The sequence below is a fragment of the Camelus ferus genome, chromosome 2, assembly GCF_009834535.1.
Source record: "Camelus ferus isolate YT-003-E chromosome 2, BCGSAC_Cfer_1.0, whole genome shotgun sequence".
Lineage (NCBI taxonomy): Eukaryota > Metazoa > Chordata > Mammalia > Artiodactyla > Camelidae > Camelus > Camelus ferus.
Window position 1 is genome coordinate 70,469,685 of NC_045697.1, and position 288,358 is coordinate 70,758,042.

A 288,358-nucleotide genomic window follows, 5' to 3' on the forward strand; every position below is an offset into this window, starting at 1 on the left:
TGGAAGTCTTTAGGAGAGCCTTTTTTTATTATAATACATGCATAACTGTGTGGGGAGCAGGAAGGAGATCTCTCAATGACACGTAAGAAAATAATGTGGGTAAAAAGTTATCTTGATTAAATTTTTATTAATCTAGAAAATGGTTTTCTGGAAAAAAAAAAAATCCAGACATTTAGAATCATTGACTGCAGAACCACTCAATTGTGTCAAGATATATATGACCCTCTGTTAACATTTTGGATGAGATATTTCATCATTATTTTTATTTGTCTTTGAGGATTTTCCACCCAATAAAATTTCCATTTAATCATTAAATGTGCAATATGAGTTATTCTATGGAAGGCTAAAGGATTTTTCCATTAAGTAAAGTAACATGGAGACATTTTGTATAAGACAAAAAAAGGCCCAGTATAAAATAATATGTAATACCTACCGCTGCTAAAAGCTGAAAGAATTCTCCAGTAGCAGAAGGCATTGCGTCTCTAAATTCAAGCAGAGAAATGGTTACCATAGTGACTTATCTCTTAAAATAGTGGTATGATTTTTTTTCTCTTTATAAACAATGCTGTGTATTATCTCCTTTTAAACAAAAAAAGCTGATATGTTTAAATGCACAATCTCTGCTTTTCCTTAATTATGCAAAGGTTTATGATTCAGCTGGCAGCATAAGGGAATGTCAGCCAAGAACATGCAGTAGGTCCTTGACATTTTTCCAGGGATACATCTTAACACCTTGCAAGCCTCAAATTTGAGAATACTGTAATAACACACCACTTCTCTGGAATTCTCATATGCATGAAGATAAGAGGAAACTAAAGTTTTACGTTCATGTAGATGCTGGTCCTTCATTGTTCCGCTCCGTGTGCCAGCCTTGCATCTTATTCTGTGCACAGCTTTTGTCATTCATATTTGTGTCCCAGAAAAATTACATATTGCTTCATAACATAAACCTGTGAGGTTGAAAGAGAAGAGAATTAAATCCAAGAATGCCCAAATGTGGACTAGATGGAAGATTCTGCAGAGTTGTCTTTAGAATGAGTCTGATCTCCATTCTGCAGATATGAAGCATATAAAGGTTGAAAGCTTGACAGAGTCACAGAAAGATTGCATTTTTTTTTTTTTGTCTTTATGATGGAGTTGTTAAAAGTATGGACTGTGGCGCTCAACGGCCCAGGTGCATATCCCAGCGATGACACTAGCTGTATAAACTTCGATGAAATCCTTAACATTTCTGTGACTCCATTTCTGTCTTTAAAATGGGAATTGTAATAACTTTACCTACTGAAGGGCTTTTGTGGGGATTAGATGAGTTAATATATGATGTGCTCAGTAAATATCAGCCATAATTGTAATTATGAATTGTGCTCTGATTTTGAAAAATCCCAATGCCCTGGTGATATTTTTATGAAAAGGTAGCTAGGCGAGTGTTACATGTGTTCAAGGTGTATATAAAAGTGTATCTTTGGTACACATTCATTCATTAGTTGGATGACATTCAAGTCTTTGTTGAGTATTAATTGTTAGGCACCAAGAATGAAGCAGAGTCCTTGAACCCAGGGAGACTAGTTTAGAAAGAAGTATAGACAAATGAACATAAGATTACAGTCAGTGTGCTAAGTTAGGGGAGGTACAGGGTGCTACGGCAGCACAATGATATAAGCAGTAATATATTCTGAAGGAGGATTTATAACCTTGCTACTCACAGTGTTTCATGGACCTGTAGCATGAACATCACTTAGGAGTTGGTAAGAACTGCAGAACTTCAGTCCTCAATCCAAATGAAACAGAATCTGCTTTTTAAAAATATCCTTAGGTGATTCATATTGAATTAAATCCAATTTTTGGATTAACTTTGCATTTTATTTTTTAGGAATAACCATTTTGTTTTTATTTTTATTGAAATGTAGTTGACTTACAATGTTAGTTTCAGGTGTACAGCAAAGCGATTCAATTATGCATATACATGCATATATACATATTTTTTCAGTTTTTTATCCATTACAGCTCATTACAAGAAGTTGAATATAGTTCTCTGTGCTATACAGCAGGTCCTTGTTGTTTATTATTATATATATAGTAATGTGTATCTGTTAATCTCAAATTCCTAACCTATCCCTCCCATCCATTCCCCTCTGGTATCCACAGTTTGTTTTCTATGTCTTGAGTCTATTTCTGGTTTGTAAATAAAATTTGTACATTTTTTATAGATTCCCCATATAAGTAAGTTTGTATTCAACTAAAGAAAACAATAAAGCCATCTAAGCATTTTAAAACATTTTCTGGGACAATTAATAAAAAATATGCAGTGAGTTCCTAAATATGCAAGGCTTGGCCTTGATGAAAGGTGGATTTCCAGCTGGGCAAGCATTTGTAGATTCTGTATAGTTCCAGTTGGACGTGATGGCCTTTGGCTTGACTCTTAAAGCCATGAACAACTATGAGAAAACAGTCCAGGTTTCTGAGAAGACTATATTATAGAAAAATAAAATCCTGCTTAGTAAACTTGAGACATGATCAAACTATAAATTGTTTTTATTTGCTGAAATGGAAGCCAATTATATAACGTAAGCAATGGGCTTACATTGTAAATTGTATTTAAGATGATTGGTCTGTGAAATGTTGTATTTGGAAACAACAAATTTGGAAGAAAGGGAGTAATATAGAAAGATATATGTCTTATTACTTCCAAATTGACTGGAGAGGTAAATACAGTTATGCAAGTATTCATCTCTTCTGCTATAATCATATCATAAAATACACTCTAAAACATTGACTTAGCTTTTTGAAATATTGTGCTAGTGACTGAGAACTATTTTTATAGGTGATATATAGTAATGGAGGCTCTAAATCATAAACTGCTGAAGCAGCCTTTCAGGAGGTGTCAATATAGCTGTAAGCACTCGGAAGGACATTCTGTTGTGTGACATTACTGATGCAGCATATCTAAGGTGAGCAATAAATGATACTTGGCAAATTATTTACAGCAGTGCATAATTACCTTGGCAGTGGTTTAGATGTCCATGTGCTAAAGACAAAGCAGTGCTCACCTCTGTATGTGGAGGAGAGCAGCACACCTTAATGATCTGACTGAGGGCTGTGACTCAGTCAGACTAGGCTTCAAATTCTGGCTCTGCCACAAGTAGGCATTATGAAATTAACTTCAGTCGTTTGAATCTCAGCTTCATCAACTACACTCTGGAAGATTCAATGAAATGATGTCTGTTAAGGTTCTGGGAATGTGACTTGTACATATGAAGAGCTTGGTCAAAAATGGCCATTCTCAACACACGTGGTTTATATGAGTTTGTTCATGTAAATGCACATTCTGTTGTAGTAAGTAATTTGTCAAGTGCTGTGTTGGATTTTTCAGGACAGTAGTAGATTTTACTTTGCACATAATGGAGAATAAAGGGTGCAGTAGCTGGAGAATCAGGAGACCTGGTCCCACATATAGCTTTTATATTGACTTGATCTCTGATTTTGGTACAGGGTGAGTCAGCAGAATTATGTACAAGTATTGAGAAACTAAAAAGAGATTCCTTCAGGCTGGAGAAGGAGAGAGTTATCTTTGGATTTCAGAGCAGTAGAGACTGAGGCTGAGGTAACAAGATGCTAGAGAGGAAGTGGTTAGGGTTCCCATACTTGGAAAAGATTCCTGCTGTGCTCTGAGGACCACACAGAGCAGCAGGAAACAGCCGGATCTGATGGGATGCTGAGGGCACAGCTGATGGACATCTTGGCTTTAACCTGTGGATGAACAATGACTAGAGGGAAACTGTCTTTATCCCCACCCCACTCCTGGAGCCTCAGCATTGCACAGGATTTAAGAACTGCCCTTGACATGAGCGTTGGGTCTATGGAGTGGGAGGGTGAGTATAGTGAGGGAAAGAATGACTGGCATTAAATTTACCCATTTCTTGGTGGAATAAAAGATAAATATCAGATACTAAACAGCCAACAAAAGAAGCAGTCATGTTGCTTTTTGCACAACCAGTATGTGCACTAAGGTTGATATTATATCTGTTATTGACGTAGCTATACTTGTACTCATTAAAATACATTAATTTTTTAATTCAATTTACACGTCTTAAAGCAGCTTTCTTGGACTCTCTTCTTTTAGCATTTATATCCAATGTAAGCGTTCCATTTCTAGTGTACAGTGACTATGAAAACTCCATAAATCAGGAATATTTTTGTATTTTCTAAATCAGGGAGCTATTTATAAATACACATTATATAACCCTTGTAGGAAATTATGTAGGTGGAATCTAACAAGTTTAATTATAAAAATTAGTTTAAAAATAATGATCCTTACACTTTTATCTTCTTTTAAGTAGCCCAGGGGACATAAGACTAAAGCAAGTCCAGAAAACTCAAAATGAAATTAAATAATAAAGTTAGTAGAGTAGAAATGACTTTGAATTTACAAACAAATAGTCAATTTAAAAATTACAACATGAAAAGTCAAATTCCTATTGCTGATTCTCATTCATACTAATCTCTATCTCTGCCTGGAGGTAACCACTTTAATTTGTTTTTCTGTATTCTTCTAGGATTTCTTTACGGAAATATAAGCACATACTAACATCCCAATTTTCACTCCTTTTTCACTCTAATGGATAATATTATATTTATATTCTCCATTTTGCCTTTTTGCACTGACAGTATGGCTTAGAGATTTTTCCATATGAATTCATCGTTACTTTCTCTAGCCTATAATGGTAGCTTTCTGCTTTATAGATCTTCATTTCACCTATACATTACACAGGGACATTTTGATTATAAATTTTTGCAGTTACATGTAATGCTGTAATGAATAATCTTATTCATAATTCACTTTGAAGGTGGGCAAGTTTAACTATAAGATAAATTCTCAGAGGAGAGACTTCTGAAGTCAAGGACAAATGTGCAAAATATAGTATTGAATGATTTTGATCAATTATCCTTCATAGAAGTCGTACAGTATTGGGTACCCACCAATAACATAGGAGAATTCCTGTTTCCTCATAATCCCTCCAACATTTGTTCACTCATTTCATAACTATTTTAAGCATTAGGATGTCTTTTCTTATAGTTTTAGCATGCTCTGGAAACCTATTGGCTAGGAGTTCCAGGTAGGAAAGATACTGTCTTAATTTTGAAAAGGGAGAAACTACAAATGGAAAGTATTAATCATAATTCTCAAGAAAAACTAGAAGTATATCATATTTTTCCTGATTCCCAGTTTTGGGGAAAGCATTGAGGCTGTATCTACAGTGATCATTATAACTTCACTGATTGGTCAGTTCAGGCAACGAAAGTATTATTATTGTTTTTTTCTATGACTCTATTTGTACTAAGTTGTCAATCAGACTTCTTTTGAATGTTATGTTCAGCAAATAGCTCTGCTGACTTCATTTTCTTTTCTTTTTAAAAAAAATATTAAAAAAAATTTTTGGAGTTGGAGAGGTAATTGGGTCTATTTATTTATTTATTTATCTATTTATTTATTTAATGGAGGTACTGGGGATGCAACAGAGTACCTGGTGTATGTTAAGTACCCTTCCCCCCAATACACAGCTGTTTTTTTTTGTTATGTGAGGACATTGCTGTGTTTATTGAAACCAAAGTTCGTTTGATGTCTGTTAAGGAGAGAATCTGCATCAGAGCAGAGAAAAAGCTTTTTTTTTTTTTTTTAACATAAAACTTACAAATCACCTGTAACTTTATTTCAGTGTTCAAATAATTGAATAACATTTCCCTCTTTTCACCACTTCCAAGTCATGACTATATTATAGCTCACAGGAGAATATTCAGTTAAATGCAGTGCAGTACATATGTTTGTGGATGTTAATATTGAGTACAGAAGAGAGTGTGTGTTCAAGTGCAGCTTTGAGAAGCTTATACGTCTGCTCTGTCTAATTTGATCGCCACTGCACACGTTGCTATTGAGCACTTTAAAATGTGACTAGTCCAATGTGAAATGTATAAAATACACACCAGATTTCAAAGATTTCATAGAATATAAAGAATGCAAAACATCTCGTTAATAATTATTATACTGAATACATGTCAAAATGTTAAGATTTTTATATGTTGGTTTAAATAAAATACACTACTAAAATTAAGTTCACCTGCTTCTTTTTAGAATTTTTTTTAACATAGCTATTAGAAAATTTAAAAATGCTGTATGTGGTTTGCAGTCATGGCTCCCCTAAAGAAGTATAGGCCAACACTATTTTAGATATTTTCACGTCGTCTTAGAAAAAGAAGCATAGTAACTTCTTTGTATGTAAGTGAGGGTTTGAAAATTCGTAAAAGTGTACTCAGTAAATGGTAACTGTTAATTTTGGGGTCAGGTTTATTGAGGTCTACTTAAAATATATTAAAATCCACTCTCCTTAGTGTGGAGTTCTGTGAATTTTAAACAATTCTCACAGTCATGTAACGACCATTATCACCACAGTCAACATAAACATCACTTCCATCACCACAGAATATTACCTATATTACTTTGTGCATGTTTGTAATCAACCTCTTGCCTTAGCCCAGGCCTTAGGCAGACATGTTATACAAACGGGATCACAAGGTCTGTAGACTTTTGGGCCTCATTCTTCCACTTAGCATAATGCATTTGAGATTCATCCAAGTTGCTGTATCAGCAGTTCTTTCCTTTTTATTTCTGAGTACTATTCCATTGTGTAGATGTACCACACTTTGTCTATCCATTTGCCGGTTGAAGGACATTTGGGTTGTTTCCAGTTTTTGATGATTATGAATAAACCCAGTATATACATCTGCTTACGGATTTGTGTATAAACATACATTGTCATTTATCTTGGATAAATACCAAGAGAATGGAATTGCTGAGTCATATGGTGTTTGTTTAATCTTATAACAAGTTGCCAAAATGTTTCCCAAAGTGGTGGATCCAACCTGCATTCCTCCTAGCAAGGTATGAGTGTTCCAGGTGTGCCAGATCTTTGTCAGAACTTGACAGTGTCATCACCCTCCTCTTTCTTTGTTCTTGTTTTTGAATTTTAGTCCTTTAAATAGGAATGTAATAGTATCTCATTGTGGTTTTAATTTTTATTTCCTCTGTGACTCATTTTGTTCAACATCTTTTCATGCCATCTGTGTACCTTCTATGGTGAAGTATATATTGAAATCTTTTGCCCACATATTTTTATTGGATTATTTAAGGCTTCAGAGTTCTTTATTATTATTGAGAACTTGAGAGTTTTTATCATTGAGACTTGAGAGTTATTTATCAATTCCATGTTTTCTACTAGAAGTTTCATAGTTTTACATTTATGTATATATGATCTACTTTGAGCTATTTTTTGTATATAAGGCATGGGTTGAATTCTTTCCTTTTTTTTTTTTTTTTTGTAAATAGATGTCCGATTGTTGCAGCCCCATTTGTTGAAAAACTATACTTTCTCAGTTGAATTGGCTTTACATCTTTATAAAAAGTCAGTTAACCCTTTATATGCCACTTTATTTTTGGTATTTATTGTATTCTATTAATATATGTGTCATCTTTTCACCAATATCACAAGTCTTGAAATCAGGTAGGGAGTTTTCTAAATGTTCTCTTTCAAAATTATTTTGGCTTTCTAATTCCTTTATGTCTTCATATGAATTTAGAATCAGCTTATTGATTTCAAAGGAAAATGGTTGCTGGGATTTGATTGGAAATGCTTTGAATCCAGGTCAGTTTGAAGAAATTTGTATATCAATTTTATGAAGTTTTCCAACAATGAACATGACATAAACTCTGTTTATTTAGGTATTTGATTTCTTTCATTAGACATTTGTAGTTTTCAGCATACAGAAACTGCATATATTTTGTTAGACATATGCCTAAGTATTACATTTTTAAGCTTTAAAATTTCAAGTTCCGATTGTTCATTGCTAGCATATAGAACTACAGCAGAAATACAGAAATACTATAAAAAATACAGAAATACAAGAAATAAGAAAAGTGACCCATTCTTTAACTCTTGTTAAAATCATCTACTAGTTCTACTAACTTTTAAAGAAATTGTTTGGGATTTTCTCCACAGACAATAATCCTGCCTGCAAATAAAGACAGTTTTTTCCCATTCATTCCAATCTGTATGCTTTTATTTCTTTATTTTTCCTTTGCTGCACAGACAAGAACCTAAGTAAGATGTTGAATGTGAGGAGTGAGGAAGGACATCTTGCCTTGTTCCCAGTCTCGGGGGGAAGCATTCAGTCTTTCATTATTAATTACGAGGTTGGCTGTAGATATTTTAGATGTGCTATCATACTGGGGAAATTCTCTACTATTCCTTGTTTGCTAAAAGGTTTTATTATGAATGGATTTAAATTTTGTCATATATTTTTTCTACATCTTTTTGGATGGTTCTATGATTTTCTGCTTTAATCTGTTGATGTGGTGAATTATGTCTATGGATTTCAGAATGTTGAATCACACTTCCTTATGATACATTATCATATTTATGTTTTTGGATTCAGTTTGCTAGTGTTTTGCTGAGAGCTTTTGCTTCTATTCCATGAGGGATGTTTTTCGGAGCTTTCTTTCTTGTACCGTCTTTGTCCGGTTTTGGTATCAGTATAATATTGGCCCTATTAAATGACTTATGTGGTGCTTTCTCTTCTTGTGTTTTCTGGAAGAGTTTGTGTAGAATTAGTGTTAATTCTCTTTTAGTTTTATTTTAAATATCACATCCTTGGACAAGACTTTCCTAACACACGAGTCTAAAGTAGGTCCCCTCTGTTATTAACTCTGTTAGTGTCTTTTTTTTCTTTATAGATTTTATCATAATTTATAATTATACATTTATTCGAGGTTTATTTCTTTAATGCCAGCATCCTCTTCTAAGAGGCCAGGCCCATGTCTGTGAAGTTCACCATCATATGCCTACTGCTTGGCACGGTGCCTGATACCTACTAGGTATTTAATAAATATTGGCTGAATAAATGCATGAATCCCCATGATTTAATGAATGCCATTATTTATTATTCATCATACGATTGTGAGCATTATACATATAATAACTTACTATATATTTGTGCAGACTTCATAAAATGAACAGGAAAGCACTTCAGACACATCTTAATGGGTATTAAAAACCATAGTATTGTAACAGAACTAGATAATTGCAAAAAGAATGATTTACAATGTGGAGTTAGTATTTCCATAAATAACCTTAGAATGTGAATTGAGTGAACTAAAATTTTGAGAAAAGTTAGATACATTTAGCCTTAGCATGAGAAAAAGAGATTCTAGTAAAAAGTAAAATGATATTTTACTTAGCTTTTACAGATTAAATAAATTTAAATTAAAAATTCAATGTTATATATGTTATATAATCCCTTGGCTATTTCCTAATTTTCTCTGTCTCTCTCTCTCTCTTTTTCTTTTTGTAAGTAAAACCAGCTATATATACTTTGGTAAAGCAAACAGCAAGTTAGTGCAGTAAGCTACAGTGCATCTGGTCCAGATCCTGGGGTCCAGAAGCCGCCTTATCTGCTGAGGTTTACAAAGGGAAAAGCTCAAGGAAGCGTTTACAATTCTCGTGGCTTCTATTATAAATAAATTTTCCACTTCTTTCTAGTTGAACAACTGCTATAATTCTATTTCTTCCAGCAGCAATAGTTTTGGAGGGTAGAAGAGAAGTGATGCCTATGGTTAACCAATTAAACATGCAGAAGTAACCATAAAGCCAGGAATACAATTTAAATTCAAGCAGATGTGACTTTCCCTTGCCAGTCAACTTTCATTCATTCATTCTTTCATTCCTTCAAATAATGTATTTTGAGGGCCTACTATGTACCAAGTGCTTGGTGAGGGATGGGAATAAGATGAGGAGCAGAATGAATACAGAATCTGGCCTTGTGGAGCTGACAGTTTAGAGGGAGAATACAGACAGTACATAGGAAATAGCAGAAGGCTCTAGAAAGTCCTTTGATAAGGGACACAGTAAAGCAGGAGGAATATTAACCTAGACAGGAATGCAGTTATTCTGGGAAGATCTCCTGTTTAAACTGATATCTGAAAGATATCTAGGCACTAAGCATATGAAAGGAAGTGAGGCATGCAATAAGTGTTACGGGCAGAGGAATCAATACTATGAATAATAACCAATATTTAGTGGGCACCAGCTAAGTCCACATGAACAGTTTCTTTTGATCTTTACAATGACCCTATGAATGGGGTGGTGTTGTTCCTAATCTGGGAGTGAGGATGAGGAATGCGGGACATAGAGTTTAGAAACTTGTCTTAGGTTACACAGGTAGTAAGTGGCAGAGCTAGGATTAAATAGTGTTACTCTCTGAATGACAGGTTGCAGGAAAGACGTTCAGAATAACTGGAGTGCATAACACTGATGGAGGGAGGTTGTTGGTTGGGGGAAGTGGGAGGATAAGTGGTGTCAAGAGTGAGACTGGAAAGGATGGAGGTAGGGACTCGGCTCTGAGGAAGGGTCTTGTAAGCCATGTAAATAAAGGAGCAAATTGAATATCACGTAAACTTTGGCAGTTTTCTCCCACAATTTAAGCTTCTACCTTGAGCTCTTTCATCTTCCATGGTGTAGTGAAGAACATGGTCCTGATTCAGCCAACATGACGTAAACATGACAAAGACTATAGTCTAATGGAAAATTATTTTGCTTGAGAGTTTTTCCACCCCCTAAGCAAAATAATCAGGGAAAGGTGACATGTGAATTTACAGCTTCCTGACAAACTATGTTCATTGTCTATAGTTTTTTTTTTTTACTGAAATATATTTACTTTATTTTTGTCTTTGAGTCAGAATAATTCACTAAGAATTATTACTTTATATGCTGCCATGACACAATGAAGTGTCATATTCTACTGCAAGAGTATATCACAAATGATTTGTTACAAAATATAAAGTATTACATTTTGTGAATGTTTTGATTTAAACAAATAAGGTCAGATTTAAATTTTTTCTTCTGCATAACTGTTACATTACAACTCTTCTTTATGAGTGGGAGAGGAAGGAGAGATGTTTTTAGCATGCATCCATTGTGTAAGGAGGAGTTTTGTGCATGTAAATGGCATCTGTTGAGTATATTAATGTGGATAATCAGTTGGCATGAAGTGTGGTGGTCTTGGGAGGCTCCCCTTTAACTCAGGCATGAACCAGTGGCTGCAGGAAGCTATGTTCTTAACGCTAGCCAACCGTCTTACACCAAAGGAGCCAAGAAAGACAGCAGAGTTGCTCAATACCAGTATGTGACCGCTGTAGGGAAAACAGAGCAAGCACATGTCTCTTCAATGGTGGCTCAGCTGTGAACTCTCGACAGGCAGGCAAAGAATTAGAACTCCTTATTTAGGAGGAGCTTGCTCAGAAATGATTTCTGCATCCACATATTTTCAGGCTCATAGCTCAACATTTTTCTGAGTGGAACCTGGGAACATTTGTTGACCAGCAGAATGGCCTAAACTCCAAACTTCTCCTTGCTTTGCAGCAGCAGCAGATCAGAAATTGTATAGATCTGCATGAGCTGCATGATTATTAGATTTGGGTGGTGCTACTTCCTCTCAGTAACATTTTAGAATATTCATTGCTTATAAAATGTGGCTTAGGAGATGAATTTGTCTTTGTATATCTACCTTTTAAAAAATAAACATGCTTCAGTTGGAGATTTTTCATGGGATGAAAGCTTCTTTAGATTACTTCAAAGAATTATTGCAGTAGGCCCCTCTGGAAGGAAATGGAATTCTTGTCTTTGTTTTGGCTTGAGTCCCTGCTCTGGAGCCCTGACCTTTGTACTAGGAATGTAATAAATTCTAATTTCTGGTTTTGCTGACTCAGGGTTAAGAAAAAAATCTGCAGTCCCATTTTATTATCAACCCCCTTAAATCTGGAAAAAAGGAGAAATTGTACTTTATGTAATTCTATAAAGTGACTTCACTTTGGGCAAGGAGAAGAAGAAGGAACCTCCTTGTATGCATTAGACTTTCATTTAGTTCCAGGGCTTGTGAAGGGGCCACGGAAGTCAAGGCAGCACGATACTAACTGAGCTGACACATGCATTCCCTCATACACCAGAGCTGCCATTTAAAACATTAAAAGTAAAAAGCCAAAAAAAAAAAAAAATCAATGATTGACAGTCTAACAGGACTAGCCGACTCAGCGACTAAGTCACCAATTTGCCTTATTTCTGGAAGAAATCCAGCCCTTGATAATTAGAGCTTTTCTAGAAATTAAATTGGTAGGAGTAGGTCAGTCCCCTTGGACTTCAGCTCCTCTTCTGGCAGGGGAGCTTGGGTCTGACAGAGCACGAGTGGGCTCCTCACACGTTCCTGGAAGTGCATAGGAAGCAGAAGAGTTTGCCAGCACTGTTGGCTGGTGCTTGCTCATTTGAGAATAAAGAGACCTGGCCAGAGATCTCTTTGCATACAGCAACATTCTCAAACAAATACTTTGTACCTGGACAAGGACAGCCCTTGGTGAAACTGTACAGTAGGGAGTTGTATCCTTAGTGACCTTCTAGCCTTCTTATCCACACAACCTGACCACCGTCACTCATTCCCACCCAGCTCCCGTGGCACTGGTGGGCTTTCCAAGATGCTTAGCCTGGAAGCCCTGGCTTCCTCATTGTAGGTCAAGTTCGTCCTCCTCTCCAGTGCCTCATATTCCAGGCCTTCCTCATGTGCTTTAATCTCCCTTCAGAAGCTACCTGGCTCAGCTCCAATTGCTAAGTGCTCTTATTTTTAGGCAATAATGGATGCCAATACCCGTGGGATATTCTGTAATTCCTTTTAATACATTAGCTTGCTTATATTTTTCTCTTTCTTGAATAATATAATATCTCAGTCTAGTTAAAAAGGTAGAAAATTAGAACATTTCAACAGATGAGTGGGAAGGGCCTTTACAGGCCATTTATTCCACATTCTTTCCATAATTGCCTATTCCACACATACCTAGAATTCATTTTGTGGATATGTTTATGTTTCTTTTTTTCCTTCAAGACAGTCTTAAGCACTATAACTTAAGCAATTGGGATGTTTTCAAAATAAAGAATAAAAGAAAAAAATGTATTACTTTTACGTGTATTCCAAGTAAGTCTTCAGGACTAGAAGAGTCCCAGAAACTATACAGATTTTATCTGTTCATCTTAGTAGCCTTTAAGGTATAATCTAGTCTGATTGCCTAACTTAAAAAACCAGGAAACAGAGATAAAGGGAAGGGAAGTATTTATAAGGTCACAGAGATTGATTCCTGGCAGAATCAGAACCAGAACCCAAGTTTTAATATAATTGATCTGATGCATTTTATTTCAATAAAGATCAATAGCTTTAAATATTTATTAAAAACTTTATATGTCCTATTATAAAGATAATTTTTTAAAGCTTATTCCCTCCCATTCCTCCTCATAAGCTACATCTCTGGTTTCCTTTTGAATCTAACTCAAATTCACTTCCTGGAAGAAAATGCATGTGACTACCTTACTCCAAAGTTATTCTACTTTACATCTCATCAACTTTTAGGAAAATAGTTTCAGTATGTTTATGTTTAGCATGCATTCCTTTATTTTAAAAAAAGCTACTGTGTTTAGTTTTTTAATCTTATTTTCCCCATAAATAAGCATTCTCCTTTTTCACTTAACAGCACCCAGTGGATGCTCTGAAATGCTGATGCCAGTGCTTTTGATTTCTCTCCTTTTCCCATTCTATTTCCTCTGCCTTCTTTCTTTTGGGCCACTGGAGTCTGAAAACAGAAGGGGTAGTGGAGATTAAAAGCCAAACATTCTTGGGGCTAACTGCAATTGAAAACAACTTCAGCTGGTCTGTTGGAGGGTGTGGCTTAAGGGAGACTGGCATCTTCTTACTTACAGCACTTTCAAAGCCAAAAAAAAATCTGTAAGTCAATAGCCTGGAGATATGGAAAGCTAGATATAAGGGGGAAAAAAGTACAAGGTTTTTAAAGCTATAGGGGAAACAGTGTCCAATTTAGATCAACCTCCTGTCTCTGCTTTCTATATCCTTGCTGTGATTTCAGAAAAATGAGCTCCCGGTTTAATTGTGCTGTGGGTGTGCGCCTGGGTAGCTGTGTGTTTAGAGAGCTCATAAATTTTTGCACTTTAAATGATCCCTATAATGCCCTGAAAGAACCAAAGCTTCCTGGAAAATCTCAGACTTGCTCCTTGGAAGTTTATTTCTCCCTAGTGGAATCTGATTCACCATGATATTTATAGTGGATGTTTTGATTCCGTGTTGGTGCTTTGGGCTCACAGTGCATTTTTCTAGACGGTGTTGTCATGAAATGTGACTCGCAAAACTATTTAAAGGCTAAAGCAGCCTTTTTAAAAACATTCTTTTAGGCACGAATCAAGAAGGCTGAACTATTTCTTAGAACCTCTCTCTACCCTTCTTGCTTCTGCTGGACCCTGGTAAAGGTTTTGATGCTTAAGACTGAATTGAAAAAACAGAAATAACTCCCATATCACTAGCTGAGGATATAGATTTTAGTCTCTTTCTCAGAGTTATCAGAAGTGAAAGTTGGTTTGATTTAAATCTGTTATTGAAAGGATTTTATAGTGTTTGGGTGCTCATCATTGGGAGCCCCATTTTTCTCCACTTCTGAGATTAAACAGGGTGCAAGAGTGGTAGTGTAGCAAAGGAGGTTCTCTGTTCTTTTTTCCTCTTCTTTCCTTCTGTTCCCTGGGATGGAGGTCTAATGGTGCTTTTTTCTAATAGTGCCCCGAAATTATGCTGTGAAAAGTGAACAATATTAGTAAGATGGACTTATTTCCTTTCTTTACATTTGCTTTTTGTAGATGCATGGTCATGAAGAGTGACTGATCTCAACTTACTCCTGCAATGGCCAGTAAAGATCACCAGGTTTTCAGGACAAAGCCAGGAATGGTGGCCATTGTGAACTTGAGAAGTCTCCAGGATGGAGCTGGGACCTTGGGGGAACATCAGAGGGGTTGAAAATACTGATGTAGAATAAGGAGGGAGGAAAGAAGAGGAAAGGAGGTGAGAGAGGAAAGGACTATAAGACTCACCCTAGAGAGACTCTAAACCAGTGCTTTTCAACAGGGACAGTTCCGCCCCACTTTCGCTTGGCAAACATTCGGCCTTTTCTGGAATCATGTTTGACTACACCCACGTGGGGTTAGGTGATACTGGTGTCTAATGAGTAAAGCCAGCTGCTGCTAGCCACCCTATGACATATGGGACAACCCCCCGCAACAGAGACTCAGCTAACCCAAAATGTCAATAGCGCTGTGGTGGAGAAACCTGCTCTTAACCAACCAAGAAGGAACTCCAAGGGAAGAGTAATGTTTTGCAGTATCCTCTGCATACCTGTGCACGACCAGCTGCTCATAGTAGGTTGTTTTCTTTCTGGTACCTACTTACTGTACCTACCGACCCTCCCAGACATGGTGGGCATAGCTGAGGTTTTACATTAGAGTTTCCCCCCTCATTCCTTACCTAACTGAGATTCTACCTGTAAATGTAGTGCGTATACATATGTGTGTGTGTATATATTCCTTTACATGTGTGTATATATATTTATATACATTATATACATAGTCCTTTATATGTATATGTGTGTACGTATATTCCTTTATATACATTACATATTATATGTATATAATATATATAATACTCTATCAGCAAATATAGTGTGTATATATAATAGAATATACATATATATATATATATTCCATATATATATGTGTATATATATATATTCCCTTTTTCCCTTAGCATGCTAAATCTCTTCAATCTTCCTATGTTATGGCTCCAGGACTTCCACTTCTGGCCCTTTGCCTATCTCATCAGCAGAGAAATACTTGTTAGGAGGTACTCCTTTGATCACTGATTTGTTCATCTCTCCAATGAATTTATTGAGGGTCTGCTGTGTGCAAGGCATTGTTATAGATTCTTTGGATACATCAGTGAACAAAACAAAGACTTCTTGTGGAGGTTACATTCTAGCAAAGAAGGCAGACAATAAACAATAAATAAAGGATAAAAGATATATGTTAAAAAGTGCTAAGCACTTTGAAAAAAAAAAAAAAAGAAGGAGGAGGAGGTAAGGTGGTGAAGGTACAGCTGGCGGTGTGTTGTGTTGGCTGGCGGAGGGTGGGAAGACCTCACTGATTAAGTGACACTGAGTGCAGAGGTGGGGCAGGGAGGAAACGGTCATTTTGCTATTTTCCTTCCAGATGCTAACGTTCGGTAAAAGGAGCTCCAAATGCAGTGATGAGTCCAATAATCCTGAGTGCACCCAGAAAATTTTGTTCTGAAGAAGGCTGAACCCTGGAGCATGTTTTTAAAAGAGTTTTGCCAATCCCATTTATTAATTGTTTCACTGGTCTTAAGCTTAAAATGTAGGTCATCTGGAAGGCCAGGAGTTGGGTTATGGTTCAATCATTTCTTGAGGCCTCCACATTGTTACTGATAGGGAATGAAGGCAGCTTTCCAAAAAAAAAGATGGCTATTTGGCCAGCACAGAATCTGCTATCGCTCTTGCTGTGAAGTCATAAATAGCGCATTTCGTAACTTTAAGCCATGTATCCTTCATTTAGTCACTCGGTTCAGAGAGATTTCAAAATACCTGTAAAGGGCAGTGCATTGTGTACAAAGATGTGGAAGGCAGAGTCCTGAAACTTGGGTTATAGTTCTTCCTAGTGTGTAGTTTGGTGTGATCAAGACAAAAATCAAATATAAAAATACTGAGGACCAAGAAAAGGAAACCACAACCGAAGGCACTAAGGAGGCTCCCTGGAGAGGATGGCATTTGAATCAGTCTTCCTGGATGAGTATAGTTGAAACAGGCATAAAGGGGAGATTGAGGGGAGAGGGTGGGGGCATTCCCAGAACTAGAAGGAGTAAGTGCAAAGCAGTCAGGATGGGAGGCTGAGAAAAAGTGCTCTGGAAGCTATAGGGTAAGTGTGCATTCAGTGATCACAAGCCGGTCTTTGCAGGATTGCTTACAGCTGTTAAGAGCCAGATGTGTTAAGACTATAGATCACCGACAGCTAAGTTCTTTCAACCCTCTTCTCAGTTCTAAAATATGGGACAGCACATTGGCAAGGTTATGGCACTCTTTTGGAAGGGCAAGATTTTCTTCATAATACTTTTCTAATTTGTACTGAAGTTTTTCACTTGAAAATCCTTGTCCAGTTGAAAGACTTCATCAGTCTGGAACCCCCGTTCGGAGTTGCTCATGATTATCTGACCCTTACCAAAATTATGAAGTCAGTAAAGTCACGTTTCAGTGAACCCTCCCCATTTAAAAACCTTCTGCTCAAATTATCTTCTCCCGTTCCTCCTGGATGTTGTGCATTACCAGTATCATGACTATTCTGTCCTACAGCTGTGTCTATCTTATTTATCTTTGCATTGTTAAGCTTTGCCACAACTGTTTAAAGAGGAAATTATGTCTTAACTTAAAGGACCAATTACTAGGGTGCAATAAGGCAATTTTTTGAAATTTTGGTACATTTTAAAACCTAATTTTGGCAATGTAGCATTCAAGACACTGTACATGAAGCAAAATATATGCCCCAAATCCAAATGGAAATCCATCACCCTGCCTGTCCCGTAACTGTAAATATGCCTTTTGGAAGTCATGCATATCACAATAGGCACAATCTTCAGTAATTGAATTATTTAATCAGAGTGACTACTTATTGAGCATTTATTAAAGATTTCAGGCACTTTATTTGCCATTAAAAAAAAAAAAAGCATTGCTGCCATGTTTAATTCTGGCAGCAGCTAAATTATGTGAGATAGGGATTATAATTCTGACCATGTTACAGATGGAGAAACTGAGACTCAGAGAAGTTAAGTCACCTGCCTATGGTCTAGTGAAGGGACGGATGCAGGCTTCTTGAAGACCTGCTTCTTGGAAACGACGTTTGGAAGAATATGACCTTCTTGCTCACCGTGTGGGAAGCTGAGACAATGCTAGCAAAAAAATTATATTCTTGCATCCCTACTTGAGAAGTGGGATGCTCTGGCTTGCAGAGAGGTAGCTTCCTCCTTTTAAATGAAAAGACTGCTTTTCCTGTTGGTTGATGTTTTTCAGAGTACCCAGGATAACAGTTAGGTCTACCTTGAGGGGTGATGGATGAGAGAAAAATTTCAAAGGTTTTGATTTAAAGAGGAGAAAAAAAAAAAAAAAGAAGAAGCAGAATTGTGTTTCCTGACATCTAGATCTTACCAGCACTTACTCCACACTTTTTTTTTATAGCACTTGCCATATTGTATGTTTTTTTCTTTTTTCTTTTTTTTTTTTTTTAGATTCCACATATGAGTGATATCATATGGTATTTTTCTTTCTCTTTCTGGCTTACTTCACTAAGAAAGGCATATGGTATTTAAATTTTTTCAGTTTATGTGTCCTAGCTCCTTCCCCTCACCTCCAGTTAGTGAGCTTCTTAGTGAGTGAGACTCTTACTTAGTGAGTTAGTGAGACAGGGACCATGTTTTACTCAATTTTGTGTCACCAGACTCCACATGGTCCAAACAATGTCTGAGAAGTAGTAAGTGTTCAATAAATGCCCCAAGCATTGGTGGTTGACTTGGCTAGTTGTGTATATTGTCTTTCAAAAAAAAAAAACAAAAAAAAAAAACAGATTTCCCAGGCTTCCCAAATTCACAAAATTTTTGGCAGTTGAATTATTAGTGAACTTTACATTTTTCAGTACTATCCTTACCTAAAGTCACAAAGATTCCTTCTCATTCTGTTGTTCCATACTGACCTATGTAATTTTAGGCCACTATGTACGATGAATGGTAAGAGCACCTTAAAAATAAGTTATTATTTTTTTCTAAAGGCAGGTGGAGATGTGGGATTATTTTAATTGGCATCTTTACTGTAAAATATTTATTTTCCTAATCTATACTTAGGTTGGCTGTATAGTAATTTTATATTTGACTAAGCAGTTTTATAGAAGATAAGATGGACATTTTTCCCTCAGAGTGCAAATTTGCTGAAGTATGATAAGCTGCTACTTCATCTTTTCCCTTGAAATCTTTTTTTTTCCTATTTCTAGTCAAGCATTTATTAAATCATTAGGAAGAATATTTAGGTCATCTTTTTAATGTGCATTGACCTAGTTACTTTTTCTTTCTAAGCAGCTGTTTAAACTAGATTTATTGAGGAAAATGGTTGGTTCAGTCTTGCATTAAGTCACATAGCACAGAACAAAGAGGAACATTTGCAAAGTTCTGCTATGTAGCCCTGCTGCCTGTTTCCTCCCTTTGGGTGTCTTTGATTCTGCCCTTTCTCTTTGGAAAGCAAGGTCTTGTTGAACCAGGGCTGTACAGGATTACCTTTTTTCATATAGATGGTCCCATTAAGGAGTGTCTGCCATTGAAAACCTCTTCACTGATATTACATGGTGACGATTCTAGAATCGCCATGTGGCTTGAACCCTTCCCCAAACTGAAGGGCATATTAACAAAGAACTCGTTAGTGAGTGATGAACATAAACAACAGCCCCACACGTTACTCACTGGGCAGTTTGAAACTGCATGTCTGATGCCCTCAGTAGTCTCTTTGGAGTTCCATTTTCAGAGACATAAAACAGGACAGTTGTGTAAGTGCAGTCTTGATAAATGGAAACTCTGTATCATTACCTTTGTTTATGGCAGAAAATCTTCTTTTGCTTTCACATTAATCACAAACTTTCTTCTAGATGATTATACAAGCAATTCTCCAAATTTCTTAGAATAATCCTATTAGAAGTCTTATTGGTCAGAGAGTATCTCTGTTCTAGATGATGAAATAGTTTTGATGGAATATAAACAAATAGTCCCTTATTCTACTGCCAGGCTTGCTGCAAAATTATGGCTGAAATATACAGAGATCTTACAAAAATTTGACTTTGTTGACAGTCTTCCACTGTTTTTGTTTTTATCCAGCCAATTTGAATTTCAGGGAAAACTCAGCTGAATAAAACATTTCATGTAAATTTTGTTTGCTCTGGTTTACATTTTTACTTCTAATGAGGCACCGATTCTTAAATCAGCCAACTTGAACTAATAATACAGCTGAAAGGGGATGTACCCTAAGACAGCCAGCTCTTCCTGTTCTATGGGATTATGCTCTCAAATAGCCTACTTTATTGTTTGTTGAACAAACCTATCTTCCTTAGTCATGCAGTCTTTGAAAATGGTTCTGGTTTCCTGACAGCACCTTGGGAGTCTAGAGTGAGCTGGGCTTAGACAGAAGACTAAGAATCTAATAACTTTCTTCCTCTTATGGAGCATTTTCTCTTCTTTCTCTGTGGCTGCACTTCCCACTGCTGTCCTGTCCCTATTTCTGCTATTTTGGTCACCTGTATGCTGTGAATAGACTTACTGGTTTTCTCTCCCTCCATTTGAATCTCGCTCTCCATCTGTAAAAGCCACAGTCCTCATGTCTACCTTGGGAAATCATACCCATCCTTCAGGGCTCAACTCACAAGCCATCTTCACTTGAACCCTTTCCCAAACACCCAAGTCTCTTTCTCCCTCTGCACATCTCTAGCATTATTGTTGGTACTGTTTCTACTGCAGCCATTCCCTCATCATTCTTACCAGGATAATTTGTGCACATCTTCTCTCTCCTCCTAGACTCTGTGCTCCTGGAAAGTGGAAACTGTGTCCTTGTTTATTCTAGAGAGCACAGTTCGGTCTCTTGTATAAAATAGGAGCTTGACATTTCTGGAGTGCATGAGTGCAGATAGTGTCTTTAGGGAATCTGCATGCATATTGGCAAATTGCATTCCCTCTGTCTGCATGGCTTTCTTTCACTGCAGATTCAAGAAGTAGCAGACATGACACAGGGGTGCAAGTCCTGGGCTCTGTCTCTTTTGTGTCTCAGTTAAGCCGGCCAGAAGCTGGCCAACAAGGGCCCTGATAAAAGGAATCCACTTTCAGGACAAGAGACTAGAAAACACAGACAGTTCGTTTTGATCTCTGTAATGTGTTTATTGGTTTCAGTGCCCATCTCATGGAAAGGAAATATTTATTTTGCTATTCTCCATTTAATACTTGGTATTTTAAAAATGTGTTTATATAAGAACAGAGCAGAAAAGAAGCTGCTCTTTCTATTTTTTTTTATTAAGATTTGACTGCACTGGAGAGATATTATCATTTGATTTCACAGAGGAATACAAATTTTAATTATTAGACTATGAAATGTCCTGAAGCAAAATTTTCTTACAATCTCATTAAATATAACTTCTTTAAGTTCTAAAGTCTAATTTAACTAACCAAAGGCAATGTGATTATGTAACTGCAAAATTTAAGCGATTCAGAAGTGTAGTAAAAAAAAAACAAAAAAAAACAAAACCTAAAAATCCAAACAGTTCATCCAAAGCAGCAAGTGATAAATGCAAAAACTACTGCAGTCAAAAATGTAATTATAAGCACATCCATAGGAAAATGTGCAGGAAAGTTGCAATGTCTAAGATGCTTTTTCAGGGTGAAGTGTATACACTGCTGGGTATGGAGGTTTAATGCTACAAAGGAATTCTCACAGCATCCTTGATCTGGATGCTGGGGAAGTTACTTTATCAGTAACTCTTGAAGATGTTCTTCATGCCCAGTTCATCCATGCAGAGGGGAGGTAGAACAGAGAGCATTATTACTAGAAAGAGAACTTCAGGTCTTGGCACGTGACACAAGGCAAACCCAGGATTATAAAGCAGGAAGACAGGGTGTGGTGGTGCAAATTTGAGGCAGTCAACCTCTACAGAGATTCCTTAAATAGAATGTAACTACGGGGACTTAGGAGCAAGTATGTTAGCAGAGACAACGACAAAGGACCCTGATCAAAGAAAACACTTAGGACATGAGACAAGAAAATCTGGAACATACAGAGGAGAACCTCAGACAAAATATAAACAGGAAGCTAGACAAGAGAACAGAGACAAGCCCAAGAGCTGCAACTCAGGGTTTTCCCTTCTTTTGGAGGAGAAAATGAAGTGTGAGAACCTGAATCTGCATCCAGTGTAGATGTTTACATACATTTATACCTAAGGTGATTCCATGATTACTTTTGCTTTTTTTCAGCACTCTCTAAGTTGTATCTGGAAAGTCTCCATATGGAAAACCATTGTAGGGATGGAACTTGCTGACAATTTGAATTAAGATACAGAAACAGACTCACAGACATAGAAAACAAACTTTATAATAGAAACTTGTTGCTTACCTATTTTATATATAGTAGTGTGCATCTGCAAATCTTGACCTCCCGATTTATCCCTTCCCACCCCTCCCACCACTGGTAACCATAAGTTTGTTTTCTACGTCTGTGAGTCAGTTTCTGATTCGTAAATAAATTCATTTGTGTCTCTCCTTTTTTTTTTTAGCTTCTACATATGAGTGATATCATATGGTATTTTTCTTTCTCTTTTCTGGCTTACTTCACTTAGAGTGACAATATCCAGGTCCATCCACATTGCTGCAAATGGCATTATTTTATTCTTTTTATGGCTGAGTAAAATTCCATTGTATTTATATTTAGTTTTTTAATTATTTATTTTAGAAATCATTTTTAGTTTTTTTTTTACTTGATTGATGAAAAAAGAATGTGGATACCATATTACATTTATAGCTTCAAAAATTGTATAAGAAATAATCAACTTAAAAGCAATTTCAGGAAGCTACAGATATGACATATTAACTTATATCGTTTAAGCATTATAAGTTCTTTCCTCATAACATTGGTTAAATAATCTTTACACTTATCTTGGTATCTTTCACAAATTTAATGTTTATATCACTTAATTCCAAGGAAATACTAGGGGAGTGATCATAGCACACTGACTTATATGGAAACTCATTGTTAATTTTTTTGAGTGAAGAAGAAGTTTGACTTACCCTTCTGAATGCAACTCAGAACAGGGTCTGAATTTCTTACTTTTAAGCAAATATTCTGAAAAATGAAATCAATGATATGTCTGTAAACAGTCTGTGAGTTTAGAAATTTGGGCAACAAGAATGACTGCTGTTGAAATATTTTACATGCTATGCTCCTTGATAATGACCTTCCAAATTTAAGGTTTTGTTTTGTTTTTTTTTCAGCTGTAGGTAGCAATGTAATTCTTTGCATCTCCATATCATATGATAGGCACACATCTCCATGTTCCTAATATAATGTTTTTAATCTTTTGATATCAGATATACTATTCTGTGAAAAGTGGCCTCTTAGGAAACTTATAAGAAGTTTTTTGGATCTGAAATCATACGTCTGGTGGTATTTACCCCAAACTCCAGCAATCTGCTGAAAAGTGAAACATCTCTAAAACCCTTCTGTTTGAGTTGGAAGGGACTTGAGTGATCATCTATACTTTCTAATGTAAAGACCATTCTCCTCTCCTTGGGGAAAAATAGTGTGAAAGAAAGGCTTCTATCTTCATTCAAACATCTGCTAACATAACACCATCTTCTACAATCGAGGATATTTTATTTTCTTGATTCTACCTGCTTTAAATCTAATCTAAAATTTCCCTTTTGCTTTATTTGGTTATTTTGACTTTAGAATGTTAGCTATTGTGACATTATTTTCATTCTGTTTTTTTTTTTTAATTTTATTTTTCATTGTGTACATATCTGTCTTTTCATCATTTAAAACAACTTGAGTTTACCAGAGGGCTTCCTTTGCAACAAACTGGTTTCACTGGGCACATCTTTTTTTTCTTTCTCCAGAACAAAGGGCAAGCTAAAATGGGCTTCCCTGATTTCTGCAAAGCTATACTTACTATAGTTGTATCTGGAAACACCTGGACAAAATTTCTTTCTTTTCTTTTCTTTCTTTTTTTTTTTTTCTGGATCATCAGCATGATGCAATTATTAGGAGAAATCAAGTAAAAAGGTACAGGAATCCATGTTTAGTGCTCCAGCTGCTAGATTCTAGAGATGCCTTTTCTGCTATTTCTGTACTTTCTCAGTGATGGTCAGAAAGAGATTAGCCTTATAAGATTCAAGTTTTCAAAATACTCCTTTTGAAAATAGTGTAAAAAATGCTTCAAATACACAGAGTTTTTAAACAGTGATTATCTCTGGTGGCAGCATTATGGGAGATTTTTTCATGTGCTTTTTGCCTCTCTGTGTTTTCTAATTTTTCTTAAAAAAAAAATTGAGGAGTCTCAGTTCTACAAAAAACCAGTGCATACATTTCACACGTTTATATATCACTGATATTTGTCCTAGTCAAACAGTCATTCTGTTAGCCTTGCTGTCTTTTCCTGTGATTCCTTATTCCCAAAACTCAAAGACATCACGAATTTCTCTTCTCTGAGAGCTCTACCCATGGAATACAAAAAGAACCCATGGATACATTCATTCATTTGGCAGTTTGGTCACTTGTTGTTAATCAAAACTTTTTTTAAATTGAACTGAATTCAATTCAAACTGGTTATTTTTCCAAAGGAATTCTTTAAACAGATTTCCTCTGATGCGCAAATAAATGTAGCATCCTGTTGTCAGTAGCATTGCTGTCTCATCTGTAATTGCTCAATCTTGAATATCCAAAGTCTTATTTTCAGGGTTGTTTTGGCATCGGATGCATCCTAAATAGCTAGAACTGGCCCAGAAAACAGAGTCTGACAGTTTTTATTATTTCTTTTTCCCTTCTACCCTCATGCACTGTCATTCCCCTCTGTGGGCTGTAAGGAGAGACTCTTTGGAATTAAAAGCATACTCCAGCATTTGCTTTGCTCATATTCTTGTTCAATGCCAGACCTGGACAGTTGCAGAGGATGATGTGACTGTGTGGTCTTTGTTGAAATCAATACCTTTTTAAAGATGGAGGAGTGAGTAAATAAGCGACAGAAACCTGCCAATTATGAAATCTGTGCCCAGGGGTCCAAGATTATGACACTGCTCAATGCGGACTAGGTCCTGCTCCGAATAGTCTGTTGAGAATTGGGTGTGCCCCTTTACAGAGAAAAGACAAATCATAACACATTCATGCTGAACCAACACAGCAGCAATGTAGCATTTTCTTGAAATTACTACGTTTCAGGCACCTCAGACTTTATGTACATTATATCATTAAGTGGTAAGTATTGTTATTGCCATTTTTATGGATTAGGAGACTAAAGCTTAGATACTTTTCTTGGTCAAAGTTACACACAGAGAGGGTAGATGTAGGATTAAAACCCTAGCTTTTCTGAGTTTGATGCCCCAGCTCCAAGCCCCACATGACACTGCTCTACACAATACCCTGACCAATGAAAGAAATTAGGGCTGTAGTATATAGAAAAGGCTGTAGAAACTTTGGGGGAAGATGTGGCGGAAAGAGTAGAGGGAAGAAGAAAACTTGTGGTGGGAGGAATGGAAGCAGCCATCCAGTATAGTAAGAGTTATAACGTGGAAGAGAGATTCAATTTGTTTTTTGCTTTTATGACTCCAAAGGAGTAAAGGCATTATGAGGTGTAAATCACTGAGCCATAGATCAAAGGAAGATCTTCCTGGCTCTCAGTGGTATACAGAATAGAGTTGGTTTTGGAAGAAGCGAGATCCCTGTCTCTACAGGTGTTCTATAACTGGCAGAGAGAGAGTCGGAAATATGCATTAGATGTGTGCTGGGCTATTTTTAAAAGTTCCTTTCAACAGTGAAATATGTGTATAAACACACTTTCTAGACTAGAGAAAGTTGATCTGGAAACTCATGCATTTTAATAAGATTTACACTTAGAGCTTTTTTTGTTGTTGTTGTTGTTGTTGTAACAATGAGAGAAAGAGTAAACCACATGCATTGTCTTCTCAATTTCCTGACTGTCCAGAGGTATTAACTTTTGAGATGTTTGCTATGGTGACTGGGAGTCTGGAGTTGGAGAAACCTAAGTGATTCCTCCTAAAATAAAGTCTGTTACTCTGATTGCATTTGTTACATGCCCAAGTCCATTATCTATTGGAGCTGCTGGATGGACAGAAAGTGGACAAAAGCTATGTTCATACCAAGAGACCCATTCTGAATGCTTGCTCTTTATTATCCTTTCTGAGGTGGAAATAATCCATCACACTGGCAGAGGTGGAAAGAGAAAGTGTTGGCCCATCTGTGATGCATTCAAACCTTGAGTAAGCAGTAGTGACTAAGGACATTTCCTTTTAGCAGCCAACTGCCAACTCCCCACATCTTCTTTTTATCTTGAGTCAGGACTTCCTGATTAGTGTGCCATTTTGCTTTTCGTTTAGAGTGCGTAAATTCAGAAGTTGTGTGAATTGCTCACCAGACAACATAGCAGTGTAAAGAGTGATGGCTTTTGAAAGCATCTACCATGTTGAACTTGCGAAGACAAAGGCAGGGCTTCCCACAACTGATCTTGACTCAACAACATTGCAGTAACATTGCAGTGACTCATTTACTCAAAATGATCACTTGAAACACAATGTATTTCCCCCAGAAGCTTCCATGTTACTTCATAATCATAACTAAAGACAAATAATAAGATCCTGAAGCAGTTTTATTTTCAATACTGCCTGGAATGTATCATAGGGTTGAGAAAAAGGCTATGCAAAGATGATCTCGGGTAAGGGTGGAGCCTCCTCAGAATCTGCAAGGAAAAGCAGGGGCAGCATTTAACCCCTCCCAGAGTGAGGCAGATTGACTGCTAACTATTATATAGTCTCCTTCGTCATCTTGTTAATGTTTAATTTTAATTTTTTCAAAGTATTTATTATACACAATTTTTAAAGTCAACTAATATTACAACTTCTCACCATCTCCTTTTCCACTCCCCAGGTATAATCATTTTCAACTTTTTTAGCTACTGCATCCAATAATTACCCACATATTTTTAATGGGATGATTAATTACTACTTCATCATGTTTTATGTTTTTTAGATGTTATCTATTGACTGTAAAGGATGAAATATCTTGCTTTCTAATACTCCTCTTCACAAAGATATATTTATTCTTCCTGAAAATTTGCAAACTGTCTTTATGGTTAAGCCCATATTCAGGATTTTCCTTGTTTTGCACTTGTCAATGTTCACTGCTAAGTGTATTTCTTCTGAAAACTTTTATTTTTCCTGTGAGTTCATTGCTTCTTCTTATTCTGCTTGGCTTTCTTCAAGTTTCTGGTTAGGATTTCCTACATCCTTTAACAGCTCTGTAAAATAACTTTCAATTCTCTTCCGACATGCTTTCTTTCCCACTTAGCTGCAGTCCTGGGACATATCCTTGCTGTCATTCAAGGAGATCTCTTGTATTACAGCATCTACTCCTTGGATATCATGTCTTGATCTTCTTGGTTTAATTCTTTTTTTTTTTTTTTTTTTTGATGGGACATAACCTCCAGCAATCTCCTATAAAAGGGGGAAAAAAAGGTGCATATAGGCAACATCTTTGCAGAACGTGAATGTCTGAAAATGTGTTTATTCCATGCTAATGTTTGATTAATATCGATTTGGATTTGAAAAACACTTATGCTCTCTATAGGGGAGGACTCATAGTAAGACTCCATGGTCCCTGACAAAGCTGGCCAGTCTAGTGCACATTTAGGAAGAAAGTGGCCTGAGAACAAATTCAGGGTCTGCTGGCACCAGCTTCTCTGGATGCCACCAGGACAAATGAATCCATTTTCATTCCTTAGAATCATGGGCATTATTTGAAAATATGCTACAGTGCTGCTGTCTCACCAGGTGATAGTGTTGTATAGTGTTGTATATCCATTGGTAGGTAACTATCCATCTATTATTAGAAGGAAATGGGCCACATCAGGCCACGGTTTTGTGTGACTCAAGTAGAATATGTGCCTTATGCTTAAGAAAAGAATGCACAAGTAGAAAGATTATGTGCTCTAATTCTGAGACTCTTAACCCGAAGTCTTCCGTAGATCATCTGTGGGGGTCCTTGACTTGGGTGAAAATTTTATTTTGTGTTATTTAGATACCCTAAGCTTCAGTGCCCTAATAATAAAGTGAAACTAATATTAATACCTCCTCATATGGTGGTTGTGATTGTTAATATTTAGAGAGACCCACAGCACGCAAAGTTAAGAACAATTGAGCTCTAATCCCCCTCTTTCTTCCGTTTAATTGAAGGAAAAACAGATTCCATAGAGGCTATCTGTCATGTTGATGTGACATGTGCTTTTAGCACAGCTGAGCTCAGCATGCTAGATTTTTGACTCTCTGACTGAAGTCTTCCCACATTAGCTTCAGCCAAGGTTATATCTGAGCCTTATCTATCATCATTGCTCACTTATTTTCCAAGGGAAGTTGAGGTGAAAGTTTTTGTCCTGAGATTCATTGCCTACAATTAAATGTGGCTGAAAGAGGCCTCTGAAATCAGAAAGTGTCAAGGAAGCAGCATTTATTTCTGCCATTACTCATTCTTACCTGACCATGGGAAACATGTGAATATAGATAAATCAATGTAGAGGCAAAATCTTGACAGCATTGCACAACTTAAGTATACACTGGAGTCTTAAAGCAATGACAACCATGTTGGAAGAATAAACATCCCGCCAAAGCACTTTTGACCAAGGAGATCATGGGCTTCATTTAATTGATCTCTTTTACAAAGTCAGTTAATGTAACTATGTGGGACTAGGGCAATAAGTTAACATCCTGTGATCAGAAAATATTAAATTTTGGGGAGAAGCAAGATGGCGGAGTAGAAGGATGCTTGTAGCTCACCCTCTCCCACAAATACACCGAAACTCACATCTACAGACCTACTCAGCCAACCAGAGCACCTGCCGAACTCCGACAGAACATTGTCCTCTTCAAAAGACAAAGATGCCAAAAATCTGGTAGGAGAAAAGGAAAAAAGAAAGAAGAAAAAGCAAAACAGTATGGGGCCAATCCTGCGGGGAGAGAGCAGCAAAGGAGGACTGGTGCTCGTTCGCTGGTCTCCCCTCTCCAACAGAGAGGCCAGTGGGACGGAAGGGGAGCCTCAGAGGCTCAGATCTGCCCTGAGCACCCCTTGACCAACAGAACTGAGTTAAACAGGCACAGAGGGTCCCTGTGACAGCCAGCCTGAGATGCGAGCCGGCAGTTAGGGGCCGGGACAGGCCGCCCGAGCCAGGCGGAGCACTGGAGCGGCTGCACTGAGGCAGCCCTGGGGGACTGTATGGGGCTGCCCGCCATGGCTGGGGGGGGCTATGGAGCAGAACAACCTCGGTCCCCGATAAATTGCAAGAAAAGCAAAGCAACATGGCTGGTGTGCCCTGGGGGAAGGGACGCCATAGCCTTTGTCTCCTCAGACCTGCACCACCATTACTGGCACATCTCGTGAGAAGAGAGGTGGGGCACAGCCACAGCCCCCATCTCCTCCTGTGTGCAGCACCAGGACAGGGGCAGGGGCGAGTCCTGAATCCACACCCAGGGGCTCTGCAACCTCCTAGACAGGACTGAGACTTGTTTACAGCCTGAGGCAGATAGGATCTTTCTACCCTAGCACCTCAGAGAACTTGCGCCACCAAGACAAACAAGGAGCTGAGATTTGGCACAGAGCAGGGGCGGGGCCGTTCTGCGGTCTTCCGAGCCTGCCTTTGGAAAGCGGACCCAAGGTGGAGCGGGCAGCTGCACAGAGCAGTGGGCCGACTGGCGCCAGGAGAGGGCGGGCAGCCACCCGCCATCCTGGCAGGAACGCAGCACCTGACCACAGTGCTGGGTGGTGGTGCGATCTGCCCACCTGCCTCCCCCCAGTGCAGCATCTGACTGTGGCATCGGGAGAGGGAGTGACCTACCCACCCACTGGGTAAGAGCTCAGCTCCTGACCCAGTGTTGGGAGGGGGCACAATCTGCTAGCCAACAGCCACTGGGAGCAGCACAGATGACGGCACCAACAGAGGGCCTCTGGAAACAGCAAGCTGAGTTCGCAAAACGGCAAAGACACAAAACCTCTCGATAAAATCATTAAGAGCACACTGTCTCCAGGAGAACTAGATAACTGATTCTCCTTAAGCCACAGTGCCAGAGAGATATAAGCAATATGAAGAAGCAGAGGAACCACTCCCAATTAAAAGATCAAGAGAAATCCTCTGAAAGCACAATCAAGGAAATAGACATTGATGGCCTACTAGATCAAGATTTCAAAAACAGAGTGATCAAAGTAGTGAAGGAACTAAAAGAAATAGTGTTTAGAGATATAAAATGTGTCAAAAATGAAATAGAAGCTATAAAGAAGAACCAAGTAGAGTTAGTAAGCTCATTTGCTGAGATGAGAGCTGACCTAAAGGCTGTACAAAGCAGGCTAGATAATGCAGAGGAATGAATAAGTGACCTAGAAAACAGGACAACAGAAAACACCCAATCAGAACAGCTGAGAGAAAAACAAATAAAAAACAATGAAAACAATATAAGGGACCTATGGGATAATATAAAGCGTGCCAATCTACACATAATAGGGGTTCCAGAAGGGGAAGAAAGAACAAAGGGGATTGAAAAGGTATTTGAAGAAATCATGACTGGAAACTTCCCAAACCTAAAGGAGTCAGATATCCAAGTACAGGAGGCTCAGAGGGTCCCAAACAGGAAGAACCCAAACAGACCCACACCAAGACATATCATAATCAAGATGGCCAGAGTCAAGGATAAAGAAATGATCCTAAAGGCAGCAAGAGAAAAACAAAGAGTGAGTTACAAGGGAACCCCCAAAAGGCTCTCAGCTGATTTCTCTACACAAACCCTACAGGCCAGAAGGTAGTGGCAAGATATATTCAAAGTCCTGCATGAAAAAAAGATGTAGCCTAGGATACTTTATTCCAGCAAGGCTATCTTTTGAATAGAAGGAGAGATAAAGAACTTCACAGACAAGCAAAAACTAAAAGAGTTTAGCAACACTAAACCCATGCTAAAAGAAGTATTGACAGGTCTACTCTAAATAGGAAAGAAGCAGGATGCTACAAAAATGAGAAACTCATAACTGGAAAGGAGATAACTGCCATGAATTACAAAAAGAATAAACACATAATTGTAAAAGAAGACATCTAACTCATTAAGAGTGGGAGAGGGAAGCAAGGAAAACCACTGTGGAAAGCAGTATGGAGATTCCTCAGAAGACTAGGAATAGACTTACCCTATGACCCAGGAATCCTGCTCCTGGGCATATATCAGAAGGAACCCTACTTCAAAATGACACCCACACCCCAATGTTCATAGCAGCACTATTTACAATAGCCAAGACATGGAAGCAGCCTAAATGTCCATCAACAGATGACTGAATAAAGAAGTGGTATATTTATACGATGGAATACTATTCAGCCACAAAACCCGACAACATAACGCCATTTGCAGCAACATGGATGTTCCTGGAGAATGTCATTCTAAGTGAAGTAAGCCAGAAAGAGAAAAAATATATAAATACAAAACAGAAACAGACTCATAGACATAGAATACAAACTTGTGGTTGCCAAGGGGGTGGGAGGTGGGAAGGGACATACTGGGATTTTAAAATGCAGAATAGATAAACAAGATTATACTGTATAGCACAGGGGAAAATATACAAGATCTTGTGGTAGCTCACAGTGAAGAAAATAAATGTGACAATGAATATATATGTTCATGTATGACTGAAAAATTGTGCTCTACACTAGAATTTGACACAATATTGCAAAATAACTATTACTCAATAAAAAAAGTTAAAAAAAGAAAATATTAAATTTTGATTACTAATAACATGTACTTTTTTATGGGTATATTACTTACAAAATGCTTTCATGTATTACTTGATTTAAAAATAAAAACAACCTTGTATAGTAAAGTAAAAAAATAACATGTACTTTTTTATGGGTATATTACTTACAAAATGCTTTCATGTATTACTTGATTTAAAAATAAAAACAACCTTGTATAGTAAAATAAAAACAACCTTGTATATAATTTACTATACATATTGCCCATATTTACAATTTGCCCATATTTACAAAAGAGTAACTGAGGACAGAGATTTGAAGAGGTTTGCCCTAAGTCATATAGCTAAGAAGGGCTAGAACTGAAACAAGAGCACTCGCCTTCTGATTCCAAATTCAGTTCTTTTTCCATCTTACCATGTGGCCTCCTGCTCACCATTAGTCATGCTGCTCTCATACTCCAGTGATGGATGAATTTCAGAGGTAAGGGTGAAACAGGAGTGGGCCATGCTGTAGCTATGCCCTATGCAAAGGAAATATGCTTTGTTAGCCTGCCAGGTATGATCAGGCTGAGGGCATGTGGCCTCAGGGACTGGCCAGATACAGGATCCTAGGGAATTTGGGCCAATGCTGTCATTCACCAAGAGATCAACTTCACTCCTTCTATTTCAGGCAGGTGTTAATAGTAGATGAGTGCACAAAATATTTTACAAAGAACACGAGGCAAGGCTGCCAACAAAGATTTACGAAGTTACTATACTCCTCGAAGGACTCAGCATAATATAATTCATGTTCAATTTTTTGTCAACTATATGGATCAATAATAATTTTATTTTAAAATGATGTTGAGTCAAGGTTTTCATCCCTTCGTTTAACCTAAGAGGTAAATTACATAAAAATATTGCTTATATAAACAACTGCTTTTCATTAATCTTATCTTTTTTACTTTATTTTTTTTATATAAAAAAGAAAACAAATCCTCATCTTTTTACTGTGTGAATAAATCTGCCACATGCAGGACATGAAGTGATATTACTAATGAAGCATTTCTGGCTTGCTCGAGATGGAGAAAAAGTGTTAAATTTTCCCCTGCTCTTGATTTAAACACAAGTGAGACCTCAAAAGGTCTTGAACATGATTAGTGTCTTTTTTTTTTTAAGTGTGAATTGATGCAGCTTCAGAGGGAAGCCTGAAGCAAATCCTAATGGACAGAGGGTTTGAATCTCACTCCCATTTGGTAATGGTCATGGCCAGGACTGTTCTGGATACATTGGAGATTAACTCAGCTTCACCAAAGTCTCATGTTCTCATAAATAGAGAAATCCTCTAGCAAAGAGCTTATAATTTTTTATGTGAAATAATATTATCCTTTTGGGACAATATTCCTGCTGGAGTCCCTGGATAATTTTTCTCCTTTTTTTTTTTTACATGACTATAATTGTTTTGAACACTGTATACATCTAGATTGAGGAAACTGTTTCAAGAAGATGTCTTAGGAAACACTGAAGAATAATATGTCCAATATTCTTCACTTTAAACACTTGAAAGCCTAGTTTTACCAAACCCCAAATTTCCCTCACTCCACTTGAACAGTTTTCTTCAATAACAGACTCTCAGACTTTTCTACTTTATATCCACACTTAAGCACAGTTTTATCCACATGGCTCACATTTCCCTATGTGGCTTTAATAATTTGAAGAAGGCCTCTTGGGGAGCACCTCAAATTCATCTGGTCCTTAGTTTTAGGCTGCCTCTGCTCACCAACTAGTCTTTCTGGTCTCTTGGAAAGAGCCCAGATGTAATGTGGGGGTCACTGAAGAGCCTATGTATAAATAAAAAAAAAAATTGCTAGCCCCAGTTAATTGAACAATTGAACTTTCATTCAACCAGCACTTCATCTATGTTGGTGTCTCCCAATTGTCTGTATCCATAAAGCCCAGGTCCACTTGCTGGAGAGACGACCGGAGGGCAGGCAGTTTTGTAAACAGCTAAACGACTGCTGGACAGTCTTGATGGATATGCTGTCAGTCTGCTTCGCTATTTTCCCCTAGTTCTGATTGTGGTTCTGAATTCTTTGAAGACTTAAAGGAAATTTCTGTATTTAACAATTGAACCAACAGCTTGACTAGGGGGAAAGTACTGCTGAAATCTGTCAATGAATGTTGCGAACATATGTTGCATTTATAGACAGGGAGAAAACTAAACCTAGCGAGTCCTTGGAAAGATGTGCAAGCTGGCTGACAGGTGTGACATCTCAGAACAACAAGTTAAAGCAACACTGAGCAGTGAGTTTTGTCCAGTGAGATTTGATTGGCCACAGATGAAAATTCCAGCTCCCTGAGCTGTTTCTCCAGTGTCTATGATTAATATCAAATGTCAAGTGAGGCTCACTTCCAACAATAAGGTTTAGACATACTCAGTTAAAGCAACATAGGATTTTAGTTTCCCATAACCCAATGAAGCTATCCAGGCACTTCCTGGAGGATTATCCCCAGGATGGACTACATAAAAAGAGAGCTACAAGGGCTTTCTTCCTTAAGCAAAACTTCAAGCAGTGCATAACAGAAGCTGACACTTATCACTTGCATGAGGAATGGTAGGACAAGTCTTTTTTTTTTTTTTTTTTTTTTTTTTTACCCAAAGTGTTAGGTAGGCTAAGAAAAAAGATTCTGAGATAGACTCAAATGAAACCTGGATAATACACAACCATGGATCAAATGATTTCAGTCACTACCAAAGTTTGGTTACATATTGTCAGAATGAATGAAAAAGAGGGGATTCTTTGGCTTTTTACTTATTGATGTATATATTCTGCAGTATAATTGACTATAAATATGTGTGTGTATACACATGTATCCATTTTCTTGTTTTTGATGCCTATAATAGCCAAGGGTCTTAGCATCAGAAACAAGAAAATGTATATATTTACTTTGCAAAAAAATTTTATAAGCAATATTTAAAATCAGAAGTATTAATTTAACATGGTTTGTACATGAGGCATAGATAGTTTTCCATCTTTTGTCTCCAGAAAAGGGTTATTTGTAAGCCCTAAATTGTAAGTGTGTTCCTGCTTCAGATGATCACACTTTTGGGGAGAGGTCATAAGTTGGTAACAAAATAGTCTTTATCATTTAATACTTAATTCCTTAAGGTTAGTGTTTCAGAAGAAATCAAGAAAGTTTGACTTCAACATTCATTTTCTTTGTTGTCCTCCACATCCAACTTATCACTTCTATCTCTACGCCTCTCTCATTATATATTTATTCATCCGTAATTCCACAAGGATTTGAAGTTGCATAAAAACAAAAGTGTGAATAATGAAATAATAATATAGAAATACAAAATCAAGATTGAATAAATCCCTATTATACATTAAGGGAAAATGGGTCTTAGGGAATGGTTTAATATGCGTATATGACTAAGAATCTGAATTTGAGACCGCCTGGTAGAAGGATCTGTACTGCCATTGCTTTAGTCAGACCAAATCTTTATGTACTGTCAAAGAAATGCCAGTTACATGGGATCCTTTGTGGTTGGAGGACAAGTCAATAAATGATAAATGCTATATGCCTATAAGTGAGTGTGAGGGCTAGGCTGGTTTGAAATTAAGTTTACATGACACCAACATAAGCAATTAAAAAGTGAAAGGAAAAGAAAAGTTTCAAGATGATGGTATAGGAAGATCCTGAACTCACCTCTTCCAATAGACACAATAAATCTACAATTATATATGGGATAATTCCCTTGGAAAGGGACCTGAAAACTGGAGGAACAGCCTCCACAACAAATGGTAGAAGTACAGCATTGAGATGAGTAGGGGAAGGACTGTAAATTAGTATAGCCACTATGGAAAATAGTATGGAGATTCCTCAAAAAATTAAGAATAGAACTACCGTGTGATCCAACGATCCTACTTCTAGGTATTTATCCAAAGGAAATAAAATCAATAGCTTGAAAGATACCTGAACTCCCATATTCATTTCAGCATTATTCACAATAGCCAAGGTATGGAAACAACTTAAGTGTTGGTTGAGGGATGAATGAATAAAGAAAATGGGATACACACACACATAATGAAATATTATTCAGCCTTAAAAGAGAAGAAAATCCTGTCTCCTGTCATTTGCAACAACATGGATGTAACTGGAGGGTATCATGCTAAGTGAAATAAGCCAGACAGAAAAATACTGCATGGTGTCACTTGTATGTGGACCCTTGGGTAAAAAAAAGTTGAACTTCTAAAAACAGAGAATAGAATGGTGGTTGCCAGGAACTGGAGGGTAGGGGGAATGGGGAGAGGTTGGTAAAAGGGCACCAAAAGTTAGTTGTAAGATTAATAAGGTCTGAGGATCTAATGTATAACTTGACTATGATTGTAGTGAATAATACTGTATTGCATAGTTAAAATGTTCTAAGAGAGTACAAATTATTTAAAAAGTAAATATAAGAGGTGATGGATTGTTAGTTAATCAATGGAGGGGATCCTTTCACAGTGTATATGTATATGTGTGTGTATATATGTTTATATAAGTCATGTAGTACGTTACCTTAAACATATTACATTTTTGTCAGTTATACCTCAGTAAAATCCTGGGAGGATTAAATATTAAGTATCCAAAAAGTGCTTTGAACTACAAGTACTGAGTACCTAGAAATCAACAAATATTAGCAAAATTACTATAATAGAAAAAAAGAAAGGATTGTAACCTTTAAGTGTCTTTCGTTACTGTAGGGAAGGGCCTTTTTATTATTCATATTTTTCATAATATTCAAGTCTTTTCTATCATAATTACTTTTCAAGTAAGGGGCATTATTTAGAACATCTGTTTAGGTCATTTTTTATATTTGTTAAAGCTTTATAGTTTTCTTCTCATAAATTTGCACACGTCCTCTTATTTTTATGTAGCTATTTTATACATTTTGTTGCTATTATTACTGAGATTCGTTTTTTCTAATTGGGTGTTCTTGCTACAAAGGAAAGCTTTGTCTTTTTGAAATATTCATTTAGCTTGTTAATAAACCCTATTAGTTCTGATTACTTCTAGCTGATCCATATCCTTTTGAAGATTTCTTCTAGCACGTGACAGTGCATGGCTGTCTCAAGTTCTGATTCAGGCCACAAGATAAGGCTCAAGGGTTTGCTCCCCCACGATCTCCTTCCCTTGTTCAAAGGGCACCTGTGGCAGAATGGAAGGAGCCCCGAAGGCAAACCAAGAACAATGGGCTGAACGCTGCGCTGTGTCCTAGATTAGCTAGGACTGGGTTCAGCTCCACATATCGAAAAAACACAAAAATAAGACTGGTTTAAACACACGAGACTTTATTCTTGCTATGAAAGAAATCTGAAGGTGGAAGTCAAGGGCCGGTAGGGTGATGGTTTATGAAATTGTGACATCTCTCTGACAAGACTCTTGTCCTTATGTGCCAAGAAAATGTTGAGCACCAGAAGTTATGTCTGAGTCCAGGCCAGCAGCGGGAAGGCGAAGAAGCCTATGGTGTTCTCTCCTTTCAGGCCACTTCTTTAGAATCATCGGAATCCATAGGGTCAACCTACCCATATAGCCATGGCTAGTTGGAAGAGAATCTGGGGAAAGTGGTCGTTGCTAAAGTAGCTGTTAATGAGCACTGAAGTCGAGGTGTCTGTTACTTAAGAAAAGCGGGTAGAGAGGGATTTAGCTCTCTGTTGAGTCACTAAATTCAAGTGTGAATTTATGCCAATTCAATTTTTTCCCATAAAGAAAAAAACATTTTTCCCCCCGGTGACACAATAATGTACTTCCACTGGAAAAAATTCACATAAACTAGGTATGTGACCATCTCCCTTCCTTCTTCCGTGTGGCTAACTTTCTACCTCTCAGAGTGACTAGTTGCCTCACCTCCTTCAGGGTTTTTTTGCTCAAATGTCTTTTCCCAGGGACGCCTCCTGCTCTCCACTCCATTTATAATTGCACTTATCACCCTCCTTTTTTAATATTTTATTTTAATTTTCTCCATAGAACTCATCACCTTTTAAAATGTTACATAAATTTAGTGATTCTTCTATTTTCCTCTTTCTTCCCAACACAATGAAAATTTCATGAAAGTAGGGATTTTTGTCTTGTCCGATGTTTATCCAGTGCATAGAGTAGTGCTCAGCCCATAGGAAGTACTCAATAAATCCTCGTTGAATGAATAAATTCACAGCACTTTCTAACAGCCGAACACATCATTAGGTGTGAGGACTGAATGAGATAACATGGATGACAGCACTTAGCACAGGGACAGATGGCTGAGGCTCAAAAGAGGATGTGGAAGCTGCTGTCATGTCTAAATAAACTTTCCATGCTTCTACCAGAGCACTTACCTCCATATCTTTAAAATTGTATTCGTGTGTTTCTTTCATCCGTGAGCCCCACGGACTCTCTGAAGGTTTAAACTACTGTTACTTGTTTCTGCATCGCTGACATTGGCAGTAGCCTGGTATACAGTAGGCTCCCTCTGTGTCTGAGTTGACATGAATCGTTTGCGGCCATTCCTGAATCTGTAGACATCGCCATACTTTCTAATTTCAAATGCTTTCCCCTGCTCTCTGTACTGAAATATTTATGAAGCTATTTGGTACTCAGAGGAAATCAAGTTTTAACACAGCTGAGGCTATCTTCTCTCTCTAGTCAATGGTTTTGTTGAAAGCTCATTTTAATAAATGCACTAGAGAGGCATTTTTGAATAGGAAAGAGTCATTCAGCTTTGGGAAACGTCCAGGTGGAATACGTATTAGATGCTTTTGTTATTTCTGCCACTTTGGTTAATGAAGCTGTCCCCTTTATAATATAATTAGAGCAAGAACAATTCTCTCACCAAATATCAAGTGACACACATAGGATCTTGTTATTAGATCGTTCCCTCTGAAGAGTCACAGGAAACCATTCAAACACAGGACTTGACATACCAGGGTAAATACAGCCAATTAAGAAAATGGTAAGTAATTTCACGAGAGAAATTCTAATTCTTACTAAAGACTTTCAGTGTCCCTTTTCTATCAAATCACCTTTTATTTTTTAAGAACCAGAGGAAGCTATTCCATAAACATGTTTTTGTTTACCTGGGCGGGGCAATTTTACTAGTCTTTCTAAATACAAAGTCAGAATTCAAGGAGAGAAAAAGTCTGCTCATAGTGATCTCCTGGAGGCTGAAGACAAAATTAGTTTTTTAAATTCAGTAGTCTAATCACTGAGAGTGCAAGATAAGTTAACAAAAAAGCATGGAGTTCCCCCAGAGAAACAATTCAGCTCCTCTTCATGGTCTGTTAGGCTGGATACTTTTCTATCAGACAGGACTTTTTTCTGTCTACCTCGCAGAAACTGTGTTATACATAAAGTGGCAACTCCACAGCGCTTCCTTTATACTTTGATTGCCTGACTCTTCCTTCCATCCATCCAACCCATCCCCCCATATGCTCCTGTACACATTTTCTAGGACAAGTATTGCTTTTCTCCAGGGTTTAATAAACATATACATCTTTCTTAGCCAAAAATGTTGACATACAGTCAAGAAAATGGACTCTACAGAGTTGAAACATCTTGGGCTTTAACTGAGACACATTAATTTCATCCACCAACCTGAGTGGCTTGAGCTCTGTATCGATCATTTATAGCTACTGTAGTTGAAGCATGATAGTTTTTTTTTTTTTTAAGCGATGCAACACATATTTTGGGGTTTGGCAGAAATGCACGCTAAATCTTTACACATCAAATTATTCAAGCAGTATGAATACATAGTTTAAGTCATATTTGCATTTGTGAAATTTTAGGGTTTCAAGACTTTGATAGAGGATTTCACGCTGTTTATAAGGAAGAGACAGACATTGTAATGCCCTCCTCTTCTTATGTTAGAAGAGGCCGGGGAGTAGTGAGCTTAGCTGGAAAAGCCTGAGCTTTAGCGCCTGAGAGAACCAGGTTCACATCTCCGTCCTGTCTGTTACTAGCTCTGTGGCTTTTGGCAAGCTCATTATTCCTGAATCTTATAAAATGCAGCCACTAACACCCATTCTGTAGGGTGAAAGTAAGAGAAAAAAGTGGCATTTACATTGCTTGGTTCTTATACGTAGCAGGAGCTAAATAAATGGTAGCTGTTTATTGACCACATTGTTTCATCAAATTTTAATATTTTATTTGGGGAATTCTCTATAATGGATGCTGTTTTAGTTGACTAAAACAACAAGTATATTGTAATTTATAGCAGGCTTTTTAGAGAAAAAATTTTAGAGCCATTTCAGTTGTTTTAAAATCATTGTTATTAGTAATATTTATCCTAGTCACCAAATAAATGCTATTTAACTTACATGTTATGATTTTGTGTTCTGTATCTGTAGATCAACATGGCAGTTCTTTCCAGGGCCATTCAGAGTGACTGTCACACATGGTAAAGCCATTTGTGCATATTTTGTAGTGACCTTGAATTATTAGTTTGGGGAAGGATTGAGATGAGAGAGAGGATGTGCTTGGGAATCACTGAGACACTGAGTGTGGATAACTTAGGATGCCTGAAGGACAGAATGACTTAATTGTTTTAAAGTTTGACATGTAGGATATAGAGGGACACTCATCAAAACAAGAACCAATGTGAGGTTCACTGCACAAAGGAGGAAAATGGCAGGGGTGGGAGTGGTACAAACATGCTGGTTTTTCTTAGACTTCATTTGGTCGGGCTGGAGGAGGGCAAACAGATTGAAAACCCAGTCTGCTTACTGACAGACTAGCTGAGAGAAATTCCATGAAAATGAGAAAAGACACTTGGGGTTATAACAATTCTGCTATATTTGAAGGGAAAACTTGAGAGCACAAGGCTGACAAAGAATGACCTTTAATTAAGCCTGGATTGTTTGTGAATATGTGTATGTTATTCTTCCCCTGAGGCATTCCTCTTTAAAGGCATGACAGTCCATCTGAGTTATTTTTATTATTGGATTTTGTGTAATTTCCCCCACTCACTTCAGCAATGGTGTTATTGATGCATGGCACTGGTTTCTAAAAGTCCTTTCTGGCTTATATCATGACCTTGCTGGCATTTAATTTAAACACAAGAAGTCAGAAGAGAACTCCTGTATTATAGGCAAACTGTCTGCAAAGTCTAGGGTGCTCAGTATTGGGCACAATGGCTAAATACTTTGAATTTTCTGGTATGAAACTATCAAGTGTGTCCAATATTTTTGTTGAAACTGTGTGGCAAAACTCAAGCCTCACATTTGGCTTTGTTTAGTTACAAGTGTTTTAACAGAAGCCAAGAGGAGTAAGACAAGCTGGGGGCCACAGCAGAAGGTTCCTGTGTTGGACAGGCTCCCTCTTGTGAACCAGAGCCCTGCTGGGGCCTTATGGGTGTGCAGGGGTGGCTCTGACCCACTAACGCAGTGTGTGTGAGGGGTCAGAGGCAGAAAAAGTGAACAGTCACATCCTGGAAGACATGCAAAGGCCCCTTTGAGAGCATTCTTAGGAAATGGGGGACGGAGGGGATAGGGAAAGGTCAGCGAGGCTGAGGCAGTCGACCAGCTGAACTGATCCAGAAGGATTCTGGAGACAAAGTGCTAATCCCTTAGGTGGCCCTTATGCTTTCAGCACACTGGCAAGGAAAAATTATCCTTTTTGAAAGAGCTGGGAGGGGTGATCAGAATTACTTAGTGAACCCCAGCTCTGACTCTGGATATGTCACCCCAAACTCACTATATGCCCTGGGACTTGTAATTTATCTCCAAAAGGAGAGAGTCCAGTTGAGTGGTTATGGAAGACCTCAGGCATTTTGGTTGTTGTTAATATTAATTCTAATTAATGGATGACACAGAACTAGTATGACTTGAAAGAAAAATTAGGAACTTGGGTGGAAAATTGTCAATGGAAAAATTTGCACATGTGATCCTCAGATGTTCAGATTTAGAATGTGAAGGAAATCACCAGATAGAGGCATTCCTCTTTACTCTGAAGTCCTGCTTGTTTAGAAGCTCCTTTGACTGAATGTACACACCTTGACTTTCTATCTTCCCAATTTCACCATTCACTTGTGAAAATTCAGTTTAGGGGAGGTCAGAAGTTGTACTTATAAAGCAAGGGAGATAAGAAGTAGGTGAATATTTCTTCTTAGAAGTTTGGATCATGCTGAGGATGGAATTCTTTGCTTTTGAAAGCTGCAAGCCTGTTATCTTGGCAGTAGAGCTTCTCAAGTCTAGTCCAGGAAATATGTGAGGTCCTCCAGATAGGAAGTTGCACTGAGCCAGTGAACTCTGGATTCTTTGTAATTAGTTTGCTATTTGTAGAAAGATAAATACTAGCATAAAAAAAAAAAACCCAACCCTGGACATTTGGTATTTACTGAGCGGACTTTTCTGTTGGGGGAAATATGGCTGTAGGAGCATTTATTGCTGTAGGTAATATACCTTGTTTTCCAGCTTTGATTTATAGAGAAAATGCTGTGTAATTTCCCGCTAAGCAAGGAGTTTTCTTCTTGCCTATTCAATTCTTCATCTTTATTTTCACAAGTAATTTTAATATTTAGAACATTTTTCCTTAGGTCTTTTTTCATCTGTATGAAATTATTAAATTCTAATTAAAAATAAATCAAGGAGTTAAATCCAGATTCTAAGCATGGTTTATTACTGTTTTCACCTCTGAAGAGCCATCTTGCCTTAGGTAATTACTCCATTGATTGTGGCCTCAAGATGGTTTTCTGTTTTTTTTTCAATTCCGGATTCACTGTTTGCTAATGAAAAATGCGATCAAACAGCTAGTTGGTTGTTCTGCAAAATTGCAAAACTAGTAGAACACTTACTCCTAATTCACTGAATATAGACGAGACCATGTGGTCGTTTCTTCATTGTGTCCATTATTAAGATTCAGACTATTAAAAGGCAAACGACACCTATTGACTACACTGTGTATATGTGTGGTAGGCAAAAGCGGAGAATAGGAATAGAATTAAATGATTTGAACCTTTAAAAGCAGTTTTGCCCTTTATTGAACAAAATATTTTTTCCTGTTTTAAGATCTGCCTTTAGAATCTTGGGGGGAACAAAAGAGGCTCCTCTCATTCTTGATATTCATCATTGCTTCAAAAAACTCAGTCATTCTCCTTTGCAGGAATTACAGGGATTCTTTTTCTAGGTAAATTATAATAAAAAAGACAATCTGGATTTTAAGTACTTAATCCAGTAAGGTAAATTATTTGTTAAAATTTAGTTTTCATTGATTCTTCATTCATTCAACAAGTTATGAACTCTGAGCTTACCTAGTCCTTAAAGCACCAAGTAATTCCATATAATTCTTACAACTGGGTTCATTGATTATTCCTCTGGATGGCTCACCGTAAGTGCTTTACAGGATTGCAAAAAGGCTTCAGGTTTTTGTTTACTTTGATTCAAGTTGGAAGGTTAGAGTAATATGATGCATATTAACCTTCAACCCACCCTAGGTCTTCATTGCTTTGGAAATGCATGAGCCAGGGCTTAAATGTATTTAAGCCCAGAAAAATTTTACAAGTTTGAAAATGATTCAGAGGTTAAGACATAGAGACACTGACACCTAATCATATTTTTATTTTAAACAGGATCGGAAGAATCAGGTGATATGAAATCATTCATAATTATCTGAAAGAAGCCTGGTTTCACTCAGTGGCTGAGTGAACACCAGATATGCTGATATGTTGTGCATGAGGGGTTTGGCTAACTAGAACATGCTGAGGCCAAAGCTAAGGTAGCCAAGGGGGATTCCAAATCACAGCATTGGGTAACAGACAGCTGTATGTGCAAATGGGAAAAGGAATAATAACCTTAGGAGTTGGAGTATTTGAATGCACAGTTCAAGGTAGTTAAGGGCAAATGACTCGGAACTAAAATTCAAAGATGAAAGCCTGGCAGTTCAAGAACATGTTATAGGACAAAGCGAAAGTCACTTGCAAACCCTATATATCAATTTCCCATGGTCGCCATAACAAATTACTATAAACCTGAAGGCTTAAAACAACAGCAGTTTATGCTCTCGCAGTTCTGAATTCTGGAAGTGCACAGTCAGTTTCACTGGGCTAAACCCAGGGTGTCAGCAGGGCTGTGCTCCCTTTGGAGGCTCAGAGTGGCTGCTGGTGTTCCTTGGCTTATGGCTACCTCGCTGTAGTCTCTGCCTCTATGGGCACATTTCCGCCTCCTCCATGTGTATAAAATCTCTCTCTGACTCCCTCTTATAAGGGTACATGTGTTTATATTTAAGGTCCACTCAAATAGTCCAGAAAAATCTTCTTATCTCAAGTTCCCTAACTTAATCACATCTACAAGGACACCTCCCCCTCTTCCTTTTAAAACTACATGAGGTAATATGCACAGGGTCCAGAGATTCAAAGATTAGGACATGGATTTCTTTGAAGAGAGGGAGGGCATGTGTTTAGCTTACCACATCCTACAATCCTCAAGTGATGAGAAAAGCCAGATTTGATTGTCTCAGTGCTAGGAGAGAATGCCATAAAACTTGACCCATGGAAGGTGCTCCAGTTTAATCCCATTCTATCTCCTCTCTGTCCTCCTGGGATGGAACATGGAAGCCGGACAAGCGATTACAGCTGTCTGCTGCAACAGCTTGGTTGTCCTTGTGGGAAATGTGTTGAATAAAATCTGAGAGCCATGCTGAAGAATCTAAGTTGGAAAGGGTCCTACGGAGGTGAAAAGAGGTTAGAGAGGAGAAAAGGGGAGACGAATAGAGAAAAGAAGGAAAAAAGGCAGGAAGGATTAAGACCTATTAGAGGGAAGAGAAAATGTAGAAGACACATCAGATTTCAGTCCTTAAACCAGGGTGTTAACCATTTTGATTGAAATCACCTTATTTTTATGATTAAACATTAATTAAATATTATAATACTTTATATAAACATTAAATAAATATTACTCATATGGAATTATGTGTGTAGACGCAACTTGAGTAGAAGAAACCAATCCACCTCTTCTGAGACATTTTTTCTTAGTTACCATGTAGAATTACTCACTCTCTGTTGTTTGCTCCCAGAGCACATCACACATTCCCTTCGCGCGCTGCATCATGAATGTGCATTTCATACTTTTCTCTCCAGTAGAATATGACCTTTAGGAAAAGAAGCACTCTGTCCATAGAACTAATATTTATTGCTCACTTGTTGTATAGTAGGCATTTTGCAAAGCACTTTACATACATTTAATCCTCTAAATAGTCCCATAAGATAAATATTTTTATTCCCATTTTAAAGATGATAAAGCCAAAGCAAGGAAAATTGAGTGTTGTCAGGGTCACACAGCAAGAAAGAGGGAGAACTGGGGTTTGAAAGTAGCGGTCTGATTCCTAAACCTTCACTCTTAAGTAAACTAGCGCTACCCTGTGCTACCCTGAACCCAACATATAATAAGATATTCAGTTGAATTGTTTCATGGTCAAATTCTTTCAAATTCTAATAAATAAACAGTTTCTCTAAAGTTTAACCTGGCTTTACTGGAGGGCTTTTTAAAAAATTTATTTTAAAGGAAGGTTGTTGCCTTACTCTTTAGGTTACATTTTTTGCCAACTCAAGGAAAGTGTGAAATGCCTCTAATTAGATGCATCAAAGAATGTAAACTGTAAGATGTTGTGATAACCTCAAACTTCAAACGGGTTCCATTGATGTTAGAGTAAGAGAGGAGAAGGTAAAATAAAGATACTATTTTAAGTTTATTTTCCTAATAGATGTAATTTATTTTGCAGAACTCAAAAAGGGTCTCATAAGGCCAAGATATAAATGCAATCTACAAAGTAAATAAAAAGAAGTGGACAAAGTAGAGTTTGTGGAAGGACTGAGCCACCATACTTCATTCATTCAATGAATATTTATTGGGTGCCAATCTGTCTAGAGTTCTCCAAGGAGAAACTCCAAGTGTAAGTTGCTAAATAGTACGTCTAATTACCTTGGCACCATCAGGAAATCTGGGAATGTCACCCCGTAGCTTGAATTTTGGTAATTTTTGGATAACTTATCTTTTTTTCTTTTTCCTTAGAGAAGCTAATAGTAACTTGAGGCTCATACTATTCCTGCTTTCTGGTGATGCCTACAAGGGGTAGTCTCATAATGGTTGGTCAATAAATATTTGCTGAATAGGTGAATGAGTGGACCAATCAGTCAGTTGAGAGAATTTGACGATTCCCAGTAAAAAATAGCAAAAGATCTTAAATCTTATTGGGTTAGAACATTAGTTTCATTCAAAGATTTCAGATACTGTCAAGGAAGTCATCATTTTTCTCTCTCCTATTTCACATGGGCCTCTCACATAGGTTTGGGATTTATCCAGCATAAAGGTAATGTTCAAAAGTGTACAAACAGATGTGACCGCAATGCCTTAACCATAGCACTACAGGTTACTCTGAACACTAACTCTACTAATTAATACCACCGTCAACACAGCCATTACTGGTCCTTGCTATGCCCCAGGCATTGTTCCTCCTGATATGCAGTTATTTAGTTCTCACAGTAATGTTGGTACTAGTATCTGATTTTGCAGAATGTCTGTGATTATTGGTAGTATTCATCAAATTGTTACTTGTCTAATTTCCTTTTTTTTCTGATTGTGGGATTTAGGACAGATTATTTTACTATATATGTAGCAATTTTCTGTTTCTGTGGTCTTATCTTTATGTTTTTCATCATTACCCTTACCAAAAGTCATATGCTTTTTTACTTTGTCACTTAATTTTATGCATAAAATTTATACATATATGTACATATACATTTATCTTGTTTAAACCTCATAGCAACTGTATGAGCTAGCTTCTATTATTATTTCCATTTTACATGTGAATAAACTGAGGCTTAATGATGATTATTAACTTGGCCAAAACAGCAGAGCTAGTCAGGTGAAGTTAGAAATAGTGTGTTTCTGATCACAGCAAATAGCAACATTATCTTATCCAGACCAGAAACCTGGAGTCACTCTAGATCCTTTCCTCTGACAATCTCTACATTTCACTACCTAAATAATTACATCACTTCTTGAGACGATTTGATGGAATCCTATGACAGTAGGGTGAAAATTTAAATCTTTCCATGGCCTTCCAGTCCCTGCTTTGCCCCCTGATTGTTTCTCAGCCTCATTTGAACCCCTTGCTCTCTTGTCCTCATTCCAGCCAGACAGCCCTTTTTCCAGTTTGTGGGAGCTACTCTGTTGCTTTCTGCCTCAGGGCCCTTGACATGCTACTCCCTCATTTGGAATCTTGCACGCTCTCCTCCTTACCTAATACACCTGTGCAGCCAAATGAAAGCCGTATTCAAGTAAAATCAGTTTTATTATTGTTATCATTCTAGGATCTCACCGAACAGTGTCCCTTTCCTTCAGAGTACTTAGTTCAGTTTATAATTATATATCATAAATATGGTAATTTAATTAATGGCTGTCTTCTTTATTTCTCTGTTGGGTAAAGGCCATGACAGTTTAGATTATCACAGCAACCCCACACCAGGACTGTGCATATGTTAAGCACTTAATAAATGATCATTGAATGAATGCTCTCTCCAGTATTTCTGATGTTTTGGATGACTTTCTTCTTTCTCTCCTCAGAGAATCATCTTCAACAGATCATCATTTATCTAGAATAAATGGCAAATGGGATTTTCTGATTGTAAAGAAACCTCAATCTCTCTTAAAAAATACAACACACACACACACACATTCTACAAGAAGGAAAGTGCATGTGGGGAAGGCAGACGATTTCATAGTTCAAGTTTTAATTAAATTTGGGATTTTCTCACAGAAGAACTCCTGTTTGCTTGACTATACTTGGTTCTGAGGTATTAACTACCACTATCCCTCTTTATATTCTGTGCCAAGAGGGAAAAATTCTCTTCCTTCATAAATGCTTAGCCCTGTTGATATTTTCAGCCTAAAAAGCATTTTCTAAATAATAAGGAAGAACTGAGATAAATACTGAAGTTCCTGAGGGATAGACAGGTTACAGGGCCCAGGTTCACTCCAGCATGAGGGTGGCAGATTTTTTTCCCCTCTCATCACATCTTCAATCCATTGGTAGTGGCTGCCTGGAGACGTGCGTGAAAGGGATTCTGAGGGATGGCCAGCCTCAGTGGGAAAGTGCGCCATAACTAAGTCATTCAACCCATATTTACTAAGTGTGTGCTCTGTGATTAGCAGGGCTGCTGAGGGGCGTGGGGGGACAGAGTCAGCAGTCTCGCTAGCCCTTCTCTACTCACCGAGGGCTGATACAATTTAGTAAGCATCTTGATTTATTCACCCTCAGCTCAAAGCTTATCCCTCTGTTCCATGGCTTTCCATCACCATTTTGACTTCTGACCCTAGAAGCTGATCTAACAGTGAATTTTGCTTTGCTGTTGGACAGGAATCAAAAGCCCTTTCTTCACTAAAACCCTCACATTTTCATGGCTGGAGCCTCCCGTACACTATCATTTCTCCCCCCCCCCCCCCTTTTTTTTTTCTGCTTTTTCTTTTGAGAGACAGACTTTTCTCCTACCTAATCTGTACAGACAGAATCATGGCCCCCTATTGAGGGCCAGAGAATAACCTGGCCCTTAATTCCTGAGCTGCGGTAGAGTCTGCTAGCTATTTGTCCCACATCCGTTTCCCTTTCTTTTTCATTAGAGATGGCCAGTAACTGGTCATTGGGTGGGGATTTTCACACATTTTCCCCTTTGCCCTGAATTTCAATCCTTCTCGCTAGAAGGTGGATGTGATGGCTGGAATTTCAGGAATCATCTAGTGACTTTGAGGCTAGAAGTCATGATGGCAAAGCAGAAAGATAGATGGGGCCTGGGTCCCTGCTGACCCTAGTGGGGCTGTCCTTCAAGCTCTGGTCTGCCCACTTTCAGACATCATTTTATGTGAAAGAATTAAACCCTAATATGTCTAAGCTGTGTAGCTTGATTTCTACTATTTGCAGCTGAATGCAATTCCTAACAATATATGGGTTATTCAGCTCTGATTTCTCCCAGATTCTGTTATTATATGCTTATTCAGGTGAGACCTCACTGTTCACCCAGGAAGGAATCTTACATTCTGTAAGTTCCATGAAGACAGGGAATGTGACTGTTTTGCTCACCAGTGTTTTCTCAGTGTCTAGCACATTGCCTGATACTTAGCTGTTGGCTGAAAAAAACTTGATGTGTCAGAAAAAAAGAAAATTACAGGCCAATATCACTTATGAACATAGATGCAAAAATCCTCAACAAAATACTAGCAAACTGACTCCAACAATATGTTAAAAGGATCACAAATCATGATCAAGTGAGATTTATCCCACGGATGTGAGGATTTTTCTTTTTTTAAAGTAAAAATGGATGATTTTATCAAATAAAATTATGTTGGCAGAATACAGAAAAATTACTTCTTTTTTATCTTTCCGTATTTATTAAGTACCAAGCAAACTACGACAGTTGAAAGAACTCATTACAAACTACCAAAAGGTATTCATTTGGTGAAATTATCAAGTTACAAAATGCTAAGTAAAGAAATGCACTTCAAAATCCATGAAGCATAACACAAGTATATGAAAGTAGTGGTCTTAATGGCTTCTTTAACAAAAAATAACCAACAAACAAGAAGCACAAGAGAAATATTGTCAAGTTAGAAAAGAATAAATCAATTCTATTGTTCATTGGGATAATTAAACTAAAGTCACTTTAAAAATAACTAAACAAGAAATTAGGATTTAAAAAAATAAGAATATTCCAATACTATATATTTTTTTCTACCAATAAAAGAAGGAAGGATTTGCAGGCCAAGAAATTGCTATGGATCCAGGTGCCTATCAGATCATTTGCACTGAGGTCTTGGTATCAACATAAAAATGAACTTTATTGTTACTCAAAGGTCAGAGCACCTATGTATAACTGAAAAATTGTGCTCTACACTGGAATTAGACACAACATTGTAAAATGATTATAAATCAATAAAAAAATGTTAAAAAAAAAAAGGTAAGAACACCTATGCATTATGAAGGAAAAGAAAATAATTTTACCTGTGATAGTGCAAAATAATTTCACATTAAAATGACCAAATGCATCTTTAGCATACTTCCAAATAATTCTTCTACACTTCAGTAAATCAGGGCAAAGATTTTGCCCTAATAGAAAGGCAAAAGGGAGGTCTCTGACCAGGTGGCATCTTCATAGCTAAAAAAGAGATACCTACCAGAAAATTTGCATTCATAGCTATAATTTCCATTGTAAAAAAACTAATTATTAGGTTTGCAATTAAACTATTTAAAAAATATAAAGTGATAAATGAATAATATGTCATATGAATAATATGCCAAACTATCACATGCTCTACACATAAATGCTATGAATAAATACAGTCAATTCATGCTACAGGAGAAAGAATTGAGAGATTTATTTTCACATTTCAAAATTCCTGAGTCTTATCAGAGAAAAACAAGTACCAAGAAAACAGACAAAATAAACCTACTCTATATTAGAGCAGACAATACAAATTTGGGCATTAAGTTAACATTATATTTATAGTTTTAAAGCTGAAGACTATGGGGACAAACATATATGTACTTCCATGGAATTATAAACATGATTTTAAAGCTTGTTTTTTTAAAAAGTGTTTTGATCAAATAAAGCCACTTCAGTGGTGGCAAGCCCACCACTTTAAAGGAATAGCACCTTTATTTCAAAGCCTAATTGTGAATATAAAAAGGAAAAGAAGTTTATTTTAATAAATAAATTAAATGCTTTAATTGGACTGCAATAAGATAGCCCTTTGAGCCATTGCCGGTTAAATAATTTCCCTTTTGCTTTGCATATTACACAGTGAAAGTTAAAAAAGGTATTTTAAGAGCACTTCTGTCTCATAATGTAAGATTTAAGCTTGTGTGTATAGGTGTAAATGGCCCTGCAACAACAAAATCCTTGCAAAAATACATTCAAACAAAAGTTCTTGTCTATTTTCTAGCTAGTAAGGAAAAGGGAAGCAAAGCAGTCCCACCTAAAACAATAAACACACACACATACAAACTGTTTATCCTTTCTGGAAAGACTACCAAAGCAAAGAATACTCAATAATATTGTATGTTTAAAATCGCATACTTTTACTCATCTTTATAAGAAGGAAAGATGCATGGATTTTTCAGTATCTGCAAATCAATCAATATGATACACCACATTGACAAATTGAAGAATAACCACCATATGATCACCTCAATAGATGCAGAAGAAGCTTCTGATAAAAATTCAACATCCATTTATGAGAAAAAGCTGTCCAGAAAGTGGGCATAGAGAGAATATACCTCAACATAATAAAGGCCATGTATGACATACCCACAGCTAACATCACACTCAGTGGTGGAAAGCTGAAAGCATTCCCTCCAAGATCAGGAACAAGACAAGGATGACCACTCTTGCCACTTTCATTCAACATAGTTTTTGAAGTATTAGCTGTAGCAATCAGAGAAGAAAAGGAAATAAAAAGAATCCAAATTGGAAAAGAAGAAGTAAAAATGTCACTGTAGATGACATGATACTATACATAGAAAATCTTAAAGAAACTACCAGAAAACTACTATAGCTTGTCAATGAATTTGGTAAAGTTGCAGGATACAAAGTTAATATACAGAAATCTGTTGCATTTCTATACACTAACAATGAAATATCAGAAAGAGAAATTAAGGAAACAATGCCATTTAGATTTCATCAAAAAGAATAAAAAGGTATACCTAGGGATAAACCTACCTAAGGAGGCAAAAGACCTATGCTCCCAAAACTGCAAGACACTGATAAAAGAAACTGAAGATGACACAAATAGCTGGAAAGATATTTTGTGTTCTTGAATTCAAAGAATAAATATTGTTAAAATGGCCCTACTACTCAAGGCAATATACAGATTCAATGCAGTCCCTATCAAATTACTAATGGCATTTTTCACAGACCTGGAACAAAAAATGTTAAAACTTGTTTGGAAACACAAAAGATCCCAAATAGCCAAAACAATTTTGAGAAAGAACAGAACTGAAGGAATTATACTCCCTGACTTCAGACTATACTACAAAGTTATAAAAAGTTAATAAAGACAGCATGGTACTGGTACAAAAACAGACACATGCCTCAGTGGAACAGGATAGAAAGCCCTGAAATAAACCCACACAATTATGGTCAATTAATCTATGACAAAGAAGGTAAGACTATTCATTAGAGAAAAGATAATCTCTTCAATAATCGGTGCTGGGAAAACTGGACAGCTACATGTAAAAGAATGAAATTAGAGCAATCTCTACAAAAATAAACTCAAAATGGATTAAAGACCCAAATGTAAGACCAGATACTCTAAAACTTCTAGAGGAAAACGTAGGCAGAACACTCTGATATAAATTGCAGCAATAATTTTTTTTGATCTGTCTCCTAAAGTAATGGAAATAAAGTCAAAAATAAGCAAATAGGACCTGATTAAACTTAAAAGCTTTTGCACAGCAAAGGAAACCATAAACAAAATGAAAAGACAATTTACAGAATGGGAGAAAATATTTGCAAACCATGAGACCGACAAGGGATTAGTATCTCAAATATTCAAACAGCTCATACAACTTAATATCAAAAAGTAAACAACCCAATTTAAAAAAATGGGTAGAACACCTAAATAGACATTTCTCCACAGATGGCCAACAGGATGAAATGATGCTCAAGATTGCTAATTATTAGAGAAGTGCAAATCAAAACTACAATGAAGTATCACCTCACATCAGTCAGAATGGCCATATCATTCAAAAATCTACAAATAATAAACTCTGGAGAGGGTGTGGAGAAAAAGGGACCCTCAGACTCTTGGTGGGAATGTAAATTGGTGCAGCCACTATGGAAAACAGTATTGAGTTTCCTTAAAAAACTAAAAATAGACTTACCATATGATCCAGCAATCTCATCCTGGGTGCATATCTAGAGGAAACTCTAATTCAAAAAGATACATGCACCCCAATGTTCATAGCAGCACTATTTACAATATCCAAGACATGGAAGCAACCTAAATATCCATCAACAGATGAATGGGTAAAGATGTGATATTTATACACAATGAAATATTACTCAGCCATAAAAAGAATGAGATAATGCCATTTGCAGCAACATGGATGGACCTAGAGATTATCATATTAAATGAAGTAAGTGAGACAGAGAAAGACAAATATCAAATAGTATCACTTATATGTGGAATATAAAAAAATTGATACAGATGAATTTATTTTCAAACCAGAAGTAGACTCACAGACATAGAAAACAAACTATGATTACCAAAGAGGAAAGAGGTTGTGGGGAGGGATAAATTAGGAGTTGGGATTAACATATACACACTACAGTCTATAAAGTAGATAAACACCAAGGACCTACCATATAGCACAAGGAACTATATTCAGTATCTTGTAATAACCTATCTGAAAAGGAATCTGAAAAAGAATATATATATATATATATATATATATATGTATGTATGTATGTGTGTATATATATACACACACACGTATATATGTGTGTGTGTATATATATGTATATATATATCTGAATCACTTTGCTGCATGCCTGAAACTAACACAACTTTGTAAATCAACTATACTTCGATTAAAAATAACCTGCTGTGTGAATGAATGAATAATAACACAAATTTTCTTCAAATACAAGTCATGAAATACTAAAAAGAATTGGCAATCATACAATTTTCAGAGGGCCAATCTCTCAGTGATTAATTGAATATTATTCTTACCTGAGGGCCAATAGAAATATATGTGGTTATAGTTTTATGGAATAAGAAAAAATAATGTTTGACACTAAAACACAATATAGTCGGACATAACATTGATAATTTGTAAGAAAACTGATGTTGCTATTTATAAACTTTAGTTATAATAATACTGTTTCTTTAATGTGTTTTAGTTGAAGAATATTTCACACTCTCAGGGGCTTAGAGAATAGAAAGTATATTTAAAGTTTTCAACAATGTACACTTGCACTTTATAACTTTAATATTTGTTCAGTGCTTCCTATACATTCAGCTGAGTTATCACTGTTTTATACGCACTAGCTAATTTAATCTAACCAATAGGTGAGAACTATGCTATTCCTGTTTTATAGTCGAAGAAACTGAGTTACAGAAAGCTTAAGTAACTTGCTAGTCTTAAAGCTAAACAAGCTATATGATATTTTATTTGACATTTTTTGGTGATTTGTACCTTTACGAATTTGTTTATCCACTCACCAAACAAAAATTATTGTTTGTTGATTGCTTGCTTAATTGAATACTCAGTGTTAGGCACTGGGCTAATCTCTGAGGAAACAGAAATAGTTCCCCACATTAAGGTGCATAGCAGTTCAATGTGGCATGGTAAGTGTTTTGTAGAGAGACGCACCTGGCTCTTGGTCCTGGTAAGGCTGGACAGAGGAAAGGGGAGAATCCAGAGGCTTCCAGGAGAAAATGGCACCTTACAAGACAATCAAAGTTGGCTAGATAAAGAATGGGAAGAATCGTGTTCGTATCAAGAGAGGAACTTGTGCAGAAGGACAATGGTGAGGAAGCATGGCTTATTCAGAAAATGGGAAGTCCTTAATGTGGCAGGGGCACAGCCTGGAACGGGCAGAACAGAGAGACGTGACTCTCGACTGTGATCAACAGCAGCCAGGTTGTCAAGGGCCTCTGCTTTCGCCCTAGCAAGAGTCTGTAACTAGCAAGAACACCAGAAGAGAGCACTCTTCTGTAGTTACCTTTAGATTTCAATAGAACAGTTCTGACCGCAGCGTGGAGGACAGCACAGTGCAGAGTGGCACCTGAAGACTGGGGTAAAGGTGAGTGCATTAGATTCCTGCCACATTGTTTGTGTTCAGATTTAATTGGAATGAGATGCTCTGCAAATTTTGAACACTTACCATCCTTTAATGCCGAAGAGCTGTGAAGTATCTGCATGTGGTAAAATATTTCAGAGATGGTCAGATCTCTCTTTTCCATCCTAGTGAGGAGGACTGGAGAAATGCGCAATACAGAGTGGTAGATAATGTCAACGAGTTAATTCTAAACTTATACATATTGATTAGATGTGTTTTTACTATTTCTGAATTTAGGAACATCTAATGTCTTGAAAATTGATTCCCAATCAATCAGCAAAGTGGTGCCATGGAGAAACCCTGGGACAGGGTCAGGAATGTTCTACTATTCCATGCTAACGTGGCCTTTCTGTCCATCATAGCCTCCCTCCATCATATTCAATTCTGGGAATTGCTGGCTAACTTCTCAAAAGAATGCACCAAATTAGCTTTTTCTCAAACCTGTGATGAAAGTATTAAAACTTGTGATTGCCCCCAAAACAAGAGATATCAATCAGATCAGTCAGTGGTATCCATCCATGCCTTCCTCTCCATACCAGAGTGGGACTTGGATTTATAATTCTCTATCTGTAGCCCCAAAAACTCTGAAAAACTGAAGTGTTTTCATGGCTGGTTTGGCAGCAATACCTAACTAAACCTGAACGCCTGTGGTCATAAACCTGACCCAAGCTGACAGAAGGCTATTTATAATCTGCATTTCACTTGGTGTGAATAGTCACACGCTTTGCTGCAAAAATATTAAAGTGTTTGACATTGTTTGGAGTGTTACATAATATTCCGAATATGCACTTTATTGCCTTTTTTAATGTTTCCTTTAATTTATTTTTTATTTTTTTATTTTGAGACCTGTAGATTCAGGTGCAGTTGTAAGAAGTAATAGATGCAATATACCCTTTACTTAGTTTTCCCCAGCTGTAACGTTTTGCATAAATACAGTACAACATCACAACTAGGAGACTGACACTGATAAAATCCACTGACTTTATTTGAATTTCACCAGTTTTACATACTCACTTTCGTTCCTTGAAATTTCGTGACATACGGATTCGTGTGACCACCACCAGGGTCAGAGGCAAAACAGTTCACAAGAATCTCTTGTGCTACCCTGTTAGAGCTGCAGCCACCTCCCTCGCTATCCCTCTCCCTAACCCCTGGCAACCATGTGCATGTTCTCCATCTCTATAATTTCACCATTTCAACAATACTAGAATAATAGAATTATACATCATGCAATCTTTGGTGACTGGTGCTACTCGCTCGGTGTAATTCTTTTGGAGACCCATACAAGTTGTTGCGTGCTTTGTCATATCTGAAAATTCTGAACTCCAAAACACATTTAGCCCAAAGGTTTCAGATAAGAGGCTGTGGAGCTGCCCTGAGAGTCTGCTGCTGCAGTTAGAGCCCTACCTGCTCTTTGAAAACCACCGAGGAGCTGGGCTGGCAGGACCTGAAGGGCTGCGTTCTCATCAGTGAGACATCAAAAGTCTGAAAATCATCTGAAACAGACGTTTCTGCTGTTCAGTTTGAATGCAGCTCCTGCCACCCATGCCCACGTGACATTTGCCTCACGTTGCAGCCCAGTTATTCAGTGTTCACAGTCATCGGCCTCACTTGCCTTTGCCTGGGTTTCTCATTCTCATTGCATTCCCATTCTGGGCCTAAATTCTAATCCTAATTGGCAATCTGCTTTCCTTAGTCTTGTTTCTGTCAGCCCCTTTCCCTGGAACTGCACCTGGCTTCCTGTATCACTTACTTTACGCTCAACATGCAGCTCTGTGACTCAGGGCTCAGATTTCAGCCCTTGCCGGTCGCAGGCCTGTGTTGTGTTGTCTCTGCCACTCACATTCCGAGAGTTGGATACAGGTCTTCCTTGGAGAGCTTCCCAGTGTGGATTTTCATCATTAGAGTGAGTTTTGATGTCAATGAAATTAAGCCTTGAGTATAGTTACTGTTTATATTCCAAAGGAAAATTTGCCCCATTTAGGCTGTTATACAATTCAAAAGATAGTTTGGTAAATACTATAATGGAAATTGTCACTAAATGTAATAAGATAATACTCTATTCTTGACAATTGATTTAAGCACATCTTTGAGAAGTAAGTGTGTGTGTGTGTGTGTGTGTGTGAGAGAGAGACTCTAAAATGGCTAATGATGTTTAGGGCAGAGGAGACATAGCAAAATGGCCCAAGGAGGGGACTTGATCACATTTGTCCTTGCATCCCAGTTCTCTTTCCAGCTTGCTGCAATGGAAAACATCAAAATAGTCATTGTTAAAATGTCATTGTCCCGGCCAACCTTGATTAATTTATGTCTTCCTTTTGGAGAGAGCTGAACTGAAGAAGTCATTGTGGAATCATTAAGATTTTTATTCCTAGCCCTACAACTATTATAACAACACATATTTAGGTTAAAAGCAAAAACTTCATTTCTAATAATTCGTAGAATTTGTTCGGGTGAAACAATTATTTGGGAAATTTCCAGATGTTTCAATGTGTCACGTTTCCATCTGCTACCTGCTTTTGTGCAGAACAGCCTAGCATTGCTCTATGATACTTTTGGTTAGCACTGACTCGCCAAAATTTTGTTTTGGGAATATCAGTAGGGTCTGTTGATTCCCCGGAGAAAACAATTAGGAACGAAGGAAAATGAGGAAGAAAAGGTAATATCTAATCCTGACTTACTTTTCATCTAAAATATTGTCAGTCCTCTTCCCAAAGAGAGTAAGTGACATGAATTTGGAAACTAAAAAGGAAAATAAGGGAAAAATAAAAACATATAGGGTCATGTGAGCAATCTTTTAAATATTTGTACCAAAGAAGTAGGAAACCAAGTAAGGAAGTTATGTATTTTTTAGGGTGCATGGAAGAAAGGAGGAAAAAGAATAGACCAGTTTTCCCTCTTTAAAATGTTTTCTTTAAGTCTTTTTGTCTCAGGTATCCCCCACCCACCCCCCTTTTTTTTTTTGACAACTGAAATTTGTCCCATTCTCCTTTTAGTCTTCTAGGGTAGCACTGCAATGAGTTTCTAGCAACAATTTTTACTTACAGTTAAAACCATTTCTCTTTATGCAAGTGCATTAGCACTGAAGAAACAGCCGTATTGATAGGACTTTGCTTTTGCTTTGTATGTCAAAACTACCTCCTGAAAAATAATTCTCATTCTACTCTGCAAATCTGCCCACAATGCAAAAAGTCATAAAATATATAAAACAAAAAGTACACAAGGAAGTGCATATATCTGACTGGTTACCCATGATGGAATAGAGAAGTCAGCGTAAATAACATGATAAATAAAGGTTGACGGGTTTCTATTTTTTGGCCTAACTTGTAGACGTGTGCTTATTGTGGTTATTATTAGTTTATCTCAAATATTTAAATCACCACTTCAAGGAGATCTTAGAACCTTATCATTACTGGATGCTCAGAGCAGTGGCTGGCGCTGAATGGGTGCTGAATAAGTATTTACTGACCCAATGCATGCATGAAAAAGATCTCGGTATTTATTTTCTCTCAGTCTTTAAAAATATATTGTCTGACAGTCCCAGAACCTTGACCAAAGCAAGTATTAATTTCTGAGTTTGGAACTAAACGTTTATTTATTTTGAAAAGTGTTTAGGAATGCTTTGCTTGTGGAATTTTAGTTGCACATAATATAACATCCACGGCCTACGTTTATAGCTCCAAAAATAAAGATTTTTGCTATCTGGTTTAATTATCTAATTAGAATTCGGTAAGCTATGTAGAGGCTGCCCTTTGGGGCTCATTAAACCAGCAGGATTAGAAGCGTGGCAAGTGAAGAAAGCACATTTTCCAGTGGAGCCCGTTGTTGCTGAAAGTGGTTTGGTTACTACAATACTGCTTGCAGGAGAGAGCGGCCTTGAGCCAGATGGCAGGCAGGTACACTGGGCGAGCGGAGGCGGCGGTGCGGTGCCCCGCGCGGCGGCCGGGCGGGCGGCAGATCCGCTTACAGCTCGCGGGGACGCAGCGCCCCTCGGCAGCCGCAGCGCCGTTCCGAGGGTCGATGTGCAGGGTCAGACAAGCTTAATCTTTGGGCTGGCTGACCCCACCTTCACTGAAGAAACAGGCTGACTCACAACAGCCTTTGGAGTGAAATCTTAGCTCCCATGGAACGCGAGCTTTTACTGTTGCTGCTGCTGCAGTGTCTGCTCCGAATGCTGGGAATTCAAGCGTTTAAATCTACAGGGCCTTCGGTTTAAATCGTTCTACCAGCTTGAAAATCTCACAGTTGTTAAAAGAAAAAGGGAGTAGGGTGAGTCAATCATATAGAGCCACAAGCCCTTCACACGGAGTTTTGCTGTTCAGGGAATCATACTAATTTGCAAACAACGCACAGCCTGGGTTTACTAAACTGAGACTTTTGTGATTTTGTTCTGTTTTAAACTTGCCCTGATAGCCGTGCCATGAATTTCTTAACCAGAAAACAAAAGAGGTATTTTGCACCTTGATGTAAAATGCCCACGTCTTGATATCTTCACAATGTGCAAATCTCTTAACAAAAGGCTAGCTCCAGGATGCTGTTAATGCTTACTATCTGCGAAACCACTGAGTTGTCAACATAGCTTGTTCCAAGTGGTTGGATTATAAAAATCCAGGAGAGATTTGTCATTTTGATGCTCCTGACTATGTGGTATGTAGTTCTAGGAAGGTTCTTTTCATCATTTGAAATGGTTTTGTTTAGTCAGACCCTTCCAAAAATGAAATGCATTTCCATGTGAATTTATTGGGGTTTGCAGCCCTACTCTACTCCTGCCCGCCTCCTTGATTTTGGCTCTACTCATAGTTCATTTTATTGGTTTTTGGCAAGTTGCTGAGGGCATATGTTTTGGACTGTTCTTGCCTGATTTGTGAGATTCTGCTGACATTCAGGAAAGTGCCGCAAAAACCTGTTGCTCATATCCAAGCCGAAGTGTTTCATGGCAAATGCACTAGCACGGAGCTCAAGTTTCTTGACAACAAGTCTTATTTATGGAGAAACAAACGTAGGCAATATTTTGTGGGACCACACTGTTCTCTTTCTGGGAAGTAACATTTGGCATTTCTACGCAGGAGGGCAAATACTTTTTTAAACATTCTCATATTTAAGGGTGTGACGGAGGAAGTAATTCTGCTGCTGATGGTGATGGTAGCTACCATTTATTGAGCAGACACCATACACCAAGCAATTTGTATTGACTCATCACCACAAAATTGCCAGGGCAGTGCTGCTGTACCCATTGTGAAGATGAAGAAACTGACGTTAAGCAGCATTTCCAGAATCTTATGGAGTGGTGAAGCTAGTATTTAAACTTCATCTTTCTGTCTCTAAAGTTTCTGTTTTTTTTCCCCAAAAGACACCTGAGAGACAAATATTGCCCTTGATTTTGTTTAATAAAGGAAATTTTGTTCTGAAATTTCCATTCTATTTTATAACAATGATTCACTGTATACCATTTGTAGGAGTTGGTGCCATGAAGATGAAGTAATGACTAAGACACATTTCCTGTTCTTTAAGGACTCATAGACTAGAGCAGTGGTTGCTAACTGGCAGTGATTTTGCCCTCCCAGGGAACATTTCCCAGGATCTGGAGCCATTTTTGATTGGCACAGTGGGTGAGCATGTGTGGAGCTATTGATATCCAAAAGGTTGAGGCCAGGCATTCTGCTAAATATCTTACAAAGAACAGACAAACCCCATAACTAAGTATTATCCAGCCCAAATTTGTTAATAGTGGTGTGATTGAGATATCATGGTCTAGAAGAAGAAGACAAACACTGAAAACATAGTAGAATTTATGCTGTTCCTTTAATGATGGTGTGGTAGATTGTATTATTTGTCCAAAATATTTGCTGTCATTCTCTACTGGGACCTCTGTGTGGGAGAATTATACCTCTTGCCCCATTTATACCAGACATGGCCCTTTAACTTGCTTTGACCAATAAAATATGGGTGGAAACTTAAAGAGCCATTGTGTCACAAGACCTTTAAGTTTCAGGCAGGGGCTCCTTCATCTGGGACCTCAAATGAAGACAACATGCAGTAAGATGCAGTTACTCCAAAGACTGGAATTATAAGCAAGACATAACCTTTGTTGAATGCTAATGAGATTTTGAGATTGTTTGTTACTGTAGCGTAACTTAGTCCATACTGGCTAATATGGGTGTGGTTAATATTTCAACAGGTAAGGATGAGGTGGGATTGTAGTTGGAGAATAACCCAAAAGAAAAGACTGGAGCCAAGATATGCCAGCTGACAAAAGGTAAATTTTAATTTTATGTGTGGAAAGTTTAGTAGGAGTGAGAAGGAAGATTAATTCTGAGAGCAGAGGGAAAGATTATTCAGAAAGGGACAGATACAGGGGCCCAGAAGTCAGTTAGGCTAAAACGGTAGTAGTCCAACAAGACAAGCAGGAGCCTGAACATGGGCAGGGTCCTTGTAAATAAAAAGTTGGAAGCTTATGAAAGAATGGGGAAAAAATGATTGAGGCTGAAAATTTATTTAGTATGTATGATGAGAAGATGATTCCAAGAAGATATCAAGATTTTGAGTGATTGTCTTGGAAAATGGTGTCACACAAGCACACATTTTTGGAATGAATATAATAAATCACTTCCAGAGTGATGGGCTTGTCCAGTCGAAGTTGCTCAGAGGCAGTTGGCTGTGAGAGTCGTGACAGTGGGAATTCTGATGTGATTTACATAGTTGGGCATCATCCTTGTATAAGGATGCAACTTGGACAACATTACCTAGGGGTATTGACTGAACCAAAGGAGAAGCTTAAGGGGAAAGGAGTTGGGGTTTGGGACAAAATGAGCCTGATGGGAGGAATGTCAGACATTCAAGTGGAAATGTTGCCAGGCTGCAGCTGAGGGAGCTGTGTTTGGATCTCACAGAGGTAATTAAGAGTGTAAGAAGGCAAATTAATGCCTATTCCTTGGTTAACTGTGAATAGATACTTAAATGCCTTTGCTATTATTCTGAAGCAGTTAAGCTTTGGTTTAAAAAAAAAAGTAGTACACAGATATAAGGTCAGGAATTTACAAATGCTCACAATGAAAGTGTAAGTTTGAAGTTTTCCTCAGTGTAAAACTGAAAACCAGGATACCAGTAGCACTTACTTGAAAAAAACTTGCACTTGGAAGCTTATAAGTTTAAAGTTCATTATGTTTTTGCTATACCTACCAGTTAGAAATGTAGTTACTTCATTCTTTTTTATTAGTTATATCTTTAAGTAAAAATTTTTCTTCATCTGATTATGATCTATTAATCTTCCTTCTCAGTTTCCACATTGCAGGGCATCCCAACTAGCAGAAGATCACAACCGTACCTGAAGGTCTGAACTTCTTGTCCCTACCCTTCTCCACCCCTGCCAGGGTTCCAAGACAATACACCCTTTAGTTTTGAAGTTTTGCCAAGGCAGGTCGATGGATGAAATAGGTTGGCAATATGCTGCGTTTCCTAAGAACAAGTCAGATCACCACCGACCTCTCTTCCTCCTCTGACTTTACATTTCAGTATGTTAGGATCCTGGGACATCATGGTAGAGAAATATCTACCCAATGGTCCACCATCAACCTGCTGGTGGCTGCAGGAGTTAGACAGAGTGCTTGGGAGAAGTCACAGGATGCATGAGATAGGAGAGAAAGCATTAAGCAGGCTGGTGTTAAATATTACTCATCTCTGTGAGGATAGAACCTGCAGTCTTCTGAAAGCAGCACTAACCTGAGTGATTTCATCTGGAATAATAATGTCCTTTCATTTCTCACCTAATCTGTTTGTTATTTTGTATTGACTTTAAGTAAAGAGTTTAGGGCCTTTCTCAGCTTTGGAGAGTTTAGGACATAGTCCTCTTTCAAGCATTTATCAAATTTTATAAAATTAGGCTAGTCCTTTGGAGATCTTGCAGTTTACACCAGAGAATGTTGGTTTATCCTTTATTTTCTGTGCCTAAGCATTCTCATTATCATCAGTGAAACATCCCCTCTGATTGCACAGTAAATTGAAATTGTGGAGTTAAGTGATGAAGCCTCGTGTTTCCAGGTGCTCAAGGTTCAGCCTTTATCAGGAGCCCAGCATCCGCATGTCCCCACTGAAGTGACCCACATTTTGCTTCATGTTCCTGACCTTTCCTTTCTATCTCTTTGGACGTTTTGTACACATTGTCACATATATGGCGGCTCCTTGGCATTAGTGGCAGACTGCTAATCTGATTAGTTCATCACTGGAATAGATTACTGGGAGGTGCCATCTGAATGGGCTTTTCTCCAGGGTTGTGTATTTCCCTGTTATTGCAGGCCTTCTGGAGACACAAAGACTTAACCCAAATAACTTTCATCAGCAGAATAATGTTCAGGAAAATGGAGAAGATATTTTTTGAGAAGCCTTTAGACCTCCTTTTAATTATACCACGTTAGTGATCAGCGACTTTGCCTCTCCACTCTGTATGCGTGAAAAATAATCACTGAATGCCATTTGGACGTGCGCTGAGCAGAGATGAAGCCAGGGCCCATAATTCATACTGTGGCATCTTAATTCATGATTAGAGATAATCAAATGATTTAGCTTTAAGCAATTTTCTAGATTCAAATTCTTCCATCATAATTCACATTATAAAAACCTTCTGAAGAAACTGAATAATTCACAAGATTCAGTTAAGATAGATGGGGAGAAGCATTGGGGTAGGTCCTGGTGAGGAGTGTGGAGTCTCTAACCTTGTGATTTGCTTAGCACTCATCACTGCTTCTGCTTCTCTGCCCTGGCAGCACAGAAGAGATGATATGGCAAGTCTGTCTGTAAAAGGCATGGGAGTGAGGTACTGATGTACCGCTGTTGTGCTTAGAATGAAACTAGGGATAATGTGGGTGGGGAGATGAGGAAGAGAAAGATAAAAGGGCTGAGGTTCAGACATCAAAGGGATATGCCCCTTCCATTCAAGAATTAGTCTTGGGCTGAAAAATGCCTGGAGCCAAAGACTGAGGATAGGGCTATGGTGAAAACATCCAACAAATGCCAGGAGCGGGGATGGGATGGAGGAACCCTGGGTAACTCCCTGTATGTGGTGGTGTCACTATGGGAGGAGATCCACTCTTTACCTGCGCTTTGGGGCTTCATGAGGTTCCCCCATGAGCAGGCATCCTTGCAATACGTAGACACTACATATCCTTGGACATCTAACAGCCAGAAGAGGGGCTCCAGGCTCCATATTTTGGAAGCCAGAAGGGATAGAAGGAAGTATATACTTCTGCTGTCTACAGATGAGGAAATGGGATTGGATACATTAACTTACCCAAGTTCCCACCGAAAGAGAGTTAGTAATTTGCGCAATGTGGTTTTCAACTTCACAGCTGGGGCTTTCTGCATTTATTCTGTTTTGTTAAAATTTCAGACAATACCAGCACTGCAAATACCAAAGTACAGCCAGAGGTCCTCTTTTTGTATCTTCTCTGTTCTCAGCTGCACATATGTTCTGGGTCCCTCTTGTGGTGGCTGGGATGCACTAGGCAAAGATGTTGTACTGAAGGGTCCACAGGGAGGTCTTAAGTCCTCAGATTAGCTGGATGAGTGAGGTGTTTTCTTACCATGCTAACAACTCCCAAGTTGAGAGAATTTATACCGTGGTCTGGGAGTAAAGCAGAGCTGTCTGAGGAAAATTGAGATCATCAGAAGAGAACTTTCTCAGATTCCCACTCCCCATCTGTACCATATAATCTTCCTTCCCACCTCTTTCACTGATGAACTACTGTGCCTCAATTACAACCAGTCTCTCCACTTTTCACTGGATCCCACCAGCTCTCTACCAAAGTACTTCATTCCAGCAATTCTTTCTTCTGTCTCTGATCAAGTTTTCACTCTCTCCTGACTCCTAGCAGCAATCGCACTGCTATTGCCCCCATCTTTAAAAATAATCTTCCCTTGTCTCCACTTCCTCTTTTAGCTCCTGTCCCTTTGTAGCAAACATTTTAAGTTCCTCCTTTCCTATTCTTTTATTAACCCACACTAATTTGACTTTGTCCCGGACCATACCACTGAAACCGCTCTTGCCAAGTCCTTACTGCCTCCAGTGGTAAAGCCCATGACGGAGTCTCAGTTCTCATCTTAGCCTATCAGCAGCAGTTGATACAGCTGATCATGCCCATCTCTCTGAAACACTTTCTTCCTTTGGCTTCGGAGGCACCACACCCTCCTGGTGGTTTTTCTAACAGGCTAGACTCTCCTTTTCTGCTTTGTTGCTTCTTTCTCTTGTCCTCGACCTTCCACAGTCAGAGAGCCCCAGAGTTCAATCTTGACCCTCTTCTGTGCCTCCACTCACTTCCTGGGTGTAATTCAGTCTCATGGCTTCTACCTTCCAAAGACTTCCACATTTCTATGTGGAGTCCAGCTCTCCTTTATTTAACTCTCAACTTGAAATCTCCATTTGAAGGTCACTGACATCTCCACCTTTACACAGCCAAAGACTGAACTCTTTTGATCTTCCTCCTAAAAGCTATATTGTTCCCCAACTAATTCAGTCAGTGGTAGCTTCATCCTTCATGCTGCTCAGGCTGAAAACCCTAAGTAGTCTCACCTCCTCTTTTTTGTTCGTATCTCACATCTAACATTCACGACGTCTTATTTGCTCTACCTTCTCACAACCTACATGGCCACTATGCTGGTGTGACCGAATCAGTCCAGCTCATGTGGATTACTGCAGTACCCTTCTCGTAGGCATCTCAACTCCCATCTTTTCCCTCTGGAATCTACCCTTCATGCAGCAGCTATAGAAATCCTTTAGAAATGTAAATCAGATCAGGTTTCTCCTCTGCTCAAAACCCTCCGACGGATTCCCATCTTAATTAGAATAAAAACTGAAGTCCTTACCCGGCACCATTACTCTCTGAGCTTATTTCCTGCTACACTTCCTTGTCTTACTCCCTTATAGACATAGAGTCCTTAGGGTTTTTGTACTGAAACACTGTTCTCCCATATAGCCGTGTGGCTAACTCCTTCACTCCTTCAAGATCTATTCAAATGTCACCTTCCCAATGAGGCCTGCCCTGACAACACCACTTAAAATTGCAGCCACTTCCCTCTTATTCTCAGCTCATTGAATCCCTTTACACTGTTCTGTTCATTCTTTTTTTTCCATAGTATTTATCAGCTTTCAAAGTACCATTTCATTTACTCATTTATGATATCTATTGGTTATTGTCTGTCACTTTCTAGAATTTTAGCCCCACACAGGACATAGATTTTTATCTGTTTTGTTCACTGATGTTTAAAATGCTTAGAAAAGTTGCTGGGTATATAGTAGATGATCGATAAATGTTAAATAAATGAATGCATAAATAATTTCTTTTATCATGCCAAAGAACTACCATGAGGCCAGAAACTGGGAGAATTAAGAAGGGGAGGAAGAAAGTAGAAAAACAGGATGAGGACCGTGGGCAAACCTAGGATGTCAGGCTTGGTCTTGTGCTGAGGAAGTGGGTTTGACAGATGTAAATTACCATGCAGTGCTGAAAACTTAGTTTCTTCACAATTCTGCACAGGATGGGCTTCCAGAATCTCTCCTACTTTGACTTTCCCTTTTGCATATATTTTATTTTGTTTGTTGGAATCCCTTTTTAAAATGTGGTGTCCACAATGAAACACAATATTCCAGATGCACTCAGAACAGCATCCCTTTGTCTGAATCTACATGTTCAGCAATGTAGACAAAGCAATCATTGACCTCTCAGGGTTAAATGGCGCATGACTCAGAATAAGCCTGCTGTCAGCCCAAACCACAAGTTATTTCTGCTTATTTTTCTCATATAGATCACACTTAAACAAAATCTTTTCAACTCTATTCTTTTAACCTATGTGTGTGACTTTTATATTTTTTCTGTTAAATTTCTCTTTTCATTATTCTGACTGGTCAGGATCACAATTCAGCATTTTAGTAAATGCTCACAATTTTTCATTTTTCAGAAATCTGACAATTATAAGATTGTTAAGGTATTGATAAAATGTCCTGGACAGGGTCCTTGACAAACCCTATTCCAAACTATTACAAATCTTTATTTCCACAATAACAGGATCTATTTAATACTCAGGATATATAGGTTTAAGCCAGCTATTTCTTAGTCTTATCTGCAAAATTGTTACTGAAAAAAATTTCAAATGCTTTGCTGAAATTCAAATGTACTATGCCTATAGGATTCTGCTGATTTTCCAGTCTAGCATTTTGATCAAAGGAGAAAATGAGGCCAGTTTGGCATAGTTTCATTAGATAAATCCTTCTTGGCTCCTGGGGAGCCTTTTTATGTGAACTTACAAACCATCTTTTATTAATTTTGTGTTGAAGTCAGGCTTACTATCTCCAATGTGAAGATTTGATCTCCATCAGAGTGACATCTTACCTCTGTTTATTTTGTGACTTCTATTTGGAAGGAACCATTCATATACTCCTTCTGGATGAGTGGTCCTTGTCATTTAAATTTTAATATATTATTTTCTATAAACACATGTATGAAATCTTATCATACAGATTTTAGTGTCATCTTTCTTTTCCCATTTCGCTCGGCTGTCTTCTCTCCTTACCCCTTTTCTTCCACTCACACTGTCCATTCACTCCTGCTCCAGATACTCTGTATTAATACCTAATGTACCTATCACATATTTCCGTATATTTTGCACACTCATATAATCACAGATGACTTCTTTTTGAACTGTTAGGTAGCCTGTTTCAAAGAGAATCAGTTTACTTATCCTTCCCTGAGAGATAATATTACCCAGAAAACTGTCCTTGAAGCATCTCTTTTATACTTTGAGACCCCAGCCTAAAAGTAATAGCATCATTCATTTGTCCTTTCCCTCAGTAGGAGTCACTGAGCTCCTCCCGTGTTTCAGGCACTGTGCTAGGTTGTACAGTGATTTGAAGCCTTGCCAAGGTATTGTGTTTAATCTACCTCTCTATCTTTTCTTTTGCCTCTGAGGACAAAAAAACAAAAACAAAACCAACAACTCTCCTGCTTAGAAGGCTTCTGCTATGAACCAAATGTTTGTGTCCTCCCAAAATTCACATGTTGAAACCCTAACCCCCCAATATGCCTATCTATGGAGAAAGGGCCTCTAAAGAAGTAATTAAAGTTAAATGAGGTCATAAGGGTGGGACCCTAATCTGATAGGATTAGTGTCCTTATAAGAAGAGATACCAGAGAGCTTTCCCCAGAGGGAGGTAGTCTTCGGGCCGAGAGTCATAGATTTATACCGCAGATTTGTGGGTATAGTGGGGAGGGGTGAACAGGAGTATACTCTGTGGTATACAGGGAAAATATCTTGATTTAATATCATCAATAAAATTATAATTGTTCATTATATGAATATTGTTACCTGTGTGTCCCACTTTCTTTCAAGGCTCGAACATGCAGATTTCTGCTGTAATATTCAGCAGGATTAAATATTAGCATATTACAAGCAAAACTGTGTTCTCCCTTCCCCGTTGGCCCCCATCACCTTGGAATGTGTCTGTAGTTGGAGACAGGGCCTTTAAAGATGTAATTAAGTTAAAGTTGGGTCATTGGAGTGAGCCCTAATCCAATCTGACCAGTGTCCTTACAGGAAGAGGAGATACAAGAAGAGACACCAGGGATATGCAGACAGAGCGAGTGAGGAGGACACCAGGAGAAGGCTGTCCTCCTCAAGCCAGGGAGAGAAGCCTCAGGGAAACCAAGCCTGCAGATGCCTTGATCTTGGACTGCTAGTCTCCACCATTGTGAGAAAATAAATTTCAGTTGTTTAAGCCATTTACGCTGTGGTCCTGTGTTGCGCCAGCCCGAGCAGACTAACACAGGCATGATAAAACAACTGTGCTTGCTTTCTTTTTCTAACCCTCCCCTCTCCTAATGTTTGCAGGTACTGCAGCTACCTTGTGCTTTGTAGGGAATTTGTCCTGGTCTGCTCTCACGTACTCCGAGCACAGTCTCATTTCTGTGAACATTAAGTCCTGGCAAATTTATGTGACGAACACCATATTCTCCTCTGCTAACCAAAAATAGGTTGTCATGGGGTTAACCAGTAATTTTTAAAAACATCTAGAGTACAACATTCTGTCTATTAAAAATCTGTTCTAAAATAGTGCATAACATTGCATAGGACACACTCTGAAAACACTTTTCATTTATTATCATTTATTGTTCTATTTACTTGAATTTTCCTTCCAAGTTCTGCCTGTAACATTCCCCATCTCCTTTTTATAGAGACAGAATTGTAGTGTGCCCATCCAGATGGTGGGAGGGTGGTAGAAACAGACCCTAGAATGAACTCTTGACTCTTAAACCCACACTCAGTCTTCAAGGCCAAGGCGACTCAGAATAGCAAGCAGAAAGATGAAGCCAGGGTCCAGGATCAGGCCATGTGTCTTTTAAAACAAACAAATAAATAAATAAAAAGATAGAGATGGGAAATAGCTGGAGTGACTCAGAACCTACTCTCTGGAGCCCAAATCTCCTTGGGGTTCCATAGCTAAATTCCCACACTTAGTGTGTTGTTTTGATCCAACTTCTAATCAGTTCCCTGCCTTACCATGGAGCCTTTGCCCCACAGCTGGGGCTCATTTGGTTGAAATTGTCATCTATAAATTGCTGTCAGCAAGGATCTTTAGGAGCTAATTGGTAAAAGTAACCTAAAAAGGGAACCCCAGAAGGGAACCAGAAAGACTCTGAATTTTCATCGTTTCTCTTCCCCTAAGAATTTGTGCTACCCTTTGCCAAGCTTTGAAGCTTGAGTAATCACTTTTATTTAAAAGCTGAAAACCACCTTAGATGAAATGCCATCAAACTAAAGTTCTGTTTCTCAGTGTTGTAGTGGAGGAGGACGGAGCGGATAGTGTTCGTGATTCAAAGTCCCACTTGGACACACTTCAAAGAGGGGCTCCAGGCAGAGCTGCTAAAAGCTCTGCCAGCATCAGGACATACAGATTTCCAGTCACTGGGGCCTGAGCTCAGTTCCTGCATCTGAGGGGGGTCATAATTGCTGTCCTTTTAATCTTCTTTGCAGCTTGTCAAATGGAGGCCACTTCACAGCAGGACACAGGTTCAAAATAATAAGAGCAAAATTTGTAGTGACTAGATTTTCCTTAAAAAAAGAAAAAAAACAAAGCTTTGCAGTGGTACTGAGACTTAACAAAAGTGCAGGAATTTAAATTGGAATAAAGTTGTCCAAGAACAACTCAGATGATGGAAAAGCAATTCTGGCCTTTAAGAATTGATGGCGAAACAGGTATAATGGATGTGAATGTCAGTTCACAAGCTAAGGTGTACAAAAGTATAACTTTCAATTTTTATATAGCAACTAATTATTTTTTAAAAACTTTTGTTGAAGTGTAGTTGATTTGCAATGCTGGTTTCAGGTTACAGCAAAGTGATTCAGTTATATATATACATACATACATATTTTTTTCTTTTCAGATTCTTTTCCATGATATATTATTATAAGAAATTGAATACAGTTCCCTGTGCTATATAGTACTTGTTGTTTATCTGTTATATACATAGTAATGTGTATCTGTTAATCCCAAATTCCTAATTATATAGCAACTAATTTTTATCTCTAGATTCCACTCCATGAAGGTCATGTAACTTGATCTCAGTTTATTCAAGGTCTTCAATGTCCTGATGGCTGCTCACAGTGACCTGTATACATGACTCAAATAGAAATTTTGAGGTATCCATTATCCTGTTGGGATGAGGTCATTTGCTTGTATGACTTGCTGTCTTAATGCCTTTGGTGCCAAAGCCATTGGCTCCAGCAGTTCTGTTTACTCTTTCCACGTAGAGTCTGAAACACAAGAATCATCAGGTCACTTGATGTGACATACAAGGCCCTCCATGTGTCTAGATCAGCCATTTGGCCAGTATATCCCCAGGATCTTGCCACCTCCTTGGGGCTTTACAAGGAGAGTGTTGGTTCTTCTGCCTTTGAAGTTTCCATATTGCCCCTGGGTTTGGCCATCTTTCAGGGATGGAGCAGGTACTTCCTCTAGACTCACCAATGTTTGTTCCTTCATCATTTTGTCACCAACTCTCTTTCTCTTCCCCTGGCTGGCAGGTATTTCCTACTTTTGAGGTAGAGGCAGGTAAGGGCACTGTAAGAAACTCTGCCTTCCTCAACCCCATGCATAGGGAAGCCCAACATTCCTCATGTCTCTTGCTCTCAAACATTTGTCTATGTCAACTGTCCTCTCTGCACCTGGAAACTTTGTCTTCAGAAACAGTATCTAGGAAGATATTTATTGTCCTTTGCTTGTTTTGTTATGATATATCCTCCCTCTAAGGCAAGGAGTGCAGGCTTTGTGGAGATTGGGATGAGGGTCAGGGGGGTAAGAAGCAGAGGAGAGATAATGAGGACATTTTTAGGGGAAAATAGTATTAGTTGATATTTCAAAAATGTGATTGTACCTTAGTAGCTTCCTGTTGTAATCTCAGAGTTAATAGGAGGCAGCCTTGGGATAATTCCCTGCAGCTACATCTCTTCTTCTACTTGTAATTTGAGACTTTCCTTATCTGTTCTCTGCCCCAGCCTCTGAACTTATCCACCCCATTCTTACATGCTAGTCATCTTAAACAGTTCTTTGGCTGGACAACTCTTACCCAAAAGCCTCAGGCTCTAAGATTTCTTCTTCCCACACACGGGCATTCCCTCCCATTCCTGAAGTCCTTCCTAATCAGTCCCCAGAGGAGGAGGCTCTCCCTGATACTCATTCTTTTGTGCCCTAGAGTTCTTCTTTCACAGCCATGTCACAACAGTGATTATTTAATCGTTTTTTCATCCACTAAATATTCACCTTCCCCACTGTGAAGATAGGACCCATTTTTCTCTCATTCACTGCTGTGCCTATAGCATTTGGCATATAGCAAGTATGTCACAAATATTTATTAGGTAATGAATTAATGACTGATAAACCAGCTAGACATTGAGGGGAAAGGAAAAGAAGCCCAAACTGGAGTTCCTGCTACTCCAGGCACTTTCACCGAAACCTTATCTGTATCCTCAAGTGAGTCCTTTGGAAGAAAGCTTCATTATCCCTGTTTTGTCATCAGGATTCTGAGAGTCCAAGAGCTGAGTTGAGGGAGTTGAGGGAGATTGTTTCCAAGGTTATTCAGTTAATAAAAGGCAAATGTGTTTCAATTCCCTACTTAATGTGTGTTCTCCTTAGCATTTGGCTTGTCTTTGAAAGTAACTTCATAACTTTTATGATTAATTGATATCTTGTCAAGTAATATTTTCTTTTCTGAATACAATGAATCTCTAGTCAGGTGAATACTTGCTAAAAAGAACTTTTGGCAAATTATGGTGCCAGAGTCAACTGGAAATCCTTCCCTAGGTAGTTAATCATACTCTAGAGATGTACCTGTGTTCTGCCCACTTTCTTCCTTTCTCCTAAATACTAGACCTGTTCCATTTAAAATACTGTATTCATTCCATTTTGGGGGTCTTGTTATCAAAACGTGAGTGTGGGATGAGTATGAACAGAACATATACTCTATGCAAAACAAAAACAAAGCAGAATAAAAACTTCTTTAAAAAGAACGTATTTCTATTATAGTCACTTATATAGTCAAATGTAAGAAACATGTGACAATGTAAGTAATTACTATAAGAGAAATGTGATGGATTTTGTGACAAAAAAAATGCATTGGGGGCAGGGTGTGATTGGCTAAGGGGACTGGAAGGATTCTTAGGGGAGAGAGGAGATTTGGACAGGGCCTTGAATGAAGTATAACATTTCTGCAGGCAGATAAAAGGTGATTGCGGGGATAATGGGCACTCCAAGAAAACCTAGTGGTTTATTCTGGCTCCAGATCTCCAATTTAGATGACTTCTGAGAAGCACGGGCAGACTTAGGGTCAACTTACAAGTTGGAATATAACGCATGGGGTTTGAGTTACTTTGAGGTTTGAGTGTGTCATGGCCAGCTTAGGTGTACCTCAAACAGAGCCAGAACTCTAGATTAGTTTCAGAGCTCTCTTGATCTCCTGGAAGTGCTCCTGACCACAAGACTAGTCTCTGGGTCAGAGAAGATGAGGAGATCAGGGAGCCCTCCCCAACAAACCTCCCACCCACTCCAGATGGAGGTAATAATTGCCCCCATCCCAGCAACCTCTGCAACTCTTGCTTGCCTCTGTCCTTGGAGTCATCCCTTTGCTCACTTTGTTTACAGGGTCATATTTCCTTCATGCTCTGGCTTCCTTGAAAGCAAGGCTCTGTTTTATTCTCAGTTACCCACTGGTGTCTTCAGCATCTCGTATTTTCCTAGAACCTAGTCTAGGAGGGACTCAGTTAATTGAGTGGAAATGAAGAGACACCACTGCCAACCCAACTCCCTCCTGATCTGTTTTTATAGCAGTTATTAGCTTGTTCTCTGTATCTGTGAGTCTGCTTCTTTTATGTTATATTCTCCAGTTTATTGTATTTTTTAGATCCAACATATAAGTGGTATCATACAGTATTTATCTTTCTCTGTCTGACTTATTTCACTTAGCATAATGCCCTCCAAGTCTATCATGTTGCTGCAAATGGCAACGTTTTATTCATTTTTATGGCTGAGTAATATTTCATTGTGTGTGTTTGTGTGTGTGTGTGTGTGTGTGTATCTCACATCTTCTTTATCCAGTCATCAGTTGATGGACACTTAGGTTGTTTCCGTACGTTGGCAATTGTAAATAATGCTGCTATGAACATTGGGGTGCATGTATCTTTTTGAATTAGTGTTCTTGTTATTTTCAAATATATACCCATGAGTGGAATTATTGGGGCATATGGTGGGTCTATTTTTAGTTTTTGGAGAAACCTCCATAGTTTTTTCCACAGTGGCTGAACCAAATTACATTCCTACCAACAGTGTACAAGAGTTTCATTTTCTCCACATCCATGCCAACATTTGTTATTTGTAGACTTTTTGATGATAGCAATTCTGACAGGTGTGAGGTGGTATCTCATTGTGGTTTTGATTCGCATTTCTCTAAGTTAGATTTTCTTATATTACTATTAGACATATGAAAGAATGGAGACTGTGTGATTAACTGATCAAGACTGCAGAGTTAATAAGTACATATTTCTGAACTTTGTATTCCATTTTTTTTTTTTTTTGGAGCAAATATTATGCTCTGCCTTGTAGAGTTAGTTTCACACCTATGCTTAGAAGGAGGATCTGAAGTTCTGAAGAAGACTTTGATGGTACCCACAAAATTCCCAAATTACATTTATCTCACCCACCACTTGCCATGAATTCAGAAATGTCCTTCTTTAAAATTTCATTGTTTGTTAGGACACAATTTTCAGAAGATTACTTTTAAATTTCATGTTTTCTGACAGTGATTACTTGATAATAGAGCTTACATGATGTGGGTCAGTTATTTTTTGAGCAATAATAATAATAATAAACACTTGATTAGTGCTTTATAAGTGCTTTATCTATTTTATTTTAATTGATCCTCACAACAACCTAATGAGACAGATACTTTTGTACTCATTTTATAGATGAGGAAACTGAGGCAGCTGCAGATTAAGTAACTTCATAAAAATGACAAGAGTTAGTAACTGGCAGAGCCAGTATCCCAATCCAGTAGCCACCCAAAGTCATCAAACATTTATTAAGGGTCTGTGCCCCCTACTGCCATGTGCTGGGAGATACAGCAATGCATGAATCAGAAGAGTCTCTGTCTTCACGGAGATTTTATTCTAGAAGAGGTTGGCAGGACATATACCAATAAATACGTATTATAAGTTGGACAATGAGAAAAGCAATAAAGCAAACAACTAGGGTAATGTAATGAAGTCTGACTAGGTCGAGGGAGGTGTGTGGCTACTTTAGATAATATAACAGGGAAGTCAGTGACAGTTGAAGTAAGACATATGAGAAGGCACTGCCCATCAAAAGTTCTATGGGGACTCCTGGACATGACATGATGCTCTGTCCCCTTTCCCCATGCTTTGACCTATGAGTCTCTTCCATCTTGCTCTTCCTGAGTTAGAACCTTTTATAACAAACTGGTAAGTTTACAAAAAAATTATGGGCAGGGAATGGGGAAGAGCTTGTTCCTTGTGATTGGAGCTTGGGGAAGAGTTCAAAGGGAGAGAGAAGAAGCGAGGCCAAGCTTTATATGTGAGTGTTTGAATTTATTCTAAGTGCAGTGGGGAAAATCTTCCATGGAGGAGTCAGGGAGTTATGTTTTATAAACATCACTCTATTTTAATAAGGATGATCTGTAGTTGCTGTAGAAGTAGGGAAAACAGTCTGGAGGCCATAGGCAGAGCTGGCTCAGGGGTGGCGGTTGCTGGAACTAAGATGGTGACTGGGCACGTGGGGAGAAGGGAGTGGGGGGGAAGTATTTTGGATGTTGAGCCTACAGCTTTTATTGGTGGCTTGGATGTGGAAAGTTGGAAAGAAAGGAAACCAGGGTGACTCCTGCATTTTTACTCACTATTTGAATGCTTGTGTCATTTTACTGAGATGGGGAAGGACTGGGGCAGGAACCAGTCTTGAGAAATGAGATGAAATTCAAGAAGTTTTGTTTAAACTGTGATTTTGAATTCCTTCTAAATATCCAGCTGGAGTCTTACGGAGGCAATTGTATTTGGAGTCAGGCGCTCGGGGTCGTCCATGTTAAACAGAAGTCTCTAGACCATGAGATTTGATAACATCACAATAGAACTTTCAGGGTTTCAACATTTCTGCTCCAGAGGAGAATCCACTTCTTCAAAAATATCCCTTGACATTCAAAGTTTCTATTTTTATCAAAACGAATGGACCATAATTCCCACCACCACCTCAGGGTGGCAGTCGTGTTAATCAGGAAGAACACAGGAAGCAAGCTGTGCGCAGTTGGGAGTTTAAAATGTGCAGATGTGTGCGCATGCGCTATAGTCAGACTTATATCATTCCTGGGAAAAAGAGGCATCAGCATTCTTGTATATTGGAAGCCAACAAAACCTATTAATAATAAGAATACTTAAGGTATTGTTTTTAAAATCTGAACTTTGAGCAAATATAGCGACTATGTCTAGTAATACGGATACACAAATGCACCTCCTTCCGTAGCAGAGTGGTGTAGGACCGGAACAGACGGCCTTGGTGGGAGCATTAACAGGATGTGACAATACAAGTGAGGACAAATTTAGAGCAAATTAGAACAGAAACCATTCTCTTTGCTATATCTAGCAAAGAATTTTCACCAAATTGCGGTGAGGAGGAATTAGAAATTTACATTGGAACCCTACCCCCACCCCATTATAGCCTTTGTAATTTTTTAATGCATTTATGCCAAAGTTAACTGCATAATAAAACATGCATCTAGTTCTGCTTCTGGTTCAATCTTTTTAGACTAAGCCATTTTGATTTTCTTACTCACTAGGTCCGGGATAAAGAAACTCTCCAGATTTTATTAGTGCCCTGCTGGCTATTATAGTTAAGATTCTGATGTCTCCAGGGTGGGCAGAACTAGTTGGTGGGACCTCTCAGGTGATGCTGTCTTAGCCTAATTCCTTCCTGGATATGCTACAAGTTTTAATGAACACTTTAAAACATGAACTCAGATAAACTGGTTGTATTTCCGTGTTAGCAGAGAACAGTCCTAATAAGCACATGGGACCTAACCTAGGCGGATTTTGCACTGGGAAGAGAGGATGTGCAAAGATACGGAGCAATCAGCACTTCTAAAGAAAAATGGGCTCACGTGGGCTGTCTCAGCTACTGGGAGAGGAGATTTGCACCTCTGCCTCTTGACTGGAATCCATCTATCCTTTGTAATCAGAGAACCCAACTATGCTCCCTTTAGACCTTGCCCAAGTCACTAAAATGCTCAGGAAGTCAAGCAGAAATATTCATCCTTGTCAGTTAATGTTTACGGCTCACTCACTGTATGCTGGCCATTTTACTGACGAGGCAACTTGCTATGAACCATGCTCCCAGGATGTTGAGGATTATCAGAGCAAAACAGAGGATTTGGCAAATTTGGCCCCCAGTGGCCTGGATATTCTTCTACATTTTCCAGTATGTGGAGAACTGCTGGGACAATGACTAAGCCAGAAGCTCATTTTCCATAGAGTTCTACTTGGTTTCTGTTAGTTTATAGCACAAATCATGCTCTGTAGTTACTGGCTTATTTATATGCCTATAAACAATCATGAGAAAATGTATCATAAAGCTCATTCGACAAAGGAACAAAGCTGGAACCCATGTCAGGCCTTATAAAATGCATTCATGAAAGCACGTGGAGATATATATATACAGAGCATGTTTGAATATTAACGAGAAATAGACTCAAATTATACAAAGAGATAGCAAGGATTAATAGCACATAAAAGCTAAAGGAACCTTACAGATGAGATAGTCAGATGTTTCTCAAATGGTTTTTAAACTGTAGGACATTTTCTTCAATGGAAAGTTTATGCAGAATATACAGAGTAAAGCTTTCCTGCCTAAGAGTGTGGGTGAGGGCTCTGCCTTCTTAACCTCCCCAGAGGCACTTCCGGGGAACTGGGGAGGCTCAGCTGGATCATTCTGCAAATCTAGCTGCCAGGCGTTAGGAAACCATGGCCCAGAGGAGCCCCAGTGTGATTAGCCCAAGGTCACGTTGGAAATACCGTAAGTAATGACAGCTAGAATTGGTTCTACTGACTCCAGCTCCAATGAATCACATACTAGGAATCAGGTTTTCCCACTCAAAAATTATGTGGAATCAGTGAAGAAAGGACCATATGCTTATTGCTATTACTTTTCTTTAGATCTTTCTCATTTTCCAAAAGGAATTGAATGGCTAGAAGGAAACACAGGCTTTTATAACTTGGCTTTTTCTATCTGGTAGTCCGGGAAAGTCCAGCTTATTTAGCTAAGAACTCGAGTTCTTCCAGTCTGTTCCTAGGTTGTCTCTTCAGCCCTATTAACACCCCCGCAATCCGCCCACATGACGCAGCAGCTTGTCAGCGTCCTGTGCGGGCCTCTTCCCTCTCCCGGGACCCACGTCTTGGCTGGTGCTGACTTGTTTATTCCAGGTGCCCTCCTCCTGTGTCTCTCTCTTTTTTTTAAGTAAAATTATCGTTTTTTGCCCCTTAAATTGAAGTATAGTTGCTGTACAATACTATATTAAGTTGCAGGAGTACGATATAGCAATTCACAATTATTAAAGGTTATACTCCATTTATAGTTATTATAAAATATTCGCTGTATTCCCCATGTTGTACAATATATCCTTAAGCTCCCATGTCCCTTCAGCTCTTCCCCAAAGCTTTTCAGATGCCTTTCTCAGCTCTCACATCCCTTTTGCTATTTCTCTAGACCAGCACTTATCAGAGATTGCCTCTTACTAGTGTTAGTTAGTGTGTGTCTGTCTCCTGCCTTCCCAGTTGTGAACTGCTAAGAGAGCCCTGGAAACATGTCATAGCATCAGGCAAAATGCCTGCCTATATGAGAGGCCCCCAAACTTTTAGTCAGACAGAATTGCACAAAATATATAGAAATGGTCTTATTGTCTTGTTTTGATTACAAGTGACAATGCAGTGACAAGATGCATGGTAGAGATAACCCCAATTATGGGTGTAATATAAAAAATAAGGTTTTGGAATTTTATATTTACAAGTAAATACAGGGATATTCAATACTGAGGGAACTGAACCTATAAAAAAAGATTATCTGAAGCTTTGAGTATGTAGAACTTGAGTTGTTCAGACTACTTCTATGTTCCCTACTAGGTTTGTCCCAGTTTTCAAAATTCTTTTTGGAGGATTGCATCTCAGTCAATAGATAATTTCATGATTAGAAGAAAAAATTCTTTTTCATTTTTAAAGTTTTCACAAAATGTACTGTTTTTCTTAGTTTTCCTAGAAATTATGAATGTATTGATAATTAATTTATTTTATGTATCTAAATATATACGTCATACACTCTGCATCTATGTATCTATCTATCCATCATCTGTATCTCCATCTCTCTAAGATAGCCAGGAGCAGGTTGAAAAAGCCATTGTTTTGGTTCTTTGCTTGATTATAGACTTTAGTAGAAGGATAGTCACCCACCTTGTTGGGCCTTCTGGAATAATCTTTCAAAACATTTTTATTTGTAACAAAAGACCATATGATATTATAATTAAGAGCATGAACTTTGGAGTTAGGTTTCCTGGGTTTGAATCCTAGTTTTACTTCTCAACTGTGTGAACAAGGGCAAGTTATTTTAACTCTCTCTTTCTGTTTCCTTGATTGTAAAATGGAGATAATCATAGTACTAACCTCCTTGAGGTGCTGTAAAGACCAAATGCGGTACCATTTTAAGTGCTTAGAATAGTACCTGGTACTAGTTGTATTACACAAGTGCTAGTTGTTATTTTTCTGGAACCCTCTTTTTTGTCCTCCCCCCGCTCCCCTCCCGCTCCCACGCTCTTTGGTACGTTCTTGGGCATTAGTTGTATGGTTGAGATGAGCACAAGTAAATACAGGCATATACACCTCAAAGGACCCTGGTATACACTTCTCTAGGGTAGGTGTTAATGCCGATGAGAAAGTTCTTGTATCAAGAGTTTTGTAAAATAGTTAATGGCCCTGCTCATAACTGGGAGTAAAATATATGGAGGAGTGATTAGAAATGCAGTCAGCACATTAAAGAAATGTTCAGATAATATAGTATGGGTTTGACCATAGGCAACTGTAGTGTATTACTGACGTAGGAGCGGAGCTACAGATCTCAAAAAGCCATTCAGACCGAGAGGTTTGCAGACGTTAAGGAATTGCAAATATATGCAATTAATGGGTGAACAATGGGGAGAAGTGTTTGCTGACTCAGCCCAATACAAAGTTGCATCTGATTGATATTATTTACAGCTCTTTGGGAAACAACAAGCCTCCTGCACGCACGGAGATGGCGCTAATGAGCCCATTGCTTGCCATTAGTCTGCATAATAAGACTAACCTTCATGGGCATTTTTTCTGAGTTTTGAAACTCTGCAGGTTTTTTTCCCTTACCCTTTTTACATTTCTGAAGTGTATGTGTTTAGTAGAGAAAGGCTCCAAAATTGTGCTCACCATGCTTGATTGGACATGTAGTTTTTCCACTTTGGGTTTTAAATAGATTTGCAGATTTAGGAATCTGCAGACATAAAGCTTCTCTTGGCCTTCCTGAATGGACTGTCTACCGCCTCCTTTGACCAGATAATTCAGCACTCACCAAAACCTTCCAGTTATGTTTTCCATGCTTATTCATAGATACAAATCCCAATCCCTGTGTTTACTTTTATTTTTAATATTCATACAGAAACAAAATTATGGGTCTTTTGTTCATAGGAACTGTCAAGACAAGAAAAGAGCAAGAGGAAATGGGATTTATATATATAATTTTTTTGAACCATAAAATCATGGCATGACTAAGGAGCCTGGCAAGTAGTCATAAGAAAAAGTATAGGCTAATGCCAAATACTTAAATAAAAACCAAAGACCTCACATAAATATTCAGACATCCTGTCTACATAATATCAGATAGCCAGATGCATGAAAGTATCTGCATAATGGACTGAGGTTTCTAGACTTAACTGAAACGTGTGATGCCATTTAGAGGTAAACCTTAAATGATTACGTTCGTTCTCAGAAGTCTCTAGTGCTGTCTTCCATGTGTGAGAGCCATGAAGCTGTTGCAAGGTTAGTGGCTGGCCTAATAGCATCTCGCACTAGGTTGTCCCTACTTATCTGCTTGTCTCGTCATGATACTACCTTGACGAATGGATCTTAGTGACCTACTCAGTTAATTCATCTCAAAAGATAAACAATCGCTTCCAGAGAATAATTTGCTAACAATGCCTCTGGAAATTATATAACAACATTTGGAGGAATTGGTTTTGTTTCTAGAGGAAATCAAGAGAAATCTGTGTTGTGTTACCTGGAGTTACTATTAAACGTGACCATGAATGTTTCTTAACCAATCTGAGCCTTGGTTCCTTCCTAAGTAATGTGGGCATTGCTAGAGCAGTTCTGGGGTTGTTATGAGACTAAGTAAGAAAATCTGTGCTAAAATGCCCAGTGCAGGACCTGACACCTGATAAGTGTGCAATAAGTGATAGTTGTGGGGTGGTATCACATATTTAGGCTATTGATAGTGTTGTGTTACTGCACTCAATCACACGATAGCCGTGGCATGAGTGTTTGAGGCTTTCTCTCCCATTACTGAGTAAAGTTTTATTTTTAATAACTGGGACTTGAGGATGCTCCATTCTGCAGAAGCTTCAGTTGAGAATGCTTGACTAAAGGGCTCTCTCCTTGAGGGAGCTCAAGTTAATAGTTGATAGCCCTTCTGTTAGTCTCCACTGCCCAGAGGAATTTCTCTCTCTGCTCCTAGAAAGGGTAAGAGAGGTGGACACAATGTTTTATCAGATTGGGAAATGATTATTGAAGGTAATGCTTACTACTGCATGATTTGATTTTCAACTTGACAAGGACTTTGAGAAATTTAAACTTCTAAGTAGTTTCCATGTATTAGATTTTTTTTCTACTTAAATTAATGTATGGGGGAGTAAATATCATATAATAGATAGATAGGTTGCTTGTGCCTGTGTGTACTCCTGTGTTTTGGGGACTCTGAATGTTCAGAACATTGGTGGCTACATGGCTAGGAAACAGACATGAGTGAAATGTATCAGGATGGTTTGAACTATGGACTTCTGCACTTTGATCCCGAGAACTCCAAGATGAGGGTTAGAACTTGAATTCTAAGCAGTGCAGAAAAAGAGATCTTCCTGTTGCTCTGGAGACAGACTCTCATCATTCCTTCAGCTTGAAGAATAGGATCTTGGCTAGGATCCAGTTTTGAGACAAAAACTACACTTCTTATTTTAACAGAGAAAATTTAATGTGAAGACTTGCTAATTTGGTATTAATGAACTAAAAATGGCCCAAATGAACATTTACAGAGGTAGTCCCTGTCCATAGGGCTGGCTGTGTGTGTGTGTGTGTGCGTGTGTGTGTGTGTGTGTGTGTGAGACTCCTGAATTTCCACAGGGTCTTGCATTTAGAAGGGTCCCATGCTTGGTTTAACACTCCACTGCTGCCATCTTGAAATTCTTAATAAGTTTTGAACAAAGGTTTCACATTTTCATTTTTCAGTGGCTCTGGCAAATTATGTAGTTCAGTCCACCTGCAGGAAGGAGTTACCAACTTTAGGCCTGGGGGAACAAAGGGAAGAAGTTGAGATTATTAAACAGAAGATCTTTGAGATGTGGATGCCAACCTGCTGCTGGTGTTTCTGAGTTCAGAGAAGGGACCCTGAAAGGCTAGGGCATAGACCTCTGAATGGATGCTGAGTGTCTGGTGCTGGAGTCTTGGAAGGGGCATGCCAAGACTGGTTCTAGGATCTCTGAGATGGCACTGTGAGCCTGCTTCTAGAAATGTCAGAACTTCAGACTTCTACCACTGGAGGGGATTGCTATTCATGGTTTGAAGAAGTATTGCTTAGTGATGTGAATAAAGCCAAAATCCAAACGGATCAGGAAACAGAAGAGATTCAGGAAGCAGACGAAAAGGAGCCAATCCCCTCTCCCTTTCCCAGCCTCCCCATTCTCCTCTTGTCCCTGACTTCGTGTTTTTAGGCAACCAGCTGGCAAAGCACCGCCGTGTGCTGTAGAGTTCTAGTTCCAGAGTCACAGCTGAAGCACAGAAAGGTGTGTGTGGAGGGAGAGCTTAGCAGCCTTCGCGAGCAGTAAGAGCCCAGTAAGAAACGTCTCAAGTCTCTGTCCTCCCAGCAGCAGCCCTGCCAGGACCTGGTTGGACAGATCTTCTGATGGTCATATGAACCCTCAGAAGACTCAACTGACATGACCTTTCCAAATAGACCTTGTATTTGTAGCTCCATTTTGCCCCGAGACCTTTATGATAATTTATGTGCTATGTAATTCTGGTTCAGATACACACGTCAGAAAAGGGGAGGGAATTCTTCACTGTGAAGAATATTGACTTTCCCTCTGAGTGCTTCTTGGAAGGAAACATGCTATTTTAAGTAAGTATCAGACTGCAGGCTTCTCCCTTTGTCTTCTCTCAAATGTAGAGTTGTGTTTGTGCCAGTACTTGGGTAAAATTGGATAAACATGAAAAAACGTTTAACATAAAAGTTTATATCTAGTACAATTTTTTAAAAAATTCTTTACTCAGTTAAAGTAAGGATTATTATTTCATTTTAAATGAAACATTTTCCATTTAAGAATTCAAAGTTCCCACAAAGAAGGCCGCTTGGGACAAGAGGGTGTGTGTTTTTCTTGCCCCATCCAGCTGAGCTCTTGCAAGCCCCCTACATTGCTCTGGCAGCCAAAGCTGTGGCAGTAAGGGGTTCAGCTGTATAGTTTGGTGGCCTAAAGAATGTTAGGATCTGTGATAGCACTTTATCAGTGGCGTCCTCACCACATATCCCTTCCCCTATAGCTTTTATTTTTAATTTTGCTTTTCCTTTAAGTGTAATTCATTTACAATATTGGTTTCAGGTGTACAGCAAAATGTTTCAGTTATACATATACAAAACAGCTGTATATTTTTTTCCAGACTCTTTTCCAACGTTATTAAAATAAATTGAATATAGTTCCTCTGTGCTGTACAGTATGTCCTTGTTGTTTATCTATTTTATGTAATGTCTCCTGTTCCTTTTTTAAAAAACAACATATGGATTATTAAGGATAAAGTGTTTCATCAGAATGATGATGTCAAGCAAGGTAACTACATGAACTTACGCTTACTTTCATGAGACTGGTTTCTCTACCTCTAGGGCTATCTTCCTAACAACACCTTTGAAAATCAGATAGGTCTTTGGTCTCTAAAAGGCCAGAGGTATGGAAAGTATCTAAGGGAGGGAGAGAAAGCCTGGGACAGAATTATTTTGTTACGGCTGTTTGCAGATGGAGAACAAGTATAGTAATAGTTTATATACTTGTTGTCCATCATCCACCCCCATCTTCCTCAAAATGAAGTGTAAGGCTCCTCAGGACAGATTGTCAAACGTTTGCCTGGAGCCACTGAGCCGGGCACCGCTGACGTGCTCGGCTCAGAGCTGTCATTAAGGGGGCAGGCGGGCAGGCCGACAGGTTAACTTGATATGCTTGATTTCAGCATCATTGTTGGACCGAGGGCAGTCACAGCAAGGGTGCTGAATTCAGAGAAGTTCTTGCTTGCAAAATGCCAAAGGTGGGTTTTAAACAAAAATATCTACGGGAAATGCATCGGTGAAGTGCATTTTCTTCATCAAGTGCATGATTTACCACAAAGCACGCAGGAATAAAGCTACCCTCCTGCTGCTCCGCTTGGCCCTCTTTTTCATTTACCAGCAAGGGTCCCCAAATTGTATACACACGTAGAGGCTTTGTTGCTCCTCCGGAGAAGGGAAGAGAGAGACCCAGCTGAAGCAGCTTCCTGAACTCTTGCATTATTTTGCCCTGGTGGTTTTAATTAGAGAAAAAATAACTGCATTGAGACCATCTGCATATTCATAATGTGGAACATATGGCTGATTTTCAGGATTTTGAAAAAGAAAATGCATTAATAACCATGCTTCTTTCCATTCTTTTTTTTTTTTTTTTTTTTTTTTTTTTTTGCATTTCAGGCTATTTCTTTGAAAAATAATATATTTGAAAAAAACCTGTTTACTCTTTACACAAGCCAGATGTGCTCACTCCTTTAGGCTCTGTGTGTTGTGTCTGCTACTATTGGACATTTCAGCAAAAAATGCTAAAACAGAATATGGTTGTTTATGATGGAGAATGCCCTGTAAGTGAGTCCGTAACACTTTGTAGATGTGTATTTACATCAACACGTTGTCTTTTGTTAGGCATATGTTACTGGAGTTGTATTTATGAGACAGTCTTATTAGAATTTCCTGAGAGCATGATGAAGACCCAAGTCTAGATGGTGTACACAGGGGTGTGTGTGTGTGTGTGTGCGTGTGCGCTTGTGTGGATGAGGATGTGTGTATCTTAGATAGGACACAGCAATGTGCATCTAGTTTTGACCAAGTGAAATAATCATCAATTGTGAAAACTAAAATGATTAAATTTATAGAAAGGATTTCAGACTTAATGTTATGCTGGTAAGATAATAAATAAGATGGAGTGACTTTTGAATTTTAAATTCTTACTGAAAGATAAAGCAAACTCTAGTTATAGTAGAAGGAAACAGAAAACCAATAAAACTTTTGGTTTCTTTGTCTGGCTTTTGGATAGTCAGTGAATCAATAAATCTAATTCCCAGTGTAAGGTAACAAATGAGAAAACGACCGAAGTGCTAGAATTGGCATAACTATCTTAATAACAATGCAGAAAAAGGTGTAAACAGAGTGGGGGGAAGATTAGGAAAGAAATGAAATTTTGTTCCTCTGAGACCAAGCTGCCATGTTTGTAAAGTAAAGGTAAGAAGACACAAGGGAAAGGAAAATTAGATGGCAGAGAGTTGTTCTGTTGTGAAGAATTGGAGGAAATCCACCTGCTCCCCGGGAGTCTGCTTCTGAGGCATGCGTGTCCTGTGGACATGGTGCATCTTAGTTATTCTCTTAAAGCTTCTAGGTTCTTTAAGGCCCCCAGGGCTCAAAGACGCAGTTTCTTTCTTCTGTGTTGCCACACTCTTTTGAATTTAGCAAGAGATCTTAGGAACTGTCTAGCTCCATGTTTGTAACTTGTGCAGTTTACAGATAAAAAAAAAATGGAGCTATTTGGAGCAAGTATTGCTTATTAAAAAGAAAACACTCCAAGGCAGTGATCGACATTAAAATAAACAACATGCTTATATCAGAATTATGCCAGAGTCTCTGTTTTGCAAAAGGAAATGATGTGACATTTCCACTTAGCAGTGAGGGCATTGGAAATTTCCAGTATTTCAGAATCTGTCTGTGATGACTGTCAGATTGGGAATGATCTTGCTTTTATGGATTTGGTAAGTAAGTGACTTCTTTTCAAGGAACTGACTTAATCTGAATGAATTTTGTCCCTTTTCCCCGCTTCTAGTTAGAACATCACACCTATGATTTCACCAATATCCTGTCTTGAAATAGACTATTTTAACTCAGTTCAATGCCATAGCTCTTTGAATAGTAGAAAAGGATGTCTTCTGCGTTTTTTTTCTGTCCTCTAATTTCCAGTCATGATGATACAAAGCTAATCATTTTCATATGGTTTTGAAATATGGTCCCTTCATATGTACTGTCTTTATATCTACTTATAAATTCCCTTGGCTTTCTTCTTTACTGTGAATATCAAACTTTTTCACAGTGGATTCAATCTGCTGTTTCTTGTGCATATATTTATCTTGGTTATAGGCAGTGTAATGTATGTATTCATTTTGCTCTGGGTCTCATATTGTCTTATTCATCTTATTCATGACTTTTTTTCTCTATGAATTTTATACTGTTTTGAACTCAATTAGAGTTCATAAAATTGTCCCCATTCTTTTTCAGGGGACAGAGTGTACTTAGATGTAGCAATACCATGTTTTAGTAAAATATGGGCAATTCAATCAGTGTGACTTCTCCTTCTTACTTTTTTTAAATTTGATTTGGCTTCATGTCAATCCAGAAGTGAAAATGGAAGATCTTCATAATAACTGTTTTCCTTTTCTTACTGACTTGTAATAGAATGTGATGTATATCTTTTGGTTCTGTGAATTTAATTCCTCAAAAACCTCAGTCAATTCAATTATTCAATATGAAGTGGCCCAAACATTTGAAATAAGTTTTCCTTTTTCTTTTATTGTGGTAAAATATATATAACACAAACTTTACCCATTTTAATCATTTGAAGTGAACAATTCGGTGATATTAGTACCTTCACATTATCATGCAATCATTACCACCATCCGTCTCCAGAACTTTCCCATCATTCCAAACTGAAGCTCTGTACCCCATAAGCAATAACTCCCCATCTGCCCTGCCCAGCCCCTGGTAACCACTATTTTACTTTCTGTCTCTATGAATTTGACTATTCTGGGTACTTCATATAAATGGAATTATATGATATTTGTTCTCTGAGGCAAATGTTCCCTTTTTAAATGGATATTATAGCATTAAGGAGATGACTTGGCCCCCTCAAATTGCTCCTTCCCTTCCCTTTAGTTTCCAGCTGTGCCACCAGTCGGTGGAGTGCGGTGGGTTAGGGCTTCCTCGTGAGCCACAGTGAGGACATGCATCAGTTCACGTTGTCGAAGACGGATTCATTTCACATCTTGTCACACTGATACGATCACACTCATATAAGCATATTTTTAAGTTACATAAGTTGAGGAAATCAAAATATTTTTAAATGAATTAACTGAAATTATTCCCTGTGCATCTTGTGTGTGTGAATCTGTGTGTGTGTATGCTCATAAAGGAAATGGTTTTATTTGGTAATTTTAATAACTCATTTCCATTAAGTCATAGTATAGTTTACAAAGTACTTTTCACAGACACTTTCCTATCAAGCATTATTAATGTTTACTAATTAACAAATTAATGTTTAGTCCCACATTTAGATTCTATAATTCAGGCTCAGTGAGATCAACTCCCTCACATCCACAAGACAAATGAGTGGTGGTGTGGGGTGGGCACAGTCCCATTGTGTTGGTACCACCTCCCTCCCTCTCACTAATCACCCCCCAGCCGTGCAGGAAGCCGTGGCAGGGAGCCCCAGTTTGGTGTACTAATCAGCAGATGCAACGCTCTCCTTCATTTAATTTGACTTTCCAAAAGACCCTTCCGTGTGTCCAACACTCTGCTACTCACTCTAAGGACCAGACACTTGACCTACACATTGTGAGTCTCCGCCAGGGTCAGAAACTTCCCATGTCTGGCAAAGAGCTTCCCCCAAGCAGCAGTAATTAAGAATCAGGAACTCTCTTCTCTCACCAAAACTGGGTCACATTATAGATAGTGGGGAGAGATAGCGTGGGACTAGTTTGGAGTGGCAGCTGACCAAGTTCTATGGCTGGCAACAAACGTGGAAAATGGCCTTATGTTAAAGTCCAACATGAAATTGCAAACAAAATAATAATACTAAATGCTGCCAATGGTATTTAAAAAAACTTTCAAAATGTAAGGAACATCGTGTAAAGCATCTCGGTTTACTCTGTGGTCTCTAGGCTGTATCTCTGTGTCTGGTCTGCACAGGAAACACAGCGAAGGAAGGAGGCATGAGGCAGAAAGCTCAGCTCGTCTCTGTGCTTTCTTGACTCTTGAAACCTCGCATTCCCTAGAGTATCATCAGAGAGGTTTTAAAATTTCTTTTAAAATTGTAGCTTGGCAGAGTTGTAGAAGTGTTTCATTTCTTGAGCCCTTGCTGGACGTGTGCTTTGACAGAACCGTGCTCTGCGGGTCCTGCAGAGCTGCAGGCGGGGAACGCGTTCTGCTGCCTGGGTTCATCCCTCGGTTCCTCCTCATTCTCTCCTATTTTACTCGGCACTTTGATCCTTTCTCTTTTCCACTCCAAATTGGTCCCTGTGTATCCTGTGTCAATTGGCACACTTCTATTAAAGAATTATTTTGCTAATAATATCCTAGCTGTTCTGAATTCTACAGTCTCTTTCATCCTATTTGCGTTTAATGTTGATTGCACTAAATCCCACTGTTGATTCTTGCTAATCCCAGCTTGACTGCTTAGCTTTCTGTTCAGTTTATCTATAGATTCACCAAACATCCTTACTTCAAAGAGGTCACATGTTTGCAAAAAGTTGTTTTTTATTAAATAACATTTTACTTTAACAATTTGATACAAAGAAGATAATTATTTAAAAATTCACAGTGGTTTGCTGATTTGTTAATGTTGCCCAGTGTGCTTAGGTGAGGTGAAACAGCTTTTAGTTTGAAAAAATAAATCTTACCTTAATGGAATGGTTCAAAAGACTCTCTTTCTAACTAGCTGTGCTACACTGGATGAGTTGTTAGACCTTTCCAGACATTTATTCTGCATCAAAAATGAGGAGTGGAAACTTCCACTTGCCTCTGGGCATCAAAATGCAACAATTTTTATGAATTTACAAAGAGCGAACTTGGCGTGTTGCCTGAGGACTCCTAGCAGATACATTTCAGATGCTCTTGGCTGTGTGTTTCTAGAAATCAATTTCCTCATTAGTCCTCTTTCAACTTATTTTGAAATTCAGCCTCTGGATTTCTTCCGTCTCCTTCCCACTGCAGCCCAGCTCAACTTGTTTATTTCTAGAAGCTAGCAGCTTCTGTATGTGCATTGAAACAAAGCTCTACCAGCTTTTGAGAGCTACACATGGAATTTCGGTAAGGGGATTTCATAGAAGAGTAACTTTTATGGCAGTGAGCTGCTGTCCTTTGTTTTCTTTTTCAGACCATTGAATCATTGTCAGACATAAATATGATTTCTGTGTTTTGTTTGGCTTGCATGACTCGGTTTACATGAATATTTTATCTTTATACATTAACTTTATCTGGAACATGATTTTTTAAAGAGTTTGTTTGAGTAAGACTGTTTCTACTATGCACTAGGCCTCATTTTCCTATGGAAGTGTGCTTTCAGTGTTACACTAGAAGTCTATTGGAAAACAGGATTAAAATGAAAGCATTTCATTTTGAAAGCAACTTTTTAGTAATACTATGTATGAAGGCCTTGATTAGGTTTTTAGGCTTTTCCTCTCTCATCAGGTGGTTTACAAGTTAGAGAGGAAACTATATTCCATAGAGGCAGGGTACTTCTATATTTCGTAGAGGAAGATGTCTAGACTTTAAATTCAGTAGCTTTGAACTTCAGTCTCAGGCCACTCTAAGCTGAATGACCTTAGAGAAGTCATTTTACCTCTTGGAGCCTCAGTTCTTCACCTGTAAATTGAGGGCAATAATAATTACTTCCCAAGATTAGAGCTAAATACCATCTAACCCACAGGAGGCACTAAACAAACAGTATTAGGATGGATGAGTTTCTACTAAGAGATGAGAAAGATTTTAGTTCTCTTCGCCTCAGAGTACTATTTGGTTTTTTCTTTTGGACTCAAAGTAAGAATTCACTGGGTACAATTGTGCAACTTAACTATCATTTTAATAAATTTGTCTTTAAATGATATCTACTAATGATTTCCTTCATATCCCAAACCAGCTTTTTATCACATTCTCAGCCTTCTTAAAAATTAACTGTCAGCAAAGTAAGTGAGTGATGTTATCAGATACTTTTTTGTTTTAAGCCAAACAATCCCACCACTATGTAGTTTGAGTTTCCATTATATGCTTCATTTGCTTCTCTGCTGGTTTTCTGACCTGAATCAAAAAATTTTCTCCTTTTCTCTCCCTCTCTCCTCCATGCCTTTTTTTCTTCCTCTCATTTAACATGTATGTAATGAGTGTACTTACTGGCCTAGCACTGTTCTAGGCCCTGGGGTGAGCAGTAAACAAACTAGGAGGCCTTCTTTAAATGAGATGGTCAGAGAAGGCTTCTCTGAGAAGGTAACATTTAGGTGGAGCAGTCTTTATAGTGTGATATTTAATATGACATAAATTTCTACTGAAGGTAATCATTTTTCTGAAACATAAAGTCTGCAATATAAAGCAAAGAATACACATATATACCTGTGTAATCTCTTTTTCTGTCTATCTGTCTGTCTCTCTGACTAGATACCTAAACAAATTCTGATTACAAGGGGCATTTCAGGAGACCATAGAGAGAGGAGGTTATATTCTAGGCTGGTGAGGAAAAATTAAGACCAGAAGGTCTAAATACATGCCTATGTTTATGGTGCCAGGGTTGACATTTAAACCAGGCCTTGTGATTCTTATTTTGGTGTTATTTCTAACAAACTACACCACCTCTGAATCTTTCAGAGTCCCCCAAGTTTGACTGAGTTGACAGGAGAGGTAGAAAGCATTTACCATCTTCTGGGAGCCATGGCAGGTGTCACAAGCAAAAGATGATCCCCGATCTTGGGGAGTTTACAGTCAAGTGGAGAAGACAAACCATTTCATTAGTCCTGGTGCCTGTTCTGTTTCAGGTATTACCTGGGTACAGAATGGGATCTAGTGCTTAACGTGATTTAATTCTTAAGTTTACAAAAGTCAATGATTTTTTTTCACTTATTCGTTCTTGAACAAAGATGTGATAATATTGCAGGACACTATTATATCGTTGAACCAATGTTCGTTGACAGTCTGCTATATACCAGGCATTATACTAGAAAGTATATGGACACTTGTGACTTTTCTCACCTTTTATAGAGTGTGAATAAAAGCATTTTAAGAAAATTTGGCTACATTTAATTTGCGTGATGTATGCATTATTCATTATATACATTGCATGTATTATGCATACATTACATATATTATGCAATCATTCTTCATTAGACACAAATGCAATGTGATTGCTGTGCAAACCCAGCTTCAGAACTAATTTCCTACCCACCCACTGTACTGCCTGCTTCTACCTTAACCATTCTGCTGGATCCCCCTGTGTGGTGCTGGGTCTGCCGTAGTTCATCACACCCAACTCGTAGATGTGAGTCTGTAGATGCATTTCCTGGCCTCTTTAGTGTTGGTTCATCCCTGGACAGGGTCAAGATGAGAGGTGATTGAGAAGTGTCTTGATTCAGTTTTAACATCGAAGTAAGAACAGCAGCAAGACTCAAATTCACTCCTAGCGCTCTAATATATTAGATACAAAACTGATCAATGCAATTAGAATAATACTCGCCTGTATCACGAGGCTGCTGCGGGGAATGAGAGACTAGCACGGGGAACAGTGCACAAAGTGCTGTTTAATATTATCTATCACCACTTTTTCCTATGATTTGTTTTGTGCTTACACTTTTTCACTCAATACCGTATTGCGTCTTTGCAAACACCTGTAAGGGGGACAGAGCAGGCGCTAGAACCCCGCTGTACTAATGAGGAAACTGAGTTTTGCCTGAGGTGACACACACGGAGGGAAGCAGCCCCAGAAGCCCTCCCATCGCCTAGCTCAGTGCTGCCTGGACCCTTGTGAGCTGCAGCCAGTGAGACCAGCTAGAGGAAAGCGGTTATTTCTACATTATTTCTAAGTGGTTACCAAATAATATACAGTATGTCTCCTGACAACCCTCCAGTAAGCGATTTCACAGCTGTATATTGCTTGATATAATTTAAAAGTTTTTACTTTCAGCCAGAGTTTATTTCTGTGCTCTTTCTCCATCATCTGTTAAAATTGGGAAAGTAAAGTGAAAATTTTAAGGCTAAAGGGTCGCTGGGAACAAGGGTTCAAAATAAAACTGGCTTCAAAACTGCTCCCAGTTTTATTAACGTGCGTAAAACTGACACATGGTGGTGACTCTGTGTGGTTTTAAAGCTGTCCTCTATGGAGGTGCAAAGACAAGGAGGCAAATCCAGGAGTGGAAAGAGGACAACCAATTTCTGACTTGCTCTGTGACTTTTGACAAATTATTCACTATCCAGACTTTGTTCTCTTTAAAATGCAAACTAGGGCAAACACCGGGACAGGAATGGCGTGGGGTACTGCGACTTCCAGCAATCAAAACATATGCTGAAGCAATCTGTGCAGAAGCAATTTTCCCACATACACCCAGGATGCTGGAGGGATTCAAGGGCTCCCAGCTCAGATGCCCGAGGACGGATACCACCGCAGGCACTGAGGGCGGGTGCTGTACACCGATTTCTATTCACTGGCTGCTTTGGGACATTGGTGATTTTACGAAGGGACCTACTCTGGGTATAGCTATTGCCCTTGGTAGATGCATATTACGCCTCCCCCCATGGCCTCCAAAAGATTGCTGAGGAAGAGCTTGAGAAATTATTTTGGATTCAACTCATACATGAAGTTTTCCTATGAAAGGTCCACAGCCAAGCTCTGGCTGAGCCTTGTTCACTTTCTGGGAGCTCTGAGGAGGCCTTTATTAAGGCATTTCTGGCATATTTTAAGTATGTGAAATATGAGGAATAAAGAAATGTATGAAGAGACTGTACTTCTTTCATATACATGTTCCTCTTCATCAACGTGGCCGTGATGCTTAACGCCCTTAAGTAAGAATTTTACATAATTCCACGGAGAAACAGAATCATCTCTCAACCTTCCACAATTTTAAATCTCCTCAGAACAATCATTTTAGAATAAAATTTGCTCAGGGACTGATTCATACTTCAAATTTATGGTGCCCTTCTTTATTGATATTCAGTCCCCAGGTGATCTCATCTAGTATCACGGCTTTAAATATCTCCCCTGTGCTGGCACTCCCTTATTTATTTCTCTGCCTAGACCTTTTATCTGAGCTCCAGATTGTATTTCCAATCACCTACTTCACACCTCCACTTGGTGTCTAAAAGCATCTCAAGCCTAACATGTCCAGACAGAATTCCTGTTTTTTCCCTACTAAACCTGTTTCAAAGTCATCTCCAACTCTGTGAATGGTAACTTCACTCTTAAGTCTGTCCAAAAATTTGAGGTTATTCTTTATTCCTTCTTATTTCACAACCTGTATTCAACTCCTCAGCAATTCCTATCAGATTTACTTTAAAAAATATTTCCAGAATCTGACCACTTTGTGCTACCGCCACTGCTGAGCTAGTCCAAGCCAACATTGCCTTTCAGCTGAATTACTGTACTAATATTCTGACCGGTCTCCATGTCTCTTGTCACCATGGAGTTTCCTGTGTGATCCTTTTAAAATGTAAATCAGAATCAAACCTTCCAGAATCTCCCCAACATATGGACATTAAAACAAAACCTTTAAAATGATCTACAAAATCCTACAATATGTACAACCTTCCTACCTCTCTGTCCTCATTTTCTAGTCTTTTTCTTACTCTGTTCCAGGTACTGCTACTTGCTCTTCCTCCACAATGCCAGGCACACTGTAGTCTAAGGGTCTCTGTATTTTTTGTCCCCTTTTTCTATAATGCTCAAGGTGACCTTCTACACATGTCTTTCAACCTCTGGATTCTGCTAACTGCTTCCTCCCCTCATTGCCGCCTTTGGACTAGGGGTGGTAACAAAGAGTCTGGAATAATACGTTATCACTTGTGGTTCTTCCTAAATCTCATCTTAGTAAATTGTCCTTTTGTAACAAGCCTCCTTTGAATTATTCTACTATGCATATGCTATCTCTCTCCTGTTGTGAACCTGAGTGATGCAATAATTAGTATTATATTTAGTATTTATTAGTATTGGAAGTGGCTGTAGGAAATAGTCCTTCCAAATGGGATTCTGATATTGAGTTTCTCATAAGCACAAGGATAATCATCTTGCCAGGGGAAGGTGGGACATCTGTACAGTGGTATTTCTATTACCCAAATTATCACTAATGGTGGTAGAATGATGTGCAGATAGAAGGCACAGCAGTAGGAGATCACTATGCTAACAACAGAGATTAGAAAGCATGTGGAATAAGCTGGCTGCTTCTTCCCCTCAAGGGCTTACTTAGGGAAAAAAGAAATTAAGAGATACAAACTTATATAACACATGTGGAGAACGAGAAAGCCTCTATGGAAGCTATTGTAAGGCCTATTTGGCTAAGGCCCAAGCCCAGGATGTGATTGTAAGAGGTGGAAGATTGCAGGACCAGACAAATTCTCAAGTCTGTCAGGTCTCTCATCTAAGGAACCTAGTAGAAAAGTAGTTGTACCCTGAGGCAGGGGATTGGGACATTTGAGCAGACATTGGGCTGAGAACTTTAATCCTCCAAATTCTCTTGAAATTCTCTTGCTGGGGAGGTAGTCTCTGCTCCATACCTTCCCTCTCATTAGTCTTCTTCTGCATAAAAGCTTCTAAATGATTGAACCTAAGGTAGTTGCCTCATTAACCTGGTGCTGATTTTCCTCAGGACACAACTTCACCAACTCTTACTCCTTCTAGACCTATACTGAAAGTTATTTTCCAACACAGTCCAGTTTGAGAAATTCAAGACCTGACTCCATGAGGAAAGAGCATAAAGAAGAGGAAAGAAGACTTGATCAATCTTGTATCGGATGATGCCTTTTTAGTCATACCCTTTGGGAGGACCCAGGGGACTCCCCATTCACCAAAGAATTAAGAAATGCATTGGTGTGAGGCACAGCAGTATGCTTGAAAAATTTTGTGATGGCTCCTTTAAGGAAAGAGATAATGGAGGAGATGATGCAATGTAATGGGTTCACTGATCTCAACGTGAATAGTGGAAATCTTAGATTTGTGGAGGACATTTAGTGGCAATTAACTGTCAGAGAAGAGGTGGCTGCTATTACTAAAATAGCCATAGGATTAGAATGATCATCATAGAATTTGGATGTAAGGGGTCTGTGACAATGCTTAATTAATGAGGGAGTCCCTAGTAATAAAATAGATGGTAGCCTCCTAATGGACTGTTTGACATATATAAGTGGAAATATTTTTTGGTCCACAATACAGAAACCTAACTTGAATCTCTGAAGTGAACTTCATGCCTCCTATCCATTCTGTAAATCTAAATTGATTCAGATTCTCAAAGTCTCTTAACTGAGGGGTAGTGTATGTCCCTTTGAGGGAAGACATTATAATATGGACTATCAATCCTGTAAATCTTTTCCCAAGACTTCCCTGGGAGCTCTGGAACCATTTATTACGGTGACTGTTCACTGAGCAAATGATAAATGCCCAGACTTTCTGGGAGTTGCTAGACATTGTCTACGAACTGAAGCAAATCCCCTAAGACTCAAAATAGCTGTGTCCTAATGAGCAGGGGCTCACAGAAACCAGGTAATAGATAAAATCTGGGCTCAAATTTAATAGCAGTTCTAGGAAGACTGGGGATAAATACTACAATTAATTCCTTATCCAGAAAGTTTAGAGGAATTAAAGTCTTTAGGAAGAGACAAAGTTTCCATATTGGCACCTTGATCTATGAAGTGGTGGATGTTATGGCAGAAAAGACCAAGTAGAGATCCCTGAAATGGCTTCAACCTCCTACTCCCAACAGTAAGATGATGAACAAAAGCAATGTCTCATTTCTGGGCATATTATATAGATTAGTGTCTGTCTCAATATTTTTAGAAACAATGTGGTGATTACACTTACCACGTACTATTTAACATGCTTATTTGGCTGATACAAAAGCCAGATGTATCATGGAGAATAATAATAAACTATAGCAAACTTAATCATGTGGTGATTATACTTGCAGTTGTATTATTCCATTTCAATCAGTGTGGAAAGTCATGAGCAATTTGCATTTACATGGCAGGGACTACAGTATACAGTTACTATTTAGCCCAAGGGCTATGTCAACTCCCCTACTCTATGTTATAATATAGTCTAGATGAACCTTGATCTTCTTGTTATTTCACTGAACATCTCTCTCGTTTACTACATAAAGATGATATTGTTAACTGGGTCTGGTAAGTCGAAAGTAGCAAGCACTCTAGATATCTTAATAAGACATATGCATTCTAGAGGAAAGGAATAAAACTATAAAATTTCAGGGTCTGAAATCTAAGTGGTCCAGGAGGTATAACATGACCTCTTTCTGAAGTAAAGTTGCTAAATCTTACATAAAACTCACCACTTAGAAAAAGGTATATACCTAGGACCAGTTAGGATTTGCATGCATATATTAGCATTTCCATGATAGGCAATGCATGTATTTGAGTATGATCCTATCACCCATTTATTGGTAATTTAGAAGGTTACAAGTTTTGAGTGGGACCTATAGGAAGAATGGGCTCTGGGGCAAGTCTAGATTGCAATGCAGGCTGCTCTGCTATCTGAGCCTCATGATATAGGACCCTATATATAAAGGACATGTTTATGGCAGATAGAGATGATTTTTGAGTTGCTGGCAAATTCAGTAGGAAAATCAACAGCACAGATACCCAGGGATCTGGAATAAGGCCATGTCCTTCTTTACTGACAACTATTTTCCATTTGAAAAGTAGCTCCTGGCTTGCTACCAGACACTGCACACTTGACCATGGGAAATAAAATGACTATGCAATCTGAACTTCCCATTATATATGAAGTATTATTTCTTCCACAGAAATTAACATTGGCCACAAACAATAATAACATACTGTAAACTTGAAGTAATATATATAAGCCCAGTCCTGAGCATATTCAGTCAACTGTAGAAGCCAATGGCTCAGACTCAATATTGTACCTGCTTCTACTGCTTTGCCATCTTTCCCTCATTCACACCTATGACTTCATGGAGAGTTCAGAATGACTAGTTAATTGTGGAAGCAGAAGCATGGGCCTGATTTATGAATAGGTCTCCATGTTAGCTGGCACAAGCTGAAGAAGGACAGACTCTGCACAACAATCACACTCAGTGGTGACCTTGAAAGACAGGTGACAGTATGATGGAATTATTATCACTCCTGATAACAGCTGATGGGACTTCATGTACCTCCTGAGATGAGAACATGTATTTTTCAACTAGATGAAGGACAAGAGTGAATTCTGAGGGGCAAAGCAGGTAGACTGTGCTGAGTATCTTTCATTTGAAATTGTAAATCAGCCTTCTCCCTTCTGAGTTTCCCTCTGCCCTAGGAGACTGATTTGTGTGGCTACAATAGGCTTCTTTCTCTGAATAGGGCCAGTAAGGCTCCCAGGAAGATCAGAACTAGAGGGAGGTCAGTGTGCTGATTCCCACAGCTCTTTTTTTGTGAGTTCACTTTAAACTAGCTATGTCTCTTGACTCAACATCAAGGTAACTTTTTCTACATGCCTCCCCTTTCATGGTGTGGTAATTAACCCCTCCCTTGTCCTTTTAGGCCTACAGGTGATTATATCACTGTTCTACCCCACTCCAAGTTAACACACAACCCTGTGGTTCCAATCTACCCTACTTATACTTTTGTAAACAGAACATTAATTTTTAAAAATCCTATAAAATTTTTCCAATTTGAGAGTGCCATCTGTTTCCTATTGGGAAATACACCTCATGCAGTCATCTTTCCTCTCAGCTACACACTGTTTATTATTTAGAGCTCATGCATTTGCAAATGACAAAAATATTCCAGCCAATCTTCCCTAAGCTAAAAAGCATAGGAATTTATTAGCTTGCATCACTAGAAGGTCCAAGGGATAATAATTCTGTCTTCAGGTATGCTTGAATCCAAGAACTCACATGATATTGGCAGGACTCTCTCCTCTTGGCCCTTCTTCGTATTGCCTTCCTTTTGAGGGAAGTCCTCTCCACAAAGTGACAAATATGGACATGGGCAGTTCTGGCTTTATAGTGGCTTCACAGATTGCAATCCCAGAAAAAAAGACCACAAGAGACACGGGAAGTGTCCTAACACATATCGTGATGTGATTCCAATGGTGAACTGCTGGGTGTAGCTGAGATTGCTTGCCTGGCTGTCACATTGGCAGTCATGTAGAATAAATTAACTAACCCAGTGCAGTTTGACTGAAGAGTGGCTGTATATAGAAAAAAGCCATTGCCTGGCTCAGAGGAGCACCATCTCCCAACCCTCAACTGGAACGCATTCTCTTTGAAGTACAGATTTGAAAACAACGAAGAATGCTGATAATAGAGTGAGTAGGGCAAAGCAAAGGCCAGCATCTGTTTTACCTGGAACGCTCCTCTTGCTGGAATGCAGCGTCACTTGTCTGCCTCAGAATAAGAGCTGATTTAGCAAATCCATTTGGAATGGCCTCTCAGCTTCTATCTGATTGCCAACTTCAATAATATTGTAAAGAGGGATTCCCTCGAGTAAACAGTGAGGTAGATCTGTCTTAAGGACTTCATAAAAGGCAAGAAAGCCCTTTGGCAACCTTGCATTTCTTTGGCAACCCACGCTGCAAATATGACTGGGAGCGGTTTGCACGAGCCTTCAGGATGAAGAGGACATTAAGGGAGCAAACTTGTCTAGGATAGGGGCTGAGTTCCACCTTCCATAATACAGAATACATAGCACAGCTGGATTATAAGAGCAGAGGAAACAGACAGGTAGGATGGAGTGAGCTCCTGAGGCGATCAGCCCCATTTACGTAATTAGTAGAGCTATGGGAAGCCTTCAGGGTTTCTTATTAAAGTACACCGTGAGGGTAGCATGCCTGGAAAAGAGCTTTGGCCATGGTGTTAGTAGACTGGCGGGAAGGAGGTTATTGCTGTCTAGGAAAGGTGTGCCGGGGGTCTAGACAAGGGAGTTAACAGTTTACTAAAGAGAAAGTAAGACAAAGAGGTAAAGAGATTATTCTATGCCAAAAACAGAATAAAACGTGCTAAGAAATAGCAGACAGAATTCGTTTGCCTCTTAAATTCTTGTTTGCACACATCAAGCCAAGAATCAAAGGCCTACAGAAATCCACATTGCATCTTTCACAGAACGTATAACATTTTGTGACTGGAGCTTTTGGCATCTTTTACTCAACAGATGTTTGTTCAAATCTTTATTACTACGTATTTAGTACCCACTAGGAACGGTAGTGCAATAGTATAATGGACAAATATAGGTTTTGGTGTCTGGTAAAGTGGGCTTTACAAACCTATTCTATCACTTACTAGCTTTGTGCTTTTGGTCAAATATCTGAACTTCATGTGTAAAATGCAGAACACAATTCCTACCTCATAGGATTGCTGTCGATATTAAATTAGATAGTGTGTATACAGTGGCTGCTGCAATAACCTCTCAGCAAATGGCTGTTGATGTTGTTACTGATTCCTTAATTAGAAGCCCTGTTAAAACTAGGGTGGAATTACCACAGCATTTAGAACAATGTCTGGAACATGCTAGGTGCTCAGGAAATGATAGAAGCTCTTATTATTTGAGTATGCATGAAATGTGATACTTTATTGAGTAAATCAAAGGTGAGTGACTATGGCATGTGCAGATTCTTTTACAACCTGAAATAAGGAATTTCTAGTAGAAGGTAATAATATCCTAAATGTGAAAGAGCAAAAGCTCTTTGCTTTTGGAACATAATGGGTTGGTTTCTTTAGGTAGAGATGTCCACATATAAACCCATGTATTGTATCCTGTTAAGTTTAGCAGTGTCTTTCGCTTGTAATTATCTTCAGTTTTGCCATTCACTTGAAGAAAGTGTATTTCTACGTTGGCCATTTTACTTTCTCAGCCTGAGACATTAGATTTTTTGCTAACTTTCCTCTCTCAGTTATTCTGGGTTTGTATTTGCTGTAGATTGAGTGAGCTTCTGACACATGGCTGAGCATATCTAATTTTCCAAACGAGACTAGGCTAGACATAGAGGCATCATATTTGCATAATGGCCACAGTACAGCTAAACTTAAAGCATTTTCCTTTGTATAACAATGACATTCAAATCATTATGCTGCTCAGAATATAGCAATAAACTAACCCAGTCAGGTGTCCTAGATTAATATACACACTGTGGTTCTCTTCTCCCTGAAAATCCTGTTTTTCCAATTTTTTCATGTCACAATCCACATACAACATCTCAGATGATTATGTGTGTGTTTGTTTGCATATATGAGATTCTTGCTTAAAACAAAATAATCTATTTTCCTGATTTGTTTTTACTTCTATTGCAATTATTTTCTCAATCTGTATCCTTACTGATGCAATTTAAATGACTTTTAAAGCCTAGTGAATATGAATATATGACCAGTAACAGCAGTGATTTGTATCAGTGAATCCTAGGGGTTTTGTATGTGTCATGTGGTTTCAAAATTTTCTTTTTAATTAGATAAGTTGAGAACACATATACTGTCCTGGCTGCCCCAATGTCATGGTGCATGGTATATGGAAAAAACCTATAGCAATTCATCTTTGTTATGTTCTTTTCTTGCCTTGAATGATAATTATGAGCATGAAATTTGGCATCATATAGACCCAGGCCACTGCTTTGCCATTTACTAGGTGTCTGAATTTGGGAAATTGAATCTCTCTAACCCTCAGTTTTCTTATCTACAAAGTGGGGTAGTAATACCTATCTCTTAGAATGGTTACAAGGACTAAATGTAAAATCATAGAATATGACTTCCTACTCAGGATGGCTGAAATTAAATTCTGGCTCTTGTACTGGGTGTGTAGTGATATCAGGCTGTGGTTCTCATTCACATTTCCCTAATAACTAGTGATGCTAAGCATCTTATAAGGTATTTATTTGGTGAAATTTCCTTTTAAATCTTCTTCTCTTTTAAAAATTGGCTTGTATGCCTTTCAATTATTGACTTTTAAGTATTATTTATATATTCAGAATATAAGTTCTTTATCAAATATAGGTTTTGCAAATACTTTCTCCAAGTCTGTGGTTCATCTTTTCATCTTCTTAACAATGTTTCTTGAAGAGTAAAAATATTTAATTTAATGATATTAGTTATTTAAAAAATAATTCATTCTATCAAATAAATCTTTTCCTACTTCAAAGTCACAAAGATTTGTTTTCTGTATTTTATTTTTAAAGTTTAAAAATTTGATCCATTATGTTTACATCTATGATCCATTTTGAGTTACACACATATGGTGTAAGATGAAGATACAGGTTCATTTTTTTTTGTATAGAAACCTAGTGTTCTAATACCATCTAATACCATCAATCTTTTGATTACTACTAACATGTACACCTTACTACATTTCTTTCTTATTTGTAAGTGGATTTCTTGTAGGAAGCATATAGTTGTATGCATAGTATGTACAATTTGACAATCTCTATCTTTTAACTGCTGTGTTTGTATCATTTATATTTATATTTGGTCTAATTTTTCTGCCCTTCTTGGTGGCATATCGCCAATCATATTTTGAAGGCAACAACTATTAAAACTTGACATTATAATCATTTCTCCTTACTCTGATTCTAGGCTAAAGAAGCAAATGTTTCGTTATAATTTTTCATTTTATTGGTTTTCTGCAGGACTATAATATATTGGCAACCAATAGGAGACCCTATAGTCTACCTAAAAGTTATTTTTCTCATTGTAAATCTGTTCAATGATAGTCTTGGTACACAGCTACCTTTGGAACCATGGTTGGCCCCAGGAAGCTATTCCCTCTGAGAGTGCTGATATCCTTCAAAGCTGACATTCATGCCTTTACACATGATTATCTCATTGAGGTACTATTACCCTTTGAGGTCCTGAATGAGTGTTCTGCCCTTCCGAATCACTCTCTACGCTTTTGCTCTACCTGAAACGAAGCCTGGTTCTAAACGAGTGTTTCTTAAAGAGTAGTCTATGGAGCATTTATATAAGAACCGTCTGGGGTATATCTTGTACTATAGATCCCTGGACCCAAACTCAGGATAATTGAATTTATCTGTATTTTAATTTTCATGCACACTCAAGTTTGAAAACCATTATTCTATATCATGAATTCTGATAATTAAAGCTATCTAGTATGCATCCTCTATTTTTAATGATATTTATAAATTTTCCATGTGTTACTATATTAAAACTCTTATGGAGATAACAAATATAGGCAAACATAGATGTTAAAGCATTGAAATTTGAAATAAATGAAAATGGAGGTTCTAATATTTTGTGCCTATATTCCAATGGTCATATTGTATCAATTTACTTTGCAGACCCCTGTTCTAAACCTTGGGGGAGGTGGGTAAGCTGAGGTCTATTTTCAATAATTATATAAAAAGGAACCAACACAAATGCTCCAAATGAATTGTTGGAGTATTGATTCCCAACTGTGGTAATATCCAGGCTACATTAAATATGAATCTGGGATGAGACTCAGGCATAAGTAGTTTTAAAGGCTCCTCATGTGATCCCAATGTGCAAAAAAGGTTGAGAATAACGTTATTAGAACAATGCTTCTTTAGCTTTAGCATGCATGGGATTCACCTGGAGAGCTTGTTAAAATATAAATTCTCAGGCTGTACTTGCAGATAGGTCTAGGTGGGGCTGATTTGTGTGGTTTTAATAAGCTCCCAGGTGAAGCTGATTCTGTTGGTCCATGGGCTACACTCAGTAGCACTGTATTACAGTGATGGTACAGCCTCCCTAAACTTTTAGACGGGTCTTCACCTCTGATATTATTGTCCAACTTTTAGTAACTAAAAACTTAGATCCAGCCTATTCCTACATTAATGAATTATTCCTTTGAGGAGAAAACAATTACCTAAAAATAGTTTAGGCATAGGCTCTATCTTACATATTTGAGAAAGACCACTTGTCACTCACTGTACATTAGGTCATCCATCCTGACCCTAAATTCTGTGATGTAAATTAACATCATGGCCATACGATCTTGGCCATGTGTTGACCAAGACACATTAACAAGCTTATTAACCTACCTTTTCCCCTTCACTGAAATTTTTGTTTAATATCATATATTCTTGGTATCAGTGGGGCCTGATTCCCATGATTAAATGCCATTCCTTTTTCTGGATTCAATCTTTCTGGACTTTATTGGTACCATTTCTCAAATTTTAAAAGTAGACTCAGAGGTCATAGGAGTGAGGAGACTCAGTTCTAGTCTAACTTTGCCATTAATTCTCTGTTAGTCTGAAAAAGCTATCTTAAACTTACTGGGCCTCATTTTCTTCATCTATAAAATAAGGAGTTGGACAAAATGAACATTTTTAAGTTCTTTTCCAGTTCTAAAATTGTCTCCTCTGTAATTTCACAAAATATCAGACCCAGAGCAAAAAGTTATTTATTATGTGAGTATGTGTTGGTTCAGTGATTCAGTATATTAAAAAAAAAAAAAGTAGTTAAAATGCCTAGCTTTCTGGAGCTTTAGCTTCTCAAGTTTTAGGGCAGAGCAAATATAATTAAAATGGGTACAGTTCCATGGTGGCTTTGCATGATCCAGCTGTGGGTAGGAAATCTCTCCACAGAATCAACTTGAGACAATAAAAATCATCAGTTACAGTCTTCCTTGGCAAAACAAAAGGACTCTGTTATGCTGGCAGAAATTGTATTCTTCTGTATAAAAGTCTATGTGCCAAAACAAGTGACTTGATAACATTATTGCCAGATTCAAAAAAGTAAAATTAGTGATTTTAATAAGGGTACGAATTGGAGCTTCTAACCTGTTAGCTCCAGGTAGAGCTGTTGGGTAATTGACAGTCATCTACTGCAAAGGAGAGCTAAAAAGGTGGGATTTAGTTTATTACTGGTTTTAAAGACTAACAACGTAGTAACACACAATGCTTGGAAAAAAATTAGAAACTCTTTAGTTTGTTTTTTTTTAAGTAGATTATAAAACTTACTCTTAATTACTCAATAATTTTACATCTGTATATATTTCCTAAGGAAATAATTAGAAATATGATAAAAGCCCCATTTATAAAGATGCTGAAGGTAGGTTTATATACACATACAATAGGAAAATATTGGATGCAACCCAATGTTCAATAATAGAGCAAATTATTTCATCCATAGGATTGAATAATATGAAGACATAAAGTGAATTATAATGATTATACAAAAACATTGAAAAACAGTTATAATATGTTGACTGATGAAACCCAGGTACATAATATGCACTGTAATAATCAAGATACAAAATCATGAATATAGAAAAGATGGAAAGTGACATTTTCCTTTACTTTTCTAACTTTTCACAATGTTTATGTGTTATCTTTATATCATGCTGGTTAAGAACACACACTGTGCAGCCATATGCCTGTGTTCGTATCTAGCTCCAAATTCTAGGTGAATTTGGAAAAGGTATTAACCTCTCCTCTCAGTTTGCTCATTTATGAAATGGGCATGATTTTAGCAGTTTTCTCATAGGTTGTGAAGATTTAATAAATTATGTATAAAAATCACTTAGAGGAAATGGCATATGGCAAGCACTGTATAAGTGTGCTATTTATTATTGTTTAAAATGTGTCTTGCTTCATCTATAATGTCTTTTATATTGATAGAAATATTACACTTTTTTTAAAATAAAGAGAATATAAAAAGTTTCTTTCTCAGGTCCCTCTGACACATATACACCAATTCCCCACAATTGAGGAAAACTTGCTGGTAAGGTTATACATAATCTCTGCTCTGCTCACATTCTGCATTTATATCCTATTTCTTGGGAAGTTTCTTACAGTACACTTAAATAAGCCAATTGATTTACAGTTACTCACTTACATGTGAGGCTTCAGTGATTATCATTGGGCTCACTTAAAATGAGACACTAACTTTTGTTTTTGCTTGAGTCTCCAAAATCATCAGAGAATCTCTGAGTGTCTTTGACATGCTGTGATCCTGGTCAGCAAATGAGGAAAACTTATTTTTATAACAACAATCCATTATAGGCAATTTCATTTCCAAAAATGCTGAATGCCAGAATCTAACTTTACTTCTTCTAAAACTCCCTGGCACAGAATTTGTTTCCATAGTTATGAGGCAATACAGAAGTACTAAAACACAAACTCATTAAAAAGAAAACAAAAAACTTTTAAGGAAACTTTTAAAATGAGAAAGTAGTTGGAATATTTGGAAGGAGATGAGACCTAAGTATGGATAAATATTAGTAGTGACATGTAGATATTTCTAAACATTTAGTAACACATTTTAAATTAGAAGGAAAGCTGGAAAGAAATTCCTTGATCCACTGTGCTTTAGTTCTAGAACAACTGTCCAGAGGCAGCGACTCTTTTTTTGCTTTTATTTTCAGTTCTTATTTTTATTCTATATACTTAATATGTTCTGGTACTACTATGTCTTGATTGGCCAGTTTTTTTCTAATCTGGGAAACTGTTTTATCTGGCAAGTTAGTGCTTTTGTATATGTAATGGTTACTGATATATTTAAATGATTTCCACAATCTTATTTTTTGATTTCTTTTATTCCAATGCTTTTCCCTTTCCTCTATCCTTTTCTGATCTTTTGAATTTATCAAGATTTTATAAATTTTCTTATTTGCTTCAACTAGTTAGTATATTTGCTGGTTACTTGTCTTAACAAACTTACATTGACTGCTCTTCCAACACTGAACCAAATTTATAATTAACATAAACCCACTTTTCTCACAATTCTTTTCATATATTGCTGTTTCTGAGTTGCGAATACTTTAGGTTTTTGTTTTGGTTTTGGTTTGTTTGTTTTTTTAACCAACATTTTTGGGATTTGCTATCTAGGTGATTGCTAATTCTTAAAATTGGTTGAATCAATTGAGAATTGAAACACTTCTTCAATTCTTTAGAAGAGTTTGTGTACATTAAAATTACTTCTCCCTTAATGTTTAATAGAACTCAGTAGAAAAATCTTGCCTGGAGTTTTTGTGGTAGAAAGTTTTAAATTACTGACTTGAGTAATTTAATATTAAAATGTTTTAAGAACTTATTACAAATTAAAGTGTTTTTGTCTGTCAAATCTGTAATGATAGCTTCTTCCATGAATGACTAAACTTGTTGTTTCTCCCTCTCTCTCCATCAACCTATTACTTTTAAGTCTTTTCAATTACTTTTGACTTTGTTGACCCTCTCTACTGTGTATTTGTTCTCTGTTTTGTTAATATCTTCTCTTCTCTTTCTTTGATATTATTGATCTTCCAACTTCTTGTGAAGGATTCTTGGCTCATTTACTTAAAACTATACAGTTTTCTCTACATGGTGGTTTAGTTGCATCCTGTGAATTTAGGTATGAAGTATTTGAATCTTATTCAACGAAGTGGATCTGAGTGGAGCCAGAGGAGGTCTGTGGTGAATGCTGTGATGTGCCCCCTGATCCCCCTTCAGAAAGGAATAAGCTCACCAGTTGCTGAGAGCCCTCCAGGCAGAAATCCTTCCCCTCCAGGCCCCCTGCATCTACCGCCTTGATTGATGAGAGCTGCCTGTGCAAGGTGATGCTTCCTTCCCTGGGCACCTGCAGCCAGTGCCTGACTGACCTGGGCTGTAACTTCCTGACCCTCCCTTCCCAACATGGGACAGCACTCAAGGGTCAGCTTCAAAACTCCCCTTAGAGTCAGCTCAGGTTTCTGCTGCTATTTCATCACAGCTGTATCTCTCCTGTCCAGTATTGTTTTCTTCCCTTTCTTCCCTCAGATACTGTTCTGGAGTACTCTCTAAAAATTTTCCGGCAGAGTAATCTCTGTGTCATTCTTCTTCTAGAGAATGACCTACAAGAAAAGGCTTTCTGGAGGAAAGGATATTCAACCTGAGAACTAAAGAAAGTGTGTATAAGAATATGTACAATAAGTACCAACAGCTCACGTGGTTGGAGAGTAGGTGTGTGCATACGTGTGTGTGCTAACGTGGACGGATGGTGGGGAAGGATGTGTTATAAGAGATAGAACGAGAAAAGCAAGCTTTACCTAAATGACAAAGGCTCTTATAATCTACCTTGAGAAGTTTGGGGTCTTGCATCCCACTAACAGTGCTGTGGCTGTAGGTGCTAGGCACAGTTCACTGATTAGAAGAGCTAGGTGGGAACTCTACCAGATAGAATTCAACAGTATAAAGGGAGACAGATCTCATTCAAATAGTAAAGATATTATCATTTCTTGAAGCATGATAGCACTTAGCCAACAACAAATGTTTGCAGAGAAAATGATAACTAAATGATTACAGAATTTCTAACTACCTAGTTCCTCATTAGAAGTCCATCTCACTGTTGACTTACCCAGCAGGATTTTAGACAATGTTTTTGCTCTGTTGGGGCCATGCAGCCTTCTACTCTTATGACTTGCAGGCAAATAGCACCCACTGGGAAAATTCTACTGCACATTGTCAGTTTTCAGATATGCAACCAGATCACTGCTGTGCTTTATTAAAGGCATAAATCTGAACTTGTGCTGAATATGTACAAAGGAAATTTGATTTGTACATCTTTATAACATCAAAGAGTTACTCCAGTTTCCAAAGGCAGCCTACTTACTGTCTCATTAAAAGATCAGCACCACAGTAATATTTTCCAATAGGTGATATCATTGACAGGTCTGTGTTTCCCATGTTTTAAATGCAGTGGAGAATTCAACAGAATCATAAATAAAATCCAAGCTAATACCTACTTCTTCAGTTGTCAATAATTCATCAGACATGGGAAAATAATGATTTTATTATGACAAAAAATCCAGTTAAAATTAAGCTTTTTGGATAGAAATTTCTTTCTATAAGTATTTAGAGAATCCAAGTAGAAGTGGGTGACAGAAAGAGAATGAAAAGAGGAGGAAGAGAGGAAAGTGAGGAGATATCCACCTGTGCTTGATTGAAGAGAAAAATAATGATGTTTTTCTGAAGATTTGAATAAGCACTTCAAAGATCTGCCACCAGCAAAAAAGTCAGCAGAGTCACTTTGTTAATGAATTCAGCTAGGAAAGCAGCAAATCCTGTTGCATAATAAAGGACTTCAAAAGCAGTGTTGCAACTCCTGAGTGACATGCTGTTAACCTTACCAGTTCAGTGTATCCAGGAGGAAACAATGTTTGTGTGTAAAGTTTCATAAAAAGAATTGGTAGGCACAGGGATATTTTGTGGTTACATTCACTTCAGAGTAGCTGCTGCAAGAATTAAAAGCACAAAAATTCTGTAGCCCAACACAAGAGAAGTTATTTCTCACACATAGAGAAATCCAAGGATGATTAGTAATATGTTCTCACCTACCTGCAGTGGAGGCTGGGAAATTTAATCTGTGCCTGCGAAGCCACTTCTCAATGTCATCTCTGGGCTCTGGCAATTTTTAGTGAGCAGTTGACTCTCTTCCATGTGAGCCATCACTGTCTTCAGAAAATAGCAACAGATCCCCTCACCCCTTTTTTTAAATTGAGCTATAGTCAGTTTACAATACTGTGTTAATTTCTGGTGTACAGCATACTGATTCAGTTATATATATATATTCCTTTTCATATTATTTTCTATTATAGGCCATTACAAGGTATTGAATATAGTTCCCTGTACTATACAGTAGGACCTTATTGTTTATCTATTTTATTTATAGTAATTAGTATCTGCATATCCCAAACTCCCAAGTTATCCCTTCCCAACCTCTTTCCCCGCTGGTAACCATAGTTTGTTTTCTATGTCTGTGGGTCTGTCTTTGTTTTGCAAATAAGTTCATTGTGTCTTTTTTTTTTTTTTTTTTTTTTTTTTAGATTCCACATCTAAGTGACATCATATGGTATTTTTCTTTCTCTTTCTGGCTTACTTAGAGTGACGATCTCCAGTCTCCACCCATGTTGCTGCAAATGGATAGATCCCCCTTTGTTTTACTTTTCTAATAATTTCTGCATTGGAATGCACACTTCTGATCTATGTCCAGTCCTTTACGTTCATTTAGAAATAAAAAGGATTCTATTCAGTTCATTTTAACACAAATTTTTGTACTAAATATTACAGGGATCTAAGATTGTTGAGGCACAGAGTCTGTGAATATTAATAGTGAATAAACTATTGTTAGGATCCTCAGGGAAAATATAGAGAATATGTTCTAATAAGATTCAATTTCAGTGCAGAGCTGTGCTAGTCTCTTGTAAGAGTGTGAGAGGTTTACTTTTTTATATATATATTTTAATGAAACACCTTTCATTGAAGGATCAATTGTCACAAATTGTCACAACTGTCCTGACATTCGAATTGTTTGTTTATGTCACAGGTCAATAAATGAAATAAACTTTGTGAGATTTTAGTGACTCTCTAAAGTGTAACCATACAGAGACCTTGATATGCATCAAAAATGTCTGATTTTAAAGTAAAGGCTTCTCAATTCCGTCTTTCCAAAGTGGAGGAATAGCATAAGGCAGACTCAGAGGAGCCAGTGTTAAAATAACATAACACATGGGGTCAGTCTTTTATTGATAACTAATAATTGATAACTTCTTTTAATGAGTTTTAGCTCAAGAAGTTTCCCCCAGACTAAGGAGGATGGCAAGTCCCACAACCACAGCACACACAGTAAATAGGTCTCACCTCTATCCTCACTGTCTATGTTCTTCAGTTCTCCACAGGTCAGGTTTAAAACTCCTAATTCTACTCTTATCCTTTTTGATAAAAAAAATCAAATGCATTTTGGATCTTCATATGGAATTAGATATTGTAATGGAAAGAATGAAATCCAAAGGGTCTGGATCTGCCATTGTGTAACCTGAAATAGGCATTTAATCATCAGAGTCTTAGTAGTTTCCTCATGTGTGAATTCAGACTTTCAGATTAACGAAGCTTCAGTGGCCTATATACACTGTTTGGGGAGTCTATTATTCTAACACATTTCTGTGTAATTATGTTGCCCATGCAGGGAATTCCAGTGTAAAAAGAAAGTCCAGTGGATATAGAATATTTCAATAATGGCCCTTTTGTTATTTAGATGTAAATTTACCTACTTGTTCAGTTTGGAAATCAGTTTGCTTATGCTACCTTCTATTTGTCTTTAGCTTCTTCTGTGCTATATCCTTCTTATCCCTATGAATGCAAATTACTGACTACCTGAAATTTATTTTATAAGCAACAAGCTTAAAATTTTGCACAATTCTTATGTTTGGCAAAACTCTGCAGAGGAAGATAACGTATTGAAAAGAAATAGGCTTGGTTTTGGGAATACTTCCAATTTTGATTCCTTGGCAGGGTTGGACTTCCACTGGAAAATAAAATTAGCCAAAGCTTTAGCTCAAAATCTTTTGAAAGATAAAGCTATGGGGATTACTCTAATGTATTCAAGGTGTTCATGTACTTTGAGTACAGCTAATAATAAGCTCCCTGGAAAATATGATGAAGACACTGGCAGATTATCAAAGTTCAACAAAATCAACTTCATGTACATCCAAGACTACCATTTCCAAAATAGGCTGGTGGATCGAGGTTTACTGTTTCATTTGGAATGGTAACTATCGGAGTGTGGGAGGCACTTTTCATAATCACAGGGATGGGACAGTAAGCTTTGCCTCCTACATTCAGTATGTGTCCTGATGCTGCTTTGTCTTTGCATCTGAAATTCCAAGTAGCTTCTTCCAGAGCAAAAGGCCACCCAGGAGCTGGAATGAAAGGAGAATGGTAAGGAATTTGTGGTGAAATTTGACTGCAGTCCCCAAAAGCCCCTTTCCTGTATTTGTAATGAGTATAGAGTAATATTTGAGTGCTTATAATGGGATAGATATTCTACCCAATAAACTCGGCCTCTAGGGATTCTGGAATAGCATTGTTTTCTTCTCAGATTGACTGGGCTTCAGAAGTGACAAAAGAAATTTCTTCACTGTTCCAAAATACAGAAAAACTAATAGAAATATTTCAAATCATGAATTTTCCTAGTAATCTAGCTACATCTAGGATTCATAGAGAGGGCTTTATTTTCAGAACTGAAGAAATAGGCTCGCTTTCTATTCAGGAATTATATAACTGCTAGCAGTCGTTTTCAACTAGGAGGTGACGTGAAGATTATATCAGTCACTTGTGACACTTTTTCAACTCATGCATTCTCTTCTCTCAACAGGCACCGTTTCTCCCCAAGATTTTGGTGCATTCTTGCCCATGGGCAGCACGGCTATAATCTGTCACTGTGATTAATAGTTACTTATAAGAGTGGGTTGTGGCGCCTAGATATTGGAGTGGGAAAAAGGTTGAGAAACAGTTCCTGTGTCTTGGAGCAATGCTTCTTGACAGTGTCCCTAGTTCTTCAGGATTTATGAAGTTAGTAACGGAGATCTGTAGGCGGTGTTCATTATTTTTTAAAACAACCTTATGGAAACTATAAGCCTACTGACAATAAAGCTGCTCTAGCTGCTGGATAAAACTTTGTCTCTTGCTACAAGCTGAAGTTGTATCAACTCATGGTGATGAGCTCACTATCTCCAGCTGTTGGGAAGCTCTTGATGAATGCTTCCAAATGCCTTGGTGAATAGAAATGGAAAAATGAATTTCTATTTAACTAAGTATGGTTATTTGTTACATAGACTGTTTCAAAATATAGAACACATAGAAAAAAATAATTAAAAGGGCTTGCAGCATCTCAAAGTTTTGGCAACCACTGGCCTCAAATGAGATAGAATTATCTCAGAAGAATTTCTACTAGGAAATATCTGTTGATTTCTCTTTAATCGGTAACTTATTGATAGTAACATCTGTATGTATGTTATGGCACAGATACGTATATTGTTCTGAAATAGAACTAGAGAAAGAACATCAAGTCTATTAATTAAGGAGAGGGTTCTCCATATATTGACAGCTGTAAGCACTTATTAATTTTAATTATGACCTTTAAAAATTATTCCAGTTTTATTTATCTTCAGTAAATTTGAATTCCACACCCTTGCTTTTCCTGGGATGGGTGCCGTGGGTGGTGAGATTGTGGGAGGCTCAACTTAAGAATGCATTTTTACAAAATTACTCTCATCAGTAAGTTCTGGGTGTTACATAAGGTATGAATGATTGACCTCAAAAATAAATCTGCAGATATGATTCTCTTTAATGTAGTTGTCACTACTTTTTGTATAATGGTTGATAAATTAGAGTCTGGGCATTTGGATCTCTTTCTTTCTATTATAGAATTAGTAAGAATTTCTATCAGCCACCTATTAGGAAAGTTGTTGCTGAAGCAAGAAAATCATGAAGCAGAGATAGGAGCCCTTGAAAGCGGCCAGGCTTTTAAGTTTTAAGGAGCAGAAAGCTCTTTGTCCTTTTCTCTACTTTCTTCATAATTCCAATTAGAATTAGAGGCAGAAGGACAAAGAGTGACAGGGCTCTGTAAAATGGCAGTGAGGAACACAGGCATGAGAAGGGTGACGTAGGTTCAAGATGAACAATTATCTGGGTCTGTTGGTGGGATCTCCAAGGTATCAGCAAGAAAACAATGAAAGAAGGTTGACTTGCTGATTTTCCTGGAAGAAAGATGTTGTTTAATTCTGAAACTAAAGTGCATTCTAGAAGAATTCTGCTTTTTCGAACAAGAGTTAACAAGTTCTTGAGACTCCTGGTCATCCTTTTAAGTTGCTCCAAGAAAGAGCAAAAATAACATTATAAATATCAACCCCAATCCATTAGCATACTTATTTAACAATTGTTTGGCACTCTTGCAGTGACTCTGGGCTGTATCATTTCAGTGTTCAGTTGGTGGTCATAGCAACTCTTCAGTCAGATTTTAACAAAAGGAGGTTGGGCAGAGAAAGAAAGAAACGAAACGAAGGATGCCAAGCATTTGCTTTGTGAAATAATACTATAGGGATTCATCTTTTTGAAATCCCGTTCTCATCTCTGCCTGCTTCCACTGTAAAGCAGGGAGATGAGTCGGGAACTTGAAAGTTTGACATCTGTCCCACTTCCTGTGTCTCACATCGCCCCTTGGTCAGCGTGTGCAGACAGCAGAGGGGAGGAAGCCCAGAGCACAGCAATCAGAGAACCAGCACAATACAGAGCCTTTATTCTGTGGCCCATCGAGTCAGAGGGCTCTGTCGGGAAGGGAGTTTGTCAGGTTTACAGGTGCTGTGAGAACCTAGCAAACAGTTGCAGGGAAAAGTCAAGAGATCATTGCATTGTCCGTCTGTCAGCAATTCCAAAGTTACCTTTCCCCTGCTTTGAACTCAGTGAGTTTTTTTATGCTTTTTCTTCCTCCCCATCACAAAACTCAGTGTAGTGCTCTGTATGTGTAGTGCTCTGTATGCACATTGGCCTCTCAACAATTGTGGGCAGGTTGGAAATATGATACATTTGAAATAATAGAATGGGACAGGGTGAGGATCTAACGTAGGAACCCTAACTGATGAATGGTCCCGAATCCTCCCTGGTGTTGGAGCAGGGTCTGCTTTTGGCAGGGCCGTGCCTGTGAGGGGCAGGACTACTCACAGACGACTAGCTTGCAGACTCTCTCTTGCCTGAGAACTTTTGGAGCTGGGCCGCTGCGTTAGACCCTTCCTCCCAGCCCTCCTTCCTTTCCCGGGTCCTTCCGCAGGAGTCGGACCTGCAGCGCCCTCTGGAGGTTCCCCGGCTCCTCCTCTTTGCCCCACACGGGGGATTTTCTCCAGTGAGTCTCTTGCAGGTCTAATGCTGTGTTCGCAACTGTTCCTCAGAGGAGTTGAGCTGAAACAAGGGAAAGAGACTTTCTCCCATGGTTTAGAGCTCTACATTAGAATGTAAATAATGTGTTAGGGAAAAAACTGAGGGACAAAAAGGAGATACTCAAGTGGAATTCCAAATTGTGCTTGGTTCCCCTCTCTCCCTTAACCTTTTGCCTCTTCGCAGCCCGCTGGCCAATATTTCTGTAAAAGGCAAGATGGTCTCTGCGGCAACTACACAATCTTCCACTGTAGAGTGAAAGCACCCAGAGACACCTTCTAAAGGAATGGACACGGTTATGTTCCAATAAAACTTTAAAAAAAAAAAAAAAAAAAAAACCAGTGGCAGGGCTTATTTGCCCTGTGGGTCCTGTTTTGCCCACCCTGGGTCTTTCAGGTTAATATTGGAGATTTCCTTTGGCTGAATTATTCAGTTATTTACTTAGGCCCCTGGAAACTGATCATTTAAAGCTAAAAAGAACAGAGAATCTGTGTTCTGCATTGGTATCTTCTCCTTTAGAAGTACCTCACCCTACAGACAGCATTCAGGCTCTTTCCTGGGGAGCTCGTGAGTGTCCCATGGTGCTCACTCCCCAGATTGCTTTCATTTGCTTACAAATTTGCTAAGCACTTCACTTCCTATTCTGACAAAGGAAACTTCATTTTTTTCTTGTTGCTGGAAATTTTAAAGCTGAAATATAACAAGATGATGACTGCATCTTACAAAAGCTTCTAGCAACTACAGTAAGAGTCACCATGACAACTCACATCTTTTTGGATTAAAGCATTTTGGAGTAGGAGTTGATGAGGAAAAAAAAACATTGCATGCAGCCAACTGAGATTTTGACTTTAGCTAGAAAAATACCCTGGGGTTTCCCTAGATGTGTAGGGGTTGGGAAGCAGGAAGCAGAGCTGATAAAGGTCCCATGGTCAAGAACAAACCCAGGTAAGAGGTCAGTCAATCAAGTGGCCAAGTACGCTGCTGCTGCAAGTGAGATGAGAAGGTTTTACTTCCCTGATTACTTAATTGGTGGTGACTTTCAGTATTTTGTTTTATATACTTAAGGTCACTTTATTTAGATCCTTGCCTGGATACTATACTTGGATTGTACCATTCTGGAAGAAAGGATTTGGAAAAGGGCACTGGACCTAGTGGGATTCCCTTTGGCACTTGTTGTTCCAAACATTAAGACAGAATAGCAGGAAATGGCCTCGGCTCTAGAACAGTGATCTGGGATGGTTGGCCTTTCTCTTGAGATCTGTGACTCAGAATGGACTTCCAAGCCATCCCTTTGTCTCTTGGCACTTCACCCTGATGCCTTTGTCCTTCCCTCCCTCTTCATTCTTGTTGAGGACTAGCTAGCAAAATAAGTAGTAGGTGATAAAGCTTCATTTACACAAAGCTTCTTAAAAATACTATCAAGGTGAAGTGCTTTTAATGAAGCACCCATAGGTGTGAGGGTTAATCATCAAATTGGTGATTATATCAATGATAATGATATAATTAATATAAATCATTAGTGACAACAATAATAGTTAAAGTGATGGACTAAGCATGATCACAGTGACCTCTAAAATAATAGTGAAATCTGTATCAGCACATTTGATTTTTACAGTATCTTGTGTACTCAGCATTTTTAGATTAGAAAATTTAGGCTCAGAGTTTAATTCTGATTGAATGATTCTACCAAGGGCATAAAGCTGACAATTCATAAGGTTGAAATTGTTGGCTAGTCTGGCCTCTGATGACTGAAATGGTGGTTAGGCTTAGAACTCTGAAGCCAGGTGATCTGGGTTTGAATCCTGGTTCTCCTCTTTTCATGGTAAGCTACTCAGCCTTTCTGTCTCTGCCCCACAGGGCTGTTAGAAGGATTAAATGAGTAGTATTTGGATAATGTTTAGAGCCATGCTTGGCACACATACTAAATTAATGTTTGTAAAATAAATAAATATACCCCATTGGTTCTGAGAGTTAGCCAACATTAGGAAATCTACCTGAACTTTCTAAGCTTCATTTACTATTAATCTGCAAAATGGAGATAACAAAAGCATCTACCTTACAAGTGTTTACAAGGCTAATTGGACTCAACGTAAGGTCTTAATATAATGCCTGGGGACTTATTAAGGGCTCTATTTTTGTTAGCTATTGAACTAGTCTGGTTCTCTAGAGAAACAGAAAAAATTATGTATATATACATATATAAAATTATTTATATATATATATATACATATAAAAATTATTTTTATATATACATGTATTTTTAACTCAAAGGAGTTGCCTTATGCAGCTATGGAGGTGGAGAAGTAAGTCCACGATCTGTAACCAGGAAGCTGGAGACCCGGGAGAACCAATGGTGTAAATTTCAATCTGAGTCTGAATCTAAAGGCAGAAGAGCAGATGGATGTCCCAGCTCAAAGACTGTCAAGCAGAAAACATTCTTTCTTTATCAGCCTTTTATTCTATTCAGGCCTTCAATGAATACCACCCACACTGGGGACAGTGACCTGCTTTACTCAGTCTACCAATTCAAATGTTAATCTCACCCAGAAACACCCTCCCAGACACACTCAGAAGTAAAGTTTCTTATGGACTGAATATTTATGTTTCTCTAAAATTCATACGTTGAAATCCTAGACCTCAAGGTAAGAGCAGTAGGAAGTGGCTGGGGGAGGGGGCTCTTTGAAAGGTGATTAGGTCATGAGGATGGAGCCCTTATGGATGGGTTTAGTGCCCTTATTAAAGAGACCTAGAAAGATCCTTTGTTTCTTTCACCATGTGAGGTAACAGCAAAAAGACAGCTTTCTAGGGCATGGCCCACAACAGACACTGAATCTGTCTTGCCCTTGAACTTCCAGCCTCCAGAATTGTGAGAAATACATTTCTGTTGTTTGTAAGCCACTCAGTTTATGCTGTTTTGTTATAACAGCCCCAAAGGACTAAGATAATGTTTAACCAAATATCTGGGCACACCGTGGCCCAGTCAAGTTGTTGCATAAAATTAACCAGCCAAGCTAATATGGTTATTTTTATTGTTTTTTCTTTTGTGGAGCAGAAATCTATGCAAATAAATCAACCACATCATCACTGAAATATAGACCACTATAAATGGCTAATGTGGATAATGTGTATAAAAATTTAAATTTCTTAGGCAAACACACACGTTATCCAGAGATTAATCTGCTTGGCTGACCAAGTAGTTTCAATTACATTTTAAGGACATTTCTGCTAATAGATAAACATCTTGTTTAGGCATGAGATAACTTAAGAGTAACAGGTTGATTGAAAAGACAGTAGACTCAAAATAGACCCATGTGTAAAAATATTAGGACCTCCCTGAAGTGTCGGAATTTTAAGACATCAATTGGACAGCAGCCTTTTAAAACTGCTAAATTAAGGCAAAGTTCTTGCCAGACAAAGCACCTTTGCCTGTGAGGGGAATTTGAGAAACGCCACAGATGGTTTCCTAAAAAAGACCCAGTTGAAATTCCTACAACCTGAGAACAAAACTGCAATTGCGGAACACACCTCCCCTCAGCTGCCACTATGAATGCATCGACCCACAACCCTGCCACCTGGGAAGACCTGGGCCTAGTGCCCCGGTCCAGCCCCTACCTGCCTCTCCAGCTCCGTCTCTGTCCCCTCCCCTTTTCTCTCCTTTACTTACACTGGACTTTTCTTAGTTCCGCCGGTCAGCCGTGCTCATCCTCACTTCCATGATTTGATGTGCTCCCTTCCATGGTGAATGCTCTTTCCTCACTCCTGCTTAGCTCTTCCTCATCTTTCTGTCCTAGATTAGGTACCACTTCTCTGAGGGGACTTCCTTGATCGCCCAGGCAAGATTCAACCTCTCCAAGAGCATACATAGTCCTATCTTCTAGCATCCATCTCGCTCTCTGTTTTTTTTAATGGAGGCACTGGGGATTGAACCCAGGACCTCCTGCATGCTAAGCACGTGCTCTACCATTGAGCTCTACCCTCACCCCAGCACCCATATCTCTAAATTATTTTTCTTACTATCGATTTTAGTAACTATACATACTAAGATAATGTAAACTCCTGAAGGGCAGGGCCTGTGATCATTCCATATTCTCTGTTCCTATTACTGCACATAGAAGTACTTCATTAAATACTATATTTAATTGAATAGAAGAGGCATTGATTGTAAGACACACCAGAATTTCATATATCTGTAGGAAGAAAAACACTTCCAATTAAACTATGACATGATGCTTTTTTTTATCATTTAGAATTTTTATTCTATATTTAATACAAGACATTATTCAGTCATGTACACAGATTTTTTTTAATCATATATCACTTTCGTACATATATGAAAGGAAAAAGTGGAATAAATTGGTTAATACATTTCCTAAACATCTTCACATTCAGAGTCTGACTTCTGATGATTTTATTTTTTATTGTGGTAAACTATGTATCACATGAAATATAGCATCTTCACCATTTTTAGGTGTATAGGTCAGTGGCTTTCAGCACATTCCCATTGTTGTGAGATTTATTTTTTGACACTTTCTTTAGGAGTTCTTTTCTCCTCTGCCCACCCCACCCCAACCCGTCTTCCAAGTATCCTCTGTGCCATCAAGAGCATTGGTGATAGCACTTCTTAAAAAGATGATCCACCATCGTCTCTGAGAATTTCTTGCAAACTTCATACCCGTTCCTCATGTATTTGTATACACATGCCCAGGCAATGACAATTCCATCATGACTGCTGCTGGGCCAAAGTGATTTTAAGATGTATCCTCTTTCTAGAGATGTTGAAAGTGAAAAAAGTGAAACAGCAAACATGGTATTTGTTAAATAAATACGGGAACCTCTGTAAATATATGTAAGAAGTTCTATACGCATATATATGCATATAGGTAGGTAGCAATGACATTTTGTGCTCAGTATGTCTGTGAGAAATGAGGAGGCCACATCTGATTGGGTATAGACAGGCCTTCTTGAGAACTTTAGAGAACTGCACCCTCCCCTTCCTCCTGCTTCCTGTCTCTGTAGGGCTGGAGGGAGGAGGGGGTTGGGGCTTTCGCTCACATGGAAGAAACTTGGCCACGCCTTTCTCTTGAGCTCTGGCACTTTTTTCCACCAGCCTCTTGCCTTCTCATTGTAACACCTGACTGAATTTATACCCAGTGACTTAGGATCCTGGTTTTGTGAAGGCTGAAGGACACCATAGATTGTATCTACTCAAATACCTTTCTTTTATAGAAGAGGGAAATTGATAACCGTAGAGGTAAGAGGCAACTTGTTCACAGTCACATGTGGACAAATGAAGAGCAGAGAATATTGGGTAGATACTCCAGTGAAAAGTCATAAGCTAAGCATTTAGGAAGTCTACACTCATGCTACTTACACTTATAATACACGTTGTTTGAAAAAATCTGTTATGGGATGAATTGGGTCCTCTTAAATTTCATATGTGGAATTCCCCACCCCTAGGGCCCCAGAATGCAAGTGTATTTGGAGATAAGATCTTTAAAGAGGTAATCATGGTTAAAATGAGGCTGTTAGGTGGACCCTAATTTAAGCTGGCTGGTTATCTTTATAGGACAGAGATTAGGAAATGCAGAAAGAGACACCAGGGATGCAGGAAGAAGGCGACCATCTACAAGCCAAAAAGAGAAGCTTCAGAGGAAACTAACCCGACTGACACTTTGATCTCAGACGTCTAGTTTCCAGAACTGTGAGAAAAGAAATTCCCCTTGTTTAAGCCACCCTGTGTGTGGCATTTTGTTATGGCAACCCTAGCAAGGTAATACAACATCTTAGTGAGGGAAGAAAAGAGGGGATGCAGGAAGATAATTGCAAGCGATGGACGGGAAGTGCACTCAAATGTTTTAGTTACTTACAGCAAGACTGGGCTGTTAGATAGTATTGTTCAAGAAGTCCCAAGAGAAACTAACCCTCCATCAGATCACAATTCTCTCCTTCCCAAGGCACAAGGAAGCCATGCCCCGAAGGCAGGACTACAGCACTGTGGTGAGCGTAGCTTGGTGTCGAATTCCATTAGAGAACTCTGATTTGCTGGGCTGGGGAACAGAGTGATGCCTTCTCTCCTTACCCTGACGTCACACCAGTTTTAGCCTCCAGTTGGTTATGCCAGAGGAATGTACACAGAAGAGAAGAAAATGCCAATCTTGGCAGTTTCAGGTTTTTGCATTTCTTCTGGAGTAAATTTGTGCTATTTATATTTCCCCATAAAGTCATCAATTTCATCAAAAATTTTAAAAGTATTAGCACAGAATGGTACAGAATTTTTTCTTTTCTAATTTAAAAATGAATTTTCTGTGTTTATTACAGACTTTTTTTCACTTCTTGTTTTGTCTTTTCCCTCTTTTTTTTTTTCACTACTCTTTATTGCCTCAAAAGTGAATGTTAATTCCTTTATTGTATCTCATCCCCTTGGAATCCTCAGACCACCTGTGCTCACACGCTGCCACTGCCTCTTAACCTGTGCTCTTAATGTCAGTTTCTTTGTGTCGTAGAAGTCACGCTCTTTTCCTGGCTTATTGGAAAGATTCTCACAGTAAGTCAATTGCAGACTCGTGCTCTTCTGCTGAGTCTTCCTTATCGTGCTCTGTTCTCCTGTCCTGCAGCTTTTCTTCATAAGCTGCATTTTACTAGCTTGCTGTTTACTCTTACTTGAAAGAAATAGATATATTTATACCTGGTGTTTATAAGCACATACACTAGGTAGATTGCCTTGATCTCACTGACCATCCACTTGAGCGTTTGTTCAGTCTTCTCATGGGCATGACAAGAGAACAAATTGTTACAGTTTCCATTTCCATTTCTGGAATTTGGCAGCCTTTTACTGGATAAACCCTGTTGAGGTTCAATCATGAGACACTCCTCCTCCAGCTCCCCTACCCTGACTTCCTTCTGTTACAATTGATGAAAAGAAGAATAGTCAGAATATTCTACTCCTAAGACTCCCTACGCACGTGCTTAAGACCTGTTTCTACTTTCCAGCCTGTTATTTTCTGAGTGTTGCCGTCTCTACATAGAGAATGGAGAGGTATTATAGAAAGAGAGCTAAGATGTCAAGGGAGAAGCGTGTGAGAATATTATCTTACTCACCTCAAAAAATAGAATCCACGCAGCAGCAGGATTCATGCTCAATGTTTTAGTTAGTTCATATCCTCTTTCTGAGTGGGGCAAACAGTAAAGAAAGAAGGAGATATTTTTCTTTCTATCATCTTGCTTTTCAGAAAAACAGGTTTGCTCTCTTTTCAGAAGCAAAGTGTTTGGCGGGGAGGGGCACTTTTCTAGTCACATTTCATTATTTTAATTTTAGCTTTAGGCAAATGTATGAGTTTTCATCTTTTTCTCTGACCTCTAAGTGGGCAGCAACTATGTCTTGCCATTTTACTTCGACATATTCACAGTGTCTGGAATATCTTAGGTTCCCCCCAAAAAATTCATTTAATAAATGGAAGCATGTCACCATTGTTGTATTACTGGGGTATTAGGAAAAACTGTACCAAGGACAATTAGCTGGAAGAAGTTTTAAGCTAGACTTTCCTATTAAGATGGATTTCATTAAAAATATCAGGGCCAGTTTTATTTCCTTCCCACCTAGTAATATGACAGTAACTCTTACATAGGCTAATGACTTGATCTGGAAACTTTGATATGCAAGAAATTGTATTAAGATCAATCATTCATTCCACATACATGCATTGAATGCCTTTTTAGGGTGGCTCTATGCCCAGTTATAATTCTTTCTATAGAGGAAGAATGAGAAATGAGGATTTGGAAGTGCCCATATAAATGTGAAAAGTACAGGTTAAATATATATATTTTTATATCAAAATACTGCAATGTGTTGTGAGATATAATAAAGTTATATAAAATGTACAGTGAGACACGGAGTGACATTTGAGTTATGTTGTGGGTCTTCAGAGAAAACTGTAAAAGCTAAGAGGTATGGAGGATGGAGATCTAAGAAGAAGAGCATTTCTGGGGAAGGTAAGTAATACTCAGAGTCTGGAATAGTCAGGAATTTGCATGGAGTTAATTGTGATTGAAATAAGAGGATGGATAATAACTGGAAAGGTTTGAAAATAGTTACCTATGGATCATGGAGGATAACTTCCCTAGAATTCATGGATGGGACTAGTTTCAGAAGGGTGGTAGATCATAAACCAGTATGCCAATGACTGGGGAAGATTTTTTTGGTTTTTCTAATTATGTATCTGCCCTGACAAGCGTCAGATTCAATGCAGATAACGTAGTTGAACACATGATCCATAAATGGGTCAATGCCTCCAGAAAGCACTGTAGTGTAAGACCAAGAGAATGTTAAGCCCCAGTTGCTTCACAGGTGGTTCCTATTTACAGTTTTGCAATATGATGAATGGTTGGTAAAATGGAAAATAATTTTATTTCTAACTGTTTTCTTAATAGTTATCTCACTGTTGATACCAAACAGAAATATCTGCTGGGTTCAGGTTCAAGCTATTAGATTTAAAAACCTAGTTATAATCTTTTATTGAGGAGAAAACTGGACAGGGGGAATATCTAGTAAAGCAACTGATTTATAATTAACATAGTTTTCCTTTATAAAGATGATACAGATAATACTTTATTTTGAAGAATTAATTGTAGGGTTTGATAAACATTTGATTCCATTACTAATGACTAGTTCTGAACTATTTGATATTTTAAAGTATTGCTCTGTCTCCCTGCTTCCCCTTTTAGTTTTGGGTATTAGGGTTACTACATCCCAGGATTGGGATCCCTAGACTCCTTGGACCTATGCTGTCCAATAAGGTAGCCATTAAATCGAGTAGCTATTGAACATTTGAAATGTGGCAAGTCTGAAATGAGGTGGGCTGTAAGTGTAACATGCACATCTGATTTCAAAGACTTAGTTTAAAAAATATATCTTTTTTCATAATTAAAAAAGGTTGAAATAATTAATTTCATCTGTTTCTAATTTTTGATGTGGCTACCTGAAAATTTTAAATCACATATATGGCTCACATTATATTTTTATTGAATAGCATTGCTTTAGACTACAGAAAAATTGCCATAGGATTGTATAGTGATATAATTTGCTTAGATGTCAGTAGATATGTGAGTTTTAATAATTCTGTTAGCCCAAAACATTCTGATAATAAATGTCTCTAAATATGTACCTACTAATTTTTTTCTCACAAAGGTTAGGTGTTGATAAGATAATTTGCTCTTAAGTCTTTGGCTGAATGACTTCTTGCTGATATAATGATAATTTGGGGTAATCCAGCAGTCACAATTATATTCCAGGCAAGATCATTAGGCTAACTGATCTTTCAAGTTTAGGGAAAGATAAATTTCAACTTCTCTGATGGAAATGGCTTTGAACTAGAAGTCAGAAGGCCTGGGTTAGAGCCAAAGTTTTCTTGGCCACTTATAAACTGTCTGCATGTTCTCCAGTAATAAATTATTTTGCTGGGAGCCAACATTGTGTTTCCAGATATATGTAAGAAGGGAAAAAAATTGATCATAGCCACCCAACATATCCACAAGATTATTGTGGCAAATTTATGTATAAGATGATAATTACAAGGTGCACTTAAGTCATCATGGCTTGCATGTTCGTGGGAAGTTTTGCCTGTATGAAACTTTGCAATGATTTTTAGAGAATAATGGAAACCTGTCCCCCGATGCCCATCACTGGATAGTACAGACTGTAATTGGTTATCACTGGTGTCCATCACCTTGGGAAAAAAGAAGCTGGCAGGTTACCTCAAAGGACAGATCTAGTGATCTGTTGATCTTGATCCTGAATGAATCAATTAGTTAAAATCCACCCCTTTTAAGATGGGGGCAGAGTGTGAGTTACAGAAAATCTCAGGCTTTTGAAACAATTAAGGAGAGAGAATCAAGTGGCTGAAATTTGAGAGTCCAGTGTGGGTAAGAGTTGGTTATTAATTAATTCTGAGTTGAGTAGCAAATAAAAGGATCTTTTCTGGGTGTCTTTAGACTGATGTTTATATCTTAGGGGTGTGAATCTTTTACTGTTTTAGTAATTGGGCTCAGCAAGAAGGAAGTCTTTCTTGATCTTTGGCCAAAACTATCCCATGAAATAGACCAAGAGAAGGAAGTATCATCTTGTGTCATTAATTGCCACTCAAAGGAGCTATTCTATAAGCATCAAAGTCACATCTATTCTTTTGGAAACATGTTTGTCTATGTGTTTTTCATTTCTTTCTTCATTAAAAGTAATTTAAAAAGCAAAATAAGAAAGATTTTCTGCTGTATCATCCTTTAACTCTTTCTTGCCTCTATAATATTTTACTTGGTTGAAATACATTTAGAATTTCTGCAGTGCCTACAGAAAAAAGGGGCAACCCTTTTCAGGATGTGGCTTCTATTTATGCTCCAACCTTGTATACATAATTATCTGTCTGTATTAGCCCTCTGCTAATTTCATTTTGTTTTGATTTAAATTTATAGTTTTTCATGCTTGGTTTATATGCCAGGCATTGTGCTAAATGATTTGCATGCGTTATTTTACATAATCTTCTCAAAACCGTAACATTTCCATCTTAGATTTGAGAGGATTACTGACGGAACCTAGACTTAGGCTCAAATCTAACTCAGAGCTCATGATTTATTCCACGCCTGTGCTCTGTGCCCAACATAAGGAGCTTGGAGAACAAGTAATGTCACATAACATTTAGTTTTGCATTAAATTCCTTCACCTCGTTAGCCCATATCAGCAATAAGTCAAAAAGAGCCTTCCCCTTTACGCTATACATCTTATTTTCTTTACTTATAAGCTCCTAGAGGGAATGATCCCCTACGATGTTTGTTGGTAACTATTGTGCCTAAAAGAATACCTTGGACTAATAGGTGGTAATAAAATTTTATTGATGATGTTAAGTATGAGCATTTGGTATTAATAGGTGATTTCAGTTTCTGTTCCCTTCCCACATATGTTTCTTAAAACTTCAACTTTTGAAAGCGTCCCACGTTCCTCTATCCAGGCAGTTTGACTTCATTTCCGTGCTTCACACTCTGAATCTCCACAGGGTGGGACCCTCAGCTAGCAGAATCTTAGAGGAACTATTCTTCTTTTGAAATAAAAATACATGCCAATCCCAGGGAGTGGGTTGTATCCCAATAAAAGGGCAGAGCTGACACTGGGCACATCTGTTTAGGAAACAAAGTGAAGTTCAATGCTTTTCTGAACTGTAGCTCTTAGATAATAGAGGCGTTAATTAAAACCCGCCCCTTGTAGCTCACACACAGCAAACAGTGGTACTGCACTCAGCCAACAAGAGGGTTTTACCGCAAAGCCAGAGATGATCTCATCTGTGCCTCTTCCAATCTATCAACTCATCTAAGCTCTTTGAGATAATTAAGTGGCATTGCAAGGGGAACAGCAATGGAGTGGCTGACAGTGTTTTTTAAATGCCTTCATTTGCTTTAGTTTTAGTTCCAAGCAAAATGCTGTAAATCCTGCACTGTATTTATATTTATAATTTAAATGCACACAGCATTATTATACCTTACTGTACCACCAGCAGGAGAAGCCCTCTGATAATATATGGCCAGAACACTGAAGAAACTCTGTCCTTTATTAGAGCACGTGCACACACCACACCCACATGCACGTGCACAAACACACACACACAGGCTTGGTTTATATTTGTGAGCAAGGGAGTACACAGATACCACAGACACCTGATACTAGAGTAGGCTGTTCAAGACCTAACCCTAAATTTGAGTCTACAGGTCAGATTTTATACCTTAAAACTTTGCGAGCATCACCTTGTTCTAGGTGTGCTTAAATTTAAGGTGACCCAGGCTTACCTTTGGCCAACAAAATAAACGTGTTCCAGAAATCGAACAAATCCATATTTTAAAAACCTATGTTCTCTCAAATTACTCATCCTTATTGTCTTTCTCCTCATTATCAAAACACACTCCTGAACACCAGTGATATTGAAAATATCTGATCATAAGTGTGGCATGGGACATGGATTTATAAGAACAGATGGCTTCACTTTTGCCAGGCTTTAACCCCTTAGGTGCTGAATCCTAGAGAGAGAGCCGCAGTCTCAGGGAAGGGATCAGGAGGGCTGCGACGGAGGCACTTGGGGAAGAAATGGGCTCAAGACAGCAGCTATTTATCAAGGGTATGGAAGCATTGCGGTATTTTCACAGCTTATCACACTAATGTTAACGTGGCTAAAAGCTCATTTATGTTAATAGATGGTACCTAGAATCATGATGCTTAGAAATATAGAAGGTTCTAACCTAGCGGTAGAACAGAAGGCTTTAGAAATTCTCCCAGCTGTTGGAAAGAGATTTCAGGCTTGCTAATTAATCTTGAATGTAGGTATGAGTAGTTTTAACCCTTGTTGTCACTGAGAAAATCAAGAAGGGAAAAGGTTGATATTTCTTGTGTCTCCAGTACATCACAATCTCATTTAATTTTCTCAGTATCCTTCTAGGAAAGTGTATTAGTTTGCTAGGGTTATCATAACAAAGACCCACAGACAGTGGTTTAAACAACAAATTTATTTCTTCACAGTTCTGGAGGCAAGAAATCCAAGGTCAAGGTGTTAGCAGGTCTGGTTCCATTCTGAGGTCTCTCTCCTTAGCTTGTAGCTGGCTGTCTTCTTCCTGTGTCTTCACACGGTCTTCCCTCTTTGTGTGTGTGTGTGTGTCCCCCAACCTCATCTTACAAGGATACCAGTCATCTTGGACTAGGGTCTCCCCTAATGACCCCGTCTAACTTTAATTATTGCTTTAAAGACCCTGTTCCCAAATGCAGTCACACTGAGGTACTGAGGGTTAGGACTTCAACATATGAATTTGGGGGAGGGGCCCAATTCAGTCCATAAGAGGAAGTTAGTAATATAGACCTTCTTTTTGACCAAAGTTTATAAAAATATTTTAAAAGGTCAATTTTATTAAGGTGTATTTCACATATAAAAGTATACCCATTTTAAGTCTACAGCTTGAGTTTTGCAAATATGTACATCCATGTAACCAACACCATAATCAAACTACAGAAGTTTCTATCATCTCAACAAATTCCCTCTTTCTTGGCATTTCCCCTACCTTCCTGGCTCCAGACAGCCATTGATCTGATTTCTTTTCTAGTGTTTCATATAAAAGGAGTCATAAGGTATGCATTCCACTATGTCTGGCTTCTTTTCTGTAGCATAATGCATAATGTTTTGAGATTCATTTTGTTGGGTATATTAGTAATTTGTTTCATTTTATTTCTGAGTGGTATCCCATTGTGTGACTATACCACAATTTGTTTATTGTTTACAGCTTTTGGGTATTATGGATAAAGCTAATATATATATATATTTAAGTGGAGGTACTGGGGATTGAACTCAGGACCTCGTGCATGCTAAGCATGCACTCTACCACTGAGCTATTTCCCTCCTCTCCTATTTTAAAGATTTTAGTTTTTTTTTTTAAAGAATAAAGCTAACATGAACATTTATTTATAGGTCTTTGTATGGCCAGGACATGTTTTCATTTCTTTTGGGTAAATAAAAAAAAAAAATTGCTGTGTCATATGAGAAGTATACAGTTAGCTTTTTAAACTTTCTTTCAAGAAGAACTGCTAAATTGTTTCCCAAATTGTTGAATGATTTTACATTCCCACAATGTATGAGAGTTCTAGTTCCTCCATATTTCCGACAACACTTGGTATTATTGGCCTTTATAATTTTAGCTACTCCTGTGGACACGTAGTGGTAGCTCTTCATGGTTTTATTCATTTATTTATTTATTATTTTATTTTGGCGGGGGGGGTAATTAAGTTTTTTTTTTTTAAGAGGAGGTGCTGGGGATTGAACCCAGGACCTTGTGTATGCTAAGCATGTGCTCTACCACTTGAGCTATATACCCTCCCCTTAGCTCTTTGTGCTTTTAAACTTGCATTTTCCTGATTACTAAATGATATTGAGTATCATTTCATGTGCATATTGAAAAATTATATATCCTTTTTTGTGAATTTTCTTAATTTTTTTTTCTGATTTTCAGTGGATTGACTTCTTAAGTTTTTTGAGTTCCCTATACGTCCTAGATCCAAGCCATTTGTCAGACATACATAATGTAAATATTTTCTCCTATTCTTTGACTTTGCCTTTTCAGTTTATTAATGTCAATTTGAAGAGCAGAATTTTTAGTTTTGATAAAGTTCAACTTAACATGTTGTCTTTAGTTATGGCTTTTTGTATATGTTATGGATCTGGATTTAATGTTTATATAAGGCAAGTGTTATAGATCTGAATTTAATGTTTAAGTTTACAATACATTTAGAGTTGTTTTTGTGTGTGGTATAAGGTAAGGGTTGAACTTTGCTTTTTTCATATATCAATTCCAAAACAATTTGTTGATAAAACTGTTCTTTCTCCATTGAATTAATATGGCACCCTTGTCAAAAATCAGTTGATTCATGAGTATATGGGGGAAAAACATACGTTTAATTCTTTCTATAACCTCTCTTTTGTTCCAATGATTAACTTTTATTCTTAGGTCAATACTAAACTGTCTTGATTACAGTAGCTTCAAGTAAGTCTTTAAAATCCAATAGTATGAGTCCTTCAAATTTGTGCTTAAAACATGTTTTAGTTATTCTAAGTCCACTTTATTTCCATGTAAACATTGGAATCACTTTTCAATTTCTACAAAGAGGAAAACTAGATCTGGCCTGAAACTGTAATAAATTCATAGATCAATTTGAATAAAACTGGCATCTTAATAATACTGAGTCTTTTAATCCATGATACAGTATTCTTTAATTCCTCTTAGAAGTTTGACAGTTTTAAGTGTACAGGGAGTGAATGTATTGTAAAATTCACCCCTCAGAGTTTTATATTTGCTAGCATTATTGTAAATGGTATCTTTTTTCTAATCTTCATTTTTTGGTTACTGAATAAATCAGTTGATTCTATATATTGATCTTATGTTCAGCAACTATAACAACTTATTAATTTGGGGGCTTTTTGTGGATTTCGTAGGATTTATGCATGATTTTGTCATCTTTGTTTATACTGGGATGATAAAATGGTTTCTGTTTTAACTACAGCCAGGAGCATAATGCTTCACCCCTTTTTATAGATAAGTAAACTAAGATCAGAAAGACTAAGAGTATAGTTATAAAGAACAGGAATTTGGAACTTAGGTTGGAATCCAAATTTTAACTCTTCACTAGTTATACAAACTTGGGGAAGTTATTTAATTTTCTGTCATGGTTTCCGTATCTCTAAAATGAATCTGCTGCTGCTGCAGATGATACATATAATGATGTAATATTACAAATTATATCTTACTATTGTTGTTATATTAACCGACATGATACATATGCAGTGCCTGGTACAGAGTGAGTCTTGGATATGATGTCAGCTAACTAGTGATATTATCCATAATCACTTTGGTAGAATTCTGACTTCAAGTTCAGGAATGTAATATTAGTGAACAAGATAAATGTTTTTCCATTATTTATCAAAACTAAATTTTTTCCTTTATGTGTAGTTTACTGTATAGGAACCATACCATAGTAATGGTGTTTAAAAAAATGTATCCTGAACAGGAAAAGAGGTGTATTCTGGCCCATAGGACAAATCCCCTTGAAGAGAAGACAAAATATACTCATGAGAACTTGAGAAGTCTTGTTTGTGTTTGTGGAGAAATTCTGACAGGGAGATCTGTGGATAATCCATTACAAATTCTCAATTCAGAGTATCTATTATTTAATTAATCACTGTGATGGATATCTTCAACACTAGGTAATAATGAACAAATTCATAGTACTGAGACAGTCACTCAAAACATAACTGTTAAAGGACTTACCCACTTTTCTTTTTAGAACCCCATAAAATCTTGAATGATCACAAATAGGGCTCAATGGAGAAAAATCAGGAAAAGCTAGCATGTTCATTGTTGAAGGTTTGCCAATGTCCTAAGTTGATCCTTAAGAACGTAAGTGTGACAGGTAGACAAGAAATAAGACACAGATTTGTCAGATATGGAAGGGAAGATTTCAGCTCAGCAAGGGGAATTTAGAAACCTTTCTCTGCTGGCTGAGCACAACCAATGTGTCAGCCAGTAACATCCGATTACACTCAGATGACAACAGTGCCGGTTAATTAGCTCTTGTTTACGTTTTGACTGTTGCAGACTTAAATTATATTCGTATTGTCATACAGAACAAACACCTAGAAACGTTTGCCCTTGATCTAAACACATCCTTTCCTTTTGCAGTGACACTTGAACTACATGTGAGAACAAAAAATTTTAAGAAGTCAGGCATAAAAGGTAGATCATCTAAATCAGATAATTAAAAACAAATCTGATTAATGATAATTTTGGCTTGAAAACCAAGTACCCTGTTTCAAGAGAAGTTCAGGTTGACAAAAAATGCAGACATTACCTCTGAAACTGACAATACAAAATGCCATGAATATCTCTGCAGATTCTTCAATCCTCTCATCACTTTGACTTTTTAAAGATTTAATACTAATGAAGTATAAAGCATTCTTTATGTGTAATTCTTGAACTAGAATGAATTTCATTCTCTCATTACGATTAAAAAGCTTTACCTCATCCTGATCCTTGTAAATTTTCTTCCAACAATGCTTATGAAAGGTCAAGAAAGTGTTTTTCTTTTTTTTTTAGGAAGCTAGAGTAACGTATCATTCGTAGTAATTTAAATGGCAGAAGAGTTTGTATTTCTGCAGTACATCCTGGGTAGCAGGGCTGCTGCTGAGGTGCTCAGTAAAGCATTCTAGGGGTGCTGGAATATTGTCCTTATTTTATTTTTTTAAAAATATTCTGAGGGGGAGGTAATTAGTTTTATTCATTCATTCATTTTTGTTGATAGAGGTCCTGGGGGTTGAACCCAGGGCCTCGTGCTTGCTAAGCATACATTCTACCTTCTACCCCTGAGCTATACTGTCCCCCTCATCCCCAGGATATTTTCCTTTTGAAGATCAGTGTTCCATGGTTGGCATGCTCTAGACACTGTTGCACTCATTTAAAGGCTTCTAGGTTAGAATTAAGCATGGGCAAAGCATCTCTCCAGGGAAAGTGTATGTACTGGAGATCCTTGCTTTTTTCTCTACCCTATTGCTTTTCTATTTTTTTTCTACTCCCATCTTTCTTCTCCAAATACCATAAAGAGACACCAGTCAGAAGTATAAATATGCTTGCTTGGTGTCCTTGATTAGAAATGGTCCAGACATCAGGGAGCAAAAACCAAAATTTATATAATCCTCAATGCTGACCGTTTTCAAAATAGATTGCAACAAAGTAAACTGTAAAACATAATTTTAAACATAACCTTCTGTCTCCAACATGCTGCCCTCGTATCACTAAGATAGTTTAACATCGAAATCAGCTTAGGTAATCATAAATCATAAACGTTAAAGAGCTGCCCCTGGCAGCTTGTTAGTTCCACAGCTTACCACAGAACTTCAACCAACATGACATTTGATCCCAAGTGTCCAAGGAGTGGTCAAGGTTGATCAGTCAGCTTTCAACAGAAGAATTTGCCCCTGATGGAGTGGTAACTATAATCATATGGTATTTTTAGGAAAGTGATACACTGGAAAATAATATCACAATTATGTATTTATGAAATGTTGGTTTCTACAAACTGGAGATTTAACAATGATGTCTAGAACAAATCATTACATTTCTAAAAGAAATAAAAAATGCACAGAGATAGTATCAATCAAATGGATTCTGAAAAATCTCAGTCCTGTTATCTTCTTAATGAATGCAGTACAGTGTCACAAATGCCCTTACATCCTTGTCACACAGTGTGAATTGCAAATAGAAAGACCAAAGAAATGTTCAATTGACTTCCCCTGAATAAGGCCTGATATGTGAATCCTTTGTCCCTTTCTCACTTACTAGATGCCTTTCAGAGTAAGTTCTCATAGTCTAATAATCAACCCCAAAATATTCATAATGAAGGGAAGACAATACTATTGCCATTTTCACAGTCACATTATGATATTTTTAGTGTATTGAGTACAGTAATTATTTATTAAAAGTAACACATGAAAGTATGAATAAAATATCTTTATGTACAAAGGAGGATTTTGACCTGGTATTTAATAATACACTCGCAAATTTCCCCTACATTAGTGGAAAACAATAAATACAAACATTAGCTAATATAAGAACACCGAGAAAGTGGGAACGTCTCCATGAATAAAAACTGTTGGTTCTGGAAACTTTAAACTCAAGGGACAGCCATTTCATCAGTGAAGCCATCGGCCTGGGCTGTCAGGTTAACTGCTCACAGACGCCCCTCCTAAAATTCATTCTCCTAGGATTGTTCCTGTAAAATGTGCTAAGGTGCTTTTCCACATCTCAGAGGACAGGAGAGGCCCAGGATTCTTTTTGATTCCATCAGATTATTGTGTGTCATCTAGTTTATGGGGACAGGTGACAGATGCAGACTGGCGAGCAGGACTGAGAGTCAGGATTGATTCCACAGGGCTTTCTCCCTTTCTACCCCTGGAGCCCAGAAGCTGAAGATTAAGCCTGTTGGGGGGGAAACAGAACAGTTCAGATTCCAAGAAAGTGAAGCAGCAGCAGAGATGCTGGGCGAGATTGTCTCTTGATAAGAAAGATTAGTGACTAGCTGAAGTTTTCCCACTTAGTAGAGTCACTTGAATGTCCCAGAAGCACTTCAACCTCAACAAGTCTGAAAGGAAACCACGACACTGCCTCCCAAACCTGTTCCCTCTCACTCTGTGATTCCAGTCTTTGCTGTTATCTCCGTGATCCATCCAGGCACTCGACCTGGAAGTGTGGGCATTACCTATACCCCTGACAGTCCTCATTCCCCAATGTCTACATTCATGCAATCAGCACCTCTGGAGAACTGTATCTTCCAGACATTTCTCTGTTCAATTCTGCCTCTTCATCTCTCTCCCACTGTACCTGCAGACCTGGTGAAGCCCTCATCCTTTTTCTGGGGTATATTGCAATAGTCTTTTGTCTTCTCTGCTTCCGATCTTAACTCCTCTTGAATGAATCTTCCACATTAAATATTCAGTGATGTGCCTCGAGCACACATCTCATCATACCCCACTTTTGATGAAAGCCCTTCACTGTTTCTTATCACCAGTGGGGCATCATTTGAGGTCTGTTGCTCAGGGTGACATTGTGAGTAATTATTTCTTGGCAACTTTCATGCTTTGCTGCTGTGTACTTATCATGAAGAAGAGTGAGCAGGCAGCTTTCCACTTCTCCACAGGATGGAGAGCCAGGGCTTTGGTTTATGACTTCAGGTTTCCTTGTTTGCAGGACAGAAACATCATTCTCTGCAGGTCCAAAAAGGAGCAGGAGAGGGAAGCTTCTGTGTCTCAAGTGGGGAGGGCAGTGGTCCACTGTGGCAGGGGGAGGATGCTGTGGTGCTGCTGATGGCAGTGCTGGTGGTCTGCCGGAGTCTGGGAGGAGGAGGATGCTGGGGTGAGGGTGGGCAGTGGGACCAGGGTCGAGACCTGCATGTTGCTCCCTCGCAGCGTGGTTGGTGGAGGCAGGTCCTTCGGGAGGGATGGTTGCACTGCTGCCTTACATGGGGCAGACCTGGACATGGGCTGCTGTGGCTTGGGGTCAGTTTGAAGACTAGAGAGTTGGACATGGGATTTACATCAAGACTTAGGCTGTGGAAAAGACTACTAAGTGGGATATTTCTAATGTCCCCCCAGAGCATCTGTGGCTGACAGGTGGTCCAGCACAGGCCAGAGCATGGGGTAGCTCTAGAAGGAGAGCAATGATTGCAAGGATGGCTGTGAAACAGTCCCCACTCTTAAATTCTGGACTTATTTCCTGGGTGCATTTTACACTCAAGGTCAGAGAGCCTTCCAAAATGAATAAATGGCTTCTTGATGGCATTAATAAAAAGGAAAGAATCTGATTTTATTCTGCTTAGAAAAAGAAAATATTTCATTCTCACCACATGAAGTCCTTTCTGATTTAGCTTAGCACAGGAAGCAAGACCTCCCACTATGTGGAGCCCGCAACTGCTTTGGCCCCACCGCCCAGCCCTTCTGGCCTTGAAATACATCTTCCAGGCCCAAGCTTCCCGTTATCTGAGGTGAAGGACCAGGGTGGTTTTCAAAAATTTCTAATCAGCTGCAAACTGATATTTTTTAAAAATACAATAACATGAATAAAATTTTGAAGCGATATCAGATTGCTATCCCAATTTGAAATGCTTACACTCAGTTTCTGCACTTAATTTCCTTGCGAAACAGAATCACGGTTCACTGACTCTGCAGCAGATGTGTACACACAGCTCCTGGCTAACCAGTTACTCGTGATTTTTTTCATATACCATGCAGTCTCACAGTTCTTTGCCTTTACACATGCCATTCTCTTTTTTTCTTATCCTGTAAGTCTCAACTCAAATACCGTCTTTGAGAAATTTGCCATTAAACTTCAATGGCTGTCTTTACATACCACTATCTTATTACTTACCATATTCTATTAAAATGATCTTATTTGTCTTTCTCTTCACTCCTCTAAGCATTGTGGGGACAGTATCCATGTCACATCCCTCTTTTTTTAATTTTTAGTTTGAGTTATTTATTTATTGAAGTATAGTCAGTTTACAATGTTGCATCCGTTTCTGGAGTACAGCATAATAGTTCAGTCATTCACATACATACATATATTTGTTTTCACATTCTTTTCCATTATAGGTTACTATAAGATATTGAATATAGTTCCCTGTGCTCTACAGTAGAACCTTGTTGTTTATCTATTTTACACATAGTAGTTAGTATCTGCAAATCTCAAAGTCCCAATTTATCCCTTCCCATCCCCTTTCCCACCTCATCCCTCTTAATACTTGGCCTAGTATCTGCAAGGAGCGAGATCTCTGTCACTTTTTCTTCCAACGGAACCATAATCGTCTGTGGGTGAGTTTCCAAGTGAAGTTAAGAGTTTGCAGCATCGATCAGCTAGGTAAACATCTAGATTTGTTGAGCAGGATAATGCTCATGATGAATATTGCATCAATCATTTTTTTGCAAGATCGGAAACCAATATAGGAACAAACTGGAGTTTTCATCAGCGTGTACTCTACACTGATAATCTTCCTCAAGAAATGGATTTTGCTTGCTTCATTAGTGATTTTATTTATTAGTTGATAGTTTCAATTTGAATCTCCATACCAGTATCAGCGTTTGCTCTCTTTCAGACATTATAATCTCTAAAATTCAGTGTATTGGCTTCAATAATAATAGAGAACTTTATGGTCACTGAATCTCTCACAACCCTAACATTTTATAAATTTATAATTCTTCTAAAAAATTAATGGTCACTTTAACAATAAAGTATCATGTTAGCTTCATTAACCATACTGACAACACTTTATAAACAAAAGAGCACAGTGGTCTTAGGAGAAAAGATCATTCTGTCCTCATTATATAGATGTGAAACCCAGTGCAAAGCATTGCTAAGAAATGCGTTCAGGGTCATGCATTAGGATCAAAAAATAAATCTCTTTTTACTTATGATGTTGTCTTTTCAGCCCTCATTATTTCATTTTAAAATGTAAGAAAAATAATTGAAAAACGAGTTAAGTTCTTCTGGAAGTTTACAAAGATGCTTTTAGATTATCAAGGGTATCATTTAGAAAATAATGGAAGTACAGTGAATTGTACCTGGGAGAAAAATAGAAGTGGGTAACGTTTCACTTTGTTAAGGGTCTGTGGGATGAGACTTTCATACAAGCCAGTGGTCTTGCTGCCCCTTGGTTTTTCATTGAGCTGAAGCGCCCTTCCTTACTTCCTAAGCTGTCAGGTGGCTTGGAACAGGGCTGACCCAGATGTACCAGGTCCCCTCCCTTCTACAGCCCAAATTAGTCTCAGAACATTCAAATGGCTTTCTGTTTAGTCCTAAAATTGTACCCCCTTCCACATTTAACGTTATCTTAGACATGTTTACACGTAATTAAAATTGTCTCAAGAATTACTTTTGTTGGTTGTATAATGTCATCGATTGGCTGAAACATAATTTATTTGAAATTTCCATACCATTAGACATGCTGTTTCTAAATGTTTGCTACCGTTCCTTGTATTTTAATCTTTAATCACATTCAAATAATTTCCTTATGAAAATTTCCTAAAAGTGAAGTTACTAGCTGACAAATGTGAATATTTTAAGTCCCTTAGTTAGTATTACCAAACAGCTCTTCAGAAAGATTAATCCAATTTATATTTTCAAATGCAGCATATGAAATATTTGCTTCACCAGTATTATTTTTTAAAAATAAAAGAAAGAAAGCTCAAGTAAATTGAAGGTTATAACTTTTTTGGTCTTAATTCACATTTTGACTAGTAATAGTATGGGACCTCTTCTCTACTTTTATATTACTATTTCTATTTCATCCTCTATGAATTGTCAGCTCATTTTTAAATTTTCCAATTCGTATAAATGTCTTTGTATATTTAGGATATTAATTAGTTGGCCTCATATTTATGACAAACATTTCCCCAATTTATAATTTGTAATTTTATTTAGGATAAGTTTTTTTAATGTTTGGAAGTTTTAAGTCATGATGTGGTAGAATTCCTGCTTTTACCGTTAAATTTTCTTATATTGTTTCGTGTTTTGAAAATTCTTAATCAGACGTGTAATAAAATCTAACTGATCTTCTTTCTGTTTTTTTACATGCAGTTCTTAATACATTTTCCCTATATAGGTATCATTAGCTAATGTCCTCACTTTCACACTCATTATTACCCGGTTTGTTCAGACCACTTGTTGGCATCAATAAGAAAAGTATGTGCTTGCCTGCTCTACATTTTCACGGAGAAATTCTGGCCTCAGCAGAAGCTCTATGTAATCAAATCAATTCCTTTAGCTATGTTATCCTTGTCACTCCTTGTTATAAGAGAATTAATTTCAGAAGAAGATAACAGACTATTTGCATTGTAAATGGGCACAAATATGTGTAAAAATACATACAGCTAATATATCTCTAATCTTTGATTCCAGTGGCCTTCAAAACATAACACAAGTTCTTTTTGCACTAATAGGCATTTTGAGGGTGCCATCAGCTACTAGCTGGGACCAAAGTGAGTTATACAGGAAAAGTTTAAGCTAAAATAATCATTTTTTTATTCTCAAGAAATCATGGTCCCTAAATTATAGCAATAAATCTACAGTGAAAGGATAATATTTTCTGAAGCTCCTATCAACCTTCCTCCTGTGGACATAAAAGTCTCAGAGATTTTAGAACTAGTTTGATGAATTGCATCAATCATGTCCAGATAGCTGTAAATTTTTTTCTCTAATTATTTTCTTATTTCTTGTGTCTGATTTCATGTTCTCACTAGACAAAGCTTTGCAGCGAGGGCAAGGATCATAGATGAAAAGTATTTTGGAATTCCTGTCTGCACTGCCAAATTACATTAAATATAATATTCTGCACAAAATAGATGATCATTATATGAAGCAGTAAGCATTAAATACATCTAAAAATTTCTACTGAGATGAAAATTTTAAACATGAGTGAATGTTTCTATCAGGGTTTGCTGTTGAGTACAGATCCAAAGACTTCTCAACTTTGTTTTCTCAACTTCTAGTTCTGATAAATACGTTCCTACTTATCCTGAATTTCTGAGTTGATATCTGATTTCTAGCTGATAACCTAGAAAGCAATTACTCACTGGTTACTACATTTAAAGTACAGTGGTTGCTAAGAGAAATATATTGAAAAAGGGTGAGACAAATAGGCAATAGAACTGACAGATGTCAAATGTGCTTCTTCCCATTACTTTCTGATATTTACCCTTCAGAACATCGTTATATAATTCCACAATTACTCAGAAAGGCAACAGAAGCAATTTGCCTCTGCAAATCAAAAGACATGAAATCAGACACTAGGAATATTTTTTTAAAGTACAAAAGCTGAAAGGAAAGGGAGTTGGAGGAAAATTCATTTTGTCCTCGTCTCCTATACAACTCTTCTTTCTTTCTCTTTCCAACTGAACAGAAGACTTTGTCTTTCTCCAAATTGGACAATTAGTCACTAAGATTTGAGCATTCTGATCATCTAGAAAGCATCCTTGTACCAACCACAGGGTTGCAAAGAAACCATAGCTGGTATGGAAGGAGGCTTTCCATGCACTAGGGAGGGCTGAACCACAAGTCTCCATGAATTTCTCAAACTTCTCTGCTTCTTGACTCTTGCATCTGAGAGTCCTTTGCAAAAGGACAGGCAAACTTCCCGATTCCTCTCATCCTAACCCACCCCTTGCTGGCTGGAGAAGGATGAAATTCTGACACTGATGCATATGTCTGGATGACACACACCCCTTTGTCTGTGTCTCCGCTCCTTGTCAGAGAAGTGTGGCTGGCATCACTTACTCAACAGACACTCGCTGAGTATCGGTGACAGCGCTGCATTAGTGCTGGGAAGTAGGCGTGGGCAGTGGACATAGCAGTGATATTCCTCCCACTGGACACTACCCAGCATGACTACCATTGTGGTCAGGCCAATTCTTGGCATATACCTATTTATTTGTTCTTTTGCCTTTTTACTATTAGTTGCCAAAGGCTACATTTTCCTGCAGGTTCTAAAAATTACCAAACGCTAATTGGGAGGGCACTTATTCAATGCTTCTTGTGAAAACTAAATTAAAGTCGGAAGGAAATTTTCTTACCCAATTCTAGGAAAGCAAAAGACAATCGCATGCTGAGCTGGGAAGGGTAATTCCCGCAGGCCTGAAATTGGCCTGACTGTTGTACTGAAATAAGACATGCACCTACATTGCACTGACTCCTGGTCAAAGTGTGGAACCTGCAGAATAACAGTTGCTGCAGAAAACCAGTATCCCAAGTTTTGAGCAGTTTTAATTATTTATTGATCAGCAATAATTGTAATGAGATTGATCACTTTGCATCTGCTCTCACTGAGACACCTGGAGGGCTCTGTCACTCATGCAGTTATATAGCTGGAATATGCCTATGTGACTATCTGGGTACAAGAAACCCTAGTGGAGAGCGTACATTGGATCACCTTGTTTGAGGTACTCTGTGCACACACCCATGGTTCCCGGTCCCAGAGAGAGAGCACATCCCAGTACGGTCCTTAGCGGGGAGGACAACTGGCCCTCCTACCTGGCATCCCTGGACCCCTCGCCCCGAGCCAGCCTTTGGCTGTGACACACATCCTTACTTTAATGCAGCTGCTGCATCATACTCTCTTCCTGCAATAAACTGCAAGTTTGTCAGCACTGACATTTTGGGTCCTGCGAGTCTTCCTCAGCAACAGAACCCTGTCTAACTGCCACTGTTAGTTAGTGTGTGTACTGACCCAGGCAGAGGCAAACTGCATCTGTGAGAAAACATTACCAACAGGAAGAAAGAGCGAACTGTATCATTCCTGAGGTAGGCAGGGCAACTGGAAGAATCTGCTACAGCCCCCAAGACACTCATTTCTCTGGCAAGTCTTAGAGTTTGTTTTTCAGACAAATGGAAAATGATGGTTTCACTGACACAAGCCATTAACTTTTCAGCTTTTAAAATCTTTAAAAAATAATCTGAGCTGCAGCAAGCTAACAAAACAGATATTAATGAGCATCTCAGTGAATGAAATTAGAAAACTTACATATTTATTGCCCAGGTGTGGGGAGGATTCATCAAGCTGTCAGTTCTTGGTTTTTCCTTGTGCTGAATGCTCACCTAAAAGCAGAAGATACATTTGGATCTATAAGCTCAGAGAGTGAATAAGGATGAAAATAAAGTTTCTTGGCTTGTTTTTTGTTTTTCAACGGAAGTCTAATTTTCCTTCCAGAATGTCATTAGAACCGCAGTTTACGTCTTGGTATTGCCTGGAAATTGTTCACCAAGATTTATGAGCTTTTTTCAGCCATTGTTTGTTTTCACTCTAGAGGAGCAATGCTTACTCACTCCCTGGGAGTAGGGGGTGTGAGTTGGGAGGTGAAAACAAGGGAGGCCCCTAGGGAATGAGTTATTGACTTTTGCTTGTTCTAGGAGCTGGCTCTGCCTAAGCAGAGCTATGTCATATATTGGAAGTGCCATTTTATCAGGAAGACGTTCTAGGCACCTCTGTTGAATTAATTCAGTGAGAGTTTCGTGAAAATAAATGTATAGGTCAACACAAATACTTTGGTGACATACAAAACAGCCCAGGGACCATTACAATAACAGCTATTCCATCATCCAATCTAAAGATAAATATTAACTGAGGATGATGGGAAGCTGGGAGACCCCAAGCATTCTTCCATTCTCCTGGATTTGTGGTCACAGCATTTCCCATTACCTGTGTCTTTCAGGTAGATTCAAGTATCAACATCAGCCACATGATATAAAAACATCAGGGGTCAAAGTCTCCAGCTTTGAGAATAAATGTCATCGTTTTGCTCCAGCTTTTATCTGCCAGTTAGGAAACCAGTCTTCTGGGGACTCCACTGATCTCACCTATCACCTGCATGGTCCTGGCGATACTAAGCAGTGCTGGAGACCTGTGAGGACAACCCCAGGACTCCCCTTCAAGAGCTCCTTAGGTCTTGTGCCCTGAGGAATGCCAAGCACGGAGCACAGCCCTCACAGCCCCTGCCCCAGCACAGCCCTCTGCTCACTATTGTGTATTTTGCAAAAGGCACAGCACCTCCTGGAATCCATGGCTGTAAAGTACAGGAATGAGAAGTAAAAAAAAAAAAAAAAAAAGAGAGAAAGAAAGAAATATTTATTGAACCGCTTCTGTCTGCCAGAAGTCATGCAAAGCAAACCATATGAAAATCATTACAATTCTTAATATCTCCCTTAATATCTTCTAAAGTCTGTCTAACTGGGAACAGAAAATGTGGAAAGATTCAAAAATCATAAGATTCCAATAAGAGTTACAATAATGATACATGGTAAAAGCAAGCAAAATACATATAGGCGTAGAACAAAACAACTGGAAGGAAATACACCAAATGCCAATACTGATCCTATCACGGTTGTCTCTCATATGTAATTTTTAATTCTATTCTCTATTTTTCTTTATTCTCCCTTATGCATCATGTGACCAAATACTAAAATGGCAGTTTAAGCCATGAAGAGATATTACAGGGCAGTGATGCATGTTGACTTGCCAAACCAACAATAAGAGGCGAGAAAGACCATGGACATTTGGGACAGTCAGGGAAGCCTGGTGTAAATGCAGAGACTGAGTCCAGTATTGAAGGACTGAGAAGACAGAATCTATGTATGGCTTTCTAAATCTATGAATCCTTGGCTTATCTTTATACTTCAGTTCATTTCTAGTTGTTAATGAACTTTTATTTGTAAAAATAAACAAAAAACCTGTACATTTATGAGTAATTACCATAATACACTAATTAGTATTAGTATCCTAATAATATATGAATAATGTTTAATGACCAGCTAGGAGGGGGAGGTGGGAGTGACGAAGGGGATCAACGCACTGTCCCCTCCTTCAGGGGCGCTTGAGGTCAGTGAGGAAGACGGGGGATAGGAGATGAGTGAGACCTGGGGAAAATATGTTATTAAGTGCTTCGGAAATTGAGCAAGAGAAGGCTGGTACATCACAGAAGGCCTTGTAGACATGCTAAAGTATTTGCACTTAATCTAAGGTAACGCAAACTAATCAGAGTTTTCCAATCAGAGGAAAATTATAATGAATTCAGATCTGCTTTTTTCTTTTTCTAAGTAGTTCAAAATCAAATAGTGCTTTAAAATTAAATTCAGTGATACCATGTTTTCTTTCTTTTGTGGAATCATGTATTCCTTAATTTCGACTAGTTTCTTTCATAATTGTTATAGCCTTACATGTTAAAATGAGATAATGTCTATTAACTTTCTGAGATGTGCAGGTGGGAATTACGTTTAAAATGCATCATGTCACATGCATATTTTGCAGTCAATCATTGTGATGTTTAACTTGGCAAGATTTCTCACTAAACCTTAATGAGATCTTACATGTTCTCACAAAGGACTCCTTGATCTGCTATTTTTGGCGCTCATTTTTTTCTGGAAACACATTCTTGTTTATAGCCTAGAAGGCTTTCTCTTTTACCTTAAAGAAAGCTTCCAATTGAAATAATCACATTTTAAACATTTATGGGCTACATTTTTAACAGAAGGACTTTCTTGAGAGAGAACATATTTAGAGGAAGCAGGAAGTGTGCGTGGTTGAATATCATGGCCAGTCAGAGAAGGAGGAGGATTTGGGGCAAGGAACTGCCTTATCAGGAGAAAATATTGAGAACAATAATCATTACTCATAAAGGCTTGTAAAACCCAGAAAAGTTAGCATCCTCTGGCATTCCACCTGAAGGTAGGTTTCTGCAGAGCTCTGTTTCCTTGGAGATATGGTTTATTGACCTCTAAAATGGCAAAATTTATTTTGAGATATAAGACCAGAGTTTATAAATTGAAGTACTGACCAATCCAATGAATTCTTAAGACCACTGAAGCTCAAATGTCATGTTGTTACCCACTTCAGTATATTAATTAACACTGTGTTTCTTAGGCCAAGCAGCAGCTAACATAAAATGTAACAATCACCAATTCTGAGTGGTGGGTAGTCACACATTTGTTCTATCAAATTCTTTTCTGTATTTTTTAACTGTTTAAAAAATTTATATAGGAGATAATAGAAATTTGGGCTAAATCTGTAAACTTATATAAAACCTCATTTCAGATTTATTCTAGTTGTATTTTAGGAAAGACGCCACTAGTAGGATGTTTAAGTAAAAATATTTCTAATAACGTAACTTCTGTTGCGTGTGGTGAGCCTAGTTTTATAAAGAAAGCACGTTTGAATAAGTTTTGAAAGACGGTGGGAAGAGATTTGATTGCATGTGTTTTAGGAGTCAATAAGTCCTGTTAATGGCGGACAGACTTTAACAAAGACTGTGGTAGTACAAAGGGCATTTGGAGTTCATTATGTTTGAGATGATTAACTCTAGGCTATTGAAATCAACTCCGAATCACCAATCTCAGTTTTGCCCTATAACCAAATATTTTCTATGTTAATCAGCTAGGTTGACCTTTGAGAGGTTATTTCATTAAAAGAGATGTGCTTCCTAATTTAAGGTTGGCAGAAATAGAAGTACCAGAGACTAGATCTTACTATTTCAATAATAATATTTCTTCCTTAGACCTGTGACCTGAAAAGTTACTTATGAAGAAAAGGAAGTTTGGAGAGTTAAGAGTCTCAATCATCCCACCACGATTTATCCACTTACTACTGTAGTTACTATGAGAGTGGGAGATGGAATTAATCTTACATAGAATTTGCCTTAGGCCTTAATGAAGAATCAGATACCACATGTGCAACCAAGAAATACAAGGTTCCCTGGGGATTTCCCCTCCTGGAAGCCTCAATTGTCATTTCCCTGGGAGAAGCAGGTGGTGGAGCAAATGGTCCTGGTCCCAGCCCCCTCCTCACAAGGAGACCAAGGGGCTCCTATGCAGAGGCTTCCAAACCACAGCTTGGAGAGCCCCAGAGGCTGCTGTATGTTTAATGAAATTTCCAAGGGAATAAAGGACAGTGCATGAAATCACTGTGACGCTGCTTTACAAGCTACAGGCAGACTCAGAACTTTCCTTGATAAACGGTGGAGTCACACTCAGGGTCCTTCATGAGCTTACTCGAGACTAGTTCACATTTAGCCTGACCAGTAGAATAGACTTGGCTGCTTAGTCAAGGCTGGAAAATAGCCAGGGGACACAGGTGAGTGGTCTCTGATTATTCTATGGGCGAATTTTACTGTTTTGTTCATTCAGATGGTTATATTCAGGAGAACAGTGGGGGAATAAAGAAATGTGTACATCAAAGAACAGAAGAGATACAAGGATGAAAGCCTCTCAAAGGAAAATGGCTCATGTGAGGGGTTTGGCCATGTCTGAAGATTTTGGATGCTCTTGCTTTTCAACTCTTCTGTTTGTCTGTTGTACTTTGTTTGAGTTGGAATTTCCTACCTGAAATTGGGACCACATTCAGCCTTTGACATCTTGCTCTTGAATTGGGACTATATTTATAACCTTATATTTTACAAAATTGTTTTTTGCAACATATTTATAATGTCATTTATCATTCAATAGTTCTCACTTTACATAACATGTGTTCTGAGACTATGTTGTTTAGGTAAAATTGAGAGGGCAGAATACTTTAAGTGTTTTTATTGTCACCTGATATTTAAATTAGAGCTACATGGATTGTTTTGTAAAACTAATTATTACTTTGTATTTATCTATTTTTTCAAATTGATGTTTTAAATACTTGGTCTACTCAAAATGAAAAAAGTAATCTACTTTTTTAATATTTAAAAGCTATCTAGCCTCTCATTTTTCATCGCCCTTGGTATAAATATAACTCATACAACCATATCTATATTTTGAAAACTTTTACATTTCAAACCAAACAAAATCAAAACCTAAGAAGTTGGAAAAAAGAAGTATAAATTTTTCCAACAGGAAATTATGTTTTGTTCTTACTGAGAAGTTCAATTAAAATTATATGAAATGGTGTAAAATATGATTTACATTTTATATGATGAATCCTGGTTCCATTCGACTATATAGTCATTACCAAAAATGAAACAAATCCACAGCAATAATAAAATTTTAAAAACCCTGTAGCATATAATTTTTTATGCCACTACTGCAGAATAGAAATGCCTCGTCACCACCCATTCTTTAGAACATATCTATACTCAACCTCTGAAAGCCACAGTCTAACAGTCTTACCAAAAATAATATTTCCTTTCCTTCATAGGAGAATTTTCTATTTCTTGGGGGTTAATAATCAACTATTTCTAAGAAGTTATGCTTTTTGGTTATGTTCACATGAACAAAATCCAAGTTAGATTTTGAAATAACCATTTTTCATCTAATCAACAATCTGGGAGCTTACCAGACTCATGAGAAATTGTCTTAACAGTGAGAAGCTTCACACTCTCTTTATCGGACTGAGGCCTATTTGGAACAGAAAACGTTTGAGTTAACACCACAGTAATTAGCATTACATATCTGTAAAAGAAAGTAAACATGATATAAACAGAAAGAAGAAAATACACATGCATAGATGTATATTGTTTTATGTGTTTCTACAGCAAAATCTGTGTCTCTTCACATACAAACTCACAGACACTTTTACAGCAATTTCACTTCTGGAATCAAGCCAATAAACCTCTGTCATTCTGTTCCAGTGATGATCATCAGATAAATTCAACATCAAGATGCGTCACATGAAACACCTGTCACAAGCTCCATGTTGCACATGCCCCCAGTTCTGTGAATTGTGAAGGGGAAGATACAGAAATATCTCCAAAGCTTTTGGACTGATGCTGAGTTCTGGGGACATTCGTTTTCATGAGGTCATGATACTGCAGGGTAGTGTCTGAACTGTCTATTTTAATTAAGACCTCCCATCTATCCCTTCTCTGATTGGAAATAGTTTCAAACCCCAATTCCTCTCCTTGGGCATCTCAGGAACCTCTACTTTTAATTAAGAAGGGTAGGTGATGTAGGGGCATTTTCTTAAAGTTCACAATCCAATGAACACACACGAACACCCATAAAAAGGCAGGCTACAAAGTCAGGTCAACACAGAAAAGTTAACCACAGAATGTGGTTTTGACATTAAAATATTTTGTCTGTGCAGCACCTTGAGTGTAACAGTTGGCTGGAGTGCTAACAATTGTTTTACGTGTTTTAATAAAGTCAAAGCAGAGAAACCATCTGCTGTTAAAGGAAAGCCATCCAGAGCCATATCAAGGTGCAGCCATGATTCTTCCCAAATTGTGAGAAACATATTGAGATTTTCAATAGGAAAACTATTTTAAAACTCTAAATATGTATTCTATGAATTTTCCCTCATGGTTATAGCCATTCCTCTATCTTCCATTTCAACGTTTGATTTCTGATTTTACGACTTCACTCAAGCTTAAGAGCAATCTTCGCTTTTAGTTGGAATTTCTCTGTTGAATAGAGAGAGCTCTCTGATAATAGTTAACCAAATGCTGTATGTCGTGCTTTCTACACAAATATTTTAAGAAACAAAAGAAAAGGTATGAGTAGAGTATCAATACTTTTCCCTATGTAAACAATAGGGTCAGAGTTTCTAGGGGAAACAACAGAAATGTGGCATTACTTACTGGTCATTTCCATTTTCCGGGGTGCCTAGGAGAGGAGGGAACTGTTACTAGAGTTGCAGGGAGCTTGGCCACAAAAAAATTTAAGACCCCTGCCCCTTTCTGTGCAAAGATGTTTCTAAAGCCAATTTTTAACTTATTCTCTCCCCGCACCCCACGTCCCGTTGACCATTTTCTCAGACATGGTTACTACTCCTTCTTCAGTCTCAGCTAGCACATTCACGGTTCAGTCTCAGCTAGACCAACCCCACTGAACTTGGCTCTGGACGAATTTTAATCTTATCATTTCATATTGCTGTGTGAAACTATTATCTGTGATCGCACATCCTGCAGACACCAGAAAATGTCTCAGCTTATTTCAGTATCTCTGAAAAAAAAAAAATTCTCCTTAAAGTATCAAATTACCTTTATAACAGAGAATTGAATTTTTGGCTTTTCTTTATACGTTGCTCTCTCTGGGGACACAAATCACTGTATTTATGGTGCACCACGATGCAGATATTGCTTCTAATTGCATCTGAAGCTCAAGGATTCAGCCTCTCAAAAGAGCCCTGCAAAATGTCCATGAAGCTGCTAACTGCAACTAATCTTCCATCTGCTTTGCCGGCCTGCTCCACGAGGGTCAGGTAGGAAGCAAGTTGGGCTTAGAGCGGGAACTCAGAACGATTCATTCTGCTCGAGAGCATGGCCTCTTGGGAGCAGACCTGGTGGTCAAACCTTATATGAATCTGTGGCCTGTTAGGCAAAATATGTAATGTAATCACTTAAGGTTCCTTGCTTGGTTCCGGATTTTGTTGTAGTTTTATTCCATTGCTACTCACTTCCTATCTCTTGGATATCCTTTCATCTCTAATCTGTCTTCTGTTATCAGGATATGCCCTTTGAATATAATTCTCCTGTCTTTGCCTACCATTGTTTTATAAAGACCTTGATCTCCACTAATATTTTGGCTACTTCTACTTCTGTCCCCTTGGCAAAGATGCTCCAACATGAATCTTAATCCCTTGAGTTTAATTCATGGCACCATATGCTGTTCACCAACTAGATCTAAGCTCATCTTCCCTACCATCAGTACAGTTTTAACAGCATTTTAAAATTTCCATTATAAGTGTTATATATGATACCACATGTGATGCTCATAGCTCTGTTTTAGAATGAGTTGATATTTTTTTATGCCTTTATTATTTTCCTTAGAATACTATGAGTTCATTAGCAGATATGCATACTAACAGACGACTTTCTGCGTATTTGCCATTCTCATTTGAGTTAAAGCTCAGACTACTGTCAGCATTATCCAGATAAGCTTGTTTTCATACCAAAACCTCTGATTCGTGTTGGCTTCCAGAGAGCAGAGTGGGTTTACAAATTTTCCGAACTTAATGAAGTCTCACCCACATACCTGAAGAACGATTAATTGTGGTGTTTAATGGTGCTAGTTTAATGATAACAATACTGTAAATTCTGTTTAGAAAACCAGGTTGACAACAATCAAATAGATTTGGTTAATTGTACGATTGTCAAACTTGGCTATAAAGTATTTTATGCCTTCAGAATAACTCTCCATAGTGGTGGGGATTGTACACTTTTTTCCCTGCATGATCCAGTTCATCCATAAAGTCCTCTTTCATAGAAAATGTCAGCTTTTCAGATAACTTACTTGCAAATCATCCTAAGCAAAGCAGTTTTTCACTCCAGGGTATTCTTACAAATGAATTTAACCCACTAATTTTTTCCCTACCCTCGATACTCAACACCCACTGGCTTCCACTTGCTTGGTTGGTTGCCCATAGAAGATAGCACTGGTGGTTTAGAAACATAGAGAAATTAAACTGATTTGTAAAAATGCTATTTCCCCCCTGGAAACTGAGTGAGGAAACATATTTCAGACATTATTAAGAAGTTTATTCACTAACTCCCAAAGGGAAAGACATTGATTTGTTTTCCTCTTATTTTCCACCAAAAGTAAAATGAACACTGCTGTTTCCATCTTATCACTTTGCCTTGCACTGTCGGGCTCACGCGCTAATGGTCTCTGGCCTCGGGAACAGTGTTCGTTAGTGTCCTGGGGGCACACTGTCCACGGGGTAACAAAGAAGAGCGTGGCTTATGTATCTTGTAAAAATAATTGATTTTTACTTTTTAATAGTATATGAGGCTTAGAGTTCAGTCAGTGAAATAATTAGAATTAAAGTGAGGAAAAAGATTCTGTTTTACTGAAAATTTAAAAAAAAATTGACTCAACAAGCATATCATAAGGCTCTGCTATATACTGTGCACAAAGCAATGTGAACGACACATAGTTTGGGACTTGGAGGGGCCACCTGATGGGATGGACGGAAGGTCTGTGTCCCCCTACAATTCATAATGTTGAACCTTGACACCCAATGTGATGGTATTAGGATGCCGGACCTTTGGAAAATGATTAGGTCATGAGAGGCGAGTCCTCATGAATGGGCTTAGTGCCCTGATAAAAGAGACCCCAGAGAGTTCTCTAGTCCCTTCTGCCATGTGAAGACACAGGCGGATCTAAAAACCAGGAAGACAGCGTTCATCAGACATTGGATCTGATGCTGCCTTGATTGAACTTCTCAGTCTCCCGAACTGTGAGAAATAGATGCTGGTTGTTTGAGCCACCCGGCTGCGGCATTTTTGTTGTAGCAACCTAAACAGAAAAAGATGTTCAACTTGCAGGGAAAGCAGGTATATGGAGACATCCCTATACTATAGTGTGATGAAAAATATCATTAAATTCTGTAAAATTAGACATACAAGAACACACCACTCTGCTTAAAGAGATGGTGTGTTAAAAATATACATTAAATTTGCTTTTAAGCCAGATCTTAATGGATACGTAGGAGATGAGGTGTGTTATGAAAGTTAAGTCGTGGGTAGGACATTCTAGGAGAAGGAATGACCTGGATGAAGGCACGGATACACAGCACTACAAAATACAGCCAAGAAGGTGGCTGAAATGGAAAGATGATTGGAGTTTAAGACAACACAGAGGAGTGCTGAGTCATGGGAACTAAATGGGGATTCAGATGAAGCATCAAGTAAAAAGAGAACTCAAGTTCCTAGAACAAAAAAATAAAGACTGAAAGAAATCTGAATAACATAGGAACTTTAGTTAATAATTTTGGTTAATTCATTGTGACAAACATAACATACTAACGTAAGATGTTAATAATAAGGATATGTGGGAACTCTCTGTAACTATCTTCACAATTTTTCTGTAAATCTAAAAAAACTATCTTAAAATGTAAAAGTTTATTTTGGACAAGTCTTGAAAATATAATGCCATTATGGGAACCAAAAATATTCAAGAGGCAGGGAGAAGAAGATGACACAGCAAAAAGAAGAAAATGAAGACTGAGGGTGTTAAATGAAAGAAGAAAGGCTTTTGGACGCTAATGGAGAGATTAAGGAGGATAATAAAGAATTGTCAAACTGGAATCCCTCTAAAAATTGCAATTGTGTTCAATCCCGAGGAACCGATTCAATCAGCAGAACATACAGTCATGGAAGACACCTTCATTGGAAGGAAGCTGTGCCTCCCAGGAGGGAAATCGGTCACAAAACACTCTTCAAATCATGGGTCCCTAAGTGAAATCCTCAGCAATACCTGCCTTCATTCTCTGTTACATGGAAATGGAACAAATCTTAACTGTAGCTAAGACATGTCATTTTATGGCTTCTTTTCTACCGTATTTCCCCAACCACCCCACAAAACGAGGGCTATTTCATTAAAAAGAGCTTGTCCATGTTTGATCATATCTGCCACTAGTAGTTAATTCCTGTTCCTTACATTCACCAGCGTTCACTGGATTTCTCTGCCCCTCTTCCTCTATTTCTGTGATCAAGCAGTACGGCATTTGGTTTCTGTGTGTAATTCCTCTCTCCCTTTAAGAGTGTAAATTCAGGTTTAGACTGAGCATGTTTATTCTCTTGTTAGGAAAACAAAATGAAACAAAACACTGTTACCTACCTGGGTCTGTCTTCCAGCACATTCGATACAAACCCACCAGGACAAAGACTGAAAGTGTTATGACAATCAAAGCAATAACCACAGGCAAAATAATACCTAAAAAGTATTGGAGACATTGTCAGTTAGAGTGGCTACTGAATTTCACAACAAATAGTTTATGAACTGAGCAAAAGCATTCATGCTTCCTTTCTTCTTTAAACATCATTCTTATTACAGACTTTATATTTTAGATGAAGAAGATGCGTCCGATTGCTCTAGTTGTCATTTCTGATATATCCACTTGATGTCAGTCTTGTAGCCCTTCTAAAATAAAACTCCAGCCCTAAGGAAGGCAGCTCCCACCTTCCTGGAGACTGGAGGAATGAGGAGATGGGAGACTGGCCAGGCAGATGTCCTCTAGAACTATGGTCAGACCCACATGCACACTTTATATTCTCTACTGCTTTATAATGAAGTTACTAACATATCTGTATTTGAATCTGTATCTGTATATCTTGGATGAAGGCAGTCAAAAGGCACAAACTTTCAATTATAAGATAAATAAGTTCTAGGGATATAACGTACAACTTGATAAATATAATTAACACTGTTGTATATTATATGTGAAAGTTGTTAAGAGAGTAAATCCTGAGTTCTCATCACAAGAACATTTTTTCTATTTCACTAATTTTGTATCTATGTGAGATAATGAATGTGCACTAAACTTACTGTGATAAGTTTCATGATGTAAGTCAAACCATTATGCTGTACACCTTAAATGTATATAGTGCTGTGTGTCAATTATATCTCAATAAAAATGGAAAAAAATATATCCCCTACTGGCCCTATTGGCAATGTTCTAGTCATAAAGCTGGCTTCCTAAAAAATTCATAGATACCTTTCTGTAATACTATCCTAAAACTCTAAAAAGGCACACAGTATCATAAATGGATATAAATGGCTATCACCATGGATTTAATTTCTAAACATGAACAACATGGTCCAAGAAAGATAAGCATGTGTGTGTTTGTGAATACCTGCTTGGGGGAGTGGTGTTGATGCAGTAATTAGAGTTAGTTTTTCCTGTTCTTATTAAGAGGAGGGTTTTGCTGTTTGTTTATTTTAGCATCTGCCTTCTTTTCTAACAATCGTAGTCCAGGTTAAAACAAGAGTGATGAGAGGAGAAAGCTGCCATCGGGACGTAAGGAGAGACACAGACGTTAAGGTTCCCATTTAGTCGGGTAGTCTCCTCCGCTTGCTTGTTCTCCTTAAGTTTATCAGGGGTTGAGAACAGCTATCCAGTTCATTTGTTGGGTGGTTTACACTTCCACTCTCATGGGTAAGAGTTTGTTTTAGTTATGTCCTGCTGGGTGCACATTAGACCTTGGTGAGATCATTAGTGCCTCCCAAAATGAAGATGCCATGAATCAGCAGGTCAGTACATGCAATGTTGACTTACTGAATGTAATGACTTTACCTAAACCTAAGATAATCTTTTATCATCACAGTTTCCTGTATATTCATCACATTCTTAATTTCCAGGGAAATTATGAATATTCTCTATTCAATCCTAGTGTACGCAGTGTGTTGTATAACACATGCTCTTGCTAAAATGGAACACTTCTTAAAAAGCCATTTTTAACATTAAGGTAAAGTCCTATAATGGTGATAATTCATTTTTATGGAGATCTTTCTACCTGTGCACTTTGGCTTATCTAAGACTAGTCCCATCAATTTACCTTGACCCCTGGTGGTAATCGCTGAGCACTAAGGTAAGAAATAAAAAATCCCCAAAGTGTACTCATTAAAACCAGACTCAACAGGAGGAAATTTTCAAAGTAGGTGGTAGTTATATAGGATTATAATGGGATTGCAGGTTCAGTAAAGTTGAAAAAGGCTGTCTATGATTGACTCCTTTCCCGTATTGACAACATTCAGACATTCTGCAGATCTACTGCCACGAATGAAGGTATGTCTGTTACTCACTGGAATAAGAGGGGTTGGCTGAAGACGCGCTTGCATTTTTTCCATTCTCAGAACCTATTGGTGAAAGAAAAGAAAGAAATCGAGAAAGAAAGAAAGAAATCGAGAAAGAAATTGAGAAATCGAGAAAGAAATCGAGAAAGAAATCGAGAAAGAAAGAAAGAAAGAAAGAAAGAAAGAAAGAAAGAAAGAAAGAAAGAAAGAAAGGAAGGAAGGAAGGAAGGAAGGAAGGAAGGAAGAAAGAAAGAAAGAAAGGAAGGAAGAAAGGAAGGAAGGAAGAAAGAAAGGAAGGAAGAAAGAAAGGAAGAAAGAAAGGGAGAAAGAAGTAAACCTTTGGTTAATGAGTACCAATCCTTACAATCTTCCCCACACCTCTCCACTCCTCATTTATATGGGCGTCTGAGATCTATAGCTATGAAGCTTCAAAGTGAAAACATTTTGTCTGAAAGAGCTCTGTTTTGTGAATCAAGAATGGCAGGGAGTGAACATACACAATCTGATGTGTGTGGACACGTGCATATACCCATGATACCAGCACCACAATCAAGGTAGTAGACATAGCTGTCACCCCCAAAAGTTTCCTCTTGTCCCCTCCCTTTTTTGTGGATGTGCAGTTTTTTTTGTATATCAATTATACTTCAATAAGCTGTTTTTTTTTAGACTGGTGGGATTTTCTTGGTGAGAAGGGTTAAGTGAAGCAAGTTTCCACTCATGCACACAGAAGCCATACTTTGAGACGGTGAGATGTTTTCTGGAATTACTGGTGTTGAGGTTAATGAACTGGTTTGGAGAGGTGATGATGCATCTGGTGGTGAGACGTTAACTGTAAGAAAATGATAAATATAGAGTCAGATTATAGTATTTACTCTTCTTACTGAGTTTTTTTGCAGATTCAAACAGCTTGCATTTCTGAAGATCTGTAAAAACTGTTTATTGTTGAATAATGAGGTATATATTATTATACACTAAATCGTGAGTTCATCTATCTCCTCCTGTAGAGATGATTAAATTTGGAATCACAAAACTTTGGTATTAGTATTATAGCTTCAAGAACTGGCCAGAAAACTTGAGTAAGTTTCTCATTTACTACTCTAGCAAAAGCCTGTATCACCTACCGCACAAGACTCTTTACAGGATGCAAATCTGTGCAAAATCATTATTTACATTTTAGCTATTACAACTTTGGGTGATAGTGATTTTTAATCATACATATTTAAATGGACATAAATGCACTGGACTTTATATTTTATATTGTTTCTTAGTGGTTAAAGAGAAAGATTACAAATGAGGCTTTGTTTGGAAGAATTAGGAGGAAAATCAAAGAAGGTCCATTTATTTTCATCTTTGATGGTCAGCAGTGATTTGTACTTGTGTGCCTTCTCTAGAGTAACAGCTGCTTGGCTGCATTTTCACCACTGTCCATGCTCTTTTTTTGCACGGAAAATGTTAATTTTAAATGTATTATTATTGTTTGTGTGCTTCAGTCAACATTTGCCATCTTCAAGCAGGACTAAAAGAAAAAAATAAATAAAAATTTATTATTCTAAATTCATAAATCTCAACACATTTCAAAGAAATATAAATAATTACATATTTTCTAAGTGTACAGCATTTATTCTTGTGAACCTGGGATCAAATGTAGTTTGTATTTAGAAAAATTTTTGGAAAACCATTCTCTTTTTCTTGAAGTATGAAGTAATATCTTTTCATCACGCTTGTTTGCCTTGTCTCATCACTGAATTGCAGGTTCTTGGAGTGTGAGGGCTGTAACTCCCACCACCTACCACATGAAGCTCTGACCACCGTGGGTGTGCAGTAAAATGTAGCCGACTGCTTGGCTGAACAAAGAGCTATCTCTTATAAACACAGCCCCCTTAGGAGTATTAAGGCCATGCATAATTGCATGGAAGAAATTGATACTGCTTCTGGCTGCCTTAGATCTTTCCTTCCTTGCCACCCACAGCCCAGCGCGCACTGCATGCTTATGCATTTTTGACATCTGTGGGGGAAGAATACTGTTAAGAGACTGTACCGTTCTTGCCATGCAAGAGATCTGTGGGAGGAAGCTAGATATATGCCCATAAGAACAAAGAAAAATGTCAGGCTAGTGCACGAAGCAGGCAGAAAAAGGAAACTTAAATACAAGAGTGGGAACTAACTGAAACCTTGGTCCTTAGCTGCTGATTCCAGTGTCAAATGTTCTAGTGAGGATGAATGTTCTTTTGGTTGTGTCGGTAGAGTATGAGACGGCTGATTAAATAACCAATGGCATTAATCCCCCTGGGCTTTCCCAAGGGTTCGTCCTCAAGGCTCCACACTGCACCTTATAACCTTCTTGTAGGCTAGGCGGCAGCTACAGTTCTGAGTATCATCTATCTGGTTCAGATGAATCTCCAAGTTTTCCTCCTTAAAACGTGTTGACTGTCGTGTGCCAACTGTTATTGCTCAGGATCCAGAGGCAGGCAGTAGAATTAACCCTCCTTAACAAAGGACTTACTGGCTCCTTGAAACAGAGTTAATTTTTTGTTTCTTTTAACCTCAGCCTCCAGTTAATAAATCATTTCAGAATTCAGTACACACACACCCACACATGCACACAATTCACTTCTATTACATTTAATGCCTTCTGGTGTTCTCTTTCCTATCCTCTTTAATTTTTTAAAAATACTGTTTATGATCCACTAATGGGAATTAACTTACAGTTTGAGAAACCCTGTCCATTAGCATGATCATATTGATGAAATTACAGGTCTTGGCTGAATTCATAAATTGTGAGCTTAATGTGATTCTTTCTGTGGCTAAGATAGAGGATCCATGCCACGATCTGTGGATTTCACTGAGACTCTACTGTCCTACATTATTACTAAAGCATCCTTGGCAGAAAAGGTACAGGAGAGGAACAGTGGATGGTCAAGTGCATGATTCGGAAGACTGAGTACCTGGACTCTAGCATTTATTTGCTGTGACATCTTGGGCAAGTCACTTATGCAATTTGTGTCTGAGTTCCCATATCTACAAATAGTGATTACAATTATTCCACGTCACAGTGTTGTAGTGAAAATTAAATGAGTAAAAATAAATTTGAATTGCTTAGAACAGTTCTTGATACTATATGTTTGTATTATACGATTATAAAATTATAATATGTTATGTTATATTAATATACTATATTACTTTATAATAACATCCTAAGATTGTATTGTGATTAGGCACCTAGAAAGTTGTACCTTTCAACTAAAGTCAACTTATCCTCTGTCCTCAAATATTCTAAATGTAAAGATAAATGAGCAGACATTTCAGCCACGTACATGTTTTCAGATGCTTCTTTGCTCTGGTCAGGAACAGGAGAAACTGGAGTATATGGTGCTCTTAGACGACATAGATTTGCTCTTGGACCCTGACTTTTAGTGACTGTAATGACTACTGAATTGCAGATAGGTCATCTTATGGTTTAAGTTTAGTTTGCTAACTTCAGGCTGGAACTTGGAGCAAGCTATTTAAGGCAGAGACCCTCAAAACAAAGTCTGTTGTCATAAAGTGTGTCCAAATTTACCCCATTAGCATCTACAGTGGTACATAGTTGGCCTGTGGTGTAAACCAATTACTAGGTAAATCATTTGCACTTTTAAAGACAGAAGACCTACTGATGTCCTAGAACACCTGTGGTGGCTTTGAGAATGTGCCTCACAGAATGCAAACTACAGACAGTGTAATCCACCAAGGTTCCCCACCTGCTCTCTGAATTCCATCGCTGTTTGCCCTGATGCCACGCCTCCTGTAGGATGCTCTCAGCCAATGGTTGAGTCTGGCAAGGATATGAAAGCAGACCTGCTCCTGGGAGCCATGATCTCCTCCTAGGAGGAACTTGGGCTGGAGGAGTCCCTGATAGCCTTCATGTACCTTCCATAGAGGAAGGCATATAGTACACAGGTATTAATGGGAGATGAGTGTGAGAGGCAGTAGAGGATAAAACGTTCTAGTGTAAGAAGGAAAATAAAACCATGTCCTATTTTTAGTTCCCTTACCTTTCCTACGCTTCTTTTTGATATGGGCACATTTAGTATGTGTCTGAGGGGCTAAATTCAATTGAATTGAATGATTATCAATTGTTTCATTATTTATAAATAATTGGAACTGGTCTCTAATTGCAATTTGATGGACTCATGTTTCATTAAAAAAAAACTTTTCAGCATTTGACATAATAATTCATTCACTCCTCCTTAACACATCTTCTTCATGTGGCTTCCAGTAGAGCACACGCCACTGGATTTTCTCCAGCCTTACGGATAATTCTTCTCAGTCTCCATGGCTGGTTTCACCTCTTTTTTCTGACTCACAATCTAGGATGGTCCCAGGACATAGTCCTTGCCTCATCTCTAACTACACTAATTTCATTGGTGAGTTCAATCAATTTCAAGGTTTAAATATAAATGTCCATGCCAAGAATCCCCCCAAAGTACTTCCATCCCAGACCTCTTTTCTAAACTCCAGATTCATAATAAGGCAAATAATAAAAATCTGAAGCTGAACATGTCCAAAACTGAACTTCTGCTCTTTCTGCAGCCTTCCTGTCCTAGTTGATGGTAGGTCTCCCTTCCACTTCTTCAGCCAAAGACCGCAGAGTTATTTTTGATTTCATCGCTTTCTATCCTGTTCCACATGCAACCATCAAGAATATCTGTAGGCACCACTTCCAAAATGTGTTCCAAGTTTGGAGATTTCATGCCACTGACCCTATGGCCACCCTGGTCCAAGCTACCATCATCTCTCTCCTAGAAAATCTACAAAAGAGAACCTTGCTTCATTTGACAGTCTCTCCTCAGCTCTCAGAGCAAAACTTACAGAACATGAGTCAGATCACGTCACCCCTCTGTTCAAAACCCCCAGTGCTTCTCCCCTGCACTTACAGAAGAAGTCAGAGTCCCTGTAACAGCCCACCAAACCCCAGGCAATCTGCCTGGAGAGCCCCCTGCCTTTCTCCCTGCCCACCTACTCTTAAACACATCAGGCCTCTCCTCAAGTCCTAGCTTCATTTCGATGCTCTTCCGCATGTATTGGGTGGCTCACCTCCTCTTTGTATTTGCTCAAACCCTTTTTTGTAAGACTTACCTTGACCACTTTTTTCAGTGCCACAAAGTGGTCCCCACTTCTCCAGCCCTCATACTCCCTCCACACTGCTCCACATCTTCTTTTTCTCATAGCACCTTCTACTTTACTTTATAATTTAATCAATTCATATGTTTATTGATGATAGTTTGTCTGCACTCCTAGAATATAAGATCCTTGAGAGCAAGGATCTTTATTTTGCTCACTGATACTTCCCAAATGCTAGAGCAGTGTGTGGAATGAATGGCCAAACAAAACATTTTGGTGGCAGAAATGACTCCAGTTAAAGAGGAAGTTAATTAATGAAATCTCCTTTCTTATGTTAATATTAGGGCTGGTACTTATTTAAAATCATTATCATTTCATTTTTGTCATTCATTCCTCAATAATAGGAAAAAAAAATAGACACCCACTCTGGGTCCAACAATAGATGCTGAAGGAAATACAACAGAGTATGTGGCATAGTGATTGCCTTTAAGGAGCTTGAGTAGCAGAGGTGAGCTGCACAGTTGACAGATGTGAAAGAAGAGATAATAAGACACAACAGTACGTCAGGGATCAACATAAGAGATACCATGTTATTGCTTATTGGATTTTACTTATAAATTAATTCTTAACAAAAAGGATTTGAGGAGCTTAAGCAATGGTCTACGCCATAAAATGAATAGGAAATCAGGACAAAGGCAAATGGAAGAAACAAATATGCTCCTTCTAAGAGTTCATACCAAGCATTCATACAGTTGCTGGTTTGGCCATGAGAGCTGACTCTGAGCATCCCGACTCCCAGGGAAAGGGAGCACGGCGTACTCTAGGCTTTCATTATCAGAGAGCAAAACGGTCTGTTAGGTAATTACGTGGCACACACGCAGTACGGTCAACAAATGCTAGGAGTATGGCTGGTCCCATTCTGTGTTTTGGGAGGGGAATATATGGCTATGATCCCCTGAGGTCTCTTCTAGCTTTAAGATTTTAGATTCTGGTCAGGGTTCCTTTCAGTCTAGATTTTGTCATAGCCAGTATATATTTCCACCCTTCACGGGACACCCCGTCTACTTAATGAGCAAAATGTCTAAAGGGAATATTCCTGCCTTCACATGATAAAAACTAATTTCTGCTCTCATCAGACCTGACCTTCTGACCTAGTTGTACTCTCAAGGTTACATGAAAAAAATTTTTATCTCAAATTTCTTTGACTTTGCTTTGGGCCATCATGTGACTCACCTGAGGTAACAGCACCTTCTCATCCAGTAACAACGATGACTAGAGATTTCTTTACTTTAGGGAACTCTGTAGAAGTGTATGTTGAAGAAGGGGGATATATTTTTCTTTTGTGATTTAATATAAATAGTTATTAATTTCCAGAAAATTATATACAATATAAAAGAATGAATGGGGCATCGTGCTAATTACTTCCATATGTGCTAACTCATCTTATTCTCGAATATTTTTATCCTGTGCTTTAAAGATGAGAGATACCGTGGCTCAGAGAAATAAAGTAACATGTCTGACAATACGTGGAAGAGCTAAGACATAAGCCAAGTATGACTCAAAATCCTTTCCGTTTCCTTTCCATTACATCATGCAGCCAACAGATTTTAAGTGAGTTGAGTTCATCTTACTTGTGAATGGCCTCATTATCAATGAGATCAATAATTTTTTTCTCAGCATTCTGTAAGTTTTAGAATGTTCTCACCTGTCTCCCAAAATAGGTACACATCTTACATTAAATTCACAATTTGGATACTATGACCTGAAAACACTGAAAAGTTTTCAGTATGTAACTGAGCTCGTGCCATATGCTTTCTGAGAAGGTGAATGTGAGTGATCTAAAATGTGGACATGAAAGTATGAAGAAGGATTTTATTTTCAAGCCCTTTTGGGACACTGTATGCCAGGCATTGTTCTAAGTGTTTTATACTCACTATTGTATTAATAATGTTTGCATTTGCATTTCATAAAGTAGAAACTGAAGCTCAGAGAGTTTAAATAATTTGCCCAGGGTCACCCACCCAATGTATACTACAACCACAGGTGAAGGGAAAAACCCCTCTCCCTCTTCTGATCTTAACATAAGTTTATCTGAGGCTGGTCTATGACACATCACTTCATACATGACTACTAGAGTTATTATAGTTACTTCTAATATTGGCTATTCTGCTTTAGTAACCCTTAATGGCTGGCTCCATGAATCACTCATAACTCTTAGCTAGAGTTACATGTGATGGAACAGAATGAATATGTGTTGAATGCCTCCATTAGTCGGTGGTTGGCTGAATATACCATTCTGTATATTTAGCAGAGGATTATACTGAATTTGGAGTCTCACCAGGTATGTGACAGTGGGCAGTCGAAGTTTGACTTTCCCACATCCTTTAGATGTTGAGCATGAATTCCTCATGCTTAGCATTGTTAAAAACACAGCTGTCCACTCATACTACCTTTGCTCTGTTGAATAGAACAAATGGATATGTCTTCAGACCTTGATTGATCATTTCCACTATGACCAGGACTATCTTTCTTACATTTCATATGATATAAAGTTAAATGTTATATCTATGTATAATTGCTTATAATTTACCTTTATATACAGTTGCCTTACTTATTCTGAATTCCCAAAAAACATCCTACATAAAGCAATCACCAATTTCTAGATCCTTGATAATAACTTTTCAAGAGAGTGATAAAAACGTAATTTTTCAAGCAAATTAAAGCCAGATGCATAGTATGAAAGAAAATATCAAATGTGAGAACTATGTATGTTCTAGTCAAATACTAAATATCTATTAGCTCATATTTATTAGAAGGAAGCAGTACTAATAATTCTGCAGGCTAGAATTCTACTTCAACTTTACCTAAAAGAGAAATACTAATTATTTTAAGGAAGATGCCTATCCTTGATCATATGGGTGAATATTTGTTAGTTAGTTAGTTAGTTTGTTTGTTTAGTGAATCTGGACTTAGTCTTTGGCCACAACACATATCTGAAGTTTGAGACTGGCCTTTCTTGTGGCTAACAGAACCAGCCTCACTTCTTTCTGGTTGGCTAGTCAAATCAATAGTTTGTCTACTATTTGTTTTAGGAGAATTAGTTTCTATAACTCAAAATTAAAGTAGTCTAACTGGGCTTCTCATTACATTTAAAAAATCAATTATAGTTAAACCTGGCATTTTGTAAATACAACTCTTTTAAACCAAATAAAATATGCTTTAGTCTCTCCTTAAAAGGAGCCAACAATTTGGCAGCTTCCCAATTCTCTTCCATCTGTAGCTTCTCCTCGATAACCGGTCCATGAAGCAGAGGGAAAGGACTTCTCTGGAACAGCGCAAAGCAGCAGCCAATGCCAAGCTGCCCTCGTTGCCTGGATTTACTATTTTTATGTTTTGTTTTGCTTTGTTTTTCCCAATGCTTTTTCTAGTGCGTTTCTAGACTATGTAGATGGAAGTAAGAATAACAAGTATGGTGATAAGTATGGAGTTAACAATATAAAAATAACTTCTTTATTCACTTCATATATTATGTAGAAGATAAATCATTAAAAGTTAAAAGCATAATAATTTCAGTTTCTAATTCCTTAAACATAAAAGGTAGAAGGTAGACTATGACAATTATTTAGAATGTTTGCTGTGAAAATGTTATTAGAGTCACTCATAATTTTCATAGCTTTATTTTTCCAATTTCTTTAAAGTTACATGAACTTCTAGGTTTATTTCACATATTTCTCGTTTTATATATACCAAAGGTGATCACGATTGAGAACCTAAGAGATTTGTTATTTACATAAGCATGAGGAAGGATGTAGGAAGATAAAAAGCCCCCAATATTTATAATTCCAAAACAACAGGAAGATTCAACATTACCATCTTCCTCTGCCCAATAATCTTTTTCAATTTCTGTCGTTCCATCATCCAAAATTCATTCAGTTTAAAGCTAAGAATGGGAAAGCATAGGCACTTCTCAGAGTGATAACACTTTAGGCTTAACATTATAAACTGTGGTTTATAACATCATCTCTTTGGAGGCCAGGACCGGGCTGTGTTAAGACAGCAGAGAAGGCACAAATGCACACGCTCTACTGCTGGGAGAGGGCACGCTGACCACGCAAATAGACCAGGAACAGAAGGTTCTGGGCAGAGGAAAATTCCACAGATTTTACGCTTTTACCAGAGCTGGTTCCACTCACCCCAACCCCAGAGCACTCAGGCACATCGTTGTATGTTCCCCTGGTCTGCATTTTTTAACACACGATCTCCTAAATATTTTAGTTGCCGTGTAATGTTTTCCCTCGTACTGTTTCACCCTGCCCTCAAACTGATTGATCTATTTTGTCTCATTCTTGGGATTTTAGCCAGGAATATTTTCAGAGAAAAGAAAATGAACTTACCTGATGTTTCTGTTGCTGTAATTGAACTCGGAGTCCCAGCTTTAGAGGAAAGAAAAGAAAAATTGCTAAAATTAAATGTTGCATATCAGATCTCCTCTCACAATTGTTTCAGGTGGCAAATGGATATAGATCTTAGCTTGCTTCTGATTTTCTTTTCCTCAACTCATAAAATCATAAGGCTTGCTGATTAGAAGAAACTTCAGAGCAGGGGTCAGCCAACTGTTTCTTAAAGGGCCAAATAGTATTTTAATCTTTGGGAGCCATAAGCCTCTGTAGCAACGACTCAACCTTGCCATTGTGGTGTGAATGCAGTCATACATAATACCTAAAGAATAGATACGGCTATGTTCTGGTTAAACTTTACTTAGAAAAATAGGTGGGGGCTAGATTCAGCCTGTGAGCCACAGTTTGCTGAATCCTGCTTTACCCAACATCTTGAATGCTCCAAGGTAACCCAGACAATGACAGAACTATTGGTAGGTACTTTGTGAACAACACTACGGTGTGTCTTACTCCTCCTAAAAGATACGATGTACCTCCTGATCAGAAGAATATTCAGAAAGGTTCAGATACCTTTGACACTTAAGGAATTCCTTTAAATTTAATCTAGTCCAGAAGAGCTTTCTACAAGTAAAATCACTTGAGAGAATTATAATCAAAATCACTTCAACCACTTTGAGTGCTTACACCATGAACCAAGACTTGCCACATGAAAAAATATAGAAAAAAATGGAAACAGATAGAAGCCCAATGATGATGGTTTTAAACTTCCATTTGCTTCCTCTGTATCTTCACTTGACTGCCTTAGCAGCATCTCAGATTTGGCATGTCCGAAACAGAACTCCTGACTGGTACCTCAAAACCACCTCCTCCCTCACCTTGGATACAAGCGTGGTACCAGCGTCTCCCAGGTGCACAAGCCAAAAGGTAGTGGCCTTTCCTGATTCTCTTCTTTTTCTCACTCCTATTAGCTCTAGCTACAAAATATATCCCAAATCTGTCTCACTATTTCATCAACTACCGTTCACCTAGCACCTGTGTCTCTTCCCTCGGTACCTACAACAGTCACCTAGAAAAACCTTTTAACACGTAAACTCAGCTGCTCCAGTGGTTGCTGATTCTTGTCACCACAGCTGGCACATCTTCACAGGACATGGCCTCCGCCTTGCTCCTCCAATACCTCCAGCCATTTCGCCCTGCTTGGCCTTTCTGTGGTAGATGAACGTCCCGGGGCTCCTCCTGCCCCCGGTTTCTCTGCTGGCTCTTCCCGGGCCTCAGTGCTGTACTGTCAGGCCCCTCCCGCCTTTTGTGAGCAGCCCTCAGAGAAGCCTTCTCCAACCGCCTCATCTGAAGTTGGCCCTCATCTCCCTCCACACTAGTAGACCACTCTGCTTCATTCGCTCAACAGTACTTTTATCACTCCAGTGGCATTTCTTTTTTTAAAACATGTGTTGCCAGAATGTAACCCCAGGAGGACAGAGATTTCGTGTTTTACTCAGCTGCACTTGCAGTGCCTCACGTCAGGTCGCTAGTGAAACACAGGGAATGAAAGAATACCAATAGAAAGTAACAATAATAGAAATAAAACTAATTCTACGTATTCAAATTCAGTTTTTAAGGGACAATGAATGCCTTAGTTAAAATTACTAGCTGGATAATAATAGCTACCATTTTTAAAGCAATTCTTATGATCAGTTTAACTGCTGATGTCTACAAGAAAGATGGTATTATTTCCATTTTGCAGGTTGGCAAATATTAGCCGAAAGAAGCAAAGCTACTTTTTCAATAGGAGGGCCATGATTGTAATTCAGGTCTGTTGGTTCTAAGGTATGTCCTCTTTTACTGAAATAGACAGATTTCCCTTCCAATAAACTATCTGAGTGGAAGGCGTTTGTAATTAATTCCTTAATTCCTACTTTTGATAACTAGTTAAAATGCTTGTGAACATGGCATAATGCTATATTTGGAAGATGAAGTTAAAATATTTATCAGTGGTCAGAGGATTAGAATACAAATGAGATCAAAACTCGTTGTTTCTCTGCTTTTAATATCGGGTCATAAACTTTCTTGCTGATAGACTTTATTGAGAAAGAAAAAAAATTAAACTCATATTGGATGAAACCTTCTGACAATCCTTTTTTGCATTTTTTTCATCCTTCAAAAATGCATAATTAATTTAGAAGGACATTGCATAAAAGAAAAATAATTATGCCTTAAAGACATAGCTGAATATTAAAAAAGTAACTTATACTGATACAGGACTCTTATATTGAGACTTAAAGAGGTCCAGGCTTTTACATTTGAATAAATATATTGTTATTTGGAGGACAAAATTCTGCAAATCTTTAATCAATATTGGAATATATATATATATTATATATATATATTATATGTAATTTTTTCTAAAACCCAGGATATATTTTTTTAAGATAATAAAGTGTTTTTGAAGATAATAAAGTGTTTTCATATGGCATACTACTTTGAAGTCAAATAGCAAATGATGGTAGTGCATTCTGTTAACCTAGTCTCAATGGGTTGGCAACTTAAAATCTCTGCTGAGTTTGACTCTCTAATATGAAACTGAAGCCTTATGAAATGCAAATGAACTTCAAAATGTTAAACTTTAATCCACAGTTTAATCCAAAACTAAACTTGGCTTAGACTATTAGCTTTTAAAACAGAAAGCTTAAGCAATAATACAACAAATAACTTTGCTAAATAGTCTTATCTTACAAAGGCCACCGTGCTTCTAGCTATATATATAGCCGTATGTAGTTACACACATAGAACATGATTCATCATTAACAGGCCTAGGAGAGAAAATATAAACAGCCGTGCCCATATATAATTCTTTACTGATTTACATAAAAATAACTTACTATGACCAATTCAAATTTTCCTTATCATTTTCCCAAAATAAAGCATTGACTGAGTCATTGTATGTGAGATTATTTCTGGCTTGGCTAAACTATGATTTGTGACTAAGACAGTCATTATCCTGAGGATTCCTCTTATGTCTCCCTACGGGAAATTATACAATTAAATATCATATAAGAAGCATTGTAATTAAGTTCTCAAATAAATGCCATAGATAAATAGTGCCATTCACAAAAGACTGGCGATCAGATAAATTGGTGTTTTCCAAAGGATGAGAGGCATAGCATTGTGTGAGAGTCTATAAGGCAGTACTGGGACGTGGCATTAAATAACATTCAGTGAGAAAGTGATTTCTTTCCAGCTTTTTTTTTTTTAAATTTACTTTCTTCAATGAAGAAGTTTCAAAATTTCAATTTGATGCAACTATGTCATTAATACCTAATTGGTGCTTATCTTTGTCCCCCTACAGGGGAAATGCAAACACAGTTCCCCACAACCACAAATGATGCAGCCGAGTTTCCCACATTTGGGGAAATCACAGGGGTCAGCATATCCAGAGTGCAAATGGATGAGCTCCCCCGCCCCCCTCCCCTGGAGAAAACCACCTTCATATTCCTGGTATGTCCCCTGCCAGGGAAGTATTTGATTTATTTTTTAAACAAGGACAAGCAAGCCTCACACTCAGAGCCTTTGGCCAGAAACAAAATCTAGCTAGAATTTTATTTTATTTTGCTTACATCAAAGTGATTTTATAGCTGCTATTTACGCCATGCAAAATTGGTTTTTCATTTATGATGGTTTCCTTTTCAAATAAATTTAAAAATAGAAAGTGCATCAATTTAAAGAAAATACTAAGTAAGTAATAGTACAGATGGTACACATATCTGGCAACACTCACTAAGTTGTGGGAAATACTGAGGTAGTATCTTGTAGAGAGGCTCTTGGTGATTGTATAGAATTTGAAGGACAAGGGGAAGAAGAAAGGACCGTACACACGAGGAGGACAGGATGAACAAAACACACAATAAATCTGCCATGGTGGCCAACAACGAGAGATACCCACTGGTTAGAATCACAGGTTTATTATTCAGTCAGGTAGTCAGTTGTCAATCCCTTGTGTTATATTTATTGAACTCCTACTTGTTGAACATATGACGGACCCACTTAAAAGCTAGTTGTTTTCTAATTCCTTTAGGATACTTTATGTAAAATACTTGTGATGAGAACAAGTATGGGACAGTGATGTTTATGGGGCTGGGGGCCAGACAAACAGGGTTCAGATTTCATCTTTTAATTTAACCTTGGCCAAGTCCTTTAGTCTTTCTGAACCTGTTTCCTTATTTGTGAAACAAGTATCATAAACACCAACTTTGCCTGGCTTTTGTAAAGGATTATATTAATAAAATAACAGCTAAAATTCATTGTTTACTTTCCAGATGCTGTGTTAAGCTTTATATGCTTTTATCTCTTTTAATCTTCTCAAGAATCCTGTAAGGGTGTAACTTTATTATAATGATTTTACAGATGGGGAAACTGAGGCACAGAGAAGTTCAGTTGCTTACCAAAGGCCACGGTCCAAATAAATGGCTGTGCTATTATTTGAACCTACGCTATCTGATTTCAGAATCATTGTTCATAACCAGTAAGCTAACTTCCTCTTGGCTTTTTTTTTTTTTTTTTTAGGAAGGGTGTGTTGCCTTGAAAAGCACAGGCGTGGGCGGAGGTCATTCTCATGTTCAGCCAGTAGTATATCTGAAGAGGCTATTTGGTTATTGTACAATTACTTATATTTTTTCTATAAAAAACTTTCCATACTAAACTAGGATAAACTATGCAAAAAGGGAACATGTATGATAAACTATTTATAACATATAAATGTTATTAACTCTGACTAAATAAACAGCTGATTACTTATAAATGTTTCTCATTTCTGCTGAACAAAAGTCAGATTTCCGATTATAAATCAATAAAAAAATGTTAAAAAAAAAAAAGTCAGATATCCCCTTTAGATTCTAAGCCTGTAACATTGTATACACTGTGGTGGCAGAAGCTCTGGTGTGGAAAGGTATTTTTACCCCCGTCCCTTAATAAGGTTACGTACTGACACTTGTCCATCTCAGTTTGTCTTCTACCTTTCACCTTATTCCACATTCTTTCCCCAGCGTGGTCAGAATTCACCAAAGGGAGAAAGAGCAATTATTAGTTAATTCAAAGGACCCTCATTCTTTATAAAGTCAAATCACTGAATTAATGAAGATTTTTATCTTAAATATTCTAGTATTCTAGGAATTTGTCTTCTATGGGCAGAATAAAAAAGTCAAACAGGAGAAATACCCACAATTGTAAGAGAATCGGAAACAATTAGAAATGTTTTGAGGACATGCTTCTTTTTTGATCTACATTCCACCTCCCTAGGGAGTAAAGCAATAAACCTTACTAACTCTTCTCTACTCCAGATCAGGCCTGCATTGGAGGACGTGTACCCAGAATGCCTTTATCTAATAGTCCCTATCCAAGGACTCATTGCCCATAAGTTTAAGACGGAGATGCTTCTTCAGCTGTTCAATCTTCTCCTGCCAATAGATTGTTTTGTTCTCCTTCTGTCTCCCCTGTGTTGGCTCCACTAATTCTGAATGTTTATGTGTGTGAGGGGTAGAGATGGAAAGGGAGCATTGTCTTGCTAAACAGCAACCTGGGCCAGCTCTTAGTTTCATCGTGTGCAGATGGAAATGTGTGCAAACCCATTATACGAAGTGGGGTTCATGCTAAGCAGTAAGCACCTTGAGGAACGAGGGAGATCTAGGGAGGAATGGCTGCCCAAAGAATGAGCTTGACAAAATATCTAAGGACTTAGTACAGAACTGCTTAATCAAAAGGCAAATGCAAAGGGTAGTAAATACCCTTCTTTCATTGCTTTTCAAGGTATTTCATTTTTCAAGAAATGGCACTGTGAGTGTATCTTTTTAAACTACTTGGAAGAAAGTCACTTCAAACTGTGTTTAGAAGCAAAATAAATATAATAGTCCCCAGAAAGGAGACACAGACGGCATTTTATTACATGAATCATGGCAGAATTAGGAATTTTAAATGACCCATGGGAGTGACCACAGACTTCTGTATCAATGTTAATTTTAATAAACTGTGGTCTTTGACATTTTCCTCATCAGGCACTGAATGGGTGGGTATTACGACAGAGTACAAATTATTTGAATTTAATCTTCATCTGCTACACATTTTGAAGACACATATTCACTTTTATTCTTGTTTGTATTGGGGACAACCATATTATGAGATGGATGAGGTTTTGGTTTGTTAAAGGTGACTTTCAGACATTTATTGCCTGCAAAATGGGTTCTACTGATCAGAGCCCAATACACTTCCACAAGGAAATGTTCTTCACTTGAAGGAGAAATGACCCTGCTCTTCAAGTTCCTCTGTGTGGTGACTAACTAAATAAAATTAATAGTTTACAATTATGGTGTGAAATTAGACCTCTTCTGGATAACCTTCCTTATGTCGTGCCTAAGATGATTACAGTAAGAAGCAGGGAAATGGATGCTCCTGATGTGTTTCTAGACAAGAGTAGGTCTTGGACATCCACACTTCCCACCTGCTGTCTCCTTCGACCTTGGAGGTCTCCCAAGAAGAGACTCGGAGACTATGAGTCACCTGTAGTTGCTTCTTATTAAGGACTAAGGGTATCCCCCAAATACATCCATTATTTATAAGGAACAGGATCTGATAAGGCTGTTACAGAAAATTACTAGCTTTTCTAATCAGGATATTTTGACTAAAAGGACAGATTACTTCAAATCACAGAGGCCAGAATAGGGGAAGTGCTTGCTGTGAAGATACATGTGGACTGGAACTGGAAAAGTGTCAGGAATCATGGGATTTCTAGGTTCTGCCACTCTCTCTGTCTCCCATAAACAACTCTGGCTTGCTCTTGGGGTCTCTCCACTTCCCCACGTGGTCTCTCTCCATTCTTTTCTACCGACTCTACTTACTCATAACACCTGCCTCCTTGTGTCACAGGCATGCGCAGGAATCCCCGCGGCTGTCTCAGATTCACTTTACTGACACCTTGCTACTTTGGTTCCCCACTGCTTATCACTTGCTTGGTTTGTTCTGGGTTTTCTAGTTCAGATTACCCAGAAAGGAAATTTGATTGGCCTAGACCAACATTTTCTTTTTGTTTGTTTTTAAACAAATCTTTATTTGGAAACTCACCACTTAATTCACTCATTTTAAGTATACAACCCATTAATATTTAGTAGATTTATAGAGTTGTGTAAGCATCACTGTAATCTAGTTTTAGAACATTTTCTTCAACACAGAAAACTCCCTTGAGCCTTTCTGTGATCAATCCCCAGCCCTATTGCCAGCTGTGGGCAACCACTCACCTGCTTTCTGTCCCTACAGAAACATCTTTTCTGAATATTTCACTTAAATGGAATCATATATGTTGTATTTTGTGCAAGGCTTCTTTCACTGAACACGTTTTTGAGTTCATACTGTTACAGCATGTACAGATATTTTGTTCCATTACATTGCTGAATAGTGTTCCATTATATGGCTAACCCATTTGGAATATTACAAATGCATTTCAAGTGGAAAATCCAATGGGATATTCCATTTCACCAGTCAGTGGACATTTGGATTATTTCCAGTGTTTGACTATTATGAATAATGCTGTTATTAATATTCATGAACTCATCACATGCTGTTTTGATTATTGTAGCTTTAGAGTAAAGTTTGAAATTGGCTGTGCTTGGGTCTTCCAATTTTGTTCTTTTTCAAAAGTGTTTTGGCTATTCTAGGTCATTTTCATTTTCACATATGTTTTAGGATTGGCTTATCAATTTCTAGAAAAATAAAACTTGCTGGTATTTTAACAGGGATTGCATTCTGTATTATCTATTATGATCAATTTGGAAAGAATTACTGTCTTAAAATATCAAGTCTTCCAATCCATGAACACGTCTGTTTGTTTGTTTGTTTGTGTGTTTGTTTGTTTATTATTTGCAATGTTAAACATATGTTTGTATTTTAATCAAGTTTATGCCACTGCCTTCAATTTCAATCTGATTATGCAGTGTTTTTTTCCTTCCCCTATTCGGCCTTTGTATCTCCCTTTTTCACTTTAAGAACACATCAAAGTGGGTTTTTTTTTTTTCAGTTTTGTAGAACCAAGTACTTAGAGTTGTTACATCCATTTCTATGAAACAAATTCATCAAGTGAATTTCATGATTTCTTTGCAGTGCTTTTCTTTTCTCTCCCTTTCTTTATCTGTCCTACTGAGGAGGGTGTGCAGTTAGGACTGTGTTGTTTAAAGTACTTGGATTCTTTTTTTTTTATTTTTGTGTGCTTTATTAACAATTTGATATATGGCTAGGTGAAGTATTTCTGTTTGCATTTAATTTTTGTCTATTTCTGTCTTTGTTTAATCTTATATACTTAGAAACAAACAAATTTGTTATGAAAATTGATGAAAGATTATTATAATGTAAAACTTAAGGAAGCAAATGTTCAAAACATTCATCACATGACTTTTAAAATTTTTAAACATACAGTGGCAACAGCACTCACATTCTACTTTTTCCCCCTCCTCACAATTCCCTCTTTCCTATGAACTCTTGAAATGGCTTTGTGTGACTAAAGTCAGAATCAAAATGATGTCATTTTTTGCATCTCTTTAGCACTTTCCCCTGGCAGGAAAGTTTTAAATTCTGATTTCTTTGCTCAAGTACCAGATGTAACTGTACTAGTGAAAATTTTTCTATTTTGATCCTTAATGGGCTTATCTGAATCACTAAGATGAACAAGTGGTCTTTTCACATAATGCTAAAATACATGTATTATGTAAATTCTGCGTGTATCACATTAAAAGGGCACAAATTGCCTTCTCCTCACTGCTCTGCCACATCTGGCATGACGACTCACACTCACCACATCTCCCAGATGTGCTCTGCTGCCAGGCTCCACATTGTGAAAGTCCAGAGCACGTGATCAGAAGGGGCTCAGCTCTGCTTTGGCTTTGAGGGTTCCATAGTTCTTTGGCTCCTCTTGCCTGAAACCTAACCCGGTGACCAGTGTCCTTCCTGAGGTCCTAGACACCCACCAGAGCCCTCCAGATGATGTACCACGTACCACTGATGAGTCTTACTCAGTTCAGTTATGCTCATGTGACTATCTGACCTAGGACAAAAAGCCCTGGGAGGTGGCAGTGTGCAATAAAGAAAACAGGGCGAGGAGTCAGACATGCCAAGTTGTTACTTCTAGTACTCACCAGCCCTACTGATGGGGACAAATCTTTCCTGGTAATTCAATCTCACTTACCTTATTAGATCACTTGTTTATTGTAAAAGGATATAACTCAGGAACAGCCAGATAGAAGAGATGCACTGGGCAAGGTATGGAGAAAAGACATAGAGCTCTCACGCCCTCTCCTGGTACACCACTCTCCTCAAATCACCATATATTCACCAACTCAGAAATTTCTGTTTAGATATTTAATTTTTCCCTCACAGAAGTGTAGAATAGCTCAGTGTACAAATCATGCATTTTTATTGTTAAATTTACTCTCAAATATTTTACTCTATCTGATGCTATTATGAATAGAATTATTTCTTTAATTTTATTTTTGGATTGCCATTACTAACATACAGAAATATGACTTATTTTTGCATAGCTTGTATCTTGTGATATAGAATACTCTTTATTAGTTGCAGTAGTTTACTGTGAAATCTTCAGGTTTTCTATACAGACAATGATGTAGTCTGCTGAGAAAAACACTTCTATTTCTTCCTTTCCAATTTGGATGAATGGCTGTATCTCTATCTATCCATCCATCTACCTATCTATTACTTTATTGTACTGTCTAGAACCTCTGGCTATAATTTTAAATAGAACTGATGAGAGTGGACATATTTCCAGATCTTAAGGGAAAAGTATTACATCTTTCACTATTAAGTATGAAATCTGCTGTATATTTTTAAATAGATATCCTTTATCAATTTGAGGAAGTTTTATTTTATTTCTAGTTCATTGAGAGTTTAAAGAACGGGTGGGTGTTATATTTTGTCAAATGCTTTTTCTTCATCTACTGATTCTATTAATATGATGTATTACATTACTTGATTTTCATATGTTAAACCAACCTTGCATTCCTGGAAAAAAATCCCACTTGCTCATGCTTTATATCCCTTTTCATATGCCTAATTTTTTCTAATATTTTATTAAGGATATTTGCATCTGCATTCATGAAAGATATTGGTCTGTAGTTTTCTTTATTTGGTTTTTCTTTTCATTCTTTTCTAGCTTTTAAGGTAGATACTGGCCCCAGATAATTAAGGTATATACTGGCCCCAGATAATTATTTGTGCAAAGTTTTCTCTACATCCCAAAAGAGTTTGAGAAGAATTGGTATTATTTCTTTTGAGACTATTTTTATAAAATTCACACATGAAGTCATCTTGCTTAGAGTTTTCTTCATGCAACCATTTTAAATTTCTAATACAGAATCGTAAATTGTTTTAGGTCTTTTCCTGTCTTCTTGGATCAGTTTTAGCAATTTGTTTATTTCTAAGAATTTTCCCATTTCATCAAACTGTCTAATTTTTAAGCAAGGTCACCTTTTTGTGCCAGATGATATCATAGATTACTGCCCAGTCTTGGATTGATCCTCTTTGCCATCCACTCATTTGTGGCTATGGAGGAATAGAGTATCACTGTACAAAGCAAAGATGCCAAATGGGTGTTCCATTTGGTAGAGACTAGGAAAGAATATAAGTGAGGCATGGTTCTTTGGTAGCTGTGGGTTGGAAAACGTTCTGAGTGTGGTTCTATCCAATATACCAGTTTAACATTTCAGCACAAATTCTTATACTTACTCTTGGGGTGGGAACTTTGTAATGTTGAAGCAACAGTTGAAAGTGGACATTTTCTCACTGTTGTATTTGTAATATTGGCTTCAGTCGTCATGACACCTTTGGTTGTGGTTCCTAATTATGTAAAAAGAATGAATAGCTATCAGGAGTATAATCAATCACTAGATAGTCTCATTAATATTAATATAAACATCCAGGTACAACTTGAAGATTAGTCACTTAAAGTCTTCTGATCAAGATACAGAAATCCAATGTTTTGATGTCTGCCTTTTGGTGAGTCAGTTAATTACATTTTTTAAAAATGGAAGGACATTAGACTCTTCTACATGCCTGCTATAGGTTATTTCATTTGATCATAACAGTAATTCTATGAAGTAAGTAATAATTATGATCATAATTTTATGTATGACTCAGCAGAGTTAAATAATTTTTCCACAGGAGAGAGCCAAGCCTTTCTGATACAAAACCTAATTACTCAGCTACCCTAGAAAGGGGGTGGTGGTAAGGAAGTGGTAGTAGTTGAAGATGGTACCATGGTTCCCATGCTGTCTGGGAGAGAATTTTCAGGTAGGTGGAATAGCTAAGAGGAAAGAGACAACAGGAAATAAATAGAATAAACTTTAAATTATACTTAGTTCATTTTCTTGGGGGAAAAAAGGAAATTTAACAACAAAGATAAGCTAAGTTTTCAAAAATAACATTGAAATAAGATTAAGCACAGATATTATAAAAACAAAATGATTAAAGCCCTTTGGTCTTTTCAAAGTCTAATATGGGAAACCCTGAGTTAGTACGAAAAGGGTAAGGAAAATGCTTAGTGTTAGCTAGATACGATGTTGGCTGGAGATGGGGGAAACCAGTTTAATAGATTACTATCACGAAGAGGTTTGGAAGCCTGATGACTTGTGTCTGTCAGAAGTGCCAATCAGCTTTCATTCTATGGCAACAAGCATCTACAGTGCAATGCAAATTCTTAGTGCAGTTGAGAGATTCATTCTGGAGAAAGCAACAGTTTGGAAGAAGACCTCATAGACAGTGGGTAAATATGTCTTCAGGCAAAAAAGCCTTTAGGAATCAGTGTACTAAAAAAAGTGAATAAATTTGAATATAGGCTATAGCATTAACACCACATAGGAGGAAGAATAAGCGGAAATGGGCACAAACTTCACAGGAATCTTGAAGTGTTAAATTGAGATGGAAACACTTGAGGAAGTAAAAAAATGTCTTACTGCAGCAGGAAAGCAGAAATTGCTGTTTGTAATAGCATGGAAATGGGAAAGGTGCAGAAACTCAAAATCTGGGGATGAAAGAACCTGTGGGGATAAAGATTTTGCTGCTCACTGGAACTTCAAGAATATGTGCTTAGAAATATCAGAACAGTTCTTTAGAAATCTTCAGAGAAGAATTCTTCTGCTTGAGCTAAAATTGGAAACCATATACAAGCTATCCTGATGGCCTAAAGAATTTTCTAATATAAAGCAGGCTCAACCGTCTTAGTGATGGAAAAAAAGGGTATATAACTAAGAAAGATGTGGGGAAGTGCCAGACTACAAAACTACACTAAAGAGCAGAGCAGAATGATGGAATATCTGGAGATACAATGCCAAAGATTTTGCCTAGAGGATTAGCTATTATTACTATGGAATATACTTCACAAATGAGGGTAGAATTAGAGCCCTCGCTCAATTAAGGACATGTTGTCAATTATACACCGTCAACTAGACAACAGAAGATGAAAATGCTAAGAAAGTAATCAAAATATTGAGAAATAGACATGATAGACCATGAAAATAAAATAGAATGAAAGATGACTAGAGTAAAAGATGAATAGAGTGAAAAATGTAGCAACCAATGCTGCCACAGCCATAGCTTTTCAAATTTCACTGGTACACTGAATGTTTCAAATCCTAGTCTGAGGAGGAAAGAAAATGCGTGAAGGACATTTATTAAGATATGAGAACTACAGTCTTGTGTTAACATCTTATTGGAAAAATGTTCCCAGCTGCACTTAGAGTTCATACATAGTAGATTCTGGACTCCTGCCAAGAAGTGATCGACACCTCAGAGAAAAAGGAAACCAATCTTAAAGCTGTTCTTTAAGTCCGTATGGTTTGCTCTCTTTCAGTTTTTCTGTCCGGCTATTTTCTCCTAGATAACACCATGTGTCTGCTTTAGTCTACAGGTGTGAATTGTACTGGAAATCTGGGTAATAATACATGTATTAGGTTGACATACATTATTTTGCTTGAGAAATACTAATTTCAATTTCAGCATCAAGATAACATTGGCTTTACTTTTAGGACCTGTGTTTTTGAAATTTATGTTCTTTTTTCATTTTCTTGATTTTAAAAAATTGTTTTTTATTGAAGTGTAGTTGATTTACAATGTTAATTTCAAGTGTACCGCAAAATGATTCAGTTATACATATACATACATATGTATATATTTTTTTCAGATTCTTTTCCGTCATGTTATTATAAGAAATTGAATATAGTTCCCTGTGCTATATAGCAGGTCCTTGTTGTTTATCTATTTTATATATAGTAATGTGTATCTGTTAATCCCAAACTCATATAAGGAATTTTAAAATCATATTTGACTTGTAATAAGGAGAATCTAACACAAGAGATGCTTAAGAAAGTTGCATCAGTACCAGAGTATAAGTGAAGAGAAGAGATCTTCATTCCAACCATAGCCTTAAGTGAGAAACACTGGCTAGAACCAAGCAGAATGAGTGTGAAGAATATGGGCTGTTTTGTAATTGGTCTTGGAATTATCCATGTGAGATTCATTTTGTATCTTTTGGGAAGTTAAATTTTAGGGAGTAAGCAACAAATGTGGATATTAATTATATGAGGAATTTAAGATGTATTTACAACAGATTGACTTGAAAGGGAGAGTATATAGAGGATTAAATTGTGCAGGGAAGAGGATTAAGCAACTTTACCCTTTGAAATTATGATTTGACTTACAGTATTATTTTATCTAATGCACACAGCAAAAGCTTCTTGTGTGATCACTTTGTTTTCAGAAATAGAATATGGGGTAAGTGACTTTTTGACAAAGTTAACATTTACTAAAAAAATACGCTACAGAATACTAGTACTGTGGCACACTATTTGGTTATGTTTTTAAAAAAATGTTTTTATAGTCAAATTATTTGGAGATGCATAAACTTTTTAAATGTCAAATGGATATCTTTATGTTAGGATTACCGAGATTAAAAAAAATGTTATTGTGCATTATAAAACCCCTAGGAGGATAGTATTTTCTAAAATAACTGCCCAAGTAACTCCATTTTCAGGGATCATTTTATAGACCAGTGCTTCATAGGAATTCTGTACCCATGACAATGAGGGTAATCTGGGATGAACTTAATTAATATCCGGATTCATTTAAGTGACTTCTGAGATAATATTAAAGAGCCCATGGAGAGATTGTGAGGAGCCTAAACCAATGGCCCTAGAGGGATGTGTCAAAGTAGTGGTAAAGACTGGAAAAGAAGGTTCTTAAGGTTTGCTCAGATTCTTCCAAATGCCTCCCTTGGAGTGAAAAGCAATACCCCAGAATACAATTAAGTTTAAATGCAAAGCCCAAGGGAAAAAATAAAGATGTGAAGGAATGTAGGCTAAATGCCTGAACAATTCAAAGAGAAGGTAAGATTGCATCTCCTCCAGTACTCATTCCTAAGGAAGAGGACCTCAGATAATGAAACCAGACTATCATGGGATCCCCAAAGATTCTGAAGAGAACAAAATGGTGGTGGGGAAGGAATGCAGGTGGAGTAGGGCCAGAGCTTTCAGCGGAGACAAGAAGAGGAGAAAGTTTCATTTCTACGTAAACTTTATATGTCCCTTTCGTTTCCATATTATTTAGAGGGTGGATTAAAGTTGGAATTAAGGGCCCCTTGGAATTGTGTGTTTAGCAATTTCCTACACCTTGCAAGACCATCTAGGACTTGGGTTTAATCCCAGGAAAGTAGGCTGGAGAGGACCACTGAGAGCTCCTTGCTGGCTATGCCTGGTCTAGTGGAGTGTCTAGGTGTCTCCAGATGTATCGATCTTCTAGCCCAGTTCACCAAGGTAAGTTCATATAGGAACCTGGGACTGATTCCAGGTCAGGAATAAACTTAGACTTGCACTTAGAGTGGCTTTTTGCATTATATACCCCAAATCAAGTGGGTTGGGGGATTTGGTGATTCAGAGCAAGGTAGTAATTTAGGCTTTCTTTTTTAATCCCTTTGTTCTTTCTTAGAGACTTCACTAACAGATAGATGTTGACTTTCTACTTCCTTAAAGTCTATTTTAATGGTGTTTCCTGGAGCCAGAGCAAATCCTGGTAGGAGTTGCTTCTTTATTTTCTCAGATCTGTTTACTTATTTACCTATCAGGTCCGACACATGAAAAATCAGCATAATGCTTACGGGGATGTTAAAAGCTTCTCAAACATTTGAGCTGCCCCGTTTGAAAACTGTAGTTCACAGTTACCAATGAAGTTATTCCCAGCTCAGGAGGTGAGTGAAAAAGAGTAGCTTTGTTTGTTATCCAGTTGTAGAATACACAGTTTTTATTTTACTATGAATATGATATGTTTATGATAAACAAAATAATGACTTATTGCAGGAAATTTTAACTGTGCTACTAAAGCCCTAAGGGCTCCGTGGGGAAGCCTCACAGACAGTCTTTACTGGTAAGAGAGAGAAATGGGGAGAGGCAGGTAGAAGTCCACCCTCACACATCACCACCACACTGCTTCCAACCGGGCAGGGTTCAATGTCTGTTTGCTATATGCACACTCTGGACTTTCTCAAGAGACCTTAGGAGACCTTAGGAGGAAACATCTCTGCTAATTACAAACAATTTTAGTCAACAATTGCCTTAATAATGAGAGTTCTAAAATCAGACCTTGCGGGTCCACACAAGATGAACAACATCAGAGTAGACAGCAGATCTATTGTTATTGTGAAATTCATGTGCTAATAGTATTTCTACGCTCTGCTTAAGAGCATCGCTTTTCACCTGGACTTATTTACTCTTTTATAAACACAATTCTAACAAATTTGGTGTGTGTGTGTGTGTGTGTGTATGTGTTTTCCACTTAAAGGAGCAACTTCAAAGAAATAACCATTCATAGCAGGCTGGCAATCTCACCAAAAGTATAGCCTAAAAGCAGGGAAAGAACAAGAACATGTACCAAAAAAGGTAAAAAAGGCAAAAATTACAGAATTCTGTGACTATTTTGTGCAGGAAGAAAAAAATGCCATGTAAGGCTCATTAATACCTGAGGGGCTTACTATTTAATAGCCAAGTGTAATAATTGAGACTAAAATAATAATACGGAATGCTTAAGAAATAGGTGATTGTGAACTTGTTCATTGGGGAAAAAAATTGAAATTAAAGGACCAGCTTTCAAATTCCAAATTGTTATTATGAATTTTGTGCTTTTTTGTTAAGTCATTTAACCTCTCTGAAACTGAGTTTTCCTATTTTAAAATAATGATTTTAAAATAATCTTAAAAAAATGATAATACAGTCTGAGGTGTGGGCAAGATGATGAAGTAGGAAGACCCTGAGCTCACTTCTGCTCATAGTACAGCAAAATTACAACTATTTACAGAGAAACTATCTGTGAAAATTACCTGAAGACTAGCAGAAAAGATTTTCCACAACTAAAGATACAAAGAAGGAACCACAACAGGCGCGGTAGGAGGGGTGGAGATGCAATACAGTCAAGACCCCCAGCCCCAAGGATAATCACAGTTCCAGAGGTTCTCCCCAGGGAGCAAGTCTGACTTCCACGTCGGGCTCCCCCGCCTGCGGGTCCTGCACTCCCAGAACCGTGAGCCCCCAGAGCACCTGGCTTTGAAGGCCAGCTGGGCTTGTGCAAGGGAGAGCCAGAAGGCTGTAGGAAACACACTCTACTCTTAGAGGGCACATGTAAAATTTCACAGCACAGGGGCAGTAATTTGAAAGGAGCCTGGGTCAGACCCACTTGCTGATCTTGGAGAGCCTCACAGAGAGGCAAGAAGCAACGGGACCTTCCTCTGGGAACACTGATGCTGGCAGCAAACATTTTGGGGAGCTCATTCTGCCTTGTCTGCCACGAGGACACTGGTGCTGACAAGCACAATTTTGGAGTCCTCCCTCTAGCCTTTAAGTGCCAAGGGCTTGCCCACTCACCATCGGGCAGGAACCAACCCCCAGACCCTTGGAGCTCTGCAGCCAGCTGCTCTGGGACCCCATCCCACCTACCAACAGCCTGTCACCAGCCCTGGGACTCCCCAGGTTGTACAGCCAGCCACACCTGGACCTGGTCTTGCCGACCAGCAGGCAGGCACTAGCCCTGGGACCCTCTGCGTCACACAACCAGTCATAATGGAACCTGGCTTTACCCACCAGCAGGCCAGGCAGGCACCACACGAGTTAGGGCCTGACAGCCAACCCGGCTGGGGGCCAGCTCCGCCTGCCGGTGCGCCCACAGTGGTCAGCTCCACCACAACAGAGGGGCCTACACAGTCAACACTGGGGTACCCTTACAGCATGACAGCCCTGGTGAGCAGAGGTGGGTGTGCCGCTGAGCCCCACAGCACGTCTCCTATATAAGGCCACTTCTCAAAGATTGGGAAACATAACCAACCTACATAAATAATGCACAGAAATAAACAGAGAATTAGGCAAAATGAAGAGAGAAAGGAATGTGTTCCAAAAGAAGGAACAAGACAAAACCATAGAAGAACAAAATAAAATGTAGATAAGCAACATACACGACAAAGAGCTCAAGGTAACAATTACAAGGATGCTCAATGAACCTGGAAGAAGAATGAATGAACACAGTGAGAAGTTTAACAAAGAGTTAGAAAATAAGAAGATGAGTCAAACAGAGCTGAAGAACACAAGAACTGAAATAAAAAAGACACTAGAAGGAATCGCCAGTAAATTAGATGATTCAGCGAAAGGGGCCAGAGAGCTGAAAGACAAAGCAGTGAAAATCACCCAAGTTGAACACAAAAAGGAAAAAAGAATCTTAAAAAATGAAGACAGCTTAAGAGACCTTTAGGACAAGATCAAGCAGACAAACATTCACATTATAGGTGTCCTAGAAGGAGAAGCAAGAGAGAAAGAAGCAGAGAATGCCTTTGGAGAAATAGTAGCTGAAAACTTCCCTAACCTGGGAAAGGAAACATATATTCAGGTCCAGGAAGTACAGAGAATCCCAAACAAGATGAACTTGAAGAGGTTTACACCAAGAAACATTATAATTAAAATGGCAAATATTAAAGATAAGGAGAGAATCTTAAAAGCATCAAAAGAAAAGCAACTAGTTATGTAGAAGAGAACTCCCATAAGCCTATGAGCTGACTTTTCAGCAGAATTTTTGTAGGCCAGAAGAGAGTGACATGATATATTCAAGGTAATGAAAGGAAAAAAAAAATCTACATCCAAGAATAATCTAACTGGCAAACCCATCATTCTGATTTGAAGAAGAGGTAGTTTTATAGACAAGCAGAAGCAAAGAGTTCAGCACCACTAAACCAGCGCTACAAGACGGGACTTCTTTCTCTAAGTGAAGTAGAAAAGACCACAGCCAGAAATAGGAGAATTATGAAAGTAGAAATCTCCTTGGTAAAGGCAAGCATACCCACGGGGCACTGCTTGCCACAAAGGCCCCATTGTTAATGCGTTCTCGTGAAGGGTGGGGTGCAACGCTGCCACAGAAACCTCCTTTTCTGTGAGACCACAGGGTGTGGTCTGATCACAAAAGCCCGACTGCTAATCAGCTCTGTGAGCCGGCATAACAGGGGGCAGGTGATACCGCAGAGGGCACTTCCCGGAGGACAGCTCCTGTGGGGGAACACCCAGCGGCCCCTCTCCCCGCAGAAGCCCTCTAGTCCTGCCTACCACAGATCCCAACTCAGAAACGGACCTGGGGGCTTCTACTCTGACAGCTGGGGAGCAGACCTGGCCCCTGACAGAGCTGTGACAGCCACAGAGCAAAGAGGAGGCCCCACGCAACCTCCAGTGCAGGCTCTGGTCACAACACCAGTCACAGCCCCCGTCAAGGGGATAGCAGCCAGCACACATGGAGGAAAGTCGTGGCAGGCATTCAGACTGAAAACAGCTCTCACAACAAAATAGATGCACACAGTCTATTCAGGGACGTTTCCACGAACAAACAGCTCCTCGAGATCACAGTAGGTAACTGTTACTCCTAAATTCATAGAGTTAGAGAAATACAAGTGAAATGAAGAAGCTAAGGAACCACTCCCAAGTAAAAGAAGAAGAGAACTCTTCTGGAAGAACAAACAACAAACTAGACCTCTATGTCTACCAGATCTTGAGTTCAGAAAGGAGATGACAGAGGCAAACATACAGGAAAAGTAGATCAACCACTTATAAAGCTAGTAGGAAGGTTAAAAGACAAAGTAGTAAAATCATTATACCAACAATAGGTATTTAAGGGATACCCCAAACAAAAAGATGTAAAAGTTGATGTCAAAAACATTAAATATATATATATATATATACACACACATATATATATATATATATATTTATGTTGTTATATAAAAACTTCCTGGTAATCACAAACCAAACATCTATAATAGTTACAAACAAACAAAAGAAAAAAAATCCAAACAAAACACCAAATATTGTCATCAAATCATAAGGAAAAGAGCAAAAGAAGAAGAAAAAAAACAAAAAAGAACCAGAAAACAATTAACAAAATGAAAATACATACACACCTATCAATAATTACTTTAAATGTAAATGAACTAAATGTTCCACTCAAAAGACATAGAGTGGCTGATTGGATTAAAAAACAAAAATAATAAGACCAACATTTATGCTGCCTACAAGAGATTCACTTCAGATTTAAAGACACATATAGATTGAAAATGAGAGAACGGAAAAAGTATTTAATGTAAATGCAAATGAAAAGAAAGCTGGTGTAGCAATACTCGTAACAGACAAAGACCGTAGCAAAAGATGAAGAAGGACTTTACATAATGATTAAGGGATCAATCCACAAAAAGATAAAATAATTGTAAATATATATGCACTCAATATAGGAGCACCAAAATATATAAAGCAAATATTATCAAATGTAAAGGAGAAACTGACAGCAACACAATAGTAGAGTACTTTAACACCCCAAATGCATCAACTACCAAAACTGAGTCAGGAAGAAATAGGAAATCTAAACGGAAACAAACAGACTGCTAAATATTTCTCCAACAAAGATGTGTTTATTTGGGATCAGAAGAGAATTGCAATTCAAGGTCTGCAAACATGCAAGTTCCCCCATGACAAGGGAAGAAGAACACTTTTATAGAGGGGGAAAAAGAAGTTGGGAGGGCAACAATGAACAAAGAGTCCATGGCTTTGTATTGGCTGACTCCTTGCCAGGAAAGAAAAGGAGTCTTCTTTCTATTGAGCTCAGCTATTGTCCCACTGTTGTCCCAAGGTGTGAGAGCTCCCCCTCTTGGTGCATCAACTCTATTTAACTGAGGTTTCTGTTTATTAATTTTTGAAAATACTCAAGAGAAATGAAAACACATGGGTACCTGAAAACTTGTACATGAATGTTCTTAGCAGCATTATTTACAACAGGCAAAAAAACAGAAACAACTCAAATGTCCATCAATTAAGAAACAGATAAGTAAAATGTGGTATAGCCACACAATGAAATATTATTCAGTCATAAAAAAGAATGAACTACAGATACATGTTATAGCATGGTTGAACCTAAAAACATTATGCTAAGTGAAAGAAGCCAGACACAAAAGATCACATATCATATGATTCTATTTATGTGAAATCTCTAGAATAGGTAAATAAATCTATAGAGACACAAAGTAGGCTAGTGGTTTCTAAGAATTGGGGGGAAGGGTAAATGGGGAGGGACTGGTGATAGATGCAGGGTTTCTTCTTGGGGGGATGAAAATGTTCTGGAATTAGATAGCGGTGATGGTTGCACAATCTTGTGAATATACTAAAACCCACTGAATCATATACTTTAAAAAGGTGACTATTATGGTATGTGAACTATACACATTAAAAAAAGGTGGCAAAACAAAGCATTACTCATCTTCATCTTTAACTGTTGTGGTTAATGAAGAAACTATTGTTGGTGGTTTTGGAGGTGTTTTTAAGGATTCCTTGTTGGTAGTTCCTAGTTTGATAAGATAGATGACATTATTATTAATTGCAGTTTCATCTCCCCTATCATGGAATAAATAAAAGTAAGTCAAACCTAAAGGTGGGTAAGCCTTTGTCTTTAATTTTGCCATTTTCTAGCTTCTTTTGGTCAAAGTGAGGAACGTAAGTATATAAGGGCTGAATGCTTGGGTGGCTCTATGAAAACACATACACACACACACATTTTTGTATAGTAGACCCAAAAGCAAATTTTCACTGCATATTGTTACCTGGGTATCTTTAAATATGCAAGAAAATTGTAAAAAATGAATGAGTTAAAATAATTTTATTTTTCAATGACCTGATCAATAGGACATAGGAGTAATGTGCCTTCTTTTTTCAAAATTAATTTCATTTTGTTGACTTAGTTATGACCTGAAACTTCCAAATAAACATAAATCATAAAAGAACTTACAAACTCCTGTAATTAATTAATTTTTTCACTTATGAAACAATTGAGTTCCCACTCTGTACAAGGCCCTCTACTGGACTCTTAAGGGAAGTATCTAACTCTTAGTCATCTTTTTATTCTGAGTCATATGAAGAGTCATTCCTGGCATACGGTGAGCATGTAGTAAACATTGTTTCAGATGAGGTGGCACTCACACAGGACAGGAGGACCAACACAAGGACAGAGATCTACTTTAAGTAGTGAACACAACTTACCAGTTTGATACCCATAATAGTCAGCATTCCCCTTTTTCTTAACACACGTTAGCATGTCCCTTTGTGATTAGGGGCAAGGGTGCCATTTTTACTATGTGGCATATATAGAATCTTGGTTCTTATATATATGCATGAGGGAGGAACTATCTGGATCTGCACGGTTTACCTAATACTTTCAAACCCTAGTCTAGAGGAGCGTTTTCAAGGGTAAGCTGGCTGGAACTGGATGTCAGAATAAACTAAAGATCGTAAGAGGAAGATAAGAACTTTGGAGGACTGTTGAGGACAAATGCTTCTAAGCAGGTGGTGAAGGTTTTGTCTACTGCTCACTCTTCTGTCCTCACTGCTTTTAGGGATTATAGGTTATTACAGCAATGGAAAGGTGCTGTAATAAGCAGATTCTATGAATTATAATGTGGAGGGTATCAAAACACTTGAGATTTCCTAAAAGTTTTCTACACCCAAATGTGATTGTATTGTAAAAGAAGAAATCAACAAAGGAATCATTATCCTTAAAAGCTTAGGTTTGAGATTTTTGCATTGCCCGCTCACATGATCCCAACATCTTAAGGTAAATACGTTAATGGTATAAATGAAGTGTCCCCTCCACCCAGACATGGTGCTTTTGTTTTCACTTCATCACTACTCTTGGGTTCTTGGTACCAGTAACAGACTTAATTGAATTTTTACAATCACCCTGCCATGAGTTTTACTGGCATACGTGTCCTATATTTCTTAAAAATTCAAGACACAGAGATGATTACAGGAAATAATTAGGACACATAATGGTAAATAGAAAAAAATGTCAGATGTGTAGAATCTTTGAGTTTCTGAAGCCCTTGACCCTTTTCTTTTAGACCTTGGTCTAAAAGATCCTGACTTCATGTTTGATACAGGGAAGAGATGTAACAAAGTTGAGCTTTGGCACAAGTATTCAGCTCAAGTCTTGTATTTGGCTTCAGTTTCAGCTTCGGTCTTTAGAAAACGGAATAGCTAAGTGGCTATACATTTCTGGTGCTCCTGAACTTGTGTGTGAACAGTGATCTTGTGATGTTGCTGATGATCTCTAGATCCAATCAGTGTAACAGTATTGAGAACATAAACAGGACACAATTTATTTTGAATTTGTTATTAATGTATGAATATTCACTTTCAAATACGGGCAAGCATTCCACATATAATTTTTAGTGAAATTCTTCTTATGTGCTAAATATGTTAAAATTCTATAGTATAAATGCATCCTTATTATTGCAAAATTAGAATGTTGCAGTAACTATTGAAATTTGTGAGTTCTGTTAATTTTATGCACAAAACAATGATTAAATACTATAAAGTAGTTAATGAAAGAAATAGACTGAATTTAATATGAACATTAAGAAATGCTATGGCTATATAAATCTTTAGGGGTATTATATCATTTTGAGTCAACAAATATTTATAAAAGATTAAATTAAAAGAATATTATAATTCTACTCTCTATAAGATTGTCTAGTAAGCTATCATTCATAACACTTTCCAATATAATCTTTTAGAGCTATATTTAATTCCATTTTAGGACACAAGGGTTTTAAGAATGTCTAATTTGTAAACATTTCATATCATTAGAAGATAAACTAAAAGTAAAATGTCAACTTTATCACTTCAACATTCTATGAAAAGGAAAAACCAAAAAAAAGTCATGTACAAAGATATCCCAGGTAGTTCATCTTCAATTCAAACTTAACAAAGAATATAAAGATAGTGGATAAAAGAAGAAAGACATGAGAAAAATGAGGTCCCTAAACTTATTTTTCCCCCATGAATCATATAAGAAAATTTATAAGAATGTCTTTTAAAAGTCTGTTCTTTGTAGTCTTCTCTTAGTTAACTGGCACCCTGTATGGGAGAGATGGCCAAAAATACCTGGCCGCTCTACTGACCTCAGCTGAAATTGAGTATCTATTTAGTATCAAAATTCTGAAGTATCAGTGCTGAGAAAGTTTTATTTCTGCGTTATAATTCAGCTCATTAAATTTTTTTGACTGTTCATTGTTTTAAAAATTGAGCTGAATCATAATTACATTTCAAGAATGACATTTTAGGTTTATTGCTAAATCTTTGAAGTCCATTTCATGATGATGATATTCAGTGTCTGCCAAATGTTGATTTCAACTCTGGCTACTTGGCCTTAGAACAAAATGGGAAGAGCACTTGATACACATCTAGAAAGAGATCAAGTCCCATCTCTCTAATTGTGTGAACCTTTGAAATCAAGCTCTGCTCTGGGCAAAGCTCTGTCAGTCACCTCTGCCACTGTGACTGCGCTGCTGTGAGAAGTCCCATCTCAGCCGCACATTTTCTACTTTTCTGACGGTAGAATTTCTGCCATCGTCAGAAGGAAGAAAATGTACATGTTTTAGATAGACATAAGCACTAGTTAATCAAATGTCTTTTGATCCTTAAAATCTGAGTGGGAAACCTTAAAATGAAAATAAAGAAGCTTCTCCACGTTGTATTTTGGAGGGGGGGCATAGTAAATCATTTGATTGTCTCTTAAATGATCATGGTGGCCATGAGCAAGGGGCAATAAAGAATCATTTCACTATAGGTATACTTTTTGTGGTATTATTGCACAGTCTAAAAGTGGTGATCTTGGAGGATGAGACAATGTATAAAACTCCCCCAAATGTAAACTCCTCACAAGCTTGAAGCCAGAAAGCCATATATAGTGATATACTGCTTAGAATATGAGTGTTTGAGACATATTTCCATGTTCTCATACCTGTGCTTTAATCATAGTCTTTAGGAACCTGGGCAATATCCTTATACAAAACCCAACTCACCTACACTCTTCATACACAAATGGTGATCAAGTAAGCCAGATAAAAAGTAGTTCCTTTCTCTCCTCTCTCCTCCTGCTTGTTCCTCTATTTTCCTACAAGCACAGCGGACCCCCAGCTGCCGGGCTCCACACCCCACTTCCACCACGTTGGACCTGTCTCTCCTCCTGGACCGCAGTCGCTCGTGGGCATCAGAGCCTGCCCTTTGTCCCCTTTATCTTCATCTGTCCTCCACCATCGATTGCTCTCTCAGCTAGTTTCCTGAGACCCCAGAACGTCCTCATTTCCTTCCCTTCACCCCGCTCCCACTGCTATATTCATGGTTACCAGATTTTAACCCTTAAAACCTTCAGAAATGGAGTTTAAATGATATTAATGCATTACTATTACTTTGGGAGATTTGATAACAACATTGTAGCTTTGTAATAAATTGACCTTATTTGTTGTGATGCACTCTTAGTGTGCAGAGGTAAAATGGCAAAAATCTGAATTCCCTTCAAAATATTTGAAAAGGAAATAAGAAGAGAGAGAAAGGAAAAAAGGAAGAATGGACGCAAGCAAGGAAAGAAGTAAAAAAGGAAGGAGAAAGAAAGGAAAGGAGGAAGGGAGAAGGAAAGAAAGAAGAAAAAAGGGAGGAAGGGAGGAAGGAAAGAAGGAGAAAGAAAAAGAAAAATGAAGCAAAGGGGGTAAAATCTTGATAAGTATTGATTCTGAGAGATGGGCATGGAAATGAATTCCAGTACTCTCTGCTGGTGGGTACATCTGGACGTTTTTATAACAAAAATAATAAAAGAAAATCTGCTCTGACCTATTACAATTTTTACAATTGAATTTGAATAATTTGAAACTCATCTGGAGAACTTTTGAATAATACAGACAGACCAGAGTTTAGTTTTTATTAATTAACATTTTATTAATTAACTACTTTTAAAGTAGTAAAAGTGCCCCCCAAAATGAATTAGGAGAAACATGTGTGTGTGTGTACATGATTTTGAATGCACACTTGTTTCAGAGAAAGGTGCTTCAGTGCCCCACTGCAGGAGCCACCCGTGGTCAAGCTGATAGAAAGTCTCCCCAGTTATCTTTTACATGAGTAGGTATAGAGTTTCCCTTCCAAGTCAGAGCAGTATAATGCACTTCTGGTACCAAAAATGACCATTCCGAATTCATTCACCGAGCCCGAGCCCCCCACCTCTGCCCTTTCCTGGTCACTGAACATAGTGATTAGGACTTGTGTTATTATTTGGACAATGTTATTCACCATAGATCACTGTAGGCAGGACTAGAGATCTTCCCACTGAGAAAACATAATTTCCAAGTAGTTAATATAAAAATTGTTGAACTTCAACCCTTTGGGTGTTCATGCAGGGTCAGCACCTGCCTTCTCTGTATTGGTACTTTTGGGAACATATGATTGATTGCCAAGTAATATACTTTTACCAGATTAGTGCAATTTTATGCCAAGGACTCAACTGGCAACTCACAAAAAGAGAGGGAGAGAAGGAGAGAGAGAGCAAGAGGGAGCAAATAGTTACACCTTGTAAAAGCACTAGAATACCACCACTTAAACTCTCGGAATATAGGGCTTAGACAATTTTTTTAAATAAAATATAAAACACAGTATGCACGGTGTTGGCTAGAGGCCTCGTGGGCCCTGGTTTCCTGATTGTGTCATTTGGACTTTCTCTTGGTTGGCAACAAAATGTGTACCACATTCTGAGAATAAAATCCCCTGTGCTGCCCTCACTGTGTACTGCTTTCTGCTGGTTTGGTAGAGAAGTTCTAAGGAGAATTGGTTTGTCTTCACGTTAGAATTAGACATTTCAGAAATAATGGACTCTATTCATAACACCGTTTTTCTCCATGAATCACCATCCCATTTGAGTCCAGTGAGCTAGCCCTCATCAGTCATCTGCATGTCTTAGAACAAAAGTTAAATGAAGAATAGAGAGGCAAGGAAGTCAGCAGTGGGAATGTCAGTTCATTAGGGTGTTTGTTTTTCAGATCTTTCTGTGACCTCAGCTGCTAACCAGGTCTCTGCCCATAGGCAATCCATAAACACTTCTGTTGCCCCCCTCCGCTGATTACTAGACCTGAATGATATGCCTCATTTTATGTGTTGCAGGATTGACAATGCAGTTTGCACAGAATTGATAACCCCTGAAGTTTTTAATTGACTGATCCTAATGGCTCATTGTATTTTCATGGATAATAAGGCCATCCCTTTAATACCAAGGGCCATAAAATATGATACAGTTGTCACTCAGTCCAGTAGCAATCATGATGACATTGCTACTGAGGTTTATAAATTAAATCTATTATCAGCCTAATGTAACTAATAAAATCAGTCTGTTATTAATAAAGTTTCACCTTATTAGCTGTGCTGCTTAAGTGGAGAACTGGAATATTTAGAAAGGTATTTTTATGACTGAGGAATGATCATTTTTTTCTCTAAAAATAAACTTTGTATATGTAACATTCACACTACGATCATTCTCAAACAGGAAGTAATCCAAAGGGATGTAATCAAAGAAACCCACTGTGATCTCAGGGTTTTGTAGTCAACACAAAATAACACATGAATTTCAAAATAGTGAAATAGCACAGACCATCCAAACAACAGATAAAAGATCCCAAATTATTTTCCTATGATTAAATAATAAAGGTGCTACTAACTTTATTTGCTAAATTTAGAGTAAATTTCATGAAGAATTAATCCTACCTTTAGGAGTCGTTCCACCTGTTGATTTCCCAGCAGGACTTGTCAATGTCACCTCACGTGATGTTGGCATGGGTGTAGAGGTTACTGTAGAGGTTATTGTAGAGTTTGTCGATGGTGATGAAGCAGGAGGTTCTGTATTTTTGATTTGGGGAAAAAAGTAAATTGCGTTAAAGTAGTTACATTAAAATTTACATTTATTTTGCCAATCAACAGACTAGACTAGTATAAAGTAAACTGTATATATACTGCTGCAGCAGGGTATGGGTTTGGAATTAATTTTCTTTTCTTCTTTTTAATTTTTTAATTGAAGTATAATTGATTTACAATGGAGTTATTTTTCTAATTATAATGAATTCAGCCTTGAGTTCAGTATTCATTCACTAAATCCATCTACTTCTCACCAATGGCATGAATTTTCAAGATGGCTGGCAGGAGCCATGTGTGGTTCCGTAGTAAAATAATATCTGACAGAACTGGGGAGGAGTAAACGTGTAAATGTGAAATTTAACAATATTCTTAAGCCAACTAAATGAACATTGTCAGATGAAATAATTAAATAGGCATTTTCTAGGCAGTGGATATTCTGCTAAATGTTTTTGTAGTATGTTAATTTAAAGTTACTAAGTACTAAAATGTCATATTAGTACATCTCTTCTTGGTATATAGCATTTTCCTCTTTTTCTCTCCTGTCTGCTCTCTCTCTACACATATGTATATGTATACATACATATATACTACTTATATATATACATATTCCAAAAAGACAATAAATTTTAAAGAAATTCAACAATTGCAACATATCTTCATTTTTGGCTATGGAGCCACCATAAATCTGTGTTTTCAAATGATTTATTTCTCTCAATTGTAATAATCAAAAACACAGAAGTAAAGGTGATACATTTTATACATTGTTATGTATATCATATATTTATTTTTAATAATTTTTGGCAATAGAAAGTCAACATCTTAGAATTTTTAAAAAATTATTATAATTCTTAAAATTTCCATTGCAATATTATTTTTTTCAAAGTGCAGTACATAGGACTTAATACTCAGTGATCGGTGGAAAGATTTGTTTCACACAATATTACTGTAACTTATTGGTATTGTATAATCTTTTTAATCCTGTATTTGTTGGACTTGTCTCTGTATACTCACTGTTAAGTTGAAGATCAAAAAACAGCAAACAAATGTCTACAAAGAATGTGGAAAAGTATTCCTGTTCATGGGAAGCATTATTTTTATGATGTTACTTCATCTGTATACAGAACAGTTGACCCTTGAATACCTTGAGGGTTGGGGGTGCAGACCCTCCACATATTCGAAAATCTGAGGATAACTTATAGTCAGCCCTTCCTATTAAAAGTTTCTATGCATCCAAAGATTCAACCAACTTCAGACTGTGGAGCAGTAGTATACACTATCGAAACAATCCATGTGTAAGTGGACCCAAGCAGTTCAAACCCACGTTGTTCAAGGGTCAACTGTATGTAGAGTCAGTACGACATTAGTTAAGAGGATGGACTTTGAGTAACAAAGACTTACTTTCAAATCCCAAACTGGGTATGTCATTACAGTAAATGTATGTCATTAATATGACTTCTCAAATTTAAATTTCATCCAAAATTTTGAATCTGAGAAAAGGCAATAAGCTGGCAAGTCAATGAAAAGCCGTATTTCAGATGTCATGAGCTAGAGTGTACTTCCTGTTTCATTTTACAGACTTGACAGGCTTGGAAGCATTAGCGCTGACTTTGTTTATTATAGGCAGTACAAGAAATTGCTTGAGGTATTCAGCGCATACAGAGTGTTCAGCACAGACGGGAATGACAGAACTGCCTTTTCACAGGCTTTACGGAAATCAAGTCAAAAGCTTTTTTCACCTCGAGATACAATTCACACCTTGGTCTTACTTTCCTCCACTCCCCCAGCGCACCCCCCGCCCCCAGCAATATGCAGCAGGGAAAGGAACACAGCATGCACGAGGTTACCTTTGCTCTGTTAGGCATTTTGTTCTCATTATCTTTCCTTTTGGCCTAGTGTCCATGATGTAACACTAATTTCTAAGGTTAAATTGAGGTTGAGGGAGTAGATACTCAAAGAAGCATATCCCACTTGGACTGAAACTCTAACCTGCAAATAACTTGAATGATCTCTATCTGTTGACTTGCTTAATAGCAACAACCTTAATTTCTGAGCATAATCAACATTTCCAGAGATATTTATCGTATTTCTTGCCTCCTTCTCTTACTTCCTTATTTCCTTCTTTCTTGCCTGTTTTTGCTTCCACACACACTTATTGGGTAACTAATATAAAAAGCACAGTTAGATACTGTAAAAGACGCTATGTTGTACCACATCACATCACCCTTGCCCAGCTTTGCCTCTGGAAGGGAACATAATGCCTGCACACAATCAAAAGTAAAGAATATCCTGTATGAGTTGTGCAGACCAGTGTTTTTCAAACTCCAGGCCATGATGCAAGTAAAGAGTAATTTAAATCTATTTAATGGATTGCAGTCAGAGCTTTTGCCAAATGAAAGAGAAAAGAGACAGTATTAGAGTAATATTACAACTAATGAGGGCTAGTATTGTTTCATGAAACTTTTGTTTAGGAGAGTGTGTGTGTATTTGAATAAAATGTGTGTCAGTGCAAAATACATTTCTTATTATGATTCCAGCTAAAAAAATTTGAAAGCTAAGGGACAAAAAATAGTTGGGGCAAGAGTTGATAAGATAAAAGATGACCGCCTACTGGCATGAGCAAGGAAAACTTCATGAGAGAGTTGACATAGGAGCTGGAGCTGGAAGAGTAAGTGATGTGTACACTCAGGAAGAGGAAAAAGCCTGGGCAAAGGTCTGAAGTGGGGGAGTGAGAGGTATTTGAGAGGACTATAACCAGTTCTGTTTGGCTGGATTGCTGTATGCCATGACAGGACATGATGGACGTTGTCTGGTAAAATTCTGGAGGCCAGATCATAAAGGACCTTGAGCATCAAGCCAGGGACTTGGGACCTTATCTACAAGTCAGTGGGGAGCCCTGAGAAGTGATCAAATGGAAATTCTACTGTTGGGAAAATGATGGAGAAATGAGTGGGGCAGAGAAGGAAAAGATACCAGTTGAACTCAACCGCAACCCCCATTTTTCTGTTTACTAATGTCATCAGCCCTCCTCAAGTCATCAAGTGAGATCAGTGAGTTCACACCTGTAAAATGACTGCAGGCAAACTACGAGGTGGCAAACTTTGAGCTACTTCTGTGGTAAGATTAAGATGCACTGTAAGGCTTTTCCTCCTCACCTTCCTTCTACACATTTTGCCACTGATTTCCCTAAGTAAAATCTTAGCCCATTAGCATGCACTTAATGTCTCCATTATTAGCTCTTCAAATTGTTCAACAGAGAGAATTCCCTGTTTTGGCAAGGACTGGCAAACAACCCCTAAAAATACTGATTGTCACTATGTGTCAGGTAACATGTAAGTACCCTGTGGACTATCTCATTTAAGCCTAAGAAAGACCCTACAATGCTCAGTCCCTTTAAGATCATCATGTTAAGAGGACATTGAGGCTCAAAATTGGTAAGCAGCTTGCCCACATTATACACCAGGAAGTGATACAGCTGGCATTTTAGTCCAGACACCCTTGACTCCATAGTATATATCTTTAACCATCAGACATCTGGCCACAGGAAGGTAGCTCCATGCAAAGCCACGTGCCCCTGCTGCACCTGCTTTCTGCCTTTGACAGGGTATGATATTAACAGGGTGAAGTGATTAGATATACAGATGCTTTGTCCCTATGTACCTAGGATGAGGAAAGAGACAAAGCATGACCCTTTTTTTTTTTTATCAATAACAAGCATTCATTCTGTCATACACATACATAAACACAGATATAAAATGTTTTCATATTAGACTTAAAGCTTTAAAGGATGTTTTCAATCTTTTAAAACTATTTAAAATTGAAAAATAAAAATTTAGATTTACTCAGTTTGAAAAATTCTGCAGATAGGAACTTTCTCTTCTGATACGGTAGAAAAAGAATTAGTTCCTCTAACTACCACTGTTGAAAGTTTTATTGACCAGGATACAACTAACCACCAGTTACGCTTTACTGTATTATCTGTAAATTGCTTCTAGGTCTGATTTGATCTCATAATACACTATTGAGGAAAATAATTTATTCTGAATCGTTTTGTCTTCACAGGACATGGTGAAGTAGCATTTTTCCTCTTTATCTCCAGAATGATCAAAGATAAATTTAACAAGACCTGCGCTTCATGGCTTTGCTTGTGCCAAGCCAGATAGTGCTGCTCTTGGGATGCTGTAAGAGAAACAGATGGCATCTTGTCCTGATTCCACCCTCTACCCACACACTCCAACTGAGAGCACATGAGGGATACCATAGCACCAGTTTCCTATGTTATGAAAGGGTGAAGCATTATTGGGGTTTTAACAAAATAACTATTTTAATTGTAACAATTTCAAGAAATTGGAGAATTCACTTTATGGCTAGAAATCAAGTATCATATTTTCTCCTGTTTTCAAATGATCAAGTTATCGACTCCAACCTTCTTAGACTTGCTTTGTAATTACATTTCTAGGTAACTCACAAATAGTCTGTAAGTTAGAATTTCACTCATACTCATAATGAACAGCAACTTCTCTGGTGATCTTTTTCCCTACCTAGTCTATGTCTAAAGTCCACTGAAAATCCACTACTAAAGAAGACTGATCTTACTTTTTCTAGATCAATACAAACACTGAATGACAGTAACTTAAAATTAGAGCACTTGAGACCTGGAAGAACTTTAAAAAATATATCTTAATGTGATAGAATCCCCGCATTTTAAAGCTTAGAAAATGTATGAGTTTAATGTAGTTTCAAAAGATCATAACACCAATTAGTTAAAAGTTCCCTTGATCCCCAATTACATTTAAAAAATCTTTATTATATAAAAAACCTTTTTTGTTTCTCCTGATTCTACTATTTGAGTATGTGGAATGCCCTTTTGACAGAGACAGTGCTGAAGTTTCCCTTCGAACTATATGAGAAAATGTTTATTTTGCCAGTTTTAACCATAAACAGAATTTCAGAAGAAGGTCAAGTTCTTGAAGGGAATAGAAGGACGGTTTCTTTAGAAATATATAATTACAGTATATTCAAAATGCTAATTACAAAATTATTTTATAAGCCCTCAAAGTAACATTATTAGGTAATAATTTCATTATCGAGATCAATTGATCCATGGAATTCAAGGTAAAGTAGATAATTTTGTATTTCAATAGCTTATAACATATTATTCCTACTATTTCACATTGTCTTCATGCAAGCCACTTGTTATTTATGCCATCCCATGGGCTTTTAGAAATTTTATACAGGTTTTATGTTGAAACGAAGTAGCTGTCAATTTTCACTTATTATTTGTGGATATTAGGCCCTATGTATCCCAGCTTGTGATGAATATAGATCCACTTCTTACATTTGCATGTGATAGCAATGCGTAAATTGGGGCATTATACGTAGTGAGAAAGTCCTTTTCCACAGTACTTTGTCAGGAATTGCTAGCATTGTAATTTTCGTTCAACATATACCTTGTATCTTGTCAGCAAAGGAGTAGCAGTGAATTAGCAAAATTTAAGTTGAAAATTTCAACTTTCCCTCACACATTAAAAATAGACTAAAAAATATACATATACAACATAGTACACTACAAATTTATATATAAAAGTAAAATATATTTATATAGTAATATAATTAAAATAAATAAATAAAATACGGTACCACCTTCAAGATTCCCATCAAAACACGAGCCTTCCTGAACAGCAAGGCACCAACTCCTTTTGGTTGTCAGCGTCACATCAACACATCTTTGTGTTAATAGTGATCCTTGTCTTTTGGCACAGCAAAGGTCACTTTGCTTCATTGCCAACCAAATTAAATACAGTTAACTTTTCTCAATTAAAAAGAAAACAACAGTTACTGTGTGATGATGTATTCTCGATGACTTCTATTTTCATTGATCTAAAATTTTTATATCTTAATTGAAATGTGTAAGTAACTTACTAGCCTATGAATTATTTACCTCAATCAACATTTATTAAGCATCCATTTCAATAAGAGCTAAGCAAAAATTAAAAATACGTTTTTCTGAGAGGAACTTAAGAGTTTATTTTGATACTCAAGCTATACATATATGAAACAACTATCAGGTTATGCTAAGGCATCATATAAAAAATGATGCTAATTAATACTATGCACAGCTGGTTCTATACAATGTTAGGTGATGTCTCTCTGTTTGTCTGGAATAATCAGAATCATCTTCTTGATTTCAAGATTTCAAGAGGAAGAAGAGAATTGAGCACAACAAGGAAAGAAAAAATATTTCACGGAAGAAAAGGAAGAAAAATATTCAAATAGAAAGGGAAAGTCAATAGTGCCAACTAAAACAGAGGCTATGTAACCCTGGGTCTGAGAGGGTCATTGATGACATTAGACACTTAAAAGCAGAATTTTTGTGGAGAGGAAAACAGGAAAATCCTATTTTCAATGTAAACATCAGAGCAAGTGGCAACTCTTGAAACAGGATTTGAAATTTATTTTTTTTTCAATTAAGGCTAACGAAAGAGTGAAGCAAGCACAAAAGTTTTGAGAATGCTTACCTTTCCACCTAGGAATTTGGGGGATACTTTAGAGGAAAATCTCATCTCTCACAGAGAGGAAAATATGCAGAGAAGTGGGAGTTAGCTGTGCTCAAAAGAGGAATCTCCTCAGGTTGCCAGCCATCTGTGAGGTGGGGAGGGCGCTGCCAGGCCTGGCGGGCTGGAGCGGGGACAGGTGTCTCAGCCACCTGGCCCCTCGGGGGAGGACAGGAAGCCAGCCTTACATCGGTGAGTTTCTTAAACAGAAAACAAAAATATCTGCAAAATGAACCTGAGGCCCTGAGGTGTTTTGGCTGACAAACGGGCGGAGGCTCACAAGGCAAATTTCCTCCACTCACCCAGGTGTCAGGGTTGAGATTATGGGCCATGCACGCATTTTTCCTTCACAAGATAACTGTGATTCTTTAAAAGTCATGTTCCATAATAAAGAGCTATTCGAGACTGTGGACTCTATTATAAGGGGGCTTTTTGTATACTGTTTGAGGAGTTTCAGCTCTTTGAGGTATAAAAAGGCACAGGTTGTGTTTAATATTTTTGGAGGTGGCAACAGCAGGGGAAAGGGGCAGCCTGGCCATACCCCTGGGCTTTCAGTTGGCCACCCCGAGATCCCTCCTACCAGGATCTGCCCTGACCCCAGACAGGAGCTGTGGCTCTGCAGCTCAGAATGCATCTTCCAGGGAAACGAGATGGCACCAGCAAGCTTTACAAGCAAGTCTCTTGGGGCTTGTCTCAGCAAGGGGATCAATTTGGGGGCCCTCTCAGTCCCAGGAGGAGTAGCCAGCACTGTTCTGTCCCTTCTCTGGGTTTATGGAGGGCTTTCTAAGATACAATTTTTTTTTTAGTATCCTTTTCACTATGTTTGTTACTGGTTCTAGAATTAGGGCAATGCTAGCGTTTTTTTGTTTTTTTTTTTCTTGTTTTGAGGTAAAGCAACAGTGATATGGTAAATGTATTATTATTTGGTCTCATTTTTAAAGCAGAATCACCAATTACCTTACCTTGATCATATCAGAGAACTATTTTTCCCTCTTTATTTTATTTGCATCAAATTATTTTTTAGTGTATATATTTAGTGTTCCCTGTGAATGCAAGAAAAAAACACTAAATAAATGAAAAATTATCTTGGGAAGGAATAAAGCAGGGACAGTGTAGTGTAGGGAGTAGGTGACCACAGGTCTCCAGGACCGGGTTGCCCAGTTTGAGTGCAGGCCCAATGATTTACCAGCTATGTGACCTTACGCAAATCATTTAATCTCTTTAGCTTCTGTTTTTAATATCATAGAAACATAACCTATAGAGTTTCTGTGCAGAACAAAACATTAATACATATAAAAGGTGGGGGTGTAGCTAACGTCTGGGTTACACTAGAATTTATCCTGATTAAAAACTACAGTAATCAAAACAGCATGGTATTGGTACAAAAATAGACATATGGATCAATGGAACAGAATAGGGATCCCAGAAATAAACCCACAAACGTCTGGTCAATTAATCTTTGACAAAGGAGGCAAAAACATACAATGGAGTAAAGACAGTCTCTTCAGCAAATGGTGTTGGGAAAACTGGACAGCAGCATGTAAATCAGTGAAGTTAGAACACTCCCTCACACCTTACACAAAAATAAACTCAAAATGGCTTAAACATTTAAACATAACACAAGACAATATAAATCTCTTAGAAGAAAACATAGACAAAACATTATCTGACATAAATCTCAGCAATATTTTCCTAGGGCAGTCTACCCAGGCAATAGAAATAAGAGCAAAAATAAACAAATGGGACCTAATTAAACTTATAAGCTTTTGCACAGCAAAGGAAACCATAAGTAAAACAAAAAGACAACCTACGGAATAGGAGGAAATATTTGCAAAAGATGAGACTGACAAGGGCTTAATTTCCAGAATATATAAACAGCTCATACAACTTAATAAGAAAAAAACAAACAACCCAATCCAAAAATGGGCAGAAGACCTAAACTAGCAATTCTCCAGTGAAGACATGCAAATGGCCAATAGGCACATGAAAAAAATGTTCAATATTGATAATTATCAGAGAAATGCAAATCAAAACTATAATGAGGCATCACCTCACACCAGTCAGAATGGCCATCATTTAAAAGTCCATGAACGATAAATACTGGAGAGGGTGTGAAGAAAAGGGAACCCTCCTACACTTCTGGTGGGAATGTAGTTTGGTGCAGTCATTATGGAAAACAGTATGGAGATTCCTCAAAAAGCTAAAAATAGACTTACTATGTGATCAGCAATCCCACTCCTACACATAAATCCAGAGAGAACCTTAATTCAAAAAGATACATGCACCCCGATGTACATAGCAGCAATATTTACAATAGTCAAAACATGGAAACAATCTAAATGTCCATCAACAAATGACTGGATAAATAAATTGTGGTATATTTATACAATGGAATACTACTCAGCCATAAAAATAATAAAATAATGTCATTTGCAGCAACAAGGATGGGCTTGGAGATTGTCATTCTAAGTAAAGCAAACCAGAAAGAGAAAGAAAAATACCATATGATATCACTTATATATGGATCTTAAAAAAAAAAAAAAGACAAAAGAACTTATTTACAAAACAGAAACAGATTCACAGGCATAGAAAACAAACTTATGGTTACCGGGGGGAAGGGGGTGGAAAGGGATAAATTGGGAGTTTGAGATTTGCAGATACTAACTAATATATATAAAATAGAAAAACAGCACACTCATACTGCATAGCACAGGGAACTATATTCAATATCTTGTAGTAATTTATGGTAAAAAAGAACATGAAAACAAATACATGAATGTTCATGTATGACTGAAGCATTATGCTGTACACCAGAAATTGACACAACATTGTAAACTAACTATACTTCAATAAAAAACATATATACAAAAAAAACTTCAGTGAAATGAAATACATTTTAGAATTCTACCATCGGGTTAGACAAATTTATGTTTCTTATTTATATTGCCCCTAAATACTTAACTATTTACAGAGCCATGCCCAACATAGTCAGTAGGTTCAAGCTACTGAAGTCTTCCTGGAAAAAACAAGCTTTTCCCTAAGTCATAACCTGATTCTCCCAATTCTGTCCTGACTTTGACAATCACTTTACCAGATTTTATCAATTATTTTTAGTATTCTCTTTTTCTAATATTTTCATACCATTCTTTTCAAGAAATTATAATAACACAACAGAAAGATTGCAGGATAGAATAAATAAAACTTGTAAGTTCATTTCATGTAGTAGAAGAAAGCAGTTTTACATGTTGCATAGGCTCAATCTGTAAAAAGTGTTAAATATTTAGCAGTATTCTGTTTTCTCCATTAGTGGGTGCAATTATTATCTTGCTGGAAAGGGAGTTCACAATTTTCATATAAGTGATGTCTTTATCTTCAAAAAATTGGGGGACCACTTCGTTCTGGATTTTAGTACATCAATCAAAGTACAATTTTGTTAATTTGACTGATGGCTTTGTGTAGCATCACAAACTGAGCCAGAATTTGATATCTTGTCTGATCCACTCCCTGCAAATAGTCAGGGACAGTCTTTAACCACCCATGACTCATAATTTTTAATTGGAAACAAACAAGCAAAGACTTACAGAGCAGGGGATTTATAGCCCCTTATTTCTAATACGTGCCAATTCTAAATGCTAGAACAAAAGCATACTTTTTCTTCCTGTGAATGTTTCTCCAGTTTCTCCACAATGGAGATGGAAAAACTGCTCTGAACCACATGCCCAGTAGGAGTTTCTCATGTATTTATATAAGAACAGAGAAGTCATGGTGTCTACTTTCTGATGTTGAAGACTTGCTTTTATATGGTGGATTTTCCAAATTTAAAATATTTTGAACATTCCTTTAGGATGCCATCAAAGGAGTCACTTGTGGTGGGTTAATTAAATCTAACACATTTAAAAATAATTCTGCATGTTGTGGGACAGATGCAGCCTTTGGAAAAAGAAAGAGCTTACACTGAACATTGCAACAGATTTTTGTTATTTAATAGTAGGCAACAGACACGTTTACAGAATATGTTTTTAAAGCATGATTGGGAAATATCTGCTCTGTTGACAGGGGAAGAAATCAGGAAAGCCCATATTTAAAGAGAAGGAGAATAAGAAGGAAACCGTGTATGTTTGCTTCTCAGTTGACTCAAATTAGTCTCATTATTTAAAAGTAGTGCCCTCTTGTATAATATTGTTCAATTTTAACTAGAAGAATGAACAACTCCAAAATCCCTTCCCAAACACCAAGATGAACACTAGGATGGAAAATTTGTTCTTATCTAAGAAGAAATGATCAAGTGTACACTTACAAGAGGTGATTTTGGGAATTCAAAAGGATGTCCAAAACTGTAAGAAATGTAACAGAAAGATGCAAAGAGAACTGAATTGCTCTGCCCAAGAAAATAGAAGAGTTTTGTTATTTTTCACCCTTGAGATTGTGACAGCAGAAGACGTGGAGAACAGGAGAGAGAACAGGCCGAGAGAGAAGGTAAAGCATCAAAAAGACTTAAGAACAGGGATGCCTAAATTCATCTTTACCTTTGCACCGCCCTGTTGTGAAACCTTCCTCCCTTCAGTAAAGTCAGCTGTCCACACGAAGCCTGCAACTACCCAGCAAGGCTTTAGTTAAGTGGGTCTTTCTGAGCTTGCATGAAAGAAAGGGAAACTCCATTTTGGTTGTTGCCAGTCAGAGTTAAAGAAACTGTCCCCGGAAACCAAAGGGAGTACAAGATTTGATGGATGCAGGAAGCTGGAAAGAAAGGTGAACATAAGAACTTAATCCTCCCTCCATCGAAAGGATTTGAGGAAATGTGGGGCATTGGGCTTTTTTCCAGAGCAGAGAGTAAATCTTCAGTCTGAACATATTTTTATGCTAAAGGTGGAGATAACCAAGTGCTATCTGAGTTATATAAAATTACTTTCTTATTTTATTAAGTGCTGTTTACTAGATTCCGAATCAAATTTGCTGAGTCATGAGTATGTGTTTGCGGCAGAAGATAACTGCAGATTTGTTTTATAGCAGATCATTCTAGAGTTGGCTATAAATTGTTTTCTTCACAGACATGGCGGGATGAATAATCAGAACAAACGGACTGGAGCTATAGCATAAGCACTTCAGTGCAGCAGCAATAATTACTTAAATTTGAGGTATCACCAGTATTAAGTAATAAAACATTTTCTAAATGTGAAAGCTACCATTAGATCACAGTTGACATTTATTTGTAAACTGATTTTTTCTGGGTTTGAAGATGAATTCCTGCCAGAACAATTAAATTTACTTTTCTAACAGAGATATTAATAAGAGAAAACTAATAGGTGTAAACTCTCATGATTATCAATATGTAATTCATTTTTTTAATCCAGAATGCCTAAGTAATATGGTGCTCTGTATAACTAAGCATTTTTATTAGTTTAGACTCATTATGTAAAATATACCAGAATAATCAATTTTCAAGCAAATCTCTAGATAGCATTAACATTCATCTGTGTCTCTCCCACTACTTGATAATAGACACTTATTAACTGTTTATTATATGCTAAACACAAAACATAAGTAAGTTTTTCCTGAATAGCCAGAATCTTCAAAATATTATAATTAATCTATCATTTTAAATAGAATTACCACTGGCTAAAAATAGAATGTAAATAGAATGTTTATATTGAACATATGATCTACTGTTGAAACTTCATATTGAAATAAAATTTCTGAGTTTCAATTTTTTGGTGAATCATTATTCTTCATGCTTTATTACTATTTGTAAAGATAGTTCTGCTCTTTTGTGAACTCAGTGTTAAATGCTGGATAAACCTGGATTTATGGAGTTTTTTTTGTTTGGTATAGGGTCACTTTAAAATCTGGGAAGAATTCATGGGATATTTTCTATTTTCCTGGCACTTTTCTTATCTCTAGTGAGACTTCTGTAACATTTGAAAGCATTATACTTCCTATTCTCCTAGGTGAGAAAAGTTGAAGTGAAATACATTTGCTAAATTCAGAAAAGTCCCTTATCAACTATCAAAGTGTCCTCAAAACTCTTGTCCATTTTAATAGCCACCCAGTGAGGAAAAAAAAAAAGCTGACAGAAGGGATTGCCATACTGTAACAGTCTCCTAAGGTTTAATCTCTAGGAATGTATGTCCAAACTTTCATTTATTCCTGTACCACTTTTATAGTTTATTCACATTCTTTACTCCACCTACTATTAGTTTCTTACTCTTTTACTTAAAACCAAATTTATTTATTAAAAATAAATTCATTTTTTAAAAAAAATATTATAATACTATTACAAAAAGAAAGTAAGATCACTGGTCAGTAATTGAATTAACCATAAAAATAAATACTGTGGCAAAAGTCATATTCTATAGAGATGAACTATGATGGTTCCATGCTTGAGTCCTGCTTTCTCAGTGTTGAAAAGTGAAATTAGTGTGTGTTAGGGCATAGTAAAGACATAACACCAAACATACGCTTAGATCGCTGTAAGTATCACAGAGATTTGAGTCAATGCTGTTTAATTCCATTTATGCCTACAATGATCTCAGGTACCACCAGCTGTACCTATCACACACCCCGGAAATGCTGCTCTGGGTGAAAGCCTTTTAAGGCCACCCAGCAGGTCTTAAAGTACCTTCTAATGCACTAAATTTTAGCTTCTCCACATGGCAGAAGGTCAGCCCCGACTCCATTTTTATTTTTCCTGTCTTATCTCACACCATCACGCATTATTCCCATCTTTCTTTAATAATCAAGGTCAAAGGAGCCCAATGCTCAGCATTGTTTAAGGGACTGGTAATAGAGGTAGAAAGTAAGGGCTGGGTAGGTGATCAATAATTATTCGATGTCTCAGATACATAAGTGGAGAAAATGCTATAGTTGATCCTTGAACAATGCGGGGGTTAGGAGTATGCAGTCTGCACATAAGTTAGTCTGTCTTCCTTATCTGTGGTTCCACTGTATTTGAGGTTCCACATCCATAGATTCAACCAACCTCCACTTGTATAATACTGTAGTATTTATTATTAAAAAAATCCACATAGAAGTGCATCTGCACAGTTCACACTCATGTTGTTCAAGGATCAACTGTACATAAAAAAGGAGCCCCAGGGCCTACAATAATCCCACTAGAATCCAAATCAGGTTTTTAAAGGACAGTGCGTTGAACTGCATTTTTAATATCTTGGATAATAGTAAGGAAATATACAGTATAAAAATAATTAGATACATTATTATTCATTTACAGGATAAAGTTTAGTAGGAACAAATATAAAGTGAACAACAAAAGAGCAAAAACAAAAAATGTACAAAGTTAGTAAAATAGTATAGGAACAGATACACATCAGACAGACATAAAGGCAGAGGAAACCCAAAGCAAGGAATGAATAATTAATGATATTTTACCTTAAAATTATACTTGTTATGCATCACACACTGCATGATGAGATCATTCCGTACAACTAAGAAGCAGCTATTGCTACTTTGCTCCACAGCAGTTAGACTCTTACTACAACATGCATCAGTTTCCATCTCTGTAGTTTAAACAAGTAGGAGCAAAACTGTCAAAGAACAGAAACTAATATGAGTAAAGAGGAAAACTGGATTCCAGGAGGAGAAGAAAAAGGAGTTGGAATGATTTACTGTTTAATCTGAGGAAACAATCTCTGAAACTAACTTAATCCTTTCCACGTTTAAGTTTCTATAGTATTGTTTGTCTTTTTTAATTTCCCAATATGTGAATGAAAGTTAAAGGAATTTCACCTTAAAATTTCAGTTTCACAAGATGACGAAAATCAGTAATTATTTTACTAATATTCAGAGAAACTAAATGGACAAATATAGTTCATTAACAAATTAATTCTCAGGCAAGCACATCAAGACATGTAAAGGACAACTATAAGCCGAATTAATTAGTAAAATACATCTGCCATGAAAATAACATGATAGCTTCCATAACTACAGTGTATAACTTTTTAATTATTTATGTCGGAAGAATAGAAAAAGACTGTATGCTTATAAAATGTAGTAGTAGTAGTAGTGGTAATAAAGTATTACAAAAAAAGTAATAGAGCAGCATTTTAATTCTACCTGTACCAGTTCCTCAACGGTAAATTAAAGCTCTGAACCTTATAAATTTAATAGGCAAGGCATATGATCATAAAGATGTTTTTGGCCTTCGGGTGCCTGTGAATAATGGATCAATTAAATAAATTCAGCCAGTATTAATGGAACATCTTCTATGGATATAACTTGACACAAAAGAATTTACCTTGCAATCTAGAAAAACTCCCTTGATACAGGGTGTTCTTTCTTCTCACCTTAATATCAATCAAATTTGTGCCAAAAACTTGATGTATTACAAATTTTATTGATGACACCTGAATTAGTTATCTATTGCTATACAATAAATTATTTCTAAGCACTTTTCTTAGAACAATAACCATTTATTATCTCTCAGGGTTTCTGCAACCAGCTCAAGGCTTGATGGTCTGGAAGACCCGTTTACAAGGTGGCCACTCTCATTGCTGGCAAGTTGATGCTGGCTGTTGATGGCTAGTCCTCAGTTTTTCTCCACTGGGTCTCTCTGCCTGAATGTTCTTACAACAAAACACAATGGCTGGCTTCCCCCAGAGAAAGCAATCTAGAGACCTGGGTAGAAGCCATATGTCTTTTACTACCTATCCTTGGAAATCACACATCACTTGCATTGACTTCCAAGACTCACACAACTCAGTCCTAAGTGAATGTGAGACTGGTCCATCCAAATGCTTAACTACCAAGAGGCAAGGATCACTGCAGGCCAGCTTGGGGACTTGCCACAACCATCCTTACAATTTGTTGGAGTACTTTCAAGTACAAAGATTAGTCAATTTTAAAAGGTGAATTTCTGTATTCTAGAAGAAACATCAAAGTTTTGTTTAAAATCTGAATCTGCCCACTCAGATTTCCCATTGTTCCTCAAAAGATAATCTGGTTTCTTTGCTCTCCCCTAAAATGGCTTTTTTATTTCCTACTTTGTTCATGTTTTTTCTCCCTCCTTTTTATTTAATAAAACTCTTATAGAACATGGATATTTTTTAAAGCTCAATTGAAGTTGTACTATCTGCATGAAGCCTTATTTATTGGTTCTATCTATGATGACCATCCTCCCTTCAAAATTTCTAAATGTACAATTCTTAAATCACACACCTGAACACTTAATGAGTCCTTTTCATTGATCTAATAGACAACAACTGAATGCCTATTGTGTTCTAGGGCTGTGCTAGGTGATGGCATAACATCAATTATTTATTTCCCTTATCAATCCAAAGAACCAAAGAATTCACTTATGTATCTTATATTCATGATGCTAATATTTAATATATATTTTGCAAGTATATTCTTCCAGTTGTTAAATGTAAGTTTTTTTTTAATGTCCCCAAGTGTGTATTTTGTATGTAGAAAAGGTTTTGCAGAGGCTAATTTGGTTTTGGAAGTTAATAGTCAGTTTTTTTTTAAACTCAGAATAAAAAGTCTATTTCTCCCTTAAACTTTTAAGTTCAATTTACAAATGTTATTAATCTATTTATTAATACAGCAAATTTAGCAATCACTTTAGGGTCTCTTTAACATTTAATTCCATTTATGTATTTGGTTAAACTCCCTTAAGTATTTAAAACTCTATTCATAAATTGAAAATAGTAACCATATATCAATCTACCTGCTTTTTAGGGTTTTGTAGAGGTAACATATGTAAGAGTACTTTGCAAAATCTCAATTAATAAACAAATATGGCATTATTGTTGTTAAGTTATAATATCAGATGTGCTACAATGTTGAAATGGTTTTATAGAAAACAAAGCACATAGCTTTGCTCTTAAGAACTTTTAATAAATGTTTTGTCAGTTTTTAAAAATAGTTAAAAAAAATTTTAAGTGCTTCTCTTACCCTGAATCAGAGGGAGATAGAAGAACATTGAATTTAAATAAAACTAAAGTCTGAAGGAGAATTAAACATTGTTCCATCTCACTGACAGCCTGTCTGAAACACCAAGAAGCATACAAAGGTATAACTTCAATGTACCCTTCAGAAGACAGGTCCCCATAGAGAGGACATGGTGGAGTCTGGAGATCTTGGGGTACACTGACATCAGGGTCAGCCTTCAGTCTAAAGGGAGAGATTTACAGATCATCTACTGAATATTAAATTAAATATGATGAATGCCTCTGACTACCTAATAATTCCAGGTAGAAACATCTTACAGAAAGCTGCTTCAACGCAAGAGGACAAACATGAACAAAGACTAGTCTTATGTGGAAGGCCTTTGACCCTAAAGGGTAAAGGTGAATGTAACGTACAATTCAAGAGAATAAGAGAATAAGATTGAGAGGAAATCGATAAGAACAAAACTAAAAGTTAAATGCACACAGTGTGTCTTCCCTATTCATAAGGGATTTGTTCCAGACCTGCAGGGAAAATGGAGAACCCACAAATAGTGTATGATTAATGACAACAGAGATTTATTTGCTAAAACAAGATTGTTCCTGTCACAAAATGCTGCAGAAGGCTGAGGACGTTTCTCTCCATAGCTTTCTTTTCTTGGTATTTCTTAAAGTTTTCTGATTAAATACATTCAACCTGTGTTGTGTACTAATCACTCTTAAGACTTTGAAGAGTCTTCTTTGTAGATTAAGATACCCTATTTCCCTTTTAATAGATCCCAGCTTCAGTTTTAAATTTCTTAAGCTCAGGATCTTCATTTTATTCATTCTGCCTAACTTTTGCTACAAACATAGAAAATTACATAACCAGAAAAGTGCAAAAATATAAATATACATATAATGAATAATGAATAAATATTGGCCAGAACTTGGTGCATTTACAACCTAGATAAAGAAACAGAATATTACCAGCAGTGCAGAAGCTCCCTGAGAATGTTCTAGGAATTCTGTCCCTCTCCTATTGCTCTAGAAGTAACCTGTAGCTAATCTGATTTATGGTAATTACTTCTAGCCTTTATAGATTTATTGTGTATGTGTATATCTGAGAATAATAGAATTTAGATTTGGCTGTTCTTAACTTTCAGGTATTTTTTTGTGTTTTGCTCAGGATTATATCTTAAGATTTTCATTTTATTGATTATAGCTATAGTATGTTCATTGCCGTTACAGTATATAGTTCATTGAATGAATAAACCATGATTTACTTATTAGTTTTGCAATTTGTAGACATTTGAGCTGTCACTAATTTTTGACTAGCATAAAAATGCTGCTGTAAGCAAACTTGTATTCCTATTCTTGAGCATAAGTGAAGTACATGTATTCCTGTTGTTACGAAATTTTTTTGATTGGGTTTCTATTTTCCTTACTGATGTGTAGTTTTTTCTGTATATTCTGGATGAGTCTTTTCTGTCAGTTATAGCCATGCCTTCTCCTATTTTGAGGCTGTCTTTTCACTTTTGCTACTGTGGCTTTTGATACACTGAGTGATTAATTCTAATGCAATAAAATATGTCTTTACCTTTACGGTTAGTGCTTTTTGTGTAGTTTCCTAGAATAAAGGTACAAAGATATTCTCTTATATTTTCTTCTTAAACTTTTGAAGTTTACATTCTACATTTAAATCAGTAAGTAATTCATCTGGAATTGTCTTTCGTATTTTTCTGAAAATGGCATAGAAATCCAGTATAATTTTTCCCAGTGGCTACCTGATTGTCCCAGCAGCATTTATGGAAAAGGCCAATCCCTTCCCCACTGCTCTGTTGTATATCAAAGATCAACACATCTGTAGGTCTTTCAGAACTCTATTCTCTCCCCGAATCTATGGGGCATCAGCGCCACTATTGCTTGGCATGTCTTCCATGCACCAGTTTGACAGTGTTAATGATTATACCTTTGTTATAAGATTTGATAACTGACAGACCAACTTCTCCTTTCTCATTTTTCTTCTTCAAGAATTACTGATATTTTCTTGACTTTACGCATTTCTATTAAAAATTATAATCAGCTTCTTATATTGCACAATAAAATCTATTAGGATTTTAATTGGAATTATATCAATCTATAGGTCTATTAGCAGAAAATTAGCATCATTAAAATACTGGATTGCCCAATCAATCAACATAGTATGTTTTCCTAACTTTTAAGGTTTCCTTTAATGGCACTCAATAAAGTTTTATTATTCTCCTCAGAGAAATCATAAATATATTTTATTAGAATTATCTATGAGTACTTGAATTTTGTTTCTGTAAGTGGCAAATTGCTAAACTTTCTTTTTTAAGTATTTGTTGCATAATAGAAATATAACTAATTTATTTAAGTTCTGTATTCTGAAACTTGGATGAATTCTTTAATTCTAATATTCATCTATAAAGTCTTGTGGATTTTCTTTATATAATCACAGCATCTACAAATAATAGCAGTTTTTATTTTTCCTTTCTAATTATTGTATGCTTATTTTTTGTGCTTTACTGCACTAGCTAGCATATTAGTACAAGGTTTTATAAAAGTAGCATCGCTGGGCAAGACTGCCTTCCTCTCCCTCTCAAAGGGAAAGGTGACACTTCTCCATTATGCATGATGATTGCTGTAGTTTTTGAAGCTACCCTACCAGATTAAGAAAACCCCCTATAGTCCTGTTTCCTAAATGTTTTTATCAAGAATAAATATTGAACTGTTAAAAGTGCTTTTCCTGCATCTGTCAGATGACCATGTATTTTTCTCTCTATTCAATCAGTGTGGTGGGTCGTGTTGATTCATGTCCTAGTGTTAGACCAACTTCATATTGCTAATATAATCCCAAATTGGGGACAGTTAAGGACCTTTTAAAAATATTTTATTGGACTTTAAATTCTTTTTTTAAAGAATGAAATTGGCTTATAGTATTCCTTACAATATTCTGGCAGGTTTCGATTTTAGCCATATGCTTGCCTGATAAAGTAAGTTGGGGAGTAAAACCTCTATTTCCATTCTCTGTGAGAGTTTATGTAAAACTGGATTTATTTATTATTTGAATAATTAGTGTAATTTTCTAGTGACATCAACTGCACTGAGAGTTTTTGTGTATGGGAAGATGATCAATTGCTGATTCAATTTCTTTAATGGTTAAAGGGTTACCAAAGTTTTGTATTTCTTCTAGAGTTAGTTTTGATAAACTATATTTTTCTAGCAATTTATTCATTTTATGTAAATTTCCAAGTTTTTAACATTAGGCTTTTCATAATATTCATCTACTAAATTTAAATTTTAGCAGAAACTGTAGTGATATTTCTTTTTTCATTTTTATTGATTTGTTTCTTACCTCCTTTTCCTTGATTCATAGTGGCAGAGGCTTAGCAATCTTAAGAAAATATATAGAAATCCTTTGCATTATATATTTCTTTTCTATTTCATTAATTTTTGCCTTTACTTTCATTATTTTCTCCCATATACTTTATGTGGGTTTATTTTAGTCTTTTAAAAATTATTTTCTTTCTAATGTGTGCATTTAAGACTATAAAGCTCCCCATCACTGGTTTAGTTGTATCATGCATACATTGTTGTAAAATATTTTATTTCTCTTCATATTCTTCTAATTTCCATCATGATTCTTTTTTCTATATCCATAGGTTATTTATAAGCAAATATCTTAATTTCTGAACATACAGAGATTTTTTACTGTTCTGATCATAATATTGATTTATAGTATAATTACATTAAACTCAGAGAAAATACACATTCAGGTCTTTAGTTGTTTCAAAGGAAAAGTTTGTCCAAGACATCTGGCACAATATGTGAACATTAAAGTTTTAATCAGGTACCAAAATATGTGAAATTACCAAGGGGTAGGATAAACAATCATATGTAGAATTTCAAATAAAGTATCCAAAACTTGCCTGTGAAGGCTTCAATCTCCTAACTCATTCTATAGCATAAAAAGAATGAAAATGTGGAGAGAAAGATATAGATATTATATGAGAGGAAGTTGTCTTTGCAGAATCTTTCTTTTGAATCCCATTCTAACTTTCTTCACCCCTGAGGAGCAAGGCTTGTCTGCCCCTCTGCGATTCAAACCTACCTTACTGTGTGGTCCCTACATGTGAAAGGCATGGTAGCCTTGGATCTGACTTATCCCTGGGAAACCAGGAGAAACGAAGAATTGCTGTCTAGCAGTTTGGGGGCAGTACCAGGAAGGTTATTGTTATGTTGAGAATAAGCCCGCCCTGACAGGGAGTGTTAGAGAAAGAGACCTAAGGCTGTTTCCTGTGGACCAAATGAAGAGTGAGAATGAGGGCGCGGGCTTAGAGAAGTTTTGAGTCCTGTTAGGGCTGTGTGCAGAGTTGGCCACTTTAGCATCATGAGGCTCTGAGTTAACGGAGGATTACCAGTGCTTTGGAAAGAGTAATCGCTGGACTCGCAGACTAGGATCCATCCTCGTGAACAAGGAGCTACGGGGGAGACAGGCTCAAAAGCACACCTTTGAGGAACCCATGAAAATGCACCATTCAGCTACTGGCTTTAACCACCTGCCAGGCTCTGGGCACAACATATGGTGCCAGGTCTAGTAATAAGTTTCATTCAACTTTCTCATTCCTCTCTTACCCTGCTCCCAATATGGCATTGTCAGAAAGGGACTGGAGAGGGAATAGGGGACTGGAAAATAGAGAACTTGTAAAGAAGCCACTTTGTAGAATTCTATCCCCTGCTGGCCTGAGCTACAGGAGAGAATTTTCAATTATTTTGGATCATATATTCAAATTTTAAATTGATACACTGCAAATTTAGTTGTCTACAGAACTGAGTGAGCAAAAGTCATGGCCCTTCAATATTTTTATTGAGGGCAGGAAGTTTATGTTCACAAAATAAATTGTAAGAAAGTGATGGGAAACTAAAATAAAGCAGAATTTTAATCACAATTTATAATTTGTGGTTCCCAAATTCTTTAAATTATTTTCTAAGTTTTATGCTCTCTTAAGACTGTGAAACAAGAGTAGTGATCTGTGCTAAGTTAATTATTTATAGCAATTTTTAATAAAAACATTCATCTTTGTGGAAATTAAAAAAATAATTTGGTGACTGGAATGTCTTTAAAATTTTAATACTGAGCTGGCAAGCCTAGTTAGTTATAGAAAAGTGTCCCAGAGCCCTGTCCTTGTGCAAAATCCATTGAACCATCATAAACATGGTGATAGCTTTGCAAACTGAATACCTAATGCTCAGATGGAAGCCTACAAGTTCCTGAAACAGGTGAAAGGATTACCCCAATGCCCACAGGGGTCTGGAAGAGCAGTAAATGAGAGAGTCAGACAGGGTATAAGTGCACACGCACTTGTAGGAAAGAGAGCATTCCCTGGTTTAAAGGGGGCACTTACTACTCACGCTTAACTGAACGCTGCCGTGAGGAAATATGAGACCTGGCATTGCCAGAAGAGCTGCAAGTAAGATTTTCTCTTTCTTTCTTTGTTGTTGTTGTTTTGTGAAATTAGAGTATTTTTAAATAGCAGCCTGTCGTCAGAAAGCATTGTGTGGACAAACACCACACATCTGCAGAGGTAGACGTTAGTTTGTGAACTCTGAAAGAGAGGCTGTTGACCTCTTCCTGTAACTCATCCTGATTTATTAAGTAACAGCAGGGTAATGACCAGTTTACAAACTCCAGTTGGTTGTTCTCTAATACTAGAAATTTCCCTGGATTTTTAGCCCAGGTTCATAACCTTGTAGTGCCTCCATTTCTCTTCATGCTCAAATGCTCCTCATTGAATCCTCCCTACTTTCTCAAACTCCTCTGGCTCTTGCCAGTTTCTCTAGGGACCAAAAATACTTGCATTTGAATTATCAAATACATCCTGACCCCATTTGAAACTGTGATAGGATCACTGTAGCTGTTTCCCTAATCAAACCATTACTCAAGGTGGCCACTTTTCTTGAGCCTATAGTAGAGGTTCAGGGTCTTTTGGTGCTAATGAAAACAGAAAGGAAATTAATAGTAGAATTGAAAACAATCAATAAGATCTTAAAATGAGAAGGGAGTGAAGAGTATCTCCTTATGAAAAGATGGTCCAAAAGGCTGGAATGTAAGCCTGTGTGCCTAGGGAAATTTCAGTGTTTCCACTAATATTTGTCCTGGCCAAATTGAATTTCCTATTATCCCAAACTAGTATAAGCAAAAAAAAAAAAAAAAAAAGAATTAGATTATACTGGATCAATACCAAAATTTTCCCTGCAGGCACTACACCCTAACACTTTTCTGAAAGATAAACACCTCTGGTTATCTCCCGGGTATGGGACAGTGAAAAGAGCTCAGATGACTAGTCAGGAAATTTGAGTCTAGTCCAGAATTTCTCAGAGTGTGTGTCATTATATCAGTATATAAAAATTATCTGCAGTAATTGCTGGAAACACAGTTTTCTGGGTTTGACTGAAAGGGAATGACCTGGAGATCACGAGAAATGAGCACTAGGAAAAAATATTTTAATAGATACTTTAGGTGACTCTTATAAATAAGAAGCATCAAGGGCTACTAGTTTGAGGGACAAAGTGTGTGTCCCTGGGCTTTTCTCCTCTGATAATGAGCATAAATAATACCAGCCTGCCCAATCCCCTGGGTGATGGCAAGAATTAAACGAGATATTTGATCAGTGGAAGTGCTTTGAAAAATTTAGTGTTCAGCAAAAGCAATGGATGAAGGATTGAAGAACTGGCAAGAGATACAATGATAAGAAAGACGTTTACAAGGTACGGGGCTGTAAGAGCGGCCAGAGGGCTTGCGGGGAAAGCTCCTCCCTACTCATCAGAGCATGGAGTACGTCTCCCGTCTGTCCACCAGCCTCCCTCCCCGTCTCATTCTGCATCTTTCTCCATCCCAACCCTGTCAGAGAAGCGCTCTCTTTCTCCCAGTCTCTGCCACTTTCTCAGTCTCTTTTATTCTCATTCTTACTCTCAGTCTTTTTCTGATAGCAATGAATTACCTTCTTTCTCTCTCTCAATCCTGTTTTCTACCCCTCCTGCTACCAAATCTCTACAAGTTAGATACAAATAATGCCACATAGAAAAATAGAAAAAAATGTCTTTTGTTGTGCACTCAGAAATGTCACTCATGGCAGAGAATTGGCTTTTCACATGCAAAGTAGATGCTTTCTAACAGCCCTATCTGAAAATTCCCAAAGGAGGTAAACATGAGGGAGATAGAATTAAACATCTTGCTCCAGAATGAACATATCGAGGAATAACAGAATGAAAATGAAGCAAGATAACTGGAGGCCAAATGTACAGAAAGTGCTTGTTACAGTAAGATCATACGATTGTAGATCTGAAAGAAAACTTCAACATCATTTTGTCAAACCACATCACTTCACAGATCGGGAAATTAGAGCCTTGAGAGGTAAAAAATATATCGCTTGGCTCAATCACATAGCAAGCTTGTGGTCGTTGGTGACTAAAAACCAAGGGCTCTTGGCTCAGAGGACAGTGAATCCCCCACCATTGCACAGAGCTGGCGTGTGACACCAGCCAGAGCTCAATGAGAAAAAAATATAAGAATATCATTATATTCCAAATATATAGAGAGAGCTAAGGTAGATTTTCTTTTATGTAACATGCTGGTAAATAGTATATGCACTGTAGGAGTTTTGTGTCTATTAGACAAAGTAAAATGATGTTAGTCCCATGTCAACTCTTCACAGGGTATTTTGACTAGCTATTAATCAGTGAAAATTTTAACACCTGGGAATAACTGAATTCTTGGATGCCTTTACTTCTGAACAGGATTAGTTAGAATAAAGTCAACATTCTGAACTAAGACTTCAGAGATAGGTAAAATCTGTAATCGATGTGTCTTGAATTTCCATAATTTTACATTTTATTCTAGTTGGGGTGAGGATTAGTCAGATCTAAATGATTCAGGATTACCTGATGAATGGTGCATGGAATAATAGGATACCAGTATTTTCTTGTGAGTAAGACACAGCAATGATTCAACACTTGCGTTCAGATAATCACTCCATTCTTTTGTGATCTGGGCAATTGATATAAACCAAAGACAGGCACAATAGTAAGACAGTGGTCAACTTCATAAAGCAAATCAAATAAGTTCAGACCACCAAGAGAGTATCCCAAAATGACACTCACAACTTCTCTATGACCCAGGTCAAGGATAAAAATTACTATTGTCCTCAAGTCACTGAAAACAAAGCTAAGAATGCCTTGGGTATTTCCAACTCTGTTGACTTTTGAAGAAATACAGTTCTCCAAATTAAAGCCAAGAGTTAGTTAGTAAGACATCACTGAGGGGAAATCCATCAATTATACATTGTCCTTACTTCCAAGAGATTTATATTCAGTCAGGTTGTAATCGACCCTAATAACAGGTTTTTAAATTGTTGGCAGCATTGTCATATTTCTTTCTTCCACTTTACAAATCTATAGAGTTTTAAACTTTAATTGTCATAAAACTTGCACTCAACAAATGAGGCTGTCAGAAAATGAAAAAGGAAGAAAAGAAAAAAAAAGTTTATTTATTCATATAGTTCAATTATCCTAATCCCACTAATGCAATTACCATGAAAAATCTTTAAATTAGTTAATTCTGTGCATCTAAAAAGGTGATTCTCTACTTTTTAAAATGGGATTTGCAGGGAAAGAGGTAAGTGGGGGATGTTTCATTGTTGGACAGAGGAGTTGTCACAATAGCCTTGAGTTGACAGATTCAGGAGTGGCCTGTTCCCTAGGGACAGTGTGCAAGAGTTCAGCGTTTAGGTCCTCACACTTGCTGAATGCTCTAGGAGAATGATTTCACAATTCCTACCACAAAAAATTATTTCTTTTCCTACTTCAGTTAAAAATAAGTTCAATGTGTGATACAAATAATTTTCTGTGTTTCGTGTGTGTGATTTTTGTAACTCTAGCATAATTTCAACACTTGGTGACTTGAATGTGTAGCAGCCATAAAAAATATGTAAAGGTGTATGACTAAGAGAGCAATGATGGACTGGTTAAAAGTTAAAAGTCCAGCCAGTAAGGAAGAACCTTCAAATTTAAGAAATGCATTCCTCTTCATCAGTTGATTCTGCAAGTTAAATGCTAGCTTATACAAACTAATAACCACATTTTAATAATGATTTATAGTTTCTAAAATAGATTTCCTGATTATCGTGTATCGCCAATACTGTGTCAGCAATGATCATTTTTCCCATTTTTAGATAAAGAAACTGAGTGTAACAAGCATTTAGTGTCTTGGCCAACTTCAACATACTAGATCCAAAGTTGGTTCTCATGTTAAGACCAAGGTTCCTTCTACTAACATAGTCCATCTCTCAGATTAAGCAATGCTCAATCCTTTAAGATAGGAAATAATATTCAAAGATGTTGATGATTCTCAGACCAAAAAAATTAGAGTTCTCATTAAACACAAATACAATTTTGCTTATTGATTTGAGTGATTAGTTTATACAGTGCATTAAATAACATATACATCAGTCTGTGTATGCCAAATTATGCCTGTATAAATTGTGGCTGAGAACATAACTAGGCAAACATATTTCTAGTATCCTATATCAATTCTATTGTGAAAATTTTTCATGTGCTGGTTTTTCTCTTTGTGAGAATCAACATAATTATTTAAATATTTGCTGATTTTAGATTGGAATCAATTTGGTGATAAAATCGCTTACCTAAGGAATGGGATGTAATAAACTGTGGGACTCTGAGTTCCAAAACTCAGTGAAACTTACAGAGTTGCCATACGCTGGACACTATTCTAGGTATTTATGTATATTACCTTACATGATCCTCCCAATGTCCCTGTGAGATAAGATGATACTCATTTCTACTTTACAGCTGAGAAAGCTGAAGGTTAAGTAATTTGCTCAAGTTCACACAGATAGTAAGTGGCAGAGCTGGAATTTGAACCCAGACAGTCTGGCTCCAGAAGAATTATAAATGTGACACTAAGTAATTAATTCACTAATAGTTATTTCCTCTTTGCTTCTTGCTGTTTCCTCTAAATCCCATATTAGTTGCATTTACATTTATTTTAGAGCCAAGCACATTTTTTTCCCTAACAACATAATAATGGGTAAGTAGGGAAATGCCTAAAATTCTTTTCAACCCTTCCTTTAATAATTAATTGAATCCAGGATATTAAGAGGCTAATGATCACTGAGTAGAAATTCATTCATGGCACTGTGGTCTTAGTTTGCAGTTTAAAGGTGCTGAAGGTGCCAGGAGAGGCAGCAGTGCTTCTAAATTAGTCAAGTGGGCAGTCTCTACTCTTACTCTTTTCCACCAGGAAGACTCAACTTACTGCAGTTTCACTACATTGGAAAGTGGCAAGCTATAAGGGAAGATTTTGAAGAACAATATTCTCTAGTTTGATATTAAGCCATATCACTCTAGGATAACTTTATACCATCTCCAAATCTCAGTGTCCTAATTAGTAGAATGGGAATGACAGAGTTGGCCTTGAAACATTTTGATAGAAGTAACGTTGAAGTGCCAGGCACGACAAATGGTGGATGTCAGCAGACGCTGTGACAATACTTATCTGGGAGATGTAGACCAGACCCAACTGTGATCTCCATTCTCTGGTTTTTGACACAGCTAGTTTAGGTTTAGGCCAGAAAATGAGTGATTAACAGAATAAAAAACAGTTTACATGTCAGATGAGCAGTACGCTCAGAATAAAATCAACAATATTGACATTTTTGACTACTAACCTCACAATATAATTCATTACTGACTCCATACAAACAGACTAATGATGGCCTTAGAACAGGACCTGTGTGGAATATTATTGAACTTATTCAACAAAAGCTTTCAAGATTTTTTTTTTTTTTTTAGGTGAAGGGGAAGAAAGGTAGTGAATATCAGAGTGTCAGAGAAACTCTGGTAGAACATATATACATTATCACCCTAACCAAAATGTTCCCATCAAGAAAAATAATAAATCCTGGATGTTTCAAAACAGCAGAGCCTGAGACAAAGGTTTGTATGCGGACAGTCTGTAAAGGAAAGTGATCTAAGGAAAAGGAGTAGAGGACTAAAATAGTGGAACTAGAACAGCAATAGAAGAGGAAAGCATTTATTCACCGGCCCCATTCTTCTTTTGGGCAAAGGCTGTCTCCTAGAGTGCTAAGGCAGCTGCACTTCTAGCTCAGACACATACCAGTGCCAGGCAGGGTTCTGCAGGTGAAACATGCCTTAGTATCAGAACAACAGCAGACAGGAAAGCAAGAGATACACGTTCTCATGAGACAAGATACTGTCAGGTGACACCTGACAGGTTGCCATAGCAATGGTTGGACCAAACATGTCCAGAGAGGATGTAGGAAAAGGCACAACAGGTGTCTAATACTCATATGGTGGCTACTTCTATTCAGAGATTAGTTATGATTATCTTTACCGTTACAGCATTCTGCAAGACACAAAACCTCTATTCAAGTTTAGAGCATTATTATTTTTATAGTTGCTGAAATTTGGGAATCATATAGTGTATAATTAAAGACAAAAATATCTTGGATGAACAACAAAGCTGGGACACAATTTGACCCATTCTTCCAAATCCAGACTTTGGTCGGAGGAAGTGACATAGTAATGACTTTCACAAGCAGAAAAGTACTGCATCTGAGCACATTTCCAATCACAGAATCCAAGTTTCCTGTTTTAGGAGGTTTTAGATTCTTACATTCCAGCCAGTGGTATCCTGACACTATACCACTGGCAGTTTTGCCCATGTTTTTAATTGACACCACTGTTTCCCATGCTACTGATGATTTTGTGTGCAACAGGACAAAAAGGATCTTATTTGCTAACTAAAAGAGCTTCTTTTAACACCAAAAAGGCATTATTATCTTAACCTAATAAAGCTATAATGACCCACAGGAATTCAGTAACAGGAAAGGAGACACTTACTACACAGGAACTGAATGGAATGTCGCTTAGAGTAAATTCCTGCTTTGACATTCAATGTTCAGAAAGAAGCATCTCAAATTTCTCAAAGGTAAAGAGGAAATTGGAAAGGGTGACTAAGAAAAAAAAGAGTATAAACAACATGAGTTAGATAATTACTCACAAGTTAAAATATTTATCTGAAGCTTGAAATATAATTTCCTCAAAAATAAGGAAAAGATGGGCAATTATTCAGTAAGTTAGAAGCTTTTTGAAACCTTCAAATATTCTTTTTTTCCTCAGTATTTGAATAATTACAATCAGCAAGATAAAACTGCCAGACAACTTGCTGGTGACAACTGTTATGAATCTCTTGAAAATAAGAATATTAGAATGATCACTTATACTTTTAGGTAGAGATCATTGAAGGAAAAAAAGAAAAGAGTAGTGAAAAAAGCATACTAAACAAATGGCTTGGAGACTGAATACTCTTCCATAGAATTTGCTTCCATATTGGTTCACTCTTCCTATATAATACATCACCCATTTCATATAAGACCAGTTGATAGTGATTAAGCTAAGCAGAAGTAATAAGTAAGATAACACATGAATTAATGATGTACAATATTTAATTTTCTTCCAAATTTTCTTTGGTGAACTTTGCTTTTTTTTTTAAAAAAAGCCAGTTTGTATTTTTGAGAAGTTGGTTAGGAATAAGGTTTCTCCTTGAATATTTATAACCATAAGAAGATATTACATAAAGTATTTGATACCCAAAAGGAGAAGTAGAGTCAATCATATTTAGATATCCTTCCTCCTAGTGATTATAGTCAGAGCAGTTCATTCTTCCAGGTTTGCTGTAAATTACTGTCACCTGGCACTAGGTTATCCACCTATCCCTGTCGTCTTCTCTTCTGCTGGAGTTTGGGAATTGATTTACTTTGATAAGAGCCCCCTTTTTTTATATTTGTTGCTCACTTTCATAGCCAGGAACCAAAATAATCCACCTGTTTGCACATTATGTTCTGTGATTCATGCTTGTCCATAAGCTTTTTACAAGGACAAGGTAGTAAACTGGTAAGTGATGACTATAGGAAAAAATTAAAAAATGAAAAAACATTAAGACAACTACTGTATCATTCATTTTTGCATTCATTCAGATAATTGTATCCTTATTATGTGTTTAGAACTGTTAATGGACAAACTATAATGAATATGACCCTGACTTTCAAGGTACTTACAGTCTGGTAAAGGAGATCAGATATGCACACAGATAACTATGATAAGGTTGGAAAGTAAGTGCCATGAGAGAGTTATAAAGATGGGCATCCAGAAGAGAAATAAACTGTTTCTCTATGTTATTAAATCTCCCAGCGGGCAGGATGAGACTAAAATACTCTTGGGAGACAAGCATAAAGACCATTCAACCCCTCACCATCATCTGCAGCTCCAGGGGCATTCCAACCACCCAGCAGACAATTTTAATTTACCACTGGACATCTCTATTGAGTATCTTATTAGGATTTCACGCTCATTATGTTCAAAATCAAATTCATCATTTTCTCCCTAAACCATCTCCTCTTATCTTTTCCAATTTCTCCTCCCAGTCCATTTCCCTATTTCTGTTATTCTTATGCTCAAACACACTTAGAGACTCTAAACTAATTAGCTATATGAGTCAATATGTCTCATTCCAGGATTCAACATATCTGAGGGCTGTATTTCCCAACACTCTGGTCACTCTGTCCAATCTGTGACCTCCCTACATCTTTATACTAGAACATACTGACTGATGTTTTAATGTTCCTACTCAAGAAATTTCATCCATCTAGAATCTCCTGTTTTTTAAGTTTCAAAGTTTATTATAATTTCCACTTTCATATGAAGGCTTTTCTGATGTCCCTATACTCAAAACTAAGCTAGTTGTGAATTCTCCATAGCAGTCTTTATTTACCACTTAAGGCTTACAATAGAATCAAATTTGTAATGATTTGGCTTATCCTCCTGTCACCCCCTCTTCTAGGGCAAAAGCTGAGTCACTGATGTCTATAAACCTACAGTGTTTAGCATAATGTCTGTCTTATAACTGTGTTTAATCCATTTTTTACCCCATGAAATTGAATGTTCAATCACTAACAAATGAATTTCTACAAGCAATTAAATTCTTCTTCAGAGACCAATAAAGTGATGTTTGTTCCAGCTTGCAAATGCCTAAAACATTTTAATCCTTCCTAAATTAATGTAAAGTTCAAAAAAGCAAATGGCACTTGAAAAGTAAATTGCTTCCAGAGCCTCCTTTTTCTTGGAATCCTTCTTCATTTAATTTTACTCAGTCCTGACAGTGAAAAGCTCATCGATCTAGACTTAAAAGCCAAAGGAGCTTAAAAGCCACTGTAGGGGTCTGTTCAGTTTTCAGTACAATTTAGAAAATCTTGGGAAAGAATGACAGTTCCTTTTCAGGAACCTTCCATACATATTTCAATAGAACAGCTTTCCAAATTGGAGACTGTAAAATATTATACCACCAACCAAGTAATAGAAAGTCACTCACTGTCATGTAGAAAGATTTCCTTGATTTTCACAAAAAGCACAAAAGACTAGATTGTATTTATTTAAATCTGAGACTGACAAAAAAGTCAGAAAGAAAAAAAAGTAGTCAATTTCTTTAAAAGATTATTATTTAGGAATAAATTACTATGCAAAAAAGCATGGATCTTCTTGACAACTTGTGAATTTAAGGCAGATGAACTGCCTCCCTCTGTACCCCTATAATCAACTCTGCTGATGAAATATGTTAAGCATTCTAAGCTTGGGGAACATATATAGCTTTGAAATCAATGTGTTTCCGGTACAGGGGGTTAGGAAAAGAACTTAATAAATCAGCTTAGGAAATGTTTCATTTCCTGTGCCGTATCTGGGGAGGAAAACATAAAACAGGCAGAGCCAGGGGCAACAAAATCAAACACACGGATGGGAAAATCTCTTACAGGTCCTTCTAGGCACCCCTTAGATGGTCAATTTATGCTCCTGAGCTAGAGCTTCTATTTCTAGGATAAATAAGGTAGATTTTACAGACACTTGCCTTAAATTAACAAAGCCTTGTTGGCAGAGGGTAAAGGCGATAGTCATTATGTAACAGTTGTCTCTGCTCACATGAGAAATTATCTTACTTGGGTGAATAGTTCATTAGAAAGAAGACACCAGTAACAGAGAGACTGGGCTCATTACCAGTGATCTAAAGGACACTGGTATTTTCCCAAAACAACCGTAAGAGAAAAATCTACCAGGTCCTTTCTGGGTTATCCTTTACATTTTCATCTTCCTTATGGCCAGATTTTGCAGGCTGCTTCTATTGATTCTATCCCACTTTGCTTTCAGGAAGGACATGTCATCCATTCAGAGTTTAACACTGCCCGGGAAAGTAGTGTACTTAATGATGCTTGCAGACCTGGGATGGGGAGCCACTGAACCCAGACGTTCAGAATTCATATGGACCTGACACACGTTTATGAACAGTGTTTCTCACAGCATCGGGAGCCTATCAATCTCTCCCATGCATACTGTAGAGTTACTTACAAGCTAGTGCATTGATTTCTGTGTCACTTCATAAATATTATTTATTTTAAAAAATCGTAACTTAGTAACTCATCTAAATTTCCTGGGCTTGATACCCACTGCAACTTAATGCTGGCAACTCCCAGATGGATGGTAAGCAAATGTGTGTGATTTTGAAGTGTTTGGGAATCTGTCCTAAATTTATGTACACATTTTGAGAAATTAATGATAAATATTTTTCAAGGGTTGTGCTTATTTTTTCCTACGTAATCACTGTAAATTGAATTTTGTATGCAGTAAACTTTTGTAAAGAACACATGCAAAATAAAATTAGAACTGAGTTTTTTCCCCAGGGCTCCTCACAGGCAGAATCAATGTGTCCCAACTGTGTTCTTTTATGATAGTGTGTACTTTGGTTTTCACACTTATTAAATTGGTCTTATATTAGAATTACACAGTTATTTCTCCCAATAGTACATTTATCACTGTGGGCAAGGACAATGTCTTATTCTTTTTTTTTATTCCTTGTACATGGAGGGAGCATAATAAATATTGATTAAATTTAATTGCTCACAGTAAACCCCTCTCGAAGGGTTAAAAGTCATATGTAATCATTTCTTGCTACTGGTCATTAATATAGTCAGGGCTTAGGTAGGTGCGTGTATATCCTTTACCTAAGTTTCAGAACCTGCCGTCAACGGGTAGGGTTTTTATGTCTATAAATTCACTGAAATGTTATGCAAAATGTTGTACATATATGTGTAGGTATGTGCTCATTTCTAAGCAAGCATCTATAAACCTTAATCAAATGACTTTCCTCTTTTCTCACTCTGCTCCTTCAAGATATTAAGATTCACTTCCCTAGGCAGCCTTCTCCAACTTCTCAGTTTATTAGAGCCAAAAGATAATTGGGACAAATACAGGCCAGCATTTGAAATGCAGTATTTCTGATTACAGCCTTTCACCCATACGTGACGATCTTGTTACTTCTAGACTTATGTCTGAAAAGAGCACATTTTTGAGAAATAGTATGTTTTCAGCCAGCATTTTCTCCCTAGATTTTTATTCTCCAAGAAGGCTAGTGTATAATCCCAGTGCCTTTCTGATGCCATGGAACACACTTCACGGCCACTGCAACACCAAACATTTTCCTTCAGTGAAACAAGCATCCTCTCTGTGGAGCCTTCTCCACGACTCCCACTCATCATCCACACACTCGACTCAGCAAATGAGCTGCTGCATCTACGTTCCCGGGGAAGTTCCCTGGAGGTAAACTGAGGCTCAGAGCTCCCCTACTAGTATCCACACCAACAGAGCAATAAGAGAAAACAGTACCTGTTTTGTCCTCACTGTTACAAAGACTGGACAGAAGAAGACAAAGGATGGTCACTTGAAGCCGTTTCATGGTGCCTGTGGATGGTCACCGTGGCTCCTCTCTCCCGAGTCAGGCAGGGACAACTCCCTCCTGGCCTGGCAGGTCCTTCTTAGCAAATGGAAAAGGTGTGCTGCATGTGAACAGCCACTGCCCATTCCTACTTATTGCAGGGGCTCTGATAAAGAACGGGAGGAAATGCACACATTCCCTTTGGGAGTTCAGCAGAGAGGAGATTTATTGTTTCAGTCCCTTACAGGAACTTTTTTTTTTTTTTCTCTCTTCCTTTGGCAGCCACTTGTGTTTTTGTTACTACATTATTTTGTTCTTCTTCAACAAAAAGGTCAGGACGGGTTTTGAACAGAAAGAGATCTTTCTTGGGAACGGGTCATACAGGCTTTCTAACTTTTGTTTTGAAAGTGTGTTTTTGAGTGATTATCAAGGGGCCTCATTAAACAGCGACTGGGTTTGGATAAAGAGGCTTTAGCTGCCTGAGGGTTAAATTTTAGAGCAGAATCCACAAGGAATCCACTTTTCTTCTCTCTTTCCAACTTGAAAGCCCAGATTGGGAAAGACTACCTTTCTGGAGAAAAGTGCAAAAAACACAGATTACACTCTGACTTGGGTAAGTGAGAGACTTCTGACAGGTGGTCAGGGGGATTTTTCAGGCTATTTCTGATAGAATTGAGCAGTGATGTGTGAATGTCCACTGGTCGTTCCTGGTCTTATTGTTGGAACTTGATGAAGAAAAAGGAAAAATTACTTATAAAACCCCGTGGATACTCTTCTCTAGGAAATGTGATTTGAACAGCACTGGGGTAACCAGTGAGGTCAGGAGAGATGGAGTCTTCAGACCAGAATGCCAATCAGGCAAGATACTGTGTGTATCAGAGGCCTCTTTGATGTCAGAAACAATTGATTAGAACATGATGATGATGCCGCCATAGTCTCAGCTAAAATCTCTGTGTATGCCGAGTAATTCTATACTTTTCCTCAGCCACAGGCTGCTCATCTAATCTCAGCCAATCAACCTGTCATGCATCTTTAGGCATGAAACCTCCAGGACAAATGGGTGTCGATGGATCAGTATAGATTCATCTGCTCCACCAAGAAAATTATTCCAAAATTATACCTTTACCTATTCATAAGGAGGACGCACATTTCACTGCTGCACGGTGCTGGGAAGGACCCATTATAAGGGTGGTTAGACCAAGTCAACTGATCAAAACACTAGCTTCTTTCATCCTAAGTTATACCAAGTTTCAGAAGAGCCTCCAAGTTTCTATTGTGTGTATACAACTTAATTTTACCCTTGTTTCTAATTAATTTTCTAAAACAGACAGCCTTTGGAGTTGTTACTTTATTTGGCATATCCTGGAGAGTATAAAGATAGCAATGTATGTGAATAGATGTCACATGTACTTTCCAGAAATAAATTGGGGTGTGGCCATGAACTCACAGTGGAACACTCGCATGGCCACACTTCCTGCTCCTTGTTCTGCTTTAACTCTGGAGTTTTCAACACATATGGTTACCACTGATGTTGGTCACAATCACTGCTGAAGGGATTCCATAGCATTTTGACTTCTTTGATTTTCATGGCTGACTGCTAAACATTTATGAGAAAAACTAGATTCCTATTCCAAGAAGGCTTGATGGTAGAATATGATGTCTATTTAAAGGATAAGACTTGTAGATGAAAAAATAAAAAACAAAATCTAAGAAATGCATTTTTAAATGGCTAGGCAAAAAAAAACAAAGGGAAAAATAGAAGTAATACGATGGATCAGCTTTGTCTTAATAGATCAGGTTTTTTTTAATTGACATATATTCAGTTACAATCTATTGATTTCTGATGTACAGCATAATGTCCAGTCATAGAGATATATACATATATTCATTTTCATATTCTTTTTCATTAAATGTTATTGCAAGATATTGAATATAGTTCCCTGTGCTATACAGAAGAAATTTGTTTTTTATCTAAGAAGGTATTTTTAAGGTAAAAATAATTCATTGAAACAGAGGTGATTACCAGAAGAGACAGACAGATCAATGACATAAAACGGAAAGTACGGACAGAAATATATACAGCTGTCTACATATTTACATAGATGTATTTCCAGATATGTTTGTGTATTAGACGTGTGTGTGTAGAGAGATTAGATATAGGTGAATTTAACATATAGCAAATATGATGAGTAGGATACGTTCTTTAATAAATGAGTTTTGACAAGTTATTAATAATCTTTTAAGAATTAAAGTTAGGTATCTATTTTACTTCAAATACCAAAATAAATTTCTTACATGTTAAAAGAGAACGTGGGTGACTATCTGCATATAACTGGGGTGGAGAGTACACTTTATGCATGACAGCAAAAGCACAGTACATAAAAGAAAGACTTGATCTGTTTTCTTACATAAAAATTAAAAGATTTTTGACTCAACACACCATACAATGAAAAGGCAAGTTGAAAAACAATACATAATAAAGATTTGATATCCTTAATATGTAATGACCTCTTGACCAACAATAAAACAATGACTCTGCAACTGAATAATGGACAAAATAAGTCATCAAAGAAGAGACAGAAGGCCAATAAAATGGAAGAGTATATTTATCTCAGAAGAAATCAAAGAAATGGATATTCAATAATTGAGATAACAGTTTTTGTCTTTCAAATATAATTAGGTATATTTTCTGACAATACCCAATTTTGATGAATGTTCAAAGAAAGTTACTGTCTTATTCTTGGTGTATGTATAACCTTTCTGAGGTGTGACTTGGCTGTATACATCAAAGTTATTGATACATCAAAGCAATGTATGTCTAAGTTAAAGAACCATACTCTGAACTTGCAATAATATGTTTAGGAACTTATTCTGAAAATGAAGGTGCTCGTTAAAGTTTATGTTATTACACACATTTGTCAACAACATTAATTATTGGGGAATAAGATGCAATATTCTGCCACAAAATAGTATTAGAGAAATTTTTATAGATGTGGAAATATATTCATGATATTTCTTTGCATGTACATATGTATTTAAATGCACATATGCATATATATATATATATATATATATGTTTGAATATATACATACATATAAAATAGAAAATGTTAACAATGCTTATCTCCAGGTAGTGAATTATAGATGGTGTGTATCTTATATTTGTTTATTTTTCTTACAAAGATTTCAGAGTAAAACATTATTTCTGTCTTTAAAAAAACAAAGCTTTTGTTTAATCTGATACTTTTTGTTTAATTTAATATTTTGAGTGGTAATATTTATACAAACATTTTGTATTCTAACCTCCTTGAGTATTTTAATTATTGAGAAGTGTGTGATTTAAGAGCACTTTAATAAAAGAAAATACGTGAAGAGACCTACACCACCTTAACCTGAGAGATGAAAAGATGTTTTTCCTTGTGTTTTTTCACAATCCATCTTCTGTATCCTTGTTGAATCTGAAAGGTAAGCTGTTGTGAGGTCATACCAGAGCAATCTCAGGATTCTATCCAAGTACATCTCAAAGTTGGCCACTGACATCTGTGATACTGAAGAAATTGTACAATGGAGACTCCAACACTGATGAGGCTAGTTTAACTTGTGTGGTGCTGAGATTGATTCAGGGGGCACCATTAGTAAGCACCCAAATTAAACTTCCTTTCCATATTTGCCTTCTTTCTCTCTGCCAGCTTGTCACAGAAAAAAAAAATCATCTGAAATGGTAGAAATGCCAAAAGATGATCTCATGAACTGGCAACAAGCATGAGCTCTGTGTTCAAATCCTGGTTCCTTCCCTTAGTCCTGAGTTTCTTGGCCTCTTTATGCCTTGGTTTCCCCATGAAAAAATGGAGATAATTACCATGGCAACTTCAAATGTTTTTAGAGGATTAAGTGAGAGTCCAGAAAGCATATATTAAAGCAAGCAATTAAGCCTTAAACTTCTAGTTTGGGCTAAAATAAATTGTCTTAGTTCAGCGGTATGTTTTCAGGTTGTTAGGATTTTAAATAAACCATATTTTTCCAGAGTGACTAACCAATTTCTTAAGAAGTATTCAGATGATGAGAGTCCCAAAATATCATTGCAAAACAGCTTAAACAGACTCCCAACTCTTATTTTCAGGAATTTATTCCATGCTTCACTTTAAGGTACTTTAAATATCAGGTACCTTCTTCACTGAAGATAGAATCTAACAGATTATTTTTGTTACTTGCCTCTCTGAAATGGAGGCTGGGATATCCTGAAGGTGTTCGGAACAGAGCTGAAGACAAACAGGCTTATGGTACTAGAGATATAAAGTCCCACTCTTGTAAAGCCAAAATGGATATGAGCATCAATAGTGGGTAGGCCCAGCCATTTGGCCAAACTTATGCTAGTAAAATATCTTCTTCATTTACTGTATTTCTACTAATCAACTCCCAGGGGCCTAGGGCCAGTGCTATTTCATTATTGTTCAAATGAAAAGGCATGGCAAGCTGATTTCTGAAGCTTCCAAAGAGCTTATCTTTTACGTTCTGCAGTGGTCCATTACAATTTTACACATCAACACATATAGACAATTCTCTCATCTCACACTAACTCCCTAACTTGAAAGGGATCAATCTCTTAAGTCTCAATATATAAGGGCATAAATATGAGGGAATCATAAAAACACAGTAGCTTATAGAGAAGATATGCAAAAAGTTACTTTAGAAAAAATTCTTAAGTAACCTTATCATTTGTTAGGAATCCCTTTGGCAAATAATGAGTCAGTTTTCATGTCAAGAGCTGAAATGATTGGAGCTCATTACTCTCTAAGGCAGCTCTTCTGTTGGACCACTCCTCTTGCTACAAAGTTTAAACACCATTCTCCATCTTTATCTGCCTTAAAAAGTTCTGGAAATCACTGTCATCAATTAATTTTTTGTGTACAAAACTGAAGCTTAAGGGTTTTTTTTTTTTCCATTAACCATGTAAATACATTAATAAGGAAATGAGATTTTTGCAAGAACTTTTGGGGAAGAAGATTGAGTATAATTCATTTAATTATATCTAGTGAAGCACAGGTATGATTACTTCCTTGGAATTCTGGAATATGTAAATGAATTCAGAAATAAGTAGGCAAATATAAAGTACTTCATTATTTACTCAACGTTCCATTTAGCTCAGCTGTTACCATATACCCCACGTCCAAGACTTCTGCACAGATGTCTTATTTTTGGTGTGCCATAAATAGTATCTTAGGGAAATATTCTTTTCTTATGTCAAATGACACCTAATAAAATTGGGCAAGTGGTATATGCCAGTGATTTTTTACAGATATGTTCGTGCAAAAATGTGACATAAGTGAATGACATCTAAGTGCTTCTGCTGTTTATATATGCTCCATCCAGTCTTACTAATTTCAGATTTTACTCCTTTTTTTCCTACCCATTTTCGTTCTTATTTTCAGTTTCCCAAATTGCTTTATGCATTGTTCACCTCTGTGGCCATTTCGTAATACTCAAAGGAATCTTTCATAGCACCAGATCTGAAACAATTTAAAAACATGATGAGGTGATTTATTTACTTCTCTCTTCCAAGCTTCCAGACAAATGGAAGTTGAAGTTAATTCTCTAGAAACTGGGTTGTTTTTTCTCTCTTTTTTCCAAATAAAGAAAGCCAACTGCAGGCACAGCCTTCTGGTATTCATAGAAACATATAAACGTAAAGTTAGAAATGAGTGTCTGCACTGGCTCATTCCTCTTAATAAACCACTCTTTACACATAACTCAGGCAAAGAGTTAGTTACCTTACTAATGGCTCCTGGGCTGTATCCCAGGGATTCAAGAAACTGCTGCTTGCTCTTTGTCTGCATCAAGTCCCATCTTCTTTGGTCTTTCCTTTCTAGGATCTAGTCCAGGCCCTTCATTATGGCCTCTACCTACTGGTGTTTTAGTTTGGTTTCCCCTTGGATGTCATATCTCAGATCAACATTCTACTAACCTGTGGAAAGATTTCCCAGATCATGATGTTCTATACCTTCCACTTTGACTCTTGTCAAAACTGGCTGAAATCGGTAGCCGAGAATTTTAGTGCTTAATGAATGTTCAGCTCCCTGTATAATGTCCAGCTCCTTGTGGCTAGTTCTGGCCAGAGGCTTTAAGCAGAAGTAACATGAGTTACTTCCAGGACAATGCATAAAAGAGCAGGTATGAGTCCTCTGTTTTCTATTTCCCTTCCATGGCAACCTTTGAGACCATGTGTCCCTGATGGTGCAGTCTAGACCCCTGAGTGACTGTGTGGAGAAGAGCCTCCACTTCCATCACCATAGATCTGTTCTGAATTTGCATGAGCAGCACATAAATATTTATTGTACTAAGCCACTGAGATTTCCTGTTTATTTTGCTATTGAAGCCTATTCTGAAAAATAGAAGATGCTACTTATTACCTTCTCTCAAAAATCTTGATTTGATAGAAGTAAGACCAAATTGGTCACACTTTTCAGACATCATTAGCCTCCCACACCAGATATAGACTTCTCAGTGGCAAAGCATTCATCTTTTATCCCCATAGTTTCACACAGTGCCTGATGCAAAATAATTAAATTTTTGTATCTACTAGATTGATTTCTCAGCTCTGATTCTAACCTTTTAGGAAGGTCTTATACTGAGCTTTATTTTCTCCTCCACATTAATCTGCTCTGTTTTTCCTTCAGCAGTAAAATGCAGTGGAAGCTTTCTTGATCCAATTAAAGGCTCACTGATGGACTCAGGTGAGTGGGGAGAGAGGAGATCCAGATAGGTTCTTAAGGATTATGTAGGGTTCCTCATTCTACTGAAAGGAGTTAGTATATCATGAGAACGTAGGCTTTGAGGGCAGACAGTCTTAGCTCTGTTATTTTCTCTGCATGAGTAAGGGAAGTTAATAAAGGCTGCTAATCCTTTTCTTGTCTTTAAAATGGAGAAAAAATAATTTTCTCAGGAGCTATCAAACTAATACATGAGATCTGTATATGTAAATTACCCAGAGCAGTTGATACTCCTCACATTCCAGTCCTGTTGCATGACACCAGGAGAGAAAGAACTTTTTCTCTGAGTCTTAGTTTACTCATCTACAGAATGACAAAGACAGCTCTTAGTTCTGACACTATGCAGTTGTTTCAAAAGTTTAGGACGATTTGAATGAAAGTATTTTAAAACCTATTCATTTCTATATAGAAGTAAGATTTTTTTTCAAAGTTTTCTGAAAATTAAAAATATGCTTCATAAAGTAATGTAAATAATTTTAGGAATAGGGTGTTAATAGTTAAGAACATGGCCATTATTAAATGACTCGCCTTGCCAGAATGCTAACAATTTTAGCAAAATGCTAATGATTTTGCACCAAGCTTCTCAAAATAAGTGATTTCCATTTTATCACATATAAAATTGTTTATAAATGTTTTCAACTTCATTAAACTAGCACTGGCTTAGTATTTTCCCATCCTGTATAATTAAAGACAAAAATATCTTGGATGAACAACAAAGCTGGGACACAATTCGACCCATTCTTCCAAATCCAGACTTTGGTCGGAGGAAGTGACATAGCAATGACTTTCACAAGCAGAAAAGTGCTGCATCTGAGCACATTTCCAATCACAGAATCCAAGTTTCCTGTCTTAGGAGGTTTTGGATTCTTATATCCTGGACAGTGATATCCTGACACTAAACCACTGGCAGTTTTGCTCATGGTTATCTATGAATCTTAATATCAGAATCACTCTATGGAATTTTTCAAAAGCATGTTATGTTTAGGCCTCACCCATAAAATTTCTATTCAGGAAGTCCAGGGTGGGGACCAGGCATACATATGAGAAAAAAATAAACATATATATATATACGCTGGTGATTCTGATGGTCACCCTCAGTTAATAATTACTGATCTAGACTATTATAAAAAGATTTTTGAAAAAAATGTTTGCTTGCTATTCTTTAAAAGGAAGTAGCTATATTTCCTAGTCCACACTTTCAACATCCTTTCCGAAAGTCTTTGCTTTAAGAATCTGTAAGTGTTTCTAATTGATTTCTAGCAGGCCTTCTCAGTATCAGCAAAATAAAGATTTAAAAAACAGCAATAAAATCTCAGAAACTCACTTTTACAGAATTTTTACTGCTTTAAATTAAAATATAAATTCCATTTATATCATCAAACCCACAGCTAATTAAGCCTGGCTTGATCTTTTCAAGTGACAATGAGTCCAGCCTATTGAAAGATATAGTTAAATTTTTTATGATTTTGAGCCCTTAAATCCCAAACATTCCAAACTGCCTTGAATAATTGTTCATGAATCCCCTTTTAAATTTCATTATATTTGCATCCTGATTTATAGAACAAGAATAAAATACCTCCAGCTCTTGAAGTAATGATTATATTTTAAATGGTTTTAGATTTTTTTCCTTTCTGTTTGGCTGAGATATTTTTGTGAACACTCAAATTTGAGATATGGTCACCAGGGTGTGATTCCATTAAAATGTCATTCTGTCTAATCAGTTTATTAGTACCATATTTTGTTTTATGTTGTCCAAATAATCTTCTAATTATACCTTTGCCACCTAAGTAGAATTATCTTGGGAAACAAACAAACAAACAAAACCAAAAAAGATGTTAACCCATAAGGTAAGTGTCTCAGCTCCTTAGCAGTAATTACATCCTATTAAATTAGTAAGTTAACATTTGTGTTTCTATACAACCAGCTTACTGGAATATAACTAGCCTGGTTTAACTCTTCAGATATGACACATTTGAGCTTCTGGGTCTACAAAACTGAAGGCTAGATGCTGATTTGTTGCAGCCCAGCCATGTCGTGCCTCCACACAAGTTCAGCCTGGGCATCACTGGAAGAGCAGTGCCTATTCCTTCTGTCAATTTTTTTCATGATGAACATAGTGAAAAATGGAAGCACTCGCTGTACTGAGCATACTTTCCCTTTTCACATTCCAGGAGACAAAGATCTAGAAGATAAAATATGAGGCTTGGGACTAATGGTCCTTTAAGAGGCCATGTAGAACCTCTACCCTGCAGGAGGCCAAACTTCCTCTCCACCTACTGTCCTTCCCCCTGTCTTCATTCTGTGTGAAACACCATCAGTTGATGGATGGCACTTCTACCAGAGACACATCTGGGGGCAGATTTATCACAAAGCTAATGAAATTTATGCTTCAGAGACTTTCACTTGCATATACTACTTTCAAGGTCATCTGGGCAGGACCTAGCAATGTTTTCATGTAGTTATGTGTTTTTGCTGTAAAATTTGTAAAAGGAAGATGCTTTCACTGAAACCAGTTAGGATTTTTGTCTCTCTTTCCCTTGTCTCCATTTCTTTCCTGCTGGGTAGCATTGGAATGGATATTATGAGCATATGAGTTACAGGAAATTGAGTTCAGAATTTATTTAGGATTTGGTGGTATGCATTTTCTGTGGTTTGCAGTCACTTCTATGTATTATTAAGTTACGACTGGCTACTCCAATGTACCACTGCCTTTCAAGGAATGTCTTTACTGGTCCCTGCACTGACTGGCCTTGTGCTGTGCATGAATCAGCAAGGCCCCTTGTCTGCTTGTGATATGAATGTGTTTGATAGCTCTTGGTAATGGAATTTTGTGAATTGTGGAAGCAAAACAACGTGTGAAATCTATGGAGTCAAATAGTAGTTTGTGAATAATTTCTAATTATGAGATGCATCAAGTTACATGCTGACCATGCGTTTCCTTTTGTTCTCTTCTCAGGAAAACAATCTGCCATATATTCACTTAAAACACAATGTAATTTATTTTCTCTTTTGATAGGATTCATGAGAAACAGAATTTATCAGGTGGCTAGTATTTCTTGGGTTAATTTTACAAAGAGCAAGTATAAATGTGTATGCAGTCACGTGTTTGGGCGTCTCAGCTGTAAGTAACCTAAAACAAATTTTGTTCAGCCCAGCCAGAGAAAGACTGATTATCTTTCTCTTTTCCCTGTAAAAAAAAATGGTTTTACAAAATTTTTGTCATTTGAAGGAGTAATCAAATACTATAAAGCCAAAATATGCAGAAAATAAGTATTACAGAAGCGTGTTTTTTTGACATTTGTGATATTTGTTGGCTTTTAAAACATGTAAACCGTTGTGCTTTCTCTCACTCTAAATGAATAATTACCTCCATACCTTAGATCTTTTATTTAATAATGACTATCACTTTTTATAAGTATCAGTCCCCACAAAATCTTTTTCTTGTCCTTCCTGGGGGAGCTAAATGGAGGATGTTAAAATGTCTAAAATATTTAACTAAAAGATAATGTGGTTCTGGGAGAATGTCTCTAAATCTGTGTAAGGCAGATGAAACTGTACCAGTTCTGTTTTTCAATTTCATATTCTCTCTCTCTCATACCCCCCCCCCCACACACACACACAGAGGCTGTCTAGGCTTTTCATACCTTAAAGAACAGAATGGATGTTCTCTCCATTCAACATTGTAATTTGCATAGACAATCACTAAGCCTCAGTGGAAGAATTCTACTGTAACTTTGTTTTCTTGTTTCCACAAAAGGCCAAATAATACTTCCCCTCTATTGACTCCACATCTATGTGGAAAGTTCACCCTTCTCAAGCCTCTATGTCCCTAAACAATGTTTATCTGCTCTGGGTTTCTGAGTGTGATCTTTCAACTCCTCTTACATTTCTGAGCAGCTGTCCTTAATTATTTATGCTGTAGATGCTAACCAGGACCACAGCACAAAATCACGCAGAAGAAAGGTTCTGTTCTCCCCAGGAAAACCACAAGGAAGATACTCCTTGATCAGATGAATAGATCTTATAACTGAATCTACAAAACTAATGACTAGATTTTTTTTTTCCCACAGTCTTTGAAATAAAGGAAAAGCATCCAGCTGGATGGGTTTATGCTAAAATAAGCTTGAGAAGTCCTCATTTAGTATAGTACTCACACTAGAGGCTCACAAGTTAACTAGGGCAGTGTCAGGCTCTGAACCAGTCTCCTGCTCTTGGTCCAATGCTTTTCTGGTTACACTCCAGAGTAACAAGTAAGACTAACAAGGGAAGTTATGCAACGAAAATATATAACAAGGAAACTGTATTCTAGTAATTTAGAATTCTCTGAAGACTAGACATTAAATCAAGACCTGGAAGATGAGTGAGTCTTAGATACACAAAGAAAGAGAGTGTTGGGAAACTGTGGAAGTCTGGAAACAGAAAAATCTCATTAAATTCAACGCAGAGGAAAATAGGTCATTGTGGCTAGAGAGAAATGAGCAGGAGGGAGACAGTACAATAGGGGACCAGAATGATGAGAGGAAAAGCATGAGCTAGAGGTATGAATTTAGTACATGTTATGTATACATGGTCATTTAAAGTAACTGCAATGGATAAAACTGAAAAGGAAGAAAGGGCCTACAGTAATTCTAACATTTAATTGTTAGGTGAAGGATAAGCAGTGTACAAAGACAAAAAGAACTTCCAAAAGATAAGACAGAAACCTCTTGACAAAAAAAAAGTGTCTCAATAAGAGTGGAGAGACCCGAATTAACTATGCTTCAATTTTGAAAAATGATTAAAAAAAAAAAAAAGAGTGGAGAGACTCACACCCTGGAACGCTGCTAAAAAGATTAAGTAAGATAAGGCCTTTAAATGACCCCAAGGATTTAGCAATATCTCAATAGGTAATGTGGATGGAAGCCATATTAATGGTTTAATGGAATGGTTTAATACATGATCAGAAGATTGGGAATTATTGTGAGAAAATATAGGCTGCAATCATAGGAGAAATTTTTTGAGTTTAACTGGGGAGAATCATAGAAGGGAGAGGAATTACTGGGAAGTGGAAACTCTTTTGGACTGGGCCAATTATGATCAGGAAATGGGAAACAGAAAATGTAGATTGCAAGTACATATGAGAGATTTTTCTGTTCCACTGGGAAGTAGAGTCAAAAGGGAAATTATTATTGGGAGGTGGGTATAGAGCCTAGGAAATATTTTTGAAAAGATTACTTCTACTGCAGGGTGACAAATAGGTTGGAACGGCCCAGGAGAGGGAATTCATGACAAGGTCACTGTTTTCATACACGCAAAAGATGGCTTGACTAGGGCAGATACGGCCTGAACTAGATAAATTCATGAAATACTTTGAAAGCAAAATTTGCAAGGCTTGCCAATTATTTGTATAATCAGAGGGAAACAGAGGAGTCAAGGATGATTCCTAGATTTCTGGTCTGAATAATCAGATGAGTGATTGAGTTATTTACTAAAAAGAAGAACTAACTATAGGAGGAGCGGCTTCGTGAGCAGAGCAGGAATTGAAGTCCAGCATGTTGAACGTTAACTTTTGAGTATGGATAAAGTTTGAGGTGTCTGTAAAAGCACCAAATAAAAGTAGACTGTCTTCAGTTGGACTGGGGCTCAGAAGAGAGGATTGGGTCAAAGATATAATTTTGTAGGAGGCAGCTCTGGATTATGTGGTAGTTAAAGCCATGGAATAGATGGGATATCAAGGAAGCGTATGCAGAGACAGGAGGGAAGACGATCTAGAATGCAAGCCTGAGGCACTCTTCCACTTAAAGGAATCACAGTAGACAGAGGAGAAGAAGGAAAGCAGTGAGCAGAAAGACAGGAGGAAATGTAGAAGGGGTCCCTGTCTTGGAAGCCAAGGGCAGAAAATGACTAGAGAAGAAAATGATCAATTTGCAGCAAATGATTCTGAAGAGAGAAAGAAGGGTTGAAAAATGTTATTTGGATTTAGGGTCATAGAGGTCATTGATGGCTAAACTGGGAGCCAGCTGAATATAGGGTTGGGGGTTAGGGTTAGCGTGAAAACCAATGTCAGAGTTAACAGATGTAAAGAACAGACAGAGTGTATAGACTATTATTTCAAGAAGTTTTTAAAGAGTTGAAGAGGCAGGAGGAAATCTGAGGTGCTATAAGGCTGTATCCGCTGTAAATAGTTTGTGACTCATATTCCTTTGACACTGCCCGCCTCTCAGATCCTTGGCCTCAGTGGAGGCCAAGCAACTCTGTTAGAACAACACGGGTTCCTTGTCTGGGCCTGACCAGTCACATGCCTAAGAGGCTCTCTCTCTCGGATCCCTTCTGCAGCCAAGCTGACCAGTTGCACCACAGGATTTTCTGGCTTCTCCTGTCACTTCTGAACTTGGATGAATCACAACCACAATCATACTAACAGATTCCAGTGTGGATTCTGGCATCCCAGAGCATCAGACCACAAAAAACTCCAAAGAGCAGAGAATTGCACTCCTCAAAGGCCACGCACTGCCCAGTGGAAAACCAAAGCTAGAAGGGAGTTAAGCAAATCAACCCCTCATCCTTCTTCCTCTCCAGGGACTACCAGGGGCACATTTGCTTCCTGTAGCCTTTCTAGAGAAATTGTAAGAGTCAAGCAGTCATGTCTGTTGAAGAACCTTCTGCACACTTCAGAGCTAACAGGGAGGGGGCAGCTGTTTGATAACACCTTGTTTGCTGTTGCTTTATGCCCTCCCTTGCCTCACTTTTTTTTCCCCTTTCATATGTGGCATTAGTGCTTCAATTTTGGTAACTGAACAAAATGGCTAGGCTTCCTCGCTGATAGTATAACTGAGATCAGGGGGCCTCGTTTTAAAGACAGGGAGACCTGAGCATGTCTATCTACCAAAGAGAAGAATCTTGTCAGGAAGGAAACACTGAAGATGCAGGAGAAAGGGAGATTCATCACTGGGGTGTGGTTTTCGAGTACAGAGACATGAGGGGTCCCATAGTACACGTGGAAAGTGAAACTGAGTTTTATTAAGCTCTAATTATGTGCCAGGCTCCCTTCTCAATGATAAAAATATACTGTTTTTCTTTTTTAGTTCTCACACAATCTGTTAAAGTAATCTTCCCCATTGTCCTCATATTGCAGATGAAGAAACTAAGGTACAGAGAACTTTAAGGAATTTTCCCAAGTCACAGAGACTTTAAGTGGAGGGGACAAACTATATTTCAAGCATCCATTCCCAGAGCCAGTATTCACTCAGTGGACTTTACTACTTCCCTTTTATTAGGAAAAGATAATCTCCTCCATTGTGATTAGAAGAAAGGAGGAGAGGTTCAACACAGTTGCGGATATGAAGGTGTTTGTGACAGAAAGGTGAGGGAGTTCCCATCAGATTGCTCCGAATTTCCCAGTGGACTGCACCATCAACTAAGAGTGAGCAGGAAAGGGTATGTTGGGGATTTGATAACAATAAAATCAAATTAGAAATCATTTCATCTATAGCTCCGGCTGTTGCAGTAACCTCCAATCACTCTGCTGTACCTTCATCTCTCTCCAGTCTGTTCCCAGCATAGCAGCAGAGTGAAGCTGTTAAACTCAGTTCACATCCTGTCGCTCTGCTCCAACTCACCAATGACTTGTCTGGTTCAGATGAAGAACCGAGCAGTAATTAAGACCATGCAATTCATTCTATCCCTGCTGGTCTCCTGTCTGAGATCATCTCCTATTTCTCTCTCCCTTGTTCACTCAGCTTCTGCCTTCCATGAAAACACAAGTCATGATCTCAGTGTACTTTGTCCTCCTCCTGGGATTCTCACTCTTCACACACCCAACAGGCTAGTTTCTTCACATCTTCCAGGATTTGCCCCAAACTTGCCTCTCAGAGAAGACTTTCCTGGCCACACTAAGATGTCAATGATCCCACCGACATCTCTTATCCCCATGCCTTCTTTACTGTTTTCTCCTTGGCACTTATAATTGCCTTTCATGTTACATACTTCATTTTTTGGTCTTGTTTATTGTCTATCTTTCCTACTAGAATGTAAAAGTGAGAAAAGCAGAGCTTTTTGTCTGCTTTTCTGCTCCTGTATTGCTAGCGGCTCCTGGCTCATAGATGCTCAATAAGTATTTGTTGAGTGAATGAATTGTTATAGAGAGTGAGAGAGTCAGGTGCTTATTAAAATGTACTAAGAGATCTAGTAATGCAGGACCCAAGTTGATGGTGGTGACCATGAGTATGTGATTTTCCTCTACAGCTGTAATTGCAAGGGGACAGGGGCAGGAAGGGGAGGGAGAGTGCTTTCCTTCCACCAGACATTGTCTCAGAGATGTCTTTCTTGTTTTCTACCTTCAACAATATCATGGGTTTCTTTTTATGTCTTATGAAACTTTAGACAGACAAGGATGAAAGATGAGTCACTTTTAGAGGGCTTGTTAAAATTCAGACGGGAGTTGTTAATTGTTAGATGTGTGATAAATATTTTGAATACAGGAAATTGTGTTCTAATCCACGAGGTGAGCTTCAGTTCAGACCTTAAGTTGCACACATGTTTTTTTTTTGTCTAGGAACAACTTGTACTTGTTGGCAGACCTGTGAATTTGCTGCTTTGATGCTCTACCCAGTCAGTGTTTAAGTTTGAAGGGTCACAGACCAGGCATGGAGTCCTGATATGTGAGTTAGTACATTCCCATCTAATTTTCCACTCCCAAGAAATGGAAAAGATTGAACCATTAAGTGATAAGAAGCTTCCTAATTGTGAGAAACAAGTCTTCTAATGCAGCATGAAGAGTTAGTCTCAGCTGTAATTGAGAAGGTGATCGTTTAAGGAGACATTGTAAAGAGAATTTTAAAAAGGCACCATGATCTTCAACTCAGTAGTGGCACTTACACAGGAATAGTGGTTTTTCAAATTTGGCACAGGAATCCTCTGTGTTTGCTAAATGCAGACTCCTGCGTTCAACTCAGGATCTAATGTGTAAACATCTCTAAGGTTGGGTCCTAGAATCTTAATTTTGTGTAAGCACCACAGCTGATTCTATTGTAAATTGTCTATAAACCAAATACAAACATTGTAGTAGAACACAGCCCATAATAAAAAGAAGGCCAAATTAGCTTCTAAGTTACCGAGTTGGTAAAAGTTAGACACTAAAGCTCCAGTGTCTTCCAACAGGAGAAAGTTTTATATCCTCATTAAGAGTCATTTTACTTTTATTTTAAATGAATAATACCATTGCTTAATCATTTATTTTAATTTTTTATAATTGAATCAAAGCAGCAATTAGGAGAGGGGAAGATGCCTGCTAGAGACAGGCAAGCTGAAGTCTAATAATAAGAACTAACAGCTGAGAGTCCATTGGGGAAAGAGAAAAACAAAAACTATTCCCAAAAATGCACAAAAGCGCAGAAAGAATGGCAGTCTAGGACCTCTTTAGGTAGGAATAAACAGATTTCAATAGCTCCAGATTATCTCACTGCATTTCAGACTATTAATGTCCCTGAGTTACTAATGCAAGAGTCAAATCATTTTTAGTATTCTCTGATTAAGACCTCGGGGAAGTGTAATGAGTCTTACGAAGAGTTAGATCACAAAAATAATATTGGATGTAGATTAGAGTAAATTTCAGTTATTTGGAAAATTAACAGAAGTGGAAAAGTTTATCCCCAGATAAATGAGATACTTACATACTTTCCATGGGGATAGTGGTTAAATAACATCCTTAGGTTGGGCGTGGGACTAGCCTGGCATAGGAAGTGGTCTGGCGGGTGGTGTCATAATTTGTATTTATGGTGCAAGAAACTGGAGAAGATTCCTGCCTGAGACTACACAGGGCAGTGGGAGTCAGAGGAAAGCCACACCCGTGTGCATGAGAGCTTTGACACTCCAAGGCAGCCCCTGGACCGGCAGCTGCAACATCCCTGGGAGCTTGTTAGAAGTACAGACACTCAGATCCCACTCCAGACTGCCTGAGTTAGAATCTGCATTTTGACAAAATTTCCTGGGCACATTAAAGTTTGAAAAGTGCTACATTAGCAAGAGCTGGGATTTCAGTGTCAAAGGATGTAGTCGATGTTGAAAATCTGAGAGTTCAGAATTCAGAATCATACAGCGACTGAGAGTTCAAAAGCAAGTTCAAATTATATAAAATTGCCAAGAATAACTCAGGGGCATCCACGTACCCTTAAAGAGGGGCTGAGATGAGCAGGGTCATAGACAGGACAGATACCTTACACACATTTCTCTTTAAAAAACTCACAGATTTATCTCAAATATTCTTCAAAATGTTTTCACTGTAACATAAAAGAAAAATGATCAAGTCATGTGTCCAACTCAATGAGTTTTAAAGCTATTTTAATGACGCATTTATATGCAAAAAACCCCATAATAACTTTTAACAAATGTATACACCCAGGCAATTACTGCTTTGATCAGGATATAGATCATATTCACCACCCCACATTAATGTCATCCCCCAAGGCAACTGCTGTTCTGATTTCTATCACCATGGATAGCTTTGCTTGTTCTTAATTCTATAGAACATATTAAGTATTATTATGTACTTTTTCGTATCTAGATCCTTTGCCTTAACATAGTACTTTTGAGAGTCACTTTATATTGTGGAACATATCAATACTTTACTACTTTTTATTTATTCATCCTTGTATGAACACACCACATTTGTTTATCCATTCTCCTACTGATGGACATTTTGGTTGTCTCTGGTATTTTTGCTTTTATAAATAAATCATCTATAAAAGTTCTTATACAGGGTTTTTGTGGACAATGTTTTGCTTCTCTTAGGTGAATATCTAGGTGTGGAACTGTTACTCACTTTCTAAGAAACAACCAGATTCCCAAAGTGATTGTATCATAGTATGTCCTCACCAGCAATATATGACAGCTCCCCTCTCTCCGTATCTTTGCCAGTGTTTAGTGTGGTGTTATCAGCCTTTTTAATTTGAGCCATATAAAATGGTTGTGGCGGTAAAATAATGTCTTACTGTGGTTTCAATATGCATTTTCCTGTTGACAGATGATGAGCATCTCTTTGTGTGTGCTTATCCCTCATCTCTCCATCTTCTTTTGTGAAGGATCTATTTGAAATCTGTTGCAGATACAGTTTCCAAAATAACAATAATAAAAATAGCCACAATAATATCTCCCATTACATATGTTTCTTGTATAATGCATTCTTGACATTCCTGCCATCAGATAGTGGGGTATGTGTCACTTCATCTTAAAAACAGGTGAAGCTTATGGATGGGCCTAGAGATTACCATATTAAGTGAAGTAAGTCAGTCAGAAAAAGACAAATATACGGAATCACTTATATGTGGAATCTAAAAAAATGGCACAACTGAACTTATTTACAAACCAGAAATAGACTCACAGACATAGAAAAAACTATGGTTACCAAAGGGGAAAGGGATGGGGGAGGGACAGATTAAGAGTTTGAGATTAACAGATACACACTACTATATATAAAATAGATAAACAATAAAGACCTATTATATAGCACAGGGAACCATATTCAATATATTGTAATAACCTATAATGGAAAAAAATCTGAAAAAGAATATATATATATATATAAAACTGAATCAATTTTCTGTCTACTTGAAACTAACATATTGTAAATCCACTATACTTCAATAAAAGTAAATTTTTTAAAAAATCAACTAAAAAATAGGTGAAGTTTAGTGACTGTCTTGGCTGACAGAGTATAGTAGAAGTGTTGCTCTACAACTTCAGAGGCTAGGTTATAAAATGCTATATACCTTACCTGGTTTTCTGGGGATGATCCCTCTTGAAACCCAGCCATCATGCAGTTTGAAAACCTGCACCACCTTGTGGAGAGATCCGTGTGGATAGGAAGAGACAGCCAGCACACTTGTATCATGTAAGTGTGTCAGTCCTCTAGCCCCATTTGAACTGCCTTAGCTGACACCAAGTGGAACAGAGACAAGCTGTCTCCACTGAGATTTACTCAGATTGCAGATTCATGAGCAAAAAAAAAATGAATGTTTTTGTTTTGAACCACTTAGCTGTAGAATGGTTTGCTATGCAGCATTAGAATATATTTTGGCTACTTCATAACAAAAACTAAAACACGTGACAATGGCTTTTGTGATTGAATGGTGAGAGAAAACCAAAGAATATTAGTAGAATCCTAAAGACCTTAGGCAGAAGCTTGAGAGAAGCTGTTAGTGAAAGTTTAAAGTTATGTAAAGAAAATACTGGCACCAGAATGAAAGGGGAACCTTGTAATTCATTGGTGAGATATGTGGCCATACCGGCCTCTGAGGTAAAAAGGGAAATAGGAAATTGGCTAACTTAATCAGGGATCTGAAAACTTTCTCAAAGGGCCAAAAAGTAAATATTTTAGGCCTTCTGGCCGTACAATCTCTGTCACAACTACTGAACTATGCCATTATTGTGGGAAAACGAGCATAGAAAATACATAAATGTATGTCCATGAACTTGTTACAGTAAAACTTTGTTTACAAGAATCGGTACCACCTCACAGGGCGTAGTTTGCCTTCATATAGCTAAAGAGATACCCAGGTAGGATACTACAAGGTCTACCTTATGTATTCTTGTTTGTGATACAATGCAAGAGGAAAAAGATAAGTTTAAGAATGACCTGTTAAATACAAAGGAGCCAGGACTTTCTGGATTTGAAAATGGAACTGTTCCTCATTCCCAGCCTCTCCAGATGGCAGAAGATTCTCAAAGTAAGACAACATTTCAAGCAAAAGATTCAATCTAGGGTCATTCTCTTAAGATCCATTGTTAAGATCTCAGGAAGATCTAAGGTGATGCTTCATAAAATCTTTTAAGTAGAAAAAAGGTATGAAGCCATGAGTAACAGAGAATTGTTTTCAGGGAGCAATATTTCACCCTAATCAAGAAAGTGACAACACAGAGCCAGCTGGATCTCCAGATTGCTACTGACTGGTGACTGATGTGTGTCTCCCATTTTCCCTCCTTTTGAATGTGTCTGTAGCAGGTATTCAGTTATTCTTTGCTTCTTTCACTAATATATGTTGGATGGGGTTAGGGGACAGGACAGATAACTTTTGTTTCTCTAGTTCACAGATCTTCATATTAAAATAAACCACATTTAGAAGTTGAAACATTCACCTTGTCTTTACCAGTATCTCATTTAGATGACAAAATCCTGGACTTCAAAATTGAGCCTGATGAGGTAATGGGTGAGATATGGATCTAAAGTTCTTTTTTTAGGACCTGAGTATATTTCAGCTGTAAAAGGAATGCTAGTAATTTGTGGCTACAGGGTCAGCTGGGGCAGTTTTAAAACATGATCCCCAAATTCATTGACACTTCTTCCATTCAGTGATAGATTCTATAGCTCCTTCCATTGGATCTAGGCTCCGTGGGTGTTAGACCAATATAGTACGACAGAAGAAACACTGTGACATTTGGGAAAGAGTCTCATGCATATAGTCTTTCAACCCCCACTTAATCACCTAAGAATGGGCCCCAGGACCTACACTTCCTCACCAAACACCTCTTTGCTCATAGCCTGTGCTGGACTTTTCAACTTGTGTGAAAATATCTTTCCCTGTTTCAGACTCAATGCGTACTCCTTTGTTCTGCTTAAACATGTCACACAGCACCTGGCCAATCCCACTGCAATATCTGTTACTTGTAGGAAGGTTATGGGATCCTTCTGCTGCAGCACAAGAAGGATGTGTGCAGGCTAACTGCAAGGAGGAGCTCACAGGCTATGAGAGACAGACCCACACTGCTCAAGCAAGTTCTGTCTCTTCTCTATATGAGTACTTGAGTGTGTTGTGTTTGCCTTGGAAACTCCAATACCAAGACGTGGTGGGCAGAAGTGTTCAAAGTTCTGCTCCTGATAATAGGCAACAGATGCCACTCGCTCCACAGCGCCAGTTCCTGAGCCTAGACCTTAATAACCTGAAGCTTCCATTTTCTCTTGGGATGCTTGCTCTTGGAACCCAACTGCTCTGTTAACAGGAAGCCAAGCAGCCACATGGACAGGACATGTGCAGTGTTATGCACAATAGTCCTTGATGAGGCACCAGTCTCCATCCAAAAACAACTTCCACATATGTAAATCAGTAAGCCTTCAGATGATTCATTCCAACCTCCAGGCATTGAGTTACCCTTAGTCTTCATGCCATTTGAGCTGTGGCCATCTAAAGCAGATATATGCTATCCCCTCTGAGCCTTGCTCAAATTACAGATTTGTAAGCAAAATAAATGACAGTCTTTGCCTTAAGTCATTAAGTTTGGGGTAGCTCATTACTCAGTGTTAGACGACTGAAACAAAGTATTTTGCTCATTTTTTAACTGAATTGCTTGCTGTTTTACAAATTGGTTTATAGGAGTCTTTTACATATTCAGGATACAAGACTACGTCAGATATATGAACTAAAAATATCTTTTCCCAGTCTATGACTTCCCTTTTCCTTCTCTTAATGCTAAGTTTGGCCCAGCAGAAGGTTTTAATTTTGATGTGGTAGAATTTATTATTTTTATCTTTTATGAGTAATGCTTTCTTTGTTGTCTTGAAAGAAACTGTGCCTACTCCAGGTTTTATGGGTTGTTTTTTTTTTTCAAGAAGCTTAATAGTTTTAACTTTTACATTTAAGTCTATGATCCAACTGAATTGCACTTGCACATACATGTGTTATATGAACAAGTGTTTAAATTTGTGTTTCTATTTATTAGCCAGTTGTTTCAGCACACTTTGCTAAAAAGATTTTTTCTATCCCAATTGAATTACCTTGGTATCTTTGTTAAAAAAAAAAAACCAAATAACTCTCTCTGTTCCACTGGTCACTTTATTTTTATGCTAGCATGATTGAAGTGACCCTGTAGAAAGTCTTGAAGCCAGATAGTGCAGTTCTTCCAATTTGGTGCTTAGTAAAAATTCTTTTAGTTATCCAAGATCCTTTGCATCTCCATAAATTCAAAATCGACTGTTAAATTTCTACAAGAATCTATTGGGATGTTGATTGGGATTAAGTTGCCTCTATAGATCAATGGAGAGAATTGATATCTTAACAACAATTTTTTAATCCCTGACCATGGTTTATCTCTCCATTTTTTTCTCATAAATGTTTTACAGTTTTCAATGTGCAGTGGTTTAACATCTTTCATTAAATTTAATCCTAAATAGTTTACATTTTTTATGTTACTGTAAATGGATTTAAAAAATTTCCTTTATAATTTAGTGCTTCTTTCATTAAAAAACAGTTGATTTTTGTATATTGACTTTCTAGCCTGTGACTTTGTTAAAAATATTTTTGAGTTCTATGAGCCTGTTTTTGAATCTTTTTTAAGATCTTTTACATAACTAGTTTTGGTATCTATTAAAGAGAGTGTTAACTCTTTCTTTTAAACCTTATGGCTATGATTTCTTTATCTTATCTTATTGCATTGCTTAGGGCCTCTGACACAGTGTTGCATAGAAATGATGAGAGGAGCTATTTTTCTCCTCTGTCAATCTTCATGAGACAACATTAAATTTTTTTACTACTAAATATGATATAGGTATTTTTTGTAGATGCTCTATATCAAATAGAGGAATTCCCTTTGATTCCAAGTTTGATGAATATGTTTTAAATCATGTCCAATGCTTTTGCTGCATTTATTTAATTTTTTTTTCTTTAGTCTCTTTAATTTGGTGAATTACACTGACTGATTTTTTATTTGCATGCTTGAATGCTGACTTATTATTTTTGTTGCTATTAAGGATTTTTGTGATGATGTTCGTGAGGTATAATGGACTCTAGTTTTACTCGAGTTTTGTCAAGTTTTGGTAATAGAGCTAAGCATGCCTCATAAAACAAGTTTGGATACGTTCTCTTCTCCTATATTTCCCAAAAGAGTTTTGATAACATTGGTATTATTTCTTCATTAAACACTTGGTAGAAAACATCGATGAAACCATCTACATCTGAATTTTTTTATAGTAACTTTTTCTGTAACAAGTTTAATCTCACTAACAGAGATATCAAGCTGTTTATGTTTTTTATTTCTCCTTTCATCTGTCTTGAAAAGTTTCATTTTTTTGAGGAATTTGTTTATTTCATCTAGATTGTCAAATGCATTGACCTAAGTTATTCACAATATTTGTTTATTATCTGTTTAATGTCTGTAGGACCTATAAGGATAACCTCTCTTTCATCAGTAATTTACATGGGTAATTTGTGTTTTCCCTTTTTTCCCCCTCTTCTCAATCAATCCTGCTAGTGTTTTTTTCAATTTTTTTGACCTTCTCAAAGAACCAATTTTCATCTTTGTGACTCTTTTCTACTGTCCATCTTTCTTACGTTAATTTCTTCTCTTATTATTTTCTTTCTTCTTCTTAGTTTTGTTTACTTTTTATTTTCTGACTTCTTAACACGTACACTTATAACACTGATTTTAAGCTTTCCTTATTTTCTAGAGCCACACCCTACATATTTTGATATATTGTATTTTATTATCATTCATTTAACAACACTTTGTAATTTTCTATGATTTATTATTTGACCCTGAGTTACTGAGAAATGTGTTATTTAAATTCAAAATACTTGAGGGAATATTTAAATATTTTATATTATTAAATTTTAATAATAATATTACTGAATTTTAGTTTAATTTTGCTGTGTTCAGAGAACATCTTCTTAATGAGTTAATTATTTTGAAATGTATTAATATTTATTTTATGGCCCAGCATATGATTTAACTTTGTGAACATTTTATGGCCACTTAAAAATGACACGTGCTCCATGGTTTTGGAGTGAAGTGTTCTATAAATGTCAATTAGTTCAAGATTAGTTGATAAAGTTATCAAATCTATATTTTTCTGATTTTTTTCTTGACCTATCAATTAATGAGAGTTGAGTATTAAAATCTTTATCTATGATTTTGAATTTATTTATTATTTTTCTGTTTACTTATGTCATTTTTGCATGTACGTAGGATTGTAATATCTTCATGAAAATTATTTATCATTATGCAATATTTCTATTTATTTATGATACCTTTTCTCCTGCATTTATTTTGTCTAACAGTGATACAACCACTCTAGCTTTTCTATGCTTACTGTTTGCATATATATTTTTCCTTCTTTTTATTTTCAATATATGTAGATATTAAATTTAAAATGGATCTCTTGCAGAGGTATTTTAGTCAGGAATTTTTTCTCTCATTTTATATTTCCTTGACTATTTCAATAACTCAGTAAAACAAATATTGTTATAAACATTTTCTAAGTGGGGAAACAGCAACGGAGAAAATTTAAAGGTCTGACCTACTCTTCAAACAATGGTCTTCTAGCTTTCAACGCTGCTATTTGAGTAAGATAACTACAAAAATTTGGTTTGTCAAAAGTAATTTTGGCCTAAAACAATAAACATAGTATAGGTTACTGAAAAAAATGCTCTGTACCTTCTCTCTTCAGCTTCAACTACAATTCTTATCACAGCAAAAGAGCCATCATATCTAATCTCGATCTGTCTTTTGATCTCCAGTTTATATTTGTCATATCTTTTTGGATATTCCTGTTTAGATGCACTTTAGGCATCATAAACAAATAGTTGTATTTTAAAATCTCATTTTGCCTATAAAATCTGTTTTTTTAATTCCTTACTTTGATTAAACAAATCAGTAACCGCCACCCACCAAATCTCACTTTTTGTTTCTTATTTAATTCTTCTATCTAATTAGTCACTGAGTTTTTTTGTTTTTGTTTTTTTTTTATTTGAAAATAGTTCTTGAACTCATCCCTGCTTCTCCAAAACATTAGATTTCACCTTCTTGGTTGTGTAGTATTTTACAAGTATATCATAATTGGTCTACCTTCAGCCATTTTCTCCATCAGAAATCACAATGACAACCAGAGTCATTCAACAATGCTCCAAACTGCATTCCCACCAGCAGTGTAGGAGGGTTCCCCTTTCTCCACAGCCTCTCCAGCATTTGTCATTTGTGGATTTTTGAATGACAGCCATTCTGACTGGTGTGAGGTGATACCTCATTGTAGTTTTGATTTGCATTTCTCTGATAACTAGTGATATAGAGCATTTTTTCCTGTGCCTTTTGATCATTTGTATGTCTTCCTTGGAGAATTGCTTGTTTAGGTCTTCTGCCCATTTTTGGATTGGGTTGTTTATTTTTTTCTTATTGAGTCATATGAGCTGCTTATATATTCTGGAGATCAAGCCTTTGTCAGTTTCATTTGCAAAAATTTTCTCCCATTCTGTAGGTTGTCTTTTTGTTTTACTTATGGTTTCCTTTGCTGTGCAGAAGCTTGTAAGTTTCATTAGGTCCCATTTGTTTATTCTTGCTTTTATTTCTTCTAGGAGAAAATTTTTGAGATGTATGTCAGATAATGTTTTGCCTATGTTTTGGTGCAGCCACTATGGAAAACAGTGTGGAGATTCCTCAAAAGACTAGGAATAGACTTACTGTATGACCCAGGAATCCCACTCCTGGGCTTGTATCCAGAAGGAAATCTACTTCAGGATGACACCCGCACCCCAATGTTCATAGCAGCACTATTTATAATAGCCAAAACATGGAAACAGCATAAATGTCCATCAACAGGTGACTGGATAAAGAAGATGTGGTATATTTATACAATGGAATACTACTCAGCCATAAAAACCGACAACATAACACCATTTGCAGCAACATGGATGCTCCTGGAGAATGTCATTCTAAGTGAAGTAAGCCAGAAAGAGAAAGAAAAATACCATATGAGATCACTCATATGTGGAATCTAAAAAACAAAAACAAAAATAACAACAACAAAAAAACAAAGCGTAAATACAAAACAGAAATAGACTCATAGACATACAATACAAACTTGTGGTTGCCAAGAGCGGAGGGTGGAAAGGATAGACGGAATTTCAAAATTGCAGGATAGATAAACAAGATTATACTGTATAGCACAGGGAAATAGACACAAAATCTTACGGTAGCTCACAGAGAAAAAATGTGACAATGAATATATATATGTTCATGTATAACTGAAAAATTGTGCTGAACACTGGAATTTGACACAACATTGTAAAAGGATTATAAATCAATAAAAATGTTTAAAAAAACAAAAAAAATGCTCAACAAAATCTATAAATTCTTACACAGCTCTGACAAAAAAAAAAAAAAAGACAAGTTCACATTCTCAACACTCTATTGTTTGCATATAAAGACTCTCTTAGTTTGGCAGAAACCAATGTTCACCACACCAGGGCATCTTTCACACTTTAATGCATTTACTCTTCTTACTGACGAGGGTATTCTCTCTCCAATCTCTTCACCATGAAATCCTGTCTATCTATCTAATCATCTAGCTAACTAGCTAGCTATATATTAATCTATATATCTATTCTTTGAATCTCAATATAAATGTGATTCCCTTGTCAAGCCTTGCCTAACTCCTCAGCCCCAGGCTCCGTTAGTTGCTTCCTCTTCACTATTCTCTGTTCTCTACTTTTATATCAGAGATGTTTAATTTCTTCTTCCATCATTATTTTACCTTATTTTAACATTAAAATCTGTGCGTATGCTTGAAATGTTGAATACCAGACACACATTAAGAACTATCACCATAATAAAAACAAATATATGTATATGTGATACGCTGCATGTTTACTGGTAGATGAGTCAAGGTGGTTAGAACACACACTGATTAAATTTTATTGTTTGCACTGAACAGATAAATCTATGTTGATTTTTGAGTAAATTCATATGAATACCATATTGGAAAAAAAATGTGCTAGAAAATACCAGGGCACCAGGTATTTCGTAGCAATTTGGTTCATCTCACCTTCATACTGTAAATACTTTTTTGATGTCTGTGAATAATATTGTGAATTATTTGAGAGAAGAAATCACCATTTTTATTCATCTCTGTCTTTTTTATCCTCCACCACCATGACTAGCAAATGGTAGGCTCCCAACAATGGTTTAGATAAAAACAGATTTTTTAAAAAACTTGTAACTATGGAGGCCAAGACTGAAAAGACTGTATGCTGTAAAACTGTGAAGGAGTAATTATTCTTTTAATAGTTTATTTTAGAGATGAGGCACTGAGTTGAATAGACATGGTGGAATGAAGGAGCTTGGGAAATAAGACAGATCTATGCAAAGAATCTCATTAAATGTTTAATCAAAATTTCATGACCTGTATAGGGAATTGAAAAGACTCCCTGAGAAGTCATAAAAATTAATTTGGAGGGGAATTAAAAATGGAGGCTCACAGTGCTGGGTAAGTGATTTTGTGTCCCACAAAGCTCCCTAAGAGTGTTTATGAGCTGAGCATCCTGTACTGAGCTCATGAAACAGGAAACAATGCATCAGTCTTGGCATCTCTTGGTATTTGAAATGCTTGGAATTATTATCTCATACTCTTGGCTGTCTCAAAGGAAACAAAACAGAAGTGTATGTTTGGGTCAGGCTTTAATTTTCCAGAAGACTGAAAAATTCAATCACTACCTACCCAGACACAAATCTGGTCTTCTTTTCCCACTGATCAGGAGGAGTTCATTCTTTTGGGCCTGTGTCAAATGTAATGGGCAGTGTAGGAAGGTGATAACCCAAGTGTATTTCAGCCTTCACTCCACATTTATTCTCTCTTCTGACTTTCAGCTTTAATTCACTGTGGGGATCATTGTGTAAATTTCACTACCTTATTTTCCTTCTCGATTAATACTGGGTAGGAATAATGAAATGTTAACTAAGATTATGAAAATATAGTGCCTGTGACTCCACACACAAATTTTCTGAATTCTATCATTTTGGACTACAGAAAATATGCTATGGAAGAATCTAATTAGCACATAAAACTTACTCCAAAACCTGGACAAATGAATATCAATGTAAAATGAATATTAGTATAATATTAAAGCTATAGCATTTAAGTGTTAAAAAGTTGTCATATTTAAAATTAGTATTCACATAACTAAAATGATTTATTGCACACATTTTTGATAGCATAACCAAGATTTCAGAAGTCAACATATGACATAAATGCTGAAGAACAGTTAATTAGTAATAGAGTGAGGCTCTTTCAAAATGCTTGAAAAGTTGACTATCAGATGATGACCACAGGTTTTTCAGCCTTTTCTCCTCAGGCATAAAAACGTAGAGAAAAGCAAAATACGTTTTAATGCTTCAATTATGATTATGCTCAAAGAAGTGCACATTATAAATTAGAATTTATATCCATGCCTATTTCTCAATAAAGAAACATATTTCTTATGAGATATTTCTAAGAGAGAAATAGGAGGGAGATTAAGAGGTACTAACTGCCAGTTACAAAATCAATGAGTCCCAGGTATGAACTGCACAGTGTGGGGAGTATAGTCAATAATAACCATTCTGAATGCTCATTTTGAAAAGTATAGAAATATTTAATCACTATGTTGTACACTAAAAACTAACATAGTGTTGTAGGTCAATTAAACTTCAACAACAAACAAACAAACAAACTCATAGAAAAAGAGGTTAGATTTGTGGTTACTAGAGGTGAAGTGCTGGGGGAGAGCGGATTGGAGGAAGGTGGTCAAAAGATACAAACTTCCAGTTGTAAGATAAATAAGCACTAGGGATGTGATGTACAGCATGGTAGACCTAATTAACACTGCTGTGTGTTATATGTGAAAGCTATCAAGAGAGTAACTCCTAAGAGGTCTCATCACAAGGAAAATATATTTTTCCTTTTTCTTTTATTTTGTATCTGTATGAGATGATGGATGTTCACTAAAAATACTGTGACAATCATTTCATGATATGTGTAAGTCAAATCATTATGCTCTACACCCTAAACTTACACAGTGCTATACATCTATTATATATCAATAAATGGGAAAAATAATTTGGATAAACAAAAGATAAACAAAACAAAATAGAATAAAGTGAATATACGTATCTATATGTGTATGCCACATCTTCTTTATCCGTTCTTCTATTGATGGACACAGGTTGTTTCCAGGTCTTGACTATTGTACATAATGCTGCTATAAATATAGGGGTGCAGATATCTTTTCAAATTAGTGTTTCCTTTGGATATATTCCCAGAAGTAGAATTGCTGGCTTATATGGCACTTCCATGTTTAATTTTTTGAGGGAACTCTATACTATTTTCCATAGTGGCTACACCAATTTATAATCCCAACAATAGTGCACAAGGGTTCCCAGAAAGGAAAATGTTATTTATGAGACTGTGCTGATTAGAAAGGGTGACACACTTGCATGTGTAAGAAGGTATACTTGCCCCTGTTTTTCCCATCCTTGCTCAGCAGCAGTTACTGCTGTCTTAGACTTGAGGGCTCTGTTCTGTTCACCTGACTTTCAGTTTCAACCTACAGTCTCAACTAACGTGGCCATATTTTCCCCACCAGATGAAGTCTAGCTTGGTTTACCACAAGGAAAATTATATAATGAAGTTCAGCTGCTCATCTCGCCCCCACCTGAGGACCAGCCCTGAAATTGGGGTGTCTCGTGCTATGTCAGTGTCACTTCAGCCTGACCCAACATCTTCCTGTTGACATTTGTGGATAAAAATCTCACAGAGCTCACAACCAAGTCTGATCTAAGTTATGGTAGCATTCGACTGTAGGGGAAGTCGTCAGTTATTACGGTAGTATGCATTTGGAAGGTATTTACGTGAAAATAAAGGACAGAAGAGAAAAGCACTAGCAACTGCTGTTGTAAAAGTTAACGTATTAGACCAGTTGGCTACGCTGGATAATGTAATCAAAATACAGGCATAGTGGGATGAAACTATTATATAGAAGACACAGAAGTGTATTGAAATCCTTATATACAAAGATGTCTTTCAGAAGCCTCATGCCACTTGAAACCTGATACATTATTGACTCTTCTCACTAACAGATTTATTTCCTAGACGGTGATGAAAGCAACTCTGGGGATTGCTACTTTGAAAATTATTGCAAATAAAAAACGAAGAGCTGATTTTTAGTGTATAAGCACTGGCATAAAATCAAAGGAAGGATACATACAGGGGATAGTCTGATGTGTGCACTGGCCTTTTAGAAAAAAGCAGCTTCAAAATATTCAGAAAAGACATGAGTCTGTGTTCAGGAACTTAAAAGAATAGGGCGATTTAAAAAGGATAGGAATCTCTAAGAAAATAAATTCTGACAATTCAGTCATAAATAATCTCCTAAAATAAGGGAAAGGAGGTGACTTCTAAGGAAATCAGTGTAGCTCTACAGGGAGTTATCTAAGAATGCAACATCATGGAAGAAGAGGCACATTTCAAAGTAAGAATATAAAGAAGTATTCTAACCAGAAAATTCATTACAAAAATATTAAAACACAGAAGAAGTTAGGGTTTGTGAAATATACTGAGGACAACAAAAATGTCTGTTATTCTGTTTTGTATGAAAAAAGACCTTAAGGAAGGAGTAAGTAGTCTTGGCCCTGAGGCTGTAATGTTAAAAGGGAGAAAGGAGAACAAGTCAGCATTTATTTCACTCCTACTTCTCACGTGAAAGACAATGACCTTCAAAGTGTACAGGCTAGGACTTTGCCGAGAAGAAGTTAGGTTCAATGAAGGTGAGGAAGAGGAAATTAAACCTATGTTAATTGACAACTACTAACTGCCATGCATTTATTCAAAAATACTTTTTACGGAATTTACTACATGTTCTCTTACAGGCTCTGGGAACAATGAGTGAATTAATAAATAAGTGAGTTCAAAAGCTTTGATCACCAGTGAAATTTTATACACACATCTCATTCATTCCTAGGAATTAAAAGGTATCATTACTTTTACAGAAGACGGAATCAATGCTAAGAGAAAGTCATTAAGCTGCCTGAGGAGGTAAGGCATATTTAGCAGAGACCCTGGAAAGGGGATCTAACCCTGTCTGACATTAGAAGTCATGTATTTTCTTCTTTCTATTCTGTGACTCTCTCTTAGGCAGAGAGTAAAAGTTCGTATGAGTTACATCCTAGTGTGCAAAAGCAACTGCAGGTGTAGTTGTAGAATATTTGGTGGCATTTTATAAAACTGGAAATACAGCAAGTCCTAGGAAACCACAAAAGCACAAATACTTGATTATTCAAAGGGGGGAATATATTCATTTCATAAACTACAAGTAGGCAAACTCAATGTAGATTTAAGAACAGATTTTTCACTAATGATATATGAACACTCAAAAATAATCATGAGCCTGTGTGATTTGCAGAAATACATACCATATTTAATTTGAAAAACAGTTATTATGATTTCAGGAAGGTATTTGACCACATATGACAAATACTTCAACACAAGTAGTTTTTTATGACTTCATGTTTAATGATACAGGTGGATTTATGTGTTACTGGTTGAAAATCATCTCAAAAGATTACTAGAACAAAGTCTAGTGATATGCCACAAGGCTCTGTTGTTGACCCTCTTCTAATTCATTTTAATCTACATCATAAATGAAGACATAGAGGCATATTTAGAAAACTTTTAGATGCAGAAAATTATGAAGAACAGCTAACACATTGGATTCTGAATAAAAATGCAAACAAATTTTGATAGGTCAAATAAAAAAAACATGAAATTTAACAGAGAAATATAAAATTTTACACTGAGTTTAAAAAATTCAATACAAAGGGAAGATTTGTGCTTTAACATTTCATCATGGGGAAAAAAAGTCCCAGATGAATTTAATTATTACAAATCCAATTATAGGCAACAGTATAAAATGGCTTTTCATGAAGACAGGGCCATCTCAGCCTCATTTCTATTCATTGGCACGACCATGCAAAATATATTTTAAGTGAGACATTGTCATAATAAAGTTCACGCAAAAGAGATAGATGCAAAGACTGGAAAGATCAATGAGTATTTTAACCAATCCCGTATCTCTACTGCTTAGCTGTGGGTCTGGAACAAAACCGGAACTCAGTAAGTATGTGTTTAATTGATAAGTCATGGACACCGTGTAACATGGGGCATAGATAAAGGAACTGAAAATTTTCACCTAAAGAAAAAAGGTTTAACAGAGTCATAACCACGATAACCACTGCCTTTGAGTAAAGGAGAGTTTATTATGTAAAAGATGGGTGAGATTGTTTATCTAGTAGTTTCACAGGAAGTTAAACATGTTTTTTTCCTGTGGCAAAATGAAATCTTTAAAAGGAACAGAAGTATCCAAATTGGAATAATAGCCTCTCAAAGCATGAGCTCTCTGTTGGTGCAGGTGTTAAGAAGATGAAGGTCTTCAAATTAAAGGAAGACAGTGAAAGTGTGTCCACTGTGAACGCTTCCAATGGGAAATCTCTCTGACTCTATGTATAAATGTGGTTGGACTTTTTTTCTTTATTGTCTTGTGAATTTCTTATTTTTGTGGTTCACTAGTGCTAAAAGTGTTTCAGGGTGAGCTCTAAAATGCTTCATCTAAAGGACACTGGATTCAGTGGTTAGATCATCTTAAGTTCAGAAAAAGATTACTTTTTCAGTTGATAGCTGAATAATCAGTAAATCAGTAATCTAAATAAATTAGAACCAAAAAAAATGCCTTCAGTTTCAGAAAAGAGTTCAGAGCTAAGATGGATAATTTTGACTGAAAGTGGGAGTTACAAGCAATGAGACCCCACTTTCAGAGGAGTCAGGTGTCACAGTGAACTGTGAACAGCTAGAGCTTCTAGAAGGCAGGGTGTGGCCTTCCCAGCACTGTTTCAGCTCCCTCTGCCTGCCTGTCACAGCTTTCATGGCAGATTGTAATCATCAATGACTTTTCCATATGCCCGTCTTCCCAGGGGGCTGTGAGCTCTGTAGGGGCAGAGACTCTTTCCCTCTGCCCACCAGAAGATCCCTAGCACCTAACAAAGTGCTTATCATATTAATTTCAATAAGTATTTGTTGACTAAAATGCATGGATAAAGTATGGAATCCTCACTGTTTTAAAATCCAGTACCATACTTTATAGATAGCATTTTTTATTTTTGGAGTGGATTGTTTAGGACTTTATAGAAGGATGCTGAAAAAGGATACAGTGAAGCCATTTAAAGATCTGATTTGAAAACTTTCACTTATTTTCTAATAACTAGGATATTCTCTATTACGATACTATTATACACCTACTGTCCAAACATCATTCGCAGCTTTCATTTCATTGCTATCATCCAAAGAACTGTCTGGATACCTCTTAGCATTAGTAGTGATGACTCTATGAAGCAGAAGAAATGCTCATTTACCAATTCAACAAATGTTTGCTAACCAACGCTCTGCTCAAATGATGAAGATGGAAAAATGAATAGGGCACAGGGCCTGCTTTTGGAAGTGTTCAGTGAAGCTGGAGAAGACGAATGTGTAATAGGTAACTATACCACCGTAACAGTGCGTGAACAAAAGTTGGTGCACATGAAAGGCATATCTGAAACAGATAAGGCACGGCAGATACATGAGGATACATTAAATAAATGAATACATATAAGGAGGAACTAATTGACTGAAATAATAGTAGAAGAGGGGAGGAGCACAGGGTATTTTCATGATATATCTCTAAACCATGGATGTAGGCAGTTGAGCTTGCTAGGAGCTGGGGGAGCAGAGAGTAGCACGTAATGAAATGATGAAGAAGAGCTATGATTAGTCCTACCTTTGAAGAGTGCTTTGCTGACCACTAAGCTCACAGAACTCTCCGCTGTTACCGTTTTTCAAATGAAAATGAAGTTAGGAGATTAGCCCAGATCTCCTTGCTAGTGTAATGATAAGCTAGAACTGCAGCCCAGCATCTAATACCTAGAATTTTTCACTCTTGTGTGAAAAAGGGGTCTTCAGAAGCGCTTAACTCATCGAAATGAATATTCTATGCACGTATCTCTTTTCTGTAAAATTACTTTGATTTCAAGGATTTTATGCATAAAAATACTACCTAAATGGGAAAGATAAATTTTATATAACCACATTAATTCAATGCAGAAGCATAGTCTCCTCTGTCTTCCCCATCCTTCTCCTTATCTACCTACAAAATGATTTAGGAATATTATTCAAGCTGGAAGTACACAGCCTTTGCTTAGCATTAGCAAGAAAACCTACCTTGGATGTCTTTTTCTTTCTTTAAAAAAAAATGTAGATGAATGGTTTAGTTTCTTTTCATCATAGTGATGGTATTCTGAACTGATGGTCATGACAGATCTGTTCTTTGACCTAAAAAAAAAAAAAAAAAAAGACACTTTCAAGTTAAGTTGCTGTCATATACTGATTACCTGGACAGAGATAAAAAGAACAGTAACCATAATTATAAATATACTTGCTTCTGAGCTCAGAAGAATATTTGTAGGAGGATGGAAATTTGGACTGGAATCATAGCAAACTCCAAACCTTCTTTTCATGTCATAATTTCCATTTCTGAACTTTTGAATCTCTTACCAAGAAGTTTTGGGGTTTATAAACACAAGTCAAAATGAAATAGAGATTATCTATGTACTTTAATGCCAAAATTACTAGCACTGGTGTTAACTTAGGCTTTAAAGTTAGACAGACAATAGTTTTAGCTTTCTGCTTCCACAAATTAACTGTGACTATGAACAAGTTATTTAAAATTTCTATGCCTTAGTTTCCTCATCTGTAACTGGAGACATTAAAATTTTGGAGTTATATAAAACAGGTGTGGTGATTTTGATAAAGTGATTAGCACAGTGACTGCCATTATATTATCTGTTGTTATTGGATTCCAGAAAAAAAAAGGTTTTCAAAACTCAAGAATCAGCTTCATTTTAAGTTTATAAAAAAATGTTGGAAGATTCTGATAATTCTTTAGATTAAATAATTGTCTATGGCTTCATTAGAGAATGAGATATACAACCTGAATTTGACTTTTCTATGTTGGTTCCTTAGATCATTTTACCTTTTATCGTCAAATTTGCCAGTGCTAAAAAGGAAATGATAACATGCACTTGTATCTTAGAATTTTAAATCTAGAACAGATGATAGTATAACTAACTACAATTTATTTATTTTATTGAAAAAGAAACTGAAAAGTAGAAACCAAAGAAGTTTCTATGGCAGTGTGAATTAGAAACTAGCAACAAATTTTATTCCAGTTTATGTTTTTGTTGGAAGAATAATTATGCATAAATTGGAAATAATACATCTAGTACTAAGTCTGGTTTTTATTTTTATAGAAAACTCTCTGTGCACATTTAGAGTCTTCATTCAAAATGATATTTTGGTTTATATCAACATTTCTAGACTTATATAATCAATCTATTCTATATTGTATTTCTTATATTGAGCACCTGGAATGGATTATCTTTTAACACCCTTCCCCTATACAACAAAATTATTTTCAGTAATATTCATGAAATGAAATAAATTTCAAAATTTATTATAAGTCAAAAAAGAAGCATAGATATAAAAATGTTTCTTTATTGAACTTTGATATGTAACTATGCAAATGGAAACAAATGAATTAAATGTCATAATTTAAAAATAATACTAATTAATACTTTAAAGTGTATTTAATGCATTTTTTAAAATAGAAAAATAATCCATAAATAGCATTTACAAAGAGAAAACTCTGCAACTTTCAGATAATAATTTGCAAATGGAATGACGAATTAAAGTAACTATAAAGTTCTGTACCCTTAACTATACAATCACTGGGATCACAATGCTTAAATGTAGTGATTGGCAGAACCACCGAGACTGAATAATCCAACTCAGTGCTGTCCTGGTGTGGACTCGTGTTTGCACAATGGCTATTGTGAGCATCTCTTTCCAATTCCTTGCTCAGTGACATCACATTGGCAGCTTGAGATTAGTTGTGGAAGGTCTCGTAAATACCAAAGAAATAAGGAAGGGCAACAAGTCAAGTTTATTTCTTCAGAGATCCAACTGTTAAACAGTTACTGGTACAACACAGATCAAACTCTACTCAAAATGAGTCCAAACTATTTCAAAAGTTTGAGGTTACTCTCAAAACAGTTTTCTGTAAGAAGTCCATAAAGTTGGGAGCAAGCTGTATAACTGGGGGATCTTTGAATTAATTTTCACAAAGATAGTGACATAACTGAAGAAATTGTTTAAAACTTAGATGGACAAAAGATGATTTAGAATTGTTGGCACATGATTATAAAAAACAGATTGATTTCAACCTTGTTTTATTATTGGTTTAATTTTTATTTTAAAAAATCAACTTCACTGACATATAATTTATTTCCATGTATGCAAAGTGCATAATTCAGGGAATGCTAACAGTGGCACACACTGTGAATTATCACCTTCACCAATAAAATCACATTCCCCAAACCCCCAAAAGATTCTTCTTGCCCCTCTGTGGTAGATAGCTCCCATAACTCCCAGCTGTAGACAGCAGCCAATATAGTTTTTGTCACTACAGATTCATTTGCATTTTCTATAATTTTAAATAAATTGAATTATATGCTATGTATGCTTTTTTTGTCTAGTTTTTTTTCCCCATGGAACATAATGATTTTGAAACTTATTCAGTATGTTACATTTATCAGTAAGTCAGTTCTTTTCATTGCCAAGTAGTTTTCCATTGAATGCATATGTTTGGTTATCCATCCACATATTGATGGACACTTAGATTATTTTTAGTTTCAAGGCCCTTGTCAGGATACATGTTTTCATTTCTTCGGGGTAAATTATTAGGATCGGAATATCTGAGTTTTACAATAGGTCTATGTTAGACTCATTTTCTTTAAAGTGGTGGTGCCAGTTTACATGCCACTCAGCAGTGTGGGACAGTTTTAGTTGCATCTTATCCTCATCAGCCCTTGGTTGGCTGGAACATTCATTCTCTCTCAGTAGCCAAAGTAAAATTCTCATAGACCTTACTGGAGCTGCCTGGATCACACAAATTTCCCAAAGCAACTCCTGGGCTTCCATCTGCCCAGGCCTGCACCATGCTGTAGCTGGAACTAGAGTCAGCTTCACTATAAGCCATATGCTGAGAATTGGGAGGAAGTGGCTCCCAGAGGAAAACTGGGGCACTATTAGGGAAGGCTGAATGGATTCCAGGAGGCCAAAGATCAGCATAATTTGACTAATTTCATTATGTATAGAAAACTCTGCTAGAAGTAAGTGTTTTAAATTTAGAAATGTACAGTTAAAGGAGACATTTATTTTTAGTTGGAATAATAGTGCAATGAAACACAGCAACTAATAAACATGCTCAGGACATTTAGTGAAGAAACTGATAGGCAGGTGTTGGGGAAAATGTATTAAGGCCATTCCATTTCTTTCTTTTTTTGTTTGAAATTCATGGAAATCTGTCTATAAGGCAACTGGGTATACTTGCTGAAGGCAGATGGTTGTGGTCTCTTGCTTGGTAGCATAGAAAGCTGGAGAAGGAGCTGCAGATGGCCTGGTGGGGGAGGCTTTAGAAATGTATGTGAGACCAATGCTAACTTTAGGGTTCCCAGAACTTATGCAAATCTAAAACTTTTGGAATATTTGTTAACCTGACAACTGATAGTCCAGAACCTTTGAACATCACTGTTGTTATTCAATGGCTCTATACAAAGGACAAAGAAGGGAAGAGAGATGGGTCTGTCAACTTTCCCATTTTTCAGATGCTTATTATGTTAAGTCAACTCTGTGGGTACAGAATCTGAAGTCTGGTTGTCCCATTTTCACTCTTTACAAGTTGTGTGTGATTTCTGAAAGTTATTTAACTTAATGAGTAATTTTATTAAATAAACATTCTGTACCTTACCACTTCCCGTCCCCCTTACCTTGCTCTTCTGACATTTTATGTACGTACACTTTTAAACTTATAGACTTTTTACTGTCTTTTTCTCTCCATCCTCTTACTAAAGTGAATATTTTATGAAGGAAGACTACTTTATTTATTCTCACTGTTGTATTCTTTTCACCGAGAAAACTTCCTGGCATGAAATAGGTACTTCAAAATATTTGTTGGATATTTTCTGCCTTTGTTTTGGATAGCCAGGGGAAAGTTAAAGATGAGAATAAGGGTTTTGCCTAACTTATTTAGTGATATATCTGAGTGCCTGAAACAGTGCTCAGCAAATAGTAGATTCTTAATAACCGTTTGTTGAATGAATTAGAAATATCCATTCTTTAATCCTTCTTTGTGAAGGAGACAAGGTTAATTGTTGAATAGGGAAAAGAAAGCAGGAGTTAAGGTGATCTAAAAGAGATGCTGAAGATTTGTAATAACTATTGTGGGAGGTTACAAAAGTAGCCAATTAGAGACCCACAGAAGTATTTGCCAGCTGAAGAAACTGTATTTGTAGTTGTCACAGTCTACATGGTTATGTGATTTCTTCTAACAAGGCTTAGCTAACAAGGACAAGGAAGCAGATGGTTCTGTCGACCTAACACCACCATCCTCTAAAATAATTGATCCCCTCTCTAATAAAAGCTGCTGTGATGTGTCATGGAATGTAGAATGGATAGGATGAAAAGTGACTTCTCTGGGGATGGAGAGACTGGGACAAAAGGCAAGAAGATGCGGTGGAGTCAGAGAGAAAGAATAGGGGGAGGAGTGAGAGACTGAAAATGTGATCCATTTTGTTGCAAAATATGATATTGGAATTTATTATTTTAAAAGTATTTCCATTTCTAGATGGTAAGATTCAGCCTGAGACCAAGGTAAAATGTCAGCACAAAGTAGAATGATTTTGCTTGAGGTTCATACAGCATGGGGAACAAGCGGAGAAGGCCACGGAATAGAGAACTAGATTCTAGGTTGAGTTGTCAAGAGTTGGGCTGGAGATGTGGACTCTGAGTCATGTCCAGTATGTCCCATGGAGGTGAAAGTGACCGAGAAATCTATAGGTGACAGACTTTGAGAAGTAAATAGAAAGAGTGACAGATGGAGTAGGATTAAGGGTAGTAAAGAGAGACGACTAAAGCAGAATAAGAAGAGAGTGGCCAGCTAATGGCATTAGGGAGCTAAGACAATGGAGCTGGAGTGGGAGGGACAAGTCAAACTGGGAAGCGAGATGACCAATTGCAGGCTACTGCAGTAGTATAGAGAGAGACATCAGTCATTTGAATTAGGGCAGCAGACGTGGAGGTGGTGAGGAATTGTCATTTCGGGGTCATTTTTTGAAAGTAAAGTCAACAGAGTTGACTGATGGAACTAGATGTACAACATGAAGCTCTTTGGTATTCGGTCTGAAACACGGGATGAATGTTAATAATTAAGTAGGCAAGGCAAAGGGAGAAGTCAGTCTGAGAAAGAAAGAAGAGTTTTGTTTGGACTTTATAAACTGAAGAAACTTATCTGACAGCTATTCAAACGTTCACAGAAGTGCTGGGAACTGTCAACTGCTTTCATGTGCACCATGTCGTGTTATATTGTCTTATTGATCCAGTGGGGTAGATACTAATATTATTCTAACTTAACAAGTGAGACTCACAATATTGTAAAATTATTATAAATCAATAAAAAATGTTAAAATAAATAAATAATTTAAAAAAAAAAAAACAAGCGAGACAGAGAATTAGAGGAATAATGTCAAAGTCATATAGCTAGAAAGCCTCAAAGGGAATAACTGAACCAAGGCTGACTACAGAGCACTAACTCCCAGTCACTAGCCATACAACCAAAAACCCTCCTGACAGAGTGGATCCAGGTTACCTGGTATCTAAAGAACATGCAATCTGGGGAGCCTTCTGTAAGAAACAGAATGCAAATTGACAGCTACAGAATTAGATATGGAAGTAAATATTTAGGATGAGAAAAAGAATTGTAACAACTTTTATGCTTTAACATCTGTGCAATCCCACTGGCATCATAAAATCTAGAAAATTAACATAATTCTTAAAGGTTAACAAGTGAACACATTTCTACGATATTTTTCCTATATTTTTTGCCTGCAAAATAAAACTTTGAATCTTTGATTCTATCTTTCTACAACAACGATTTCATAATGCCATTTTCTGTAGAAAAAATGAAAGGTAAATTCGTTGTGCATCTTTTATGATTAAAATCGATCAATTTTTAATTATTGATAGTTTTTAAAAATTTCTTTCAGATTCATAACTTAGTAACACTGTAAATGTGCAGGGTTGTTTGGGAATTTATTTGGGAAATCTAGGAAAATATTCAAGTTGGCAATATCAGATAACCAAGTAACACGTTGTTAGAGCTTCTTCCGAGGCCTTTCAAAGTGTCCATGCATGTGATTCCACCTATGGCACTAGTTTCTTTCCAGCTAATTGGGGAAAGGAGGGACCGAGCAGGGAAGCCTGTGCTTTGTGTGGTGTAACCTGAGAGTTACCCTTCCAGAGTGGTCAGAGAGGGGATTGGCTGCTTCCTCAGAAACTCACCCGCCTGGTAGAATTATCAATTCTCCAACTGTGAAGTGAGAGCCAGGAGGTGAAAAAGGAGAAGCCTGGAGAAAATGATCCTTGCTTAAAATTCCTCAACAATCATTTTTTAAAAATATTAAAATTGACATTACTTTTACTTTTTCTATTTCTCTCCCCCACCACCCAGCCATGAACCAATAAAAATAACCTACTAAATATTTATCTTGCTAAAACTTTCTATTATTTTTAAGTATTTCCTGTTTGAATGCTGAGTGTAAATAGAAATGATACATATTCTCTTTATAATTAACTAATCAATACTAGAAAACCCTGCCACGATTATACTGCTCTGAACACTCTGTCATAAAACTGTGATCAAACTTGAATTGTGCATGGTTTCCTTTCTTCATTCAGTTAATTTTTCTCTGCCTGAAATAAGGAAATATCCAGGACCCTTTCTGCTATGGTGTAGTAGCTGTGAAATGAGAATAAGGTGGTTTACTTTTTTATATCCTTGAGCCTGAAAGGTAGATGAGGACTGGAATAATCATTACAAAAGAGTGACTGTTTGTCAGGTTTGGAAAAATATAAGGAACTTAAAGAAAAAGAAATAGCATGAGGTTTTTTTTTAAAGCCAGGAAATTGGTATAAAAATGGTCTCTAGGATGTTAGGAATCCCATGAAACCCACTTTTCTTTCCATATGGTTGGTAAGCTGAAAGGTATCATGGGGGCACATTGATTCAATTTACCATGCTTAATGGAATTTCTGAATTCAGTCCAACTAGTGGCCAAGTCCCCCCAGCCCAGGGCTCCATGTCATTCTTTAATTGATATTTCAGAGTGCCCAGACTCAATGCTCCCACTTGCTCACGTCAGCAGGAGGCCCAGTCTATGTCAACAAGTCCCATGGGTACCTACTGTCCTAGTTGCTTGCTGATGGATCCTAAATTCCATCTCGTCCTAGAGCTCTCAGGAGTCTTCACTGTGGCCGTTCCCAAAGCCATCAGCCTACAGAGGAGCTTCCTCTGTCCCAAGAGCAGGAAGTCACTGAGCCCACAGGAGTTGGGCCCACAGTGTCCCCTGCTGCACCTGAGCATCCTCTATGATCCCAGAGCTGCCCGTTCATCCTGGACTAAAAGGGTGGTAGGAAAGCAAAAGGATCTCTGAACTAGGTCTCTGGAATCACAAAGTGCAGGCCCACATGCAGGGGCACTGACAGGTTTGGGTGGGCACTAAATCTTATATAATTTAAGAGCCATCTTTCATAAAAAGTTATGTTTTAGATACAAAATTAGGTACAGAGGTAAATATGTATTTAGAACATGGAAATACCTCATAACATGTTGCAGAATCTTTAGGATTCAGGTCCATTTCTTTTAAGATTTACTTCAGGCAATTTGCCAGAAACTTTTCATACAAATGGTCCCTGAGTACAGTCTGAGTAAGTGTGAGTCCCTGAAAGGGAAGCTCTGTCGGCTTCATGATAAATTCACCTCTGCCTGCGTTGATAGTGTCACCTCTGGGTGCACTGCTGTTTACCTGAGGCTTTGCCAGGACCACTTGGCCCTGAGAGTCTGGATGCTTCATGTGTAGCCATCACTGAGGCTGTCTCCACCTGTTGGAGCCTGGGTTGCACTCAGAGAATTGGCCCAATTAGATCACCATCTCCTTTTCCTCACTTCCTTGCCAGGGCTCGTCCTACCAGTTATGCCCAGGCTACAAGTGGTTTGAGATGTAAAAGAGCGTATGACTTCCTTTTGTCTTTATCTAGTGAAGGTGCCCCTTGACAAAAGGAGCAGCTCTACTACCAGAGGCCACATTAATTTTATTCAATTGTATTTATATTTCTTACTTTTAGTAAAGGATGTACAATGAAGAGTTCTCCCAACCCCAACACCCATCTCCTCCTGCTAGGACAGTTCTCCTCAGTACTGTTCATTGTGTAGCATTATAGAAATGTAAATATAATACGCTGCAAATATAAACAAATTTTGCAAATATAAACAAATGGGTGTTGTGTGTGTGTTGATGTTAAGCTCTTCCATTCTTTTGTGCAAAGTACTAGAGTAGTTTATTCTCTGTTATTACAATTTGTTAGATTTCTCTGGTGAAAAGATCTGGGTGCAATCTTCATAGGAGAGTTGGACAGGAAGGAAGATCTCTCATACCTTTCTCTGTTGCTTTCATAGTGACATCTTGTCTCATATTGGGCAGAGCGCCCTCTTTCCTTTTGTCAGCATCCACCTGGCATAACTTCCCTCTTGTTTTAGCACAGTCTTTTGCTTTGTAAACCAAATATTTTGTGTGTGTGTGCTCCTGGGTGAGTTTAATCTAATTACATTTATTGATATGAGTGATTTTATTCTATTATATTAGTTTAGTTTTTTTCTTTTCATAGCTTTAGAAATACTTTGTAGGCTCCCTGGAAATCCAATGGTGGCAATATGGGTTCAGTGTTCCTCTATGCTGGGTATATTTACCTTTGTGCTGTTAAATGTATTCAGCATCTTTACTCTTTAGTTTCTTAAAGAAGAGATTAGAATATTTACTCTTCTAATTTTGGTTAATTTTTGAATTACTGCAGATTATATTATTTATATTTTAACCTGATCTCATAATCTTAACATTTGTTTCAGTCTTTGTTTTACCCTAAAATAGATGAAGTAATCACCACAGATTTCTTTGCAGTAACTTTTTCAGTCATTTCTCCGTTGGCTGGATCTTGCTCACAGTTAGATTCCTCAAGAACAGATGGGAACAACCCCCTTGCATTCTTGCACTTGGTATCTCTCCTAAATACATAGGTTGAACTAGTCTTTTATTTCAGAAAAGTCTTAATAAATTATATTTTTAAGTACTTGTGCTGTCTCCTTTTATTTTAAGTTATTGTCTAATTCCTAGTATGGTATCCTGGGTCTCCTTGGCTCAGCTTCCATATCTATGAAGACATAATAGGCTACCCTTAGGTGTTTTTTTTAAGGTTTTTTTTTTTTTTCTTTTGCTCTTTATGAAGAAAAGAAACTAAAAAGGAAGTCTGACCGTGAGAAGCAAATAAATCTTTCCTCAATACTGAGGCCTCAGTTGTGGTCAGACATCATCATGTCATTTAACAAATGACCTTCTCCAGGTCTCATTCAAAATTACACTGGGCTATGCAGAGCCGGTGGTCCCAGACTGTTGAGAGCATTGTAGGTCCCGTTTCTGGTGGAGCCTGGAGCAGAGTCTCAGGCCACTATATTGAGTGGCAACATGGTTAGAGGAAACCTTGAAGCCTTCTCCCCAAAGTATGTCATTCACCCAAAACACAGTGATATTTACTCTGAAGATTTTGAATTATAATTCTTTAAAACTTTACTTATATGCTATCCCACCTCCTTATAAAACTTTCTGAAACATCTGAAGATGTTTAATGTTATTTTAAGAGACAATCTCTAAAAGAATAGGAATCAGATTCTCTACGAGCATAGATGATGCTTTTGTGGCAGATATCTGCCAGTGAGGAGGAGTGGACCAGACTGTCCCTGAAGGCAAGGGCCGTAAGAATTTCAGGCATCAGTGTAAATGATTTATTACCAGAAGGTATAGGTTTTATACCAAAGAAATAATCATGTTGTCCAGTAAGTCCCTAATGTTACTGGTTCGGACCAGGTTCAGAGCGACTGCAGGGGCAGCTGACTCAGCCCTGTGCTGGATTCCCTGTTCTTTGGTTCTTGGAGTGCCCATATGAATTCTTGCCGTAACCAGAAAGAGCCTTGCTAGTGACAGTCTGTAACTGTCAGGCACAGAGACAGAACAGGGGTTCCAGATCCAAGGTCTGCATGATAAAAGAAGGAAAAGAATCCAAGGGAAGTGTGTAGAGCCTGTAAAAGGTGCCAAAACATACCTCTGATTTAATTCTTCAGCTGATCAGTGAGTTACATATCTGCTGTTCTATAGATATCACACATATTTTCCTGTTTTCAGTGTTTCCTCTTTCCACTGTCTGTCAGAGATAGAGGAGCATGAAATATTTCTCCCTGCACATACTGCAATCAATTTTGTCGGTAAGTACAGATCTTAAAATAAAACCATCTTGACCCTCTCATAAAAGAAGGTATTTTCAATCGCTTGCTGATAGCTTGGAAGTACACATCATTTTTCAAACTCACACCCCAAGTAATTTGTCATGTGTTTGGACATTTCATTATCAGTGATATTTTACTATCTATCCATCTCTGCTCTTTTAAGCGCCTGTTTTTAATATTAAGACCATAGACTTCATCCAGCCAATAAAAGAACATTCCAGTATGGGTGATTATGAACGTATACTTGGATGTCAGACAACTTGGTTCAAATGGGCAATTTGCTCAGCTCCTTCTAAGCCTTGAAAATAGGGATCATGTCCGTATTCACCTCACGGGGTTGTGATGCGGATAAAATTCATTCATATTTTTGAAAACATTTACTGAGCACCTGCTATGATAAGTGCTATGGTGAAAAAGAACATAAGCTAAGGGGACAGGGAACTGAGAGGGCACTGTTCTAGGTGCAGAGGTCGGAGAAGGCTGCTCCGGAAGGTTGTATTTGAGCAGAGATCTGAATGAAGTGGGAAAACAAGCCGTGCAAACACCGGGGAAGAGAGTTTCCAGGCAGAGGAAAGAGCAATTACAAGGTCCTGTGCTGGAAATACTGCCATGTTGGGGAAGCTGGGTGAACTGTGGTATCATTAATGAGATCATGACATGCTTTGTTCAGTGCCCGAGGCCTAGAAAGTCCTTCATAAATATTAGCCAGTCTGCTTAGTATCTGGATCTCAGAAACAGGAATAGTTCCCCTTTCTACTATTTTGTTTAACGTAAGAGGAGATAATTATGCCAACCATGGCACGGACTCTCTGTTCTTTAAGCAAGCAGGCTCTCTGCTGGGAAAAGAAGTCAGCTGAATGGTTCCTCTTTGGGGCAAAGTAAAGGAGCAACGATTGCTGACTCACCTCCCCCGGAAGCACAGCAGGACAGCGCTGTGCCTTTCTGTGCTTGGGGCATTCAGATCAATGTCCACAAGAAGACCAAGTGGTGGGGTCGGCGGGGGGGGGGGGGTGGGCAGGGCCTTCTAGAGCATCCAGGCAGTGAAGTCACAGGCTTCAGGCAGTGTGTACTGTGGAAGGTGCTTCTCATGATCTGAAGTAGGTATTTATTACGCGAGGAACAGTTATGGTAGAAAATTTATTTATATAGAAATAGTTTTTATTGTAGATATTCATAATATTTATTGTAGAAAGTTAAGGTAGAGACATAAAAATGGAAGAGAAAAGGATGAGGGAAAGTGGAGGAAAAGGAAGAAGAAATCATCTATTAAGCTCCAGTCAAGCCTAAAAGTACTGCTCATGTTTAATTTATTATTTTTTGTGCACAGACTCTATGAAAATATGCAGATTTTTTAAATGGTATTTTCGGTAACCTACTATTTTCACTCAACATCTGATCTTTACCATCTTTTCATGACCATAAATATATTTGAGCACATCTTTTTTATGGGCTGGCGGCCACAGACACCCTTCACAGATATCTAACTTCTTAGAAAATACTAATTATCTGGTCCCAACCCAGACCTCTTGAATCAGAAGCTCTAAGGATATGGCCCAGAAATTTGTTTCAGCAAGACCTTCTGGTGATTCTGATGCACACTCAAATGAGAGAACTACTGAAAGGGAGAGAACGTGACAGTTGAATGCTGTTACTACCAGTAATTAGACCAGTGACTTCCCACCATTTACATCTTCTGAGCGTCAGTTTTCTCAGTCACAGAAAATTAAAAACAGAAGAAATTAACAAACATCATATTTATAATCGTAGAATTTTTATAAAGATTAAATGTCATATGTGGAATCTAAAAAAAAAAGAAAAAAGAAGACACTAATGAACTCATCTACAAAACAGAAACAGACACACAGACAAGAGTAGACAAACTTATGGTTACTGGGGGGAAAAGGGGTAGGAAGGGATAAATTCAGAGTTTGAGATTTGCAAATACTAACTACTATATGTAAAATAGATTAAAAAATTTCTTCCATATAGCATGGGGAATTATATTCAGTATCTAATAGTAACCTACAATGAAAAAGAATATATGTATGCGTATGTATGACTGAAACATTATGCTGAACACCAGAAACTGACACATTATAAACTGACTGTACTTCATTAAAAAAAATTGAATGACAATCTATGTGAAAGCAAACGGCAGTGCCTGGCACATGACATAAACATTGATTCCAGGATCATTTAAGAATGTAATATGTGACAGACACTGAAAGACAAAGTGAAGAAGGTAAATATTTTCTTGGCCTTCATTTAGCAAGAGAAGAAGAACAGTATTTTTTTAATCAATTAAATGTTACATTTGCCTTGATAACATGTAATTGGGACCCAAGGAAGGTAGAGGTTAACTCTATTTGAGAAGGACAGAGAGCAAAGGCTTCATAGGCTCAAAGACTGGGAGCCACAGAGAGTCCAGGGCCAAGTTAAGCCTTGGAAGTGTGAAAAATCATGGCTTGTGGAAGCAGCGAGAAGAGGTCCCTATAGACACATGAATGACATGTGAATGAGACAACAGAATTTTCTGCCATATTGATGTTCGCTACGAGAGGAAGAGAGAAGTCAAAGAGGAAGCCACAGATAATTAGAAGGAACAAGATTTAAGAGGAAAAGATAAGGTGAAAAACAAGCAAGATCATGGAGGTCTTGAATGTTCTTTACATTCAGGAAATTTTCTATGTTAGAAGACATTTACCACTTTCTGTCGCTTTTTCCCAAACATGAAGTCAATCTTAGGATAAAGGAAAGTCAGCTTAGGCATCATAATGCTCAGTTTCAAAATAATTAAATTGCATACACACAGTCACACTCGAGGAAAGCTGGGACGTCAGCTTCTAATTTGCCACCAAACAATGTCAGTTTCTCTCATTTTCTTTAACATTTTTTTGTCCTGGTGAAAACCACACTTTAAAGATAATACTGATGGAGGAACAGAAATCACAGAAAGGCTTATTATCACAATTTGCCCAAGCGGAAAGGCAGAGTGGCCTCAGGGATCGTCTATCCGTGGTTTTCCTTCTCTCCTCCCTCCACTGATTGCCTGAGTCACTGGCAAGTGATCAGCTTTGGGGAGAGGAAGATGGGGTGACAGGGGAGGAAAGGAGGAAAGAGGGAAGATAGGAGAGAAAGTGGGAAAGGACTAGGAGGAGTTCCTCAGGGATCTGCCACATGTAGGGACAGGCAGTTCGTAGCAGACTTTTAGATACAGCGAAGTAAATCATTTACTGCCTTTGGATTTCTTTGGCTCCTTTGTGGCACATTATTTATGACTGAGCTCTTTGTACATAGTTATTTTTAATGACTTTGTTCCCAAACTAAGCCCTGGCTACCACTGTGCCAGCACAGCCCCTGTGAAAATTGACCACTTTGTTCTGTTTATAAAGAACTACAGATTTACAAATGCCGAAAATAAAACCCACAGTGTCCATAAAGTAGATGCGCCTGGTCCTCTGTTACCTTATTCTACATTTAAATTGCTTCCCCAGCCACAGCCATAATCATGGTTTACCGCTTTGCCCAAAGATAGACGCCTTAGGGCTCGCACTCGTCTAACTCAGTTACAGGCAGTAGCCGGAGCCCCCACTGCTCCTGTCCTCCGCTCAGTGAGAACGCGAGAAATGATTATGTTTTATGTAAATATTATGGATGTGTACTCCATCTCTGTACCTAGAGTTTGAAATTTTCCACGTTAGAAGACATTTACCACTTTCTGTCGCTTTTTCCCAAACATGAAGTCAATCTTAGGATAAAGGAAAGTCAGCTTAGGCATCATAACGCTCAGTTTCAATATAATTAAATTGCATACACACTCGAGGAAAGCTGGGACGTCAGCTTCTAATTTGCCACCAAACAAACATTGTCTCCGGTTATTTTCCAGCGTCTAGGGTGGTGACTTCAGTAATTGAAGAGGGGGCTAAACAAAGTTAGCATCAAATTATAGTCTGACACAACCTTAGATTCTGCATTTTAAGATCTGGCTGAGCTCATCTGTCATGAGGCCTAAAATAAACAAGTGTCCAAGATGGAAACAATAGTGGAGTTGAAAGTCATCCACACAAGTGAGTCACACATTCAAAGCGCCTTCTCCCTGGGGCAGAGTGAAGTTCTGAGGGGTGAATCTGATGATCATGCTTTTACGACATTAAGATGTTTAAACAACCACCACAAAACAGACTCACACAAACACTCGTGCTTTTATTCTGTTTTTAAAATGTTAAAAAATAATTGTGTTGATAAAAGATAAAATTTATTGGGTTCCTCAAGTTCTGAATGCTAAGGTGAAAACCAAAGAGGGTTTTTATGGTTTTTGAAACTCCAAATGACTGGGAAATGGAGAGAGAAAGTGAAATGAAAGATTGTCTCCATGTGAACTGAAACAGATCAAGGGACAAGGAACAGACAGCAAGGACTTACAGAGCTTGCATTCTTCCCCATCTCAATATGTGAAAACTCCTAGTTTTCTAATTGCTCAGACCAAAACGTTGGAGTCATCTTTGACGTCTCTCTTTCTCGCAAATCCTGTACCTAATCAGGCTGCAAGTTCTCTCAGCGTTGACGTCAATCAACTGGTCCTAGTGACAGTCGTCGTTTGCCAGTTTTGTTATCACCAGAGATTTTTAATTGGTTTCCCGGTTCCCACCATTACCCCTCTGTAGTCTCTTTTCAACCTAGTGGCTGAATGATACTGTTAAAATTTAAGCCAGACCACATCCATCTTTCTTAGAGTAAAATCAAGTTGTTAACAGTATCCTACAAGGCTCTGCGAGGTCAGGGCTTCTCTCTCCCTAAGATATCTTCTCTGACCACCACGCCCACCCCCTCTCACTCACTTTATTCCAACATGTGCCTCCAAGTGGGAACTCAAGCCTGCTGGGCACCTTCCCGCCTCAGGACATATGCATTTGTTTTTCCTTCCATCTGAAATGCTCTTCCCTTAGATTTCCAAGGAGTCTTCTCTCTCATCTATTATGGGTCTTTGGTCAAAAATATTTATGTTAATCAGTAAAGCTTTTCCTGACCACCTTATTTAAAACTGCAATGTCTTCCTTCACTCTCAAGATTTCCTGATCCCTTCTGTTCTTTATTTTTTACAATAGCAGTAATTTTCTCCTACAAACTACAAATTTTCTTTATTTGTTTCTTATCTGTCCTCTTTCACCAGGGATGTCTATTTATTTGTTTTTTTATGGCTGTTCCCAGAGTGACTATAATAGTGGCACAGGCAAGTAGGTCCTCAATATATATTCATTAAGATGATAACAAAGAACATCTTCAAACAATGCCAATTGTACTACTGCAAGACCAGATCTGCTCTGGTAAACACTGGGGATATTTGCAAAACAGATCTGAGGAATCTCAGGACTCATAACTAAAGAGAAGAAAGAAGAAATTCCGAGGAAATTATGGCCATAAGGCAGCTTTGTGCCCTCACTTCATTGGCTTTATGGCTCCACGGTACAGTAGCCAACTCATCTGGCCCCCCAGCCCCACAGATGTCATTCTCTAATACTTGGAAGCAAGTACTTAGAAAGGAGGAAACAATTTTAAAGACTGGTTTACAAGAAATGAGCCAACAGCACTTCCTAAATTCATTAAGGGCTCAACAACCCTGGACATGTTTTCAAATCACAATGATATTCCACATAATGGAAAGACATTTCTGGCATTAAAAATGATTAGTGCTAATGCTACAAGTTGTATTCATACCACCAATTTTGATTTAAAGTCACAGATTTACTTGCCTGCAGACTACCCTTTGTAAACCCACGCTGGTTTTATTTAGGCCCTGGGTTAATGAGGCCATTCTAATTCCTCAAACATGGACTAGGATTTGAATTCCCATAGTACGATCAAAGCAATGGCTTAGAGGAAAGAGAGCAAATAAAACTTTCCTTCTGGCCATTTTAAACTGAGGAAGCGCACCGCACTGAAGACCTTCCACAATGGTTATGTGTTATCTTAAACCAGTCCTGACGGATCTGTAACAGTGCACACTGGGCTCCACTAGTCCTTTTCCACTGCCATGGACTGATCTCTGCTCTCAGGTTTGCTCCTCTGGGGTGGTGGGAGGGATGATGAGTTAGAAGTGGAAAAGAACAATTCTAGGCAATAAATAGCTTCAGTGGACATCAACATGACTGAGTCTACTCAAGACTGTCTCTCGGAGGCTGAAATGAGTCACTTCACATTTAAAGATACGGCCACAAATTCAGGTGCACAGAGGATTCATTTTCTTCTGTAACAATGCTGTCAGGCCTTACGTGTCTCTGGAGGGGCTGAATCACAAAAATCACAAAGCACCTCATACCCAGCGCTCTAAAGACACAGAGAGAATTGCCCATTCTGTTATTTTCAGAGAGAAAATATCTTACTGCACGAAAACATGCAGGTAGTGGAAGAGGATCCCTTAAGGTAGAATATTAAGGTCGGAGCATCTTAGAAACCAGACCGAATCCCCGTGATGCCAAAGTTCCCCAGAGCTGGAAGATTCCATACAACATGGCATTTTTTAATCTACTCGAAAACTTTGGTGTCATACCGTGATAGTCTGAGTCTTGGTTGTTAAAAATGAATCAATGACTCAAAGTCAACTAATTTTTTTAAGCAGAGGGATTTTTTACATCCCCTGTCCATCTTTATAGTCAACAACAAAATATACATGACAAGGACTGAGGATGCCAGTTACTTTATATTGCTTCTCTTCACAAGAATTATTTTTGGTTTTGGTTATGTAGCACGAGCATTGGTCCACTCGCATTTTCCTCAGCTGCTTACATTGCCACGTGCATATAATAGCCCATTTTTTAAACTAAACTTTCTGCTGCTTTTCATTTTATCCCCTCTGAGCTTCATCAGCTTCTTCGGGTACCACGCAGTAGAGTTCAGAGGTCAGCTTAAAAAAACTCTCGGTGAAGAACATCTGAAGAGCTTTGCAAGGCTGTGTAAATATGCAGAAACAAACACACGCTACCTATATTAAACGGGTTAAGAACTCCTGAACAGTACTTCAAGGTCAGTGGTTTGCTTTCATCCCTTTCCAGCACTTTGCATAGCTGGCAGCCCTCCATCCTTTGGGGAGTACAGGAACGGCCGCAGAGAGCACAAGACTTCAGTCTCAGCCAGAATTTCCATAATCACATCAACAGATGGAATAATAATCACCCCCAAAGTCACTGCACAATCTTTCTGATCCAAGGAAACTTCCTCCTGCTTCATTTCAAACTCATTTCTACTGGCAATTTAGACATAAGGTATTTTTATTTTCTGGAAATGTCCCCGAGTTAAGGTGATCCTAAAACAAGTGAGCAGTGCCAGCCCTGCATTTGGATACAGTGCTTTGGAGGGAGCCACTGAATGCGTGCAGGGAGGCTGAGCAAAGGCAGGGCCTTTGTGGGTGCTACTTGGGACGCTGTTCCCTTGGCAACGAGAAGCAGTGATTGCGGAGCCTGTTCCCACTGTCAACACTCTCTCCTGGCCACCTGGGACCTATCTCCACAGCTGCAGGTCCAATCGTGACTGTGCTCAGGAGTGTCCTCGCCCAGCCTCCAGACAGTAGGTTCTCTGTGTTCTTGATTAGCCCATGGGGAAAAGCCAGTTGTATGAATTATATTACAGAGCATATCTGATCAACATAATTAGAATCGTACTTTCCAAAATCTGGTCTCTTAAATTACCTAATGTTGATTGCTAGACAACAGCTCTGAATCTACCCAAGACACCCTATGCGGAGAGTATGACACATTTAAGTTAACCATAAAAAAATACTGAAAAGCATACCTGTTGTGTGGATCTCTAAATTATTTGAGATTTAAGGCTTTACTGATACCATGCATTGCCAGAGAGTATCCGGAAACAGACATCGGTTTCTCAAATTAATTTTTCTAATTATTTGTCTTTGGGAGAACCTTTTACCAATATAATGTTCAAGTCACATGCATGGACAATTTGAATAATCATGAAAGTAAAATATAAACATGAATCTCTTTTCTACTCTTAAAAATTCATAAAAGGTGTCATGGTAATTACTACACATGTTAATGTGACATAATCTACTAAAGAGATAATGAAAACACGGAAGAAAGAATCCATTACTTCGGCAGAAGAATTAATTGAGATCTATATGTCTCGCACTATTCCAGACGTCAGGGAGAATACCAAGAATCTTTCTTTCTTTTTGTACTCCTAGCCCTTGGAGTTAACATCTTTTTACATCTCTTCAGCTATAGTCTAATTGGAAGTCTCTGAAATCTATATTTTCGATAGCAACCTCTCTCCCAAACTTCAAACCAACATTAACAACTATATCTGTTGAAACCTTTTTTTTATACAGAAGGGAAGGTTTAAAGTTGCAAGATAAAATACATGATGCCCAGTCAAGTTTGTCCCAAGCTTATGGGACAAACTCATACGAAAAAGTGTTCATTGTTTATCTGACATTCAGAGAGAGCTAGGCTTCCTGAATTTCAATTTGCTAATTCTGGCAAACCTGCGGCAGAGTCTGGGATGAGTTTTTACTCTTTATGTTTTGATCTCTGCATTTTTTCTTCTCCTAACTCAGAGCAGCAGTCGAGCCCTAGATATTTCCTTGTTTCAAGGGTTTTTTGCAGGATATAATGTCCAAGCTGAAGCTCAATGAAAAGATCATGTGTGGTGTAAAAAGAGACCAAGAGAAAGAAGATGGAGAAGCCAGGAGAGTGACTTGGGGGAGAGACTCCTTTCGATGGCAGAGATCAGAGATGGGCAGCTCTTCTGTTTATGGGGCCAGCACATTGTTTGCAAGCACTTAGCTTACAAACCTTGCCTTGCAAGTTATTCCATTCCCCCTCAACCTAATTGAGGATCAGATTTGCAATGTTAGTGACATGCATACTACCTTTTTTGTTAAAGTCTTATGGAAAATATACTTATGGTTCAGGTTTGAACATTTATGGAGATGTTAACTCAGTATGACATTCTGCTTTTCCCTTGATGGTATTTGTCATATTTAAAATTGTGAATATTCAGTTTTATACAAGTACTTCTCTCTATTTGTATATATATATAGAGAGAGATTTATGTGGGTTATTTGCTAAAGACTGAGAGATACAGATCTGCCTAGTCCAATATTAATGAAGAATAAATAAATGCACATTAAAAAAAAAACTTTCGTAAGGCAAGACATTGACAAGATAGGGATATAGTACACATGATACCAAGGTTCCTGGCCCCACTATCAGTTCAAGTACGTCAGTGGTGAGTGGCCCAGAAGCAGTGAAGTCATCAGAACTGGAGGTGCTGCGTGCATTGCAATGATGGGTACTTTGGTGAAAACAAGTTATCAGCTATTGACCGCAGGGCTTTTCTTGATGCTTTGACATCAAATAATATCACAGGATCTTCACACCAGGGAGCTATGATTAAATTTCCTACTATGCACAGAACTCTGGGCACTTAGGGTCTAAAGTAATTGGATTTAAAGAGAATCATGAAAAGGAGGTATTCCACACCGCATTAATGGAATCCAGTTCACTCATTTTCCCCCCTTTATGGTAGACGCTGATGGTTACTCTCCCCAAACCATTTCTTTTCCCAAATTTAGCCTTGCTGGCAGATTGCCTTCTGCTACAGGAGCTGCTAGAAATTGCTACCCCAGCTTCCATCTTAAGCTATGGATATAGGACCCCGTTCAGGCCTCTGGGAGCTTGAGAGTTTCTTCTCTGATTAAAACAAAACCAAACAGTCATGCAAAAAAATAAAAACAAAAACCTATGGTAAGGGAATGGAAAGATGCTCAGGGGTATGATGATATCACTGAGTCATTTATATTAGTCAACTCTGTGACTGCCCTGCTTCAGAACTTTTTGTTTTATGAGACAATAAAGAGTTTTAGATATGTTGAGTTGGTTTTTCCATTATTTGCATCTACAAGAACCCCCACATGGTACATCACTACTGTTGCAGATTGGGCTTTCTGGCAGCAGATGCTGAGATGCAGGGTAGGATCAAGATGTTTATTAGGGACCAAAAAGGAAAAGCTCAGCAGCAGAAATGGACAGAGGAGGAAGCCGACTGGCAGGGAGCTCTGAAGCAAGTCTGCCCATCAGAACATCATGCCCAGGTCACAAAGGTCAGAGCTTTGCACGCCTGCCTCCCTCAGGTGCTGCAAGTAAGCAGCTCTGCGAGGGATGTAACCTCAAGCAGAGGAGCTCTCTGACACTAAGGGAGATGTGATGGGGAAGACAGCTGGCTGCTGACTTCTGACCGCATGCCCTGTCACTAACCAGCAAGCCTTTCCTTGAAGGGTGATCTGGGTATCTGCACTTCCACATCAGCCATATGCATTGCCTCTGTATACATGTACACACAGAAATCCATACATAAATATGTATACACTACATGCCCAGTCCATCTCTCTTCTAACACCTCCAATTCAAGGTAATCAGACTTAAAAGGTGACCCCACTTCCACGTCCATAAGCTAGGGCTGACAGCTTAAGTTTTCTTTGACATATCATTCCTTTGCTTCTCCACCCAGCCAATGCATATGTCTAATAGTGTCTTACTTTGGACTTCTTTTTTTTTTTTTTTTTGCCCCCATTCCTATTCATGTTAGTGATTGTCAGTGAAATTCAAGCTCCACTGTGTCTCACATAAGGCTGAAGTCTTCTGTTCTCCTAACCTTTAAATTTCGTCTCCTACATACTACCACCAACACACTTTCCTAGAGCTAAGTTCTGATCATGGTGTTGCCCTCATAAAAATGTGGGCAGATCTCCTTTAACTATCTATTAAATTTTGAAATTTTCTTAGTTTTTCATTCCAGTTCCTTTAGGATTCTGCCTTTAACTTATCATGTAAGAAAAACGAGTTGATTAGTGATTTCAATGTGGGATGCATTCTATTCCCTACCTCTCTGCCTTTTCTTTAGCTATGCTAGTTAGAAAGCTTTTTTTTTTTAACCCTCATTTATGCCTTCTGAAATTTTATCAGAGGAAAGCCTGACCCATCTGACCCACTGGGCAGTATGCCACCCCAGGATTCACAGATGAATGTCAGTCCTAATTTTGGTATATGACATGTTCTGTGTTGTATTATGTTTGCAGAGCTGTCTTACCCACTAAGCAGAATAAGTATCTGCTCAAGGCACCAGAAAATCAAGACACAGCATTTTCAGTTCACATGTCACCATGATCTATGCATTTGGTCTGCATTTAGGCTAGAAGCGTCCTGGCACCAGCATATACTATTCCTCTATCAGTACAAATCTGGGGCTCAGCTTAACAACTTTTTCCTGACAAAGGTTCCAAATATATACCATGTGCTTCTCACTTTATGTCTAGGGTTTTTCCTGTTACAGGCATGAGATGCTGTGGAAGTTACTCAGTGCCCACATGCAAGTCTCATGGGTCAGACGTGAAGCAAGAGGAGAGGCAAAATTGTAGGCTAAGCATGGACCTGACAAGTTGTAGTTCCCTCTCCAATGCTGATCTAATTACTGCTTCTGTTGAATGCTCAGCCTGCAGGAAGCATACACCAACATTAAGCCCTCAACACAGCTTCATTCCTCAGGGAGACTGACTAGCCACTTGGCAGCAGGTCGGTTTCATCCAACTCTTTCCGCTTTAGGGAGGGCAGCAATGCAATCCTACTGAATGTGGACTTGCATTCACTTGCTTATCATGTACCCCAGAACCCAGGAATAGCCAGCCTGATAAAAGGTGGAAAGGTCTATTGAAGGCTCACCTGAGATCCCAAGTGGAGGACAGCACTCTGGGGTGCTGTTCTCTGGGATGCACAATCATGTATATTCAAAGGAGGAGTGCCAGGGAGCACAATATAGGTTAGTCTGTACTACAGGTTGTGGGTATCATCTTGCCTCTTTTTAGGCAAAGAAAAGAGTTACTGTACTAGTGGGGATAATCAAATCTGATAACCGCGAGGAGTCAGGGTTGTTTCTACACAATGAAGATAGGGAGGAGTATCTTGAATCCAGGGGATTAACTGTGGTGTCTCTTGGCACTCCTGTGTCAAATGAAAACTGTCAATGGGGAATTGTAACAACCACAGCCTGACAAGGGCAGGGCAATGATGGGCTCAAACCTCTTGGGGATGAAGATGTGGGGCATCCTACTGGGTCAGCAGTCCAGGCTGGCAAGAGTGTTAGCTGAGAGTGGGGAAAATCTAAAATGGGAGATGGTGAAGGGAGGGGAGAACTGTCACTTACAGAACAGGAACCAATTGTAGCAGTGGGAGCTTGTCTTGCTAATTCTTTTTAAGGTTTTTTTGGAAAGTTAAAATTTTTGGCCAGCTTGATGAATGAGACTTGCGCTTCCTATCCTAGGAAGAAATGAGAGTATTTTATCGTAGGAGAGACATTGATGTCACTAGATGAAATGAATGGATCTGAAAAGTCGTTCTTTTTATATGCATCCCAGACTCATGTTCATGCTTTGCTTTTGGGTCAGAGTGGGCCTTGGCAGGAGCTTACATGATTCCCATGGTTGTGCAGCCAGATTGTTGCTGCCACCGCCACCACCATCGTCACAGACCTAGAGCCACTCTTACAGTTTCCAACTATGCCTATTTGCTCACATGCAAGGTTCAACGGTTCCTTGTCTCGCGTCATGCCATGTACTTTATCTCATGCTCTGGTGCTTCCCTGATGCCACTATGGCGTGAGAGAGCTCAGCCCTCACTTGGCATCCATTTCCTTGCAACCCAGAAGTTTGAAGAAGTAGATGCTTCATGGGGGAAATCTGTATCAGTGGAAGTTGGCGTCAACAGGTAAATCTCCCTTCTTCCTTTACTGCCATGTACTGTTTGGAGTTGCAGTTACTATATATGGTCTCTAATAAAACATCCTAAATTACTGTAATATCAGCTCTCCAGGAAACCGTGGCCTGATTGGCAGGGACCTCTCTTATATTCTTTCTTCCTTCTCTACCTCAGTCTCCATTTCCTTGACTCTCGCATCTTAGGCTTGTATTCCCCAACACAGTGTTAGTGCAGAAGGGTTCGCTTTTGTCTGTATTTTCTAAGGAAGCTGGGTTATGACAGAGGTTTATAAAAACAAAAAGAATTTTCATTTAAATAATTTCAGAATTGATATTATATGTATTTTAATCAATTGTTGTCATCATAGAAAAAGTGAGATTCATTAGGATTTCCTTACATTTACTTGATGCCTTTGTATTGCTTTTATTTTGGATAAGGTTGGGCCCTATCATTTTTCACTACTAATGACTTCTAATGGTCCTAATGGACTTTATTACTTGAATTTACTTGGCATCTCTTTAACTAGACCAATTCGTGAGAAGCTGTCTGTAACTTGTTGTAATCTTCTTTGTATCCCTCACTGAGGCTACCTTAATACTGTTAAAATTACAGGTACTTAAAATCCTGTCTAAATTCCCTTTCTACTGAGACTGCTCTGAGATAAGCGATCATGGAGCAAAGAAGGAACAAAAAATAAATGAATAAATCTGGGGTAAAGGTGAGCCTGGGAACAAGGGATAATGCTTATGACAAAATGCTAAAGAATAGGTGCTCCCTGGAGTAGTCAAGGAAAGGATAGTATTAAAAAAAAAAAAAAAGGATCAAAACAGGTAACTAGGGAAGTAGAGAATTTGGAAGATGAGGCTGAAATGCTAAGTGGATGCAAATGGAACTAACCATGTCTTTAAATTAAAGAATGGGAGATGCAATATTTTTCTCTGAGAACATACACTTGTATTTGGAAAAAGAAGAAATAAACATAAGAAGTAGCTGAGTAAAGCTGAAGACCAACGAAGTGCACAAATAACTGATTATGTTCAAGTAGTTCTGGATTTCAGAGATGATAAAACATAATGACTGTCAAGTGTTAAAAGGGATTTACACTGGATGGTAATTATGTTTCACCTTAGGGAAATAAAGCCATCTTGGTAGACCTGGATAGTCTACTCAAATGAATATGTCTAATAGAAATGCATATTTACATTCACCAAAAACAGATACAAGAATGTCCGCAGAAGGACTACGTGTAATGGCCGTGGAAAAATCTTAAATGCCATCTCTAGTAGGATGGATAAAAATAAAATTGTGGTATATTCATTCAGTAGAATTCTGAAAAGCAATTGGAATAAACACCAACTATAAGCAATTCAATTAATATAGAGTTCAAAAACAGGCAAAAGTAATCCAAAAGTATTAGCAGTCAGAAAGTGGTTACTCTGGAGGGTAGAAGACACTGATCAGGGATAGGAAGAGTGCTTTTAGGGGCAGATAATGTTCTTTTCTTTCATTAGGTTAAGGGTCTATAATCACATTATGAAAATGCATCAAGATATATATTTATTATTTTATTGGCACATTCTCTACTGAAGTATAACACACAGAATCAGAAGTTCTAAATATGTAACAATCTCTGTATCACTACCTATATAAAGATATAGATCAATTTCAGCACTGCAGCTGCTTTCTAAGACCCACTCAGGTTTTCCCATCAGGTTACCACTATTCTGACTTCTGTCATCTTGTATTAGTTTTGCCTGTCCCTGATTTCCATATAGTAAAATAATACAGCACACATTCTTCTGTAGCTTGTTTCTTTTGCTCAATAGTATGTTTGTGAAATTTAATCCATATTCTTTTTCACAGCCATTCTCTTGTTGGTGGATATTTGCAGTTCAATGTTTGATTATTATACATAAAGCAGCTATAAACATTCATATTACTGGTGACTGTACTAATCGATAAACCACTTTTAAAAACTGTTTGAAATATATAGTGAATCTATACGTACATATGTCATTTAACCCAGCAATTTCACTTTCTTGCAGGTATAAGAACATGCCTGCACTACTTCATATAGGCATTAAGGAAGTGTTAAGATTTAAATAATCACTGTGGTTGCATTATTCTCAAATACCTATATTCTCTCTATATATATTTATCTATGTAAAAAAAGAAAAATCTTTAGTAATTTACCATTTAGTTCATCTATTTTAAAGGGTATGGCCAGACAGGATATTTAGAAGTAGAATTAGGAATTTAGGAGCAAAAAGTGGGAGAGAAGAGAACAGATGCAAAAAATGAGAGTGGATTAATAACATAAGAGTCATTTAGATTTTATGAATTCTTTCAAGTCATATAAACAAGATTCCATAAGGCATAATATCCCATTTAAATGAAAGAAGAACGTAAGATTCAAAACAAGTTACTAGAAAATTCTCAGTTACCCATGGGAGATGCATGGGAAACCCTTGGAAAGCAAAGGATACATTGAAAACTAAGAGATCAGAAATGGAAATTCATGTTGACACAAGAAAACAATTTTAGGTTGTTTGAAAACAATAGCAACCTTTGAGAATTTGAATTTAGAATTGTGGCTTTATGAGGAATTCATTAGATATTGTGGCAAATTATGTTATTGAAGAACTCCTCGGAAAACTTTTTATGTTCTGCTTCAATATTTTTAAAAGTAAGGTCTTGTAATAGTCTGAGAAAAATGAAACTTGCCTCTATAAGAATGAGCACTCTGTCAGAGATCATGAAGTAAAATTACTTTAGATGGGTAGAAGACAGTAAAGAACTCAGTAGAAGATAGATGGAGAGAAAACAACACAGATATTTGAACAATCTTAGAAGCTGTCTGGAAAAGCTACTCTGAACAGGGAAAGACAGTATTTTAAGTATTCTGCCTAATCACATTGCAACTTTTCCCATCTCCTGTAAAATATCAGGGAAGGTATCAAAGAATTAAAAAGCTAAAAGTAATTCTAAATAAGCCAATTAGCACCTTTAATTTTCTGCTTATATTAGAAATTACTAAATATTTAGCATTAAAGAGGAAATAAAATGTTAAATTGAGAACTAATTCAAGGCTTTTGATAGGACGCTAACAGAAAAGCCACATTGAAGCTTGAGGCATTTTAATGTCCTAGATAAAATCTTGACCTTAAGAAAAATTTCTAGTTAATTTCATACAATTCTACTTGAGACCATAATTAAACTAAAAAGAGTTTGAACGCAGGTGAAAATTGATATGAAAGATAATCTATTTTACCTATGCTGCATTTCTTAAAATCTCCATTCAAATTCGGTTTCAATATACAATGCTGCAGTTAACAAAGATTTGAATGTATTTATACTATTTAAGTTGGAAAAAGAACTGATTATTAATGTCATTAACCTCATTCATATAAAACCTTAGCTATTTAGACAACAAGATCACAGCTTACAAGCCAAGCCACACCCCTAAACTGCATGGAGGTTTATGAAAATGCATTAAAACTAAATTTTAGTTTACTAAAATTTCACATATAAGTATCTGGAAAAGTTCAGAATAGCCTCTGGAAGAGCAATCCTGAATTATCAAATATATATATAGTATAATTCCCCATGAGATATAGAAAACCTCCCGTTGATTTGTTGGCAATTCTGCAAAGGCATCATGGACTGAAGCAACCTTTCAGTGACTCTTATTAACTAACTCTGAGACCCTGGGCAAATTATTTAATCTTTTGTTTCTCCATTTCCTTATCAATAAAATGGACATAACTACACCCACTCCCACAACTTTGTTAGGAGGACTGAATGAAACCATCTTGTAAACCCTTTACGCAGTATAGAAAGTATAGAAAATGTTTAGTAAATGGCAGTTATTTTTATTTCCTTTTATCGTCAAGAATCCCACTATGTACCTACACAAAAGCTTCTAACAATAAGGATGTTATTATTTAGCTAGATAGAATCCACAATTTCAGAAGGAATCTGGTATGTTAACCTATACAGGTCCTCATATTCAACTTATTCTTCAAAAAGGAAGGACTAACAAGTCAAAGCAGGTCTTGGCATATTCTCAGCACGAGCAGGATTCCACTGCAGTTTTCTACCCCATGACTGGAGGCCAGTCCTCTCTCCAGAAACAAGGCTGCTCTAGAACCATCCATCTCCTTCAAGACTATTAAAGACATGATTCTCATTCTTAATATGTTCTGTAGACCAACCTATAAGACGACTGAATTTTTATTGGCTCAAAGGCTTTGAGACAAGTTTTATAGTATTAAAACTAAAATGTGCAAGATCAACCCTTGCTTATAAACACTTTGTAGTTACGTATGCTTCCTGGTCAGCTCAGGTGTAGTCTGTATGTAACTCTTGATACTTGCTCTCTTTTCCTTACTACACAAAGTGAGATGGCCCCCCAAACAACTGTAATGCACTGGGTTTCCTCTCCCTAACCCAATATCTGCCTCTCCCCAGACTTCTCCACTATGCCTTCTGAGACCCTCATTCCAGGACAAATTCTCTTACGTATGTACCCTTTTCATAATTTATTCTCTGCAGAGCTTGGCCTTAAAAATGAGGAGGGGGGGGTCCTTCCCATGAATATACTATACTCCTTTTTTTATCATATTTTCTCACATTTCACAATTTTATTGACTTCTATTGCTGCCTATATACCATTCTGCTACATTCTACTAAAAATTATTTTTGAAGGCTATCAGTTGGCTGTAGCAATCACCATGCTACCTTCATTATTTCTGTACAACCATTTGGTAGATCTGTCTCCACTTTTATTGAATATGATGGAATCTGGCTCATAGTTTTGCTTTTCAGCCTGAACATTACAGTTATCCTCGGCACTTTCTATGTCCTTTTTCATCCTTATAGGTCGGCACTCAGAAATTGGCCATAGTTACAGGTTTCATTTTCCTAGCAGCAATTCTGCCATTTGATCAATTGTGCATAGATCATGACTTCCTCTGCTTTTCCAAGCATATGACCACTCCATAGCTTCTGTGTTTCAACTTCCATAATGTCAAACCCTAATAGAGATAACACGATTGCCTCACGTTGATCACAGGACACCACTGGTACATCAAATTATGGTGGGGGTGAGTGGTCTGAGTAGTGCAGATGGGAGGAAGAAAGACAACTCAAATACTACCAGCTACAGTGTCACCTCTCTGCTTGAAATCTTTTATTTGTTCCCTGTCTGTGGCCAGGGGAACACATTTGAACCCTGTCTGTGGTTAGGAAAAGTCTAAATTTCTTAGTACAAAATCCAAGCCCCTTTGTGATTTGACCACTGCTTCTGTCTCCAGCCTTGTCACTTTCTCCTCCACCTACCTTTCACTTTTCAGCAATCCCACCCTTTTTTGGATTTCTGAACACAATGGGATTTCTTTTGCTTTGTGGTTTTTCCCTTGTTGATCCCTTCTTGGATGGTATTTTTATCTCCCTTCTTTGCAAGCCCCTCCCCTTCCTTGCAATCATAATTCAAGTGGGGTCTTTTGAAAGCCTTTAATAAATATCTTTCCCCTTTTCTCTTCACTGGCAGAAGCAACCTGCTGGCACCCTCAGCACTTTGCACAACTTTGTATCATATCTGCTATCACATAATATTGTAGTTTCTAATTTCTTGTGTCTCTTCTGTACTGTATCTGGTTCTACACTTGAGTAAGCTCTTTGAGGGTAAAGTCTTTGTTCTTCATAATTCTCTCTGTAGCATCTAGTATCTAGCAAAGTGCCTGGTATTTAGCATACACTCAATAAATGTTTGTTGAAAGGAAGGGAGGAAAAGAAAAGGAAGAGAGTATAATGACTCATGACAGGCATCTCATCATCAATTGATGGAAACTGCTACTATCTGGTATAATTTTATGTGAATTGGAATTAGGGAATTATAATAGAAGCATAACAGTTATGTAAATATGGTCTTCCTTAAACTGCCCAGAGTGCATAAATAAAATCAACTGCTTTATTTCCTAACCAGAGTCTACTCTGAACTGTCCTTTAAGATTCACAACTTAAGTAGCCCAACAGCATTGCTCAGGGAGGTAGGGCCAAAAAATCAAACATCTTCCCACTTAGACATTTGCTGTCTTTGAAAATGTAATAATGCCTGTTAGATACCAAAATATAGTTGATGAACAGTTGCTTTTGTGGCTTATTGTCAAAGTTGAATTTTTTTTAAGAATGTATTCTATGATTACTAAGAACTGGACCAAGAGTATAGAGTTATTTCAAATATCGAAAGTTACAAAATAAATACACATGAGCTCTGCCCAATAGTTTTCCAGAGGAAAAAAGGCAGTAGTTCCAATATCATGTGTTAAATAAACTTTTAAAAAGATAAGATTGACAGATATAAATACATAACAATAGGTTTTAAACCTATCCATCTATCTATGTATCAGAATTGCCTGTTAGACTTTTGTAAAACAAAACAAAACAAAACAAAAACAAAATGTGTTTTGCAGCAGCAACACTGTTCCCAATGTACTAAATCATCACCTTGTCTACCATCAATCTAAATCACTGAGCTCCTCTTGGGAACCCAGCACATCTCTCTCCTCCACTCTATCCCAGTTGCACATTATTTCAAACACTGTTGTTCCTATTTGGAGTACAATTCACGTTCTATCTCTATGGCTATGTGATACTCAGAACTGTCTAGGCTGTGCCTAGTCTCGCCATGGTCCTTCGAGAACTATCATAACCATCGGTTCAATACCTAAGTCTTAGCTCACTAACATTAAGCCCGTATCCACATTGCTCAGAGGGCTATTGATTGCAGCTTTTGATCATTTTATTTCAAATGGTCTTCTCAACTGCTATTTTGGTCATCTCACTCATCTTCTAAACTAACTGGAATAGCCTAATCTGCTATTATTGCCACTATCTTTTTTTCTTCTGTTTTTCCTTTTATGTCATGCAAAATGTCATAATGTGTGGGGTGCCTGCCAAAGAAGGGACTTAAGGAGCATTATGAGAATCCCACAATTGCCCAGAGAGATCTGACTTGGCAGGTTACGGATGTAGCCATGGGTGCCAAGACACAATAACCCATTTATTCTCCAGTGCTGACTCACCTGTGAAAGGACTGCATCATGCATAGCTGCCACCATGAGAGTCCTGAGGATTTGTGTAACCACATCCTCCTCCAACTGATTTATACCCAAAGTGACAGACCTTGGCAAAGCTAAAGCAAATGTTCTAACCAAAGGCAAGTGGAGTAGGAAGCAGTGCAAATCAAGAGGGAAGGAAAACATCCTCAATTCAGCTATCATGCTAACCAGCCACTTTGGGTTCTGCTTTGCTACACTGTCATTTCCACCGCTACCAAAACTGGGCAACATTTCTACACTTTCTCTAGTGCTAACAGGGATGAGAAGGACTATTTTGAAGGTTCAGCTGCTTCTCAGGCTTGGTAAACAAACAAACAAACAAACTAATAAAAAACTACATGGAATAAATTATGTGGCTATGATCTGTTCCTATTATTTGAGTGCAAAATACTCAACAAAGATAATATACACAACATTTTCATGTGTTTTTTTTTTGTGTGTATTTATAAGTAATGATGGCAAACTTCTCAAATAAAAATGATAAGGAGAAAACTGGAATTTTCAGGATTAATATCCTCTATTAAAAGACATAATTAAAAGCAATATACGAGATCTAGGGGATAATATAAGGAATCCCAATCTCCACATAATAGCGATCCCACAAGGAGAAGAAAGAAAAAAGAGGATCAAAAATGTACTCGAAGAAACTATGGCTGAAAACTTCCCAAACCTGAAGAAGGAAACAGATACCCAGGTACAAGAAGCACAGAAGGTAACATATTAACATACAAGATGAACCCAAACAGACTTACACACCAAGATATATTATAATTAAAATGGCAAAGGTTAAAGAAAGGACTCTAGAGGCAGCAAGAGAAAAACACAGAGTTAGTTACAAGGGAATCCTTATAAGGCTATCAGCTGATTTCTCTACAGAAAGGTTGCAGGCCAGAATGGAGTGGCAAGATACAGTCAAAGTTCTGAAAGGGAAAATCTCGCAACCAGCAAGATTATCATTTAGAATAGAAGGAGAGATGAAGAATTTCTCGGGTAAGCAAAAACTAAAAAAGACAGCAATCCTCAACCTACCCTAAAAGAAATACTGAAAGGTCTTCTCTACAGAAAAGAAGCAAGAATCTATAGGAAAGCAAAAAATCATAACTGGAAAGTTATTCACTTAAATAAGCCAGTACACACATTAAAAGAGAAAAAAAATCAAAATTTTGTGAAAACGAAGAAAACTAGAATGAACAACAAAAGGATAAACATAAAGACATGAAAGAGGACATCAAAATCATAAAATGTAGGGGAGGGGAGTAAGAATGTGTAGTTTTTTCTTTTTTTTTTTTAAAGAATGTGTTTGAGCCAATATGACTACCAGTCTAAAGCAAGCAGATACAGTAATGGGTTAACATACTTGAAAAAAAGAAAGGCATCACAAATCAAAAACATACAATAGATTCATAAAAGCCAAAAAAGAAGAGAACACAAGCATAATACAAAAGTAAACCACCAAGCCACAAATGAAAAAGATAAAAAAAAAAAAAAGGAACAAAGAAGAAATACAAAAATCAACTGGAAAACAGGTTTAAAATGGCATTAAACACATATCTATCAATAATTGCCTTAAATGTCAATGGACTAAATGCTCCAACCAAAGACAGAGTGACAGATTGGATAATAAAACAAGAGCCTACAATATGCCACCTATAAGAGACCCACCTTAGGACAAAGGCCACCTAAAGACTGAAAGTGAAGGGATAGAAAGATATTTCATGCAAATGGAAATGACAAGAAAGCAGGGTAGCAATATTCATATCAGATAAAGTAGATTTTAAAATGAAAACCATAAAGAAAGATACTATTTAATGATAAAAAGATCAATAAAAAAGAGGATATTATACGCATTAACATACATAGCAAATGTTATATTAACATAACTTATTAGAAGCACTCAATATAGGAGCACCTAAATACATAAAACAAATATTAGTAGATATAAAGAGAGAAATGGATGGAATTACAATAATAGTAGGAAATTTTAACACCCTGCTGACATCAGTGGACAGATCTTCCAGACAGAAAATCATTAAGGTAACAGAGATCCTACATGACACAATAAAACAGTTAGATTTAATTGATATTTTCAGTACATTACATTTAAAAAAAAACAGAATAAACATTCTTTTCAAGTATACATAGGATATTATCTAGGATAGTCCACATACTATGAAACAAAACATTTCTCAACAAATTTAAGAGAACAGAAATTATTTCAAGCATCTTTTCTAACCACAACGGCATGAAACTAGAAACTAGATCTCAATTACAGATAAAGAAATGAGAGGGAAAAAATGATTACACGGAGACTAAACAACCTGCTACTAAAAAACCAATGGGTCAGTAAGGAAATCAAAGAGGAAATTTAAAATATACCTTGAGACAGATAACAATGAAAGGCACAATCACACAAAATCTATGGGATACAGCAAAAGCAGTTCTTAGAAGGGAGTTGATAGAGATACAGGCCTTCCTCAAAAAAAAACAAGAAAAATCTCAAATAAACAACCTAACCTACCACCTAAAAGAACTGGAAAAAGTCAGCAAAGCCTAAAGTCAGCAGAAGTAAGGAAATAATAAAGATAAGGGAGGAAATAAATAAAATAAGAGATTTTTTTAAAATAATAGAAAAAAATCAATAAAACCAAGAGCTGGTTCTTTGAAAGAGTAAACAAAATCAGCAAACCTCTGGCCAGGCTCATCAAGAAGAAAAGAGAGAGGACCCAAATAAACAAAATAAATAAAGGAGGAGAAATAACAACTGATACCACAGAAATACAAAAATCCAAAACAGAATACTATGAATGATCATATGACAACAAATTGGACAACCTAGAAGAAATGGACAAGTTTCTAGAAACATACAGCATACCAAAACTAAATCAAGAAGAAATAGATCATTTGAACAGAGCAATCACTAGAAGTGAAATAGAATCTGCAATTTTAAAAAACTTCCTGAAAACAAAAGTTCTGGACCAGATGGCTTCAGTGGGGAATTCTATCAAACATACAAAGAATTTATACCAATTCTTCTCAAACTCTTCCAAAAAACTGAAGTGGAGGGAACACTCCCAAACTCATTCTATGAAGCTAC

At 37.4% G+C, this 288,358-nt stretch overlaps 1 protein-coding gene, 1 long non-coding RNA gene and 1 pseudogene across 13 annotated transcripts; 1 reads left to right on the plus strand and 2 right to left on the minus strand.

Moving 5' to 3' along the window:
- The first annotated feature begins 109,994 nt into the window (after positions 1-109,994).
- On the plus strand, positions 109,995-232,140 carry LOC116657573. The gene is made up of 3 exons (XR_004312724.1): positions 109,995-110,116; positions 227,992-228,048; positions 230,256-232,140. It is a non-coding gene; the product is annotated as an uncharacterized LOC116657573 (long non-coding RNA).
- EMCN (endomucin) lies at positions 123,989-221,488 on the minus strand. Of its 12 annotated transcripts, XM_032460642.1 has the most exons (13): positions 221,269-221,415; positions 201,944-202,098; positions 187,860-187,991; positions 171,457-171,567; positions 160,687-160,725; positions 151,929-152,021; positions 151,202-151,255; positions 149,237-149,332; positions 145,255-145,279; positions 144,012-144,073; positions 139,726-139,770; positions 138,732-138,805; positions 131,089-131,644 (listed from the first exon to the last, which is right to left on the minus strand). In XM_032460642.1, exons 3-12 carry the CDS (start codon positions 187,927-187,929, stop codon positions 138,771-138,773), a joined length of 630 nt encoding a protein of 209 aa, XP_032316533.1. In that variant the 5' UTR covers positions 187,930-187,991; positions 201,944-202,098; positions 221,269-221,415; the 3' UTR covers positions 131,089-131,644; positions 138,732-138,770. The 12 variants fall into 12 exon arrangements, with proteins under 12 accessions (XP_032316483.1, XP_032316509.1, XP_032316479.1 ...); XM_032460592.1 differs by lacking the exons at positions 131,089-131,644; positions 201,944-202,098 and adding an exon at positions 123,989-124,267 and having other exon boundaries at positions 221,269-221,488; XM_032460588.1 differs by lacking the exons at positions 131,089-131,644; positions 201,944-202,098 and adding an exon at positions 129,755-130,918 and having other exon boundaries at positions 221,269-221,488.
- On the minus strand, positions 164,029-164,205 carry LOC116659389 (annotated as a pseudogene).
- Positions 232,141-288,358: the final 56,218 nt, after the last annotated feature.

Bases quoted from the DNA above. Each gene is read 5' to 3' on its own strand.
- EMCN (XM_032460592.1), bottom strand. From the start codon at position 221,338: ATGAAACGGCTTCAAGTGACCATCCTTTGTCTTCTTCTGTCCAGTCTT. The intron at 171,568-187,859 runs GTAGGATTAATT...TTACATAATTAG, and splicing joins AGGTGGAACGACTCCTAAAG to GAACCACAACCAAAGGTGTC. The intron at 160,726-171,456 runs GTAAGTATAAGA...TTTCCTCTAAAG, and splicing joins ACAAAGTTCCCACCCCAAGA to CTGGGACTCCGAGTTCAATT.